Genomic DNA, 250,412 nt, shown 5'->3' with positions numbered 1-250,412 from the left:
ACGCGTCCCGGGTGTTATAAATGCTACAGTCAATGACAGGGATGATACCTCTGTTTTGGTGCCTGCTGATGAGGCAGAACAGCAGCTTGAGGCAAAGGCTGCAACCATTGCAGATTTGCACTCGAAGGTGAGAATAAAATGGCAATATTTAAAACATAATAACTCCTAAAAAATGCAAGCGTATGTTAAGGACTGTAAATGATAACTGTTACATATCTTTCTCAGATTTACCAGAACATCCAAATAGCACAACAGAGACAGAAAATCTCTTTTGAAAAACGCAAGGGAAAGAATGTGAAATCTTTCCTGATTAACGTTGGAGATGAGGTCCTAAGAGCGAATAAGAGGAAGGAGGGCCGAAAAGGTGGAAAACTGGAGTGCAACTGGTTTGGCCCTTATGTGGTTTCCTCAATCACCAACAAGGGTGTGGCAACCCTGTTGAGCTCAACAGGAGCTCAGCTGAGACAGAGTGTGAATGTGTCTCAGCTGAAGCCCTTTATCAGGCCTATGTTGAGAGGTATTTTGATTATCAATACAAGGACACATTTTAGGTATACTTCATGTGTGGTACTTCAATAATACTGTTTATTTTTTGTCTATCTAATAACAGCTGAACCGAAGTTGGATTCGGAGGGGTCTGTTGCTGACCACCAGTATGCCCTCTCTGGTGCGAAATACGCAAAGGATCTACATCCGATTCAAGACAAGCTGGTAGATATATGTTTACTTCATGCACAGTGATTTGATTTTAATTTTTCTATGTTTTCTATTGGCTTGAAGTATGTTTTGCAATCTGTTATTTGCAGCTCAGCTATGTGCTAGACCACAATAGGCCTGGAGCAGAGGTCATTGTGAAGGAGGGTGATGTGTGCCTGACCAGAGAGGACTTTTGGAGCCTGGGTCTTCCTCAGTGCATGGAGTCAAATGTAGGTATACTTGAGCTTTCCTCCCAACTTCATCTTGTCTCAAATAAATGGCACAGGTAACTTACTGTTGTTACTGTTTCAGATTGGAAACACGTGCCTGAAGATGGTACAAGAAGCCACCCAAAGACATGTACGGTTTTCAACAGACATCATTGGCCTGCTTTTTTCTTTTGAATAACACATATTTTCTAAATAGCTGTTTAGTGGTGAAACTCCAATCTCGTGAAGTGTGGTTGTCTCTTGTTGTTGAACATACTTCTATGAAGATTTCATTTTTTTTGAAAAACTATCAATATAGGGCAAAGATATATACATCGTGGATATGTATGTGGTTCCTACCTGGAAGTCCAAAACAGCTGACGCGTTGGCCAGTTTTCCAGTAAGTTCCTGTTGCTTGAGACCTATGTTTCTTGAAATTGATATACAGCAACTTAAAATCCCTTGTTTAAAATACTAGGCTGACCAATTGGCCACCAAGGACATGGTTTTCATCCCTGCCTGGAGTCGGCAGCAAGGAAAGGCAGATCACTATTTGCTTTGCGTGAGTCTGTTCCAAATGATCTCACCAGCATGTACAAAATGAACATAAGTTGTGCTGTGTGGTTTTCTTCTGGTGTTTGATTATGTCTAATTTCAGCTATTTTGTCAATGGTTGACAGGTGATCAAGCCAGCAAAGAGAGAGTTATATTTGCTCGACCCTCTTAAGCCAGATGGCTTTGGGGACAATTCCTACAAGGACATATTTAGGTTTTTGTAACATGATTACCCCCACCGTTCTGTGGCTTGTATGGGAGTTCTAAATAGTTTATAGTATTCTAATACTGCAGTAACCATCTTGTAGACCAGGGGTCTGAATCTGATCAAATTCATTTATAATATATCTCCATTTCCACAAAGTCTGGAGTGTCCTTAGTGGAACCAAAAGAAAAAGAGTCTGCAACAGGATGCTATGAATTATAATGTTCATTTTGTTATAAGCCTTGTTCAAAGGTTGTTTTCAAGTTCAGCTTTGTTCAGAGGCTGGTAAACGTATTTTTGTTTGTTTTATTTTAGCCCCGTTCAGTGGCTTTCATAACTTTCCTCTTTTAAGGCATGCAATAGTTCAATGTAAGGAAATCCAAAAACATGAATTATATTGAGTATAGCGTTCCTTCACCAAATCAATTCCCATGTCTTATCATTTCTTTTGACAGTGACCTAGCGCACCGCATTGCTCCAGGTCAGTGGACAGTAAAGTTCGGCAGAGACGTCAAGGTACATTTCTCCACCATCTCATACACCTGCTTTCACATGTCTTTATTTTCCATTTGACCATGAACATCACTGTTATATTCCAAATTCTTACAGGGTTTGCCTCACCAAACCACGGGCAATGACTGTGGTGTCTTCATACTGATGGTAAATTCCTCCCTTGACACTTTTTTTTAAGGGGTTTTGTTAGTTTTTGAAACTCATAACTTAACAGATCTTTATCCTTTCACAGTATGCACTGAACTTCAGCACAGATGCTCCACTTTGGTTTACCGAGGTCAGTATTTATCCTCTGAGTTAGTATTTCAGGGGGAAGAGGGGGCTAACATTGAGTAGACAAATGATGAGGTTCCATTCATTTTCAACTTTATTATTGTTACATTTTCTTTTAGCGGGACATAGCACAGATCCGGAAATGGTGGTGCATTATGCTCATGGAACGGTACCAGATTGAAGGGTAAATCACATTTTAAATGTTACTTTATAGACAACAGTTTCTTTGACACTGATTTACATTTTCATCCTGATATTATGTGATTTTTATAGCCACGGACAGAGGTTTTCTTACTGGACCAATGAGGCCGAAGAGCTGCTCAAAGGGGCACTGGAGCCAGTGTACAGGGTCTCAAAGAAGCAAAAGACAGAACATGAGGTCAATAGGCACACTCCTGTTTGTGATAAAGAAATGTAACAATCCAGATTATTTAACACATGCATACATATCAATATTGATAATTGTATACACATGTAATTAAACAATCACATGACCCACACCTTATATTTTCCTTCAAAGGTCCAGTTTCAAAAGTCCGACATGTGCTTCATATTGGAGGTAATATCTTTTCAGTGAAGCAGTAACTGTTTTTTGTTTAAAAAACGACCTATGATCACGGCAGAATTTCCAACTATTATGTCTCACTGCTTTTTTTAACTTTATTGATAGCTGTTTTTTACCTCAAGGAGAAGAATAACAAAACATAAGAAAAATGTGTGTGATATATTCAACATTAATATTAAAAATGTGTATTTTTGCTACCTGAAGCCCAAAGAATCTTGGTATTTCGATTGTGCTGGCAACAGTCTAGTCAATGTGTTGTTAAATATGTTTGATCTAGTCTGACCAATACTTCACAGCTGCCAAACTGTCTTCTCTCGGACCTTCTGATGGAAGTGGTTCTCCAGGAAGGTGACAAAGCGTACTCATCACTCACTCTAGTGTGTACCACCTTCAGAGACACAATGTCCACTGTGTCTTTCAGAAGAGGGGCCCACTTTCGCTGGCTTGAGAGTAAGTGATTCAGTGAAGGTGCAGCAGTATACGACAGCTGTGGTGTCTATGCATATTTTTAATGGCTCTATTGAAATGCTTGTTTTACACAGGTGTTGCTACATGGAGTTTGTTCTCTGCTTCATACAAGCAGGATTTCAACGTCATGTACACCATTGACACCTGCCGTGGATGCTTGGAGCCTTACAAAAACTGCAAACCAGGTAGACTTCTTATTCTGGATAATAATGTTTATGTGTCATTACATATTTAGTGTGTTGTGGTCCTAGTGTGATTCAATTACAATATTTTCTTTTTCTATTCATAGGATATGTTGGGAAAGGTAAAAGAGGAGAATTGCAGGGCATCTACTCTGATGACCAACATCCAGGCTATTGCAGTCCCTTCTGCAACCAGATATCATAGGTAAAGATTAACTCACACAAACAAATGTCAGAATAGACTAAATTGTCACTGCAATTAATGAAGATCATCCTTTGATATCTTACCTTCAAGTTTGGTTTTCCCGGACGCTGCCCGTCGTGGACTTCGGGTCGTGGACTTCGGGTCGTGGCTGAACCTGTCTCTGCAGTCCTGCCTTGGGTCATGCTGCTTCCCTGATGGCTTCCTCATATATTCTGAACAATCTGTGCTGTTTTCCTATCCACATGTAAAAGGAACTAGAAGGATTTCTTGATACTAAGGGCTGTAGAGAAAAGTTTGGAGCTTTTTCCATTAACGTTGAAGTTCAAATTCTCAATAAACACTTGAATGCTGTGCTGTCTTTCTATTTACTTGAATGTGTGAATTCATTCAGTTGGGTAGGTAAGCTTGGGATGGATATATTAAATATATACATACAAAAAATTAGAGACTCTTTCCAATGAAAGTAGCTAGCCGCAATAGCTCCAAGATTGCTATATCTAGTTTGTAGGTCGCCAAGTTGGCATCATTGACAGTTCGTCTCTTAAAGCCTCTAAAGCTCTGCAACAAAAAAGGATCATTATGAATGTAAATACTATACATGGTAATGCAGCAGGGCAGAGTGCGATGAGGCAGGCAGGCAGAACCAGATTTATTTCTAAATATTTGTCGATCAATATTAGGCTACACTAATATAAGGCTACTAGTATTATAATATTACTGCAATAATATTCCAGTGGTGGCTGCTTAAGGTTGTTTCTGGCTCGTTTGATCCAAACATTGTCCAAAGCTCAAAATGTATTGTAATAGATGTAAGAATTCTCAAAATGTACAATATGTTTTGATCCAACACAATATTCTGATTCAATCCATATATGTTAGGGGTTTTTTTTCCACCAAAATAAATAGACTGCCTTCTCTCCAGCTCACCGCACACAAAGGGGGGGGGGGGGCATCTGTATTAACGTGTCAGTCTATAAGCACTCTAATAGCACCATAAATTACATTTAAATAACCACAAAAAGACAATTATTGTTTCCGATATTGATTTAACGAGATGCTGTTATAACATGGAAACGGCTTAATTTAAAAAAATAAGCTTCAAAAATGTTTTATGAAGCACACTGGGTACAGCCCTGTAATACATGTGTTCCGTGTGTATATAGTCTTACGCAAGAAACACATAGCATGAACAGACTGCAACAAAACCAGTCTTACAAAACAGACTTCTGCTAAACTGGTGCAGAAGCAAAGCATCTGCCTTAGATGAAGTTCACACAGAACTGTGGAAAAGGGAGAACATCTGTACTTGCTTTCAACGACATGATCAGGCTTATATATTATAAAAGTGTTGGCTAAAGTAACGCAGAATATATATATTTTTTTAATTGTAAATAATTAAGTACACACACATAACAAGCTGTACCGAGTTCCTCCGGCTGCAGTTCCGCAGACGGCCGATGTGTGGCAGCATAGCGCTGGGAGCAGAGGGAGGTGAGTATATGACGGATATGACGGATGACGGATGCGACGGAAATACACCCGAACATATCTGGTAGGCCGAACATATCTGGTACTGACACAGGTAGTGACAATGGATGCGTCTCAGGTCGACTATTTTCATTTCCTCGGTCGTCGGTATCACCGGAAGTTGATTTGTGTGCGCCATCTTGAGTACCGTCCCATGGCTCTTATTTCTGCCGGAGGACCAAGGATCGAGGAGCGATAACCGAGGAACCACCAAACCATCCTCCGATGAAATCCTCAGACACTCGCCCCGACCCCTTACTGTGTATCGCTCACTGATTGGACGATGCAGTGCATGCACTGATCTGATGCTTCTTGACATGAGAGCAGTTTCCCAGCGGAGTGAAGAAAATACATGAAACTCACGAGAGTCACTCCTCAGTCTATACTGTGTTTTGTTTAAATTAATGTATCATTTAGTTACACATTTGTGATATATCTGAAGAACAAAGTGGTCAAAAATCATTTTATTCATTTATTGGAAACATTTTCATGATCGCTTTTTTCGTTGATAGATTTTAAGAATGGCGTTTATCTTTTTTGAGAATGAGTTCTTATTTCATTTTATTTATTTGGGTCTACAACAGATGATACAAATGTATATGTCAGTAAATGTGTACTAACAGAGGCGGGGGGGTGTGTGAAAACAACGGGGACAGAGCTGCTGTCAGACGATCAGCTGTGCGGTGTCATCACAAACGGACGTTGCTTCACGTGACGCTCCGGAGGAAATGACGTCCCATTGCTCTTAAAACTCATTTCCCTGCTTCTCGTGGTTTCCTTGCATCTCTCCATGCTTCCCTGGTGGGAGGGACTAGACGCAGGGAAACGACGCAAGGATTCCATTTAATCGACCTGAGATGCAGCCAATGGCAACCATGCTCGGTGGGTCTTCTTCGCTGCTTTTGGTGTATTTTGTGGCGGAAGTACAGCACCACTTACAAGCCCGGCATATGTACTACAGCGTCTCCAGCGGTCTCGTGTGGACGGACACGTTTCTTGAGCCAATACCGTGTGGACGGAAGAGTTTTTTTGATATCGAATTCGCTTCGTTCTCCGTTTTGTTTCCGTGTAAACGGAGTCTTAATTCAAGCTAGAATGTTTTTCTAAAGTGTTTCTTCTGAGATTACACATTTATCTTAGGTACTACTGAATTTCCATGTACACACACACACACACACACACACACACACACACACACACACACACACACACACACACACACACACACACACACACACACACACACACACACACACACACACACACACACACACACACACACACACACACACACACACACACACACACACACACACACACACAGGAGAACAGCTGAGCAGGCAGATGTCCAGACAGCTGTGGATACAAAAACAGTTTGACAATTCTCTCTTTTAAACCAAGCCAGCTTTGAGACTCGTGATGAAAGTCTTTAGAAAATGAACAAAATGATAATTAATATTTCTCTCTTTTGGCTTCAGGTTACTCTCCCTATTTATGTGCTTCAATAGAAACCAAATTGATGTAAAATCCTTAATAGTTCCCGCCAATAAACAAGTGCTCCTTAAACTAGACTTTCTGAAATGCACATCGTTTCAAATGGCAGGAAAGTGGGTCATCTCCCCAACTACCGGGCTTACCTTTGAGTGAGCAAATTTGCCATTTTCAATTATTAAAGCAGCATCTGTCTACTTTCACATTTCAACAGCTCAGATCACTGCGGGAACAGCCCTGCAGAGACAAAATCCACAGCCATCGAAATAAAAGGAGAGGCTGGTGTGATACCGGATTCAAGAGGAATGACGGAAGAAAGGCCTCACCCTCTGGGATAACTACTCAGTCCCATCCATGCCTTACTAAATTCTCATTGACTAATTGGCTTTCTCTTGGCATTGAGTTGTCCAATCTAAATGGTAATTTTGAAGGCCCTTCTCCCGTCACTGGTGGTAATGCTTGTTTACTGGAAGACAGTTACTCTATACAAAAATTAAAGTTGTAATGAGAAGGCAGGGGTCTGTCCGACTGTCATGAGACAATACATGACAAAGCTGAGAGTCTGGTGTCGAGTACTTTGTATGATAAACTACATACTGCTTGAAACATGCAGTGGTGATTCTTTAAAAACAAAATATGGTTTATGTTGAAAAATCGACTTGTTTGTCTTTTTTATTTAGTTTGTCAGAAAAGCAGAGTGCCACTACTTGTTAACCTGAGTGTAAAGGTGTCCTAATTTTGTCCCACATTCAAAACAAATGCGAGGTAAGAGTATCGGAGGCTCTAAGTGAACGTAGATATACATTTTAATTCTCTGATGATGGATGTCACCTGTCAGATGTACTTCCTTTCTTTCCCCCAAATAGATAGTGAGATAAGATACTGCAACGTTAAACAAAAATAAAACTATTGGAGCAAAGAAAAACAATAAATCATGTGTTGAAAAGGAAATGAGGGGGAACAAATAAAGAGCAGGAGGATTTCACAGCAGATTTTGGATTGTGCTGGTACATTATTCATTTCACTGAATATACTCACACCTTTCTCGTGTTGTTTTAGTGGAGTTAGTGTAACCTTTTCCTACTTGTACAAACTAAAGTATTTGAGATGCCCTCTCCGTTGAGAACTGAAGCAGCACGTTTACATTTAATCTGTCATTTTGATATTAAAGGACAAAGTCAAAGCCACGGGCATCTGGATCCACAATGTCCTCTGCTTTTATTGTTTTCGGACCTTGCAAGGTCTCAAGATATCACACCAAGTTGAATCCTTATGCTTTTGGATTGCATGACAGCATATCTGGGATAACAATTGCACACACAGAAATTCAAAAGAGGAAGCAATGTAATTGTAGGGACCATGTTTGCCTTCTCCAGTTTTAATGTGGTTAAGGTAGCTCTCTAATAAAAAATAAATGGCAGTTTTATAATGCTTCAAAGCCTGAAAATAATTGAGTTTCATGAGAGCAATAGAGGATCTAATTGTTATAGCATACAAAATGCTTTTGCAGGTACCAAATCTGACACAATTGCATCAGGAATTGTATAAACAACCCGTTTCAAAGAGCCTGCCAGCTTGTTGCTTTATTTGAGGGATTAATGAGGTTGCTTTTAAAATGCTAACCATGGGTGCATAAACTGGCAATGCCCCATTATAATCAATTTAGCATGAAAGTCCCGATAGAGATGTAATTTATTTTAATTCACAAAGTTAACTGGTTTCATTCACCCTCATTAATTTAACCAACATATCTGATGGTTTGCATGCTGGCAGAGTGGTGGCAAAGTTTGATGTCACTGATTTATATGGTTCACGAACTGTAAGGTAGAACGCCATTCGTTGCCCAGGATGTATTCAATGTCACCACAGTGGATCAACATGCGTCATGGTGCTGGAGTCTGTCCTGATGACTTCAGCTCAATCAACTCAAAGGAAAGTATTTTTTTCAATCAATAATACATCATCACAGTTAGTTCTAAATTGTATTTGCACCTGGGAGATAATTGAAGAAAGAACTTGCCTTATTGTTAAAGCACAACTAAAACTCTTCCTGTGTATCTCAGGAAATCACTTGAAGCCTGTCTGCTCCTGTCTGACAGGTCAGTGAAACTGAAGAAAGACGATCGAACAAAAGAAAAGGATTTTGGAAAGAGTGTGAGTGGGGATGACAGCATGGAGAAAAATAGACCACTGCTCAATAGGTGCCCTTAAAACACATACAGTAGTCTATGGAGACGATGAAATGTGTCACCAAATGTCCTTTTATGGAGAAATACAAGCAGCATGTTTAGTGCCAGCACTTTAAAAATCTACAGAATTTATCAACGTTTTGTATGATCTCAATAACAAGCAAAGAAGAACAGGCTGCCTGACACTGCCAATTGTTTAAATCAAATCTATAACCAGCAATTACTGACCTGTAACACAGAATGCATGTTCAAAAACAGCCACAGTCTGAGACAGTGTCAAAACTGAAACAACAGATTCACTGTTCATGTTTAATTCAACATGCTTGGCCTCAGGTATGAGTAAATTCACTGCTCCACTCTCTCCCCCTCTTACTCTCCTCTTGTCATCTTTTATTGATTTAGAAGTCAGATTACATTACCATGATATATGTGGGTGCGGCGGCATTATCTCCCAAACATCTGCAAGTATCTGGGGCAGTATTCAGAATGATGCAACCACATACCCCCATACCCATAATCAGTCTCACCATGCCCTGCATACCCAGCTGTTGCATGCCAGCCTAAGGCCATCTGCCCATGCATAATTCCCACAATCCTAATTGTTGGTTTCACATATTGTACATTAACCGTGTGTTGTAGAATAATGTAAACCTGAAGGCCATGCATGATGGATCCATAGCTCATTGATTTCCCATTGAAGGCTACGAGAAGCAAAGCTCGGTCCATTAGTCACTGCATACATTTTGCACAACTGTCATGAGGTCATATGAATGTTATATTATTTATGTCACTGACAAGCCCACTTGCTTTCTGTTATATGTTGTGTCACACCAGTAAACTCAAGGAACTCTGCATAAACGCAGGTAAGATGGCTATCTGAAAAACCGAGTCATTATGATGGCTCAATATGTAAAGATATTCCTTACTGTAAAGCTACTTTATATAGATTTAAGTTCCAATGTTAACTTTTGATAAAAAACTATCACTCAGTGACCTTGAGAAACAGTAAACGTCTCCTATGTTGGTTTAATGTCGCTGATATTCTGCTGTTATGGTACAAAGACTTGAATAAAATGTAATTATAGACTATCTTCAATAAGGTAGTGGTGATGGGGGGGATAATGTCCCACTACCTAAACACCTTCTTTAGTGCTGCTGATCAAACCGCATTCATCTTCAAACTCTGACCTAATTTCGATCTCGATAACACACCTGTAAAGTTTAACACAAAAAGAAATGTGTGTAAACAGCCAAACTGAAGTATAAACACCTGACAAAAGTACTCAAAACAGCTTGTGTGGTACTTCCTGCTACATTACGACAGGTGTCCCCATGAGCACATTTTGGCATAATGACACACACTCATGACTCAGAAGTTGAAAGCAATGAAACACAAAACTCCCGCTCCGTCTGGCATACTGCCGGTACATTTATTCATTTGTAACCTCTGCTGGACTCTGCAGGTTACACACTTTGAAACTGAAACATAACATGCCTACATTACTGCGTGCAATGCCTGGATTTCTTTTTCAAGGTCTGCAATTGCTGCACATTAAGGAAAGGAAATTACTTTCAGTTGTGCATGTCAAATAAAGCTGTGTTTAAGATCAGTATTGCTGGCTGGGATTCAGTGTTGGAACGATGTGACTAAGGAAATTAGAGGTGAACTTAACTTAGTAGTGGTAATGTGGCTGCTTGAGGGGAGAAACTTGTCAGACGGACACAGCTAAAAAGTTGTACCCCTTGCTTTAAAGAGGAAACACACTTTTAAAGTTCAATGGTATTATTTTCTTCTCAAACATTAGCGAACCGTAAGACTACTGTTCATACTTTCAGACAGTGTCAATTATGCTCCCGACCTTAACTAGATTCAGACTTTCTGACCTCAACATAACTCAACCACAGGCCGGTAATATGAAGAAGAAAAGAGCAGAAAGCTTGGCAGCTACAAACCGACATCCATCTTACCCACAATATCTTTTGATCCTGCGGATGTATTAAATATACTGACTGTATATTTAATTTGGGTTGCGTTGGGTGCACTGCTTCAAATAAATGGTGTTCTGCTAAATCAACTGGTGGAAAACAACTTCTGAAATTGTGCAGTGCGTCTCCTGCAGATTTGTGTGAGAACTGCAGAGAGGTGTTTGATGTCTGTGGGTTTGGAGTTATGGCGGTATGATTGATTTTGATACACACCATCATGGGATTACATTCCAAATGAAATGGGGTTTTGATGAGGTTTTTCTCCATTCCTCTACCTCTGGACAAAGGCCGACCTGAAACAGCTACGTTTTTATTCTCTGGTAGCTATAATATTTATGAATCTATAACAGGGACATGGACTTTAATGTGTTGTTATTTATTGTATGAAAAGAAAACTGCTCCCAGGTGTTAACGAGATTCCTATCCCGTTTATAGGCATAATACTCAACTTCGAAAAATAACAATTATTGTCAAAACAATCCGAATTTCACTTCCCCAATAAATGATGTCTGTCACACATCATGAGTTAAGCATAAATCGTAATACTGCCTGATCCTAATGGTGACAGTATATAGCCCTTTAAATGGGGAAATTGCAGTGAGCCAGCAATCAAGAAAGACATTTTATATCCCATCAAGCCTGATTTAAATTATTGCATTGGCCCTAATGACTCGGTATGATTTATATTCAAGCAAAGAATATAGTTCTCTGAGTTCATCAGTTTTTCCTCCACTAATGAGTTATAAGATGCAACAAGTCATAACTCAAAAGCAACTTGGATACATATCAGAGGCAGACTTTGTGTAAGCTGTGTCATCCCGCCGTCACACATGCACACTGAGTTTTTAACACTTTAAAAAAACTTGTCACGCTCCTTTAGTCACTGAGTTTTACCCGAGGAATCCCCAAAGACTTTCTTGTCTGTTGGAGACAGCGGCCAATCGGGTCATTAAACTCGTTGATAGGCTTCCATGGCAATGTTTTGACCTGAGCGTTGGGACACCTGCTGGCCTGCTACACATCGGCTGATAATGAGAAGGAAAAAGAGCTGAAGATGAGACGAGTGAATAAGGGGGAAAAAAACGGAATAAGAAGTGAGGACAGGAGGAGGAGAAGATCCTGGAGAGATGAGCACAAGAGGGAAGAAAAAAACAGCGTGAAGAATCAGGGAAGAGGAGGGCAGACAGAACAAATGCCAGAGGGAGTGTTTATCTGCATGTCACACAGGGGAACGGGAGGCTGTGATTAGGAAGACAAATCACTTTATTCACAAAACATGAGCTTTACAGAGACACATGCCAGCACAGAGCCATCAGACTGAAGTTGAATTGCCAGCTTGTACTACTTGATAATCATGTAGACAACAGAATACTTTTGACTTGAGAAAATACTGAAATAACACCATATTCATTTCGCATCAGAATATAAACAAATAGTCTTCATTATTTAGTTTCCAAATAATTTAATCAATAGAACTGAGAAAAACTACTTTGTGGGAAAATCAGAACAAAATCAATCGTGCACAAACAAAACTCAGGTTCATTTAATGAGTCCAAGGGCATCAATCAAGATGGCTTCAGAGCGATGCCATTATCTAGGAAGGCTTTAGATCTCTCAGATTTGCTTTCATCCCAGTTGATCCTCATATTGCTTACGGAAACAGTCTCCCACAGGGAAGAATTCCCAGCAACGCTCCTGGTACATCTTCCACACAAAGGATTCCTGGCAAAGACAAAGTGGTAATTTATCCGCAAGTCATTAACTATGCCAAACTTTTCCATGCTTCAGTAAAATAACAATCTCAGCAGTGTCCACTAACAATTGTATTTCAAATTTAAGTTCCTCCAGCATCTCTGGCCCGACAGAGAAATATTTTACACATTCCAACAAGCAGCTGCCTCTTTAATCTGCACCTGAGGAAAACATCATCTCTGAAAACACAGTATATCTACTGATGAGTTCCAGAACTCCGTTTGGAAAGAGCCAACCAGTCTCACGGTATTTCGTGTTATAGTCACGAAATTAATGTAATCTATTGATTCGTGTTCACAGAACGATTTTAAAAGCAAGGTATTTCTATTAGTAGTATGTTTCGTGCCTGCACTACGTCTTTTTGTCCGGTCGGGTCTTGGAATACCAGTTTTTTTGCCGTCCGCGAGGAAAAGAAATGGGGCATAGAACCTCAGAATACTGAAATCTGTATTTTTTTTAAATCTGTTTTTCCTTCTAATTTGCTATTATTTACATTGCTTTTAAAATAGTTCTGTATGACACGAAAAAATGTCTAAATCGTGTTGGTGAACACGAATCAATAGATTCATTTTGTGACTATAACACAAAATGCCGTGAGACTGTGTTGAAAGAGCACACTGTTTAAGGCGGATAAAAAACGAATTCAATATTTGCTGCCTTTTATCAATCCTGCAGCATTACCTTCAAACTGCATTCTGTGCCTCAAAGATACATCCAAATAAAAATGGATTTCTATTATTTTTATACCACACTGTGCAGCATTTAGCGTTAAGCATTCCTCATCTATTCTGCTTCACAACATATTCGTAGATCTAGGTTTGCCACGTATGGGAAACAAGAGAAGAAGAGAAAAGGTATAGCTCTTTAAAATGAGCAGATTATTTTTCCTACACTGATTTACAAGACAGCATCAGTCTTTGCTCTTATAGTGAAAACACAAGAAAAGTTATTTAAAGTACTTCAAATCCTCACCAACGCCGAGTTCTTTTAAGTCGAGGCTAAAAACACTACTTTTTACAGCTGCTTACCCAGAAGCCTTTTAACTTGTTTTAGCACCTAGTGTATTTACAATGTTGTTTTTGAACTATTCTGTATCTCTTGTATGCATGGTTTTTATGAATCTGTAATTCCATTATGTTTTATTTATTTTATTGTGTCTTATTATTAAGTGTTAATGATGATGTAAAGCTTTGAATTGCCTCTGTGTCTGAAAATGTACTATATAAATAAACGTATCTTACCTTACTTGCGACTTGAAAACCCCCTTTAATTCTTTATTTATTGCTGTCATACGGCAATGAGTAAAAGGGGAAATTATAATCATACTGTTACGTCTGCATGTACATCATCATAAATTGTGCGTGTCAGGGCTGATAGGCCCTCTGAAGGACAGAATGAATACAGATTCTGTCTTAGTTGAAAAGGTTACACTACAGCTTTGTCATTACGATGGGGTGGGGAGGTATAAATAGGACGTTTAGTTATGGAGGAACCATTGTGGAAGGACATATGAAGTAATCTGACATTTGGGAATGACAGAAGAATTGTTTAATAGGTTTAAAAGTGAACACCATGTTCTCACTTTGAATAGATCATGCAATAAAACATAATAAGAAACTATTATACCTGCCCAGTGTGTTCAGTTTCATCCTTGTTAATAAGGTACATCAGAAAAAATCTGTAAGGACACAGAAGAGGATTCATGTAGCGATTTACATACCTCCCACAGAGAGAAAGCTGTATCATTAAATAGAAAGCGTGAGCACATGCCAAGGGATAGTGGTGATTATGGAAACAGGTGTTGTGGATTTTAACAGGTGCATTTTGAAAAACAAGGTATTTACTTGATTCTTTTTGTCTATCATCAAATATTTTCCAATTAATGATGATGTTTCAGTCTGCACAGCTATATAATGTGATCTTAAAATGTGGCGTGAAGGACCAACATGCATAAGTATGTAGACATGAGCAGAGAAAAGTCCATCAGTGAGAGGAAGCAAGAGGAATCCATACTAATGAGGTTCAATAAACACTGCCAATGGTAATTACTGATGTGTCACCAGTAACCTGTGCAACAACACCGTCCAAATAAAAAACTATTTCAACAATCCACACAGTGGAACATTTTTCATGAACTCTTTGATCAACTGTGCATCCACACAGGCAATGTATACATGGTCATGTTTATCAAATGGTATGAAACACATTACATTGTTTGTGATTAAAGAAACGTTATGGATCCTGCAAGATGTGTTGGTGTCATGTGATTGATTTGAATGTGTGAATAGTGTTAAGTGTGTGTTGTATGTAGAATGTCTACATTTTGTATAGTATGATTCTTACCTGCTTGTGTCTAAATGAAGCTTAGCGCAAGTTCAGACAGGAAGACCTATCACTCCGTATTGCACGTCATGGCAATACTCGCTCCCTGCACTAAATGACAGGGAGCGCCACTCCTCAGCTAACCTATCACTCCCCTCCATTTACAAGCCTAATCATCGCACCTGTTAATCCCTCTATATATGCTCTCCCCTTTCCTATCAGCTGTCTTCCAGGTGTCAACGCGCAACCCTCCTCCACCCCTTCGCCTCCTGCTTTCAACTCAGGGCAAAGCTTAACCTTCTCCCTTCCAACCGGACCTAACCACTTATCACCACCACCAGTGTCTAGACCCAGGGGGGTTCATCGGAAACGGTTCTTCCCTTCCCGATTGATATCCTACAAAACCTGGGCCTAATCGCCAAAACACCATTTCATTCACTTGTTATAAACTGTCATCATTATGTTTCATTTATATAATGTGACCGATAATAAATATGTATTCCATACATCACGTCTCTCCTGATTGAAATATGTATGGCCCTGGATCTTCTTGACATTGTAAATCACGTACTACACATATTTGTGCCAGTCTAAAACTTCTGGTTCTACTTGATAGTTTTTTACCTGAATGGAATTACGAACGTCATACCACATGTTGGTAAATGATTGATGCAAAAGAAACAAGAAATCAAGTTGAATCTGAATTATGAATGCAGGTGCTGAGGGGTCCATTGGGGAAAGTAAACATAACACTGCCATTAATATTTTAAACCAACAACAGGCCTCAAGAAAAACAGATAGAAAATAGACTCTGGGATAATTGTTTAAAGGGAAGACGTGTTAAACTGCCAAGTCGATCTATCATGAATAACCAATGCAACACTGAAGGAGTTGTTATTTTCTATTTTCTTATAAAGGTGAAGTGATGTTGCAGCATGCTCAAATAGCTCTGTTAAAGGTGAAATCACAAATGCCTGCGCCATCACATCAAGTCGTGAGTTTTAGTATTAATAAAATCATACGTTTGAGATATTAGCAACTCGAGCCATTAAAGTAGTGAGCGTCAAATGAACTCACAGATAGTTTGCCAAGTTGTGCTCCTGCAGAGTGTGAGTCTCAAAGCCATGAGGGACCGTATCAAAGTATTCATTTCCTATTCCACATATAAAACACTTGGTCTGCAGGAGGAGAGATGTGAGACATGTAATGATTCATGAAACAGGCTCCAACAAACAAGATGCTACCTAGAGTACATTATAAACAATTATTAAGACAAGAGGCCTTTCGTCTAAGTGCTCTGTTACTAAAATGTGGCATTTAGTACGCTTTAGTGCCTTTGCTTTTTACAAACACACTCAGAGGACGTCTTCAAAAGGCAAAAGAGTTTAAATAAGAGCAACTAAATACTTCCAGGAATACTAGCTGCCACGTTTACATAAGACACAGAGGAACAAATATGCTGAGGATTAGCACCGTTTTGGGGTACTCAACAGTTTTATCAAAATTACAGAGTAACAATTGGATTAATGCAATATGTATTTTGGGGGAGACCTATTTAGAGCTGCATAATTATGGGAAGATGGCAGTAGCGGCTAAAACTGAATCACTATTGCCCACTGCAGCAGAGTAAATTGTGTGTAAATGAAACAGTGACAGACAATATTACAGCTGCTTTTCACAGATGTTTGTGTTTTCGTAATCGTGTGCACACAGAGGTATCACTTCACACACAGTCAACCTTAGCTCAGCTTGATTGGCTACTAGTAAAAAGCATCTGTGTGTGAGAGAAAGTGTCTCACCTCCATATCCTCTTTCACCTGCTCCTGCTGGTCACGAAGCTCCCCAAAGGCATCAATTATCAGGCCTGAAAAAAACACAAGTCTGTCTATGTTTTTGTTTGTACATAGGTATGCACCGCTGACTCTGAATGACAGGAAAACATAAGGAATCAGTGGAATAAAAATATGCTGTTTCCAATCCTGCTTGAAATATTCATCAGCTGAGCTGCATCTGTGAAGCAAATTTGGCGTGTTTGACTGACCCTGGATGATGGCCAAGAGGATGACGATGACGAAGAAGAAGAAGGTGATGTCAAAGAAAATGCGCTCCACCTCAAAGTCGTCTCCAGCCGGATCCTCGATCTCATCACCGATTCCCCCGCCAGCACGCACTCCAACATACATGTGGAACATGTAACACTGAAAGAACATGTATTTATATGTGTAATATATACCTGGCTGCTAAATCCTTAGAACTGTTACAAGGTGTGTATTTTGTGAAACTTGCTGCTGTTAAATACCAACCACCTATGTGCTATAGATGTGCAATATATATAGATGCCGTTAGTAACTGTAATATATACCTGGCTGCTAAATCCTAAGAACTGTTACAGGATGTGTATTTTTTTTTTAATTATGTAACTTTTTATTATATTTTTTTTAGGGCTGTCAAACGATTACAAATTTTAATCAGATTAATCACAGCTTAAAAATTAATTAATCATGATTAATCACCATTCGAACTATGTCCAAAATATGCCATTTATTTATGCATATTGTTGTGGGAATGGAAAGATAAATGAAAGAAGGCGGATATATCCATTTAACATACAGTATCTATGTTTATTATAACATTGTTCTGTGTGTCAAAATGAAAGACAACCCACACACCTATCAATCATCAAACCGTGGGGTCTTAATTCATTACGTGTTGATTTCTATCAACGGGGGAGTACTTCAGGAAAGTCGACAGAGGGGGGGGGGGGGCAGCTAGTGGAGTACTTCATGACCACAGAGTGTGAACGTTGTGATCAGCTGTTTTAGCGCAGTTCTCCAGTGAAGGGGGGGGGAGAGAAGTCTCCCTCCGCAGCCGGTTGGCGTAGTTTTGGCACAATTCCGTTGTAGGCCTACAGACCGACGTTAACAGCAGCCCTGTCTGTGCACACGGAGACCGACTCTGTCGTCCGGTGATCTAACCGCCTTCTGGAAAAGCTTCACAAGTACGTCGGTACGCAAATGCGCTTTGTGACACAAGTGACGGTACGCATTTCAGATTACGCACATAACCTGCGTACCAGTTATGTGCACCCCTGTACTACAGCAAAAGTATTCTCCGTCGGGACTTCCTGCAACAACACCACGCCGTTATCAAAGATGTTCTATTGAGAAGACGATCACTACGTGACAAAAGTTTTCAAAACCGTGGCTGCTGAAATCAATCACTGCTGTCTGTGCAATTTACTCCGCGCGAGTTGGCAGACTTTATTTTGCTTCCTTTAACATCATTTTTCATGGTGGGGCTAAGCCATTTCTTGGTATGGGTGTAGCCTACCCCAGCCATACCCTGGCGCTGCCACTGGTGGCACGTATGGGGTGGGCCATTCTGCACATGCGTTAAATGCGTTAATTTAACGCGATAATTTTGACAGCACTAATTTTTTTATTACATCATAACTTAGTACTTTTTTTTAAATGCATGTCACATATTTAACACTTGTAACATTAAGCTGTCTGTGGCTATTTTTCCTGCTGTAACTACGCACATTTCCCCTCCATGGGACTAATAAAGGTATTCAGATTCTGATTATTTCATGTATTGTAAAGTATGCTTTCTACTTTAGGGTGAGGGCACTTTTTCATTAAACAGCCATTATTTCACTGGCTGTCCACTGTTTGACAAAGGTAGGAGGTAAAGGAAAAAATGTTAAGGATCTAAAAAGGACACGAGTCTTGTTATACAACTCAAGCTGCACAACAAGAATATAGTCAATTCAGTCTCTGAGCTAGTTGCTTATGTGAAGGCTTTTAAAAGAATCAAACGGCCACCAAAAACAATTTCACAGAATAATAGTTTTTTGTTTCAAAACATTGTTTGTCTCAGATTTCATTTCCCCTCAAGGAGTTTATGTATGTATGTATGAGGCAAGAAGAATTCACATTCAATGTATCGAGCAAGAACTGTAGAGTGCTTTTTCTTTTTGAAGGGTCAGGGATTATTTTCCCAAAGTTCAAAAATAAATTGAAACTGGCAGGGCTTTTTGTCTTAGTCAGAGGGAGACTTGACAGAAAAGAGTGAAGAGTTTTCGGCTTTTTCTGACATTTTGCATTGTATCTCAAATTGCATAAAATGTTTACTGTGAGCGTGACTGAGGATTGTACTTTATACCCCGAATACTATTACCTTTTTTTTTTCAAACTGCCATCGCTGCCCATCCATCTTATTTTTTGAGTGACAGTGGAGTCCGCATTAAAATAGAGACAGCGATGGGGTGTAAATGGAGCCAATAGCCAAACAAGTGCAGAGGTTTGAGGGGATGTTTTTCTATCCATGCGTCTGTCATTTTATGGAAAAGTTGTGGAAGAAATAAAACAAAAGGCTCTTCTTGATTCAACAATTGGAATCAATGTCAAAATCCTCCTCTACCCTAATCGATCTAAAGAGGTGGAAAATGAAGTGTGTGGCTGTGTTTGTTTGAATGATAAACATAGATTATGCACATTAAACTTACAGTAAGCATGTCATTGCACTTCATATCTTGGGTGTTCTTGTCGTCACTCTTGTCGTAAAACTTCCTGAAGAAGTTGAAGGCCACAACGGTGTAGAGATACACCACAACAGCCAACAGGCCAACAGTGAGGGCCAACTGAGAGACACACACATTATTACAAAAGGGATCGACAGAGGCAGATGGGCTTTAATACTCTTCTTCAGCTTGGAAAAGCCCCAATATAACCTTACAGCGTGAAAGCAAACAGCACATGCATGCACACTGCACATATGAGCACACATGAACACAGATGGATGGAGAATTAAAGACAGACTGACAAAGGCGCACACACACCTGTTTCCCATTGTGTGTGACAGAAGTTAGAATGGTGCGGAGAGTCTTAAAGCCCATGGCGATGTCCAGAAGATGGGCAGCAAAGAAGAAGTTGTTATAATGACCCAGAACGGACATGGCCATGTACCAGGCCAGGTACAAGAAGGACTGTGAGCACATACAAACACAGAAGGACATACACACATAAAAAAGGCAATATAGATTACACAGGAGAGATAGAGAGACAAATGTGTATTTTAGATAAGGGGGAATCACAGGATATTACCTTCGTCCCTTCTGCAGCATGTGCAATTGTATCAAACAAAATCTTAGCACAGTAGATGAGATTAAACAAATGTGGGACCCGTCATAAAATATTCAATATGTTTAAACCACACTTCTCGGTTTTATGACATTATCTGTTGAAATAATTTGCAAGAAGTGACACCTTTATCTTTGCTTTGTAGGAACAATGAGGAACACAACCGAGCAAAAGCCATAAAATATTAGAAAGGTCTGAGCTTACATTATCAGTGAACACAACGCCCAGTTTCCAGACCTGGTACTTCATGTCAATGGACTTGAGTCTGAAATAAACAACATCATCACAGAGATACATCAAGGTAAGAAACTGAAAAACATGTCCGTCACTCAAATCAGACCCTTGTTACTACAGTGTCCTTTCTAAAAGCATCCGTCTGTTACGCAGCTTGATTTCAGAACATCCTGTGCTTCCTCAAGTGCAACAAAATGTTCCAGGACCTTCTTTTGTCTGCTGGCCCGTTGGGTAACATGCACATACTAAGAAAACATGTGCACAGTAAAAAGGCTTTTTAAAATGGCAAGAGTTTTTCAAACTCACAGTGTACTTACTGCAATAATTAAGTCTGTCGTGTTAATGTTAATCACAAGGGTCACATTCACTTTACTGTATCATGCATCAGCAAAAGAGCTGTACCGATCTTCTTACTTGAACATTTAAATATATACATATTTATATCAATTACAGGTTTTCTGAATGCAAATAGTATAGTTCAATCTTTGCTCCAGAGAAGGACGCTGCATTGCTATCATCATTGCCGGCTGCTTGGTGTTGAGTCACCTGCTTAAATGCATTCTAGGATACCTATCAAAAGGCAATAATTATCTATTATTTATAACAATGATCTACAGTACTACACCTAAATGAAAAAAACACGATTATTTGAAAACCTTGTCCTTCTGATAAGTTATGCCCCGGTTTTTGCTTGTTTATGTTTGTCATACACTATTTGAAATACAGTTTGAAACTGAAACTGCAAATAATGCAAAATAAATAAGTAGATCGCTGCAGTTTCTCATGAATCCCTTTAAGAATGCAAGATGGCAAGGACTTGTTTTTCTACTCACAGAGCACTCCAGGAAGCTTCTCTCTTGAGCCTCCTGCTTTCTTTACTCTCAGAACTGAAGTCAAACGCAGCTTGGTCCAGACCTAGCAGTTCACTTATCTTCTCACAGCCATAGAAGTCCCCATACTTATCCATCACCTGACGGAACAAGAAGACAGGATTATATAAAACAACAGTCTGTGCCTTTTCATCTGAACATCAATGGAAAGAGGCAGAATTCTTGTGCAGTCTGTGCCGTAATGAGGTGGCAGCTTAGATCTGCTATATTATATAATGATGCTGCTTAGGTTAGCTTCTGAACAGTTACAGTGAGGATTTTATGATACATGTGTTGCAAATTGCATGTTGGTGATGATGAAAGGTAACTCTGGTCTGTGTTATTTGTATTTGGTGCCAATCAAAGTCGAGTTCTATTTTAGAGCCATTTTCTTATTACAAACAAAACACTAATGTGTATGGTAAGCATTATCTACAAAAGCATCTGATAGTGCAATCAAAAGAGCACGAGCAGAAGTATTTGAAGACAGAGACGGAATATGTTTCTTTGCAGATTTGGGAAGACTTTTGGTTTGGTAACTGTAAACGATAACTACTAAAACCAGAACAGAATTGTTCATCAATTTTACATGCCTAATCTGTTTTTTACTAAAGTATATTATCTTAATTTTCTCCCTACATTTTGTTCCAAGTGATCTAAATAAGGAGAAAATGTTTTCTTGAAGCAAAGAATATTATGAATGACAATCATTGCCTTGTCTCTGGAGGCAGTGACGCTGTTGTGGTAACTGACGGGGGAATAATTACACCTGCCATTTAATGGATCATTACATTTCATTTAGTTTCTTAATGAAGTGTCACCGAGTGAAATATGCAAACAATTACATACATTAAGGATATCATGTTTTGATGTGCAAAATCAAAAGTTGCATTACTCTTAAGACCTTACCTTCCTCTTAACAAATTTATCCCAGTAATTACTTGGAAATGATCTGAAAAGACAAACATATAGAATAAAACATTCTGCTAAGTGTAACATTTCTGTACAACTTGTACTGACTGTAAATCGGTGCCAACAACGAGTTTTTGAAGCATACATCAAGTTTAATGTTAATATGATATCAGCCCAGTTGATGTTATGGCTGTGAACATACGGTGAGTTTATGACCAGTCGGTCCCATTGCCCTTTGATGTCTTCCTCAGGAGGCTGCACCGTCACATACAGCCCGTCAAACTCCAGCTTCCGCGCCACCTCCTTCTCACGTTTGAAGATCACCAACGGTACCTGCCAACCAAAAGCACCACAGTGTGCACTCTACTCTTTACATAAGCAGCACAATGTGAAGTTGGCTTTATCTTTGAAGGCAATGTGCTTTATTTTCAACTATTCTGTGGATTAAAAATATACCCTTGGTAAATATGATGGAGAGAAACTGATTTGAAAAAGTGAAATGAGTGTAGACTAAATCAGCAAAGTACAAGCTTGAGCCGCTCTACCTTGAGGCAGTTGTACCCGATGATACAACAGAAGGAGATGATTGTGTGAGCGACTGCCAGGAAAAGTAGTGATGGCTCCATGTACCCACTGCTCTCCTCCAGCACAAAATAATATGTGCCCTCGATGTCATCATCATCAGCAGAGTCCAATCCCTCACTGCTATCAGACGTGACCACTCCTTCCTCTTTTTGTGATGCAGGCAAAGAGGCTACCTGGTAAGACCAAAGACATCCAAGCATTTGTAGAACATTTACTTAAATATGAAATGTAACAGTATACTGTTATGCAGAAAAAAATTACCCAAACATGCATTGTATTAAAGTGCACATTTTTAGGCAATAGCATAGGTCTCAGATATATAAAAATATATTACAAACATGCCTATGTGTGTTTTGCTCAAAATACCAAACAGATCACCCATTCTAGCCATGCCTCATATCCCTCTATTTCACTTCCTGTTTCAAAAGGGCTGATTTGGGGTATAAAGCTTTAAAAAAAAAAAAAATGTAAAAGATTTTTTTTTTTTTTAAATAGGAGGGGGCTGAGCTCATACGGGACCCGGCAGCTACTGTCTAAACTAAATACTGCAGTGATGAAACGCCATATCATGGATTATCTAGGATTATTTCTGAAACAGTATGGAGCTCAAAGGCTTTCTCTCTTGCCGGTTATACCACAAGGTGAGTTCCTTTTTATTTCCTGCTTCTTTACACACATGCTCTATCCAGTACAGGTTAGCTCTGAGTGTTAGCGATGCTAATGTAAACAGACCATATTACATCCAAAACAGTCGGGCATTGTTTCTGATAGCAACGTTTCTGATAGGGCCGTGGGTGTAAAGCCAGCCTACATTTCCGATATTACGTCATATCGGACGCAAATCTGGATCAGCTCCGTTGTAGCCCCGTTTTTAGAGATTTGGGTACGGAGGAAAAGAGAGAGGGTTTTATTTTCTGACGCTGCGTGAGTTCCTCGACGCACCGGGGACACATATTTATGTATAAAAGACATAAAAAAGTGCATTTTGCATGATAGGTCCCCTTTAAGAGATTTGTAATATGACTGATGTAATGAGGTGCAGCTTATGCTGACTTTTTTGTGTTTTATGTGATGATACCATATTTTGCGTGTACTCACTATAGAAACCTGTAAATAAAGCTATCAAGAAAATGTAGTGAAGTTAAAGTGCAATTCTTCTCAAAGTGTGGAAATAAATACCGCTTTGAATTACTTTCTAAATTGAAAATCACTGCAAATGCTATTGCTTGTTATGTCTATAATGTATCTTACCTTGTAGAACAGGAGGATGAAGTTGATTGCAAAGGCGACAAAGAGAGCCAGTAAGCGCATATTATAAAAATTCCTTGCAAAGTAATTCTGGAAAAAAGATTTAAGAAATTAGATGCTTTCTGTGTGTACAAGTATGCCGGTAAATACTTTTAAGTGTGCGTCTTCATCAGTGTAGTATTTGTATGTGTGAGTGCGACAAGCATGTTGGAGTGTATTTGTATTTTACCTGCAGGCTCTTGTTATGAGTACTTATCGTCTCCCAGAGGGCAGAGTGTTGGCTCTCTGGTTCCTCGAACTTATCGGAGCATCGCTTTGCTTTCCAGTCTGCTTTCTGTTTCACAGTTTTCTTCTCAGTTACCTCCCCTCTGCAAATACAATCACACACAGAAGGGGCAAAGGTCTCTAAAGATGAAATCCAACCTTGACTTTATTAATTTTTTTATTTACACACGGCGGCGTGCGTTCAACGCTTCTGCCCATTCACTTGGAATGGGGTGACGTCACGCTTTGCCGAACTGCATTGTGGTTCCGTCGCTTCGCTCGCTTCAAAAATTGAGCAATGTTCAACTTTTGAAGCTTGGACGGAAGCGTCAGCCAATAAAATCATATGCCAGTACAAGCTCTAGCCAATCAAACCGCGTGCTTGTGTGTCCGGGGCGGGAGATTCGGGTGATTGGTTGTTGGTCGAGTTTCAGACACGCCCACCGGCAAGCTTCAACACATGCCGCCGTGTGGACGCTGCGTTACACAAGCTACTGTAATTATTCATTGTTTCATAACTTTATTCCCTTCTTTCTTTTTATTAATGTTTATGTATTTGTGATGGCTTACTTTTTGATGGCTTTATTGTTTGGCTTTGTTATTCTGTCAAAACTCTTTGTAAATTCATTTTTTTAGAGAGCACATAATCAAAATAAAATAAAATAATCCCTCTGAGGATTTAATTAGGAAGCAAAAGACTCACCCTGTGTTCACTAATCCAGGCGTTGTCTGATCTTCAGTTGTTTCCTCTGTGGCAGTCTGAGCCTTACGTTGCTGTCAGTAAAATGTATGAAGAAATCAATCAGTACAACACCAAAGAGATACAAAATGTATACAAATAAACAAAACATGCAAGAAATATTTGTTCTTAAAGTGCCTTGTTTCTAAAGATATAAATGAATTCATACCGTATCGGCAGTGGTAATTGTTTTGGAGGTTGTCCCACTGGCAGAGAGGTCTTGTGTTATAAGTCTGTATTGACCCCCGTCCTTCTTCATTTTGAGGCCAAATATGTCTGAGAGTACATCCACCTCCATGGGAGAGGTCACAGCTGCCACATGCCCCATCTCCCTCAATTCTCTCTGGGAAGAGAAACTGGCAGAGTACTTCCTCTGCCGATCCACACCACTTGGGAGCTCCATGACCTCATCAAGAGTTGGCTCGATGATACCACCGAGCAAATCGGATATCCTCATCCTTTTGGCTCCCTCTATGAGCCCACCACTGACAAAAGCTATGTACAGCACATATAAGATGCCCTGAACTAAAACACACATACACCGGGCCTGAGCCATGACAATGAATCTGAGGAGGAACACAGCCGACATGAGCATATCCTTCAGTGTCATCCTCATCAATGTCTTCAAGTTTTTAACAGAAAGTATAGATATCAGCAAAAACAACCATTGATACACGAAAAACCTTCCTTTATCGTCCAGATTGTCACTCTTTTCGTCTTCTCCTTTGTCTGCGTGCCTCTCTCCAGAGTCAGAGCCAGATATCTGGGCTGCGAGCTGCATCTCAAAGATGGTGTCCTCACAGAAATTGACAAACATCTCCATTTTCTCCTTCTCTCCACCCTCATTGACCACATCAAAAATGAACTGTCTCTTGGATTCTTTGACTTGGGGCTTCTCCCATTGTGTGCGGCTGGCTTCGCTAATCTCAAAGTACACGCGTTCAATGCGCTTCCCACTGCCGAGGATCTCAATACGACCTAGGTAGGGCTGGAAGTACGACAAGACACACTCTGCCAGCCCCATGAATGTCACAAGCCTTGAGTCGTTGGGCATGTGTTCGGACAAATTGGTGAGAAGAACAGCGAGGCTAAAGCCGATATCTTTGGCTGGCTCGTGGAAGCGATCCACAAAGGCCTCATAATCCACGATTTCACTATCGTCAGTCTTCATGCATGAGAGGAGGAAGGGAATCTCGGCCTGGGAGAAACGCTTGCAATTCTCCATGGCTTTCTGGAAGTCCTTTCTGGAGATGCAGCCCTTACACTCAGGGTCGAACTCTTTGAAGGTATCGGAGGAGGTGAGGTCTTTAAGTTTGAGGAACATGTCAAAAAACTTTAGGATCATCTCCACATTGCCTGCAGATTCAACCAACATATCCACCATCTGCTTTCCAATAGTGCCATTAACGACGGTACCTGCGGCAAAGAGGGAAAAGAGAAATAACATTTTGGATTAATGATAACTGGTAAACCATTTATGATCATTAATTCTGAATAAAGCAATAAAATAAGTGGAAATCTTGCCTTCTAACATAGAAAGCAAGAACACAACCATGTCCTTTTGTAAATCCATGAGTTCTTTCAGGAGCTCAATTTGCCTCGAATCCTATTAGAAAATATATTGAGAATTACATATTTAGCCAAAAAGAAGCAAAGCAATTTCAAATCTTGACGTTTTACATATTGACATGCAGAATACCAGAGGCAGCTGACAATGAGAGCAACAACAGATTAACTATAAATGCTTTTTTAATAACATTGCCAGCAGCCTAAAATAAGAACTAGTGTGGAAGAAACCATGCAGCAGACCATCACTTCGATGATTAACAATGTTATGTTTCTGCAGAATTGTAATGTGCTGTACCTGAGAGAGCTTCATCTGCATGTGGGCAAAGACGTGGAGGAAACCTACGACAGCGTCCCACAGGCGGCTGTGAGCCAGGCTCTGTTGGTTCCCAGCACACGGGCCCTGTTTGAACACAATAATAATGTGAGCTGCATATTTTAAAGAAACATCTCACCTCATTGTCAAATAGATGTTGGTAGGAGCTCACATGATCAAAGTCAACTTTAATGTCAATCTTTCAGTTTGTGTGTACAGACAGAGAGATCGAAATAACGTTTCCAACAATCCTGAATACAAATATATATAAAATATGTATATCCTATATACACAATCAACAGACATATTTACACATATGCACACATTAAGATAAAAACATAATAATCAACATATACAAAATAACAGTCACTTCAATATCTTTGGGAATGTACATTAAACATGTTTTGACACAATAACACGTAATGTAAACTGACCTGTATGTACTCTGTGAGTGTGTTGAAGACCTGTTTGGCCACTTCAATGGCCTTGGAGAAATTCTGTTGTCCGTGTACATCAATAACATCTTTCCCCGAGTAGTACCAGTAGAAGTCACTGATAGACTCCTACAGTTTGGCAGGGACAAATATGTGTTGTTCATGCGTTAAATAAACCATTATTTTTAAGAAAAAAATATCTTATTGAGATCAATTATATTATTAAATATGTTGCAATAGAACTTAATGATCAATGAATTTATATATGGTTGATTTGGTAGGAACAGTTCAAATATACATAGACAATCTGAATGTGAATACAGGTGGTGTTAATATCTGCTCCAGGTTTACAACACTCTCTTGAAGGGCTGAATACAACTTAATAAAGTGAGATACAAAAGACCACATTAAAAAATATATTGAAGTTCAAACTAGACACGTCTACAGGTGTGTTGCTGGATTTGTGGTAGCTTTCTTATTAAGTTGTGAAAACAATTTGCGGTAATGGAATAGGGAGTAACAGGCTTTTTTGTTTCCTCTCAAAGAAAAAGCAGGCTGAACAAAAGATGTTTTGCAGAATGAAACCTTTCAATTAACACTTGAAGCTACTCTGGCGGATCTAAAGCCCAGCAATCTCTTGACGTGATGCAGAAAGGCAGAGGAGAAAGTCCAATTAAACATTTGAACACAAGCTCTACATAACAACGCAATACAGTTTGGAAAAATTACTTGTATTTACTTAAATTGCACCAATGAGTGTTCCTTATTTGCACTTTATGGATTGAATCACAAACTGGCCATCCTGGGCCCTAATCTAATTAACAATCACAACACACTGTTCACAACGCTTGAAATCGGAATCAAACTATGTAAATGACCATTTTCCAGGAAATCTGGGAACACTGTGACTGGTATACACTCAGTGTACACTGCAGGAGGCATGTGGTGCAGTGGGTTAGTGCGTTGGTGATCGGATCAGGGGGATCAGGGCGATCAGGGGATCAAACCCCACTGCAGTCAGCATGTCGTTGTGTCCCTGGCCAAATTGCCACAGTATGGAGTATGTAAGTCGCTTTGGATAAAAGCCTAACATGTAATGTATATATCCTTTATCAAGTGACTGTTTAATGTGTTCCCATAGTTAACAAGTAGCTGACGATGTGGTATGGTTGTATCTGAAACCGAACTATTGAAGGTTAAAATAATAAGGCTGTTTTCCAAGTAATGTAGCAGCCGGTGTTCTTCTGAAACAACCTTTTCCAGCACTTTGAGACAGGCCTAGAAGAAGATAAATTGGTCTGTATTTGTTATCTCTTTCTTCAGTGTCACTGGGTTTTAATAATCATTAGCAGGCACTTCAAAGCATACTTGATCTGATGACAATTGAACCTGTATTCACAAAGCAGGTACCCTAATACAGGTTTGCAGTACTGATTAAACAACCATGGTCCTACACATATTTCTAAGGGATATCTGGACCGTTAGTATACTAGCAAGGTTTGGTTATTTTGCTCTGGCTGTAAGCTTACCTGAACCCTCAGTAAATAGTCCACAGTTGTTATTATGATGTTGACAGTGGTGTTGTTGCCGGTTTGAGTTCTCAAGTAATTCTGGAAATCTAACATCAAAAAGTAAGAGCATGTTCAATAGAATGTAAAAGTGCATTGCAATGAAATTCATCCGGTGTAGACAATGCAATTAGACACTGCTGTCAACTAGAGCACAGCTAATGTGTTGTGCAGCAATTATGAATCAGCGCTTGACTCTTATTAACATAACTTTGAAGTAACATCAAGGTGAAAAAAACAAACAACCCAAGTTGTTGTTCTTCTGTGTTACAGTGTGTGGTGCTTTTCATAGACAAAAATACAATCTATGTGAACTTTATGACAGTGTGACGTGTGTAAATAGATACAGCATGGTGCAAATAACCTGAGTTGTGTCCTTCACAGAGCAGCTGCAGAAATCGGAACAGATCACAGGTTAAATCTTTGTCAGGCATCACCTTGTCTCCTGGGAAAAAGATGGAGCAAGAAATAAAAGGGATGAAAAGCAAGGAATGGAGTAATACTGTAGGATATGTACGACGGAAAGAATGAGAGAAGGATTTAGAAACAATCAGGTCACAATGGAGTGACACTGAGACTTAGGCAGAGAGAAATAGGATTTGTAGTCCTGGGATCACACAGCTGGGTCTCTTGCTATGACATGGCTTCATAGAAACAGATTTATTTTTCATTTCCATATGAATACAGTACCTGAGCTCTCGTCCATGGCCATGCCTAATCCTTCTGCTTTGTTCTGCCTCTCAAATGCATTTAGATCCAGAACGCTGGATAGCAGAAAGACAGGGGTTTCAAAAAAGAGCTTTTACACTCTTTGTCATACATAGTCATCAATCAATACATAAACACTGACAGCCCACATTTTACATGGCCTGTCATAGGATTTTACGACCAACACCCACCTACATGACCGCATGAGTCCAGCCATGCTCTGGAAGAATCCAACGTCTTGCTTGTCTCTCAGATAATCCAGCATTTTCTATCACACAAAAGCATCAAAGACAAGGTCTACAAAATGGACGAGGATCTCATCTACAGCAGATATGATTAAGTTACAATTGTTTTTGTATTACTGCGAGCTTTGCTGCAGTGACTCTGTGTCAAGGCATCATGTTCAGAAGAAGACAGAGAATATGAAATGGATTTGTTCGTAAAAGATAAAACTGAACATGTTGAAGCTAAACAAAAACACAGATGTAGGAATAATCAAGGTCCTCCATGTCAGTGATGAGCTCTGTAGCTGGTTACCGTGCGTCAATGTAATATGAAAACTTCCATTTATATTCCTGAAAAATATTGAGTTTATCATACCGCTGCTACATCAGAAACCAACATCTTTGCTTTATGTCATCTGTGTTAATTATAGAAATATTTAAGTTTCATGAAATGTGATTCTAGTTCCTACATGAGAGGTACAGTAGAAATGGCAAATATCAGAGAGTCCTGAATATGCTAAATGCAGCATTGTACCTGTTGAACAGCAGCATTCCCTCCATTGAGAACAGCAATACCCAGCTTCAATGTAGGAGCAATCATGGAGCCCATCTCCCCTGATGAGATGTGAAATGGGTTACAGTCAGAGGATGTACATAAATTACTTTTATTAGATTGCTTATAGCCCCCCAACTAAAGCAAAACTACTTACCCATTCGTGAGTATTTTCTTTAAGACCTATAACAATTGTAAATCATTTATCATAATTTAAAGGTCCCCTATTATACTGTTTTTCATCAATATATTATAGGTCTCAGATATATACAAACATGTCTCTGAAGTGAAATACCAAACAGATCATTTCAGCATCCCATAATCCCCTCTGTTTCAGCCCTGTTTCCAAAGTGCTGATTCTCTGTCTGTTACTTTAGATGAAAATAAGGAGCCACTCCCCACGCCCCTCTGAGAGATATTTGGTTAAAAAGAAAACAATGGTGGTCTAGAGGAGATTCAGGTGATAAGGTTGGAGGTGTTATCTTGGTTGGTTATTGGCTAATGATTACACAAGCCAAAAAATCCTTATGACATCATAAAGTGGCCAAAATCAGATTTTTATTTAAATGGATCAGGACAAAAAGTGAGAGAATCTTTTTTCCTGAAACGTTCAGAATGTCTTTACGCAGAGGGGAGACGTGTTGATGTATAAAAGACGTGAAAAAGTGGATTTTGCATAATAGGTGACCTTTAACATGTTCCAACCTTTGCTGGCACTGATGGTTTGCAGGAGCATCTCAGAAGCTCCACGGCGGTGCAGCCGGGCCTGCTGGTACAGCAACTTCTGCTTCTCCATCTCCTTCTCCTGAGCCACAGAAACATCATTGTATCTCAATTACTGTTTTACATTTAAAAAAATATATATACTATAAACTGTTTATATCTTATAAAATGGTCAAATAAATGAATACATTTTTGTTCATTGAATACAACCTAAATGTCAATTTGATTTAATAGCAGGAAAAAAAGTGTCCATTCTCTCACTTCAAAGCTTTCCACTTCCTGTTCTTCCTCATCATCGTCCTCTCTGTGGCAGCTCTGCAAGATCAAACATATGACGCAGAGTGGAGATAATAAAATAAATACATCTACATAGAAGAGGTACAAAGCGTACAAACTCGCTTCTTTTGTTATATATTGCAGGTGGCAAGCACAAAGACATGAAAAGATGAGTGAAATGCAAGATTTGGACATAATAATATACATTAAGATACAACAAATGAGATCTGTTATATTACCTTGGCCATAATAGCAGCGTAGGACTTATAGAGGCCGTCATTTCCGAGCTTACTGCGAACAAAGACGACAAATAAGATAACATTAGTCTTTATCTTGTGTTGAGATCTCCATATGAAGTGAATACTTAAAACAAAAGTTAATTATAAATCATATATGAAGTGAATACTTAAAACGAAAGTTAATTATAAATCATATATGAAGTGAATACTTAAAACGAAAGTTAATTTTAAATCATATATGAAGTGAATACTTAAAACGAAAGTTAATTATAAATCATATATGAAGTGAATACTTAAAACAAAAGTTAATTTTAAATCATATATGATCAATCATATTCTTGTATAAACCCATAATGAGAATGCTTCTTGATGGTTTTTGAATATGTATGTATGCTTACAATTTATCTGTTGCTATTTGATAACTTTGCATTTTGAAAAGAGGGTGTTGAGAGTTTTCATAGTATGTTTAATACTTAAAACGAAAGTTAGTTATAATCAAATATAATCAATGATATTCTTGTATTACCCAACATGTCGGGTCATGTCCAGCCCTGTACATTAGAGGCCATGCCCAGTTTTCCACAAATTGGGTGTGGAGGAGGTATTTGTTTTTTGGGGTTTCGATCCGGTTTTTTGAGCATAAAGAGACTGGTTTTTTGAGAGAGCGCGATAGAGAGGGGGGTTTCCCCTGGTAGACTCTCTCCCAGTAGGCTTTGTCCTTCAGAGCTGGGTTAATAGCTCTCGGTAAGGTCCTCTTACACTTGGTAAATATCTCTCGAATTTCTTGGTTGTTGGCTGAGTGGAATGATTTGATGAGAGATGTGTTTGTGAATATTTTAACCGCCACCTGTGAGGATCTTCCTCCGAATTAATGCGGACAGGAATGGGTTTTTGAATGTTAATCCGCCGTCTGTGTCGGAAAAAGTGTATGAATATTAGACCCGCCACCTGTGAGGAATCTTCCTCCGAATTAATGCGGATAGGAACGGGTTTTTGAATGTTATACCCGCCGTCTGTGTTGGAAAAAAAGGTATGAAACTGATGTGAATTTATTTGGTGAATGAAAAGTTGAATGCGCTTTTTATTGTCACCGGTCTTTTTATGAGGAAATACCTCTAAATTCTATCGGGAGAATTTTAAAATGTCACAACTGAATTGGGCAGTTGAAATTAAACATTTTGGTAATAAATGTAAGACTGTGAATTAAAGTTTCATATTTGAACATGATCACAGCACCATTTTTTTAGTATGATTATAATGTTGTAAGGAGAGAAGGTAAAAACCCTGTATTAGTTTGGACCTATTTTTCTTCAAATAAACTGATCCCACCTTTTTGGACTGGGATAACTTAAAAAACACCTGTGCTCTCCTCTCCTGCTTAAAAGGTAAGACTGCACCCTGCCACTCACATTTTAACTCTCATTGACTTGAATGGAGCTTACATACAGATAAGATATAATTTTTTATTTTATTTAAGGGTTTACGTTCACTCTTTTATACACATGCAAGTTCCTAGGCTATTACTCACGTCGGATGAATCAGTCCGACTATACCGTCACTTGGTTCTAGGTTACTCTTTCTGGATTCAGCTAGTACATGCGGATACCTCAGTTAAGAGTATTATGTACCGAGCTTCGAGCTATTTCAACAGCATAGGTACCTTTAGACCTATGTTTATCTTTATTAAATCTCCCATTAACTCTTCCCCACGTTATGTTTTAACGCAAAAGTTCAAACCGCAGCTCTTTGTCAAGTCCTACCTATAAGTTTAAAAGTAATTGGACAGGTACTGAGCAGTGCTCCTACGGCTGACTTCACTACTAGCCACCAAAACCTGTGTTAAAGGGACCACAGGGGCTTCTCAATATGGCTAGGGGAAGAAGAACCTACTTTAGCTTCTTTAACAGACAGCAATATCCGATATAATATAACCCTCAGTCCGGTGCAATAGTATCAACTTAAATTACTACACTTTTAGGTTAAAATATATATTTCTAGGATTCGGGTAGGTATTTTAACAAGACTTTCAGCCTGTATTTCGCTGATTTGTACTCATCGATTTTTTTCACTAGGTAAAAGTAGCCTATTACTTTTCACAGAGCCCCACGTTGGGCGCCATGTTTAGAGTCGGCGAGGTCCTGATAATTTATTCCGGTAAATTACTCTGACCTACTAATTGACCTGACCGAAGTTATTGAGTCTATGTAAGTTTACTGCTTGGCTCAGATCCACCAACGTCAGCAAGATCTCACCTCTACTAACCCCCCGAAGAACCAGGTTCAATTAACTGCTGTTTCAATTCAGACAACTCTTTTTTAATCTGTTTAAGGGATCCCGAAGGATTTTGATATCAGTAAATGGAGTGTGCTCCTACCTAAGTGTGAGTGGCAGGGTGCAGTCTTACCTTTTAAGCAGGAGAGGAGAGCACAGGTGTCTTTTAAGTTATCCCAGTCCAAAAAGGTGGGATCAGTTTATTTGAAGAAAAATAGGTCCAAACTAATACAGGGTTTTTACCTTCTCTCCTTACAACATTATAATCATACTAAAAAAATTGTGCTGTGATCATGTTCAAATATGAAACTTTAATTCACAGTCTTACATTTATTACCAACATGTTTAATTTCAACTGCCCAATTCAGTTGTGACATTTTAAAATTCTCCCGATAGAATTTAGAGGTATTTCCTCATAAAAAGACCGGTGACAATAAAAAGCGCATTCAACTGTTCATTCACCAAATCAATTCACATCAGTTTCATACCTTTTTTTCCGACACAGACGGCAGGTATAACATTCAAAAACCCGTTCCTATCCGCATTAATTCGGAGGAAGATTCCTCACAGGTGGCGGGTCTAATATTCATACACTTTTTCCGACACAGACGGCAGATTAACATTCAAAAACCCATTCCTGTCCGCATTAATTCGAAGGAAGATCCTCACAGGTGGCGGTTATAATATTCACAAACACATCTCTCATCAAATCATTCCACTCAGCCAACAACCAAGAAATTCGAGAGATATTTACCAAGTGTGAGAGGACCTTACCGAGAGCTATTAACCCAGCTCTGAAGGACAAAGCCTACTGGGAGAGAGTCTACCAGGGGAAACCCCCCTCTCTCTCGCGCTCTCTCAAAAAACCAGTCTCTTTATGCTCAAAAAACCGGATCGAAACCCCAAAAAACAAATACCTCCTCCACACCCAATTTGTGGAAAACTGGGCATGGCCTCTAATGTACAGGGCTGGACATGACCCGACATGTTCCATAGCTTATGGCATAAGACACACCTTCCCATGTTTGTGTAAAAAGGACATGACCCCTGTAGGATTTGAAAAATATTATTCTCGTTTATGACATAACCCCCTTTTTGAGGCCTCTAATGTGTTTCTCCTTAAGCCCGGAGCCCCCCCTCCCTGTGAACTGCTGTCAGAGGAGAGGGAGAAAACGGCCTACTCTCTTATCAGAGACACCCATAACTCTTATAGGCCTTACACTCAACTTAACAAACCACTTGGTTTTGTTTATACTGTAACTATAGAAAAACCTAAAATATGAAGCATTTTCATTGTGGGTTATACAAGAATATAATTGATTATATTTGATTATAACTAACTTTCGTTTTAAGTATTAAACATACTATGAAAACTCTCAACACTTGCTATGGACGATAAAGCAATATAGAAAATGGCTGTTAAATGACAGGGTCAAGGTCAATGCGTAGCGGATCGTCACCTGATCCATTCACAATGGTTCAAACTGATCATGTTAATTATAGAGTTGAAGTACTGTAGTGTGTGGATCTAGAGCAGTGTTTCTCAAACTTTTTCATACCAAGGACCACTTAACCAATACAAAAAACACTCGCAGACCATCTAACTCCACAAATATCCCAAAACAATAGGCCTGCTTACCACTCCAACAGTATATAATAAATTACAGCCTAATAATGACAGTTTAACCTTCTCTATATCGCCTCGTTCACACATTAAATCAACAATACAAACACCGCGGACCACACTTTGAGAAGCACTGATCTAGAAGTTGATCATTTTATTCATAAATCTACACTGTGGTATTATACTTTTTAATCGACCATACCCAAACACCATAAACCTGGCTGATTTGATCACATCTCTGCAGCGGCTCAAGCCAGAGAGGCCTCCCCACTCGAATGTCTTCACTGTGACGTGGAGGGAAATGTTCATTTAATATTATGCACTCAGGCGGCAAGTGTGTCTCTGCAGGAATATCATGAGACTATGAGAGCAACGTCTCAATGGGATTGGGGACCAAATGATGTGTGACTAAGAGCACCACAGGACATTTCTACAAATAATTAAAAACATGTTTCACATTGCAGGTTTTTGGAAAGCAATTGCCACAGAAATGTGTTCAGGACAAAAGAACCCTTCTGACGTATCTAATATTGACCTTCTAGGTGATGGGTTGGACTGGTGAAAAAAGGAGAAAAGGTTTTTTACAGCATGTGATCTTTAAGAATGAACTCACACAGACCTCGTTTCCGTCAGGGCGCTTCGACTGAAGAGTGTAATGAGTTGCAGGAGGGGATCGATAGCTCTGGCACCTTCTCCCACATCCTTCCCTTCCTCTCGGTCACCTCCACACAGATCCATCACTCCTCCCCTCTGCATTCAAGAGAGAATAAAGCCACTAGTGTGTGCTCTTAAATAATGTCACACACTGGCCCCACAGCCTCTGGGGTGACTAACGTTTAGTCCCAGAAGGTTAGCCCGACTGCAAATACAGACTATAAAGTATACTCAAACTTACAGTACATAACATGGTCAGGTTTATGTGCAGGGGGAAGACTATAACTTAACATAAACATAGTTCAAAAAGGGCCATTTTAATTTCTAAGGTAGGGTAGGTAATTCACTTCAGAAACACTTTGTGTTATATTCCATAGAATGCTCTTAACATCCCGATAGCAATGAATACATTAAGTGCTTTGACAATAAATACATAAAAAAATGTCATCTGTGGAAGCCGTAGCGCTGTAAGAAGCACGACCAATCATCTGAGCTGGCCCGGCTAAAATAACTGGATGGCCTACCTGCCTGTCAGCCTTCCATCTCGTGTCCCGGGAAACAAACACAAGAAACACCAGCTGTTGTTATGCCTGCTGTGACGTTAAGTCACTCCGTTCTCCGCTTGTAATTATGCCGTTACAAGCTACAAAGTTGTATTTATCATCTGAATTTGGCGAAACGAGTTTAATATTCTAAAAGCCAATACTTTGTTTATTTGAAATAAGATGAAAACAAACTGTAACAGACCCTGCCGTGTTATCTATGATTACTATACACCTTGCATTCATAATTTCAGCCGGAGGGAGGGGGAGCGGCGCTGAGGAACAGCAGGGTGCGAGTGAGAGGTGCCTCTTCTTCCCTTTGCAAGCTTAAAAAATGTATTTATTGTGTGATTTTGGCAATAAAAGTGTCATATTCTGAAAGCCAAGACCTTGGTTACTTAAAAACAAAACACCCGAACCCCGAAAAACTAGTTTTTTTACACAAATCCACTTTTATTTTGAAATGAGCCGTTGCGACTTCCGACTGATTTCGATAGAGCGGGTCACAGATAAGCACAGCCCTCTGTGGATGTCAGCATGAGCAAGAGAAAGGTATCTGAGGAAAATCGTGTTTTCCAAGAAAAGTGGGAGAAAGAATATATTTTCACTGAATTCAGGGGTAAACTACAATGTTTAGTATGTTTGCAGACCGTTGCTGTAATGAAAGTAAGCAACTTGAGCCGCCACTACTACTAATTTGTGTGTGTGTGTTCCAAGTGAATCTGCGGCCCCCTGGTGGCCAGTACATCAATTATGTGGGCCCCATCCCTGATGTAGAGTAATCTTTACATTGCACTGAACAGAGTCAATGGCTCACAAAACCAAAAGGAAAAAGGAATGATGGGCCATATTTGATATGTACATTTAGAAAATCTTGGTTATGGATGGCAGATGGCAATTTGTGTTTTTCTCCCAATCAAAAAATAGACCTATTTTAACTCCTACCTATGTTTCAGATCATTTTAACCTTCTGGTGTCGATATGGTTTGCTTTCAACTCACAGCTAAATCCTCCACAAGCTTCTCCTCAAAGCTGTGGTCCTCTGCTGATATCCAGGATTTATTGTAGCCTTGAAGGAACAGGTTGACGGCTCTGTGCCTGGGGAGGCAGAAGAAAGGGTGAAGAGACAACAGGAGTCTCACATTTGCATACACACAAATAAGAGATAGACAAACAGGCAGCTTAGAGGGACACTATTAAACTATAAAAGAGCTCTGATTAGACCAATTATAAAACATTCATCAAGGCCTCTTATCAGTGTGCGAAAAAGTACACGTCCCACCGTCCGGGACGTGTTATTTACAATATCGGACAAGTAAGGCAAGGCAAGGCAAGGCAAGGCAAGTTTATTTATATAGCACTTTTCAACACAAGGCAATTCAAAGTGCTTTACAAAAAATGAAAGACATTAAGAAAAGGGCATTTAAAATCAGTCATTAAAAAGAAAAGCTAATAAAAGAAACATTAAAAGAAAAAATACATGGATAAAAGTTACAGTGCAGTTTAAGATATGAATAGTTCAATTAAAAGCAGCGACAAAAAGAAAAGTCTTCAGCCTGGATTTAAAAGTAGTCAGAGTTGCAGCGGACCTGCAGGTTTCTGGGAGTTTGTTCCAGATATTTGGAGCATAATAACTGAACGCTGCTTTACCATGTTTAGTTCTGACTCTGGGGACAGAAAGCTGACCAGTGCCTGAAGACCTGAGAGATCTGGATGGTTCATAATTTAGCAGGAGGTCAGTAATGTATTTTGGGCCTAAACCATTCAGTGCTTTATAAACCAGTAGCAATATTTTTGAAATCTATTCTTTGACACACAGGAAGTCAGTGTAAAGACTTCAGAACAGGAGTGATGTGATCCACTTTCTTAGTGTCAGTGAGGACTCGAGCAGCGGCGTTCTGAATCAGCTGCAGCTTTCTAATAGATTTGTTAGTGAGACCTGTGAATACACCATCGCAGTAGTCGAGTCTACTGAAGATAAAGGCATGGACAAGTTTTTCCAAATCCTGCTGTGACATTAGTCTTTTAATCCTAGATATATTCTTTAGGTGATAGTAGGCTGATTTAGTAACTGTTTTAATGTGACTGTTGAAACTCAGGTCAGAGTCCATGACTACACCTAGATTTCTGGCTTTATCTGTTGTTTTGAACATTGCACACTGAAGCTCAACTTTTATATGTTCTGACTTGGCTCCAAAAACCATTACCTCAGTTTTATCTTTGTTTAATTGGAGAAAGTTCTGACACATCCAGTCATTGATTTGTTCAATGCACTTACTCAGTGTTTGAATTGGAGCATAGTCTCCTGGTGAAATTGTTACGTACATTTGTGTGTCATCTGCATAGCTATGGTAACTTATTTTGTTGTTTTTCATTATCTGAGCCAGTGGTAGCATGTAGATGTTAAAGAGAAGAGGCCCCAAGATGGAGCCTTGAGGAACCCCACATGTCATATTTGTCAACTCAGATGTGTATTTACCTATAGAAACAAAGTTGTTTCTGTCCTTTAAGTAGGATTCAAACCAATTTAGAACTGTTTCCGAAAGTCCCACCCAGTTTTCCAGTCGGTCTAGTAATATGCTGTGGTCAACAGTGTCAAACGCAGCACTGAGATCTAATAATACTAACACTGAAGTTCTGCCACTGTCTGTGTTTAAGTGGATGTCATTAAAGACCTTTACAAGAGCAGTCTCAGTGCTGTGGTTTGGACGAAAGCCTGACTGGAACACATCGAAACAGTTATTTAAATGCAAGAAATTACTCAACTGTTGAAAAACAACTTTTTCAATGATTTTACCTAGAAATGGGAGGTTTGATATGGGCCTGTAATTGTTCATTACTGAAGCATCTAGATTATTCTGTTTTAAGAGCGGTTTAATGACTGCAGTTTTCAGGGCCTGTGGAAAAATACCTGAGTGAAGAGATTTGTTTACTATATGAAGTAGATCTGAGGCCATGCAAGGCAAAACATCTTTGAAAAATCCTGTTGGAATAATATCAAGGCAGCAGGAGGAGGATTTCAGAAGTTGAATAATGTCCTCTAGGTTTTTATCATTAATCTGATGGAATTGTGTCATGGTGTTTGAATTGATGTTAGGTGGACATAGGGACAACACATTTGCTGTTCCTGATGCAGAGGCACTGACTGCTTGTCTGATTTTCTGAATTTTGTCAGTGAAAAAGGAGGCCAAATCATTGCACGCCCTGGTGGATAGAAATTCAGAGGCTACTGACACTGGGGGGTTAGTTAGTCTGTCGACGGTAGCAAACAAGGCACGTGCGTTGTTTTTGTTTTTGGTAATGATGTCAGAGAAGAACGATTGTCGTGCGTTTTTCAATTCCAAATTATAAAGGCCAAGTCTCTCTTTATAAATGTCAAAGTGAACCTGGAGATTTGTTTTTCGCCACCTGCGTTCAGCTTTTCGACATTCTCTTTTTTCTGTTTTCACGGTCATGGCCTTTCTCCATGGAGATATTTTCTTGCCAGACACTTCCTTTACCTTAGTTGGAGCAATGGCATCTATAACATTTTTAATTTTTGAATTAAAATGATCTACTAGCTCATTTACTGAGATGTTAGCAGGGGCAAGTGTGGTAGAAAAATTCTGAGTAAACATTTCCCTAGTATTTTCAGTTAAATATCACTTTGTGGTTATCTCTTTTTGAACATTTTTGTGAACAGAAATAGAGCTCTCAAAGAAAACACAGGAATGGTCAGAGAGTGCAACATTAGTCACCACAACCTTAGAGATATTCAGACCCTTTGAGATAATTAAGTCCAGAGTGTGCCCCTTATTGTGCGTGGGCTCTGTCACATGCTGAGTCAGTCCATAGCTATCAAGAACACAAAACAGTTCTTTAGCCCCTCTGTCCTGGGGGTTGTCAACATGGATGTTAAAATCACCAACAATGACTAGACGGTCAAAGTCAATACACACTATAGACAGCAGTTCAGTAAAGTCATCAAAAAAGCTTGCACAGTATTTGGGTGGTCTATAGATATTTAGGAACAGAGCTCGAGAGGAGCATTTCAGCTGAAGGGCCACATATTCAAAAGAATCAAAGTTTCCATACGATGTCTTCCTGCATTGAAGGGAATCATTGAACAGAATAGCAACTCCACCTCCTTTCTTATGCATTCTTTCCTGACTCATAAAACTAAAGTTGGGAGGGGTTGATTCGATAAGAACAGCTGCACTGTTATTCTGTTCAATCCAAGTTTCTGTTAAAAACATAAAATCGAGATTGTGCTCAGTGATAAAATCATTGATTAAAAATGTTTTTCCTGCCAAAGACCTGACATTTAATAAAGCTAGTTTAAGTTTGTTGAACACACTATCAGTCATGTTTTTTGTAACAAGCTGTGGCTGACATGGAATCACTGCTAAATTAGATAAACTCACACAAACGTTTGAGCGCTTCCTGTTTCTAAGATGATTCACCGCTCTTAAGTAGATCTTTCAATTGACTTGTCCGGCGGACAAGTGACGTTTTTCGGCCTGATTTATTGACAAATTATTGATACATTCAGTTTACAAAAGGCAGAACTCATTCGCAAATTGTACGTGTCCGCCATTGTTCGTTTAGAAGTGTTAGTTTCGGTTCTGCTTGTCGATTCCTAAATGCATCTCGCCGCTTTCTGTACAGTTAGACGGGGCGGGGCGGAGCGGGGTGGGAAGTGTAGCATAGTGGCAGGGTTGGGAAGCAAAACTCGGTTCCGAGTAGGAACAAATAACAATTGTCCGGTACCGGGATTAATAAGAGTTGTGAGGACACGAGGCGAGGCCGAGCCCCGAGCCCCGCGGACTGCAGCTCTCTCTATGCTCTGTATCAGCTGATCGCCGTCTCTCTCTCTCTCTTTCTACACATAGCGGATCTGCTGCCCGTTTAACAGCCTCATCTTTGTCAAACTTTCTTATGTTCTTTCTCTAACGCGTAATGAAGGTTATTAAGCGTTTTAACTCCTATGTTGTTAATATTGACCACCATTTCCTTTATGAAGTGAAGCAGCCTCCCTGTCTGTGTCCTCGCGCTGTCCTCACATCCCCGGACCCCCAGACTCGGAGGAGCACAGGGATGTCAGTATTGTTTATGAAGCAGGGTATAGAAAGTACATTATTGAAATGAAAATACTATTTATTTACTTTTACAAACAGTGAGCAGCTGGGCAGCTGCAGCATGTGTATTGCAGGACATGTGTAAGCGTGCAAGCGTCTTTGAGTTGTAGAAAAGCGCTAGGCCTATAGGCTATACATCTAATGTCATTATTATTATTATTATTAGGTTATGTCCTATGTGTTGGACATGTGTGGTTGGACTCTGTCTCACAGACAGGTTGCAGTGTAACATCAGAGGAGACTGGGCCAATTGTACATTCTCAAACTGCATATATATATATATATAAAATTGTATTCAATAACCGTAAGAAATTCAACAGTATGAAGTGATTTGTAAATAGGAATACAGATTTGACTTAATGTTTTCATAAATATATTTTTCTCCCAGTTTGTCATGGGACTTATTTTTACCCTCTCAAAGAACCGGAATCGAGAACCAAAAATAACCGGAATCGAAAAGCAGAACCGGAATCGTTAAAATCCAAACGATACCCAACCCTATGTGTGATGCAGTAAAATCTTACTGCTCACTTACGTTGAGCGGTGTTGTAAAAACCGTGGGAAAATGTAAAATACGATGACGAAGAAGAAGATTCCAGTGGCCCCAATTTTTGTCCATTCTGGACAAGTGAAAAATGTATTTGGAGAAGTAAATTGCCAAACTCACTTGTCCATGGACAAGTACTCTCTAAAAACTTTTTCTCACACTGCTTATGCTCTTATGGGTGGTGACACAGCTACAATTCACGAGACACAAACATCCAAATACTATATCACATACAGCCACAGGGTTTTCATATGATAATGTAATCACGTTTGTACCTGGGTAAGTTGTAAAGGGGAGCCATCCGCAGGCAGGCCACCACTGCTCGTTTCCTCTGCTTGGATAACACTCTGTGCCACGCAGGTTTTTTATTTCTCTGCGGGTGCTCCACCTGAACCGAAATTCAAAGATAAACAAAGACGTCAATTAGAAAGTGTAATAGAATAGTGCACATGAACCCTAAGTGGTTTCAGTGGGAGTTTAGCTTCATTTGTCTTGCAATTATCATGCATTAATATATTCCAAATAAATTAGCGTCAAGAAGAAAAACAATCTACAGTAAGGTTTCTAATTCCCTTTGCTCTCGTAATATGTTATGTTGTACTGTTTGTAATATCAAACACTTCTCTAACAGTGCCTAGAAGAGTATTTTGTAACAGGTGATACTAATAGCGTTAATGATGGCTCAATCGTAAGCCATGATAGTATGAAAGCATGCCAGGACGCACAATATTAGGACCCTGAAACATGGATGTATAATAAGAACTGGATACAGCGTGGGAGGCGGGGTCTCGTTCTTTCCTATGAGAGCTGCTCATTGGCGCATGAGGACAAAATGGCCCAACTTTTGAGAGAGCGAAACGTTACAGATTACCCATCATGCCTTGCTGTCAGAGCAGAAGTAACCGTATGTGTGCTCATAGAGCATGCGCAGTTGAGTTGCCCCTTAAGCCCCGCCCCCGAGCTCCCACTCTCAGATGCGCGTTCATAAAGCCGAGGAAAATAACTCAGAATAACGTTATAAGCACATTTTTTTAATAAGGGCTATACAAATGTTCATACTGGGTAGTTTATTTAGTTTAAAAAAAATCATCCAACGATTTACAGACGTCTCTTTCCCAATGTAAGCCAATGGAAAAAAGTCTTTCCGGACCCAGCGACCGATACGGAAGTGTAGTAACGCCGTTTGGCCACAACGAATATTTTCCTCAGAGTACGGTGCACTTCCTGGGCCCTGAAACTAAAGTAGCTAGGGTCTTCTCTATAATCTAAATAAAAAAGGCTATAAAAAGAGAATCACTTAAACTTTGGCAAGCAAAAAATGAAATAAAAATACTTTATGTGTACTGATAATGATAATTAGTTTTATTGCTTTAAAAGCTCACCTGGTCAAGGTAATAAAGAACTCGAGCTATTTCCAGAATCCTGTCGACAGTCCTTTGGCCGTCAGTAATGGCTCCGAGCTGGCCTGGAGGATCTGTATAAAGGGACTCCTGCCTCAAGCCGTTTAACACCTGCAAAGAGAAAACATTCAAAAATTGCTTCTTTTATATTCTCTTTTCTTCTTTTGTGTTTCAGCCATTCAATTACACATATTTTTAGAAAGACTGCTGGTGGGTGAGAAATGCTTCAGCAATGAGAAATGAGGATTCAGAGCAAAACAAACAGAATAAGGGAGCTTGGTTTGAAAATAAAAGGCTAAAAAACATTAATAAGAAATCCAGTTGATGGGCTGAATCTTGCCATCCTTATTGCTTTTGATTTCCTTTCTGACTTTCTCATATGATCCACAACAATACAGCAGAACACTTCAGTGAAAATAATCACTTTCATATGACCAACAAAAGGCTTAATAATGGGCTGTGCAAAAATATAATCAAATGTCTGTTTAAAAGTCTGATTGATTATGCTAATGAGAGCAGAATGTGTGTTTTTCTTCATCACTGACTCATGAATAAACATATGTATGACTGACTCGTGAATAACTGGATAATGCAAGCATATTTTTAACAGTTTAGTGAGTATGTGACACAGTGATGTCTCTGGTGAGCAATGAGTAATGAGATTATTATACTATGTTTGTTCCTGATTTGGCAAGCTAAGAGAGCATTCTTCAATTTCATTTACCACATACTTGCTGCCTTCTGCAAATTAAAAGTCACATGTACTCATACATGGTGATGAATATGCAGTGTCTCCAGAATGTAGGAAACACTTACTTTGATTATACTTTAAGAAGAGAACAAAAAAGGAATTAATTAAACCAAGATGAAATAGAGATGCTAAGCAGTTTTTCTATAGCTAGGTAAGAGTTATTTATTTAAGAATTCCACTTACCATGTCAGTCAACAAACCCTTCTTTAAGGATTTTATTTCATACTGCAGAAATATTGTAATAAAAAACTATATATGTTGAAATACAACTGATAATCTTAAAAAATGAAATGTATTGTATGTTACGAACACAATAAAGATTGTTACCTGACGCTGAAGGCCATTGAAAACACGTTCTCGAATCTCATCTTCAGTGTTCTTCTGTTAAAGGCAAACAATGGCCGACATGAAATATACATTAAATACCACATATATTATAGGACACTCACGTCCACCATGACCCTACAACTCTCCAGATTATCATATAGAGGCGAAGTCCCTCCCTTTCCGGGGGAGCTCCATGAGACCTTATTTCGGAAATATTATGTATTGAAGTCAATACATAGAGAGAAAGATTATCTTTCGATCCCGTTTGAATTGTGCCACGAATTACACATATGGTGTTTGTCAATTTAAAAGATAATTTTGCAAGTCAAAAAAATAAAAATGTGTCGTAAAACTGTGAAGTAACACTTTTTTTTGTGTGAAACCGCTCAATGAACTACATCTCCCATCTCGCACCACACACCAAGACGGCCGTCGAGTTGGCACATTTCACTTCTTTCTTTCAGAATGAGGCGAAAAGTATTAAAAGAGGTGAAAATCACTACAAGTCTGGGCATGTTGAGAGCTGTACATACACACAAGGGGAGTTAGTCGGTTCTTTAAGAGCCAGCATGCGGGACCGGGATTCTGGGATTTGTAGTCTTTCTAGTTGCGTATTTTTCATAGTCTTATATTTCAACAGTTTTACAACAAACTGACTTTTTTGACATGGAAATTATTTGTTAAGATTGACAAACATCATATGTGTAATTCGTGGCACAATTCAAATGGGATCGAAAGATACGTTTTCTCTCTCCATTGACTTCAATAGATAATTTTTCCGAAATAAGGTCCCATGGGTCGGAAGTAGATGGGCGGGACTTCGCCTCTATAAATACACTCAGATGGAAGGTTTTGTCATCATGAATGCTACACTCGTACATTTCCAACTGACCTGAGAGAAGCCGCTCTTAGCCAACATGATGAGGCTGTGGTCACTCGGAAAGCAAACCCTGAGTCCCACAGGGAGCAGTCTCTTCATGGACGCCACAATCAGAGAGGTATGTGTGGAATACCGATCCCCCTTCCTCTTCACCCTCCTCTGCTCATGGTCAAACTGTGTATTAAAAAGCCATGAAGATTAATTAACTTTGAGACTTGACTGACAGTTGCCAACTTGTTACAAATAACAAACATGGCTGACCTTGGACATTTTGTCGTTGTTGACAAGGAAAGCCAAGTTGTTTATTTCATTTTGGACCACAAAGTTCTGTTCCTCCCATTTGAAATTCTGTAGTAGCAAACAAAGGGGGAAGAAAGATGACATGGTTTATGGAGTAGAATATTCACTTGGATAGCATGGACATGAGAGGAATAAATAAAAAACCACGATGTGTCATCCTCACATGAGATTTGGCCCAGAATATAAAGACCTCTGCCACCATGCAGAACAGCTGCTCAGCGTCAGGGTTTGGCTCTTTCAGCCAGCTGGCACTGAGGCAAGACAAAAAAAAACACATCGCAGTATCATCGGGGAATTTATTCCAGTAAGAGTTAACATTTGCCTGAAATATTATCTTCAAATACCACTCAACAACATCCATCTTATTTTTACAATTTACCACAAGTTTTTTCACAAACATTGATGGAAAAAGTGCATTTCAAAAAGGTTTCTGCAAAGGGCAGAGGTTAATTACCAGTGCTCCTAGTGTCAATGTATCAGAGTAAAAAAAGTTACACTCCATTGATTCTAAAGAATCTTGTAATAACTCTCCTGGAGCTTTAGACAAATAAGCTTGCTTCTCCACGTCTGAGCTCCTTGGCAGAGTGCCTTACCGATTAGAATCCACAAATGGGATGAGGAGTGGATAAAAGGCGTAGAGGTCTCGCACCAGCACAGTGAACTTCTCCTGTATCTGTAACTCTGCTTCAGAGGTATCACACCATTCTGCTTTCATCTGCTCCTCCTCAAGCAGCACACATTCGGCCCTCTTTCTCAATTTCTCCATCAGTGGCAGGAAGTGGCTCTTTAACAGCCCAGTGTGGGCTTTGCATATAATCGGCTGGGAAAAAACTGAAAGATAGGGCAACTATTAGTAGTGGGAATTATAACCGAAATAAAGAAAACATCTGAGTAATGTATATGACCATAATACCTGCCAGCTGTTTCATCCAGTCGCCCTGGCTACAGCCGACATGGTTGTGGATGACACGGAGGATGTGGCCAAGAAGGTCACTAGCATGTTGAGGAATGACAGCGGTGCAGATCGGGCTATCTGGCAGGCCCTCGGGGCCCCAGTCCCACCAACGAGACATGTAGCTGCACAGCATAGGCAGAGTGACCTCAGTGACATGGATGTACTGTGCCTGGCGAGCCCCAGCACCAGCTGCAGCCAAATCCTCCACCTCCTCCAGAGCCTGATTCAGAGAGGGCAGGTAGGGACACATGTCCTCCACCTGATCTGCTAGCCCAAAGTCTAAAAGAAACAGAAATGGATAATAAGGCTGAGAAAACAGGGTAAAGATATGGGGGTTGGAGCACTCAAGCAGAGAACACTGATTAGTGTGTCAGGAGGCTTAGTTCATTTGTATTGAGTCTTTGTCCTGTGACTAATTAATTGGCGAGTGTTGTGGCACTTCAGTCACATATGTAATCATAATTAGGTAACGGAAATGACAATGGTTATTACCTTCTCTCTCAGAGGCACTCATGGTGTTGTAGATGGTGTAAGGGTTGTTTTGGTTTAGAGAAGGCTCCAGGAAGCAAACAGGAAACGTCCCAGTCAGAGCTGCCAGACAAGCCCCTGCTGCTGCCCTCTGCCTGCACAGGAAGACTGTTAGGACAGAGGCATGGGGCTGACTAATGTACAAATCTAATCAAACTCTGTGGGGTAGGTTTGCTAATGTAAGTGATCTGCCAGATACTTTCAGTTCTTATCTCAGGGTCAGAAATGTTGGTCACTTAACTTGACCCGTATACATTAATCAATAGCCTTGATGAAATGAGTTAAAAGAAGAAAGTTTAGATTGTTAAAAGAGAGAAAACAAGATTACAGGAAGACATTCTTTTCAAAATCGCTAACTGTGAATCACGTAGCCATAAAGGTAGTACCCCTCCATGTAGATGCTGCTGCTGGTGCCAAGAGAGTGGAGGCTGTTGAGGATCCTGTAACAGTACACCTGGATACTCCCCACTGGAAAGACAACATCCAAGGACAGTGAGTAGGAAAGCTGATAGCGTGCAAACAGAGAGAGATAGACTAGTAGCTGGATGGCTGCAGATAATGAATGATTCCTGGAAGGTCAGGATATCAGTGATGTTGACAATATGCTCCTGCTGCTCTATGGCTATAACTGAGACACTCAAGGAGCTGGTTTCAAACATGTGGTGGAATGTTCATCCAGCTCCTTAACAAATGTACGAACTACTGAAGAACCATGTGCTAGTGTGTTTATGTACTATTGTGAAGGTATGTTGTCAAGCTGTATTTGTAATTGTGTATCTAAGGGTGCATTGGAGGATGTAAAATGCATCAAAGTCGCCCTCACCCAGGAGGAGCACTCCAAAGTGTTGGTTGCCAAGATGCTGAAAGAGGGAGGTGAGGGTGGGCAGGAGAACAGAGGTTGTGAAGCTGAGAACCTTGGCAACTCCTCTGGCCTGTTGACTCCGACTCTGAGGCAAACAGACCAAGGTCACAGACAGGTTTTCCACTGTCATCTCCAGATCAGCTGCGGCTGCCTCGAAGAATGAATGCAGGGATGCTTGGATAAACTCTGGGGCTGACTTCATCAATGCTCTAGGGCCAAAGGGTGAAAAATGGCTGTTGGTTTAGTGGTAAACTGCATTAAAAGGTAGGGTAGGTAATTCACTTCAAAAACCTTTTTTGTTATATTCCATCCATGGAATGCTCTTAACATCCCGATAGCAATGAATAAATAAATGCTTTGACAATAAATACATGAACAAAATGTCATCTGTGGAAGCTGTGGGGCTGTAAAAAGCACGACCAATCATCTGAGCCGGCCCGGCTAAAATAACTGGATGCCTGTCAGACTTCCATCTCGTGCACAAACTTATCTCGTGCCCTCATTGGTCATGTGCGCGTTCGTGTGTGTTGGAGCAGGGGCTCTGTAAGGAAGTCTGAAGGAAGGGGCAGATTTTTTTCGGCTCCGTACTTTCTAGCGCACTCGAGCTGGTTTCTCCATTCTTACCTACCCTACCTTTAAGTTATACATGTACAAATAAGGGATACAAAACATGTGATTGCCTACTTCAAAATAGAACAATAAGAAATGATATTAAGATAATAAAACAGTTTAAAAGGCATCATGCAGTGTCTCTTTTACAAGCTTTAATAAAAACAGTTAAGTGGATTAAATCAGTTGCTAATCCATCCAGCAGACAAGTCTAAGAGACATCAATGTCTGCCGAGCCGAGATTCTACTTTTAGGGTCATGATTCAGAGGCAGTGTCCTCAGGGAGCAAAAGTGATATCAACCACAATTAGATAGCATCAGTGTATCAGGGGCTCAATTACACCAGTCATCTCATCCTCAGACATGGTGGTGTGACACTGATGTGACCGCAGGCAGAGTGAGGGGATCGGTTCAGGCAGAGTGTGACGATAGTGCCATCTAGCTACCTGGCATCCAGAGTCTGAGCCAAAACATGGAGGCATCTTGCAACTGACGACGCTTCGTTTCCTGGCAAAACACACATACATACACCAGGGTTCATACACTTTTTCACCAATGATTTTTCCATGACCTTTACCTAATTTTCCATGACCAAAAAAATTACTCTTTCTCAGCGGTACCACTGAAAATGGTTTAACATGGAACAGGAAAACAAGGTCTGCATATGAAACATGTTGTGCCTATCTAAAACAAATCAAATAGTAGGCTTACTAGCTTCTACACGCTAAAGCAACTCAAATCTCTCACCAGAAAAATACCTCGTCAGTTAAATGCCATTTTACATTTCATTACTATACCGTATTTATTATCATTATAGTATTACTATTTCGGCGATTAGATCAAATATAAATTATATTTGATGCAACTTTAGTTACATTTCCATGACTTTTCCAAAACGTTGGGAAAAATATTGTTTTCGATAACTTTTCCAGGGCCTGGAATTAGCATTTTGAATTTACACGACTTTTCCAGGTTTTTAATGACCGTAAGAACCCTGATACACACTTAATCCACAATGTCCTCACACACAGACAAATAGAGTCAAATATAGAACATGCATAAACACACAAGGAATTAGATGAATCTCATATAATAACATATTGAGGAGCAAACCAAGGACACTAACAAGAGAAAAAGTGATTGAGCTGCATTTCCACACCATCCTTACCAAAGAGGGAGATCCTGTGTCTTACTAGAGCTGCAAGCTTACAAAAGAGGCTGGATGTGAGGAGAAGGACAAAGGCAGTGATGAGGAGAGGAGTGGGAAAGTAATTGCAGGACACAAAATCAGAAGGATGAGGCTTTTACATTGAAATAAACACTGATGAAGAAAATAAATAATTACACTTTTTAAAGTATTTGACAGAACAGTTCTGAGGAATTGTCCTTATACAATATGTGTAAGAGCATTTAAAAAAACATATAGTGAAATCAGCATACCATGATATTTGTTGGGGGTTAACACATACCTTGCAATCATCTCCTTTTCCTTTTTTGATGCATGGCTTTTATTCCCACTTGAGCAGTGAGAAGTGGGCAGGAAGTATGGACGATGGCTCTTCACATATTGTTCCAAGAAAGGAAGGATAACCTGTTGAATGGAGTAGTAGCCATATCATCAATAAAGTAAAGAGAGAACTTACTCAAAAGATACATCATTTGAAGTATAAGTACTATTAAATCAAGTAGATAACTCTTGATTGTCACTTGTTAGTAACATATTTCCCTTAATGCATCCAATCAAATTGTCATCATGATTAGTGTTTCAAATAAGGTTTTGGGTCTTTGCAGTGTCTATAACAACATGAATGTGTTATAATTAGTCCCGATAAGGACCTGTGGGGGAAAGAGCTGAACATTTGGCATCTATTATCTCCCCATATGAAGCACTGACTATTTACAGACAAACAGATGGACAGGCAGGGATGTGCTTGGAGTGTGTGGTTGAGTGGGAGGTGTGGGGTGTAGAGATCTGAGGCATGACTGTTCATGGTATCGGCTGACCAACTCAGTGGGTGCCATCAATGAAGAAATAAACCCTTTTCATTCGCTGCCTCCTTAGGGGCAGAACAGAGTGGGAAGCTTTAATCAATTTCCTGATGGCAATCGACACGCCCACAAGGATGTCCAAAATGGCTAAATAAATTACACAGCCACAAAGGGTTTTACTTAAGAGGAGTTTCCCATGGCAACCGTCTAACAAAACTAATTAGATGACGTAAATCAAATAAGAAAAAGGAGGGGGGACGAAAATGGCCTTGAAAGAGAGCCAAGTCAATGCCAGGGAATTCATATCAGACTGATATGGATTAGGACTGTTCAGATATGTAATTGATCTGAGGCAAACCTTGGGGAAAAAATGAATTGGCTGCTGGTGTGCAGCTCTCTCTCCCTTAGACATCTGTCCTCTGGCTTGCATCACCTCTGGAAAGAAAACCACAATGAAATATTTGATCAAAGACATCTACCGTGGTACAAGATACAAAATAGTAACGTATTAATAATAAAAGTGTTTCTGTGTAATTCTCACGTAAGACAGACAAGTTCACATACCCAGGCATGCTGTGGGCTATTAGTGATGGTTTACATCAAATCCACCCTGAGGCAGACTTGCTGAATATTCAATAACTCAAGACTGAATATTGATAAAATGTGAAGAATTCAAGTCCCAGATTCAAGGCTCACTAATATGTTCAAAAACATTGGAGCGTCATCTACATAAGATATTCATATTACATTTCCAATAAGTGAAATGATCATCATACCCAGCTCCAACACATGCTCCTGGGCCTCCTCAGTGTGAGCCAGCAGCTGCTGAAGGAGAGTGAAGCCAAAGCAGTTGGCTATGGCTGGAAAGTCCATCTCGGCTGTCTTCCGATCCCTGTAGAGGAGGTGAAATCATACAGGGGTAATGAAACACTGCTGCTAGAAGACAATAAACTCTGACATTAATGTATAATCTGGACTATGAATTTTCGAATTTCTAAAATGGCCTCTGCACCAGTGTGAAATGAAGATGGGTTATACATAGGGATGCTCCGATGGATCGGCCGCCGATCGATATCGGCCGATACTCACTCTCTGCCGATCGATCGTTGCTCTCTAAAAATGCCGATTGCGAGAGCCGATCGCATGACGTAAAATTATGACGTAAAAATACATGACACTTTTCTCTGTGCGCGGCAAAACAAGCTTGCCAAAATGGCTTCACCGGTCTGGCAGTATTTTAAGGTGTCCGAAAAAGACAATGAAATAGCGGTATGCAACGTGTGTGAAGCAGAAATCCTGCAGCTCCACCCGCTGTGACGGCCCGGTGAGCAAAAATACTCTTAACATCCCGATAGCAATGAATATATTAAATGCTTTGACAATAAATACATTAAAAAATGTCATCTGTGGAAGCCGTGGCGCTGTAAAAAGCATGACCAATCATTTTAGCCGACCCGGCTAAAATGACTGGATGGCCGGTTGTGTATTTTCAAATTGTAGCGCACTTGAGCTGGTTTCTCAAATTACCTACCCCACCTTTAACTGAGTTTTAAACATCACTTTAAATGGAAGATCCCCATAGGCCCTGATTCCGGCGATCGGCCCCAAAATTGGCGATCGGAGCATCCCTAGTTATACATCTTTCATGCTGTATTACATTGGCCTTTAGCAAAGAAAGCTCATTCTTTATTATGCACCTCCACACATTATAGCCGTTAAGCTGAAGGAACTTGAGAGCATCCTGCGCTCTTTCTCTGAATTTGGTCTTCTCCTTGGCTGTTAGAGTATCATAGGGTACAAGCATTGGATGGTTTCCTCCTCCTGAAAACAGACGTTGGTCAAATACATTAAAACTGTTGCTAACAGTTCTGTGGCCCCTGTGGGAACACGACTTATAGAAATAGAAACAGGACGCATCATAGAAATATCAGAAAACAGGGGTTGACACCACTGGTACCTTTGCTCTCCAGCTCTAATTTCTTCTTCTTAGCCCAGGCATTGTGGTAGTTTTCAGCTAACTGTAAAGCCATAGCCTATAGGAACAAATAAAAAAGTTAGATCTATTTACTCTATCTTTGCAACACAAGTTTTATCACAACATTTGTAAAAACAAGTTTGCTAGAATTACAGAAGCGTGGCAAGTATAAATTCCGACCAAATATATCAGCTCCTCCCAATCCGCTTTATTTCATAAATATATAAAACTCACTAATAAGACATGTAAATAAAAACACAAAAAAACAGAACTATAACTCCTTTAACCCTTGTGTTGTGTTCGAAAGCTGTTACCGTTCATGGTGTTTGTGGGTCAATATTGACCCATGATTTATCTCAGTCCAAAACACACAAAAATAATGACTATCATCCAATATTGTTTTAACTACATCATAACTAACTTATTATGCATTCATAACCGTACAATCCGGTTGTAATTTTATTGTATGGCCCCAAAACACATTACACCACATATTGCACACGTGCATGTTTGTGTTCAGGTTCAAGCGTTAGTGTACATATTCTTTGAGAAAGGTCGATTTCCCGTGGGGGTATGGGAGGGGAGACCAGGTGCATGTTGCGTAAAACGATTGTTAGAGTTGATGAAGGGGTTGGGGCTGGGGTGTCTAAAGTCAAAGATGAATCTTGATTGGGCCAAATTTGACCTCGAGTCACCCAAAACAATTCTGCTGGGTCTCCCCAGACACGAACACAAAATTATACACTTTGTTTTTTAGAGACCTTCAGACTTGGCAAAAATTGTCAAAATCTGTTTTGTAGTGTTTATATAGCTGTTGTGGAGGATATCATGAAACCTTGTTCTGATAAAAAAAACTAGAGCGTAGTTGAAACGGGTCACGGGAGACCCGAACACAACATAAGGGTTAAAGAAGCAGACAGTATCCTAATAGATCTCCAACAAGGAAACTACTTTTGGCAAGGAAATGCATAAAAGAAAATGGGTCCAGTATCCAAAATACGATTACACAGCACTCCAACATGTAACCAATGGGAGATGATTTATCTTTTTAAGGTGACTTCATTTTTCAGGCACTGAAATTTGTGTCACTGAGTTGTTTTAAAAGAAATGTATGTCTGTTCCGTTAGTCTATAACTGTACAGACTTAAGCCACTTACATCTGACCACTCACAATTATGATCCTATATTTTGTAAGCATTTAGTATCATGTCTTTGCCTTATATAGAACAACATTGGTAACAGGCGTGCTACTAGCTCTGCTGATCTGGTGTCAAGATTAAAGTAGAACAAAGGTTTTAACTACTTTAATGCTAAATAAGGCAAGATTACTCACACACTGGTCCCATGATAAGGTGATGCTACTCATGTCCATTGGTTTAGGGCTGAAGGTTGATGCTCCTTCAAAAGAAAGCTATAAGAGACAACCATTGTTTGTCAACTCTTGAATTAAAAAAAATTAAAATCAAATTTGCTGAACACTTTAAACAAAAAAAAGAAATTGGTAGGAAATGCAGTGGGGGAAGACCTACATTTTAATACGACGTATGGCGCCCTAGGGCTGTGTGAATGTGGCATTTTGAGTACCTGTCCAGACTGAGATACTCTGCGTGTAACGGTATGCGTGCCGAATGCTTCTCCTTCTTTGGTTCTCTCTATAGTCCATCCAAAGGCCAGCATACTCTTTATGGTTTCTTTAATGGCCCAGCGGTACGCCTCCTTTTCCTAGAAAACTCGGAAATATCAATATACCCTTGTAAAAAAAGTGAACTTAGTAGGTCATTGAAGGACAGCAGATAATGGAAAAACAATTTCAAACTACAAACATTTTATTATTTAAAAAACTGTTGTAAGCGCCGTACCCCAAAGACCTAAAAACCAATGCATTTCATATTTTATATTACAGACAGTACATTGGCTATGTTAGCGCCTAGGGGTGTTCTTACTTCACTGCTTAACTTTGTTGTATTTTTGGACTTCTTACTCTACCTTCTCAGCCAGAGCCCTGTATGGCTTGAGGCGAGGGTGAACCTTGGTGTTCTCACATTGCTGCTCCCCGTGAACCCAGCCGTTGGCAAACTGACAGAGATAACATACAGATTCAGTGTAAAAGTACACATAAGAAAATATGCAGGCATCTATAAATTACAACACAGACATGATGTGTTGACACTGTGAAGCAGACATATTGTCATGTAAATATATTCCTAAGTGGTTCAGTCACCACCAGGTTATCATAAATCAACTTTACTTTGTCAACGTAAACCGGCCGTTCGGATTTGAACAAATATATTCAGATGTTACCTTGTCCAGTGACCACTTCTCATGAGTGTGCTCTGCGTACTTATTCACAACAAACTCCAGTCTTTCTGGCACTGACACGCTAGTGCAGGGGAAACAAAAAAAAACACATCATGTAACTCTATCCTACAATAACACATTTGGATATAATTGTGCATTATTATTGGAAAGATGTTCTTAGAGCATGAAGATACATTATCATTTGCACAGCAGTAGCTTCATTTAATAAAAAAAGAGTTCTTTAATGATTTTGCTCAGTTTTTTGGAAGCATATTTTCTGTGTCCAATATAATGTGCATGCGACGATATCTCAGCAGCCAGACATTTAAATTAAAATGGTATATTGACATACACTTCAAAAAGTATTGCGTCTCCTGAAATTTGAAAAATACAATAGGCCATATGGGGATATTGATAACAAATGGGTCAATTGTTGAGCCCAATGCTGTTTAAAGTATATTCTCTTTACCAAATTACAGTTTACATATTTCCTAGAGCAGAACAAGTCATTGAAAATCAAAAGGTGCCATTCTTTATCTGTTATCAATAAATATCTCTGGTCAGTATCTTACCTTGAGGTATCTACAGGCTGGGGGTCAAAGTGTCCTTCTGTGTCCATTGAGGTTTTTCTCTCTGTATCCGACACACAGCATGAGTCCATGTGGTCAGGAGGAAGAGCCATGGACACGGCAGCCAGGCACTGGACACACAGCCCGAATAACTGAGGCTCATAGGGCTGTAGAGTTAGAGAAAGATAGGATACATATTGTAGGAGGAAGAAAAGATAAAGACACAATGGGACAGTGTTAGGGGGAGATGGGCAACAAAATGGTACAGTTTTAATGATATACTGTATAGTACAGGGACATTTCCAAAAATATGTCCTCCTGATCCAATATTTGTAAAAAAAAAAAAGGAGTAATACATAAAAAGTTGTTATGCACCATCTCCATTTTACAAAAATATATGTATGCCCAAAGAGGAAGCAAAAAACATTTCATTTTTACATTTACATGGTTGATACATTGAACAGAGGTAATGTCTTATGTTTACATAAACACAGGAGAGGGTTGACTCTTGAGATGCACCATCTCGTTTTCAAGGGGGTCCCGACAATAGCAACAACTTACAGACATACATAAACAAAAAGACAAAACATTTGAAAGTTCAGAGTCTAGCCATACACCAAGATATTTAAAGCTATCAACTTTATGCAGAGAAGTGCCATCCTTACATGTTATTACTACATTAGGTTTGAATTTGAGCTTTGAAGAGCTCACATCCAATTGCAGTACTCTCACTCAGTGTTTCCGCCAGACCAGGGCTGAGAGGGCGTCCACCCCGAGAGCGTCCCTTATAGATACTGTCTCTTTACGTTAGTGAGCCGGATCATTTGACTCGGCTCTCTTAAAGCGCCGGCTGTTTCAGCTCCCAAACGGCTCTTCATGTTACCACAGTTTACCACGGAGCCTCAGTTTCGCCGCTGCGAGGCTCTGGTGCTCGCAGCTCACACGCGTGCTCCACTAGCACCGCTCATCGCGTCCAAATCGCGCACGTTCCATGTTGTCCTGTAGCAGGCACCGCCGATGTCAGGGAAATGATCTTCAATACTCCGAAAAGAAACCCCCCCCCAGACTCTTTTGCCCCTCCAACAGAGCGATGTCCTTATCATTTTCGTCATTTCAAGCGATAACAACTCTCGATCTTCTCGCGAATTATTACTTTTTTGTCAAATGACGGCAAGACGCCCCCCTGGCGGAAACGCTGCTCGCACTGCAACTTTACAATGTTTTCTTGCATTGAGCATGCGTCTGGATTTCACAAACAGAACACTTTTCAGCTAAGGGAACCAGTTTATTTAATTTATTTAATGACACATTGGATTTTTATTTCAGATACTAAGACCTAGCCTTCGTGAAGAAATACTTCAGCTGAAAAACCATCTAGCTGCAAATCATTAAGTGTTGTACAATAAATAGGGATAGAGAAATACTGTGCACCTAAGCTACATGACACACTCTGTAGAGAGTCTTCCTTGCAAACTGAATTTCAAGGATTTTTAATGCAAGTCTCCAGTGGGACTGGAATGATCTTGAATCTTTTATGTATCGATGTTCTCAATCATCACGTAACGATCATTTCAGAAATATGCTGGTACATGTCAACTGAGGAAAGATTCAGTTACTGCTTACGTCTCTCACATTTCAACCAACGCTGTTCAAGGATGGAGAGTTTTATACTAGGATGTAAAAAAAATGTACTCGTAATCACAAGTGGGTTTTTATCTTCCTCCACTCAGGTTCTTTGAGAAGTTCACTAAGGACGAAAATCAAATGAAGATTCTGATCTCTCTTCGGAAATACGATTTGAGGAGAATTCAAAGAAGAAAAGATCAATTAAGGGCTGTAGATAATAGTAATTTTGAGATTGCCACAGGTATTCAAAATGGATTACCTTCTTTGCCAAGGCCTTAAACACACCCCAAAACAACTTTCTCGACAGGTGGAGCTCCTCTTCAGAGGCCAGAGCCTGCTCACCCTGCCCTGCAGCCAGCGAGTAGTACTTCCACCTCTGCTCGTAGTGACTGGCCAAGAGCTGGTGGATCATAAAATGTATAATTTATCAAGGTGAACCAATTTATTTTCTGCTCTACTGTAGTGAACTGCAATTTTTTTATATTAACCTTTAGTGGCATGTTGCTGTCGTCTGTGAGATGGGGAACATCGAAGACAAGGCGTCGAAGGAGAGGCTGCATCATAGATGGTTGGAGTTCACTGAGGACACAGATGAATGAAGAATTAGTCACATGAGCAGACACACACACACACACATATTACCAGGGGAATGATGTATGATCAGTTTTGACTGATTATCATGTCTCAGAAAGATGTCAGATATAATTGAGAAGATGCCATGGGCAATATGCAATTAATTCAACATTTTGATTGACTTTGGTTAATTACATCTGAATTGGGCAAAAAAAGGCATTGTAGTGATTCATCAAATATAATGAGCGGGACAAACAGTGCACTGATGTGTCTGCATCAATTAGCAATAATCTGTTGCTCTCTCTCTCTCTCTCTTTCTCTTCACAACATATCATTTGGTCAAATAGAAGCAACAAAGCCAGGTCAATGGATACAACAACAAATGGTGCAATAATTATTGTATTAAAAATGGTATTAGAGAAGATAGAGCTTTCACAATCAACATTTTAGGATCCCATATGAAATCTTTTAGCAACTTGCAGACAGCAACAACTCCTTGCAGAAATAACCAAGGGAAGACAGGACCCTAACTCTAGGTTACTTTATCATATCCTAGAAGCACTACCTGCACACGGCCAACAGACACTGTTCAATAGTGTCTCTCTGAGCCTTGGTGAGGCTGAGAGCCCTGGAGAGGCCGTAGATTGCCTGGATGAGAGAATCCACCAGCAAAGCATGGTCCTCTAATGGACAGAAGAGAGCTGAACATTTGGTGAGCAGGGGGAGCACAGTTGTACACAAGTATCTGTTCAGGGCCAGGGCCATATCAGTGGATCCCAAGTCAGCCTGCAATGGAAAATAGAGAGTACATTTAGAGAGTCTAATTAGTGGATCCAAACAGACAAAATGGAGTTAGGAGATTACAAAAAGAAACAGGGACCATGATCAGGGTATATGCAGGAATCCTGAAGTCTAATGTAAGACCTTTTAAGACCTTTTTAAAGACCCTTTCCATACATTTTAAGACCTCATCGCCACTTGGAGTTTTAGCCGGTTACATTGGCGACACACTTTACCTCACATTTACTATATACAGTATTGATTGTTCTTCCTCCTTATCTTCCAACCATTTGGACGCAAACTTGCATTTCCCCATAACGATGTTGTTGAACAACCGGCGTAAACGGACCTTCGCGCGCTATCGAGCAGTGAGCGTGCGATGTCCTGTTCAGATGACGTTAAATCCAACGGGATGCCATACATAAACTACAAAGAATCACACTACTCTCCTACGCAATGATTACATTCAGGCAAACTGTAGAATACAATCTCTTTGGACACTTTATATACTTATTGAAAACAAGCTACAAAACGTAATACCTTGGAAAATGCCGTTTAATACTTTTTAAATTCTTAATTTTCGCTAAATTGATTTATCAACTTTTAATAGTTTTTAAGACCCCGCGGACCCCCTGAAGTATGTCTCATCAGATTGAAATGGAAATATGTGAAGATTTAAGCTGAAAAATATGCTTCTCAGTAGGGAAGAATAGTATTAAAAAAATATTATCCAGATCATTAGTAGACATCTTAGACTAGAGAATTACATTTACGCAAGTTGAAACAACTATTAAGTGAGTGTAGTTGATCATTCAGGTCCCGTTACTAGACAATCACAGTAATGTTCGATATGGTGCGATAGGGACAGTGGGAAAAAAGTAGATTCTTTTTTTCATATGCAATTCTAAAGTCACAGGTCACACCTACAACTCTACACTACTGGGTCTGTAAAGTAGGTTTAACAGGTCAACAAGATGCAATGCTGTGAGCTCACAGTGTCAAGGCAGACGGCGGCCTGAAGGTCAGGAAGAAAGCCCACTTCTAGCAGGTGGAGAAGAAAATGTTGGTTCTCAATGCCATACACCCGGTCCAGGAACAGAACCATAGCTGCCTTGTGGTCTGGGCAGAACACTGTGGATAGGTCAGGATCAACCACCAGACCATCTGCACAAACAAACACATGCACCCATTTATAAATATGTCTATATGTCTTTACTTTGTAAATGTATCTATAGCATGCCATGGGTGCGGATCTCTTATCCAGACAGGAAAATCAAACTGTGTCCCCAATGTCTAAGGAGTTAATAATAAATCAATACAATCTGATTTGAATAGGCATTGATTGTAGACAACTCCGGTTTCTGTGGTTTTATACAAGATGAATTGACTGTAGTGATGCAAACCTTTAGACACAGAGGGAAACTGAAAGGCGATGCTGATGACTCCTTCGAGATCCTGAATGGGGATGAGCGACCTCAGGATGGCTCGAATGCGGATAGCTTCTCCTTTGCCTCCTTGAATCAACTGGATCAACAATTCAGAAGAAAACAAGTGGTCAGCTGTTTGCAGATTAAAGAGGGATTCTCGTGATGATACTGTAATAAAATAAAGAATATTTTGATGTACATATATTGTTCAGCCAGTGCATGGAAGTACACTGGCTCTATGAAATATAAGAGACATCTTCCTATTGAGTTACTTTGTATATTAAATATTGCCGATATATTTCTTCCAAGTGTAATCTTAAAATGAGTCTTACTATTTACATTTATTTGCTTTTTGTTAACTTCTAAATGTTTTAATACATTTTACAAAACCTCTCAAAGCATTTTGGACAGCAGAAAATGTCCTTGTCTCCCTTGTGTTGGCAGTTCAATGACACTAATAGATATAAGGAAACTAAATGACATAGAAGAATACAGTATGGTACAGCGTTTCCGTCAGGGGGGGCGTCTTGCCGTCATTTGACGCACTTATTCAGCTCGGAACGCCCTGAACTCGAGCCGAGGGCGTCCAAAAAATAATAATAATTCGAGAGAAGATTGAGAGTTTTTATCGCTTGAAATTACGAAAAGGAAAAAGGACAAGGACATCCCTCTGTTGGAGGGGCAAAGGAGTCTGGTGGGATTATTTTCGCCGCCAGCAAAGCGTGTTCCTGTGACGGAAAGTGTACTGCCGGCGAGCCTTGGCGGGGGGTGCTAGTGGAGCAGAACTGGTATGGTACAACTAATGTTATGGAGTTTTATCAGATGCATCATTGAGCAAAAAGAACAGTCAGGACTTTGGCCCTAGGTAAAAGCATAAACGGATTCTTCTTGTGTTTGTTTGGTTTGTTCTGGCGCAGTTTGCAGACTTTTTCCATTAGGCTTTATTGTTTGAGACATCTGCAGATATTGATGTGGAAAAGCACTCACATGCATCTCTGGAGCACAGCGGCCCAGCAAGTCGATAAGGGCAGAGTAGAAGGTCATGATGGCGTGCCCCATGTGAATGAGGTCATCATTATTGTCCTGGACAACATCTCTGTTAGTGGGAAGAATCCGAACGGTCAAAAGCTTGTCCAAAAACTGAAATAATCATAAATCATCATTGTGTTATGATTGATTATCCCTAAATAAAGCAGCCCATTAGCGAGATAAGATCTTTTCTCCTCATTTCCAATGACATTCATATTTATTCAAAATTCTTACCGTTACAATAAAAAAAAAGGAGCAGATGTCCGCTCCCAACCCAAATAAATCTTGAACATCGCCTTTTAATAATAATCAGCGTCATTAAACTGTTACATTGTTGTTGTTAGCGTATTTAACCTGTATTTATCAAGGGAAGGCTGGCTGAACACAGAAGCTGCATTCCAGCCAAGAAATGCTCCAAAAAGCCTGAGAGGAAATTACTCTTGAGACTTATTATCATAGGGCATAACAACAGTGCTGAACAGGCATATACCCAATACAATATTTCACTACACTTTGGTGGCTTTCAATGCTGTAAATCATTTACAAATAAAATGTGATGCAGTTAAACTGTCTGTGGTCCTTTCTACTGCAGATTTCTCAAAACAGTAAAGTATACATTAGACACTATTAGGTACACCATTAAACAAATTGACAGAATCTCATTTGTTTTGCACGCAGCATTATCAAATTGGTGATACCCAGTTTGGATAAATTAGGAAAAGAATCCTTTGGAGTACTACTAACAGTGCTCTGTTGGACTGGTAGGTGGTGCAAGCTCCGTCCATGGAAGGGTCCTCCGAGATCCTGATGGCTTCCTCCATTGCTGATAGGAGGCCGTTTCCCCCGTCCCCTCGCAGAGCGGGGCCAAAACACTCTGGCCGACGAATCAGCAGCCTCAACACCAGGTAAGCATTCTCCTCTACACTCTCACCTGTGGTTCCAGAAACAGACAAGACAAAACTCAAAATTCATCCACAAAAAACACACTGGATGCTGCACTAGGTCAGAAACCAGAGGAGACTGAAGTCCACCGCAGACGGACAACTTTTGGACAAAATGTACTTTCCATTAAAGTATTAAAGTTATTTTCCTCTTGCACTTTATGTAGCTCTTGTATCATCTCTTGCACTTTATATGTCGTTGCTGCTACATTGTACTGCCATGTGGTAAATGCTTGTATGCTGCTCATAATCTCCCTGCATATCATGTATTTCTGTTTGCCATGTATATAAATGTCATGTTCATATATGTTGTATGTGAGGGGACTGCAGATGGAAATTAGCTCAAAGCTAAAATCCGGCTCATTTACACTTGTAAGCATTATTTTTGTTTTAAAGTGTTCATCAATGTGCACTGTCCCTGTTTCAAATAAACGATTAAATTAAAAAGGTAGGCTGGGGGCACATTTCAATTCGAGGTGGGAGGGTATTTGTTTGACAAAATTTGAGTAATTGATTTGATAGGAAAGGAAATCACTAAACTAAACCCACCAAGAGGATCATTAGAATAATGATACCCTGCTCAATATATGCACAGCTTATAGACTGAAGTGGTACAGCTGAAATCACTGGTGTGGAAAAACCAATGCAACGTTGGGTTAACTGTCAATACCCTCAAGGATCATTTGAACTGATGCCTTCAGGGCACTGCTGCAGAGCAAGACAAAAATCAATGGTAGAAAAAACAGAGGTAATTACCTCTGCAAATAGTTTACTTAATTGGGAGCTTGACATGAAGCAGCCTCTTGTGCTTTTTCAACTTTGCTTCAGTGCGAGAAAAGCAATAGCCAAAAACAAATATCCACGATAGTTATTGTGTTATTAAGACATGAATTATAGTTAGTGAAATTGGACTGCCAAAATAAAATCACTTTAACAACAAATGCTCAAAAATAATATTCGAGCCAACGATTTACTCTAGGGCAGGGGTGCCCAATACGTCGACCGGTCGATCGCAAAGGTAGTGTGGGAAGATCGCATGGGATTAAAAAAAGTGAAATTGGACTGCCAAAATAAAATCACTTGAACAACAAATGCTCAAAAATTGGCCCTGTAGGTAGATCATTTGGGCTTGGTCATTTTAAAAGTAGCTCCCAAACAGAAAAAGTGTGGGCACCCTTGCTCTAGGGTAAGGGGGAAATAAAGCTTATACAATTAGTTACGTTCTCAATGATAAACTGACTGGACAAATGTATCATAAATGTCATATTAACCATCTCAGGATGTTTTCTAAAAACTATTGGTAGGACTAACAGGTTACCATTGCAGAAGACTGCAAAACGCAGAAAGTCCAGGTAACGCTCGCCCTCCACAGGGTTCCACCCAATGTCAGGGTAGCCTTTAGCCACTAGCATCGGACAGCTCCGGAGACCACAGCCAGCAAGGTACTGGACCACCTGGAAAGCAGATTACACAAACATGGTCATTGCAGCGACTTCACAAATAATATGGTACAGCACAGAAAACTAAGATTTCCTAGAGGGGTGTCAATCTCAAATACAGAGTGGAATTTTTTTTTATTGTAAAACGTATTGAAATGAACTTATTGCACATATTAAACCTGGAACTAACAAAGCTTAAATTATTGCCTATAAAAACAACATTAAATAATCAGTTGCATTCATTTCTTATGGCTCTATCTGCTGATTTTCCGGAGTCATTTCTTATGATTACATTTTTCCACAGGCCAACAACAGCTTCAAAAAAACTATTTCCCTCAAAGAAAAAACCAAACATGCCCTGTTGTCGTGAGAGAAAAAGTGCAGAAGGAAACATCCATTGAAACTCAGTTTGCTGCTCTGTGATGCTAGTTCAAGCCAGATACTTGACATCTCATCTTGGGTGCAAGTTCATCAATGTTTGGGCTCAGGCTCTGAGCTGAGGAAACCCTCAGGATGGAGTGAAGGTGTGCGTGCAATATACAGACGGGCCAGATCTAATAGTAATTTTAAATTATCCTGCGGGCCGAAATTAAATCCACCAAGGGCCTGATTTGGCCCCCGGGCCTTGAGTTTGACACATGTGTCCTAGACAGTGTTGTGCTAGTTACTGAAAACCAGTAACTAGTTACCATTACTAGTTACTTCATGTCAAAAGTAACTCAGTTACTTTACCAGTTACTTACACCCAAAAGTAATGCGTTACTGTGAAAAGTAACGTTTCGTTACTTGCTAAAAGGGCTCCCATTAATGCCCTTATAGCCTTCATTTCAGTACTGTTATTGCATTGGAGAATAATACAATCTGTTGATCAACTTGACATGCATTATATGCAATCTGGATTGCATCGATATTAGCTGGCTTTCCATTTTTGTATATTCTTTCTCCAGGTAGTTGGAAAAAGTGTTCCGTCCCATATGCCGTGTGCCGCCCGGACATGCTATCATGCTAACTAGCTCCCTGAAAGCGGGTGACTCCACTGTAGCAATTGCCTGCATGTGTTCTACAACATACCGTGCAATGGCTTTATCGACTTTTCCCTGGATAACAGTCCTTTAGTTAAAATCCAGCCGCTGTTGCTTAGGTGGAGGTGGAGTGGCGTCGGCTGAGTCTCTGTGGTCTTAGCTACTAGCTTCGTCCCATCATGTTGTTTTTGCAGATGTGTTAAGATATTTGAATTACTGGTTTGGGCAATAGATAGTGTAAGAGAATATTTTCATCTGATCTGTTTATAGAGTTTCTTATTGTTTTATAGAATCTGTGATACTGCAAACATCTGCTTGTAGTCAGTCAAAGACTCCTGTGTAGGTTGAGGCTTGTCTGGATCTCTTTGAGACAAGTAGACCATTGTCTCACATCTGCTACTAATTAGGTATACGCGGGCTTTCTGGGAGCCCGCCTCTCCTCGTGTTGGTTAGATGTTTTGTGTCTTTTGGGGCAGAGATTACCTTGGTGGAGCACAAGGACAGTGGATAGGATGATCTCCCGGCCGTACGTAATTGTCTGTCTCTCAATAAATATCAGTGTATCTACAGGCGAATCCAGTTTCCCTCATTTGATGATGCGCTCAACATTGCTGCAAAGAAGTTTTAACTTCACAGATAGGATCTTTGACCCGCCAAGACACAACTTACATTTAACTAAAACGTTCTTTTCTTTGTGCTCGACAAAAGTGAAATAGTGAGAATATCTCCAGGTGGAGAAACTAGACTTGAGCTCCGCCGCCGCCATGATAGTCTTGTTAGTAAACAACACAAACACGCCCACAGCCCGTCTCCGCATGTGACACAGGAAGTATCAAAGTAGGCCTACATTTACTCAAGTACTGTACTTAAGTACAGTTCTCATCTCTGTTCGCCTGGCTGTTGACTATATAAAAAAACTAACGCAGTAACGGAGTAACGCACCATGTAGTAACGGTAACTGAGTTACTGAATTTAAAAAGTAATGCGTTAGAGTACTAGTTACTGCCAAAAATAACGGCGTTACAGTAACGCGTTACTTGTAACGCGTTAGTCCCAACACTGGTCCTAGACAGTGTTAGAGCCACCCAAAAATAAAATACAGATGGATGAAACAGCAAAATCATATGCAACAGCATGTTCATAACAGATCAGATAACTTACCTCTGTATATATGAAATAAAGGAGACTATTACCAGAAGTACTGCAGAGACAGACTCACCTTCTCTAGGTCAGGTTCCCTCAGCGCTAAAGCCAGTTCGTTATTATCCATAACCGAAGCTGCTGCCACATCCAGAGGAGTGGCTCCACGCATGGATGGGGAAGCTAAGGGACAAAGTTATAAAATAATTGAAACACCATATACTATATAATAATAATAATAATACATTTATTTTGGGGGGCGCCTTTCATAACACCCAAGGACACCTTACAGGGTTACAGATTTACAATTTACATTTACAATTTTACCTTACAAATTAAAACAGTGGATTTAGTGAAGTATATCGAGAGTAAGGACGATATTGGGGGTACTTTATTGAGGGGGCAGGATCCTAACACCAACACAAGGTTGTTTTCTTAAGTGCAAAATAATGCCCTAATAAAGCAAAGAGTCACCCAATAAAACATATCGGTGTAATTCAATACTAACAACAGCCCTGTCCTACAGTTTCACTTTGTAGACTACTCTAGTGAAACTTTCAATATTAAAGTGGCCCTATCATGCTATATTTGAATAATATAGTGTAGGACCATACCTATATAAGGCATATTTATACTTTTTATTTTTAAAAATACCAAACAGATCATGCCTTTTAGCCATTCCTCATTTCGCTCAATTTAACACGTCTTTGCATGGGCTGATTCTGTGAGAACAGCACCATCTACAGGCCTGGCATATGTACTACAGCGTCTCCAGCGCTTTTGAACAGCAATGTCCGTGGCTGTCTCCTCCTGATTGGTGGAGTTGGCCCAATAGCCGTAGCGCCACTTCTGTGACGTCAGAGAAGTGTTCAAATCTGGATCAATCTGTATCAGATCCGTTGCAGCCCCCTTTTAAGAGATTTGGGTATGGAGGAAAATAGAGAGGGTTGTGTTTTCTGACACTTGGTGAGTTCCCTGGAACACCGGGGACACATATTCATGTATAAAAGACGTACAAAAGTGCATTTTGCATGATAGGTCACCTTTAAATATTTAAAAGTAAACAGCTTTACAAACCATGGTCTGGAAAAGCAGCCCGAGATCAATAAACACCTCTCTCAAAAACTAATTATGTAGAGCAAGGAAGCATTAGTGCGCAACATTATACACTTATAGGAGTGTCTTGTAAGAGAATAAAATGTACCTAGTCCAACACTGCTGTTTTCCAGCAGGTAGCTGAGATGGTCGAACAGGGCCCCCTGATTGTGACGGCTGATGCGGCAAAAATAACACAGGAATCGACAGCAGCTGGCCACCATCTTGGGAAAGGTAATCTCCTAACAAAAGAATAATCAATGCATAGATCTAAAGAAGATATGAGGAGGTAAGGGTTCAACTGACTGTACTGCAGGGAATATTGCTCCATTAATCATTTAGTTATAACACGGTTTTTTTACCTCCAGCTTTTTCAACCTTGAATAATACACAATATGTGCACTTACTCAGAGTTCAGGGTTATTTCCATTCATTAACTTGTATGACAAATAAAATCTCTTTAATCATGATAAATGTACTTTTAGAATATGATCTACTGTATGAAACACCAATAGTGTTTAAATAACCCACTAATGTAAAGATCTGCATCTCCAAAGGATTTATCAATACGTTTCAAACCTCTCACCTTTGATTCCCCTTCTCCAAGAACATTAACCATCACCTCCATCACGGTCTCATGAATCCCCAGCGCCCTCATTAGGTCAGGGTGCTGATAGAAGACCTTGTTATTCATTATGTCTCTATACATAAAAGCCCAAACAAAGAAAATGACAAAAAAAGGATGGAAATATGTTAGAAAGCAATCAAGCAAATCCATTTCGTATTGACAAACGTCCCCCTACCCTAATCTTCTGATCATCAGCCGCTCCTCTTCCTTCCCCATGCGGACGCTGAGGAGGGAGCGGATCTGGCTCAGAGAGGACAGCAGAGCCATGGTGTCTTCTACCGAGGCCTGGCTGATGGTGTAGGCTCTGCGGAGGTGCTCTGCCATTTGGCCCCCGAGGCCCTGATACTGGCGGTGCAGCAACGTGAAGACGGCCCTCACCAGCTCAGGGTCCTCCATCTCCGTCTCCTGAGCCCAACGCCCCATCGTCTCAGAGATCAGCGTTTTCAGGGACTCTGAAGCAGGAAATAATTAAGTTACATTTAAAAAAGGTAATTGTCCAACACAATCATTTTTATAGGACCTGCTACAGAAGATAGATTTTCGGCAGTATTACACATTTTTTAAAAAGTCAAAAATTCATTTAAAGAGAGAACATTATGTCCTATATTATTTTTCAATCAGAATACCTTTATTAGTCCCATGGAGGGGAAATGTGCTACAGCAGGAAAATGAGCCACAGACAGCTTAATGTTACATAATGTTAAATATGTGACATGCATTAAAAAAAAGTACTAAGTTATGATGTAATACAAAATATAATACAAAATAATAAGTTACATCATTTAGGAAAAAATACACATCCTGTAACAGTTCTTAGGATTTAGCAGCCAGGTATATATTACACAGTTATTAACGGCATCTATATATATTGCACATAGTTTGTTGGTATTTAGCAGCAAGGGGTGATATAGTCTGTGTTGTGGTTTAAGTGTAATTATGATATCTCACTTTTATTGTTATCACATTTAGCACTAGTATTAGTCATTTGACACTTTATGTTTATGTTGTTGTTGTATTTTCTTAACAATCTATGGCCCACACATTTCCTTCAGGATTAATACATTTCCATTTGATCCTATCTTAGATGCACTTACTGGCACTCTGCGGTCTGCTCCCCTCCGCTTCTATTGGTGTCTTTCTCAGTCCAGTGACTCTCGCCACTAGACTGAGAAGCCGATCTTTAAGAGACATCTCAGCATCCTCTTCATCCTCTGTGTCGCTGTCCAACTCAATGCCTGCACAATAAGAGGAGAATTCCTCAGTGGCAATCACTGTAAGTGCCTCCTCAGAGCTCTTCCACAGTGACCTGGCTCAATAAAGGTTTATATTGGTATCAGTAAATGATAAAACAATGTTCCAACCAGAGTGTGTGTTGAGGAGGTGATGGAAGTCTTGCAGGAGCTGCTGGATTTCCTCCGGACACGGACAGTTCTCCTGCTGCTCTTCCTCTCTGAAGTTCAGCAGAATGTTGATCTACAGACATATTCAACAAACATTACAAACAATATTCGGTATCACTTTACAATAAGACTACCCTTATAAAGGGTTTACGAATAGTTTTTAATTCATTTATTAATTAGGTTGTGAACACTTTATAAAATCATTTATAAGCTTTTATAAGACATGTGATAAACAGGGCAACTGTGACCGGTTGCTTGCCAAATAGTGAGCCCACATTTATCTGTACTGCTAAGCCTTATATTGGCTACTTAGCTTACTTCGTCTTCTTCATCAGCCAGCATCCTTGGCTCAGTGAGTTGATTCTCGCTAAGTAGTATAAGGCTTAGTCATCTTGCCAAATAGAGAGCCCATATGTATCTGTACTGCTAAGCCTATTAATGGTAGTAACTAGTTACACTTTACAATAAGGCTCCCTTTTGGCAACTACAAATGTTAGTAACTCGTAAATAAATGGTCATAAAGAGATGCCAAGAAACATCAAGATGGGAGGGGGGAATCAACTCAGTGAACACCAGATACCAAGGATGCTGGCTGATGAAGAAGACGAAGTAAGCTAGGTAGCCAATATAAGGCTTAGTCATCTTGCCAAATAGTGAGCCTGTGTCGACGAACTGGTTTATAAATGGTTCTTAATGATTAATAAAGTGTTTACAACCTAATTCATAACCTAATTATAAACCTTTTATGAATCCTTTATTAGGGTAGTCTTATTGAAAAGTGGTACCCAATATTCTAATAAATTCCACAGTTATATTGTGAACCTTGACCGAGCATATCTTTAATGTATTTTAGAGTGCATAGCTCCTGGAACATAGCTACAACTCAGCATGCTAAGTTGTATTTTTCTTGGATAATTCATCATGCAAACTCAACCTGCTCCTGTGGAGGTGAGCGGAACTCCTTGGTCTTGCGGGCAGTGAGGGCAGCTGACATGTTGAGCGCTTGCATGACCTGGTTGTAACGAAATCGTTGGTTCTCCTGCAGCTGACCCACAAAGTTGTCAGAGAAGGCAACCACAGCTTCCACCCTGTGGCGCACCTGGCAATCACACAGGTAGGAGAGCAGGTGGCAGAGCTGGAGGAAGGAATATAACAACTTAGCTCTATCTGAAAAAACAAAATAACATAACAAAGGAATGAGAAAAAGAACATTAAATAAATCTGAATATTCTTTCACCTCAAGTTTGACAGCTTCTGGAAGCATCATTTGAAGAAGTCCTTGATGAGGAGTGACATTTTCTTTTATGTTGCCTCCTGTGCATTGTTCGTCGTCATCATCAGCAGCGTCTTCTTCCTCTTCCTTGCTGAGGGTTTCGGCATTTATGGAGAAGACTGCAGGTTCTATTAGCTTCAGAACTTTCCCCAGATCCTCATCCCCAAATACACCCAACACCAGTAAGTTGTAGAACAGCTTGATAAGGGGAACTAGCAGGAGCTCAAAGCTGCCTCCTACAGGATGTCTCACATTCTGCCCCACAGCCCACACTCCAGCAGTCAGCATCTCCACAGTCAGGTCCTTCAGTATGTCCAAAGGGATTTCTGGGCTGTCTGTGCAGGTTATCTCACCTGTACCATCCGCCTCTAATCCACCACTCCTGACAAAACAAGGAGTGGAGAAACGCATCTGTGGTTTAAGAGATGTGCTGAGACCAGTGCTGAAAATGCCTTCTGGAGGTGGACTATTCCCCGCATTAACACCATAAGCAGGGCTGGGATAAAGGGTGATTTCTCTGGTCTGGTCAGTCATAGGCACAATGTACTCATGGTTCATCATGTGACATTCAGTGGTGTGGCTGCTCAGGTGAACCTGAAAAAAAAACACGAAAACGTTTTTATTATACTCTAAAGACCAACGTTTCCTAACACTTATGTTAAAGGTAGGGTAGGCAATTCACTTCAGAAACACTTTTTGTTATATTCCATGGAATGCTCTTAACATCCCGATAGCAATGAAAACATTAAATGCTTTGACAATAAATACATAAAACAATTTCATCTGTGAAAGCCGTGGTGCTGTAAAAAGCACATCCGGCCCGGCTCAGATGACTGGATGGCCTACCTGCCTGTCAGCCTTCCATCTCGTGCACAAACTTATCTCGTGCCCTCATTAGTCATGTGCGCATACGTGTGTGTTGGAGGAGGGGCTCTGTAAGGAAGTCTGAAGGAAGGGGCAGATTTTTTCGGTTGTGTACTTTCAAATTCTAGCGCACTCGAGCTGGTTTCTCCATTCTTACCTACCCTACCTTTAATGAATGTAACCTTAAAAAAAAGATAGGAATTCAAACAAGAAATTACCTGCATGAGAAGCTGGTAAAACGCAGAGCGGAGTTGACCAGGGAGGTTGGGATCCTGAATGGCATGAAGGAGCTGGGATTGGTCAACATGACTGCAGAGGGCGTGGCAAACTCGAGTGTTTCCAATGTTGCATAAAGAGCAGTAGAGCAGGAGAGTGTGGTGGTGAAAGGTCAAGAGGTCATCCAGTTCTGACAGCTCCAAAATGTCAACAGACCTAAATGTATGAGAAGACAAGATGTCCGTGTTGTTGCTTGCTCAAGATCAAGTATATTTAATAAATTAATTGCGGCACCAAATGTAACAGTCTGTTGCATATTTTTATCAAATAAGTGTTTGCTGTCTGGTGCTTTTAGGAGCACAGTGGAAGAAAACACATGTCAGATTAAAGCAACTAATGCACAACTTTCTGTGCACTTAAATCTGCAAGCCCAATTCCAAAAACATATTTATTCCACCTGTTTTCATCGGGGATGTGAAGGGTCATGACCTGCAGGGGCTCATGGCATTGGACCCTCCAGCCATGGCGCTCATCTGGCCGATCCACCATCACCTGTAAAGCACGGTCCGGTACTCTGGTCCACGACACCGGGTCGAGATGCTGCACCTGAACCCTCGGAGGACACTGAGGGGTGGCATTCCTTCTTTGGCTGCGAAGCAAACCGGCTGACAGTGGCATCACATTCTGAAACGAGAAGACGACAAATAAAGGGAAATGTGTAACAGACATGTATGAAAAAATAAAATGGAGAAATAGAATAAACTTGAATTCAAAAGAATAGAAAGTCTTAAAACCCTGAAATATTTAAAAACTGCCAATCAGTCAACATCATTTGGTCCAAATGTCTTAAATATGTTGCTTCGTTGCTTTTCGTATGATGCTAAAGGAAAGCAAACACAATGTCTCCGAAAGGATTCAAAACAAAAAGTTCCTTTACCTTGGTGCTCCCCAGTTCAAACTGGAACATGTTGCTGGTGGTGGGCTTGACGAAAACAGCAGGAAACAGCTTTGTACTGGCTTCCACCTGATTAACAGTGAAAAAAACATCCTCAGTTTAATAATACAACGCTCAAGTTAAACATGACTCACTATAATTACTTTAATTAGTACAAGTAATTAGTGTAAGAGACATAGCTCAATGAGTTTAATGTGTTTTTAATTAAGATTAATATACAAGTACTGGGTATATGCAGGAATCCTGAAATCAAATGTAATACCTTTTAAGACCTTTTTTAAAACCTCTTAAACCCCACCAAAGGGGCCGAAATCACAACATCTGCAAGCAAAAGTGTCTGAGGGCTTCTTAAGATTTAATAAACTATGAATGTTTAATATCTATGTAACAGGAAGAAATTCAGCTAACTGATCTTTTTTTTTTTTTTTAAACCTCAAAGCTAACGCTGAGCCTCTGAATTAGCCTCGGGCAAAAACATATTAAGGTCGTTAGCACAGAACTCTAGCTATACCGATCGGATCTGCACAAACAAGATTAGATAACATCCTGAGATTCCACAGATTATAGAAATATAAGGATCATCACTGAGCGATCTGAACTCGTGACAGGGGAAGCAAATACAGACAACACACGAGTAGCTTTAGGTAGCAAAACACGGAGATATGCTCACATTAGCCAGAGCTACCAAGTCTCACCCTTTGAGAGTAAGAGTCACGCAATTTAACCTCTTCACACGCCTCACACCACACCAGCGGCGTAGCTGTGGGTGGGCCCGGCTGGGCCTGGGCCCACCCACATGCACGTCTGGCCCACCCACAGCCAATCAGCGCTTCATAGCGCAGAGCCGGGAAGCCCAGAAGGAAGTGCCACAAACTGCAGTTCATCTAGTGGCCGACAGGGGATGGATGCAAAAAGGAGCAATTCCCATAGACCCCCATGTTAAAATGCCCAACTTTACAGCAGAAATAAACATGTTTTTAGCCTGGATCCAATAAAACTTATTCTGGATATAGTTAGATTCCACCTTCATGACCAGTGCTGGAATTGGGCCGGTACTCACCGGTACGCAGTACCGGCACTTCTGGTTCTGACCCATGGAGTACCGGCACTTCTTGCTCAGTACCGGCATGCTGGCGGTACTCCGGTACTCATGCACCGTGCCAGTACTCAACACTCTCCCGCCGTTCTTATTATACATCCATATATATATATATATATATACAGCCGCCCGGTACTCAGTAGATGCGTCATGAGGTGCCGAACGGACATTCTCATCGCTCTAACCGCTGGAGTTTCACAGCGGCTGTCAGCTGTTTACTCCTGTCATTCAAACAGAACGTGCTGGAGAGGGGGCGGGGCTTATCTTCTCCATGTAAATACTGTGGTGGAAACGACTATGTCAAAATTAACCTATTTGACCGTGATTTAATAGTAATACACGTTTCAAAATAATAATAATAATAATAATAATGCCGAAGTAACAACATACTGAAAACTGTTAGTAAAACCATGTTTTAATGCTTTACAATTTACATACCTAGATGCACGTGTGTTGTGTTTATGCAGTGCAACTCCCACCCAGTGGGTGGCTATGTAGAGTGATAGAACAGAGCAGGCACGCCCCCGAGAGAAGGAAAGCAAGTCACGTCACAAATTAGCATTTCTAAAATGTTAGCGTGGATTAATAAAAGTGCAAAAAGACAGCGGTTGTCGCCGGAAGAAACTTCAAATACAGAGAATGCTGTGCCTGTGTTGGAAATTGTGTCTGATGGGGAGCTTTCTTTGGTTGATCCTCCTGCTCCAAGTTCTAGTGCATTAGCATTAGCACTAGCTCCGCCGCCTCCTCCAGAGCCTCTAACGTTAGCTGCTGCTGGCGCAACTGCCACCACCAACACCGGGCAAAGCGATGCACCTGACTGCTGGACAACGGACCAGGTGCAATATTTTTGCAAGACCAATGCATGGCTCCTTCTTAAAGATAAGAAGCTAGGATGTCGGATATGCAGAGATGTCAAATCTTTGGGAATACACACTGGACAAGGACTGAAACTGTCAACTGAATGGGGTGAGTGTGCAGTGTCTCATTTCGGTGTTGACAAGGGCAAACAACAAGCTAGCCTGAGAAAAAAAATCAAAGAACATAAAGAATCACAAGCCCATGTAAAAGCTGCTGACATCCTTACATCTGCTTCACGTGAAACTATTCAACATCAAGTGCAGTCTATGCATAAGTCTGAATTAGACACCACTATCAGAGTTTTTCGAACGGCATATAAAATTGGCAAACATAGCCGGCCATTCACAGACATGCCAATTGATTTGAATGTACAGAAACTGAATGGGCTGAACGTGGGCAGGGTTTTGCACTCCAATAAAACCTGTGGCGAAATCATCGACCACATAGCTCATGAGCTGAAGAAAAAAATGGCAAAAGACATTACAGAAAACCAAAGAAAACTGTGTTTTGGTCGATGAATCTACCACTATTAGTGGTAAAACGGTGCTTGTTGTGTGTCTACGCTCAGCATTAGCTGATGCTGAGCCCGAAACGTTTTTTTGGGAGCTGATCGAGTTGGATGGAACAACGGCTGATGACATCACAAAGGCGTTAATGGAGTGTCTTGGAAGAGATTTTAACGAGGACTTTTTAGGTCAGTGTTTCGTTTCTTTTGCATGTGATGGGGCTTCAGTCATGCTAGGGAAGAGAACAGGCGTTGCTACCCAGTTGTGTAGTAAATTCCCAAGCCTGTTTGTGTGGCACTGCTCCAATCATCGTCTAGAGCTGGCAGTTGGGGATGTGGTCAAGGAGGTCTCAGGGCTCAATCATTTCCAGATCTTTTTTGACAAACTCTATTCCTTGTTCCATGCCTCCCCCAAAAATCAGAGGCAGTTAGCGCAGTGTGCGCAAGCAGTCGGACAGCGTCTCCTGGTGATAGGGCGTGTTTTGTCCATCCGCTGGGTGGCTTCAAGTGAAAGGAGCGTCAGAGCAGTCTGGGAAAACTACCGAGTGCTTCATGATCACTTCACAAATGCTGCAAACGACACGAGCAGGGATTCCAGAGACAGAGCAAAGTACAAGGGCCTGGATGATGTGCTCACATCTGCAACGTTTGTCAGCAATCTGGGACTGATGTACGATGCGCTCACAGAGCTCAGCGACCTCTCTCTGCAACTCCAAAAAAGAGAGATGACACTGCCTACAGCAGATAGGCTCTTAACTCGAGAAATACGAGTTTTTGAATCCATGGTCACCATGCCTGGCCCACACATGACTACAGTTCATACAGCTCTAGCTGAGAAGTCCTTCAAGGGTGTTGCCCTGCGTGAGAATGGCAGGCTTGTACAGATTCATGCAGGTCAGTTTTTCCGCAGTATGGTAGAGAATCTGAGACACAGAATGACTTCCACAACCTCCTCTCATGTCAGCACAAGAGAAATCCCATTACATGGCCGGGAGGCCCGGGACAATCAGCTAATCCAGGACATGAAAGTTATCCATCCTGGAAGTTGGCCTGAAGAGGAGTTAGACGTACAGTATGGGGACGTAGAGGTGCTACGTTTGTGCGAAGTGCTGAAAGTGGACAGAAGAGAGACTGTTCAGGGCTTTCGCGAATACAAGGAAACCAGGGCATCCCGTACACCTGCTGCCATGGAGCCTCTACTGAAAGCAGTCCGAACCATCGCTGTCTCCACTAGTGAGTGTGAGCGGGCATTCAGCTGCATGAACGATATCCTTACTGCAAAAAGGAATGCTCTCTCTGTCAGCCGACTGTCCAGCCTGGTTTTCATTAAATGTAATGGACCATCACTAGGACAGTTCAATCCGGAACAGTATGTGAGGTCCTGGCTGGCAAAGGGAAGGAGAAGTGCTGATGAAAGAGCCTGTCCAGCTCCAGCCCCTGATACTGATGTCCCCAAGGCCTTCTGGAGCCTTTTCTAACAATGTGAAGTATATTGCAAAGCAGCTCACCCAGTGAGAAGACTTTTGGCATAATGTGCCGATTTGTACAGATCCTGGAGATAGAAGGACTTCAGACCAACCAGGGAGTTATCTGATCAGCTTGGTGTTCAATGTAACTCTTTACCATGGCTCAGACTTTGTTACTTGCAGTTACAGTTTCTCATTTTAGATTGTGCAAATTTTGCATTTGTTTTTACATGTTCTTTGTTCATGCTCTTTATCATTTTTCTGAGTTGGAAAGTTAGATTGCATCATAGTTTACTTTATACATATTTGTATTCTTCAGTGGTGAAGTATATTGCAAAGCAGCTCAGCCATGTGAGAAGACTTTTGGCACTTTTTCGTTTTTCGTTTTCTGAGTTGGAAAGTTAGATTGCATTCAAAATGTACAGAAATACTTAATTTTGTTAAAGCTTTTTATAAAAAATGCTTCTGACCAGAGCTTTGTTTCCTTGTCATTAATGTTGAACACCACCAGAGGGGCTCTCACCTGAAAGGTCTCTGCTTCATGTGTCTTCAGCAGAAGATCTAGACTTTGATTGCTATATTTTCAGTTAATATTGACCTTACTGAGCTTTAGCCATATCCGCTGCCTATCATAAAAAATGTTAAGTACAGTGAACCTTTCTAAAATATACAGTAGTAAAGAGACAAACCCACCAGCATTATAGTAGCCAAATTCTTGTTTGTGGGCTGTATATATAAAATTGACTTGAAAAAGTTGCTGATTTTAGAGTACTGGCACCTTTTTCATTCCAATTCAAGCACTGTTCATGACAATGGAATAGGGAGTGCATTTTTTTACCGTGAGTTTTTATAGTAAGTAAAGTAACTTTTGCCGTGAGTGAATGAAAGTATTATTTCTTCTTGAGGTCTGCAGTTTAGCGTGTACACATTTGCTGAATATGAAAACACTCAGTGTGTGCCCACTGTGCGACTGTCAAGGATAAACAACCTGTGCCCCCGATATATGTTGTATGTATTATTGCTACACAAACATTACATTGCAGTTTAAGTGTCGCCAACTCCGTTTAAGAGATCTCTCCCCCGTCTGTGTGCGAGGGGGCGGGGCAGTTTACACACACGCAGCTGCTCCATGCAGCAACACACACACACGGAGGAGATGGCGGAGAGAACGCGCTCCGAGGTGTGGTTAAACTATATCCGTGTCGATGTGGACAATACTCGTTACCAAAAGTGGAATAAGCGTTTAGTATGTAAGGGCGGTAACACGAGCAATTTGTCTAAACATTTAGCAAAAGTGCTCCACATTCAGACGGAGAAATGCACCGGGTTCGACTGTCTTTCTAGTAGCTCTGTAGCCCCATCCACGAGTAACGTTTCCACGTCAGGTATGTTATGTATGCTAGAAGCAACACACCGAGTTAACTCCATGATACAAACATGGGTTAATGATTAGAGGTAACTGAGTTATTTATTTAGTTAAAGTTTCAGCTATTCTGTTTACAATTCTGTCATCACATTATTTAATACGATTTGTTAAAACATTGTTGTTTCTTTTGATGTGAAATATTATGTATTTAATTTAAATAAAAAGCAATGTTAGTTTTGTTCATAATTTGTTTAGTTAGTTTACCTTGTTTTTTTCTCTCCAAAAGAACCGATAAAAGTAATGTTAAAGGACCGGATCGATAAGACAGACATACTTTATTGTCATTTCAACAAGACACAGAGTGTACTATTAAAACGAAATGTCGCTGTACTGGCTTACAGGAACAGGACAATATAAAAACTTGCTAAAATTGTACATATAAATAAATAATAGTGACGTGGTGCTGATACAATTAAAGATAAAGTGTGCGTTTAAAATATAAAGACTTACTATACATATAAATAAAATAGACATACTATATAACAAATATGTGCTCTTTACACAGCGTAATGTAATCTCTGTGTTACTGGTCTACTTGCTGTTCAGCAGTCTGATGGCTTGGGGGAAAAAGCTATTGCAGTATCTGGCTGTTCTGCTCTTAATGCTGCGGAACCTCTTGCTGGAGGGCAGCAGGGAGAACAGAGCATGGTGAGGATGAGTGGGGTCTTTTAAAATGTTCTGGGCAGGCAGCGTTTCTGAGCGGTGTCTCTGGTGGGAGGGAGAGACACTCCGATGATCTTCTCTGCTGTCCTAACCACTCTGTAGGAGCCAAAACGTTGATTTATTATTTGTATTATTTAATCATTTAATGTATGTAATGGAGTATAATTGATTGGTGTCAAGTGATCATGATCCGCAGCCACGGCTGGGCGGAGCGGCTGATTGGTGCTGTGATTGCCTCAGCTGGTTAAAAGAGTCCTGCTGATGATACTCTGTGTTCTAGTTTGGTTGTGAAGCCACACGGTTTTTTGACCGCTACATTGCACTGCAGAGAAGGATAACTTGGAAATAAATATACCAAAAGAAAGGTGACTGAGTGATGTGTGAGCGCGTCGGCCAGGCGCTAAAACCAAAGAACAAAAGGAGCTTAAGAAAGGTGGAAAGAAGGCTCTTTTAATCGTCAAAAAACCCAGCTTGATGAGCGCTGGTCCGTGGAAACGTATGTTTTGAAAACAAGAACTCATAACCAGTAGCGTGGCGTGGGGAAAAATGTAGGGGAAGCCCATTTTTTGGGTCGGGGGGTGGTCAATAACGTAACCAGATGAGTGATTACAGCGCCCGGTATCATTTGACACACATTTGTATCACACAGATGCAGGACTTGCACACGCCTGTTATCTAACCGACAGGTCCGCACGCACTCTCCAGCTGAAACTCTCTCCTTATTAATTTAAGCATTTTACTTATTAATGTATGCAGACAATCACACAATCTATGTGATTTTTGGATTTACCGTGCCTCTCAATTGCCCGTGACAGGTTGGCAAGGTCGATGAATCCTGAAGTTGCCCAAGGATTGTTCAGGGAGCACGAATCCTTGTCAAAAAGAAGACATGGCCAGCAAATTAGACGCTGAAGTTTAGCGCTTCCAGTTAGCCACTCCGTGCGGACATAATTGTCCTCATTGAACGTCCGATTCTCTCCCTTTTTCCTCTGCGTACACACAGCTCGAGTGCGGGCATTTGCCTGTCATCTGATTTAATTTGTAGTTGCTGCTGTAGCGGAAGTTTAGTAAAGTTATGTTTGATTAAGTACGCCAAATCTCCACCCTCCATAATGCTTCATTTGCTTGATAATTTCTAACGGCGGTGATGACAGTTACAGTATTAAAACTGATGTTGATGTGATTTGATTGGATGGCAGTGTCCAATCAAATCGCCAGCCGCCAGCCGCCTCTGAAGGGAAGCAAGAGGCGGCTAGCTTCCCTTGGCATGGCCCTGACCAATCACAGGTTGGCAGGGGCATCACGTGGGCCTCATCTGATTGGTCAATCCCTCCATTTTTTTTCACCAAGGGAAGCTAGATTCGGCTGGCCTCCTCTCGCAACAGTGAGTGCAATCTACTGTTTCACCATAACATCTAGAGGGGCGCTGTTTGTTTCACTCTTTGTAAAATACTCAATGAGAATGGGGGAGAGACGGGCCGGCAGCAACACACAGCAAAGGAGAATTATCGAAACAAAACAAAGTGTTTGTATTTATTTATTTAAATTATAACTACAATCCGAAAAAACAGGGGAAGCCTGGCTTCCCTTGGCCTCCGGGAGAAAACGCCACTGCTCATAACAGCGTGTCAAATACTCGCCTTCGTTTTACTACGGATTCTACTTCCTAGAACGACGGTGTTGTGAACCGTGAATGACTGAAGGCAACAATCACTCCTCCCCCAATTACATCTGTAACGCGTCACTGCTGTGGAGCGTTCAAAGACTGTTGGAAACGTCTCAACTCAAGGCAAGACAATGAAAGTCCACAAACAATGAAGTAAAATTCAAAAGGAATAAACGTGTTGTCTTGAACAAAAATGGCAGGCTTGGAAAGTGACATTGACTGTGTGTATATGGAAAGGCTCAAACGACTGAAATCATCAAGGAGTGCAAAATTGGGTGCATTGACAAGAAAAATAAATGAAATCAGACAATTAATGGAAAATGTCTGCAATGTGGAACTGGTTAAGTCGAAAAGGGAAAGTGAGTTTACACAACTACACAAAGAAATGGAACAGTTAAATGATTCTGTTCAAGCTTTAATGTCCACTGAGGAGGAGAAAGAAATGGATCAGGATGAATGGTATAACCCCAAAGCAGCTGCCTTGGAAGAGTTTAATCAGGAGGTCTTAAACTGGATCGCTGATGCTCCTGTGTCCAATGTTGTCCAGACAAAAATAAAAGGACATACGAGTGTTGCACCTCGGGACAGTATTTCAAACGTAAAGAGTGTTCATTCACAAAGTTCAAGGAGATCCTCTCGGTCTTCTATCACATCTGCTAAAATAAAGTTGGAAAATAGAAATGCAGAATTGTTAGCACGAGCTGCTAGGCTGACTCAGAAGCAAGCACTGGAAAGGGAGGAAGCCGGTTTGAAGGAAAGAAAGGAACAGCTGGAACTTGAAACAGATATTGCAGCAAACACTGCAAAATTAAAAGGTAATCAAAAGAATGGAGGATTGTCATGCAGGCACGTACCAAGCAGGAGACAGAATGAATGAATATTTGGATCACTCACTGTTTGTGAGTACAGCATTAGAGCAAGAAAATGCTCATTTGAATGCTGACAAGCATACACCAAACATCAATAAAACTGCAAATGCCGTTAATAGTGAAACACAATTCATACCACAACGTCCTGAAAGTTCAACTTCATCCAGCACGTCTTCTAGCAAGGGAGAGGGCAATATGAACGGCTTAATAAGCATCATGGAAAAACAGACCATAATAACAGAAACAATGGTAAAGCAGCAGAAACTTTCTTCATTACCCCCGCTCAGCATTCCTACCTTCAACGGAAACCCTTTGGACTATCGGTCCTTCATAAGAGCATTTGAGCATGGTATTGAAGAGAAAACAGAAATCAGTAAGGACAGGCTTTACTTCTTGGAGCAATGCACTATTGGCCAACCAAGAGAGCTTGTGCGCAGTTGCCGATATATGCAATCTGACAAAGGATACACGGAAGCAAAAAGGTTGTTGAAGCATCATTATGGAGATGAATATCTTATCGCGACAGCCTACATCGACAAGGCTCTCAATTGGCCATATATTAAACCTGAGGATCCACAAGCTTTAAAAACCTTTGCTGTGTTTCTGAATGGATGTCTCAATACAATGGATAGTGTGGAATACATGGAGGAAATGGATCACCCAATCAACATGCGAGCTGTTCTTTCTAAACTCCCATATAAGCTTAGAGAAAACTGGAGAGCTAAAGCTTGTAACATACAAGATGGAAACAACAGAAGAGTTAAGTTTGAAGATCTAGTGAAGTTTGTCGACCATCATGCTAGAATCCTTTCTCATCCAGTGTTCGGAAACTTAAAGGAAATTCCAAATACATCAGCAAAGACAAGCTACACATTCGTTCCTGCTACTCCCAGCGCAAGGTTCAAACCGAGATCTCCAGAGTTATATAAAAGTGGTTTTGCCACTAGTGTATCCCCATTACCTCAGAAAGAAAACTGTAACCGACACAGTGACACATCCCAATCAAACCGATGCATCTACTGTAAAGGAGAACACCATCTTTCTGCTTGCAATCAGATTCTCAAAAACACCCACAAAGAGAAGTTGGAATTCCTCAGAAGCAAAGGACTTTGCTTTGGATGTTTAGAAAAGGGCCACATGAGTAAAGGATGCAAACAAAGACATACCTGCAAAGAGTGCAATCTCACACACCCCACTCTGTTGCATTTCAGTAATATCGAGTCGAGCAAAGGAAAGGTAAAGACTGTTGCAAATGCTTTAGTGGATATGGATAAAGATGATTCACGGGAGGAGGATATTGGGGCCGGTGAGCCTGAAGGCACCCTGGCTATCGTTCCTGAGAAGGTGAAAACAAAACAGGGTAATACCATCATAACAACATACGCCTTTCTGGACCCAGGTAGTACGGCTACCTTTTGCACAGAGTCCATTCTACAGCAGCTTCAAGTGACTGGACGCAACACGAAGATACTCTTACGAACAATGAATAAAGAGGAGTCAGTTAAAACATCTGTTGCATGTGACCTTGAAATATGTGGTCTAGAAAGTAACCAGTATGTAGCACTTCCACCTGTTTATTCACAAAACAAAATACCAGTACGAAAGGCAAATATTCCCTCTCAGGAGGATGTGGGACAATGGGAATACCTGAAAGAGGTCAATATACCACAAATTGATGCAGAGGTTGGCTTGCTAATTGGGTGCAACGTGCCAAAAGCTCTAGAGCCATGCAAAGTCATAAACAGCCAAGGGAATGGCCCGTACGCTGTTAAGACCATTTTAGGTTGGACAATAAATGGACCTCTAGGAAGGTCAGATACGACTCGTTGGATTAAGCCAGTCGTTACAGCAAACAGAATTTCTGTTGTGGAAATCGAGGAATTGTTGAAGCAGCAAGTGAAGCTGGACTTTCCAGAACATCAACACAAGGAGCGTCTGGAAATGTCAAGAGAGGATCACAAGTTCATGGAAAGTGTCTCTAATTCTGTCAAGTTAGTAGACGGACACTACAGTATTGGACTGCCATTAAAGGAAAAAGGACTTGATTTTCCCAATAATAGACGTGTTGCTGAACAAAGAGCTTTGAACCTAAAAAGAAAATTCCAACAAAACAACAAATTCTACAAGGAGTACAAAGAGTTCATGGCGGATGTTGTTGATAAAGGTTTTGCCATCAGAATGACACCTGAACAAAAAGACAAGGCAAATCAAAGCAAAAGGAGCTGGTATATTCCACACCACGGCGTGTACCATCCAAAAAAGCGTAAACTGAGGGTGGTTTTTGATTGCGGTGCAACTTACCAGGGCACATCTCTGAATGCACGTCTTCTCCAAGGCCCAGATTTAACCAACAGTCTTATTGGTGTCCTTACAAGATTCCGGCAGAAGAACATTGCATTCATGGCAGATATTGAAGCCATGTTCCATCAGGTCAAGGTGCCAGAGGAAGACTCAGATCTTCTCACATTCTTGTGGTGGCCCGATGGAGATCTCAGTAGTGAGCTAGAAGAGTACCAAATGGTTGTACACATCTTTGGAGCAACATCCTCGCCTAGTTGTGCCAACTTTGCCCTACAACAGTGTGCAAGAGACAATGTGGATGACTTTAGCCCAGAGGCTGTCTCTTCGATGCTAAGACATTTTTATGTGGACGATTGCCTAAAATCAATGGAAGACGAGAGGAAGGCAGTGATAATCGCTCACGAACTTAAAACCCTGTGCAGTAAGGGTGGTTTCAAGTTAAACAAATGGGTAAGCAACAGCAGAGCTCTACTACAAACAATAGCCGAGGAAAGTAGATCAAAGGAAATCAAGGATCTGGATAAAAGTACCCTACCTGTTGAAAGAGCTCTCGGAGTTCAGTGGTGCACGGAAACGGACTCATTCCATTTCAAATTTACTCCTCAGGATAAACCACTTACCAGGAGAGGTATTCTGTCAGTAGTGAGCTCTATATTTGATCCGCTGGGTATGTTGTCCCCTGTGATCCTCCCTGCAAAGCAAATCTTGCAAACATTAACAGGAATAAGGCTAGGATGGGATGAAAATATTCCTGAAGAATGTAAGGAACAGTGGTTGAGCTGGCTACACCACTTGCAATTACAGAGACTTCAAAGTCAAAAGATGCATCACACCACTCAACTTTGGAGATCCAGTCTCAGCTCAGCTTCACCACTTTGGAGATGCTAGTGAAAGTGGTTACGGAACAGTATCTTACCTTCGCCTGATGAACAAAGCAAACGCAGTTCATTGTTCCTTTATCATGGGTAAGGCCAGAGTAGTTCCACTCAAACCTGTGACCATCCCAAGAATGGAGCTTACCGCTGCGACTGTAGCCGTCCGGATGGACCGAATGTTACAGGAAGAGTTGGAGCTTAAACTCCAGCCATCCGTGTTTTGGACTGACAGCACGTCTGTGCTGAAGTACATACAAAATGAAACTACAAGATTCCACACCTTCGTCGCCAACAGAGTCGCAGTCATTCGATCTGCTTCAGAGACTTCCCAATGGAGGTATGTTAATGGTTGCCTGAATCCAGCTGACTGTGTATCAAGGGGAATCTCTGTAAGTCGCTTTCTGAGAGATGAAACCTGGTTAAGGGGACCAGAGTTCCTTAGTCTCCCTGAGCATCAGTGGCCTAAATCTCCAGATTTGACTCTAACCGCCAGCGACCCTGAAGTCAAAGTTTTTGCTGTAAGTCTCAACCCCATGGAAGAAAGCTCTAGTACAGTGAACAAGTTGCTCACTTACTATTCCCACTGGCATCGCCTGAAAAAAGCTGTGGCCTGGATGCTACGCATAAAATCCGCTCTGATGGCGAGGGCAAAAATGGATTTGAAGGAAAAGAGAGCAAAACATGAAAAAGGACCTCTCACTGTTGAAAACTTGGAGGAAGCAGAAGCTGCCATAATTCAGTTGTCAGTCCGCTTCATTTAAGGATGAGATAACTGCGCTAAAGAAAGGACTTGCAGTCAAAAGGAGCAGTCATCTTCACAAACTGGCACCCATTCTGCAGAACAACTTGGTAAAAGTTGGCGGAAGGTTATCGAAATCCGCAATGCCAGCCGAAGCCAAAAGCCTAATTATCTTACCTGCAAACAATCATGTGACTCAACTCCTCATCAGACATGTCCATGAGAACATAGGGCACAGTGGAAGGAGTCATACTCTGTCAGGTTTAAGGCAGAAATATTGGATTCCTGGAGGAAATTCTGCAATCCGAAAAATCCTCTCTAAATGTGTAACCTGCAGGAAACTCAGTGGTGTAAAAAGTCAGCAATTCATGTCAGACTTGCCGGAAGAAAGAGTTACCCCTGATGATCCGCCCTTCACAAACGTGGGCGTGGATTTCTTTGGCCCATTTGAGTTGAAACAGAGAAGAGCCACAGTTAAAAGATACGGTGTAATTTTTACCTGTCTAAACATCAGAGCAGTTCACCTTGAACTTGCACACAGTCTCAACACTGACTCTTGCATTAATGCCATCAGGAGATTTATTGCAAGAAGAGGCCCTGTCAACGTCATGAGGTCAGACAACGGAACCAATTTGGTTAGAGCTGAACGTGAACTAAAAGAAACAATACAAGAGTTAAACCACACACAAATCCAGAACAAGCTTCTTAAAGAGGAAGTAAAGTGGATATTTAACCCACCAGCAGGCTCCCACCACGGAGGAATCTGGGAAAGACAAATCAGAACCGTCAGACGCATTCTCAGTGCCCTCACGCAAGAACAGAAGCTTGACGAGGAAGGACTTGCCACACTTTTCTGCGAAGTGGAGGCGATCATAAATGATCGACCCATAACGACTGTTTCCAACGACCCTGGAGATTTAGAGCCCCTCACTCCAAATCACCTTTTGCTGCTCAAATCAAAACCATTTCTTCCGCCTGGTGTCTTCAATCCGAGCGACTGCCACGGGAAGAGAAGATGGCGCCAAATTCAGTACATGGCCAACTTATTTTGGAAGCGATGGACCAAGGAATACCTACCGGAACTCCAAATAAGGCAAAAGTGGAACAGGAAAAGGAGGAATTTCGCAACCGGGGACATTGTCCTTATCGTCGACGAAATTGCTCCAAGAAATTCCTGGCTCATGGGACGAATAACGCAAGTCTTGCCAGACTCGAGAGGTTTTGTACGACAAGTGGAAGTACAGACAAAAACCAGCACACTCCGTCGACCCATCACAAAGCTGTTACTGCTGGTCGAGTCCCAAAATGAGCTCTAGCCCCCTTCCCCTCTTGCACCACACAAGCACATTTACACACACGGACTCATGTGTTAATACACATTCGCCCTACAAAGGGTCAGAAGCCCTGAACAAATGTTTTGTATTGGCTCTCCATTTTATGTTTATTAGTAATTGTCATGTGTGATTCCATAACAATTGGGGGCCGGAGTGTAGGAGCCAAAACGTTGATTTATTATTTGTATTATTTAATCATTTAATGTATGTAATGGAGTATAATTGATTGGTGTCAAGTGATCATGATCCGCAGCCACGGCTGGGCGGAGCGGCTGATTGGTGCTGTGATTGCCTCAGCTGGTTAAAAGAGTCCTGCTGATGATACTCTGTGTTCTAGTTTGGTTGTGAAGCCACACGGTTTTTTGACCGCTGCATTGCACTGCAGAGAAGGATAACTTGGAAATAAATATACCAAAAGAAACGTGACTGAGTGATGTGTGAGCGCGTCGGCCAGGCGCTAAAACCAAAGAACAAAAGGAGCTTAAGAAAGGTGGAAAGAAGGCTCTTTTACACTCTCTGCAGAGACTTCCAGTCTTTGGCGTTGCAGTCTCTCGACCAGATGGAGATGCCGCTGGTCAGCACGCTCTCTATGGTTCCTCTGTAGAACGTGGGGAGGATGGGAGGGGGGAGCTGTGCTCTTCTCAACCTGCGCAGGAAGTGTAGGCGCTGCTGTGCCTTCTTAAATAGTGATGTAGTGTGAGTGGACCAGGTCAGACTGCTTGTGATATGCACCCCCAGGAACTTGGTGCTGTCTGTAGTCTTCACTGCTGTGCCGTTGATCAGTGGTGGGTGACAGTGCTTTTTGTTCCTGAAGTCGACAATGATCTATTTTGTTTTATCGACATTCAGGATCAGGTTGTTGGTGTTACACCAGTCTGTCAGATGTTTCACCTCCTCCCTGTAGGCCTGTTCGTTGTTGTCCCTGATGAGTCCCACCACTGTTGTATCGTCCGCGTACTTTATGATGTGGTTGGTACTGAACCTGGAGCATAAGCATAAGCGCTATCGATAAAAGTAGTAGTACTGTTAAAGCCTTAACGATACCCATCCCTATGTGGATGTCAGTTTTACACACATTCTGAGGCCGCCGTGCCTATGTTTTTTGTTTTCACTGCTAATTTATGCTTATGTTCTATTAGTGCATTAAAATCATTAATGAAGTTTCAGCTCAGACCCCACGCTTAATATGTCTCCCCCTGGCCCACCTACATTTCTCCAGGCCCACCCACACAATAATTCCTGGCTACGCCACTGGCCTGAAATATTACATTTTACAAACACAATACTGATAATTATGAACAAATCAAATAGATTCCTGTGCAGCGTACTTGGTAGAAGGTGGCCATCTCCACTCCGCTGCAGGTAAAGGTGAGCAGCCCGGTGGCCGTGTCGACTGAACATCCGATTTCCAACCCCGTACTTCTGCGACTCTGGGACAGGCCTGTTGCCTCCCCAGCACACACCATGTAACAGTTGCACCGCTTCACGCTGTGCAAAAGAATAGGGATACGCTTAATTGGCAGTTTGCTGATAACTTGTCATGAAAACTCAAATGGAACACATTTTCACAAGAGTTAATAGCACTGAAGTTCAGTAATGATTAGTTCTTCAGTTGAAAAGTAAATCGGATTTCATAACAGTCTGTGCTTATGGTGTCAAGAGGATAATTATGAAACTATCATCTCTCACTGCAATTAGTATTTTAATTTGAGGTTAAGTTCCCCAGACTGAAAGTATGAGAGTTGTGGTGTTTACTAACCTTTCCTGGACTTTGCCACTGTCATCTCCGAGGGTGACGGTTACAGTGAGGGCATTGTCGGTGTCAAACGTCACGTCGTGTTGATGAAAGTCAGAGGTCACCCAGCCTGCCCACACATTGAACGCCTCCTGGCCCGGAAGAACCCTCACGGAATAGTAATACTGAAACACAGAGGGCAGCGGGTGTCACTGTTATTTGCATTCCATGTCTCTTTTATGGCTATTGAATATCTGTTGTGGAATAATTTGCCCTGCATGTCATCCTTCGCCCTCTGACGCAGCTGACCAACCTTGAGCAGCCGTCATCTCTCTTAAGGAGGGGCTGCCCTAGCATATTGTTGATGCTGCCAGTTTATGGCCGGGCAACTCTCTGTCAGAGATAGTTATTGTTGTGGGACACCTGGAACACATCCTTCTCAGGGTGTAGATGACCCGAGCCATAAGCGACAACCAATGTGATTCAGTGTCCTCAGCTGTTTAGTCTATCTATTGAAGAATGTTGATTATTACACTCTGAACTCGTTAAAACCTTGAGCTACAGGAGGGTTCTTCAGAATTGATTGTGGCATCTCAACCGTGTGGTCAAACCGTGGCCCGTGACAGAATTGTGAATTCTCCGGCCGAAGCTCCAAATAAACCGTCAGTGTTTGCCATCAAAGCTCCAGCTCTCCTCGTGTCTCTCGGAGTCCTGACTCCAATTGCTTCAGAAACTTCCGCCACAATATGCACCAGAAAAAAGTTTAAAAACTGCACTCTGTATGAACTCAAGCCCTGCAGAGCAATTGCTTTTATTTAGGTGCACTCTGAGGCGGCAGGGAAAGCTTCCTGTCTTTAATGATGACGGGCATTAGTGAATAACTAAGAAATAACTACAGAAAAAGGCGTTGTTGTTCTGTGGTTATAATAAGTAAAAATGATAAGAAAATAAAAGCCTTACTCTGGAGCTCTGGATAACATGATCATCTTTGTCAACTACCACATCTTCTAGAAGCCGAGCAGATGAGTTGCTGCTGACGAGGTCTGGTTTGGTCCTCTTCAGCATGAACCTTGCAGAAGAGAAACTCGCATAAAGTCGTACACAGCATAATGAACTTCGCAGATAAAGTGTGCTTGTGGTAAGGCAGACAGCTTGTTTGTTTATATGTCATTTTGTTTTTCAAAACCATGTAAAATAAAACCAGCTAAATGCAATGTAATGTAATGTAATTTTCATTACTTGTTAGACAAAGAAGATAAGCATACAAAACATAACATATCTAAATAACTGGTACATTATTATTGAACTAAGAAAACACTAATGACCCATATCATTTCGGTTTAATCTTCCATATTCCAAATAATATGCATTTGATCAGATATTATAACGGTTTTAGTTTCGCTTCAACCTACCGCTGTTTCAATCTTGATGTTTTGTCGTGACTATGATCCTTATGGTTGAGCTCATCTCTTGAGCCAGCAAAGCTGTGGGCTGACTTCATCAGCACTTCAAAGTCGGAGTCCATCTCCTCCTGCTCTTTCCTTCCTGAAAGGACAACTGGAATTAATTACAGCGAGACACTGGGGAGCTTAAGCAGAACAACACATCAAGGTCATTATTGAAGAATATCAGTAATCTGGATAGTGGATAATGGATGACTGCAAATAACAACTACTCACTGCTCGCACACTAATTCTGTCACACTTTTAATCTTGTAAGAGCTTCGTATTTTTACATCATGGGTAATGTCAAGGTTTTTGAGCTTAATGTGAACCAAACAGCTCCTTTTTGTAGTCCTATGTGAAGTAATCGTGAGATGTCTGCGGTTGACACACTGTATTTGATATTATATGATGCAATATCACCTGAACCTGGAGAGAGAGAGTTGGAGGCGGCTGGAGGCACCCCCCCCGCTGGGCTTGTGAGGACGGCAGCACATTGGATGGACATGCTGAGCCGGTAAAAGCCCATCTCACTGCTTCCACCGTGGTGTGCAAACATCCGCTGGGAAACCCTCAGGCTGGATAAAGAATCCTTTGAGCCACTGACTCTGGTGACCTTGAATAAGATTTGAACAAGATTTTGAGGATCAGTGCTGTCAATTAACCAGTGCTATGAGCAACTCTGGGTCCCACAGAGCCACTGCAGCACACTACATCCTTGAGAAGACATATTAACAAAGCTACTGGGTAGAAAAAAAGCCTATATGGTACACTCACCTGTAGGTTGTGATCCTCAGGCTTTATGGAGGTAAACTGAGGCTGTTTCCAACTCATCCATAGGACTGGGGCTCTGGCCATGTTGACAGCAAACGGTTCGTAGCCCTCCTGCAGGCCACACACAGCAAAGTACTGCAGAGAGTCAGTGTGGCGACCCAGGTTCAGCCTCCCCACCTGGTTCACTCCAACACTGACCACTGGCAACAGGCCTGGGAAACATTTGGAGAGACAAGACAAAACATATTTCAGGACGATAAATATGTATTTTGCAAAAGGGACAGTTCACCCCAGGATCAAAATTATTTGTTCTCCTTATTGTGATCAGTTTCATGTAGGAACAACGCCCATCAACCTTATTACCTGGCAGAAGGAAGCATATTTTACTCATTATCACCTGTTGGTGGGTGTAGTTTGGTAGAAAGACAATAGTACCTACATGATAGTGCTCACAACAAGGTCTGTAAATTATCTTGAGTTATCCGGTAATCATTTGAAGAAAGAGAATGGAGTACTTCAAGGCAAGTTCGATTTAAGCTGCATTATATATAGGAAAAGGCAGACATCTGTGCAGTTGACATCATCAACACATGACACAAAACAATCTAGGTTAATAAATAGCAGATATGGTAAGAGATTTTGGAATTGTAATGCCATATTAAAGCAACTATTTATTATATTCCAGTTGAACAAACACTAGCTTATTCTTTTAAATAATTGTATAAAGCCAAGAACTGTTTCAGACCGTCTCCGATATCAAAGTCCTTGGCAGCCAGCTCCGATCCTCTGTCATTAAACAGCACCTCTCCATTCAGTGTGACCATCATGGTGCGTTCAGCCATGTCCACCAGGCAGCCCACCACATCGCCTCTCTGCCAGGGCCGCCCCAGGGGCTCCACACCCTGATGGTACCACTGAGCCTGAAAGAAAGACAGGAGTTACAAAGAGTCGCCTCACACAGTAACAGTGAAAGAGTGATATAACTAACAACTAGGGCTGTCCCGAATACCATTTTTTGGGCTCCGGATATTCGGTAGTAATCAGCAGCGAATATTTGGCGCGCGCTTCAACACGTGTATTTCGGTTTATTTAAGGCATTAATTTTGTTATTCTACAGTATTGTTGTTTTATAGTTATTTGTTAATGTGAATAACCCAATTTATGTTCTTGGAAATTGAAAAGGATATTGTGTGTGTTACTTTCGTTGCAGTTGTATATATGTCTTAAGCATAGACTGTATATATAAATAAGTGTAATAAGTGGTCTTAAGTGTAATTTGGCTAGGCTTCCTATTTTGTATGGACATGCTTTTATTTTGAAGGAGTTAGCGCTGTTGACAGGAAGTTGTTGTTGCTATGGAAACAACGTGACGGTCAAAAGGAGCGGAGATTAATGGAGAAAAGTGAAATCTACATATAAACAGTGGCGGCCGGCCCATAGGGGCGCTGCCCCCCCTCTTCTCACATGTTTGATTAATTTATTAAAAATTTAAAAATATATTTTAAAAAATGTAAAGAACAAGGTAAATATTATATAGTTGGTATCAGTAAAATGTATAATCTACAATAAAATCTTGTTTAAAATTGTGTTACGATATCTAAAGTTACTGATAAGTCACATGTTTCCTGCCTGGCCGCAGCGTGTATCATTACCCTCTCTCGTCTGGGCGCTAAGAAAGGAGCCCTCAGCCAGTGCAGCAGCATCCAACACATTGCTGACTGTTGCTATCTGTAAACTATGCCGCCAAAACATAATTTCAGCCAATCAGCGTCGTCAGATCTGATGGTCATAGGGCGCCGATTTCAGCGCCCAATGCAGTCTGTGAGTTGTTTGGACTCGTATCCAATGTGACGCTACAGTAGTTGTAGAGGATGGCTGCGTCTGCAGGTGGAGACTCCGGGTGCTAGTGGATCGCCGGAGCTGTAGATTAACATTTAAATGCTTATTGTAGTTGTAAGTGCAATGCCTGTAGCACCATGGAGCATATGTGTGGGCTGGACCTGTATTTTACAGGAAAGGAGTGAGCAGAGGGTCGAGTTGTCTATTCTTGTTCAGTTTTCTGTGACTATCTTCCTCACCCTCATTTGAGTGTTCCCAAAGCACCAGTGTTCTGCAGTTTGTGTGGGCCTACTGTACTGTTGCACAGTTTATACTGTAGAAACTATGTCCAGGACAAGGTATTTGGAAGTTTTGGAAGATTCATAGCTAACCACACTGAAGATTATGGATTATCTCATATTTTTAAGCCTCAATTTGTCCTCCCCTCTAACATCAACAGAAGTCATAATTTAAGGGGTAATTTCTCAAAAAAAAATTCCATTTCCATAGCCCCACCAAAAATATTTTCCACCAGAACTTGTGCCTCTTCGGGGGGGCGACGTTACGTTGATATTGGAGATTTCAACTGCGGCTGCCAAAAAAAACGGAAAAACACGAATATCCGAATAACGAAATTGAAAACCGAATAGTGGGCCAACGACCGAATATTCGGGTACAGCCCTACTAACAACTAGCAGATTGAGATACTTACAGCTAGTCGGACTCAAATCAAAAGACCCACAGAGGCTGCTTATGTGTTTGTCCCTTATTTTACAAAGTGGGAAGTGTAGCAATGCTTTATTTGTGCTGAAATGTTGACAAAATGGCAATGTTTGGCTATATCAAGTGTTTAATCAGAGTTTTTAAATCCTAATTACGGCTGTTTTAATGTTCAAGTGAGTTGAATTCAGATGATAGTCCTGGATGTTTGCTTTCTATTGTTTAATTTCAGTTCCTCTGAAGCAAATTTTACAGACAAGCAGAGAGCCACAGTTCTGTCTCTACAAAATATCCTCTGATCATCCATTATTTATGATCTCAACCAAGCACCAGTACGTAAACAACTTCTGACTTTTTATCACGTTCAGTCAGATTTTAAATTATGTTTACTGTGAGTGTAAATCAAGAAATGTCAGCCATGTTTTCTAATCAGAATATGAAGAACGGAAAAATGAGGCTGAACAAATTTCCCCTGTGCTTGGGGCTTACTGATGTTTTAACAACTTCAAATTTGAGAGTTCTTAAAATGTTCATGTGAACTATCACATTTAAATGTCTCACCTCAAATCCATCAAAGACGTACGCCTGGTCATCTGAGCCGAGCTCTTTATCTGGAGCACAGTTCGGTCGAGCCCAGCCCACTTTCATATTCCCAGCAGTCACTATTTCAAATTCAAAGTACCACTTCCCCCGAGTCACAGAGAAAGATTTATCTGGTCTGAACACTCTGCTTTTCTCAGTGGGAAAGGGACATGGATTGGATATCGTGGCTGTAAACCCAAGTAAAAGAAAATATATATTAGCTGCCAAATAATCACTTGTTTGCATTACATATCAATTCAATAGAGAGAATGAATAATACATCTATAAAATGGTGCAGAAATAATCTGTAATAGTTTACAAGTTGGCAAACAGTTAACAAACAGAGCCCTATCTTTATTTAAAGGTCACCTATCATGCTATTTTTAGGCAATAGCATAGGTCTCAGATATATAAAAAGATATAAAAAACATGTATATGAAGTGTTTTGCTCAAAATACCAAACAGATCACCCATTCTAGCCATGCCTCATATCCCTCTATTTCAGGGACTACTGTCTAAACTAAATACTGCCGTGATGAAACGCCATATCATGGATTATCAAGGATTATTTCTGAAACAGTATGGAGCTCAAAGGCTTTCTCTCTTGCCGGTTATACCACAAGGTGAGTTCCTTTCTATTTCCTGCTTCTTCACACACATGCTCTCCAGTACAGGTTAGCTCTGAGTGTTAGCGACGCTAATGTAAACATCCACCGACCATATTACGTCCAAAACAGTCAGGCATTGTTTCTGATAGCAACGTTTCTGATAGGGCCGTTGGTGTAAAGCCAGCCTAAATTTAAGATATTACGTCATATCGGACACAAATCTGGATCAGCTCCGTTGTAGCCCCGTGTTTAGAGATGTGGGTACGGAGGAAAAGAGAGAGGGTTTTATTTTCTGACGCTGCGTGAGTTCCCTGACACACCGGGGACACATATTTATGTATAAAAGACATCAAAAAGTGCATTTTGCATGATAGGTCCCCTTTAAGGACCATGCACTACCTTGTACTTTCACAATAAACAACAGTGGTATAACAGAAAATGACAGGGCTTTGATACACACTCTTTTCCTGGTTGAGAGGCTCCAAACTGTAACCGTAGGCCAGCAGGGTGCACACACTCTCTCTGACACTCTCCCGGCCCACTCTCCAGCTCCTTTCATCAAGCAGGCAGTAGGGCAACAGGTACGGGCTCCGCTTGGCTTTCACATCCTACGAAAACAGAAACAAAGAGCAAATGCACATGACACACGGAGCAACTACTGTACATGTGGAAGAAAACAGTAGCCTTGTTTGTGTGGCAGAGCATGTTGTGACAGAGACAATGTACAGGGAATTGTTTTTTATTTACAATATTCTAAATGCCAGCTAAATGTAATAAGTTGAGAAACATTCTCTACAAAAGTTCAAATGAAATGCAGTGTTTCCCCTAGGATGGACATTTTTTAGTGTGTGCGCGTGCGAAGTGCTCCCCGACCAATTTGTTTCTATGTGTCTGCCAGCACAAGAAAGGCTCTTGAGGCCACTACCAGGGCCGGTTCTAGCCAATTTGCTGCCCTAGGCGAGATTTTATAAAGAATAAATGAAAAATCTCTACAAGAGACAAATACTACAAATCCACATAACAAACAATCAAAAATGAAAAAGGGTTGCCACTTATAAGTATAACAATTTTTTTGTATTATTATTTGTATATAGGGGAAACACTGAAATGTATCCTAAGCAGTGACTAGGCAAAACACTAATAAAGCACAACATATAAACCTGTTGGGGTGAATGGGTCCATCCTTGCTTGATACGTTCTCTGGCCCACACGTTGTGATCGTTCTCTGCCAGCAAGTCGACCACCTCCTCGTGGGCTGGGCTCAGAAACACCTGGAGAGGGTCTACTGGAGAGGGTCTGTAGCCGCTGGGCTGCTCGTACCTGAGAGAGGGAATTAGAAAATGGATATGAGCAAGTCAAGATCAGAAATGACACTATGTAGTTAAATCATTGATTATGATTCAGTAGAATGGGTAATATATTCATTAATAATACCATAGGCAAACTTTTCATGAAAAAATAAACATGAGACAACCCACATGTGGCTACCAACAGTGCACTATTTTAAATAAATGAAACCCCGGTGTTCCACCAATTACTCCTATACGCGACGGCTCAAAACAAACAAAATGAATCAATGTGTGAACAAAGACTTTATTAATCATTACAAGGAAAAATGTCAAAACAATTTGTTCTACTTTTATCAAAAGTCACAGTAAGGATTTTAGAATTTTTTTGAAAAAACACATTGTGTTTTAACCCAATACTTTTTTATGTTATGACTCAAATTAAAACGACATGCAAACCAAAATATGATTTTAGATGTATGTTAAGAGAAGCCCAGTGAACTCTTCTGCTATGAGGAAATCCAACATTTTAGTTACGAGAACGAAAATAATATCAAACATGTACATACTTGTTGGCTAGTCTCATGTATTTAACTTTCTCCTCAGCATGGTCAGCAGTCAAACCAATGTGAAAGCCCAGAGCCAGGAGAGTCCTACAACAGAAAAATAAACAGAAACGTATAAACGTAAATCAAGCATTGAGAGCATTTACAACTCAAAAGGTTTCAAAGTAGTGTGTATTGCAATAATGCAGGTAGTAGATCTCACCCGAGTGTGTCCTGGGCCATCTGAAGGTTCTGGTTCCTCTCCGTCTCCGACAGCTTGCAGAACTCCATCACACACGGATCATGCCTCTTACCTTCATCTTTCACCTGTTTGACAAAAGCTGATATTTCTTACGCTGCAAATAAAACAGGACAGCTGGACACATCAAGTCAATGTTGCTAGTCTCTTACAATGTGTATATATAATGTGATTTCCTTTATGCAATGTGAAGTTGTTTCTGTTTTCTTACAGGTCCATATGTCCATCCAAGATCAATCTTTTCCATTGTCCAGAGTTCATGGATATTCTCAGCCAGTTTTTCTCGGATATCCTCAAGTTGTGGGGGCATTACCACCTGAGGGTAATATGGATTAAGTATAAGGAACTAAACCACATCTTTATGGCATTTTACAACATAAAAGGTCAACTTCATATTGGATGCCATGTACAATATCGTTAAATCCAATATTCATAACACGTTTTTGTTCATCTAAAATCACTGGTACAAAAAGTTAGAAAAGACATTGTTGTAATGTTAAATAAAATAAAAAAGAAATAATAAAGAAATTCAGTTCGACTGATGGGGATTTTGTACCTTGCTGATGTCTACTGGTGTGGGAGTAAAGGTCATTGGACTGGAAGGTACCGAGGGGCCAATGAGCTCCAGTTTCCCCTCTCCTTGATCCAGGATGTATTTCTGACACGGCTCTAACTTCAGCTTGACTCTCGGGAGCAGAGCGTCACAGCATGGAGCAAAACCGGGTGGGGGCAAGAAGCGAAACTCTCCATGCCGCCCCCCAAACAGGAAACGGACCCTGATTTTAAGAAACAGGACAAGGAAGACATAAAGAATGACGTTTGCTTTTGACTAATCCTTCAAATGAATGGAAAATGTTTACTATAGGAAAGAGACAGTCTATGAAAAACAAATATCAAATATTATTGAATAGCCAATATCATTTTCTTTTTTGCTGTTCCTAATTGATTGTTGTATTACATTTTATTTTAAAATGTCATCACAGTTCAATTACAGTGTAGAGGTTGTTTGTAGCCATGTTTTTATTTCATCACAGCAAATTAAAGTCTGCTATACACTGCATCAATTGCACTTTAGTTAATTAACTTGACTAATAATGTCTACATATATTGTCCCTTGAAGAAACATTTATAAAAATGAAATAAAAATAAAGGAAAATTAATCAAAATAGATATCCACTACTGACTTGACTCCGGCAGAGAAGCTGACCACAGGATGGAGAAGTCCGTCTGCACTGAAGTTCTCCAACATGCCCTGCACAGGCAGTCCGTTGACCCGGAAAGAGATGCAGGGAGCGCTGAGGTCCAGACAGCAGCTGACCACGTCCTCGTCTCTCAGGAGGTGAGGGACGGCCGAGCTCACCCTGCGACCCACGCAGCCTGACATCCAGGAGACACAGCCTTTCAGGTCATTTACATCCTTTTCACATTTATATTTTATTAGACATTTTCAAAGATGTCATAAAGACAAGGACATGGCTCACACACATCACAAACAGAACAATAACATGAAGGGTGGGGGGGTAGGGGGATTACAGTGTCAGTTACATTTTATGTATGCATATGGTGTTGTATTTATACATGATTTGCTTCATAATATAGATATACTTCATTGTTTCCTCATTATTATTATAAAACAAAACATTTATAATAGATAAATAAATGGATAGTCAAATAAATATATATATATAAATATATATATATATATATATATATATATACACACATATATACACACTTTTCTGATTAATTCACCATTTACATCCTTTTCTAATGTTTGTTGTCAGCATGCGAGTGCAGCAACCCACTTTTAAGACTGAAGGAATTATACTTATTTCAAAGAAACACAGAAAAACTCAAATAAAGTGCAGACTAGGCTTGTCTGAATTGATCTTAATGGTGTATTAAGAAACATTTGTCTACACAAAAAGTGATGTTGCTAAACAAACAGAGTAGTGTCTAGCTTGCACATAGTCACAGCCTAGTGGTATCAGTTTAGGTCGAGGATATTGGAGAATAAACTAATATTGTCTCCTGGATAGCTTTTTTTCTATTCTCTTGGCTCTTCAATGACTGCTTTAATTGTATTTAGATGTTATTTTATAATGGGTTTCTTTATCATTTTGTCTATGTGTTTAATGTTTTCTGGAAAGCACTTTGAATTGCTGTGTTGTTCAAATGCGCTATAGACATTATTGGATGGAGACCAGCATAAAAAGCATATTAAATTAAAAGTATTGTTGCTGCATTCGGTGCAAGCAATATTGATGCTACCGTGGATTTATTATCAATGCTCCCAATTATCTCCATACAGGATTTAGGGAACAAGCAGTTTTCTTTTGTTTATTACTTTTTGCTTATCAATGGAAGTCTGTTATTTCAATAACTGCTGAGATTTCAAGTTTTCTAAAAACCAGGCAAATTGAAAAGAATCAATTTTATTGATTTCTTTGTTGTTTATTTCAATGAGGTGTAGGTACATCTCCAATGTAAGACCTATGGGCACAAAATAAAAAGTATAAGAATTAATTTGAACCATTTTGTAACAACTCACTGATGTTTGCCTCAAAAAGTACCCCAGGCTATATGAAGTGATATATTCTTTTTAAAGTTCCGTTTTTATTATGCGATCTATATACACCTTAGTGCGTGAAATAATTCAAGATTACAGAATACAAAATTGAATCTGTATCGAGGGTCGTTTTTTTTCCCTGTCCTTTCAAATATCTCCTTTAGAAGTGACATCACATCCAATTAGTACCGACTCTCGTACCTGACCAGAGGTGAAGCCCATCAAAGCCGTAGGAGCAGAGGTCGTCTCCCACACCGTTGCCCCCCCAGCCCTCCCCTCCTGTGGGCCGGGGCTGGTAGCCCTCAGTGCGAGCCCAGCCAACGCGCAGGTGTGTGGGTTCAGATGTGAGGAAGGGGTCCACATGATCCACAACCAGCTCATAGTACCACCTCCGATGCTGGGCTGAATCCTCCCGCAAAGCCAAAAAGATGTTTGGCCTCATGCTGTGGTGGGGTGGTGTGCAGAGTCGGGAGACAACCAGAACGACAAAAAGACAGAAGAGCGGGGCCCTTCCTTAGTAACAATGTGTTATATTTGGTTTGATTACAATGTTTTATTACAATATTCATAATTACAGAGATATAATTAGGACCTACAAATGACTGCATTATGATAACTACAACCGAAAAGAAGATAATCTTGGAGAATTACATGCAGTGTATGGTCATCTTAGACAAATATATCACCTTGTGAAAAATGCAGGTGCTCAGGTTGAAAGGTATGACTGCAGTAAGTTCAACAAGCTGCTGCTAGATGCCTGTTTGAGATTTCTCTGCAGTTCACACAGAGCATAACTCAACTCTCTTAGGCACAGCACATTGTATTCTTATGAATGGGTTCTCTTGGACTCACTCTTCCATTAGGTTTTATGAAAATAGTGCCTGTAGTTTTTCTTGCTGATGAACAAACCAGACCAAAAACATAACTTTCTTGGCAGAGGAAAATAAGCATGCAATACAGAACCAACTTCTAATTTCAACATCCCAATATTAATACTGTAACAGAAATACTAAAGAGAATTGAGAGGCAGAGTGTATGACAAACAATAAGATGGAGACGTATTCGCAAAATAAAGTAGTTCATATAGCGACACTCACCTCGCCCCTGACAGTTTTCATTAAATGATAAACATGAGAATAGATGGAAGGATAGAAAGAGATGTGACCTGGTTAAGAAGTATCAGAAGATTGGATATAGACAAACAAATAATAGGAAAGGGCATCTGAATAAGTCTACAAAATGTGGAGAAGATAAGAAAATCAATGGGATAAAAGAAACGAGGAATGAAAGAAAAACAGAAGCACTAATGAGCCATTTAGATGAAGAAAAAGTGATAGAAGGAGAAATTGCTTGAGGAGCAAGAGATCGTTGGGGAATGGACGAGCAGGTGCAAAGAATATGGAACAAAATAAGCTATACGGCCTGAGGAACAAAATGGGCCGCTGATAGGGAAAAGCATGATAAAAGAAGGCAGCTGCAACGGAAGAATGGGCAGATGGAGTTTTTTTTAAAAAAACAGCTCAAAGGAAAATAAATAGATCAGACTGGCCAAAGATATTCCGACAAAATATGATGAAACTGGGAAAAAACAAATGTTCAAAGCCATATAAGTGAGCCTTCTCACTTCAGGCAAGAAGAAACAAAATATATAAATAAATATCAGACATCTGCGCTCGGACAATAACATCACGTTCTTATCAATTCAGAAAAACCAGTTGGTGCACAATATACTGTATGAAGACTGAAGGAGACAATTATTTTTCAATTAACTAGAAAAGATGAGTGATGGAGAAAACTGAAGGGATTCTTGTATCAAGCATGTGAACATAATGAGATATAGACCAAGATGCACGACAGGTCAGCTATACAAATGCATGAGCAAGTATGAAAGGAGCTACAAGAAAAAGCCCCATGGTGATTCTCCAAGAGTCAATAAAAGCTATGAAGATGCACTGAATGCAACGCACACCAGTTTTAATGTGCTCTTTTATGCAAGATAACAAATATATGTCTACGATTCGTATATATTCTGTAGGTCCTACTTGTGTGTATAGTTAGCAGACAACATATATCATGTTCCAATAACTTGTATATAGACTCTTATTGCACTATTTTTGTATTTACTTACACTATTTTTTCTGTTTTTCCGTTTTATTGTGTTGCACTGTAGGTGGAGCCTGGGACCTAAGATCGTCATAACTACACTGTAGCTATGTACGTATGACTATTAAAAACCTTGAAACACTTCTAAATGCAGACGACTGACTCAGAGACAAAACTCAAGTCATTGTGTTTCGAGATTTCTAACATTGTACCTGGTGACCTGATTAGCCAGCCGTGTTTGCAGCAGCAGGTCTCTGTCAGGCAGCAGGTTGTCACAGATGAGGTTTTGATTGGACCGCACAGCTACACCATGACACACACACAGTGAGCACAGCACCTCCAGCACCTGCAAAACAGCAGCTCATTCAGCAATAGCTCGATAAACACATGTAAATTATCCCACAATGGGGAACAGATCATTATCTTTCTGTGTTAGCCCGAGTTCATTTTGTTTTCAAAACATGTTGAAAATGAATACAAAATAGTGTCACAAAAGTCATCTGAGAATTTGCATTTTTGTGTTTCAGCAGAAATACACATAAATCATGAGGGACACACGCATTTTGCTTCAATTATTGATAAAGCCTATTATTTTTCAAAATGTAAATGACAGAAAAACATTCACCTTGTGGTTGCATCCATGCTTGTCTAGAAAGGAGATGATAGATTGAATGTGTCCTTCTTTGATGGCGTTGAGTGCTTCAGGACTTTCCACTAAGACACAGTGTAGGACCTCCAAGACACCTGCACATAGATGTTGTTTCTTATTATTGTTTGGAAGATATCATTTATTTATTGTCGAACATTCTTTACACTGCCATGATGCTGAGATAACATATGGTAGAAATAATGTATAGAATATTAAAGTGTTTACAGGAACTTTGCAAAACATAATCTGAATGATTTAAAACTCAACCAGTGGCCTGTACTACGAATCCAGTTCAACAGACCCTGGATATGTTTGAGTTATCTTAACTAACCCAAAACAAACGCGCTCTCGCTAAGCGGTCCTACGATGCTGGTTATCAACTCGTTAACTCAAGCCGGGGTTTCTCTGTCCGGCTGAGTGTGGTTCACGTGAAAGGGTTAGCAACATTTGATCACAAACATGGACAAGCGTACTGACAGCGCAGCGTCATACTTACTGAATGAAAAGTCAACTATAATATTAGACAAATATGAAGACGTTAAACTTTAAACATCCATGACTTAAACACTTTATCCAGGATCAAAGCCACAGAGCTGAACCTGCAAGGTGAATACAGCTGGTAAAAGATAAAGTGTTTGAATGCGTACATTAACAGGTTTATGATATCACTGCCCCGCTAAGCAAAAATCCGGCTTCGTAGTACACGCCACAGGTGTGCTAAAACTAAGATCAACGTTTTCTTTTTTGTTAGAACGTTTTGCAAATTAAAAACAGGAATATTAATTAATTGCCCACAAATCCAACCAACCACAAGAGGCCTCCAGACGGTCCAGCCTGCTGATCAGCCAGTCGAGAGAACTGGAGAAATGTGCACAGTTTACACGGTTTCCCCGGATCAGAGCAGCTGCAGGAGCAAATTCAGGATTTTATTTAAAGGGATTTCAAGACATAGCACTTAGACACAACATAATCCATGTTTTCCATGCAAACAGAAGAATCAAAAGCAGGTTTAGGGCAACTCGTAGATAGGTATTCCAGTTTGAATCTAAATGGGTTAACATCAGAAGAAAATGTGTTTGCAATTGATGATAGATGTTGTAGTGTCAGTATTAAAAAAACAAATGGATATTGGGTAATCGACACCGAGAAGACGTGTGTTACTCCTCACCCAGCAGCTCGTAGAAACGGTTGAGGATGGTCTCCCACTCTTCTCCTTTGTCACTCTGTGCAACCTCAGCAAAATGAGAGCCACCGCTGTAATGGTGTAGACGATCAATACAATCCAGAACCAAATCTATTACACCCTGAGAAGAAAAGAGAACAAACTCAAGGAACAGTGACAAACAATTCACATGTAGGGCCGGTTTAATGATTCACACATAGATTTACCTCTTCTTGAAACATGTTCTGCCGACTCTTCAGCGCTCTCATGTTGTTCTGCTTAGCTTCATGGCTCTGCCCCTCCGATGGAAGCTGGAAATATTTGATTAGATCTTGCAGACTACATGTCACTATCTCCATTGGCAGGCTGACAGATTTGAGGTTTTCTTGTTGGCTTGAACCGTCCAGTTTCCTAGAGATGGATAGAATACTTCATGAGAGAATTTTCTATGAGACTAATCTGTTACTTACAGAACGTTAGTTGTCAGGCCCTTTAAAAATTGGTTGAGCCAAAAGTGATTCCATCTTCTCCATCTCTTTTCTCAGTGCTAATAGAGAGCCACAGTGACGCGTCCTAAAACCCGGAAGTAAACTCCTTCCGGTTCCTTCAACAAAAACGCAATGCAATTTCTCCATAGGATTTTGGAAAATAGCTGGAAATAAGGTCTGTGGTCGACACACATTTAAGAGACGGATCACGTTTTGTTCAGCCGGATAATATCCACATGTCTATCCTACTTTTATCATTTTCGAATCATAAATCTAGTCGCCAGAAGCAAACGTTATGCTATAAACGAACTACAGCAGGGTCGCTGCTTCAACGTCACACCAACTTAAGATCCATTTTCAAAACTAGATTCTAAATGTTACAAGTTGAAGCGTTTGTTTGAACAGTTTGCAGGAGGCCGGTACTTGCTTTCGAGCAGATCAGGGGCAAACAAACTTAGAGGAGTGTTTACGTGTTCGGTGTAATGACGTACAACGTTCTCCACAACTTCTGTAGTCCTATTCAGCCACTTGTTAACAACCATCGCTTTTCAGACACGTCAACTGTTCAGAAATCACCAGTGGGGTCACTGCTGATGTATTTAATGTTGTAGAACAAAAACGTGATCTGTCTCTTCAATTTGTGTCAAACACAGAACTTATTTCGAGCTATTTTCAAAAACCCTATGGAGAAATCCCATTGCTTTTTGTCGAAGGAACCGGAAGTGGTAAAAATGCTAACTTACTTCCGGTTTTTAGGACGCGTCACTGTGGCACTCTATTAAAGTGAATTAAATTGAGTTTCCAGCTTTTTAATCAGCATGCCATTATTCCAACAGCTTACTTTTTTTTTGTATACAGTTATTATAAGAAATCGCTTAAATCAATATATCTGTAATGGCTGATATATGAACCTGGCCTTGTGAGGTTTTTTCGCTCTCACAAGGACGGCAGGAAACATCGACCTTCACTCGGTCATTTGTGAATACCACACTGATAGAGACATTGTTACAATGACTTGGAGTCTAGACAAGGTATTCAGTACCTGATAAAGCAAGTGAAGAGTAGAGTAGCACTGCGGATGAGTCTGGCAGTGTGAGATTCCTCCCTTTGAGAACGAGACAGCGTCAGCCCATCATCCATATGACCCTCGCCGTGCAGAATGGCCTGGAAAAATAATTTGCAAACATTCCTAAGTCTTTCTAAAAGTGCAAATCAGTGCATTTATCTTAAATCAATATATAAAATGAGTCCTACCCCTTTGGTTAATCAATAATGATTGTCTTGATATAAACGTTTTGAATTTAAGAAGGTATACCTTTCTCTGAGCCCCTCCCATGCGTGTAGATGCGTCCACAGCTTGGTAGGTGAGCCAGAGTCCAGAGTCTACATGCTGAACGTAACAAATGGAGTCTCCATACTTGATCTCTGGGATCCCCATGCCATCGACGTTAGTCTTTGTGCCAGCGTCAAGCTTCTCCTGTATGAGACAGTGTTTCATGTTTCACAATCAGGTGTGTTTATCTGATAATAAACAGATCTAATACACAAATGACCTCCCTTTAACCTTTTTCAGTCAGGCCCCCTTTGTGTAATTGGAAATATTTTCGAGCCCCCCCTAATCCGGTTCCCACTGAGATTGGTAGAATTAATTGTATATAGTTGTACAAAAATTACATTTTCTCTGCTAATAATAATAATTAGACAAAAAGATCCAATTATAATTTTATTATGGATTGAACATGAACAAAAGTGCTTGTAATGGCAGAGGACCCAGTGCCACTGTGAAATAATGAGGCCTAATTGAAACAATTACAAATACTGCTCATCCATCCGGTTCTTTAACAGTATTTTTATAGGTTGTTTTTGTTATTTTTTTAGGGGAAAAACTAAACAAATTAGAAACAGAATTCACATTGATTCATTGTATATTTAGTGTGGATTATGGGCAGCTAGCACACATTAAAATACCTGCAGTGGTGGTAGTAAGTAGATTTACTCAAGAACTGCACTTATTTTGAGGTACTTTATCACTTTTGCTTCTTTGTAATTCTGCTCCTCTACAGTCCAGAGGTAAATAGTGTACTTTTACTCCACTACATGTATTTAACACCTTTAGTTACTTGAAGTGAAATATAATCAACTCTTAAATCAGACTTTAGTTACACCTGGAGTAAATTCACAAGCTACCCTGCAGTATACTACTTTTACTTAAGTACTTGATCTGAGTACTTCTCCCACCTTATACGTAATTGGGGCAACAGAACTCTGAGTTAAGGATGCATTTCTCCGTATGAATATGATGCCTTTTGGCCAGCTGATGGACAGATTGCTCGTGTTTCCGCGAAAATACTTATGGCAAACAAGCATTGACCACATCGAGCTCTGTAGATTAGATTGTCACTTTTGAACGCTATGTTCTAACGAACACGTTAGATGTCAAGGGAACTGCCGGTTGTGATAAAAATGTGTCAATTTCATTGATTTTACGAGCAAACAATGTTTGTTTACAACTTATTCACAAGCTTCACGTGTCCCCCCTTCAATAGCGGGGAACTGGATAATTATGCCTTAATCGAAGGAGCGTTAAAAAAGTGTAGGCTCTTTTTTGTGTGACTCCTGACCTTTGATGATCGAAAGCAGAAAGAGGTCGTGATGATGTCAGCTTTGTCTCGATCAACCAGATGCAGTCCCTTCTCCTCTGTTAGACCCAGGTAACGACCAGTGGTCACATGACGGAGCCGGAAAGGCTGCCCCCAGCATGTGTGCCTACCACTCCAACTTAGAAAAATCAAGAGCATTGTGGTTTTAGTAGGGCTGTACCAAATGTCAATTTTAAACATTTGAAGACTTGCTTTTAAGACATCAAACTAAATCCTAATGATTGAATACATTGGATTTCTGAGTTTTTAGGTAATCTAATATTAGTTTCCTCAACATAAATACAGGTAGGTACTGACTGAGGACTGAGCAGTCGCTGTGTGTGTGTGTGTGTGTGTGTGTGTGTGTGTGTGTGTGTGTGTGTGTGTGTGTGTGTGTGTGTGTGTGTGTGTGTGTGTGTGTGTGTGTGTGTGTGTGTGTGTGTGTGTGTGTGTGTGTGTGTGTGTGTGTGTGTGTGTGTGTGTGTGTGTGTGTGTGTGTGTGTGAGACAGTGAGAGGGGAATAGAAGGTGGAAGGCGTGTGTGTGTGAGACAGTGAGAGGAGAATAGAAGGTGGAAGGCGTGTGTGTGTCATGGCGGCCACGCATGAGTGGTGAGAGGAACTCGCTCACCTTTTTTAACATCTAAGCTCACATACACCCGTTGTAACTGCCATCGTTATTGCAGTGGGGATATAAGATGCACTGGACGCTTTTGGTACACAACGTGTCTCGTTACCACGCTGAGATTGGCCTTTAAACAAGCCCTGAACAGCGGGCGGGTCTACAAACAACGCCTGAACGTCTGCGACCCAAGCCCAACACAGGCCGGAGATGTTCGTGTAGACTTCGAGCAATATGTGCGATTATTGTCAGATTGTGAGTGGACTACTTTCCAGAGAGATGAAAGAGCGTACAGGGGGACACTGGACACAAAACTGCTCCAGGTAAGATCTAACTTTGCTGTTACTCCCGGAGGCGCAGAGAAGTGGGACAGGCTGGTGACAATCCTGACCAGCGCTTTTTTCATTAATGGAATATTCTCCGCGACGCAACGAAACTTGCGTCCCTACGGATTCCAGCTTCTGAAATATGTCGCCAGAATCCTGAAGAAATTCCCTCTTTCTGACAACTTCCCGGTGGACGTTACAGCTGACTCGCTGACACCTTGGATAGAAATGCAGCTTCGCTTCATCCGTGAGAGAATACAACCAGCGCTGCGGGCCGCCGGGACAGAGACACAACGGCAGCAAAGGAAAGTTTCCAGGAACAAGCTGGCATATCTCTGGCAACACCGCAAATCAAAGGCAATCGATATCATTTTAAATAACAGCTGTTTTCCGGAAACCACGCCCACTGTTAGTGATACAGCCAATGTGTATGACTACTATAAAGCCAAATGTCAAACTGTGCCGAGGGCTACTCCCCTGGCCACGCCCCCTTGGTACAATTTCATTGACAGAATAGAGCCAGGCTATTTCCCAGATACCCAGGATTTTACAACAGAGGAGGTGGATGCAGTTCTGGCTTCTCTTCCTAATAACAAGGCTAGTGGATCTGATGGGGTCATCTATGAGACGCTGAGAGCTACCAGGCCCACGTCAACACAGACACTCACACACATCTTCAATGCCTGCCTGATCAATGAGAAGGTGCCTGCTTCATGGAAAGGGGCCCTCATTCACAGGATACCAAAAAAGGAAAATGTCCCAGATGATCCTTCCACTTGGCGCGACATTTCACTATTGCCCACTGTATACAAAGTCTTTATGAAGTGCCTACTCACCCGCATCTTACCCTGGCTGGTGGACACAGGGATTCTCTCCCCCCATCAGAAAGCATATATCAACAGACAGGGAATGAACGAACATGTGTTTTGCTTAAAAACCGGAATAGATGATTTCAAACATGGATCATCTAAATTCTACACAGTGTTTTTGGACTTTAGAGACGCGTTTGGTACACTCTCCCATGAGGTGATGCTACAAGCATTAGAGGAAATACACCTGCCTCAGCCTTTGGTGAATATTGGTGAATATTGTATCCAATGTGTACCAAGGTTCATTTCTCCAGGTTATCTGTGGGCAGCAGCTCACAGAGCCGATTGCACTGAAGGTGGGAATAAAAACTGGCTGTCCCTGGAGTGCCGTGAACTTCATCCTAGCACTCAACCAATGGATGAAGTGGATTTACCAGTGCGCTCCTTTGCATGTCAAATCCCCAAATCCTGTTCAGGGATACGCTGACGACGTGCAGGTGTCATCACGACAAGAGGATGTCATCATTAACATGCTGGCGCGCACTGATGAGTTCCTCCAATGGTCAGGGCTGGAGGTGAAGCAAGCTAAGTGTGCCGTACTCCATGAGCGCCGCAGTGGAGGCAACCGCTGGTATAAGGCCAAGAACGACAAGCCCCCCTCCTTTCTTGTAATGGGCCAACCCATTAAGGTGTATTCCCGTAATGAGACCTACCCATACCTTGGCCACAGGTTTAACATCGCTGGCGAGTGGGGGGAGCAGGTCGAGGAGCTCGCTACAGAGTTTCTCCATCGTCTCCACCTGATTGACTTGTCCCCCCTCCCCGTCCTCATGAAGCTCCAGGCTGTGAGAGAGGTGGCTTTGGCTAAAAATTCAACATCTCTTTGCCAATGTACACATCCCTCTCAAGGCACTGAGAGAAATGACAAACAAAACTGTCCAGCTGGTCAGAAAGTGGGTGGGCCTCAACACACACTCCACACGGGGCATCATCTTTCTCCCATGTGGAGAGGTGGGGCTGGGAGTCCCCAATGTCGAGTGGACCTACATAGCCACCAGGCTAGCCCACCTGATCCACATGCTTAACAATGATGATGTCACCGTAAGAGAAATGGCCAGGGCCTCTCTCCTGCTGGATCTACACAGAAGGAAGATCCCCCTGGCCAGCGCAGACCAGAACAACTTCCTCGGCTTCAGGAGGAAAGACTCTGGGAAACTGGACTCTCAGGCCAGGGGCTTCGGGGTCTGACTGGCCAGATCTCAATGACCTCTGCAATCGGACTGGAGTCCAGCTGAAATGGACAAGACTCAACACACAGACTGAAGTCCCTGTCTCTGATGAACTGATCACAGACCCCAGTGTGGTTGTGAAGGCCGACATCACAACACCTCAGGAAGAGACTGTGGAACTGCACAGAGACTCTGCAAGGAGGGTTCTGCTCAGCATGAAGCAGTCTGAGATCAGGCAGCACTGGTGTGGACTCCGACTACAGGGAAAACTAGCCTGTTTGGGGTTTGCTGACCACTCAGTCTCACACTCAGTGTTTAAGAACGCCGCTGTTGGTGAGGATGTTCTGACATTTACCATCAAAGCAAGACTGCAGGTATTACCCACTAAGTACAATCTGTCCACCTGGTACCCTCGCATTCACACTCCATTCTGTTTAAACCATCAGGATTCACAACAACACCTAGAATCCATTGCACACATAACAAATGGATGTAATGCATACAAACGCCTGTACATAGCCCGTCATGACCGTATTGTGGACATTGTGTCTGATGCGGTACGAAACATCTTACCATCTAGCGCAGCAATGTACAAGCACGCTAGAGTGCTACCAGAATGGTTTGGTTTTACCAATGATGTCTTTGCTAACATCCCAAATACACCTGATGTTGTTTTTGTTGACACCAACCACAGGGAGGTGCTAATATTAGAAGTAGGCTGTGCCTTTGACCTGTACATGGACCAGGCTTTCCAGGACAAGTATATCAAATACCAACCACTGCTCGATGTGATAACCAGCTTTGGGTACAAGTGTAGATACAGCATACTTATATTCGGAAGTCTTGGCCATGTATATAAATGCACCATGATTGGTCTGAGAATTGCAGGAATGTCAAAGAGAAAAGCCAAACAAATTGCCAAATATTGCTCTGTTTCAGCTGCGGCAGCTTAGCCGTGTGGAGAAGGAGGTGCTGTGTGTTCCCCTAAGTGTTCTGTGCTGCTTGGCCCCGATATATTTGATTCCCTGTCTTATGTAATATAATTTGTGGAACCAAATAAAGTATTTGTGTGTGTGTGTGTGTGTGTGTGTGTGTGTGTGTGTGTGTGTGTGTGTGTGTGTGTGTGTGTGTGTGTGTGTGTGTGTGTGTGTGTGTGTGTGTGTGTGTGTGTGTGTGTGTGTGTGTGTGTGTGTGTGTGTGTGTGTGTGTGTGTGTGTGTGTGTGTGTGTGTGTGTGGTGTGAGAGGGAATAGAAGGTGGAAGGCTGACTATTACACAGATGGTTTTGTGAAATGTAATGAGTCTGTCATCTGCCTGGCCATTACCGTGGGTCAATCTGTGAACAAACAAATCTAAATTCAAATCTAATTCCACAAAGATATAATTATATTAGTGTAGCCTCCGTAGAACTGTGCAGAAACACCATGTTTAAACAGAACAAATAGACATGTAAATAAAAACTGCACAGGAAGAAAAGATGGATTTGGAATTGGATTGTAAACATGATGAATGAAGTTTTAAATCGTCAAACAATTCAGTACATCCCTAGTTTTAAGTTGGGTTTGTTTTGCTTTGAAGGAACATGAGCAGTCCAAATCATTTAGTTTTCCCTCTTTGGGAGCAGGCAGCGGACACACAGCCTTAATTCCATTCTGGGCAAGTGATATAAAATATGCTTCCAGCCTTTGTGGGCGACAAACAGCAGAAAGAGATTCTGGGCCCAGCTCTGGCAGTGACCGGCAGCAGTGTGTGCAACATTATACTCTCATATGGTCTTAACAACAAACAACTTCTGTACCTTTTTTGATCTGTAAATGAGACTGTAAAAACATTTTCATAACGGGATGGTGATTTCAACATGTTTAAAACTGTAGATCAAAAACGAAACAAAAAAATGTGTGTGGCTGAATATTACTTCCTGCGTATACTTACACAACACGCAGTATCTCCAGCCTCCAGAGAGAGCGGGCATGGCTGGAGACTGATCCAATCTCATAATGCATTATCCTAAATTAAGAAGAAAAAAAGACATGACCACAGAGGTAAAGGATGCTTTGTTTAGCTGACATTACAGACCCCTGGTCGTTTCATCTGACCTTTGCAGCTCCTCTCCCTGCTCAGTGGATGGAATAGTCAAACATGCGTCACTATGGCTGTGGAGAAGCCTCAGTGTGTCATCCCCCTTGAGGTAACCTAGAATTAGCACAACAGAAAACAGACGTAATTTTTGAACAGGCATTTCTTTGGCTATAACTGGTATCTAAACATGGGTCATTACTCCAAACTAATTGCAGGTATGTCTAATAATAATTGAAGGCAAAGTTGTTGAACTGGGTAATGACTGAACATCATACAATTCTTAATTTTAGCCATCGCCATCGAAACATCAGGGGACCTTACGAGTCGCTGGACACAACAAAAGTTGGGTCTTGTCCTTTTAGAGACTAAACGTTTGTTTTTCCAATTAACTTAGAGAGGAAAAGATCAAATGAAACTTGCCTTGAGCAACCCCACCTCCAGAGCAAATGGGAGCGACACTCCAGAGAGTTTGCTGGAAGGCTGCATTAACAATCAGGCTGTCACTCAAGCTTTTGTTGTCAACTGCAGTGCCAAAGGACAGGTGCTGGGAAGAAACAAAATATGCTCATCAACAATGAATGCCACTTTTGATTTTGCTATTACAAAAGCTGTTATCATGAACAATTATGCTAATCAACACACCAGAGGCAGAGAGAACTTAGATTGCAAACTACCAAAGAAATTCAATGGAAATTGACATGTAAATGGTTGGTTTCTCCTTCTGCAAAGAGGAGGAATAAAGTCGCTTGAACACACATTCAATGTCCACATTTAATTAGTAGTTTGCAAACTCATCAAACAGGTTTGTGTGTTAGACAATGAAGCAGATTATTGGTCATCTAAGCATCAAAACCCCTACTGACTCACCAGATATCTCTCTGAAGAAACATTGACCAGGATGAGGTCATCTCCAACTCGCACTTTCTCACCCTCTGACCTCTGTCTGGACGCAGGGTGGACGGTCCACCAACATGCCTCACCTGAGCCACACATATGCAGTTTAGTTAAAAAAAATAACTCATAGTCGAGCACTTTCATTCTAAACAAATACATTGACTATATTTCTTTATTTTTGTTTCTTGTCTATCCACCCATCAAGCAAAGCAAATCCCTTATATGTGAAAACCTACTTGGCAATAAACTGGATTTTGATTCTTATCAGATTCAAAAAGTCCCAACAATAAATACCTGCTTTATCCTCTTGCAGACCAACATCAAAAACCAGCTTGTCCGTTGAAGTGTGAGATGAAGACAAGCAGCTGAGATACTGCAAGTGAAATAAACAGATATATTTTACAGCGAACATATGAACAAATGGTTTTGAAAAAGCTAATAAAACTGTTGGCAAAGTAAGATGGCCCCCTTCTGATTTATCTCTGCATTACTGTATATGAGGATGACTCACCATGCCACTATATGAGTGTAGGAACAACACTGCCTGGCCATATAGAAGGGTGCGATGGCTTCCTCCAGCTCCCACCTGTGAATCACATTATTGAACTCAGAGTTTGTGTAGCTTGAAAAGTGGATAAAAAAATATAGAAACAAAGACTTAATAAAAATACAGAAACCGATCAATTTAAACACCCACCTCTGCAGCCAGATGCATACTGTGGGCCAGCATCTCCTGCAGGGCTCGCACAGACAGGCACTGGGCCAGAACGAAGCCACACACAGACAGGTCGGGTGGAACATTCTGGAAGAAATAAAAAGACAGCAGAGCATGTGTCATTGCGGCAGCTTTATATCCAACCCTCCACAGGGCAAAACTCCTGTAAGCAGTGACAAGGACCACAGACATTTGGGAATTAGGCAGTCTAAATCGGGTATAAAGAGGAAAATCTGGCACACAAGAGGACTTCAACATTATTATAAAATATTGAATGTGATTAGGTATTCATTTAGAGACGTTGAAAGACAGTTGTAGGTTAACAAATTGTGTTCCCAATTCTATTTTTTGAATGTTTGATTGACTTTATTCAATTAATCTTACTAAAAAAATATATATTATAAAACATTAGAGAATTATTTGCATCATGTTATGCATCTCTCTTCTATCATTCCATATTTTAAGTGACAGTAATTGACAATTAGACCTCTCTGGGAATGTGAAAAGACTTTGAGATGGAGCTCTTTACCTTGCAATTAGAGGTGGGCTCAAGCCTGCAAAGTCGGCTGCCAAAGCCCTCTGCAGCAAGACAGAGTTTCACATGTTCCTCCTGGGAGGTGAAGGTACTCTGCAAAACCACCTCATCTCCCTGAGAAAAACACACAGAAAGAAGCCAGCAGTAAGCACAATCTCAAAAGTATAAAAGAAAAAAGTAGATCAATAGAACAAATGCAAATTAAGATTCATATGATTTGTTTGTGAAGGCCAAAGCTGAAACAGATCAATTATAAACCCAGGAACAAAAAGATAATTCAAGCCCTCAAAAATGTAAGCTTTGAAGCAGCCTTTGCTATATCAGATCCTACAGCTTACTATTGTTTAATATTAATAGAAATATTTATTAGTGAACCAACATGCTCATCAAGGCAAGCATGAATATGGCTATTAGGAATCCTAACCCAAAAATAGCTAACAAATATCACAAAACCTGAGTTGTCATAGCGTGTTTACAAATGCACCAAAGAGTAAGTCCAGCCTTACTCTAAATGCTTTTACAGTATCTCTCAGCTAAATGGATCTTATCTTGATGTAAATGCCAAATTGACCATATCAGAGGAATCAGGCTTTTCACATCTATTTAAGGTACTGAAGAAAGGGACAACAGACGACTGCTATCCAAAATGCAGCCACGACGAGCAACACCTCTCCATACCCAGGGCTGCATACCTCCATATTGGGAAGACACTGCACAGTTTGACCCATGATTCACCCTGCTTTCCACTCTTCATATCAGCAGTACTCTGCAATCAGTCACACACACTGTCCAGTGCTGAGAAGCTGTGGGGCATTCAGATGGCTAAAGCACTCGGCTCTTCTTCAAGGTACATTTCGCAAGTGAAAATTCACTGCGCCACAAGACTTATTCCAAAAGTCAAAAGGCCTGACGATTGAACAACCAAGTTCATAAAGCAGAAACACCTTGCTTCATATGAAGACCACCCCCATCAACATAAGGACAGTAATACACTTACAACATAAAACGGTGACTTTCAAAGGAAAAAGCAAAGGTGCTATCTCACACGTCATATATTTAACTAGTATGTCTAATAGAGACATTGAGCGTGGGGCATGATTTGTCAGGATCTGGGTGGCTAATTTAATGATGTATGACACAGATATCCACAATGTAATTTCATTTTGTGGATACTGGGTCAGTAACCATCTGAATCACTGCCTGTGTGGTGTTTCATATCCACAACAGACACTCTCCTTCCCTGTGACATGCACTTATCACAGGGTAAGATAACAAGCAGTGAAAGGACAACTTACAACCAGGGAGCATGATAGCATCTTGCAAACCATTTGTGGTATTCTTTTAAACTGAACTGATGAAGATAGTAATAATGCTGCTGGGAGCTGTGCAAAAAACATTTTTTAATTAAATGTTGTTAATGTTACATTCATGTTATTTAAATATAAATCAAACGTTATTTCAATACAACAACACTGTTAAAAACGTTGCCTTTAGAGGAGATTTTTTTGAATTGTTAATCTGTATTAAATAAGTAACTAACGAGTAGACAATATTAAAATTGGGGTGATAATAATACATTTATTTTGGGGGGCGCCTTTTATAACACCCAAGGACACCTTACAGGGCATAGGGGCAATATAGGGAACAATTAAAACAGTGGGTTTAGTGAAGCCGGGGTAAAACAAGACAAACAACAGGAAATGGACTATAGAAGAACACAAAAGGACACAGGGTACAGTTTATAAAGAAAATGCCAGTGATACAATATTGCAATAAATTATTCTGGAGCCATTTAGGTGGGGTTTTTTTTTATTAAGGTTTGCCAGAGTTAACGTTTCGCCTTCACAGAAATGTAAGGTAACTTAACTAGCAAACATTTTCAAATATTTGGACACTTTAATTAGAAGTTAACTTTATTATGTTTGTATCCTAAGACAATACTACACTCCTGAGGACTAGCAACATACACAATTCATAGTTATATAATTGTGAGTTAAGTGGTTTTACATAAAAAATATAACACTTTATGTCAATGGTTCCTTTCAAAGAGCTTAGAAAATTAATAATTGTTGACATAGCTTGAGCTAGCTAATTAGCTTGTTAGCTAGTTTGCTAACCCACACATCATTCCTCTGGGTAAAACTTTTGCCAAAAAATGTCACTCTCACCGTTCGTAGAAAATGGAACTCTTCGTCGCCCTCTCCAGTGTCAGTCATTATTGGAACAAAACAAGCCACACAAGACAGACTTGAGTATCATTACTGTCACTGAATGGAGGAGGAGGACTGACAAAATAAGTAGTGAGAAGGTGTTCATGAGAGGGCGGAGTCTGCCCGAGTCTGCCCCACTCCCGTGACGCTATTTTGGCGGGAGGGATTTATGTCAAGTGAAGAAGGATGCAGTTCCAGGCCTGTCTACGTCTTCTACAATTATATTACCTGCAGAGTTGGGAGAAGTACTCAGATCTTGTACAGTACTTGTGTAAAAGTACAAGTACCAGGGTCAGAGTGTAGGAATACTCTATAACAATTAAAAGACCTACAATCAAAATGTTACTCAAGTAAAAGTACAAAAGTATTGGCATCAAAATACTACCTACTCATTATGCAGATCTGCCCATTTCAGATCATATGATTTGATTATAATTATGGATGGAATAATGTGTTTATTAAAGCTGGGAAAGGTGCAGCTAGCTCTTTTATTTACTTTGTATACTGTAAGGTAGTTTGTGAATGCTACTCCAGGTTTAACTAAAGTCTTATTTAAGTGTTTTTATTTCACTTTATTAATCCAAGTCTGTAAAGTAACTAAAGGTGCAAAATAAATGTAGTGGAGTAAACGTACACGATTTGCAACTGAATTGTAGTGGAGTAGAATTACTAAGTAGCAAAACATTGAAATACTAAAGTAAAGTAGCCTACAAGTATCTCAACATTTTACTTAAGTACAGTACTTGAATCAATGTACTTAGTTACTTTACACCTCTGACCTGCTAATTATGTGTGGTTAATATAACTTCTGGGGAATGTACATCCACTCATTTGGGATTTGGAATAATACTCAACACCTGACTCAATATCCAAAAAGTGTTGTTTTCAGTTTGAGTAGTAAACGTCTTAAAATACTGGTTTAGAAAAAACTACCAAAATATAATACTCATTATTTAATGAGTAGCATTTGGCCTAGCACCATAAAATGGAAATACTCAAGTATTAATTTGAACTTTTGTATTGGCCTGTGTTGAGTTGTAGGATATGTTAATTGTCTATTAGCTTTAAAACATTTTTAAAAACAGTACAAAGGAAACATCTTGGAGGTATTAGACAAAGTTACTCCGCTTCTAGAGCAAAGTCTTGATTTCCTCCAGTCTGCCTTTGATGTTGTTCAAACCCATTTATATCAACTCAAGTTAGTATTAAATGCAGACAAATCCAAACTGATGATATTTTCAAATGGCAAAAAGTTACCTTCTATTCAAGATTTGTACTGTTCAAGGGACTGATATTGAAAGGGTCACTACTTACAAATATCTGGGGTTTATTATTGACCAGAACTTGTCTTTCAAGTTACACACGGAAAATGTTGTTTCAAAGCTAAAAATAAAAAAATTAGGTTTCTTTCATAGAAACAAATCCTGTTTCTCCTTCCAAGGAAACATTTGATCTCGGCAACGTTTTCCCTGTATTGGATTATGGTGATCTGCTTTATTTGAATGCCTCTGACCAGTGCCTAAAGAGTTTGGATACTTTGCAGACTTTCCCGTTGGGTTTTATTTATAAATCTCTGCTTGGGCAGGTTCCTACGGAGCCCCCTCGGGGACATGGAGAAGAAAAATTAATGTATTTGAAAAATAATAATAATGTTGCGAAATATCGCAAAACCTTTGCGAGATCTCGCAAAACCCCGTTGCAGTTTGTAGACGGTCCCTAAGCACTCCTCTCCCTCCTCAAGCTGCAGATTGTGACAAATTATTGATGTTTAGCTCGGATGACGGCGCGTATCGAACTGTTCTGATAAAAACGACTCTGTAGCTCGTTGTCTACCTTGCTATGATTGTAAAGTCATGTTGTTTGTATTTTTACAACGTTATGTTCATGAGTTATTGATCCGCGAAATTCGAATCTGTCAATAACTCAGCTCAGAGGGACGTGCATGTCCCTAGCCCCAGATAGCAAAAGATATTAATTCAACATTGGATTTTGGTTAGATTGGTTATTTTTGGTTGAGGTTGAAAAATCAATGTTGATTCGATGTGTTTTTACAGATACCATTTCAACGTTTGAAAAAATGTTGTTGAATCAATGTAATATAGATGCCGGTTTTTCAACGTTGAAATTCCCTACATTGAATTGACATTGTTTCAACGTGTGGCGCTATCCCCTCTCGGGCGAGATCATGATCCAGCGTCGGAGGCGGGGTCTGGTTATTTCCTATGAGAGCTGCTGTGCATGAAGACAAAATGGCCCAAGTTTTGAGAGAGCGAAACGTCACAGATTACCCGTCATGCCTGTTGCACGTTGCACTTAATCTTGAAAGCACGTTGGTCACGTGAAAGAGCGTACACCTCAGGGTGTGGAGGAAGGCAGGCAGTTCAGTTGCCTGAAGAGAAGAGACAGATATCACAAATCGGTAAGAAATGTAACGTGACCGTTGTGCATGCCTACTCTATATGTTCACCTCAGTTACACCCTGTTATGTTTTTTTAGGCTATTCAGAGCGCAAAATAGGGAACTAATTACTTATAATAATATATATCATCAACGAATTTAACGTCGTTCATCCCATGACGCAGTTGATATTTTATTGCCCTGACTAGCACCTAGCTAACGCAGCGCTAGCTAACACAATCTGACATTAAACTCTACCATCCTACAGAAATTACATAAAGTGTCCACTGATGCAGTCAAGATAAAGCATTATTTAGGATATTTGGGTGAAATTGTGCATATCTTTTTTTATAATATAGCCTATATCATAAATTAATTAAACAGTTCATCGCATGACGCAGTTGATATTTTCTTGCCCTGGCTAGCACCTAGCTAACGCAGCAGATACACTAGCTAACACAATCTGACATTAAACTCTACCATCCTACTAGGGATGCCAGCGATTAATCTATTATTCGTTACAGTCTCCATAATCGAAGATTATTTTTAAAATTCGATTTTATTTATATATTTTGTTATTGTTTATGTTTTTTGTTTTTTTTCTGGCTTAGTTTCAACCAAAATATAGACTAATAATAGTAATAGTATTAATAATTGTAAATGGCCATTGGTCACACCACCAGTTTTGACTGTAAAACTTGGAGGAAGCCAGCAGCGCAGGCTGCCCTGCGCAGACTGCTGCTGCAGCTTGCCACACACCGACCCCGCCGATTTTGATCATGGTCAGTTTCTGGCATCCCTACATCCTACAGAAATTACATCAAAGTTGGTCTGATACAGTCAAGCTAAAGCATCATATAGGATATTTGGGTAAAATGTATGTCCTAGGGGTCATGGACTCCTGGTTGAAGACCCATGGAATAAAACGTGTCATTCTAGGGAATTTCGTCAGTACAGTTATATTTGCATTGCACCAGGAGGCTGATATATATTTGTACTGTTAGTTTATGCATACTGTTTTTTAATCTGCTTGTTTTCCTCATTTTCAGGATTATACTACAAGACGAGTCAAGGGGATCACTGCAATACACAAGGCCAAGTAAAGTAATTTTAGCAGCTGCCACCTCTCTTTACCTAAGATGGCTTCTTATTGGTCTAAAAGACGTAGAGTCATTCAGAACTGTAAGGGACATGGAGAAAGATATCCTTAAGGAATACGAGGAAACTCTTTATAATAACAAGTCACATTTAGACCCCTGTGTGAATAGGGAACCACCCTTCAGAATCTCACACGTTTCCCAACTAGATACACCACCTAGCTTCCCATGTACACATGGAAAATGATCATACTGATGGTAGTTTAGCTGGAGATGATGACGTTGAATCAGATCATGTACAAATGGGAAATGATCATACTGATGGTAGTGTGGCTGGGAATGTTGAATCAGATTCTGACTCCGACAGCCATGACGAGCATCAGCCTAGTCAGGATCTGCTTATGAGGAGCCTAAGATATTGGGCAACATCCTACTCAATCAGTCTGGTTGCTTTTGTCTGCTCTGCTGTCCATCTTAAAGCTTTTTCACCCTATGCTCCCTAAGGATGGAAGAACTCTGCTTAGAACACAACATGATGTTGCAACCACTCAAATGCAAGGTGGCGAGTACTACCATTTTGGATTGGTGCAAGGGATACTTTCACGATTGAAATGTTTGAGTTTACCAGTGAGCCTCAGAACTCTTACTTTACAGTTCAACATAGATGGTCTCCCTCTCTTTAAGAGTTCAAGACTTCAATTCTGGCCTATACTTGCAATTCTGAAATGTGATTATACTAAGTCCCCATTATTGTCGGTATCTTTTGTGGCTTTAAGCAAGCCCAAGTGTCTTGTTGAGTATCTGCAGCAATTTATTAGCGACCTTAAAAATGTTCTGGCTAATGGCGTTGTTCATAATGGTAACCGATTGAAAGTACTGGTTTCCTCATTTGTGTGTGATGCTCCAGCCAGAGCCTACGTTAAGAATATCAAGTCACATAATGGCTATTCAGGGTGTGACAAGTGTGATCAACATGGTTGTGTGGAGGAAGAAAATGACTTTATCCTGAAACAAATGTCAGGCTCAGGACAGACTCAAGTTATTGTGATATGATAGATGAAGAACATCACTTGAAACAGACACTCAGTCCTTTAACAGGGACAGTAAAGATGGTTTCTTCATTCCCAATAGATTATATGCACCTCTGTTGTCTTGGTGTGATGAGAAAACTGTTGAATATGTGGTTAAAGGGCAATCTAGCCACTAGGCTTCCTTCACAAACTGTTAACAGTATATCAAGCAAACTGCTGGGGTTACATTCCCACACCCCTTGTGAATTCAATCGCAAGCCAAGGGGTTTGAATGAGCTGGATCGTTGGAAAGCTACAGAGCTCCGATCCTTCATACTGTACTGGGGCCCTGTAGTTCTGAAGGATTGCCTTCCCAGTGAGATTTATGACAACTTTATGTTGTTTTCAGTGGCCATGTATTTGTTTTTGTCTCCTGGAATTTCTGGCCAAAAGGTTGAATTAGCGCATAGATTGATGATTTCCTTTGTGGAACACTTTGGACAGTTGTATGGCAGGGATCAGATTGTGTTCAGTGTACACCAGCTTATACATTTAGCCGATGAATACAAACAATTTGGACCTTTAGATAATGTTTCAGGATTCCCTTTTGAGAATTATCTTGGCCAAATAAAGCATCTTTACGCAAGCCACACCAACCTCTACAACAGGTGGTCAAAAGGTTGTCAGAACAGCCACGTTGTGAGGTTCCATTACCAACAGATGAACCAGTCTTACAGAAAATCCACACTGATGGTCCACTCCCTCAACATTTCGGTGTTGCTGTACAGTACACAAAGGTCTCCAGTAGTCGTTTTACCTTGTCTACAAAGCAGGGGGATAATTGTATTGAGGTGGGACATAGTATTGCAGTAGTGCAGAATATAGTCCAGGAAGAAGATGAGGTATATGTGATCTACAAAAGGTTCAGACACCAAGAATCATATTACACTTATCCCTGCGAGTCCTCATGCATAGGTACATACAAGGTTAGAGAGTTGTGTGACAATATCGGGGTTGGTAAACTTGGATGTATCAAACGTAAATGTGTTCTGTATCCAGAGTCAGAAGGAAATGGCCTCATAGCTATTCCAATAGCTCATATGCAGTAGCATACCGCTCATACTGCTGGGCGAGTAAATGACATCTTATGATTTATGAGCAGGTTTTTTTTTTAATCATTTACATTATTTCCTTTATTGTATATAGAATGGAAAGGGAGGTGGTGCTTTGGGCCGTTGTACTTTTTCCAAATGGCGGAGCTGCAACAGTTCTTGCCAGCTGGTTCAGTCTAAAGGAAGGTAAATTGTTATGGCCCCCAAAAAACATGTATTTGAAGGCCCTTAAAGAACACATGACGGCCCATAAAGGATGGACCACATATGCGAATGTCCGGCTCTTGATTACTTGTGGTAAGTAGTCACTGCATTACTATTGTCTATTTTCAAGTATATAGGTATCCACACGTTTTATGGATGGCAGTTTGAATGTGTGTGGTGCCATACCACATATGACATATCTGTCACAAGTGAGACTAGTCAGTAAAATGTCATCCTATTATTTTATGCTTTTTCTTTTACAGACTCATTGGAAAAGGCCAAACGATACGAAGAAAAGTATGTGAATACTGGATGTCTGAGCTCTGAGGATGAAGCAAGTGAACGTGGGAAAAGAAGAGTAAGGTACAGTTGAATTCCTGTAGGAGGTCAGGTTCCATGTCTGGCCTGACTTTAACCCTTATCAGACAACGTCGCATTGATAAGAACCAGTATGCGTGCATAGGCTGGAACCAAAAGAACCCAACCGCTCATAAGATGCAATGGAAAAGTGGTCATAGCACTCCCAATGTGGAGGAAGCAGGCTTAGGATGTTTACTTTGATCGCTCCCTCTTGAAATATATAATCCTTGGTTTCTGTGTAAACAATAAGTAAAAACCCCACCTCCAGTCCTGTGATAGACTAGTGTCATCTCTGTGTACCTGTACGTCAAGCGGCCTCATTCTACAGAAATGGGCCATGGGGCAAATTAGTTCAATTAATGGGAATGTTTCATTTTTATTTTCCAGGCCAAATCCTGTGTACATGGAGTCAGATGGGGAGTCAGAAACCAGCTGTGTGAAGAGAAGATTTGCCAAGCCACCTGATGTTCATTGTCCTACAGTGCTCCCAGAATCCAGCCAGTACCCCTCAGGACCAACCCCAAATGCAAGCAGTGGTATGTCATTACTTATTAAAATGGCAGAAACAATATGTAATTGCATGTGAGCTTTAATTTACAAGCATTTAGTTCCTCCATCAATACATTCAAACATCAGTCATGTGATATGTGTTCAAAAGTTACAGCATCCATTATTCCTGTCTTTTGTTCCCTTTTAGCCTCTGGAGGAAGCCACTCGGAGGATGTTCTGTCAATTCACCAGGCTGACAATGGTAAGTGAACCACTTCACACTAGGGATCGACCGATATAGGCTTTTTCAAGGCCGATACCGATTATTAGTAATCAACGAGACCGATAACCGATATTTGGAACCGATATACATTTGCAGTAATATCAGAAAATCTTGGTCTCAAAATGTAGAATAACACAAACTCCAACACAACTTCTTTGAAATGCCTTTTTATGTTTGATGAACTTTTCAACATCTTAAAATTGGTTTCCTCTCTGTGACCCTGAGTAAAGTAAATGAAATAGAAATAAAATAAAAACTACTAAAACTTGTTCTGAACTTCTGATATTTGAGTCTCACTCATTTAGTAGTCCCAATTCAGCAGCACCAGATTGTGGTGCAGAAAGCAGAGTTGCTGCGAGGCTCCACTAGCAATCCCCCCCCTCACAGTTTATCCGCTGCGAGACGCTACCCTGTGTAACTGGAAACTGATAGATTGGATCGGGACATTGCTTCGTGAACACAGAGTGGTGACTGCAACCAGAGAAACGGCCGCATCAGATCCAAAGTTTTATCGGCAATTTGATCTTTTTTAAAAAAGGGCCGATAGCGATAATCTGTAAAATGCGGAATATCGGCCTCTGATAATCGGTCGACCCCTACTTCACACTACTACCTCGGGCGGACAGTATGTAAATGTGCTTTGTCCGAGTTACAGCATTCATAGTTCATGTTTTGTGTTCTCTAATTGTAGGCTTTTGTGGAAGCTATTTGGCGGAGTTGGACCAGTCAATGGACCACTGTAATGATGGTAAGTAAACTAATGGTGTAAAAGTCTGGCACATTCATGTGGCTGCCGATGACAATTTATTCAGGACACCGGAAATATGACCCAATGTTTCAGTCTGTCCGAAACGTTGGTCATATTTCTGTATCCTGAATAAATTGTCATCGGCAGCCACTTGAGTGCACCCCTCGTTATTAAGTAGACTAATAGGCTATATATGTCTTTTTTTATCTTTGGATCACAGAATTATCAGCACCTTAGGTGGGAAACTATTCTTTAATTACTCACTCGGTAGTCAAGTGTGTTCATCCCATAGGTCTCCTTTATCTAAAGTTGGAAAGTAACTATATGGGGCTAGCTAGGTGCAATTGCTATATGGTGCTCATGGATAACAACTTTGATAGTGCTCATTTGCCTTATTTAGTTATTTCTCTCTTTTTCTAGGATTGCCAACATATAACTCCAGCCCCTACCACGCTATGCCATTAGAGAAAGCAAGGAATGGTATGTATTTCTCATCTTAAATGTTGGTTTTTTTGGAAAATTCCCAAATTCATGTTCAATATAAAGAATTAATAGCAGCTCAGTGGCCTTGTGGTTAGTGTCCGCCCTGAGATTGGGAGGTTGTGAGTTTGATCGCCGACCGAGTCATACCAAGACTGTTAAAAATGGTACCCGATATCTCCCCTGCTTGGCACTCAGTATCAAGGGTTGGATTGGGTTAAGTCCCTTGCGACATACTAGCATCATGTCCAGGGGGTGTACTTGTACATCATGCTGCGGAAACAGGATATCGACTCCTATGGGCCCTAGCCATGAGACCCAATGGTTCTCATGGCTTACTTATAAACAATTAATAATGGTGTCTTATCTTTTAGACGGCAGGTGCCAGCTATGCACATGGCTCAAGATTAGCTGACTTCAGCGCACGGGCTTGGCTCACCTGACCCCGCAGCACCCATCCCACCCCCCTTCAGCTCCAGAAACACCACGGGGGAGATTATATGGAGAGGAATCAAGCAGAGTGTTGAAAAGGCAAGTATCATTTTCTGAGCAGGTTCTTAACCGGACTGATGCCTTCTGAATTGAGAAACCTATCCCTTGTGACTTTCCCATCTTTTCATGTTTTTTGTCATGGTGTTAAGGCTTAAAATGTAAGCACTTAAACCTGCACTATGTAACCTTTTTGTGATTACAATGTTATTTTGTCCAATCTGTATGGTAGTGTTAATACAATATAACTTACAATTGGGGTGGTTGATTTTGGTCTCCCTGCTCTTCTATTGAGACATTTAGATCCTTTATCTAGGTGAGACATGACCTTGGTTTGACAAAAATTATGACTTTATGGTCAATTTCTCCCCCCGAGCAAGCAGGCAGGCTCTATAAACTCAGTGGTAAATATTTCAGCAGTTGTGCTGGAGACCTGTGTTCAAATCAGGGTAAATAGGAAAGTTACATAGTGCAGCTTTAATGGTTACTGTTGGCAAACACTTGAGTGAGTTACTTAGTGTCATTCTAAATGATTGGAAATTAAAAATCTATCCTTGAAATGTAAATTAAAACCTTTATTTTTTTATTTTTCAAGACATTGCTGCCATGAGAACCACGAAGATGCTTACCGAGCTATGTATGGAGGTGAAGCAGATCTCACGTGACATTAACTTTATAAAGACGGAACTTGCTAAACTAAACATTCATGGAGCTGGACCAGAGTCACAAGAAGACAACTTCCCCATAATGCTTCCACTCACCAACGAGGAGAAGTTTGATGAGACTGAAGCTGCTCTTGAGGGAGGAAGCAGTCCGTCGAAAGATGGTGAACAATTTTTACACAAAGCATTTTCTCTATAATCTGTCGAGGCTTCTAATATTTTCTGTATGCATTTGCAGGTATCCTGTGGATCCTTATAAGTTTTAAAAATCTTACATTTCTTGTTTGAAATCTTAAGGGCTTATGTCTGGAATTGTAGGAGTGGATGCATTACATTTCTTTTTCACTTGGATGTGTGTTTGACAGAAATATTGTAAAAATACGCCTCGCGAATCACGATAATATTTTTCTTAATCAATATTTGACAATTTCTTAGGATTGCCAATTTGGTTGTTGGCATTGTTTGTCGATTAGTTTGGACACAGTAGTGGTCTTATTTCTTCCTTAGAGGTAATACAAATGTATTCAAATTCATTACATTTGTATTTATAAATGAGAAGATGTCTATTTACATAGTACACTGTAGCACACTAATCATTTTCTCTCGTCTGGCATTAGTCGGAGGGACCAACTCGGAAAATATGATCCGGCGAATGCTATCCGCTGCCATGACAAACAGTCTAGCCTGCATCTTCAACTGGGTGGGAAAGGGAGAGAAGAGGGCCTTCAAGGACATGCTGATAAATAGGGGTGTAACGGTTCACAAACATTTCGGTTCGGTACGTACCTCGGTTTTTGGTCACGGTTCGGTTCGGTACGTTTTCGGTACAGCAGAATTTTTTTCACAAAACAAAACATATATATATATATTGTATTATTATTTAAACTGTGAATAATGTATTCACTCAAATAAATACAAAATATAATAAAATAAACATTAAGGTGCAGCATTTCGATGAACTGGAATAATCTGTATTTGAACTTTACTGTACTAGTACTCACAAAACATAAACTATTAGTTTTGGGTTTTTAATTATTATTAAACTGAATATTCACTCAAAAAAATACAAAATAAAATGAACATTAAGGTGCAGCATTTCGATGAACTGAAATAATCTGTATTTGAACTGTAGCCTACTGTACTAGCACCTAAGCAGCCAGTTTGACATTAGGACTTGCTTGTCATTGTATTTTCATGTTTTTTAAATAAAAATTAACTTGTCCCATTGCTTGCCGAAAGGGCAGATCTGCTGGCACTAACAATGTCTCCTGCTGTGGAGAACACCCTCTCGCTAGGGACAGAGGGTAGCCGATACAGCCAGGCATAGGCGGCGCGTGAGGCTCAGGTTTGGGAAGGCTAAATCACTTTTTTTTTACCTGACGCTGCCCGCCTCCGGCGGTCTATAGAAAAGAGATCAACTCAGTGAAAGCACCGCCTGCTGACCGATCAGAGCTCAGTGTGCGGAGTTTAAATCTATCAAGTCATATTACAGGATAAAGGAAATACCGTTTTAAACTGCGTATGCAGAAGAAGGCGCCGACGTGTCGCAATTTATCATCATATCACACTGATATCACATCATCAATCAGATCATCGATCACACATCGATATCACAATATCTCCTTATCTGAGTCAGCTGAGCCGTATCTGGCCTTGCAACACTTAGTTACAGTGTCACAGACTGTATGCAGATGTATTATTTTAAGCAACACATTAAGTTGACGAAACCACTCAACTCAAATGTAATTAAAGTCAGATCCCCTCGTGTTTTAGATGGGGCAGTATCATAAAACTGTTGTACGCTTTCAAACACTCTGTAGTTATTTATTTTTTAACGAGTTGTTCTGTATTCTCCTTGCAGCAACCTCTGTGGCTTGTATCCTGGATTATATGTTTTAAGTCATGGATGTCTAAAGTTCATATTTGTCTAATATTAGTTTACTTTTCATTAATGAAGTATGACGCTGCGCTGTCAGTACACTTGTCCCTGTTTGTGATTGGTCAAATGTTGCTAACCCCGCCCCTTTAACGTGAACGCGCTCTCAGCTGGAGAGAGAAACCCTGGCTTGATTTACCGAGTTGATAACCAGCGTTGTAGGCCCGCTTAGCGAGATCTCGTTTGTTAGGGTTAGTTAAGATAACTCAAGCATATCCAGGGTCTGTTGAACTGGCTTCGTAGCACAGGGCACAGGTGGCTAGCAGCGCTAATGTCAAAGACACAAACATTATACATTATATTTTTATTTTACCAGGATGCAGTGACACAAATATTTGGGAAGGCTAGCCTTCCCAAGCCTACAGCACCCGCCGCCCCTGCAGCCAGGTAGCGCTTTGCTAACATGGCAACATAAGGATATTTGGCGTTTGTAATAGCTTTGGCTCGGTCTGAACTTTTTGTGAGTGGTGGAGGCTTAAATGCTAGTGGGAGTTGGGTTTGCACTTCAATCTTTTTTCTTTTGGTACCGGTGATATTCACGTTCGGGTGATGCCTTTTCAAGAGTGTGCAAGTTTGATGTATTGCCAGCCGCGTAACCAATTTTAGTTGAACAATGCCGACAAACAGCTTTGGTTCGGTCCACCTGTCTTTGTCCGTCATCCTTGTACGTAACTGCGAAACCAAAATGTTCCCAAACCGGAGACTTCAATGATGCTGGAGGATTTTCGAGCTCAACTTTATCTGCGTTCGCCATTAATTTTTGACAGTTCCTCAAATTACTGACTACATTTGAACGCATCCCTCTCACCAGCTCTCATAGTATGCCTCTCATCCAATGAAATTACTTGCTCGCTCTATGACGCGTTGAACCCAATGTGAGAAAATTACTCTGAATGCTGCGACGCAGCACCTGAGATTACTTCCCAAAAGTTATTCACGTTCTCAATTTTTTACGTTTAACGTTATATTCGTTCGGTACACTTCGGTACACACCTGTACCGAACCGAAGTTTCGGTACGTGTACCGTTACACCCCTACTGATAAAGGATTGCATGTTTGGTGAGCCTGCACCTCAAAATACTAGGTTTACTACTTTACAACAGATTTGGCAAATATTGAATTTAATTCATAAGTCTTTTACATTTCTTTCTCAAGTTGATAAGAATGGATGCAAAATCCATCCATTCTTATCCTTATCTTCATATAAGTGGTCCTCATTAATGCTCATAATAGGATGGCAGCATTTCTGTCTACTCGCTCTGCATCTCAAAGGTGGGCTGTGGACAGTTCAGAAACCTGCCTACCAGTGACATTATTCCTAGTTAATGGAAATTGGAAATAACCATTGATGATGTCACTGATGGGCACGTTTCTGAACTGTCCACTACCGTCCTCTGAGACACAGAGCGAGTAGACAGAAATGAGTAATAGTGTGAATCAATTATATGAAGATGTGGTTGATGGGTGAATTGCTCAATTAAGGCCGCCTGGAACCCTAGTACACTAAACAGTACACACTGGAACGCATCCATTGCAGCTTTCTTATTATTATTTCAATAAACAAAAAATGTAACTTCTTTTTTTTCAGCTGCTGCTCGTCGCAGGCTGACGGAATTGACATTCAGGGTTGGAGTGCAGAAGTGGCTGCGTTACGCACCAGAGAGGAATGGCGGTGTACCAAGGAAAAATAGTTAACGGACATTGTTTAAAGTTGGGGTGTTTTCGTTCATGTTGAACTGGGGTCTTATAGATCTGAGTTTATAGTTAAGACTGCCTTTCCACCGAGTATGACAACCCTGTTTGCAGTTGCCAGGTTTTTATGTCATCTGGAGTTTCAGAGCAAATATAATTTGAATTAAAACTGCGGTCGCACTTGTGCGCGCAGTGATGAGCGGGCCCTCGCGTCCGTGCGCCTGTCGGGGAGGGCGGCCGGTCGTCCCCCCCAGTCCTCCGAAATGAGCCATTTGTCATCCCTCTAAATAGTTTACCTGACTTTGCGTTCCTTTGTTTCTGACCAGGAAATCTTAGGCATGTGCGCCAGTTGTGTTGGTACCATTTTTCCTGCATCAACCAGGTAGCGATATGTCGTTTGTTGATCCTAGGAGTTAAACACATCATGTCAACAATTAGGGACTATTGGACTGTGCAGTTATATCTTTATGGATTTTTAATTAACTGTCTACACCACAACAATAGATCAAACCACCACAGGGAGTTGAACCCCGTCTCAAATGAGAGTCCATACCAGTGGTTTTTTTGCTTTTTGTTGTTGCCTAAACTTTAACAAAAAGCAAAACCTGCAATACATTTGTTTTGTGGTCAATGCCACTAAATTAAGTTATACATTTGGAGAAATTTGGAAAATGAAATATATGCCTGAAAATGTAATCTTTCAATATTTATCTTACTGTATTGCAGGACAGACAGACAACAGATATACACTTCAACAGCATGCAAATAAAGTAAAAACCTCCTGTTGTCATGGCAGTGGGTTTGGTCCTCAGCATGAAAGAAGGGTCCATCAACTCTTTGATATGACAAAGGGGGTTAGGGAACTTATGGGAAGAAAACATGAATTAATACAACTTTTATTTACAAACGTGACAAAGAAATGTTAAACTGATGTGTGATTTAATACATTATTTCAATTCAACAGAATGTTTGCGCCTTTGATAAATGTTATGCGACTGCAGATTAATGTAATTGAAGATATGGTTATGTTGGTGGGTGTGGATAACCTCAGACAAGTTGTCACAATATTTTTTGGGGCAGAATAGCTTAAATGTGTTTTTATAAAAGATGAATATAATGTTAGTAATGGAGTTGACAACATTGCTCCTAAATAGTTGCTGTGGTACAGACACCAAACAACAGTCGTGCGTCGACTCGGCAGGGATCAAGGCACGTGAATGCCTCTCCCCGCTTCCGCCATCTACACACAACCAAAATTATCTATACCTTGAGATTGCTCCTAAATAGTTGCTGTGGCACAGACACCAAACAACAGTCGTGCGTCGACTCGGCAGGGATCAAGGCACGTGAATGCCTCTCCCCGCTTCCGCCATCTACACACAACCAAAATTATCTATACCTTGAGATTGCTCCTAAATAGTTGCTGTGGCACAGACACCAAACAACAGTCGTGCGTCGACTCGGCAGGGATTAAGGCACGTGAATGTCTCTCCCCGCTTCCGCCGTCTTCACACAACCAAAATTACATTTTCACCATGAGCGCATTGCTCCTAAATAGTTGCTGTGGCACTGACACCAAACAACAGTGGTGCGTCGACTCGGCAGAGATCAAGGCACGTGAATGCCTCTCCCCGCTTCCGCCGTCTACACACAACCAAAATTATCTATACCTTGAGATTGCTCCTAAATAGTTGCTGTGGCACAGACACCAAACAACAGTCGTGCGTCGACTTGCAGAGATCAAGGCACGTGAATGCCTCTCCCCGCTTCCGCCGTCTTCACACAACCAAAATTACATTTCACCATGAGCGCATTGCTCCGAAATAGTTGCTGTGGCACTGACACCAAACAACAGTCGTGCGTCGACTCGGCAGGGATCAAGGCACGTGAATGCCTCTCCCCGCTTCCACTGTCTAAACACAACCAAAATTACATTTTCACCATGAGCGCATTGCTCCGAAATAGTTGCTGTGGCACTGACACCAAACAACAGTCATGCGTCGACTCGGCAGGGATCAAGGCACGTGAATGCCTCTCCCCGCTTCCACTGTCTAAACACAACCAAAATTACATTTTCACCATGAGCGCATTGCTCCAAAATAGTTGCTGTGGCACAGACACCAAACAACAGTCGTGCGTCGACTCGGCAGGGATTAAGGCACGTGAATGCCTCTCCCCGCTTCCGCCGTCTTCACACAACCAAAATTACATTTTCACCATGAGCGCATTGCTCCGAAATAGTTGCCTGTGGCACTGACACCAAACAACAGTCGTGCGTCGACTCGGCAGGGAATCAAGGCACGTGAATGTCTCTCCCCGCTTCCACTGTCTAAACACAACCAAAACTACCGCTCGTGTCCTTTGTCAGTTACACAATGAAACAGTTGAAGCTCAGGTGTTCTTTGTTAATAAACATTGAACTGCCTCATGAGTACTGAAATACATCGGGATAACCTTCGTTTCTGTGAGATACTTACTTGTGTGTTTCCCATATACGTGATCGATCAATGTTCCCTTTTCTGTTGTGGGTTCGGATACCAACTGCAAGTAACCTAGTTGTTCCATGAAGGATGACATTGACAATGACTTGAGCTGATCATGGTTGAAGTCTCCCAAAATGACAACGTTGTCTGACCTAGTATTTAAGAAACTGGTCAACAGCTTCATGTTTAGTTTGAACAGAGGCAATGGATATGTTTGTGGGCGGTAAACAACCACAACAATCACATTCTCCCTGGTGAAATGCGAGGCAATACATTCTAAATTCACATTTGGAATATCCAAAATGGTGTACTCTAACTGGTCTTGACAATATATACCAACTCCCCCTTGTTGTTGGTCTTTAATTGTTTTCAAAACAGCGTCAGTTGAGTTGTACGCCTTGCAACGTGGCACACTGTGAAACGTATATTTCTCAATCCGTGCAGTGTGATTTGCAACAGTTTCAGTTAACCATGTTTCCGTTACAGCCACACAACTGTAATCAAATGGCTGAATTGCCACCGTTAGATCAGGTAAATGTCTGTCTAAACTTTGTACATTCATTGAGAATATGGAGAATGAGTGTGTTCCCTGTGAGGGTGTAGTAGCACAGGATACAAACGGCGGCATGCCATCAAGGGAATCCTGAATATTCTCTTTGCAATATATGGCGCTGTCTTTAAAGTCCTGAATTGTCAACCCATTTAAGGTTTTGACACGGCTTAAAGCAACATATACCTGGCCTGACTCAAAGATTCTTTTAAGCGAAACGACTGCTTTGTCAACAGTTAACCCTTGCACCTTGTGGATTGTGCAAGCCCATGCTAGTTTCAAAGGAAACTGTTTACGCAATTTTCCCTTGCGTATCCTTTCGTCATCTCTGTTTATGGGAGTAGCCAAAGGGTTGCCACTAGTTGAAGGGAAACGCTTCCTTCTGTTAGTACCCACTTTTTCGTCATCGAATTTCACAAACACAGTGCTCACAAATGTGTTGTGGATATTGTTGACAATGTCTACGACATTCCCACAGACTCCGTTTACCAAGCCGTCAGACACATCAATATTTTTGATCAACATCACTCGTGCACCCTTTCCCAACGGTAACCTTTCAGGTAAATAGGATTTGTACACATTTCTGAAGTGTCCTCTTTTCAATTCCATGCGGCCGGATTGTTGATTCTTCTCATAATCCAGTGCCTCCACGCAAAGGTTCTCTGGACATGATGCTGACAACTGTCTGATATTGTGGTCATTAACTTGTGCATTTGTTGCGAAAATATGCAACGCTGAAGTGCTTTCCCCGGTTTCACACTTTTTCAAGATAGCTATGTCACTGGCAACGAGCGCCGTGGTCTTAGCTCGTGTACGCAACCTGTTCAACAGTTCTGCAAAGACAGTGTCCTGTTGACGTACAATGGTGTTTAAATGAGCAATGGAGAATTGTTCAGTCCAGAAATCACATAGCATGTTCTCCAAATACAAGGATTTGCCTTGAACTGGCTTGAGTTGGAAAAAGTCACCGACAGCTATGACGCTGACTTTTCCAAATGGTGAGTGATCACTCATTTGCTTAATCTGCCTAAGTCTACCGTGAACATAGGCTAGCAAGTTATGATTCACCATTGAAATCTCATCAATCACCAGGATCTGCAGATCGCTCAATTCAGCACGTAAGGTACTGACCCTTTCATCTCCTAACGGCGTGTAGGGAGGTTTGACATCCAACCCTATAGAAAATGTGCTATGTATTGTGCTGGCTCCTAAACTATAAGCAGCAATGCCAGTAGGGGCAGTTAACAACACAGACACTTTATCAGGTGAACTTGCAACTTGTGACAGCAACCTAGATGCTTCATAGTGGATTGCTTTAATGAGGTGCGATTTCCCAGTCCCAGCACCACCTGTAACAACACATTGAAGGGTTTTGGGTTCGTGCCATTTACCTTTCAATGCACCATTGTCTAACTTGATAAAAGATCTCTCTCTGTTTGACATTCAGAGATCTGAGAAGATTAAGTGCATCCGATCTACACATAATGTTTCCATGTGCATCAAAACGATTTCCCCCTGCACCAGCGTCGGCCAAGTCTGGAATGGCATCTGTGTATTCGTCGGGAACTGGCACTCGTTCCCTCACTTCCTGTTCACATTCCAAGCGTTCCAACTGTTGCCCTGGACACATTTCACACCAGGCATCTTCAAGAGCACCTGTGTGTCCTGAAACATTGTCAGAATGTTCCATCACTTCAGATTCTTTCTCAAATGTTCGCCTGTTTACATCAACAGTAGTTTTAACACTGTGAACCACAGTGTCTAGCAACCATTGACCGTTATGGTAGAACTGTTTGAAAGTCTGAAACCCTTCAGGTTTTAAGTCTTCAGTCACACGGTAAGGCAGGAAAAGCTGCAAGATGTTCCTGAAGTACTTCTCGGGATCCGTGTCATGTGAAAACTGCACATAGCGCACCACTGCAGGTTTTCCCTTAGTCCTTTTCAGGACGAATCCTAGGTCCTTGCCTAGTTTCACTCTATTAACAGAAGTCTGGTTTTTCGACAGAACTCTGTATTCCGACACAAATGTAGCTAAACACATCCGAGGAAATATGTCTTCATTTGGTCTAGCCAAATACCTATCCACAGAACTGGTCATCCACATGTTGTTGTCTGTGAGAGTGTTTGAATCTGCCCTACGTTTTAGTTCCTTTAGGGGCAGACTCATACGCGTTGCGTTATCTCCTGTTGGAATGTAGTGAACCGATCGGGAATTATGTTTTAAATGCATCTGGGTCAATCTGTAAACGGCCTCCTGTGCAGAAACATCACGATTATGCAGATAAACGCTGCCTAACTTTCGCAAGGACTTTTTGGCATCCGTGTTTCCCTCCTTTGTCGCTTCTCGTTGAGCGTTGCTGAGCAGTAATCCCATTTCACGTTCAGCTTTTGCGATGTATGAAATAATGTACACAATGCAGGCATATGCATTTGCTACAAACTGAATGTCCATGTTAGCATTCCAAGCGCTAAGTAAACGTTTATTGTATTCACCCATACGTCTGTAGGTTTGCGCTTCAGTACAACCTGGGTTTTCTTACCAATGCATTCAAATGCAGATTCAAACTGCTCCTGGTTAATACCCAGACTTCCAAACAGCTCTGAGACTGTTTTGAAAGTAGCCGTCTCATCAGTGACTGCCTCTTTGACCGTGGACATGATCTTACGTGCCTGTTCTTCCGTCATTTGGTTGCCGACGCCTTCCTGTTGTGAACACGACTTATCCGTTTTCCCTACTCTGGAAACAAAGGACCGTTCACTCGGTGGTCGTGGGAAGTTGAAACGACACACGGTGTTTTTCTTTCTACACGATTTTGAATGTCTTTTACTATGCGTTTGCACAGTTGACACCATTTCCTCAAGTAGCTCATCATCATCTGGAAGTTCACAAGAAATGTACTTGTCTACAAACCGCACCACCTCCTCATCAGTGTCTCGATCAATTTGTGGGCTGTCTTCAATCCAGAAAATGGCATGTATATGAGGACTCCCTCTCTGTTGAAACTCAACACGATAGAAGTAATCTACCACTTTCCCAATTGGCTGACTTGGTGATCGTATGACATCTTTCAAAAAGGTTTCCCATCTGTGTTGAAACATGCGTGCAGCCGTTACAGGATTGCGACGCAAAAGACCACATTTGTCATTCCAGTCCAAATCGTCCACATTGTCACACCTACCCTCTTGAAGCATCATGCTGGTCAATAAATTCTTCCACCTCATGTCAGCAGCTGAAAAGGAATAGAAGAAAGTGGGCAACCCAATCTGCCTGACCATTGCAAACAAATCCTTTTGGGCACCAGCCCAAAAAGCCGGTGTGCCACGAATTGGCTTCAGAAATCGGTATCCTTCATTCGATTGAAGAAGTCTTTTCAGAGAATCAGTGTCGTTTACCATGTTCGCTGAAATCTTACCTGTATTTCCCCCTGAATGTCCTTTCCGTAAAGCGATGGAAATGCACGACGACACCTTCTGTACTTCAGTCATGTACTGAGCATAGAATATATAATCTGAATTGCGTGAAAACCTGCCATCCGCATGCATGATTCGGTTCTTAAAGTAACTGGCCAAAGTCACCTTGTTGTTTCTGAAATCGTGATATGTCGGACTTCCCAATGGGAAAAGGCCAGGGAAACTTTTGGCCTTGTTGGTTTCATCACAAAGAACTAGAACTGGATTGTTACCCTCAGCAGGTGCAATGTTAAGCGTTGTATCGCAATGGTCTAAAATGTCTTGACCTAGGTCCACTGGCTGAAGGCATGTATCCATGAACATGCCATGAGTCTGGCGATCATGTAAAGTTTCCTCTTCAAGACATGTCTCATCAGGCTGTACGTCATCAACAGTATGCTCTTCGTCGAGGTCTTGTTCATATTGATTTAACCAATCGTCATTGAAGTCTACATTAGCGTAATAAGGGTTTGTCCTTTTTAACCACTGCAACGCTCTCCTTATTCGATCGATACTGACATATTGGTATAAATAATGTCCCGTGTGTGACAATTTGCGTTTCAGTTTGACTCTCGAGAATCCCATCTTCATTGGTCCTTGGCAAAACATGCGTTGTGGCAGTAATGTTTGCTGGAACACATGTTACTGGTCCATGCACACCATTTTGTGCACCTCTCGGTAAGCACACCACTTTCATAAAAGGGATGTGTATCTTGATTAACTGCATCTCTATAATATTCAGACAACTCAATTCTGAAGGTATCGGATGCAAGTGCAAGTTATTAGCAGCGCACAGTTGTGGCATTTGACCTCGAAGTATTTTGCCATGGCAATCCCGGCAGATCCATAACTTTCCCATTGGCGACTTTAGCAATTTGCAGGGCGTTTCACAATTATCACATTTGTGCAAATACTCTTCTGTGATACATCGTGCGGCTGCAGTCCTTGTGGCTTCGTTTCTCTGGTAACTACTGCGCTTGCAAATTACCACTTGCTTTCTGAAACGAAGACTAAGGCAGGAACAACACACAAAATCAGGACCGTTCTTTATGGTGTCATTAAACAGTTTCAAAACAGAATCAAAGGAACGCTTATTGCGTTTTACCTGAATGGATTTGTTTTTATTAGCCAGTTGCAATGACACTCTATGGTTCGTGTTTGTGGAATACTTTTTCGCGCTAGCTTTACACACAGCTGCTCTATGCTCGTCATTGTCGTGATATTTCTGAATGCTAGCTTTACACACAGCTGCTTTATGCTCGTCATTGTCTTGATATTTTTGCATGCTGGCTTTCTTCAAACTGAGTTGGTATGGTTCATCATCATGATATTTGGCAACCAATGCCCTTCTCTTAATGTCTCGAAATGTATCCTCTTCATACTTCTGTTTATCAGATGACCTTTTTTGGTTTTTCATATACTTTGAATCTGTTCGAAGTTGAGAACTAGTCTTACTTGAACAAGAGCTGTCAATCTCTGTGGACTTTGTCTCAGACATATCATTGCCAACCTTTTTCTCAACATTGGCCCTATTAGCATTCCTCGTTAGCATTGGTTTTGCGTAGCCCGTTGGCTGAATGTTACACAAGTTATGACATTCCAACGAATTCCCATTCTTTGTGCAAACAACTAGTTCGTAGTGATTTCCATTGCAATTTTTCAAATAAATGCCCTGCTCTGAAAGTTTTCGGCCTGTACAGCTGTATTTCAACCAGTGGTCACCGATGTGTGTGTAGATATCTAATCCAAGAAGGTTTGCAGCACCGTGGATTTCTACCTCTGTTGTCCAGGTGTTTGAGTCATTTTGGATTTATCCAAATAGTCCTTCAAACTATTGGAGTACTCTTCTCTGACCAAACTATTAAAGTGCTCCTCGTTGCACTTCATGTGTTTAACGATCTTACGCCTGAACATGAGATGGGATTCTTGGCTGCCACACACCACTTGTGATAAAGCGTGAAAAAAGCAGTTGCCATCACCGACAATTTTGTCAGTTGTGCACGGGACACCGAGGGCACCAATCGATCCACTGAGGACATCTCCAAGTTTCCTGTACTCCAACTGTAACTGACTACACAAAGTTTGCGCTGTGTCTTTGGCCAACACATTGAACTGATACTCCATTGTTGTTGCTCCAAGAAATCCATCATCCGAGTCGTAAACACAGTTACTGTCACCTACCTCTTGAATAGGATCTTCGGATAGTTGTTCCAGTTTTACTACACAGTCAGCATTGGTAGTCGTGTCTGTACACTGGCTCACTGTGTGTTGCTGTCCACAAAATGCATGTTCAGGTTTTTGTGGGGCAATATGATGGACTTCTGCAGTAGACGAAGCTGCACTCCCATCACAAGAAGCACTGCGGTGAAAAATATCCACTGTGCTGTTCAGAGTAAGTCCTGTGATCTCAAATTGATTCCTGCCTAGTTGTTGTGAGTTACGTCTACCCCAACCACGAATGTGAAAGCACAAATCTAGAAGTGTCCCATAGTATAAAACTATGCTTTTTCCTGCACTAAATGCCTTGCCATCTGTGTCAAGTGCATGCGAGTCAAAAACAACATACTGTTCATCCTGATGGAAAATAGCACAAGTGTTCACGTGAACTGTAATGAAAAAGTGATCACATGTTTCAAAGATCTTCATCAGACCATCCTTCAAAGTGTATGCTACTCCATTGGTCAGGAGCTCTCCTTCTTCTTCATACAGATGTCCAACTACAGGGCTGCTGTATTCCAAGCCACACGGGCGATTATCTAAAGTGATGATGGTTGGCAATTCGTTTATGAGAAGATATCCAGACGGTGAATGGTCAGAAATGCAATCGGTTTCAGTCCAAAAACTGTACAGTTTGTCGCCACTATTGACAACATCATCAAGCTGTTGTGTGTTCCAAGTCATTACACTTAGCCTCTTGTGCAAAAGCATAGCTGCCAAGGACATGGCAACACATTGAGTTCCCGCATTTGCACCAAATTTGCTATGGGCTTGATGAAAAGTCCCTTGAACATATCTAACATGTGTATGTGTTTCCTTAGAAACCAGTACTTCAGACACTGCGTTACTCTGCATTGTGCATTTGCCACAATCGGATTCCTGTTTCCATCGTTTAAGGGGGACAGAGCACTTTTTCAACGCAACACCTTCTGGTACAGACAATCTGCGTTTCAAATTGGGAGCTGAACCACTGCTTTTGACTTCAGAAGATGAAGCCTGCTCCATTTTCTCAGCAATATTACTGTTGTGTGCATCACCTGCCACACGCACCTTGTTCACCCTCACAGTCCCGACACTGAACTTCTTTGCATTTAAAGCCTGTGACAAAGCAGTGATATACAGCATGAGTTCAGGGAAGCTGCTGTGGAAAAGCGCTACCGACCTGCCATAGTCAAGGGGCATTCCTGTGGAATTACAAGGATTAAGATGCACTACAGAAAAGTTGTGATTGTGCTGTACAATCGCACAGTAAAATCCATCCATGTCCAGCAAACAAGATGCATCGTCCATCAAGGGTAGCTGCAATGCTTCATACAGTTGAGCACACACACCGTCACGCTTAGTCCCAGAACAAACACCATAACTCTCAGTACCTGTGGACATACTCCAGAGTGAGTCAAACATCTCAAACTGACTGTCAACGCCTTTGCCCAGTAGTTCAATATTCAGCTTCCTTCCTCCTGAATGGAGTCCAGCACAGAAGCCTTCCATGTGCACACACAGGAAAGCTTGTGCCTTATCAAAGCTGCAACAGTACACAACTTCACACTCTGATCTCCCTTTCTAGCCAACCTGAAATGCTTGCTACCAACTATTTTTGGCTTGACAGTAGTGGAATTAGCGGAAGTAGCGCATGTGCATTCAACAGATTCATGCAGCCTACCTTTGGCATCAGGGAGAACTGCCTTCGGAGGGAACCGCCTCATTTTGAAGGACCTCTTCCATGGCATCTTAACCTTTATATAAAACCAAAAGAAAAATAAAGTTGCACAGTTGTCATAGAAAATATTTATAATCCATTATGATATAAACAATTTAGCTTGACCTTGTATATAAAACACTGGTTATTAACTAATATGGCATTAAATGTGTTTAAAATAATTCAGTAAATGATGAAGGTGACGTCAAATAATACTAAATAATACAAAACAATACTGAAGCTTTCCAATATTAAAGAGCAATTTATATTTGAAAGTATGATAGATACTAAAACCACCAAGAATATCTAAGTCAGTTTAAGAACCCATTCAACATCATTGCAATATCAGAGACCTTGATCAGTGCTGAGAAAGGTGTGGACTTGAGATGGATGGCTATGAACTGAATTATACAAACAGAATGAATAACAGTGGAGGGGGTGTGGCAATATATGTGGAGAAAAGAATGAACTAGAAGGTGGTGGAGAGCATGAGAACAGCTGTTGAGGTTTTCTTTGAATGTGTTACAGTAGACATGTTTAATGTGTTATAAATAAGAAATGAAAAAAATGAACAGTTGAGTACCCTGAACTTTAAATATAATTGTACAGAAAAAACAATGGAAATATAAAAAATAAACAAAATTATACATTTAAATACATGTTTTCAAAGTAATAAATACCATAAAGAAGATCAATAAATATGTTGGGGTGCACTTCCACAACCTATTAAACAGATATAAATATGCTCAAATGAAATGACATTATTGGCAAAGTATGAAGCCACATACTGTTTAACTTCCCAACGGCCTGAGCCCAGACAACCCCGGCTCACACACACACAGGCACATAGCATATTAGCATGTGCGCACAGAACACACGTGTTTCAATACATAAACGAAACTTGAATAAACGTGTGTATATTGTGTTTTGAACGGTGCAAACAACCATATTCAAACATATAGACCGAATTCTGTCGACATTAGTTAATGTAACACTGTATAACGCCGTGTCTATATTGACGATGGTGTTAGCTACGAGTTTGCTCCGTTAGCATCTAGGGACTCAAAGTAATAAATACCATAAAGAAGATCAATAAATATGTTGGGGTGCACTTCCACAACCTATTAAACAGATATAAATATGCTCAAATGAAATTACATTATTGGCAAAGTGTGAAGCTGAAGCCACATATTGTTGACAGCCCCTGCTCACACGCACATAGCAGTTAGCATGTGCGCACAGAACACACGTGTCTGTCTGTCTGTCTGTCCGTCTGTGACAAAGTAGGGGTCGTTCCCCAGCAGATCCATTTCTCCAGAATTGTGGTAATCACAGAGAAAACAAGAGATCATAATAAATACATGGTTGCTAAAGCATGATTGAACAATGTAACTGTAAGCCTTATAGACAGAGAAAGTGTTTATGTGTGTGTGGGGGGGGGGGGTGTTTATTTGTAGGCTTTAGGAGATATCTACAAATAAACAGAGATATTTTTCATGAAACCATATGGTGCTTCACATAATATAGGCTGTAGCCTAATATGTATAATATGCTTTAGGAACTGTTTGTGTTTGTTGTACAACGTGTAGGTGTGTTTGTGTGTCTGTCTGTGTGTGTGTTTATGAGCGTTGATGTGCCAGGCAGACAGGCAGGATTCAGTAGGTTATCTGACATATAAATGGTCCAAAAAGGTATATTCTCCGTTAGCTTACGAGGTCCTCGTTTCAGCTAGCAACTATTTGCTTCTCAATTTAGCATCATATTGGATAGGGGCTGAACGTGTCCTGGATTGGAATTTTCCGATCATTCCCCAAGGAGGAGTTCGCAAGAATGTGCTGAAAATGCATGAAAAATGCACATTTCTCAAAATGGCCGACTTTCTGGGCGGCGGGGCTAATGGAAGGCAATTCGAAATATGTGTGCAATTATAATAGCAATATGTATACAGCGTTTCATGAATATTGGAAAAACTATACTTGAGTAGTTTGGAGTCATTTGCGACATGAAAATAGTCAAAAATGGTGTATTCGCTGCTAGCTTACGACCTCCACGAGTAATTTTTCAAAAATGTGCTCCTCAATTAAGTATCATATTGGATAGGGGCTAAACCCGTCATGCATTGGAATTTTTCCGATCATTCCCCTAGGAGGAGTGCGCAAGAACGTAGTTAAAATGGCTGAAAAACGCACATATTTCAAAATGGCCGACTTTTTGGGGAGCGGGGCTAATGGAAGGCAATGTGAAATATGTGTGCAATCATAATAGCAATATGTCTACAGCGTTTCGTGAATATCGGAATAACTATATCCGAGTAGTTTGGAGTAATTTGCGACATGTAAATCGTCAAAAATGGTATATTCGCTGTTAGCTTACGACCTCCACGAGTAATTTTTCAAAAATGTGCTCCTCAATTAAGTATCATATTGGATAGGGGCTGAACGTGTCCTGCATTGGAATTTTTCCGATCATTCCCCTAGGAGGAGTGCGCAAGAATGTGCTTAAAATGCATAAAAAACGCACATATTTCAAAATGGTCGACTTTTTGGGGGGCGGGGCTAATGGAATGTATGTACAAATATGTCTTCAATTCCATGAGGAATGTCTGTGCCAAAATTCGTGAAGTTCTGAGAAACTATGAGACTACCACACAATAGGGGGCGCTAGTGAGCAGTTTTTTTGAAAAATTACGGTTTTTTTTTACATTCTTGAAAAGGTCGTGGGCTGTGACGTGTGTACCAAGTTTTGCGTACCGAAACACATTTTAGCACATCGTCATAAAAAAAAAAGTACAGGCCACGCCCACATTTGTCATTAATTGTGACACTTTAAATATAAGTGTATACTTATCCCCAGAGTATGTCTAAAAAAAAAAAAAAAGATGTCGTCCATCAATTCATGAGTTATACATTTGTCATGTTTTTGGCGCCCCCTATGGTCCAAAATGGAAATTACTTGTTGTGCCTATTCCCCAATACAGAATGAACATTACCACCAAAATGTGTGTTTTTTTTTGTACATTGTTGATGAGTTATGAGCATTTCTATCTAAGCCCTGCCTTTTTGCAAACACGTTTAGAGTAATGAGGGCCACATTTATCGACTGAACATGCTCATTTCCTACGATAATGTGTCTGACCCTCCGGCGATACTGTATACTGAGTTTGGTGTTGAAAAAACAAAATTAGAAATTTAAGTGAATATTTAACTGTTTTTAAAATTATGCTAATTTAAAAAAAAGCGGAGCTTAGGGGTACCTGGACATTATATGTAGAGAAGGTCCACCCGAGTAAGTGTGAAAAATGTCAGGTCATTTGGAGTTACGGTGCGACTTTGTACATCTTTCCAAAAACGGAAATGGCCATAGGTGGCGCTAGAGAGCATGTTGGACAATTTGAACACATTGACTCCAGAATATCAAATTTTTCACCGATTCTGGAATCTGTGCAAAATTATACAACTTTGTCAGCATCCTAAAGGCCTGAAAATAAGCATTGAAATATGGAATAATAATAATAATACCACGAATAACAATAGGTATCCTTGCACTTCGTGCTAGGACGCCGTTGGGTCCTAGCACTCTCGTGCTCGGGCCCTAACTACAGTTGATGGCCAGATCATTGTCTCTAAGGAGCTTCCTCCACTTAAAGGTCCCATGTCATGCTTTCCCGGTTATTCCCCGTCCCCTTGTTGTTATGTAGGTTTTTCTGCATGTAAACGGTCTGCAGTCAGAAACCCTCAAAGTACACCCTGTAGCGAGTAAAACTCTAACACAGAAAAGACCTGTCTATGCTGCCCCAGAACTTCTTCCTGAGTAAAGTGACGTAACGGGCATAGTGGCGTAACACACTCTGAGTGTTCTCTTGAGGTGTCTTTCACTTATTTGAAACCCGTGCCTATTGCCAAGCACTGATGTTATATCTTTTGTTTTTTTCTTGTATGATTTATTTATGAGATTTTGAGCACAACAGACATAAAATACCAACACATCCTCACTCCCAGGTCGGCCTATGTTGACGTTATGTCAAGTCCCCTGTCGGCTTTTTCCAACGCAAGGGGGGGGGGCCTTAGCGTCCATTTTCAACGCAAGGGGGGGGCCCTTAGCTTCCATTTTCAGCTTTCCGGGATGTCCATATGCTTCTATGGACGCTCATGGAAGCACGGCATTCGTTTGTGTCGGCTGCTCTTAAAGGCAATGTGAGCGTCCATTCTCATTGGATAACGGAGAATTGTACACCCGGAAGTAAGTATTCCCCTTACTGTCGATTGATTTTACAGTGATATCTGCACTACTCATCGACTAAAAAACACCAGATTATCCTTGTTAATTACACAACATTGATTGGTTTAAATTGTGTGCAATGCTTTTGTATTTTTCCCCTTCGATTCGGAGAAACAAATATGTTTTCGGAGTAAAGGATGGCAGAAGACACTACACTACCCAGAATCCCCAGCTATCGTTTGGACTACACCATGTGCTCTGTTTGACGTCACGTGATCTTCAAATTTCTCCCTGAAGAAAAAAAAAACATGGCCGAACTTCGTTTTATTCTCGATGGAAAATGCCTATTTTAAAGTTAGTTTGGCCATTAAAATGCGTTTTGATGTCATTTGATGCGAGAAATATGAGTTGTTATTTCAGATTATGTGTGCAGTGGATGTACATGATCTTTAGTTTGCTAGTTATTACGAAGATTACTTCAGGAAATTGCGTCCATAACGTTTTCATTGTTACCAAGGTGGTTGCTAGGGACGCTGCTATCGATATTATTTCTGTTATGTTGTGTAACTGTTTAATGGTGTTATCTTTATTGATACCCCCTTCCCCGTCAATGTATAGTGTTGGTCCACAGTGCAAACATATTAGTTTAACAAAATCCGCATCTAAAGATAGCCTACGTTATTTCCCCCTGTGCAATTCCACTCTCACATCTCACAGCACATCGTCATTAACAAATAACGGAAACAGACCGAAAACATTTAAAAAAAAATACAATAATACTTTATTCCGAGTGTGCTTGCTTTTCTCTTTGGAAGTCATCACATAACGGCATGGTAATACACGGTTCGGCTGCATTAAATATTACATATCTGCCGTAGTTCTGTATTTATAGAGCCCTGATGAGAAGACTTCTAGACAAACATGAGGAACTGAAAACGTGACGTGGATCATAAATATATCAGCCATTAAACAACATCTTACATTTCTTTTCACACAATACGTCTCCTTGCAGTATCAACACTAATTCGGCTGACTTTTATATTTGATCCAATTGGTAGATAGGCTGTATTTACACCATAAAGGTGCACAGCTGATATAAAGGGACACCTAGTGGTTAAAGCATGTTATTGAATTTCATTATTTTTATTATTAGATATTAATAGGATCCCTATAAAGTATATTAATTACTCGTTATTCTCTACTAATAGTTAATTAAAGACTGTATATAATGACTATTTTGCACATCCCTTTCAAGATATTCTAAGGTTTATTGACATATCATATAGGCCCACACAACTATGGTGTAGTTATGCATTGAATGAAAAACTTGAGTCGCAGGTTCCTCAATAGTGCATTACAAGACATCTATCAATATTTGTGCGTACCTCCAGCAATGTTAACTATGTTGAAGCACTTATTTTAACTGATATTATACATAATGTATTATACTCTTATAAGATGTATGTAGATATCTCATCTCCGGCCTTGTCAGGTATTGAACAATCAATAAATAAAGAACACAGAATTGTTGAATATAAAACATAGAATTTGTGTGATTATACTAAATGATTTACAAATAAACACCACTGCATATTTAACTGTTACACATGCTGATGTAATGCAAATGTTCCAACTTGGGATCAATAAAGTATATCTTATCTTAAGCTGATCGATGGCTACTGCCATATTTGCAAAATGTGCCTCTGAACCTTAACAAGTGCATGTTTCAGGCTTATCAATTAATGTAATGTCCATCCATCTTCTCCCGCTTATCCGTGGTCGGGTCGCGGGGGTAGCAGTTCCAGCAGAGAGCCCCAAACTTTCTTTTCCCTGGCGACATCAACCAGCTCTGACTGGGGGATCCCAAGGCGCTCCCAGGCCAGCGAAGAGATATAATCCCTCCACCTGGTCCTAGGTCTACCCCTTGGTCTCTTCCCAGCTGGACGTGCCTGGAACACCTCCCTAGGGAGGCGCCCAGGTGGCATTTCGACGCGAAGGAGGAGCGGCTCAACTCCGAGTCCCTCCCTGATGACCGAACTTCTCACCTTATCCCTAAGGGAGACACCAGCCACCCTGCGGAGAAAACCCATCTCGGCCGCTTGTATCCGCGATCTCGTTCTTTCGGTCATGACCCATCCTTCATGACCATAGGTGAGGGTAGGAACGAAAATGGCCCGGAAGACCGAGAGCTTTGCCTTCTGGCTCAGCTCCCTTTTCGTCACAACGGTGCGGTAAAGCGACTGCAGTACCGCTCCCGCTGCTCCGATTCTCCGGCCCATCTCACGCTCCATTGTTCCCTCACTCGAGAACAAGACCCCGAGATACTTGAACTCCTTCACTTGGGGTAAGGACTCATTCCCTACCTGGAGTGGACAGTCCATCGGTTTCCTGCTGAGAACCATGGCCTCAGATTTGGAGGTGCTGATCCTCATCCCAGCCGCTTCACACTCGGTTGCGAACCGATCCAGTGAGTGCTGAAGGTCGCAGACCGATGAAGCCATTAGAACCACATCATCTGCAAAAAGCAGTGGTGCAATCCTTAGTCCACCGAACTGCAGACCCCCTCCCCCATGACTACGCCTCGAAATCCGATCCATGTATATTACAAACAGGATTGGTGACAAAGCGCAGCCCTGGCGGAGGCCAACCCTCACCGGAAATGGGTCCGACTTACTGCCGAGGACCCGGACACAGCTCTCGCTTTGGGAGTACAGAGATTGGATGGCCCTGAGTAGAGACCCCCTCACCCCATACTCCCGCAGCACCTCCCACAGTAACTCCCTGGGAACTCGGTCATACGCCTTCTCCAAGTCTACAAAACACATGTAGACCGGATAAGCGTACTCCCAGGCCCCCTCCAGGATCCTTGCGAGAGTAAAAAGCTGATCCGTCGTTCCACGACCAGGACGGAATCCGCATTGTTCCTCCTCAATCTGAGGTTCGACAATCGGCCTGACCCTCCTTTCGAGTACCTTAGAGTAAACTTTCCCGGGGAGGCTGAGTAGTGTGATGCCTCTGTAATTGGCACACACCCTCTGATCCCCCTTTTTAAATAGGGGAACCACCACCCCGGTCTGCCACTCCTTCGGTACTGTTTCCGACTTCCACGCAACGTTGATGAGACGTGTCAACCATGACAGTCCCTCAACACCCAGAGCCTTCAGCATTTCCGGGCGGATCTCATCCACCCCCGGGGCTTTGCCACTGTGGAGTTGTTTGACGACCTCAGTGACCTCCCCCCGGGAGATTGGTGTTGATCCCCCGTCATACTCCAGCTCTGCCTCTAACATAGAGGGCGGAGTTGTCGGGTTCAGGAGTTCCTCAAAGTGTTCCTTCCAACGCCCCTAACACTCCATCAGTTGAGGTCAACAACGTCCCATCCTTACTGTACACAGCTTGGATGGTTCCCTGCTTCCCCCTCCTGAGGTGTCGGACAGTTTTCCAGAACAACTTTGGTGCCGCCCGAAAGTCCTTCTCCATGTCTTCTCCGAACTTCTCCCACACCCGCTGCTTTGCCTCGGCCACGGATGAGGCTGCTGCCCTTCGGGCCTGTCGGTACCTTGCAACTGCCTCGGGAGTCCCCCGGGATAACAAATCCCTGAAGGCCTCCTTCTTCAGTCGGACGGCTTCCCTGACCACCGGTGTCCACCAGGAGGTTCGAGGGTTACCGCCCCTTGAGGCACCTAGGACCTTGAGACCACAGCTCCCCGCCGCGGCTTCGGCAATAGAGGCTTTGAACACCGACCACTCTGGTTCAATGTCCCCAACCTCCACAGGAATGCCCGAAAAGCTCCGCCGGAGGTGTGAGTTGAAGGCCTCCTGAACTTGGGCCTCCTCCAGACGTTCCCAGTTCACCCGAACTACACGTTTGGGCTTACCAGGTCTATCCAGAGGCTTCCCCCGCCACTCGACCCAACTCACCACCAGATGGTGATCAGTTGACAACTCCGCCCCTCTCTTTACCCGAGTGTCCAAAACATACGGCCTCAGGTCCGATGATACGATAACGAAATCGATCATGGACCTTCTGCCTAGGGTGCTCTGGTACCACGTACACTTATGAGCATCCTTATGTTCGAACATGGTGTTTGTTATGGCCAATCCATGACTAGCACAGAAGTCCAGTAACAAACCACCACTCCGGTTCAGATCAGGGGGGCCGTTCCTCCCAATCACGCCCCTCCAAGTGTCTCCATCATTGCCCACATGTGCGTTGAAGTCTCCCAGCAAGATTAAAGAGTCCCCTTCAGGAGCCCCATACAGGACTCTTTCCAGGGTCTCCAAGAAGGCCGTATACTCTGAACTGCTGTTGGGTGCATAAGCACACACAACAGTCAGAGTTTTCCCCCCCATAACCCGCAGGCGTAGGGAGGCGACCCTCTCGTCCACTGGGGTAAACTCCAACAAAGAAGCACCTAACCGGGGACTTGTGAGTATCCCCACACCCGCCCGGCGCCTCACACCTTGAGCAACTCCGGAGAAGAATAGAGTCCAACCCCTATCCAGAAGTAAGGTTCCAGAGCCGACGCTGTGCGTAGAGGTGAGCCCAACCAGATCCAACTGGTAACGCTCCACCTCCCGCACAAGCTCCGGCTCCTTCCCCCCCAGAGAGGTGACGTTCCACGTCCCCAAAGCCAGCTTCTGTCGCCCGGGTCTGGTCCGTCGAGACCCTCCGCTTTCACTGCCACCCTTCTGGCAGCGCACCCGACCCCATTGATGTTTCCCGTAGGTGGTGGGCCCGCGGGACGGAGAAGCGGAGGTGTTGCCCACGTTGCCTTTTCGGGCTGGGCCCGGCCGGGCTCCGTGGCAAGCCCGGCCACCAGACGCTCGCCGACGAGTCCTCCTTCTGGGCCTGGCTCCAGAAGGGGACCCCGGGCTTCCTCCGGGCCGGGTATCCTCACTTCTTGTATCGTCTTTCATGAGGTCTTTTGAACCAATCTTAGTCTGGCCCCTTGCCTGAGACCAATTTGCCATGGGAAACCCTACCAGGAACACAAGGTTCCAGACAACACAGCCCCCAGGTTCATCAGGGCACACAAACCTCTCTACCACGGTAAGGTGCTGGTTCTTCAGAGAGGATGTAATGTAATGTAATGTTATCAATTAACAACAGGGGTCACAAACATAAGACCAGCTGTTAAATAAAGCTCTTCTGACCTTAGCTGGCATGTGTGTATATATATATTAATGCTGCCCATTATGGGCACAAGCCATTTTCACCCATTTATTAATTATATGTTTTAAATGTGAGTGTTTCCTATCCCCTAAACCTCCAGGGATGTACACAGTTTAATACTGGCAACTTCTTATTATGGGAAATACGAAAACGTCTTTTAAAACTACAACTCCCAGTAGAGACGTGCCATAGATACAGAGCATGTTGCGAAACAGAATAGCCATCATGTGTAGTTCTGGGGACGGGGTGGGGAAGGGGGGACGCGGTGGACCCGTTCAAATCCAGTTTTGGACAGTCTGCCGTGATTCCATCCCATTTCAAGTGCTGTTCGAGGCTCGGCGTAACCCTCGGAGCACACTCTCCAATCACAGAGCTTGAGGACTATCACGGGGTTTGTCAAACAGAGCACATGGTGTAGTCCAAACGATAGCTGGGGATTCTGGGTAGTGTAGTGTCTTCTGCCATCCTTTACTCCGAAAAAACATTTGTTTTCTCCGAATCGAAGGGGAAAAATACAAAAGCATTGCACACAATTTAAACCAATCAATGTTGTGTAATTAACAAGGATAATCTGGTGTTTTTTAGTCGATGAGTAGTGCAGATATCACTGTAAAATCAATCGACAGTAAGGGGAATACTTACTTCCGGGTGTACAATTCTCCGTTATCCAATGAGAATGGACGCTCACATTGCCTTTAAGGGCAGTCGACACAAACGAACGCCGTGCTTCCATGAGCGTCCATAGAAGCATATGGACATCCCGGAAAGCTGAAAATGGACGCTAAGGGGCCCCCCCCCTTGCGTTGAAAATGGACGCTAAGGCCCCCCCCTTGCGTTGGAAAAAGCCGACAGGGGACTTGACATAACGTCAACATAGGCCGACCTGGGAGTGAGGATGTGTTGACAATACACCTCCTACATGGAGTGAGATTGATACACAGTTGAATACTGTGGAACAAGGTATCAACAAAGAGACAGTTTACCCCCAACTCCCAACCCCCTCCCTCCCTCCCTTACAGACAAGCATCAATGAAATAGGATGCAATGGATTTTGAAACAGGTAATAATGGTAATGAAAGACCAATATTGGCCATACATGCCATAACACACAAATGTACATATGCATTCAAATTATGCTTATATATATACAGGGCTGCACATAACTGGTGCGCATGGGCACCTCGGCCAAAAAAATAGCACCGGGTCATTTGAAAAAAGGCGCATTTGCGTACCAACATTGAGAGAGGGAGAGAGAAGGGAGAAGAGAAAAGAGAGAAGAGAGAGAGAGAGAAAGATATTTGCGAGTTGCATATGAACTCAGGGCCGGCACGTCGCACTGGCGTTGATTTTCGCCTAGGGCGCCAGATCTGGGGAGGCGCTGCGCTGGCAGCTCTGGGAGGAAAAAAAAATGTTTTGACCGTTGGTGCTCATCCTAATTTTCGGCCTTGATGTAACAACATTCATAATTAAGTAAATGTAACACCCTTTTCACCCCGGTTACACGTTTCATTTGCCCTGTACGATGGGCGCTGTAAGTGATGAAAATGGGGGATGTTGGTTTGGCGTTTAGGGTTAACATCAAGTATTGTATCAACAAGAGTAGAAGGAGGGAGGGCAGGGAAGCCAGGAAAATGATTGCGAACAAAATTGCGGACTTGCAAATATCTAAAGAAATGAGTGCGCTGCAAATTGTAAGCTTGAGTAAGCTGGTCGAAGGAAGCAAATATGCCACTGATGTAAAGCTGTTTTATTGAAACAATCCCTAGGTCTTTCCAGATCAAAAAAGCCCTGTCAATGACTGATGGAGTAAACAGAGGGTTAGAATGTACTGGGGCAGAGACAGGTGTTATCTGTAGCCCAAAGTGCCGTCTGAACTGATTCCAGATTTTAAGGCAGCTTTTCACTACAACACTCCTGGAGTGTGAAGTTGGTGACGATGTTGGGGGGAGGCACAGTAGGGACAACAGAGAAGAGGGACTACATGAGGCTTCTTCAACCTGCAGCCATGATGGAGGCTGGCTGCTGGTGTGACACCAGTACAATATTGTTCTAATGTTTGCAGCCCAATAGTAAAGCAATAAGTTGGGTAGAGCAAGGCCACCCAACTGTTTAGGCTTTTGTAAAATGTCTTTTTTGATTCTAGGGGTGCTTTTGTTCCAAATAAATTGTGAGATTATGCTATCAAGAGAGTGGAAAAAGTGTTTGGGGAGGAAAATAGGTATACACTGGAATAGATATAAGAACTTGGGCAGCACATTCATTTTAATACAATGTATACGACCAGCGAGAGACAGAGGCAAGAGTGACCAACGATGGATGTCTTGGGACAGCCTAGCTAAGAGAGGGGAAAAGTTACGTTCAAATAGTTCTGAATAGTTCTGAATAGTTTTTAGTTACACATACACCCAAATATTTAAAGTGCTCCAGCGATGTTCTGAATGGTAATTCGGAGAGGGGATGGGCTATGGCTGCCACATTAACTGTCACAAGTTCGCTTTTATGCAGATTCAATATATAACCTGAGATTTGCCCAAATTCTTTCAACACGGTCAGTACAATAGGAATAGATTTGTCTGGGCTAGAAAGAAAGACCAGGAGGTCATCGGCGTACAGGGATAGTTTATGTTCTATGCCACCTCTTGAGATGCCCAACATCTGACTGGCCCTAAGAGCTACTGCTAGAGGTTCAATGGCAATGGCAAAAATTAATGGAGAGAGTGGACAGCCCTGTCGGGTACCACGGTTGAGGGAGAAATAGTCAGAGTAGTCATTATTTGTGCGAACACAAGCAAGGGGGATGTATACAAAAGCTTAATCCAAGATATAAGTGTATCGCCAAAGCCAAAACATTTCAGTGTGTAAAACAGGTAGGGCCACTCCACACGATCAAATGCCTTTTCAGCATCCATTGAGATGACCAGCTCCGGGTCGTCAGAGGTGGTTGGTGAATACAGAATATCAAACAGTCGTCTGACATTGTGAAAGGAATGTCTGTTCTTTATAAACCCTGTTTGGTCTGCAGAGATGATAGTTGGCAGGACACACTCCAGCCGCCTAGCCAACATTTTAGCCAGTATTTTGACATCAGCACAAAGCAGAGAGATAGGGCGATAATTACTACAAGACAATGGGTCTTTATCCTTTTTCAATATGAGAGAGATAGTAGCCTGACGCAGAGTGAGAGGAAGTGAGCCATTTTGTAGCGATTCGTTGAACATGTTAAATAGAAGCGGTGAAAGTGTATCTGCAAATGTTTTTAAAAATGCAGTAGGGAAACCGTCAGGGCCAGGGCTTTTCCCATTCTGCATAAACATTAAAGCACTCCTAAATTCGTCTATTATAAATGGTGCATCCAGATTAGATGCCACTTCAGAGTTGATAGAAGGGATATCTAAGGAACTAAAAGTGTTCGTACTGTGTTTCGTTGTCTGGGCACTCAGAAGAGTATAATGACGCATAAAAATCCCTGAACTGACCGTTAATGGATTGAGGGTTAATGGTTGGTCCAATATCTGTGTTAATTTGGGCGATGTGCAATGATGAGGAGGATTGCCTAATCTGGTGAGCAAGCAACCTACTTGGTTTATCTCCAAATTCATAATAATTATGACGTGTTTTTAACAGGGACTGTGCTGTTTCGTTGGAGGTCAGAATGTCATATTCCGCCTTTTTTGTGAGTAAGTCTTTGAAAAGATCAGCATCAGGTGTTTCTACACACTTTGACTGCAGCTCTGCTATATCCTTGGAGAGAGTGGCCTTGTTTTCCATAGCAATCTTTCTCTGATAAGCAGAGTAAGATATTATTTCTCCTCTTAAGTAAGCTTTACATGACTCCCATATGGCTGCTGCAGATATATCTGGATTGACATTGGTAGATATGAAAAGATCAATACGACTGTTAATTGTGTTATAAAGTTGTTGTCAGAAAGTAGCAATGAATTAAAGCGCCAGGGAGAGCGGGAAAGCGATCTGCCTGGGAAGGAGACATCCATGACGACGGTTGCATGATCTGAAATTACAATGGGACTGTAGGAACACAACATGACAGAGGAGAGGAGTTTACTATCAATGAGAAATAAATCTATTCGTGAGAACGTTCCATGAACAGGAGAGAAGAATGAGAACTGCTTGGGGCTAGGATTAAAAAAGCGTCAGGCGTCTGAGACTGCATATTGTTCCATGAACAGCTGGATTACTTTAGATGATTTAGATGAAGAATAAGGCCTGTTGGATGAGCGATCAAGTGAGGAATCAAGACAGCAGTTGAAGTCACCACCAAGGATAAGCTGATGAGAGTTTATGTCAGGGAGAGAGAAAAAAAAGTTCTCATTATCCCAATTTGGGCCATACACATGTGCCAACACCAGGTTATTAGCCCCAATTCTACCTGTAACAATTATAAAGCGTCCATTTGGGTCTGAAATGACAGTGGACATTGAGAAGGGAATTGATTTATGAATTAGAATTGCAGCCCCGCGTGCCTTGCTTGAAAATGAGGAGTGGTAAAGTTGGCCTACCCAACCTCTCTAAAGTTTAACGTGATCTAGCGGCTTAAGGTGGGTCTCTTGTAAAAAAGCTATTTTAGTGTTAAGGAATATAAGATGGTTGACTGATGTTATATCTTTATATTTAAGGCCAAGCTCAAAGTAAAATCGATGAACAGCTCCATTGTTGTGGTTTCTGTGTTGCTGTAGCAGCCGAACTGACCAGGAAGTACATTGAGCTAAATTAAAAGTTTTGCGAAAACAAAACATTTTATTTATTTATTTTTTCAAATAATTTGTTTTTTCTTCTCCATGTCCCCTAGGGGGCTCCGTAGGTTCCCTCTTACATTTGCACATGTAGTGTAAAAGAGAAAGTCTATATGGCCTGCGCTCCCAAGATTTTATTCAGATGCAGATTCCTAAAGTAAGAACAGAACTGGGTAAACAGCTTTTAAATATGCTGCCCCCACTGCTTGGAATAATGTACAGAAGGAGCTGAAACTATCTACTTGTATTACCTTTGGGGAATGCAGGTCCATCTTAAAGGACAGAGAACACGACACCATTGGTAGACATGTGAGTGCTCGTATATCCAAAAATTGAAGTTGTTTTAAAAAAATTCAGTTTTTAATGATTTTTAATAATGTCTTTTATTTTGCATATTGACTGGCTGATGTGCCATTTTATCTGTGTTTTACAGCTGTATTTGTCTGCCTGTATTGCCCGTGTTTTATCTGTTGTAACTTTGTTCATGCTGCCCTTCTTGGCCAGGTCACTCTTGTAAAAGAGATTTTAATCTCAAAGAGTTCTTTACCTGGTTAAATAAAGGATATTATAAAGTGAAAAGATTTGCCATTCAAATATTCATGGGGTTATTTTTTCTGGGTTTTAACAACCATTCATCATTTGCCCCAGAGACATTATCTGGTCATAGCTTCACTTGAATGATCCTTTATTCCATTGTGTATGTAACGAATAGATGGATTCTCGTAATTTTAAATATTAATGGTGCCCACGGGGAATAATACTAATCTTGTGTATGGTAACCCCCCACTTGTACCTACTTAGCACACCATTAGAACAAAAGTGCCATTTGCTCACAAAATACATCTAAATCTAATGGGATATAAATTAGGGCTGTCAAGTTAGCGCGTTAATAACGCGTTAACGCAAACATTTTTTTAACGCCACTAATTATTTTAACGCGATTAACGCATGTGTATTTTTTGTCCTCGGCCGCCCCGTAGTTTCAGAGCGCATCGAGTTTAAAATACCATCTACAAGCTGATGCTGACAGCCCCGCTCCTGCCGCCCGCTTGTGGCAGACCACACTTCCACGCTCACCGGCAGGCACCGACTGGCTGTTGGGAGGACCGGGAGGGTGTGTGTATGTGTGGCCCGAGCGAGCGAGAGAGAGACCTTACGTGCATTGTTGTTGTTAGCATCTGGTGCTAGCTAGCTGCGCTAACGGATATGGAGCTGTTTAAATGAAAACAGAGGAGCGACATTTCGCCACAACTGCGCCGAGCACTTGACTTTGTGCAGGAAGCCAGACAGTGGGACATTGTACGAAAAGTCAGCACACTCAGCCAGTGGCGTTGCCAGGAATTATTGTGTGGGTGGGCCTGGAGAAATGTAGGTGGGCCAGGGGGAGACATATTAAGCGTGGGGTCTGAGCTGAAACTTCATTAATGATTTTAATGATTTTTTAATGCACTAATAGAACATAAGCATAAATTAGCAGTGAAAACAAAAAACATAGGCACGGCGGCCTCAGAATGTGTGTAAAACTGACATCCACATAGGGATGGGTATCGTTAAGGCTTTAACGGTACTACTACTTTTATCGATAGCGCTTATACTTATGCTCCAGGTTCAGTACCAACCACATCATAAAGTACGCGGACGATACAACAGTGGTGGGACTCATCAGGGACAACAACGAACAGGCCTACAGGGAGGAGGTGAAACATCTGACAGACTGGTGTAACACCAACAACCTGATCCTGAATGTCGATAAAACAAAAGAGATCATTGTCGACTTCAGGAACAAAAAGCACTGTCACCCACCACTGATCAACGGCACAGCAGTGAAGACTACAGACAGCACCAAGTTCCTGGGGGTGCATATCACAAGCAGTCTGACCTGGTCCACTCACACTACATCACTATTTAAGAAGGCACAGCAGCGCCTACACTTCCTGCGCAGGTTGAGAAGAGCACAGCTCCCCCCTCCCATCCTCACCACGTTCTACAGAGGAACCATAGAGAGCGTGCTGACCAGCGGCATCTCCATCTGGTCGAGAGACTGCAACGCCAAAGACTGGAAGTCTCTGCAGAGAGTGGTTAGGACAGCAGAGAAGATCATCGGAGTGTCTCTCCCTCCCATCAGAGACACCGCTCAGAAACGCTGCCTGACAAAAGCCCAGAACATTTTTGAAAGACCCCACTCATCCTCACCATGCTCTGTTCTCCCTGCTGCCCTCCAGCAAGAGGTTCCGCAGCATTAAGAGCAGAACAGCCAGATTCTGCAATAGCTTTTTCCCCCAAGCCATCAGACTGCTGAACAGCAAGTAGACCAGTAACACAGAGATTACATTACGCTGTGTAAAGAGCACATATTTGTTATATAGTATGTCTATTTTATTTATATGTATAGTAAGTCTTTATATTTTAAACGCACACTGTATCTTTAATTGTATCAGCACCACGTCACTATTATTTATTTATATGTACAATTTTAGCAAGTTTTTATATTGTCCTGTTCCTGTAAGCCAGTACAGCGACATTTCGTTTTAATAGTACACTCTGTGTCTTGTTGAAATGACAATAAAGTATGTCTGTCTTATCGATCCGGTCCTTTAACATTACTTTTATCGGTTCTTTTGGAGAAAAAAAAACAAGGTAAACTAACTAAACAAATTGTGAACAAAACTAACATTGCTTTTTATTTAAATTAAATACATAATATTTCACATCAAAAGAAACAACAATGTTTTAACAAATCGTATTAAATAATGTGATGACAGAATTGTAAACAGAATAGCTGAAACTTTAACTAAATAAATAACTCAGTTACCTCTAATCATTAACCCATGTTTGTATAATGTGGTTAACTCGGTGTGTTGCTGCTAGCATACATAACATACCTGACGTGGAAACGTTACTCGTGGATGGGGCTACAGAGCTACTAGAAAGACAGTCGAACCCGGTGCATTTCTCCGTCTGAATGTGGAGCACTTTTGCTAAATGTTTAGACAAATTGCTCGTGTTACCGCCCTTACATACTAAACGCTTATTCCACTTTTGGTAACGAGTATTGTCCACATCGACACGGATATAGTTTAACCACACCTCGGAGCGCGTTCTCTCCGCCATCTCCTCCGTGTGTGTGTGTTGCTGCATGTAGCAGCTGCGTGTGTGTAAACTGCCCCGCCCCCCTCGCACACAGACGGGGGAGAGATCTCTTAAACGGAGTTGGCGACACTTAAACTGCAATGTAATGTTTGTGTAGCAATAATACATACAACATATATCGGGGGCACAGGTTGTTTATCCTTGACAGTCGCACAGTGGGCACACACTGAGTGTTTTCATATTCAGCAAATGTGTACACGCTAAACTGCAGACCTCAAGAAGAAATAATACTTTCATTCACTCACGGCAAAAGTTACTTTACTTACTATAAAAACTCACGGTAAAAAAATGCACTCCCTATTCCATTGTCATGAAGGTGGAATCTAACTATATCCAGAATAAGTTTTATTGGATCCAGGCTAGAAACATGTTTATTTCTGCTGTAAAGTTGGGCATTTTAACATGGGGGTCTATGGGAATTGCTCCTTTTTGCATCCATCCCCTGTCGGCCACTAGATGAACTGCAGTTTGTGGCACTGCCTTCTGGGCTTCCCGGCTCTGCGCTATGAATTGGTTGTGGGTGGGCCAGACGTGCATGTGGGTGGGCCCAGGCCCACCCACAGCTACGCCGCTGCACTCAGCACGGATAGTGCGCAACATGATTGCAGCGTCCAGGCAGCTCCCGTTCGAGCATATGCCTTGAGTTGCACATAGCTCCAACGATCCATCACACAATTCGAAATGGGGGACCCTGATGTAAACAAGACGAAAGTCTTTCTCTGGTCTGCATCCCCTTAACAATTGTATGTTTTGAGCTGTACTGTACCCAATATACAAGCTGTTAATAAACTTTTCAATCAACACACACACACACACACACACACACACACACACACACACACACACACACACACACACACACACACACACACACACAACACACACACACACACACACACACACACACACACACACACACACACACACACACACACACACACACACACACACACACACACACACACACACACACACACACACACACACCACACACACACACACACACACACACACACACACACACACACACACACACACACACACACACACACACACCATTTGTATTGTATTATTGAATGAGAGAGGTTCCAGGTTGAATTGAGGCGAATATTTGTAATGTTCAGAAGTTGTTGTGTTTAATATTCATGAGAATATTTGTCATTGTTCAAATGATAATAAACATTTGCATAAAGCATATTTGTCCACTCATATGTTGATAAGAGTATTAAAAACTTGAAAAATATTCCTCTAAGGTACATTTAGAACAGATAAAAAATGTGCGATTCATTTGCGATTAATCGCAATTAACTATGGACAATCATGCGATTAATCGCGATTAAATATTTTAATCGACTGACAGCCCTAATATAAATACAATAATACTCAATGAGGGTTTCATTGTCCCCAGAGGACCCAAGCCCATTTTGGTTACATGACATTTATTTTATTGCATCCTGGCACCAAAGTCCAACTTCCCTTGAAGATAAGAGGTTTATTGCCCTGACATTTCTGAGCAAATCCATGCTCCTCAGAAGATGCGATGGAGAAATCTCTCCATATACTCTACCTACCAAGTAAAATCCTAACCACTCCAGATGTAAATATACTGTAACTCACAGCATGAACATGTCTAATTACTGACTTGATAATACTTTTGAATGCTTGTTTTTGTACTAAAATACCTTATTTGCTGCGGATGCAGGTTAGAATAAGGCCTGTGATCCTTTTTTGCGTCATCTACTCTATCTCCCCCTTTTAACACTTTCACTCTCCAGTTCAGGTGTGACAGCATGTTCCAGCCTTTTGGATTTGACTTTTAATATTTTCCAATATAGCAACATTTCAGAATGAGAGACAAGGTATAACCTAAGATCATTCCATTAAAATGTACAGTTTGAATTAGACTCAAAATGTATTTATTTTATTTGTTCATTAAACCTTCACCCTCAAAGTTGAACTCACTGCATTTGTTGATAACAGAACCAGAACATTTCTTCAAGGAGTGCTGCCTGAGTATCTTTATTTTCTTACCAAATATAACAAGTCAAAGCTTTAACAATATCTCTCGGACACATGGATCAGTGGTGACTAAAGTTATGTTCATCTGTAACAGTAAAAGTATACTTTTCTTTGAAAGAAGATTGCTTTCCCTAAATTAAGTGTGAGCTTCAGTGCTTGGGTTCAGTTTGTGTGAAGTGGCAAATGACCCTCTTCACAGAGAATTCCATCACTTTGATAACTTCCAAAGTATTTTAGAACCCTTCACAAATTGCCAATGGGTGTGAAATCAAACACACAAAATATTTGACTTAATCAAAGCATAACATATTTATAAGTAAGTTATTTGCTTAGTATCATACGTTATGAGCAATTCAATTACCAGAATATTTTTAAATAATTGCCATTGCTGTATATTTAAATACGGCATTTGTGCATTACTGTATGAAAATTATTTAAGTAGCATTTCTTTATTTTAATCTGAAAAGGTATAGAATGTGATATGGAAAGGTAACATGCAGCAAAATAGCTGTATAATATGGACAAACCCGGAATTAGCTGGTGTATTTCTACCAGCAATAGTTCTTGAATTTGTCCACAAAGGATCATTGTGAAAAAAACGTGCACACACATTAAAGGCATAAAACACAGCACAGCTTGCTAAATTTGATTTTTAAGCCAAAACTTGTTTTCAAAAATGCTTACATTACTCTAGACTAGAGAAAGCTGGGGAAATACTGAAGAATGTCAGCAAAATGCCTTTGGCTGCATAGAAAAATGTCAACAAAGAGATCCAATAGTTCATAAAAAGTGTGTTTGAGTAATCTTAAACAAATTTAAGAAATGTTGTCATGAGTGCTATACATTAGCCATGCCCCATTTGCCGGATAAAGCAAATATGCTCCTTTTTTCTAGCTCATAACAAATAAATAAACATGACAGTGAACCTCTGAAGGCTTTAAATGAATACTACCAAATAAGGACCTGTTGTGCGTCATTCAATCTTTATTTTCTTGTTTGTGTTGATTTTTGCAGTTTCTTTTACATTTCTTGGCACATTTACATATTTGTTGCTCCCTCAGAAAATGTTTCAATCCTAAAACACAATTGCCATGAATAATGCACATTTAATCACCCGCATTCTCTGCCTTTAAACCATTGAGCAATTGTAAACATTTACTTTTGCATTCTTGTGGTTTCCCACTTTTCCTTTGTGGATACTGTGTATTCTTAGACTTTTGGGAACCCATTTTGAACACTGTTTATTGTTGGATGGCAGGAGGTCTGAAATTGCTTTAGTAAACTGTAATTCACTTTAAAGCATCTCAAGACGCCCTATCAGAAGATTGTATTCCCAAAACAAAGGCACTGGGAGGAAACATTAAACACTACGACACTGAGTCGAATCAGGACATAGAGACGTCTATGTTCTAGTGATCTGTATTTATGATTGATTACATTTTCTCTTAATCACATAACCTTTTTTTTTGCACAAACTCCATAACACACAAGATAAAATATACAATCATTTTTTTCTCAAAATATAATTTAAACATGGACATTCTTATTTGTTTAGGGGGCAATTTTATCCAAGAGGACAGAACAAACTTACCAAGACATTTGACAATGCTCAGCATGATTGTTGACAGCCAAATGTCAAAAAACTAAATCAACAAAAACCAGGGATGGTCACAAACATATTTAATTCAACATATTTGAACCAACTTTCTTATAGATTCTTTAAATTCATCAAGATGGATGATAGGTAGGGAGGGGAGGTTAGGTTCATGGTCAGTAGGTGAAAGGTGTTTTTTAGTCAGTTAAAGGTCGCTCTCTCCATAGAGGGCAGTGGAGAAGGCGGTGTAGTCCAGCGCCCCTGGTGGAGCTCCAGAGCCAGCGTATGGCGGCATCCTCATGATACAATACTCTGCTTGCTCAGGGGGAAGTTCTCTCCTCAGCTCCTCCATTAGTATGTAGGGCTGTGGAGACAATTAAAAACCCACCTGTTCAAATCTGCTTACTCACTGTAGTGCTCCCCATTATAAGTTTCATTTGTGTCCACTTGACTGTCTCCTCCATGATTTCCTGTTTGTGTTTTTATCATGTTCTGTTGCCTATTAGCGTTTATTTAAAATAAAATGTATTATTATTATTATTAAAATGTACATCAGGCCTGTTTCCGGAAACATTCATGCCTGCCGTTTTAGTTCTTGACCTTGTGTGCTCCCGACTTCTTGATTTTCCACACATTTTGAGATGTTTACATTTTAAAATAGTTTATTTCTACTTATGTGCAATGCCTTGTTTTTTTATGCTGCTGCAACGCAAACATTTCCCAATTTGGGATCAATAAATGACATCTTATCTTATACCTGCCCTTCTTACCTGCCTATGATTTTCCCATCTACCCAACCTGTTATACAGTCATTTGTTCCCTTCTTTTGTTTATACATCCTCAATTATTTCCCTCCTGTCTCCATTAGAGATTTGAGCAGATGATGCAAGGATGAAATCAATTAACAACTTGGTTTGTATATTCTAGCGGTGTGCTTCGTAAATACGTCACAGTTTCATTCTCGCTCAAAGCCTATTATCTATGTTCTTCCTGGTGTGTCACTTTCCAGCATCCTCTAGTGTTAGTTTCCAAAATGTTGGGACTTTGCCTGATCCCAGCCTGGATTTGTCTTCTCAGTTTGGACTGATTTACTGTGTATAATTAATTACCTGGCTCTTCAGTGAAGGCCGCCTTTTTTAACTTCACATTGTGTCCTGCGTCTGTTTCTGTTCAGCCTAAAATTGCTACAATCTCCACCCTTTTCCATTTTGAGCTCATGAATAAAATTGTACATCATCAATCATAATGGCATGGCAAATACTTGGAAGTAATAACTGGAATAGAATAGATTAGTGTTGCCTAAGAATATCTGCTGGTAAGCCACGCTAACACATACACACACATACCTTGTCAGTTGCCAGGATGCGGAAGGATGCCACAACCTGCTCAGCAGTGTCCGTGTCAGCAGTCTCTCTGGTCATAAAGTCTATGAAAGACTGGAAAGAGACGTTTCCAGTACCGTTGGGGTCCACCAGGATCATTATACGGGCAAACTCCACCTCCCCCTGAGAAACACAATGATGGAGAATGAGAAAATATCAAGCAGTATTTGTGTAAAGTACTGATGAGATAGCACGTTTAAAACTTCATACCAAGTCATAACCCATAGAGATGAGGCAGGCTCTAAAGTCATCAGTCTCCATTGCTCCATTCTTCTTCTGCAATTCAAAGCCACATTTAAGATTTAGGAGAGATTAGAGAAAATAATACATCATAATAGGGGGAAAATGTAATCACATACAATACAACATGATTTTTAATATAGCAAAAAATATGACAGAAATATTGTAAGAATCAGTCCAAGACAACTTTTCCAAATTTGAAACAACCAAAATAATTCTTTTACATTTTTGTTGTAAAATACATTTGAATTCTCTCAACTTTTAGCACATAATCTTGCTGTTTCGACATTAAAGAGGATGAAAGTGTAATGATGTCTGAGAGCTTCTAAACTGAGCAAATATAGTAAATCATATATTTGATGCACACACTGCATGTGTAAGTTGTATAGACTGACACAAAATGTTCTTATCTAGTACACGGCAAGTTTTTTCAACTTTGTGTTTGTCACTTGTATTATCCATGCTGTTGCTCCGTCATGGTGAGACGCAGTCAGTCAGTCTGTGAAATTCCTACAGTTCTGATGTAGCTTGAATAAAAGCCACAGGGCAACTCTAAATATAGGGCTACCACCACAACCTCCTGCTCGGCTTCTGAATCGGTCTGATTGCTTCAAATCAGTAACTCAAAATCGCCCCAAAAACAGACTGCAGTTATGCGAAATAGTAGAAAGCTCTACCCTGTCAAAGTGGTTGAAAGAGGATCTGAACTCTTTCATCTGCTGCTGGCTGATTCCTTTGGCATCCCGGGTGAGGATCTGGGTCTCGATCTCGTTGATGGTGCGGGCGACAGTCGTGAGGAGCAGCTCCCACCCGACACGGATATGCTGTTGATGTGGTGACAGAGCAGATGTGTTAACACAGACACACCTTGAGCAGACAGAATAGGTTTTAAAACTGGATATCTAAATGTAGGTTTACTAATGCTTAATGTGTCAGTTTATATTATCATCGATATTGTGTTTTTGTCATACTGTATTAATAGTCTGTATGAATCCATTTTACATTTTTGTATTTCCCCAAATGTATTTACCCAAAGAAACCTCAAAGCACTTTGGTATAACTGTTATAGCCAAATGTTAATCTATTTGCTCAGAAAGTAGTGCTATGATGTTGAGTTTTACAGGGACTTCAATAAATGCAATTGTGATCCTAGTGTTCTGCAACAAAAAAAAAGACAAGGCAAGATATTGCTTAGCTTATTCATAACCCCGGTATAATGATACGTATCTTCCCGCAAGATTATTGAAATTACACAACCCTAGTATCCGTGCAGTGTTCATGTCCATGCATAGTCTTATAACACTGTTTGCCCTGTACCTCCATAGTGTAGTTGGTGTGTTTGTTATCAAACACCAGGGACTCTTGGATTAGCTGGTGGTCTCCCTCCAACTTGTCGACGTTGGGCTTGTAGGCAACAATGACGTGCTCACACTGCTTCAACTGGGTCATCTGGTCCTCCAGGGTGCCTCCTATCTCCAGAGAGCAGCGGCCAATTTCCTGTAGCAAACCCAACAAGGACAATCTAATATTTGGACCAATTTAGATCATACAATCCTCACTAATAAGGCAGGTAATCATTAACCTTTGTCTAAAGTACAGTCTCTCAGGACATATAGCATCTGAACATTGTATGTGTATAGAAATAATAATTTGCATTATTCTATTATCATTTTCTGGGCAACCACAACCACGGTACAATGCTTTTGAATGTAATCATCTTCCATTGTAGGCCTTTATTTGATTAGGTGGAGGTGACTGTCGAATCAAATGAAGCCTGTATGTCTGACCTCCATCCTGGTTTGTATCCACGGTCCAATGAGATTAGCCTGGGCAGCAAACTGTCGTCTCAGCCTTTCATTGGCATGCTGACGGGCCATCTCCTCGTGGAGGGCACCATCTCTCTGAGGAACCAGCTTCTTCACCTACAAAACACATGCATGTACACACACAGGGCTTAGTTGTAATTGCAAGAAGCTGACTTCCCCTGAAAAGAGACATTGAGCAGCAACATGCTACTACTATGTGTTATATAGTCTTTTAACTCAGTAATACAACTTTAATGTAGCAATTCTTGACTTTGAAGCGTAGATATTTCATAATTTATGTTTCTTATATGGCTAGACGGCCACTATCTCAATAATGACTTTATTCCTTGATATGAGTCTGTCAGTAAGTGTTGAAGCCGCAAGTACCTTGTCCCACTTTTCGATAAGGTCCTCAGTTGTGAGGGTGCTATATGGGTTGACAATGTTAGCCTTTATCCCATAGCTCTGGGAGATTTTCTGCACTTCATTGTGGATTCCCAAGAGAGCCTGTCTCTCTGCATCTGCCTCGGGGAGAGTCGCTTTGAACTGCTCATGAGCTGCGATTAAACTCTGGAATGGAAAAAGGGAAGTCCTTCATTTTTATTAAAATTTCAATTTTGTCAAGAGTGATAATATTATGTGGTTATATTTTGGTGTGATAGGTATACCAACATTACACATTATATAACATTGCACCTCCAAGGATGATCATAGGAAAATTGTGAGCAGGTTCACTTTAAATTACATTTGATAACAGCATACCTGTTGTGAAATGAAAGAACCTACCTGAACCTCTTCAATAGTATGCACTATGAACATGTCCTGCAGATCCTCCATGGCTCCCTCCATCCAGTTGTTGAACGGAGCCAACCTCTTGGCAAACTCTATGAACAACTGATCAATCGTCTCCAGCAGCTTATCTGTCCGCTGAGGGAATTACAAGATATCACATGTCTGGATTGTTTATTTATAAACCCTGAAAACATCCAACCTATAGCTCAGCATTGAGTCTGCCTTGATCTAAGGAGAAGTCATCCTCATCACATCTCACGTACAAATCCCAGAAAAACATCGCCTCACCTGTTTTAATGACTAATCCGAGGAGGCATAACATTGTTATGGCCTCATTGACCCTAACTCTGGCTTTGTTGTTCCTGACAAAATCCCTCCCCTCCCTTCCCCGCATACAGTGGGTGTTGGGGTGTGGGAAATGACAGAAAACAGACCTCTGTCCCTGTCATTCAGACTTAATCCTTGGCCCTATTCTAGGGGCCTCACACATTCACAGGTCTGGATGGCCAGCACGGATCATAGGAAGTGGCTCGCGGGCTCTCGGCCAATCACTTCCTGGACAGGACTCTTGCATCTATTTCTCCTCTATCCCTTACACCCTTCAGTTTTACCATTCTATCTAGGTCAGGGGTTTGAGAGGGGATACTCTCCTCATCAATCAGTCATGTCTTCACTGTTCAGATGTCATTGACAGACATTTAAATATGATTACAATGACATTTTGATTAAGTTGGTTTTGGAATCTGCATCTATTGGGGACTGTGGAACATTAGCGCACTCTTGTGGAGACTTATTAACTTATCCTAAGACATGTGAAAACATTAACCTCACAAAATATAATTTAAAAAAAAGGTAGAGTGGGTCATCTCACCTCCAGTGCCTCTCTTCTCTTCTGAGTCAGGGTTCCCAGCTTGTCCCACAAGTCACAAATGCTCTGGCAGCGCTGGTTTACAGCAGCCACGTCATGGTAGTCCAGCTCACTGGAAAAACAAAGCATCAACAGCTGTTCATTTCAATTATGGAAAATAGCTTTATGGCGTTATAGTTCCCCAGCCATTTAGATACAAAACAAAAATAACAAAAATTGATTAAAAAGGGTTATAAAAGCACAATGTCAGACTCAAGTGTTCAATGATGAAGGTCTGGTCATAGAAAACTGCCAAAATATAATATTACATTTAGAAATATAGCTACAAAGGAAATATACATCAAGTGGATGTTAAGTTTTAAAAGAGGCTCCAAGTAAAGACGAATAAGGTTTTTTTAAAGCGAAGAAAATGTCTTTACGTTTGACTAATGCTACTTATTTAACCGTGATCCCAAATACAACACAGTATCACTATTGTCTTGTTTGGTAAACTAGCGTAGTTTCAAAACACCAGAGTAATGTTCCTTTCAGTAGCATCACTTAAAAGTGATCTGACAATTCCTTAAGTAAGCACCTTCAATTTAAGACAAGACCATCCAACCCATATAAGACAATTCATTAACGTTCATCTGCTTTTAGAAAAGCAGATAACTTTGAAACAGGAAGTACTGTGGCCAATTCCGGACAGAGAAGATAACTATGGACAGGTGTTGCTGATCGACTGCTGATTAAAATAAGGTATTCTATTAAGATAAGGTAACATATTCTTAACCTAGAAGAAGAGGATTTAAGTCGTTTAAACAAATACTTTTGAGAAAGTCACATTTCCACAGTGAGTTAATTTTGTTCCAATGTGTTTGTTCTGCTTTTCTCCCACTTTTGTCTTCATGTAATATCTCAAATAGTTGAAGGGAAGCATTTTCTGTGAGAAAGAAGTGTTTTGGTTCTGCACGTCCTTTGTTGCTTGTCATGAATATTCAGCCCTCTAGGTTATACAAGTTATTAAAGAAACACAAATTGGGATTGCATTAGTTGATTTTGCTATTTGCCCCCTGCCTCCCCTTGGTGGCACTGTGTTTGGTAGACGTGAAAACATACTCCTGGGCTTCATTCGACTCATGACTGCAAACGTCTGCTTTAGGGAGTGCGTACTTTAGTTCCTGTGCAATGGCTGCAATCTGCTCCACTCTGTCCTGGTGAGCTGCCAAGTCGCTCTCAAAGGCCTCGTGTTTTCGAAGCAATGCTTTGATTTCAATCAGGGTGGCTGTTTCATAGTCGTTCTGGGAGAGGATCAGTTCTTTACCTGAATATCACACATATGCAAAGAGACAGAGAAAGAAATTAGGTAAGAGGGGAACAACAAGATGATTGGTAGGTGAGGTCTAAACACAGGCCTTATTTGGTCATTGCTGATGGAGAGCGTGACCTGTTGCAGCCCACTACAGGCTGATTGCATTGAACAGACCATAAAACCTTCACTCAATTCTAATAAGGAACTCTCAGTCTAAACAAACCCTAGCGTTCGTGGAAACACTTGAAAACTGAAAAGCAGTCAGAGAAGCAGGAATACAGAGGCCAAGGCTAACAAATAAACAGATAATCATGGACCATAGATCTAGGATAAGTTACCACTGTAAGCCTCAAGGCTCAATTCTGATCATAGTGAACTGGTCACACTCCCGGAATGACCGGCTTGGTAAAAAATAATGTAATCACACGAAGGCCCACGCAGCAAGCTGTCTTAAACATAGAGGCTGCTGAAGTCAGTATTGATGGTTTCATTATAAGTTGATATGACACGCAAGTCAGAAAATTGAGTGTCAATGTTGATTTAAAGTGATGTAAAAGTCTCAGAAAAATCCACTATGACTGTTCAGACTGAGATTGCATCGCAAAAAGTCAGACCTGAAACTGATTAAGCACCAGATATCAAAATGGCCCATATCAGAATCATAGTTTGAACATAGTTACACTGTAGTGTTGTGCTGCAGTAAGACATTAATAGAAAAGCAAGCATGCAGACAGTTAAAATGCTGAAATATAAAACTTCAACTGACCGCTGGCCCAGTTCTCATGGTTGGTGGCTTTTTGGCGAAACTTTTCAGCCAGATGGTCCAGCCTCTCCAACCTACGGATCTCTGTAAGGAGCCACTCCTCATACCCTTTCTCTGCCTGGTCCAGGCCCTGCCATGCACTGGCAATGTCCTGTACACAACATTAAAAATACAAGTTTAAACTCACTCTAAATTAGAAATATGTATATTAGTGTAAAACATCAGCTTCTATTGGTTGGCTGTTGACTGTTTTACCTCTAAAATACTTGACATAAACAGTGATGGTGAACACACACAGGCAGTGGAAGAGTTTGGAGTGACTTACAGATACCATCTTCCCCTCGGAGGGCATGAAGGCAGGGCGATTGCTGATGCGCAACTTGGTCTGCAGGGTGTTGAAGTTAATTTCCAGCTGGCACTTCTCCTGCACTTTAGGTGGCTTGTGCTGGCGCCTGTAGTCCCTGAAATCCTCCAGCTTTTGCTGCATCTCCGCCATGGTCTTCTCTGGGGTCCGGTTCTCCAGCCAGGGAGTGGTGCGGCGGATCCACTCCAGCAGCTTGGAAACAGAAGGACAACATGGGAATAAGTGGAGAGTCAAGAAAGCACGATGCTAAGATATCAGTGTGTCAAAAAGACTGTGATGAATTATTGATTTTATTCAGCAGATGGATGCATAAGTGGGGGAAAACACATTTCAATCTGTACTTTATTGGTATATAGTCATCTAAGGAGACAAACTTTAGTGTTACATGTACTGTGTATACTCTTATCTACAAAGGTTCCAAAGTTTAATCTACTTTGGAAAAATCTAATTAAATTGCACATGTGTCGTCATCATAAAAGAGGATATCTTTTCATCAAAAGATTCATTTTGCTTTACCTCGCTGGCCAGTCTCTCATACTCTTCCATCATTTTCTCGTTCTCCTGGTTCACACCGAGCACCTTACAGATCCTGTTGGCAGCCGTCTCTGCCTGAGAGCACAGGGCACAATAAATAGTAATTACATCAGCATAGTTACACAGCAGGCCACGCTCCCATTGATCCTTTCAAATTATGTTATAACATTATCCCAGCAATACTTTTGTTGGTCAAATGCCAAGTTAGAATCAAACTGACAATAATTTTGCACCCGCTCTCAAAATGAACATATAGATAGGGTTGGCTAAAATAAAAGTTGGTAAGGTGATGGTTCACCAACTATACCTGTTCAGCTCCAGCAAAGGCATGGTAAAAACAGGACACATAGGTCATGATAGCTCTTTCATCGGGCTTCGGGGTGTTGATGATGTCTTAGATAGAGGAAAAGGGGGCAGAAAGGCAAAAAAGAGGGACAAATTTAAATAGTGGAAATTACTTTGGAAGAATGAAGGGAGACAGAAGCAACATATTCATTTATTGTCTACATTAAATGTGATTTTTGGACTAACATTGCAAAACAAAATAGACCTTCAACAGACAAAATATGACAGTCCAACACAACAGTACAGCATATTGTTGAAATATAAGTTGACATTTCTATTTGGAAAAATCATATTTTATATATGTATTTCATAAAGCATTACCTTCTGCGTCCAGCATTTTGGGAATGTCCAGGTGTTTCTCGGCTATGTCAAAAGCCAGGTTCAGGTTCCCCAGAGGATCATCCTAAATAAAGAAACATAATTCTACATCACTGAACAGCAATGCTGGACTTAAAATGCCACTACACTGACCCCCATGCTATGGTGGGCACATCGTACTCCCTGATCTCCTACTGTACATGCACATTCATTTAATAGCATTTGTTTTGAATAATCTTAAGAAGTTCTACATTCTGTCTGCAGTGTTATTATATTAAGTTAAAACATGATATATAAAAAAAATGAAACTTAAAGAGAAACTTATTCTTAAGAGAACGACCATTTGTAAACTAACATTAATATTGTATAAGTGTATTGTAGTGGATGTCCATAATCTGATGCAGACTTAAAATAATTGATTATTTTTCAATATGGCTATTCATTTTAAAATCTGTGTATAAAATCATAACCAGCATATGTTTGTACTTGCACAACACTATTAAACTAAATGAATTCGTAAATTAAGTTAATAAGAGATTACCCAAGAAAACATTTCAGCCCTACAACAAACATCACATATATCTTCAACAGGAGAAACCAAGTGCATAACCAGGGTGGGACGGGTGCATTTAGCCAACAGCTGACGGCGAACCCCTCCCTGCTAATAGGACAGTCAGTGAGAGTGCAATGAGGTAACGGGATCATGCTATCATGCTGCTGCTATTGTCCCTATCTCTGTCCTGCTGTTCCATAAACGTAGGGGGCTGGCTCACTACATGACAGGACCAGCTGCTCACAGATCCAGAGCAGGACACAGAGACGGAGGGACAGGGTAGTGAATTCATGACGGGATGTAGGGATGGATGAATGGATAGAAGAATAGCCCAAGGCCTGTGTGTGTGTGTGTGTGTGTGTGTGTGTGTGTGTGTGTGTGTGTGTGTGTGTGTGTGTGTGTGTGTGTGTGTGTGTGTGTGTGTGTGTGTGTGTGTGTGTGTGGCCTGACCAGAGCTGTCTCAGCAGGCAGTAACACTGAAGCTTAACAAACGCTCTCACCTGGAGCCAGACTCAACAGCTGCCTGGCGCAAAACTGTCTCCTGGCAGCACGAGCAGAACTGAAAGTCGAGTGTGAGAAAAAGCAGTAGAAAGAAATCGATATGGTACGTTATGTGTGTGTGCCCCATCATTCATATTTACCCCAAGTGCCCTTTCCTAACTATGAGACTCAACACGGATTAACATGACAGTACCAATCTAGTAGACATCTTCCTGACTTTTACGAGGACTGGCAGCCTCTGAGTGGGGAACACTACGTGACATCGTGGACAATAGCAGAGGTTAAGTTAAGCCTGAGCACTGAAGGGGACTTGGCTCATGTTTCTGTGAATACTCAGGGTCAACTCCAAGTCACGCCAGAGAGTTGTGTGTTGAAAAGTGAACGCATTCTGTTTCCAAAACAAATGAAAATGTCACTCTTTGTAATCGAGCTTGGTGTTCCCCTGCTATACATATACAGTACTGAGCCAAATTTGGCCAAAGGTAAAGTAAATGTTCCTATTTAAGCTCAGCTATCGACTTTCTCATGAATACACTGTCTGATTGTTTAGCCCATGAATTAGTTATTTGCAGTATAACATAATATAATCACAACAAAAGACATTTATTTTGTCTTTTTTCCTCCAAGTTGTGTTTTATATCAAAACAGATCTAGCACTGCAAGAAAAAGCCTAACGTAAATATTCCAAACTTGCTACTGCAGCACCTTCTTCCAGTAAGGAAAGGATGTTTTACTTGTTACAAGACTGGAGGGCTGTCAGTTGGTCTTGTAGCTCTGCAAATAAGGAGCACACTGAGGCCCTCGCCTGTTTATATTCAAACATTGGGAATCCTCAACATCCTTTAAACCCAGAAACCACGAAAAGCATTTAAGCTCAAAACAATGCACACACCCGGGAAAACTCTGTACTGGTTCATCAAAACTACAAGGTAGACATATTTCAGCTCCCCATTAGGTCCAATGGTATAGGCACTGCTTTTTCAAAATCGATCAATGAATGCTAATGATTCTTAAACTATGCACACTGAACTGCTTTAGTTAGGATTAATGAAGCATGATGTGAGACTAATGATAAAATAGTATCCTGTGAAGAAGAAACCCATCCGTTGATTGAATCCATTAGCAAAAGAACATACTGTTTATCTACGGCAAACATTAATGCTACCTGATTCTGCCTGCGACAAACAATTGGACTTCCATTAAACAGCTTACCTTACATATACTCATATGACATGTTCTTATTTCCCTCAGTGTATACAAAACCGCCATGAATAATACCAACGGTCCCAACAAACAACCTCAAGCTGCTATATTTTGTATTTTCTCTGGATCAGAACACTTTTCTGTACACAGAAACATAGCATACACCTCCAGTTCTAGATATAGAGAAATGTTCCTCAGTGTTTCACAGCAGAAGTCAACACGTTATAAATAGAGCCATTATTCTGACTCTGTAGTGTGTATTTGTTTTTTATTAGTTCACACTGTGATAGGGGTGCTAATTTTGTGGGAATAAGTCATGTTAGTTTTTGGGGGCTGAAACACAGCATCCTGGTTACAAGTGAAACCACACGACACCTTGTTGAGCTTAGAGTAGTCGAGGAGGTCGGGTCTGTGTCTATGAATCAGGGCGCAGAAGGCCAGGCCATCCTTCCAGCTTCACCGGCCAATGAGCAGAGAGAGCCAACATGTCAGTTCAGAGAAGGAACATGCTAAAATAACTCATAGATGCTGGAGTCCAGAACTAGCATAACTATGGTGCAGACAGATCTGTATCGCATAAAGTAGGCCTAAGGAAGAATTGAGTATTAGCAGATTTTCACTGTATGAACTCTCTATGTGTTGACAGTTATAATCCCTTTACTTAGGTATAGAACGAAAGGATAACCCTTAGCTATCAATCACATAAACTAGACTATTAGACTCAATGAACAGTAGCTGATGTCTTTAACACTCACCTGACATGGAAGTTTTGAACATTGACATTCCTGTAGGGGGCAGTCTTTCTCTGACACCACAGAAGAAGACCTTCCTTGGCAGATGTTTCTGAGGAGAGAGTGAATTCAAAATAAATTGTTACATATGACAAAGTATAGGTTTGTTGTGTCTATGCTCAGTGAAACATTGTCTATAGAACAATAACTAGACTGATTATATAGGATTTTTATCATTTCACCTTCCACATTAATGTCCTGGATTGCGAAGCGGAGGATGATAGTCCAGATCATTCCAAGAGTCATCTTTACATTACCGTCAACAATCTCTGAAAGGGGAACAAAATCAGATTTGACTTGAGTAAATATTAACATTTCGATTATCACTCTAACATCTATGTTTGTGAGACCATGTTGGGCAGCTGTAGTATATTCATTAAACAGGAAGGATTACCTTCAGCACCAATGGACACCAGTTTCACTCCTTTGCTCGTGATGTATTCCAACGCTTTGTTGACGTTAGCAATCTTATGAAACCGCATCTTCCCTCTGTCTGGCTTGGGTAACCTCTCTCCTACAAATAAAAACATTTATGATGGATCCAGCTTTCTATGTAACAATATTATCAAATTAAAGTAGAGATAATGAAAATATGATGTTATAAAATAAACATTGTCCTTTAGTGATCTCACCTGAGATAACTTCCAGAAGCAGCATGAGTTTTAGTCCATTCCTGAAGTCCTCCTCAATATTTTCAATTTGAGTTCCAGCTTTCCTCAGGTGAGAGTTACACCAGGCTGTGAAGGTCTAACAGGGAAGAGAGAGCAGTCAATTAAAAGAGGATTTTATGAAATGTCATCATACAAACGTAAAAATTATTATGTGCATAACATCTCTGCACTTCCTTGCATTACAGGAGAAAAAGGAGGAGAGGAGAAATAAGAATATTTATTAAAAAAAGCATATAACATGTTAAAAAAAGAGTAGCGGTATTAAAAGCTATTGAACAATAACTTTACTTTAAATGTATATTACATGACATTCCCAGTGCAATGTCACTAAGTGTATGAACTCATGTATTGTACTGGTACTCAAAAAGGTTGCTGTATTTGTAATTAACTTGAGTATTAAATACAAATCAAATAATAAATGACAATGTATATCAACGGTTCAACTTAACAATAAACTGATTTACACATCTAATGTACGTATTCATGCATTGAAAATCGTTATCCAGTAATATAATGTACATGATTTTGATAAGCCATGTGGTATTTTAAGTATATTTTGAACCAACACTTTTACTTGAGTATGACTTTAAATTCCAGACTTTTACTTGTAATAGAGTATTGTTACAGTGCAGTATTGCTGGTTTTACTTCAGTAGAATATCTGAGTACTTCGTCCACCACTGTATATTTCTGTCTGCAACAGACCTAAACAAAGTGAGGCAGCTAACAGCTTAACAAGTCTTCACTACTAGACTATGTACAAAATCAATGTTAACCTCTTTGTCCACTGCTAAATTTATGGATTAACCTTCAGTGACCCATTAGTGTCGAATTTCAACTTTTTCTTCTTCTAGTTCCAAAGCTAACAACCAAATGTACTCCAGGTGGGGTACTAAAATACTGTAAATCAAGTTAAGACAGGATCATTGTCTTTCTTCTCCTATTTTTAAAAAGTCTGTCAATAGCGAGCCACAGAGTTCACAGACGCTCAACACTGCTCGGATGAAAGCTGCGAGCCGACCACAGAGCACATTCCGACCGATACAAGGTGTTAAATTTAGACCGCTCTGCTGTGCCTCACGATAAGAGACCGGGAGGGAAAAACGTCCAAATGTCTCGCCGTGTCAACATAAGTGAAAATGTCACGTGGATACAGAGTTTTTTCGCCTCACATCACTTTCTGTCATTAGTTTGCCACTTAGAATGTGATTGGTTACAGCTGCAGGGTGATAGCTTTATCACAGTATGCTGTTATTCCAGGTCTCACTCATTACAACGCTAAAGCATGAAGACAGGCAAGCGTGGATTAAGGATGACGGCATTATAAACAATTATTTATTAAAGAAAAATAAATGTAAGGGGTATGCCAGAAGGATGGATGTCTTTCATTGTTTTAAAAAAAGTTAGCTTTTGCCACAATAGAAAGAAAATCTTAAGCTACTATCAGTAATTAAATGTTCGTATTTAGTATATTATATTAAATATTTGGTAAATTGTCTGTTATGTGAGCCAAGTGCCAGACTTGATATTGTGCTCTTTTAATCTCCTATGTCACCAAAACAAATATATTTGTCCTGGAGCTTTTTTGAGTACTTTTACTATCAGTGGTTGAAGTATGATGATTATATTTAAATATATATAATTTATAATATAATATTCATATATATTATTCTTTTGGCACTTTGTTTGGGCTGTTTTGAGCAAATAGTACAATAAATGTGTATTCTTATAGCCTTTGAGAATACAAGAGCAAATTTGTCAAATGCTTTAATCAGTTAATAATTATTTATAATAAATTGATAGCGTCATTTGACATTACTTTTAGATAGTTTAGCACATGTTCCAACTGCAAGTTTTAAAGATCTCATGAACACATGAGTTTATGGGGGAACCTGCCAGACGCTTAGGCTTTTTCTTTGGGTGCCAGTGCAAGAACATAATATTAGAGGCTTTGGAGTAAAGGCCATCACATTCCACACTGAGTGAGTCCCCAGGGTGAGTGTGACATTGAACTGCTGCCCTCCTTGTTAAAAAACGTGGCTTGCCGGTTCTCCAAATTTGACTCAGTCACAGACTCCTGCTGCTCACTTTCCAAGCCCCCTACTTCACTCTTCAACACTACAGACCAATGACGATTAAGGCTAAATATATTTATGAATCACATTCAGCGAGGACCAACCCTGTCACTGAACTGGCTGATGCCTTTGGGGCCTCACTAGGTCATAGGCTGGCATGCCATGTCCAGGAGGATGGAAAATACATGAGAAGCGGCTGTTTAACATAAAAAAGACTCTGAAACATTCATGTTAACTGAGGTTATATCTGTCGGAGTCAACTAAAAGATTCAAAAAGGTCTCATTAATATCCAACATCCGAAAGTAGGATTTGAAATAAGGCCACTGCACCAGAGATTGGATTAGATACAAATATTTAAGGTGACTAATAGTGGCCCCTAATGAAGCAAACATAAGCCTTGTGGCAACAATAGTGTCAAGCAGGGGTTTATAACAAACTAGTCAGACACAGAACACCTTTATCACCTCCCATCATAATAAAAAAACACTATAGCAATGTTGCTGTATGCGACCATCACTGGTGCTTTATGAGTTCTGATTAGTGTGAACAGCTGTTCCAAGAACTAAACCAGTCTCCACTAAGTAACTCCAAATTATGATGAAAATATAAACACTGGAAAGATTGTTGTGTATATACAAGGGACCTGTTGCTGCCTTGTGTTACCAAAAATACAGTTTTGTCATCCCTGTGGGGGCCACAGGAGGTTATGGGCATGGAGTTGATGGCCTCCAGTTGTGCGAAGAGCTGCAGTTTAAGGCCAACTTTTAAAGCCCTATGCCCAACTGACAGTGTGGGAGGCCGAGGCTATATTGAGTTGAGCTGGTACATTATTTCTGCGTGGTTTCTATAAACAAAAGAATTCCGCACCAAGGACACTGGATTAACCCTACTATAATACCTTTTGGTCCCGAGGTTAAAATTAGATGCAGCGTCCATTCTAATCCCAAGAGCGTCATCATGTGTTGGAAGCATCTGTTGACAGCTCGCATTCCGCGCGTATCAGTGGAGAGGCAGCAGTCTGGAGAGCCGCTGGAGGCTATTGTTAGCAGCCTGGTACCCGCCGCATCCGTCCGTCAAGCCGCCCTCCCTGCATGCAACCCCGGCTGCGTCTAATCAGCAGCACGTAACTAGAACCACACAGGAAGTTACCTAATGCTGTCCTTCATACTAAAACGTCACGTGAAAATTCCGGTTATTGGGTGAAAGTTAACAAAAAACATAATTCATTCCTTAAAATACTGCATTTCGCGATTTATTTTTGCAATATTGCCTGCGCCAATTACCGAGTATGTGAAATACACGCACTAATAACATTATAAGTCTGTCAGAGATAACTAAGAGTAAGACTAACCTTTGTTGGAAGACTTGCAAAAGTTGATGCCGTTGCTTCATTGTTAAAATGTCTACTTTAATACGGGGTTGAGTAGTGTCAAGGATGGTAACATTTAAACAATTGAAAGTGGTTGTTATTTTTAATGGTTTTAACCTTACATTGACATTAGCTACTAAGAGTGTCTTCGGTTAGCGCCTTTTGCCACGTAACGTTGCACGTACACACACAACTAGGACAAAATAGAAGATAAGTGCTGCAATAACTTGCCTCTATGGTATGACAAACATATAATCTATTTTATTCGCGCTACGTTTAATAAAAAAAACGCTTCTGAAAATGTTAGGTTCAACATCGGTTATTTTATTTTGAAACTCTTAGCCGGATGTACATTTCTTTACCAAGGTCTGCTTGCCGCAAATTAGTCTCAGAGCGGTTTTGAAACTATATTGTCCGACAATGTATACCCAAATAACTGGAAAAGTATGTGAAAATCAACTGCTGGAAATTCAATACACTCTTGTAATGTGGTTAATTTTGAGTTATTTATTAGCCTGCATAGTTTTATCTCTTTCCATTAATAACAGATAGGATTCATGTATTATTTTTTAAACAGATTGTTCTCTTTGACTTACTTTCCTCTGCTGTTGTTCCCATGCAGGGTCCAGTAGATTGTCCCTGTCCCACTCATCCTCCTGGTTCATGTATTGATACTCGTCGTAGCCGTTATCATAGTGCACCGTGGTCTCCATCTGAGTCATCGTCATCATACTTGCTGTTCCTCCGGAGCTGGATTAACTGTAATTCTGAGGACAGAATAATTCCCTGACTTTCTTCTCTCTGAGCTGCTGCTTTCTCTCTCACACACTCTTGCCCTTGTCCTCCCGACCTGACAGACGTCTGGCCCTGGTTGCCACAGATGCACAAGCGACAGTATCTTTAGTACTGGACAGTCACGTGATGCCTTTCATACCTTCCCCCAAAATCCCCACCACCCACCCATTCAAACAGCAGCAGGAAAGTTCATGTACTTAAGATCAATATAAGTCTTTATTGTAGAAAAAAAAACAATGTCAGACTTTCCTATGAGACAAAAAAATAACACACAATTGGCTGAGACATATAAATAAAATGTTTCTTCCTTGGAAAACTCATATTCTCACACTGAAAACCAATGGACACTGTTAAAAACCTACCAGAATCATTCACTCTATAAAAAACTGGATATGTGAACCCGTCATGGCACAATGCGGTGTATCCAGCCCACTCTTCTTTTTCCATAATATTGTTGCTCTTATTATTCAATGATTGGTTGTTGCTTACACAACACCGGGACAATCAGGATGATCAAATACAAAATTCATGCAGCATTGAGATTTACATTACTTTGTCTGTGTCCAGGTGTTAAGTTCACCAAATCTAAAAATATCTCTTGGTGTGACGATGTAAATGACTTACAAAAAATATCTAAAACTAGGTTCTGAGGCAGACCAATAAGGTATGTGATATGTCAACATAGATGCAGCCATACCATTTAAATCAGTTCTGATAAGTGACATGATTTACAGGAAATAAAGTGTTTCTTTCAACCTACAAAACTACCCTGAATTGTATTTATATATTTTTTGGAGTGACCATTTTGTTATGTACTGTGTGTCATATCATTTGTTCCGCAGAACACTACCTGTAATTTCGAAATTAAAGTTATTGGAGGAGGAGACTGCATTTAAAACTAGAAAAGAGAATATTTAAGTTAAACTACGATATGCTTTTGCAATCCCTCTAAATAATACGCCTGTTTGAGAAAAAAAAACAGTTTTAAAGATGGTGCATGTAGTTTTACAATAAATTACTTTATTCATTAACTCTGTAAATGAATAAAGTAATGAAATGAATCAGACGGGCCTGTTAAAAATGTTATCTGTGCTTTTAAGGTTCAAACTGCCAGGGAAAGGCTGCTCCCTGCAGCCACTACTGAACGATAATCTCACCACAGAACTAGAGTTCATGCAGAGTGCAAATACAGACACATGGGAGTAAAAATTGCGCAAGTGTTTCTCCAAACCATCCAACAATCTGAAGTTATCTGTCACAGCGTTGCTAATACTTTGCAAGGGTCTACTCTAGACATCAACCCAAACAATCTCTGGGCTCAGAGCACAACAGCTGGGGAAAAAAGGGAGTGCTTGTAGAGAGGGAGTGAGACATTTGAACACCGTGTATCCATTCGCATCATCTGTGATCTGCAGCGGTGTTCTTTGTTCCTGGGCTGTTCACAAGGAAGGAGAGAAAGGGCCAGGGAGGTGAAGAGGTTTGCCTTTTTCATCAGTCCGTTTCATTAAGGGAACAAGGTCGCCGCCATTCCTGGCCTCGTTCATGGATCCATTTGTTTGATACTAAAGACAAAATAAAAAGATAATAACAATTGACATTATCTATTTTTCCTTATTCAGTCCTAAACAGGTCCAGTTCAGCTATAACACCATTTTCTAGCGGGTTACTCTAACCCCACTGGGTGCGGTCGATGAAAACAGTACAGCTGTTAACCTTTCAGATTTAAGATATGTACTTGTGTCTTACTGATGGTTTTATAAGGGATTGGAAAAAGAGGAGCTTACCCCACTTGTTGCCCACCAGCACTGGACAGGCTGCATGTCGGGTGCTGTAGTCTCCCTCCCCGCTGGGGAACAGATTATACCAGAACACTGCCGAGCCCTACACACAAACAACAGGCAACACAGGTTAGCAGGGCTTCAAACCCTTCAGGGATAGCCTGGAAGTCAACATGTAGCCTCAGGTTCCTGAAATCATTCCCACAGATTTTTGACAGTGGAAATTATTAACAGGGAGTAATTACAAATGTGTATGTGGACTAAACATTTGTATTCAATGACAGTAATGAACAAATAAACAATTTCATATAGTACATGATCTAGTTTTGCATGTAAAGGTAGCCCTTAGAAGACTGTGTTGTGTGTAATAGAAAAAGAATATAAAACTAATTGGTACGTGTCCTTACTTGGAGGCAAAAACAACTTTCACACTATTTTGTACAACTTTATTGTGTTATTAATTTATATATTAGTTATAATGCAAAACAAACAAAACACCTGGGGATTTGTTGGCTTTATAATATGACCAACTCAGATACAGCTACTCAGTCAGTTATATATTTGTGTAAAGTAGTAGTGGAACATTAGCGGTTACCTTTTTGGGCCAAACTGCTGCACCAACATCTGGGAATACTGTGGCTCCACCTGATGCTACATCACTCATCTACAACAGAGACCGAGAGAGGAATAGTTCAGTCTCTCAAATCAAACAATACAAATAGTAGTGGAAAATAGTTTGTGGAACTGTTTGAAGAAAATACAATGCAGTTTTCTCCCATTAATCATTTTTACAGCAAATGTAACATCATTCTCATTGAATCACCATAGCAAGTCCTGTTTTAACTCAGATGTAACTTTGGTGACAGCAAAGATTAAGCCCACAATCAGAGGCTAGGGATCGACGTAAATGTATAATACCAGGCTGTCACACTGAGCAAAACCAAAGAGGAAAAGTTATGTTGAGCTTCATTCTCACATTTCATTGGCAAGTATGAGACCGCTCCGTAGAGAAGATTCAAACACCAGTATTTCTGTCAAACATTTAAAACAGCTTAGTGGAAGTTCAATCTAAAGTTCAAAACCATTGAATGTACTCACATAGAAGAGCCATGTTGCTATGCGGTTGCCAGTTCCTAGCTCCTTAAAGGCATCTGGCTCATCTTTCTGTGGAGAAAGTCAACGTCACATTTAATGTCCTGCCATTTAAACCTTACTGTACATCTATAGAAAATGTACTTGTGTTAAATACAAAGGTTTCCTTACCCTTCCAAAGTCAAAGTGTGGTTCGTATTGACCTCCAACGCCATAGTTTGCAACCTAAAGAACAATCAAACATATGAATTAAGTCACACAACTACAAATGAGGATTCTATTAAACTAAAACACAAACAGTATGGGAAGGTTGATATTAAAATGATATGTTACCTCTATATAAGAACTTTGTGGATTCAGTAAGGTCTTGCATTTAGAAAAAGGATAGAAATTCAAGAAAACTGTGCTCAATGTCCTTCAGCTAACTCTTTACCTGCAGCTCTTCTGCAGTGTCCATTTCCAGTCCGGTGAGATCTTCAATTCTCTGGTTGATCACGTCAATAATTGGATCTTCATAGCCAGTGAGCCAAGCGCTGGAATACAGAAGGGAAACAGAATGACTGAGAAAGCAGGCAGACGTGCTATACGGTATGTATGTCAGTGAGGCACATATCTGTCCACTAGATGGTAGTGAAGGTTTCTTTTGAAATAGACGGCTGCAAGATATGTCATGCTGAAAAGTTGCCATGAAAAGCTTAGAAAGAAAGTAAAGTTAGGCAATACATCACATGATAGAAAAGGGAAATAGAGATTTGAAGAACATGAAATAGAGAAAGCTGGCCAGTTTCAGAATGTCCAATCAGCTCAGGGTACAGGGTGTTTTAAACTGTGTGAGCACTTGGGAATGTGCCTGGTACAGGACTGCGGCTAAATATTATCATGGGTTTAACTTAACACAACCGGCCTTTCATACTCACTCATGCACACCAGTCTAAGAGTAGACTCCGATATAATACGCTTTTAACCAAGCTAATGAACTTTATTGTGAAATATGAAAAAATGACTCATCTATAGTTCTGCAGAGCACATGATAACATTCACACTGGCATTTCTTCTGATGATAAATTAGAAGCCACCATTTCTAGTAAAAATCCTTTCACATTAAACATTATAAAAAAATGAAAGATACAATTTATATGAAGTTACTGATGACGTGAGCAACAAAGATAGAATTGAAACATCTCAAATTCAGGGGATTTTTCTGAAGACATTACAAAGCCTATGAGATTATTCCTACCGCCCTGTTTTATGGACGTGTTCCTGAGAATTACAGCACATCAACCCTAGGATATGTGTGTGTATGAGAAAAGCAGTGAGATGAGTCAGCTTTTTTTTTTATCAAGAGTTTGTGTTGATAATAACTCGTATTTTTGAAGGGATGCTGGGCCAAATGTGAGCTAATACATTTTTGCCTGATGTGTTGCACAAGTTCATTGAGCGGTCAAAGTCTTCTGAGTTCTTTCGCCTGTTTGTCTGTTCTCTGTATCACTTTAACAAACTGAACTGGAGAGCAATCCTAGACGCATGTATCCATATAGTGAAGCGAGGTGAACACTCGGAAACCTGTTGAATGATTCCTCACTGAATTTGGAAATGCATGCTGGCTAACATGTACACATACAAAAACATCAAAGGGACACCACACCCTTAAACCCACGTAGACACGGCACCGATACTTTAATTATCAAGAACTGTAAAACCAAATAATGTGGGTTTATTGCTGGCTTGGTATTTTTAAGGGTGGGTCCAACAGGCAATGTATCTATTGAAGTGGAACAGTCATTCATACACAGGGCGGCACTTTTCTAACATATATAACAATCTCTCTTTGTACATTATGCAGCATACATTTATCTGTGTTTTTAAGCTTTTGCGTCCAGACTCAGGCTGAGAAGTGTTTAAATCTCTTTTGCTGATATGTTAGTTGCAGACGCATAGTAAACCATAGCAGCTGAATTAAGCTCATACAAGAATGGTTACAGATGAATGACTGGAAAGAGCAATGGGGAATAGAGATTCCAAATAACCGAGTCGGGGGAAAAACTATCTGAAAATGAAAATCCATGAAAATCCCCAAATGACTGGGTTAACTGGTAGTAACAACGAATATTCAACTACACCTAAAAACAACTGAGAATTGTTTATTTTTGTTTATATATTTTTAAGCTCAATCTGTTAAACAAATGAAAACTTCCTCTAGTGTTTTTTAGGTGTAGCTTAACATTTTCTTCCATTTCAGAGATTAAGACAAAGAAAAGAACGGAGGATGAGGAAGTATCTCCTCGAGCTCTCCTGGTCACCTGTTACCCCTTACCTCTTGGAGACTCTGTACTGGGCCGTGGTTAGTGTCCCGGTAAGGGGGTCATGCACCGTGGCTCGCCTTAACTACAGTAGTTACAGCCGCACAAGGACACGGAGGTCGAGGTAACGTAGATAAATAAAGGAAAGAAAAGGGGATGATGGAATGTGATACCCACAAGGCAAGGCAAGGCAAGGCAAGGCAAGGCAAGGCAAGGCAAGGCAAGGCAAGGCAAGGCAAGGCAAGGCAAGGCAAGGCAAGGCAAGGCAAGGCAAGGCAAGGCAAGGCAAGGCAAGGCAAGGCAAGGCAAGGCAAGGCAAGGCAAGGCAAGGCAAGGCAAGGCAAGGCAAGGCAAGGCAAGGCAAGGCAAGGCAAGGCAAGGCAAGGCAAGGCAAGGCAAGGCAAGGCAAGGCAAGGCAAGGCAAGGCAAGGCAAGGCAAGGCAAGGCAAGGCAAGGCAAGGCAAGTTTATTTATATAGCACTTTTCAACACAAGGCAATTCAAAGTGCTTTACAAAAAATGAAAGAGATTAAGAAAATGGCATTTAAAATCAGTCATTAAAAAGAAAAGCTAATAAAATAAACATTAAAAGAAAAAATACATGGATAAAAGTTACAGTGCTGTCAATTAAACATTAAAAGAAAAAAGTACATGGATAAAAGTTACAGTGCAGTCTAAGATATGAATAGTTCAATTAAAAGCAGCGACAAAAAGAAGAGAAGTAAAAGGAGGAAAGAGAGATAGAGAGAGAGAGAGAAAAGAAAGGCAGATGTGGTCACTACTTGTTAATGTTATTCTTTAGAAGAGCCAAGAGAGTGATCCATGAGGCAATGTTCAAAACCAAATTAAATTGCAAAGTAAGAAAGTGTATCAGTAGGTTATCAATGAGTGCCTCAATATACCTCCTGGCTCAAAAAAAGCCACTATGTTAATATCAGCTAGCAGAAAAATAAAAATAATGTTCCCCTTTCTGTGGAAGACTCAAACACTTTCATTCTCCCTCAAAAAATATAAATCCATTAGCTACGAAAGAAAAAACGTTTTAATAGTTCTTTAATGTCTGTTTCACTGGTTAAAGCAGCAACAAATAATATATTTATATTTATTGACCAATAAAAGTCCACCAATGGTTATTTTTGTTGTAAAGCTTTGATCATTATCAGCTGGATTGTTTGATTCAGCTCAAGAGCCTTCAAGGTTTGGAAGGGCGGAGAAATGGAGGGGTGCAGACGGACGGTACAGAGGAGAAATGGGGTGAGTTTTTGAAGGAGAAGGAGGAGGAAACCTCTCTTTCTCCCTCTCAGCTCTCTCCTATATCCTCTGCTGTTGGCGGCTCCTAACTATTCCTTACCTTTTGCTGATCCGGTATGGCGCTGTCTCCAGCACGCCTGTGATGGGGTTGGAGATGGTGGCCCTGCGCAGCTGTGAAGCCAGGGACATGATTTACCCACACACACATGCAAAGATGTGTGCCTGTGTGCTTGCCTAACGAGCCTCACAGCCTTGATATCCCACTCCTAAACACGCTCAACTAGTGTTGTCAGAATTATCGTTTTTTAAAACTTGTTATATTTATCTTTTAATAAAAAACTCAATGTATTTCCCTTAATATTGTGTCAATTTCCCCATGTAATATCAAAAAGAATGTATTGAATACCAATTATTTTTAAAGGTATGGTGAAAAAGTTAGAAACTCGAATATCATGACAACACACTACTGAAAGTAGGGCTGGGCAATATATTGATATAATATCGATATTGTGATATAAGACTAGATATTGTCGTAGATTTAAGATATCATGATATTGTAAGTAGGGATGCCAGCGATTATTCGATTAATCGTTACAGTCTCCATATTCGAATATTATTTTTAAAAATCGATTTTATTTATATATTTTTTTATTATTATTTATGTTTTTTTTCTGGCTTAGTTTCAACCAAAATATAGACTAATGCTAATAATAGTAATAGTATTAACAATTGTAAATGGCCATTGGTCACACCACCAGTTTGTTTTACTGTAAACTTGGAGGAAGCCTGCGTGCAGAGCAGACAGCTGCTGCAGCACGCTACACACCGCCCCCGCCCCCACCCCCACCCTCCCTCACACGTGCGACTAAAGATGAACAAAGCGGCAGGTAAAAAGAGTTCCTCCTCGTGGAACAATAGGCTAATTATTGAATGTATTTCAATGCTGCTATTATTAATACAGGCGACATGATGGTGGTTTATTTTTTGTTATTGTCTAAAGTGCCTGCCATTGCCTTTATTTGAAGATGCGCGATGCGCGCACAATTTATTTATTGCAATGCTGCTATTATTAATAATACAGGCTACAGCTTGTATTAATAATAGCAGCATTGCAATAAATATTATTATAGCAATTTATTTATTGCAATGCTATTATTAATACATTATCTCCAAATAAAGGCAATGGCAGGCACTTTAGAAAATAACAAAAAATAAACCAACATCATGTTGATGTTGGTTTATTTGTCGTTTATTTTGTTTGTACTGTTAAACATGTTCCAGTAAAGAAAACAACGGAATTCCTTTTGTCTGAGTTTTTTTTTTTTGTCCCGCGGGATGGGGGGGGTCGGTCGGTCGATTAATCGATTATTATTCGCCAGGGCTGCCGAATAATCGATTTTGATCATGGTCAGTTTCTGGCAACCCTAATTGTAAGTGTTGTCTTTTCCTGGTTTTAAAGGCAGCAATATAGTAAAGTGATGAATGTTCTTAACTTATCAGACTATTTGAAAAGCCTTTCTAATGTATGCCTTTAACCGATGATTTTTCTATCAAAATTGACATTGTGTAAATATTTTGTGAAAGCTTCAATATCGATATTAAGGTATTTGGTCAAAAACATCATGATGTGATCTTCTTCATACCACCCAGCCCTAAATGAATGATCCTATTATGTCACGTGGAACTGTTAAGTTACGTTTTTATACATACATCATATGGCATCATTGGAGCACTTGATCTACAGAAAAATGCTTACTCTTGGCTTCGCCAGTTGCTTGACCTTCTCGATTTCTGTTTCGGAGAGGATGTCGAGGTAGCGGACAATGTAGGGGCGGTCCCACTCATCTTGCTGTTTGACAGGAGCCAGCACATATTTGGGGTTGTGATTGTTGTCATAGTAACGACAGAACAGCCGGCTCTGCCTGCGGGGGGTCTGGTTAACAGAAAAAAAAGGACATTTAAGTTATGTGTATTTATTTACTTAGAAATTATGTTTTTGTGCATCTTTTTGTTTCCCTCACCATTTTGATGCCCTCCCCACGACAAAGCATCTCGTACTTCTTCCTCTCTGGGATCTGATGATTCGAGACCTTCTTGCTCTTCTCTTTCTTTTCGGATGTTTCCTTTTTACCTGGTTCCTTCCCTTCAGCCTCATCAGCCTTTCTCTGCTTCTCCAACTGGAACTCAAAGTACTTCAGGTTGCCATTGGCGCGCTGATGCTCTGAGTCTAAAAATGACAGACCAACAGAAATAATGGTGGTGTGTACAAATAGTGAGGACTGCAGCACCTGTCACCTGAGAATATAACAGCCCTGCAATCAAAATAACTGAGTTTCCAACACGTCATAATTACATTTTTACTATTTATTCAGTCTGACCTTATCCACTTCTCAGAAACAAGATGTTCAAACTGGAAAGATAACAATGGTGTGGTCTAGTCGGATGCAGGTTAGAGAGTTCAATATTATATACTATTCTATAATAAAGTATTATTCAGCGTCATTACTATAAATTAGGGTTGTGCATTACTCGTATTTTAATCTCGATTAAGATTTTGGCTTGCAACTATTACGAAACCAATGTAATTTATTTATTTATTATTATTATCTCTTATTTTTTTTGGTTTTCCAGTTGAATTATACTTAAAGTTCAGGGTAATCAACTGTTTTTAATAATCGTTATATCAATTATTGACCAAAAATATAGTCGTGATTATGATTTTTGCCATAATCGCACAGCCCTATTATAAATACATACAATTAAACAAATGGAACAGTTCATTTCTAAGAAGAATTGTTACCTAGATCTCTGAATTCCCTGGACAGAAGACCATTTTGTTTCATGACAAATCTACAAGCAATCCAAAATGAGACCAATATCTGACTGTAGGTGATTATAAAATATATATTATATCGGGGGGGAAATGTCACATGGATAATATGGATAATATGGCTTAGACCAGGGGTGTCAAACTCAATTTCATCGCGGGCCACATTCGCATAAAGGTTGCATTCAAAGGGCCGGTTGTAACTATATAAATATATAATATATATATATATAAAATAATGTATTATATTACATTATTGCCTCTGAATTGGATTATTATCGGATAGAATAATAACTTAGTAATAATAATTGCAAGTCTCTTCAGTGCACATGTCACAAAACGAGATGCATTGTGGGACATGTAGTTTATGGGCAACCTGCTTCTGTAAACCTTATAATAAACATATTATATTCTTTGCAAGCTCTTGCGGGGACACATAAAATGAAGTCGCGGGCCGGATTTGGCACTCGGGCCTTGAGTTTGAGACCCCTGGCTTAGACTGATATGCATGTGGTTTAGAAATGTTCGTATGTAGATAAGTTCAAGACTCATATGCTGTCGCTTTCAATGTAATTTTCAAAATGTACCATAATGACTTAATTCTATCTATTTGGATACAAAAAATACGTGCTTTCCTTTGTTCATAATATGATGCTGTGTGCTCGGTAAAATTAAGGCTATTTCCGCATCCTTACAATCTTATCCAAACCAAAATAAAGTCTGGTGTCTGTGCATGTTTGTGAAAAAAAAAGTGCATTATTTCCTGTTTGATCCTATAAACACAACATATCTTGAGCAGACATTTTAGAATCCATACACTAACACATTGCAAAACATGCCTCCCAGAATACTTTTGAAAGTTGGAAAATACTTCATAGAGTGGTGGAGGGACTCACCCAGTTTTAGGAGCTGCTTGGTGTAATCCAGGGCTCGATCTATCTCCCCCTGCTGGTAGATGGAATAGCTGAGGTAGTCAAGCACTGTCACCTTATCTATATTGGACTCCTCTCCCTGTTCAAGCTGTTTCAGAGCCTGGGACATCCACAGCTCGGTGTGGTAGTAATCCACATCGGAGTAGGCGATCTTCCCCAGCTCATAACAGTCCTCCACTGTCATAAAAGTCTTGTGCTTCGCTCCTAGCATGCAGAGGACACAAGGAAACAACAAGAAGGTGTTTACTGTGACTTTCATCGCACTTAGTCAGTTAATTGTATGCTTCCTGCTTTGGAGCTTTTATCAGGTAGGTGTGGTATGCAGATTCAGAGCCCTTACCAGGTAGGTCTCCTGTAGCCATGGTGTTGGCAGTAAGTCTGTAAGTGTCCTGTAACCTGAGGAGGGCTTTAGCTGCCCCAGTCTGGTCCTCATCTGTGGGGAAGTACTGTCTCTGGATGGTCAGGTTGGAAACAAATCCTGAGAGAAAGACATGAGAAACCCAGAGAAATTAATAGTAAGATTATTTATAGGATCATTTACAATCAGTCAAGTGGACCATTAATACTCTCTCTTCAATCAGAGTGACTTTGATCTTGAGTGGGAGGATTGAAGTTTGATCAAGACATGTGACCAACATGTATGAGTTATATTCTACCTCAATAACTCATGTTAGGGTGACTGAGCAAGGCATCCGATTTCTCCTTCAATATAACAAGTATGAATATACGTATGAATCTGAGCGAGCATATAGTTGCTTTGGAATAAAAAAAAAACCTTTGCACTCTCTATAAATGTTGCTGCACTAATTAGGGAGTTCCAAGATTACCCAATCTCTACAAATGTATAGAAATCCCTAGATCAAATCAACATCAAAAAGTATTGGAAAATCGTCTTTTCTGTTGGTTACCTTTACTTGGTTTTCTAAACTTTTGGCACTTATCACTATTTGAAACAGGTCTGCTTTATCCATACCGTCAGTGGTGTCACTGAGCACCAGGCTCTCCAGCATCGCCCACTCTGTGTTCAGCCTCTTCATCAGTTTGAAGGCATTGACCGGGTTTCCCAGGTAGCCCTCTGGGTCCAGTGTGGCTGCGGCTGACATTGATTCCATCTTCTCAGCCCACCTATCACAAGGATGGTAATACACAGTTAGATGCATTCCTTACATATGAATCCAGAAGCAATACTATCTTAATATTCAGAAACACTGAGACAAGTTTCCAAAAACTAACACTTTAATCTTCTCAAGCTTGGTCTCCTCTGCTCTGATGTAGTCCTTTAGGGAGGTGACGAGGTCTTTTTCTGTGTATAACAGATCTGTCATCTGGCCTGAAGAAAACAAATGAGATACTTCACCATCATTACTGCAATGATTCATAACAAAGGTCATCACTCATCTCATCCCAATGTCGTGACATCTCTTGCGTCGTCCATAAGTGAGATGCAACAAAAGTCAGCAAAGGGAGAATTTTTCTTAAAAAAGGAACATATATTGCTTGATGTTTTTACCTATTGAGGTGTAGAAGTCATTGCCGGCTGAGAGCGACTGCAGACAGTTTAGCAACAATAGACACAAACATGGCAGCTCCATCCTGGAGAAGCGATGAGAGAATGAGATACATTGTTAAATAGATTAACTTGGACATTGAATCATGCATATTAAAACAATAATATCAAAAAGGAGAATGGCAGAATGGACTGCATTATTTACATACCATACCAAATTCCCCAAGTACGACTTCATACTAGGGATGTCATAATACCAGAAATAAATTAGTCACTATCAATACCAGAGAAACTATTTTCAACCTCCACGATGTATCATATTGATGCTTCCCTTCACTCCCTCCAGTGCTGCTCCTACTGAATTGAAAACCTTGTTGTTAGCACCATTTAAGAGCGGACAATCCACAGACACTTTTCATAAATGTTCCTAAAGGAAACTGATGACATCAAGGTCTGGGGATTGTCCATAGTAACTGGGTATTATTTCTGGCAAGCTGTTGAGCGAGTAGAAGTCTCAGCAGCAGCAGCTATCTCAAAACCTGGGAAAAACTATGTGCAAGTATTAGTGGGTAAGTTGGGAGAGTATTTGGAATGTTACTTGTGAATTGGGTGTACTGACCATTTAGCTTACAGAGAAAAAATGTATATATATTAAGAGAGAAAACGAGTGATGAAAACTTGAAGAATCTCCTTGGCAAGACCAAGTGCTACCGAGGTGTCCCTGAGCAAGGCACTGTTCCCTACACTGCTCCCCGGGTGCCGTTCATAATGACAGCCCACTGCTCCTAACACTAGGATGGGTCAAATGCAGAGAAACCATTTTGTTACGTAGTACCTGTACTACGTAATGACAATACAAGTGAGAAAAATAAATTTAAAAAAAGAATTAAAGAATTAAATCTGTTTAGAAGTGCAGCCTCCCGAACCACCAGACAAAGCCAAATATAGGTCTGTGGTTGGTGTCACTGTGTCCGGTTTGTCTGTGGTGATGACATAGCCATAACTAACTAGGATGCTGGCCTTTGAAGAGTGGTGCTGGGATCTCTCTAACCATACAGACAGAAATGAGAAGAGAACACAGGCTGACTGACAGGAATACATGAGCAGGCAGATGTCAATGTGTACACACTGCATTCTCAGTATGCAATTGTTTACATGATGAAGTGAAAACTTGGCAGCAGCAGAGGAGCTGCTAGGACAATGTCATCTTTAATTACTGTACTAAAAATACATTATTTACTTTCTTTAAACTTCCATCTGGATTTCTAGACATCATGGGATACATGTATGAGAATTTCACTTTGAACAAATCCCTGGATTCACACAACTGTATCCTTGATTCTTAGCCAATTAACTTACTCTTCCTAAAACATAATGTTGTTGGTACATTGTTTAGTCAGTTGCTCATGTTAAATAAGTCTGAAACTTTGATAGGTAAAAAGTATTACAGGACATTTACACTAGTTTCATTTCCACAATATTTCTTGACTAATAATAGCATGATGAAATAGATGTTTTAAAGAAAGGATAAACAAAAAAGCTGAAATATAAAAAGGTAAAATAATAGCACATGTATCTTCATGCCCACACATTTAGAAACTGTTCACCTGGTGGCAAAGTAAAGGTCATGCATGAAATCGGTCGTGCGTCTATGCTGATTTCTAAAGCCCTTCGCTGGAGGCAGACAACAGGCTCAGGCAGGTTCTGACTTTGCCACATGGACAAGTCTTCAGTGGAAATCAAATAATTACTTCATGACATTTAAATTAAGGTCAGCAGCAGGCAGCAGAGAGGCAGACATATAAGTGTCAGAGCTCTGCATATTCAATATATTCAAGCATTTGTTTAAACCAAAGAATATTTAGAAACTTCAAGGTAAAATGAAAGTTATCATTATCTCTAAATGCTCCTACTGTAATTCAAGAATATTTGGCCCCACTCAGTCCAAGATACCATTAGTGTGCCTCTGACAGGATACAAACTCTAAAGAATATAATTATTGTAATGACAGGCTCACAGCTCTTCTGTCTCTACTGTTATAATATTGTAGAAGTGAAAAGTCAAGATTAAAGCTGCAAGTATAACAGTTATCATTTAGATCCACGCAGCATGCCACACACCAGAGTAAGTGGTAGTGAGAGTTTTTGTATGCAAACATGCTTGTACGTGAAATGCCAGAACACCAAAACATTCCTGATGGCAATTTAACATTTAACCTGCCAGACACACGTGAGGCCATTTCTTCAAACCTGTTTGAGAAAACTACTTTGCATGACATTTGCTTTAAAGTTTTAGTTTTCTGACTTCTGACCTGTAAATTGGGCTGCATTCTGTTCAGACATGTTTGTTAGAAGATGCTTTTCTTTACCAACCGTGTGCTAATTTTGGGGAAGGTGGATGTTTACCAGTGCTCTCACTTGCAAGGAAGCATCTACCCTCAGAAAACACAGATAAATGATTCGTTTTATTGCATTCGTGGAGTTTTCAATTGACTAATTTTCCTGTCTCTTTAGTAACTTCCAACTTTGCTAAGAATTACTTTTAACAAAGTAAATACCCCAAAAATACCCATTTCAATAAAATGTTTAATGTATCAAGACAATATTTTACAATAAAGTAATAATAAATCACAGAAAAGGTGTTAATCCCCACATTGTTTTATATAATTGTGCCTCAGTGCAGTCACTACATTTGTTAACAAAATTAACCTTGTTCTCTTGGTCTGCACTGTATTTTAATATCTTTCTCACAGTTACATTTCCTTTAGCTGAAGTATATTTTCGAAGTTTAGCAGGGAGTGAGGCAGGGGAGTCAGATAACACAGGATGTGGATGGAAGAGGACTGCCACGTCTTCGCCCCTCCCCGCCGAGGGAAACTCATGAGTGGACCCAACACTTCTCAATGGAGTCTGGCTGGTTTCACCAGGAATAACCCCTCAGTCACCCCTATAAAGTTGCTGACAGCAGGGGGTCTTTTCATTTCTTAAGGACCGCAGATGCCATTTGTTGACTCCTAAACTAATTAAGATAGTTAAAGTTAACGGTTCCCACACGAATGTGACGTAAAAACAGTTTGCAGTGAACGTTCGTTCGTGTCCCCAAATAGACTAATACCATAGACTCACTGAAGTGTGCAATATGGCAGACCATGCAGAATGCATAAACAAATAAATCCTTGTATAATATGCTGCTAATGTATCGAAATACGTGTGATAATATAGAGCAGAGCCTAGGAAGCAGCATCCCACGCTGCATTGCACTGGAATGCCATAACATTGACTGAGTTTCATAAGAAAATTCAGGCACCGTTTACTTAACTGGCTATTTGTTAACATTAACCTTTTCAACTGAATTTTGCAAATATGACTCCCTTCAACCCAATGCAGTTTTTGTATATTATCCACTGCTGTCGAGAACCATTACACATAAAGTTTCGTCCAGGTTAGCTAGTTTTTTAGCTAGCTAGGCAAGCTAACCTAACTTTAACGTTCTAGAATGTTCAACGGTCCCAAGTGAAAAACAATAGAAAACGGACAGTTCAAATCTGCAGGGTGATATGACAGCTAACGTTACCTAAAAACGCTCTAGATGTGAATTGCTCTTGCTTTCTTATCTGATTCAGAAGTCAATATTTACCTAAACGAGAGCATCCTGTAGCAGAAATATGTGTAATCCCGGCTCTTGTGTCGTATGAAGTCTCGACTCCAACCGGTCACGGTGCAGGTAACGGGGACAAAATGAACATCTGCTGGTGTGTAAGGACCTCTATGGTAAGGACGGGATTCCTAGAAGTCTGAATGCTACGTGCAGATTCTCACATGCATAAAGTCTCCTACGACCAGACTTTGGGGGCTGGCGTTGCTATGGGAGGTGTCTTAGCCCGTGGTGAGACAGTCATGGATGAGTATTTGGGGTATAAATGTAAAAAAAGAAGAGAATGTGTGCTAGCAAACATCACACCTCTGCCAGATGTTGAAATTGTGCCGCAACAATTATATGTGATGTTGTTGTTGTTGTTGTTGTTGTTGTTGTTGTGTGGTCCATGCTATATTGTCCACCAATTAAGAATGTGCAATTGTAGTTTGATTGACATAAATATTTGACTAAGCATGTGTAGCCTAGGTTCAGTACCCCATTCAAACTGATGTTATATTTAATTTGGCATTGTTGTACTTGGCTGAAGCTCCTTTTCAGCATTTTCACCTGCAGTCTCTGCCTCTTTCTCCACATTCCAGAATATGTCTTCCGACCGACCAAAAAAAAAAAGTATGACTGGAGGGAGAGAATTCCTGCTGTAGCCTATGCAACTGAGTTCAACTAGTTCAACAGGGAGGAGCTGTGTGTGTGTGTGTGTGTGTGTGTGTGTGTGTGTGTGTGTGTGTGTGTGTGTGTGTGTGTGTGTGTGTGTGTGTGTGTGTGTGTGTGTGTGTGTGTGTGTGTGTGTGTGTGTGTGTGTGTGTGTGTGTGTGTGTGTGTGTGGGTGTGTGGGGGTGTGTGTGGGTGTGTGGGGGGGGGGAGGGAAGGAGAGAGAGTGAGAGAGAACAACATCTCAGCAAGCTAAATCTCAATGACATTGCAAAGGGGCTTTTAAACCAAGCAGTTATGTTAAAATGGAACAAATCAAAACTTTAACTGTATATTATACACTCAATTCTCCTGCTAAATTGCTGCTCTCCCTCCCTAGAATTGACCCCGCACTGTGAAATAAAGACCAACAAAATGACAAACAGGCTCAACATTATGTTTTTTTTGTGTATCCATTAGGATGTCCATTTATTTTGACAACCTTGCATGTACATACTGTTGAACAGACTGCATTCCTCAGAATATCAGAACTTTTCAATTTAAATAAGGAAACCTGGAATAAAATTGAAGAAACCTTTGTAAATTATGTTAAACGCTAAAAATACATTTTATTGGTAAACATTCTATCAAAGCAAAATGTCATAACAGGAAATATATTAGAATGAGTCATACATAGGTCATCAAATGAAACATGTTATTGTTGTATTCGAAGCATAGCACAGTTTGGGAGTTTGATGGAGAAGCAAGGTTATTTTTAAACTTGTGGGGGAAATACCTTTATATATACAGTCTATGGGAAATACTCCTATCCAGGCTTGAAGAGTCTCTTGCAGTTCAAATTGCAATGCTAACATTGAGCAGAAACAATGTTGACTATGATCCCCATGTATGATTAATGATGTTATCATAGTAACATTAGCTCATTAGGGCAAAGCTGACAAGAATAATAATAGTTTTCCAGTTATTTGGAATGAAAGAAAGCATTGGAAACATTGAATGGTAAATTGACCTGGGCTGCACCCATCCTCTGCATACAGCAGGTTTACAGAATACTTCTGCAGTTCGATACAGCTGATGAGACAGCCGAGCACAGAGTGGATCACCGTCACAGCGGCCCTCGCTGTCACCACGTGGCTGTCTTCATACCTAACAAACACATTTAATTATAGTGTGTACAAAAATATACCTGTAACTTTATTTATTTTTTTATTTCCTATTCTGTGGGCCCGAGCCCATTTGTTCCTCCTTCAGATAGAAAGCACAGGTCCTTATTATTAAGTATTTATTATACATTATATTTATTCAGACAACCCACGTCCCACAGAGATCCAGATATGGACTGCCTGCATTAACCACTGAGCTATGCAGCGGCTTGAGCTGGCAGGATTGATTTTAAATGACTTGACACTTCACATTACTTTTTTTTCTTCCTCCCTCGGTGGGAGTGTCCCCTTTAGGCTGGCAAGGACGCTATATTTTTCAAAACTCACAAAAATAATAAAGGAAATGAAAACATAAAAAGTCCTGTACCTTTGTGAATGTTTCTTTCTTAAAGCAGCAAACAAAAATCTTTGTCCGCATTTACTGAACAGAATTGTAAATGTGTATTAATAAAAAATGTGTTGCACATTTATTTATATTCAATATTTTTTTCAAATTTTATATAAAAATGTTTTTAAAAAGTAATGTATTTCATTCTTATATTTATCACTTAATTTGTTTAGTTTAACTTTTTTTTCATGTTAAATATCTTATTTTTCAAGTATTTTTTCTATTTTTGTTATTATTATGTCATTATTTTATTTGTATTTAATTTGTTCTGTACTCTACCGTTTCAGTTACATTTTACAGGGTTGGGTTCTATGTTTATTAGGGTTACAAGGCGACACAAATATATTGTTAAAGAACATTTGTTTGAACTCATCGCCGGAAGTAACCATACATTTTTCACATCTGTTCCAGAAAAACCAAAGGACGTGTGTCGGGTTTCCTGAATAAGTAATTTCGAAAAAACTGGACTTAAGCCTCTGTTTCTTTCTAATTTGACCCTCTCTTTCATTCTTACTTTACCGAACTTCTGTTTTTCTTTCAATTTTTTACACCGCAATTACCTGCCCACCTGTACACCTGACAGTACATGTTTTACAAATGTTCCAAAAAAACACAAATTTGCCATTTTACCTCTCACATTTTGGGGATTTGAACCACTGACAAACGTTTTTACGAGAGTTTGCGAGAGCTATTATTTTTTAAAGAACTTGAATAGTTCCTCTCCGGCAGCTCAGTGAGGTAAAATAACAAAACAACAGAGTATGCTGGGAGTTGAACCACTGGCCCTCTGGTTGGAAGACATCCATTTACCCCCTTGAGCCAAAATCACACACAGATCCATTAACATCTTACTTTACATCATAACATTAGAAATACATGTTACATACATTAAATATATATAATAATGTGTGTTCTGTTTTATTCTCATAGATTTATTTATTCCTGGGAGGCGTGTGGCGCAGTGGACTAGTGCGTTGATGTTCGGATCAGGGGAGCACAGGTTCAAACCCCACTGCAGTCAGCATGCTGATGTGTCCCTGGGCAAGACACTTCTCCCCAAATTGCTCCTGTGGGGATTGCCCACAGTTTTGAGTATGTAAGTCGCTAACAAGTAATATGTAATGTATTTCAGTTTTTTTGCCACATTTATTTATTCTTTTATTTTTGTATTACTGTATTTATTCCTGTATTTATGCTGCATTTATTTACTTTTTACTTCTGTCATGTCCTGTGTGCTCGTTGTGTGCATAAAGATACAAATTCACTCAAAATCACATCACAGCATGAATTATAGTTGGGCATTCATTGTTTTAAAAACACATTGGTGGTTCAGAGGTCTATTACTTTTTGTAGATATGACTTTACACACCACAAATAGTCTTCAGATGATATATGTATGGAATGGATTATGGTAGACATTTATGGATTATCTTCAATGGGTTACAGTCCAAACAAATAAACTTCCACAGTCCTAAAATCAATGCTCTCTTTGTGAAGTTGAAATGGATGGGTTTATAAAAAGCTGGTAACTTTTGAGGCCTGTCTACTCTGTTTTAAAATCAGTATAGTATATGATAGAGCACTCACCTCTCTGTGCTGCGACAGTCCAGGATGAGAATATAGTGAGGATCATACAAAGCAGGCTGGCCTTCCTCTGCACTCAGCAGGTTGTACACTTGTTGTGGGGTGATGTACCCTTCTCTACAAAAGCTGTTACTGGAAGAGCGGGAACCAGCACCTCCTCTGGGCTGCTCACTACTTACATGGAAGAAATAGAAGAAATACAAAAAAATACAACATCTGCATGCATGTGTGCGAATAAAGACAGAGAGTTGGATGTAAAAAAAGACTCCCTTTACCTTTGTTCTGAATAGGTATGATGGAGGAGAGGTCGCTGTCAGTACCGTTGAGCGCTCTGTCACAGATGCAGCTCACCGTTTGGGATGTGTTGACAGGCTCTCTGGAGGCCGATCTACAACCGGAATTCACTCTGACACGAACACAGAGACACATGCGCATAGTGCAGTGCATTCTCAACGTAATGCAACCTGTGAGTTGGATGTAGAAGAGTCAGAATCAATATAGATGTTTTTTATTTTAAAGAAAATTCAGATTGAACATAGTAAAAAACTGTAAATTATAGTGTCCGTCCAAAAATTCTTTTTTACTCATAGTGAAAACTACCATTGGATGATGGTAAGGTAGACTAAAAGCTTTAGGAATCCAAAGAACAACATATAATAAGTACCCTGTATCCAGATTGATGCAAAACAAGTGACGTGTGACCTTTTTAGAGAGGTTTAGCAAAAAACCCCACTTCTGGGGTCATTTGGGTGGATTTTCCATATCTCTGGACCCCCTTGGTCGATTTTGCTGATTGACATCTCTTTCTAACCGTCAGAGCCAATGGAATCGAGGGAAAGTTACCCATACACACATAGCTTACCAAATAAGGAGTGAGAGAGACGCGTAGAAAAACCGATAGCTGCGCTAACCTCTGGTGGCTACCATTAGAAGCACATTTTTCTTCTCCGATTTTTGCATACAAAATTGAATTATGGATTATCAATACTTTTTTCAAAGTGACAGACACATTGCTATAACCTATGGATTAACCTTCAGCTGCGTTTTTTCTCGTTTTAATGCCATTGAACACGACTTTTGATCAGAATAACAGCTAAAGTGAGCATATCTCCGTGTTTTGCTACCTAAAGCTACTCGTGTGTTGTCTGTCTTTGCTTCCCCTGTCACGAGTTCTGATCGCTCAGTGAGGATCCTTATATTTCTATAATCTGTGGTCTCTCAGGATGTTATCTAAGCTTGTTTGTGCAGATCCAATAAGTATATCGATCAGTGTAGCTAGAGTTCTGTGCTAACGGCCTTAAGATTGTTTCGCTCGTAGCTAATTCAGAGGCTCGGCGCTAGCTTTGTGGGTTTAAAAAAAAAAATCAGTTAGCTGAGTTTCTTCCCGTTTACATAGATATAAAACATTCATAGTTTATTGAATATTAAGATGCCCTCAGACGCTGTTTCCTGCAGATGACGCGTTTTCCCCCGGTATCAGGGGTGCGGTGTAGAAGAGGTTCTTTCTGGACCACACCCATCTTCAAACTTTACCTTAACTTTGATCTCAACCCAATAACTCACATTTTTGTGACATAATCTTGCACGGTGAAAATAAATATGTCCACATACAGACAGAACAAAATACAGAAATATTAACACCTGGCATTTAAAACACCTTCTGTGGCATTTCAGGTGTCTCCAGAAAGCACATTTTGGCATTATGACACACAAACACAGACTTATTATCTGGACACTATGCCCATCTCCTTTGAGGTAATTTGGCAGATGCATCAGCAGTTCCCATCAGCCCTTAAAGGTGGGGTAGGTAAGTTTTTGAAACCGGCTCGAGATACACTTTTTGTTGTATTCCATTATTATTATTATTACATTGCATTTAGCTGACTCTTTTATCCAAAGCGACTTACAATAAGTACATTCGAATGCTCTTAACATCCCGATAGCAATGAATATTACCTAACCCACCTTTAAGGGATTACAAATTACTATTAAAAATACTACACAAAAAAACAAATAGCTAATGTTAAAAATGTTGGAACTAATATCTCAAAAACAAGAAATAAAGAGGTACAAATATTTCCAAATATATGTTTGTTGTTGCTGTGATTGTTACTGAGCCCCCTTTTAGCCTTTAATTGACCTGGTAGTCTTGGAGACACAGTAACGGTTAAGAGCTCGAGAGGGCCACATGGTAACTGGCTGTGACAGGTGATGGATGGGAGACCTGATGGGAGTCCTGCTTCACCCAAAAAACTCTTTAACTTTACCATACAAAGGTTACAAAGTATTTAGACAACAATGAGAAAGAAGGCTTGATGCAGAATACATAACAGTTCACATTCCAGGTCATTATTTACTATAATATAAAACTGTAATGTCTATATAGTAAATTAACTCATAGCAAGTAAAATATTGAGGTTGCCACATATAATTATTAAATAGGCAAATCATATTCTTTCTTTGTCAACATCGCATGCTTTTTATTTAAAACTAACTGAAAGGATCAGGGCAAAATAAGTGAAATAGCCAAACAAACGCAAACAAGTTCGTTTTTGTTTATTAAGAATATACACAAATCCATCCTTCAGTCAAATGTGGCACCACAAATTTGGAAACTACACATCCATATTAAACTACAAGCGTCTCAGATGCATAATAACCAAAATACAACAAATCATTCCTCATATATTATGAAACCTAATGTCTACTGTCACATTGAAACTCTTTACCAATGCAAATAATTTTGACCTCATCCTGTTTGCTTCATTAAAGTGTTGACACTTACTGTACTGCTTGCTTTGCTGCACAGCTCAGTTGTAGCTCAGCCATGTCCCCTCTCCTCCACCTTCACATCACTTATTCTTCACTTTCCTTTAGTCACAGCCTCTCCGCTCCTCCAGCTAACAGGATTTCATATGTGTCGTCGAGCAAAACAACAATATTGAACTCTATGCAGTTGAACTGGCGCATTAAACTGTGCAATGCATACCTCATGTTGTTTTAAATGATCTGGTTGGTTCTCTATTCTGATTTAGTTATTCTATGAAGTTTTAGATGTGCCACACTGTAGTTATTTTTAAACCATCCTAATTTGTAACTCTTGGCTTTTTTAATGAATGTTTTTGAAATTGTTAAATGTGCATTTGAAAAGATATTTGATAATTTGTTTGCACCATGTCTCAATGTTTTAACTGCTTTGGTAAAACACATTGACTTGCTTTGTTGTTCAGTGCAATATAAATAAACTTGCATTGCCTATTTTTGAAAATGACAAGTAATGATATCACATAGGCTACTGTATAATGATATAGTCAGACACTGTGTTATTTCAAATATAGCCTAATGAATAATTAGTTAAAAACTGGCTTTACTCACTTGAATTGCTCCTTAGAATGTAATTTTCCTCTGTGGTTTTCTATGCAACACATTTTTGTATTGTAATGCCACTCGTATTTTATTTATTTGTGTATTGTAGGTGACATTGAATGTTTTGAAAGGTGCCCTCAAATAAAATGTATTATTGTTATTGTATCTGTGCCTCTCTCACGCTGTTAATGTTATTTTTTTCCGACAAGGCTAATCCTGGTTGTCAATAGGCAAGATCTGCACGGTTTCTCTGCAGCCCATGTTCAGCAGACCAGGTGTTGGTGCTGCCGGATTTGGAACCCCCACTATAACTTTGTCCTAGATAGTCGTACTGTCACCAAAATCACACTGGTGTTTGCTGTTCACCTGTAGTTTGTTCACACAAAAGCGTTTTACTCTGGGTTCAGCAGGTGAAAAACTAAAGAGGGGCTTCCACATGTGACAGACCAGGTGTTGGTGCTGCCGGATTTGGAACCCCCACTATTACAAGCCTTCAATCTACGGCACAACACTGTGCCGTAGATACGCCCCCCGTAGTTAAGGGGGGAGTGGCTGCCGGGCTGGCTAGCCTTAGACGCCCCTCCCCGGACCTCCGAGGGACGTGAATTAAAAAAAATTAAGTGATAAAAATAAGAATTAAATACATTACTTTTTAGAAACATTTTTATTAGGGCTGTCAGTCGATTAAAATATTTAATCGCGATTAATCGCATGATTGTCCATAGTTAATCGCGATTAATCGCAAATGAATCGCACATTTTTTATCTGTTCTAAATGTACCTTAGAGGAATATTTTTCAAGTTTTTAATACTCTTATCAACATATGAGTGGACAAATATGCTTTATGCAAATGTTTATTATCATTTGAACAATGACAAATATTCTCATGAATATTAAACACAACAACCTCTGAACATTACAAATATTCGCCTCAATTCAACCTGGAACCTCTCTCATACAATAATACAATACAAATGTGTGTGTGTGTGTGTGTGTGTGTGTGTGGATTGAAAAGTTTATTAACAGCTTGTATATTGGGTACAGTACAGCTCAAAACATACAATTGTTAAGGGGATGCAGACCAGAGAAAGACTTTCGTCTTGTTTACATCAGGGTCCCCCATTTCCAATTCATCATACGTGTGTGTGATGGATCGTTGGAGCTATGTGCAACTCAAGGCATATGCTCGAACGGGAGCTGCCTGGACGCTGCAATCATGTTGCGCACTATCCGTGCTGAGTGTGCTGACTTTTCGTACAATGTCCCACTGTCTGGCTTCCTGCATAAAGTCAAGTGCTCGGCGCAGTTGTGGCGAAATGTCGCTCCTCTGTTTTCTATGAGGGGCCGTACAGGCCGTAATTCATACTGGTCCTCTCACGCACATACATTCTCCTTTTACATACATACATTCTCCTCTTACATACATATATTTTCACTCTTACATACATACATTCTCCTCTTACATACATACATTTTACAATATGCATGTCTGAAGAGAATATATGTATGCAAGAGAAGAATGTATGTATGTGTGAAGACAATATATGTATGTGAGAGAAGAATGTATGTATGTGTGAGAGAAAGTATAGTGGAAACGGAAGGAGTATGGTTGAAACGGAAGGCAGGTCATTCTTGCGCTGTGATTGGCTCAGAAGGTCGAGCGGGGCGGGCTCATGTTCAGAACTTCTGATTCAAATCAACATGATGGAGGGAGAGGGTTAGGGTTAGATGACTCCGTGTATCTACGGACCACTTGTTTTTCTTTATTAAACAAGTAAACGGAAGAGTGTCTGCGAGGCGTTTTTGCTTTTTACCTTACTAAATGGTCTAATGGTCATTGTAGCGAGGGGGGCGCGATACTCGCGGAAGTGATTTCAAAACAAAAGCACTCGTTTGCTTGGAACGTTGAACATAAATAAACAAGGGGAAACAACGTGAATTTAGCGATCACAACGAAAACGACCAAGACACACATTGAGCCCAGAAAATGAATGTTATTAAGGCTGTAAATATAATAAGCATGTGTCTAAAATGGACAACAGTTAGATTTAAACTATACAGCGATTCTGCACTGCGGTCACTCAGCCGTCTCTCGCGTTTGTCTTTTCAAATCAGCTGCTCTTCATATTTTACAAATATTTTTTACTGAAAGTTCTTAATAAAACTGACACTGTTGGACTCGAGGGGAGAAGAATACATGGACAACATTGTTAGGAGATTTAAACTATACAGAGAGCCGTTTTTTCAAATCAGTAGCTCTTCATTTTCTTTTTACAAATATATTTTATCACAAGTTCTTCATAAAACTGACACTGTTGGACTCGGTACTAGTTTGACTGCTACTAACAATACATTGAAGTACTTTTACTGTGTACTTTGTGAGAAATACTCTGTCAAAGTCCCCTCCATATAGGCTAGCATCAGTCCGTCCCAGGCGGGAGTTTATAAACCAAAGAGTAACCGCCCTTACGGCACGCTCTGATAAGTAAAGCGAACGCACCCGCAAGGACACCTGGCCAGGGATGTGACAGTTTCAGGGGCTGACAAAATGTTCCTTAAAACCCCTAATGCTTGCTGCAATCTACGCGATTCATCTCCCTCCATCATATTATGTTGATTTGAAATCAGAAGTTCTGAACATGAGCCCGCCCCGCTCGACCTTCTGAGCCAATCACAGCGCAAGAATGACCTGCCTTCCGTTTCAACCATACTCCTTCCGTTTCCACTATACTTTCTCTCTCACATACATACATTCTTCTCTCACATACATATATTGTCTTCACACATACATACATTCTTCACTTGCATACATATATTCTCTTCAGACATGCATATTATAAAATATATGTATGTAAGAGGAGAATGTATGTATGTAAGAGTGAAAATATATTACATTACATTACATTGCATTTAGCTGACGCTTTTATCCAAAGCGACTTACAATAAGTACATTCGACCAGGAAGACACAACCTTGAAGAAAACAGAATCATATAAGTACATCAGGTTTCATAGAGCCACACATTTCAAGTGCTACTCAACTGGCTTTAGGTAAGCCAGTCCTTTATTAGTATAAAAGTGCTTCGTTAATAGTTCTAACGCTCGAAGTGGAGTCGAAAGAGATGAGTTTTCAGTTTGCGCCGGAAGATGTGCAAGCTATCTGCCGTCCTGATGTCAATGGGGAGCTCATTCCACCATCTTGGAGCCAGGACAGCAAACCCACGTGTTTTCGCCGATGGGAACTTGGGTCCCCCTCGCAGCGAGGGCGCAACGAGTCGTTTGGCTGATGCAGAGCGTAGTGCACGCGCTGGGGTGTACGGTTTAACCATGTCCTGGATGTAGGAAGGGCCAGATCCATTCGCGGCATGGTAAGCAAGTACCAGTGTCTTGAAGTGGATTCTAGCAGTTACCGGAAGCCAGTGAAGGGAGCGGAGGAGCGGAGTGGTGTGGGAGAATTTAGGAAGGTTGAAGACCAGACGAGCCGCTGCATTCTGGATGAGCTGCAGAGGTCGGATGGCACATGCAGGTAGACCAGCCAGGAGGGAGTTGCAGTAGTCTAGGCGTGAGATGACGAGAGCCTGGACCAGAACCTGAGTCGCTTTCTGAGTCAGCTGGGGACGTATCTTCCTGATGTTGTAAAGCGTGTATCTGCAGCAACGGGTTGTAGCAGCGATGTTTGCAGTGAAGGACAGGTTGTTATCTAGGGTCACACCCAGATTCCTTGCAGTCTGAGTCGGGGAAACAACTGAGGTGCCGATGTTGATTGTTAGGTCAAGAGTGGGACAATCTTTTCCCGGGAGGAAGAGCAGCTCAGTCTTGTCAAGGTTGAGCTTGAGGTGGTGAGCAGACATCCACTGAGAGATGTCAGCTAGACAAGCAGAGATGCGTGCAACGACCTGGGTCTCTGAGCGGGGAAAGGACAGAATTAATTGGGTGTCATCAGCGTAGCAGTGGTAAGAAAAACCATGCGGGCTAATGACTGATCCGAGCGAGTTTGTGTACAGGGAGAAGAGGAGGGGACCAAGAACAGAGCCCTGAGGGACCCCCGTAGTTAATTGACAAGGGTCGGACTCAGACCCTCTCCAAGTCACCCTGTAGGTACGGTCTTTCAGGTATGAGGTGAGGAGGGAAAGTGCAGAGCCTGAAACTCCAAGTTTTTGGAGAGTGCGAAGGAGGATCTGATGATTCACCGTGTCGAATGCAGCAGACAGGTCCAATAGGATGATGACAGAGGAGAGGGATGCAGTTTTGGCAGTGTGCAGTTCCTCCGTGACAGCAATGAGAGCAGTTTCTGTGGAGTGACCTGCCTTGAAACCAGACTGGTGCGGATCCAGAAGGTTGTTCTGATTGAGATAACAGGAGAGTTGTTTAAAGACAGCGCGTTCAAGTGATTTAGACAGGAACGGGAGGAGAGAGACAGGCCTGTAGTTTATAACATCAGACGGGTTGAGAGTGGGTTTCTTTAGGAGAGGGTTTACTCTTGCCTCCTTGAGACTGTTTGGAAAGTGACCAGAAGTTAGAGAAGTGTTGATGAAATGGGTGAGAAACGGTAGAATATCAGGAGCGATAGTCTGAAGGAGGTTTGAAGGGATAGGGTCCAGAGGACAGGTGGTAGGGCGGGCAGAGGTAATGAGGGTAAGAACCTCACTTGGAGAGAGAGGGGAAAAGGAGGTAAGTGTGTTGGTGGAAGGAGGGTCTGGTGACCCAGCAGTGAGTAAAGGTGAGTCAGAAAAAGAAGAGCGAATATCATCAACCTTTTTTTCAAAGTGGGTAACAAAGTCGCTTGACAGAAGTGAGTAGGGGGGAGGAGCTTTTGGAGGGTCCAAGAGGGTGGAGAAGATGGAAAATAGTTTTTTAGGATTGGAATAGGAAGATCGGATCTTATCTTGAAAGAAAGTGCTTTTTGCCTGAGAGATCGAAGCAGAGAAAGAGGAGAGGAGAGCCTGATAGGTTAGGAGGTCGTCACGGTGTTTGGATTTCCACCATTTCCGCTCTGCTGCCCTAAGGACGGTTCTATTAGCACGCAGTGCATCATTTAGCCAGGGAGCAGGAGGGGACTGACGAGCCTGCCGAGATGTGAGAGGACAGAGCGAGTCCAGAGTGGATGAGAGAGTAGAGAGGAGAGTTTCTGCAGCAGAGTTTGGAGGCAGGAGATGGAACGAATCAGAGGAAGGGAGGGCTGAGAGCACCGACGAGGCAAAGCTAGAGGGGGAGAGGGAGCGAAGGTTACGGCGGACAAGTGCAGGATGAGAAGAGATTAGTTTGTTATGTTTGGAAAGGGATAGAGAGAATGAAATGAAGAAGTGATCGGATGTGTGGAGCGGGTTTACAGAGAGATGCAGTGGAGAGAGCTGCTGGGGTGGATGTGTTGGATGGAGTAATCCAGGTCTCAGTGAGAGCAAGGAAATCCAGAGACTGCAGGGAGGCGTAGCCAGAGATGAAGTCAGCCTTAGGAACAGCTGACTGGCAAATGGCAATTCCACAGGCCACCAGAAACTAGATGTTGGATCTCAGTGGAGCACGTGGGATAGACGAGAGCAGGCCGGTTATATCGATTAGGAGATACACGGGGCCAGTGATAATTGCGAGAAGACACATGAACAGGAATAGAGAAAATACACATGATTATAGCATGAGGGGCTAGAAAACTAAAGAAAAGAGAAATAAGACACCAGCTCGATCAGAGTAGGATTTGCCTCCTCTTTGCCTCCCTCGTGACTCCCGCAGGACTCCAATGTCTTTGTCAGTCTTACTCCCGCAGGACTCCAATGTCTTTGTCAGTCTTACTCCCGCAGGACTCCAATGTCTTCGGCTGTCTGACGCTGAAGCTGACGCTCCAGGAAAGAGCTACCCGAAATGGACGCCTGATTGCTCAGTTCTCACAGCTGTAGGGCCACGGCCCTCTAATTAGTTAACTATCTACAGCTGATGGGCGACAATAGACTGGCCGTGCCTATATTAATGCAGGCTTGAGTGCTGAGACCTGTAAAGCAGGTTTCGCCTGAGCAGATCTGAGATTTAAAATCTCTCAAACGCGATTTAGCCATTTACGCTACAATAACAATTTATACAGAGTCGAATAAATGAAACAGAGAAGTCTAATTAAACAAGAATATAACTTACAGTGGTTGCTGCGTCAATAGGTAATGTCGTCACCGGGTCCAGATGCACACTGAGTTCATCAGATTTTAAATGCGGTATTTGAATGCTTTTTAAGGTACAAAATGACTGAGTCACGCGGTTGTACTTCACGCTATCAATAGACTGGCCGTGCCTATATTAATGCAGGCTTGAGTGCTGAGACCTGTAAAGCAGGTTTCGCCTGAGCAGATCTGAGATTTAAAATCTCTCAAACGCGATTTAGCCGTTTACGCTACAATAACAATTTATACAGAGTCGAATAAATGAAACAGAGAAGTCTAATTAAACAAGAATATAACTTACAGTGGTTGCTGCGTCAATAGGTAATGTCGTCACCGGGTCCAGATGCACACATATATGTATGTAAGAGGAGAATGTATGTATGTAAGAGTGAAATATATGTATGTAAGAGGAGAATGTATGTATGTAAGAGTGAAAATATATGTATGTAAAAGGAGAATGTATGTATGTAAGAGTGAAAATATATGTATGTAAAAGGAGAATGTATGTGCGTGAGAGGACCAGTATGAATTATGGCCTGTACGGCCCCTCATAGTTTTCATTTAAACAGCTCCATATCCGTTAGCGCAGCTAGCTAGCACCAGATGCTAACAACAACAATGCACGTAAGGTCTCTCTCTCGCTCGCTCGGGCCACACATACACACACCCTCCCGGTCCTCCCAACAGCCAGTCGGTGCCTGCCGGTGAGCGTGGAAGTGTGGTCTGCCACAAGCGGGCGACAGGAGCGGGGCTGTCAGCATCAGCTTGTAGATGGTATTTTAAACTCGATGCGCTCTGAAACTACGGGGCGGCCGAGGACAACAAATACACATGCGTTAATCGCGTTAAAATAATTAGTGGCGTTAATTTTTTTTTGTTGCGTTAACGCGTTATTAACGCGTTAACTTGACAGCCCTAATTTTTATATAAAACTCCATTATATTGAATTAAAAAATGTTTTACAGCAAAAACAAATTAAAATAACAATTACAATTTTGGTTTATAAATGGGAACAAAGATTTCTGTTTGCTGCTTTTTATACGAAAATATACACAAAGGTACAGGTCTTTTTATGTTTTAATTTCCTATATAATCTTTGTGAGTTTTCATGTTTTGAGAGATTTTGTGTCCTTGCCAGCCGAAAGGGGACACCCCCTACCTCGGAGGGACAAAAAAAAGGCCATGTGTTCTAATGATTTCAAATCAATCGTCCCTACTTAAGCTGCTGTATAGCTCAAAGCAGCTAGTCCATATCTAGAATTGTATGAGATGTGGGTTAAAATCCCCAGCCTGGTAGAACATTTTGGGCTGTATATTAAAAAAATCTGTCAGGCCAAAAAAAAAAAAAAACAGTTTCTTAAAGAATATTCAATACAATTAAGCAAATGCAATAAAGTTACTTGCAGCATAACGGTTGAAACTGTGACTGTCAGGCCAATGGATGCATGCTTCTTCTGCATGTGGATGAGGCGCTGGGGCCAGACCCAGCTAGGTGGCGAGATGCAGCCTCAGCACTTTTCTTTCCTCTGTTTTTTGTAAACATATTTTTTGTATTTCTTTTTCCTCAAAGTTTTCCTTTCCATTTCCTGTATTTGACAGAGGCATCATTTTTGTTTACGCAGCTGTAACTATGTGTTGTGCATGAATGTTGCACCAATTTGTTTTTGAGAAAAATAGAAGTATAACAACAGTATATTTGTTTTCCTGCACATGTTTTTGTAGACTTGAACAATCTTTATATGCAGAATTCTCTACATACAGAACACCATAACAAATGTGTGTGCTTTAGATTGAGCACCAGTGTGTAGTTGGTTGGACAAAGAGTATTTTACTATAAATGAAGTGTGTGCCATTTGGTGCAAAAGTTTGGTTTTGGTAAGTATTTATGTAGTTCTGAGTGCAGTGCTTCATTTTGCAGTATATGAGGTGTTTTGCACTTTGTGTGTGTGGCTTTGTGAATTGTGTCTTTCAAAAAACGTGTTTTAGCAATTGAAAAAAACTGTAAAACAGAGTATGACTGCCCCCTCCTGAGAGAGTTTATTGGTAACAACCAAGGTGAAAAATATAAATAAACACATGTAGCTCATACTAGTGGCATGCCATTTCACTTGCATGTAAAATGTACACATATGATCAGTGACGTGAGTGTTTTAAAATACTGAACCAGACCTAATGGCACCCAGAGCCTTTGAGTCAAGCGGGTTCTAGGTTTGTTGCTATAGTATTCTGGATCAATCAGAGGCTGGCTCACTGCTCCAGAGTGCACCTCCACCATCAGGACTCTGTTTACTTAAGCTAACCATAGGGTCAGCTCCTACCGCCATGTGGCTCATGGTCTCCATAATGATCTGTGCAGCTTCATGGATCCACACAGAGGAGGGGGAGGGAACAAAGCTGGGAGGAAAAGTGTCAGGAATGTCACAAACAGGTGTCAAAGCTGGAAAGAAACAGAGAGCCATGGTTCTCTCATTAGCAGAACGTGCATCAATATATTTAAACATGCATGTATTATCAATTTGAGGTGCATTTGTGGGTCGCATTCCTCTCAGGAGGCTGCTGACTCACTATCAAACATTTAGTAATAAAATGTGTCAGCAAACAAAGATCATACAGTTTTGCTGTGTTTCTTGGGTGAAACGGACTTTTAATTGTAAAAAAAGTTTCCACGGAGGATTGCTTCTTTAATTATGGGAAAATAAACAAATGAGGACCAAAGTCCATTCTCCAAGACACAGAGAAGAGGTGAATGTCCGCTGCACATCAGAGAGACGCATCATTCAGCAACAGGAGACACATCCGTAAAGTCTTCTCTGTTACACTAAAACGGTGTTATTATCATTTGGTGATAGCCTAGGATTTGCCACCGAGGGGAAATGTGTGTATTTTAAAGATGGAATACGGCTTTAAGAGGAATTTCACATGGTAAGTAAAGTTTATTTGTATACTGTCGCGCTTTTGTCTTTTTTTTTTCTGCGTCACGAAACAGGTCCACAATGTTAAAAGTGTATTTTGCCCTCTAAATGCTAAGCTAATAGCCTATTATAGCTGTATGATTTTTACGAAGGTATAATTATAGCCAAAGAAAATGTCCATATGTGGGTCTGTAACATACAAAAAGTGTGTTGGATGTGATCTTTTAGTAGGCTTGTTTCTAACCATGTATTCAGCTTTATTTTACAAATAAAAACAAGATATTAACGCTCTTGAATTTGTGTAAATATAGATCTAAAATATTCTGTTATTAAATTAAACACTTTTATTATAGAATTCTGTTTATTATATGGATCTGGTTTTATTCTTTATTTTCCTGCCTAATAATGAACTTTAGTTTAGTATGGAAGATTGTGTCGCAGTTTGGCGAAGAAAAATGAAACGCATATCAATACAAAAATGTTATTAAGTAATACAAGTAATAAAACCATTGAATGGAAAAACACACTTGCAGTTAACATAATGGCTGTGTAGCACTGAGTAAGAACTATAATGTAACCCCATACTACCAAACAAGATAAGACGGGCTGTTTTGCTGGCTGTCTTGAATTTAAGACACGTATGTAAAATAGTTCCTCTGTAAACAGCACAGCAATAACAGTTGAGAATGCTTGAAGTCCAAATGGATTTCCTTTCTGGTCTGTTGGATTTATGTAAATGTCTCTTTTCCCCACACTGGCTTCAGATCCCAGCAGCAAGTGACCTTTGCACAAAATGACATTATGTCTTTTAGGTAAAAGGTAAGATTACATCTGTTATTCTGGGAATCAGGCAAATGAGAAAGCCAACAGTGTATGTAGCCAAACTTTATTTGCATCACACATTATCATTATTTAGTCAAACAAAGCATCCTCCTCCAGGTGGCTAAGGAACTTTACTTATTATCTGAGCATAATTTGGTTTTATGTAAATGTGAATGGAGGATTTTCTGAATAAGCGTTTTAATTTGAACACCTTTACACAGCACACAGTGAAATGTAGACTCATTTAACCCAGTATTAGGAACAGTGGCATATACCATACATAAGCTACTGCCACAGATGGCTTAGTTTTTAAGATTGTGTTATTTTAACTAAAAAATACCATTCTTACCAAACACATTCACAACTGTGTATTTTTAATTGCATGATTCATACAATAATATCCTTTTGTTAGTTTAAGGAGGTGGAGAAGGGGATGGTGTCCCTCTGCAAAGAAGAGTCTTTTGTCCAATCATGCTCTGAAGCCCTTGGTCCCCACACTTTTCCTGCTGGTCTTGGTTATATACGGCCTGGGAGACAAGCTCAGAAACTTTGTGCTTGACATCTTCGTCCCTCAGTACCATTACCCCTATGCAGTGGCTCTCTCCCTCGCCCAGGTAGGCTGCCTGGCTCCATTCTAATGATGATTCACATTTGAATCTGAATCAATCAAACATGCACGCATCTTTGTTTGCCATTGACTACCTGTGTATTTAATTAATTATTAAAAAGACATCAATGTTACCTTATATGTTTATATATTTAAAACTTGCACGTAAAGTATGTACATTTATGCAAGAAAATGCTGATTTAAAAAAATCATTATTTTTATCAAAATGATCATAAAACAATTATAAATCAATTATGTGTAATTCATTAATAATTCTCTAAAATTGTTAATCATTAAGATTTTTACAACTGTACAATGACGCGCAGGGTGTTGACAATGTAACTTTGTCTTTGCTATGAGTGTGTGTGTGTGTCTGTGTGTGTTTTTTTTAGTTTGGAGGACAGGAGGGCGTGTGATAGTGTTAGTGGTGGGTTGTGACAGAAGGTCTTTAGTGCTGATTAACACCCGGCCTAATAGATGTTCAACCAAATGGCTGACCAGAAAGGACAGAGATTTCAATGTAGCCGCATAAAAAGGTTGAAACTGTTGCCAGTGACTGTCAATAAGTCATGTGGGTATTGCCTTTAATTATATATATGACAAGGTTTGTAAATGTGGTTTGATTTACTATGTCACATGTGCAAGTGATTTACAAGGACTGAAGTAAAGACCTGCGTGGGGGACAGCTGTAAAGGCTGAATGACACAAGTTAACACTGTTCATAGTGCACAAAGCAGTGATTAACAAAATTATAAAGGACAGCTCTCACCCAGGTCACAGACTGTTCTCTCTCCTGCCTTCTGGGAGGAGATACAGGAGCTTCAAGTCACGGACAAACAGACTCAAAAACAGTTTCTACCCCTGGGCCGTCAGGCTGCTCAACCACCACACATAATGCAATAACTGTAACCATTCTCACACATACACACACTTTTAAATGCACTTTATATCAATATTTTTAACTATTTATTCCCCCGTATGATTGTATGTTGTCTGTCCTATTGCTGTGTTTTTTAGTGTTATGTATTTGTTTGTATTTGTTGCACACCCGGACAGAGTTGCACTCTGAATCTCGTTATACTCTGTGTATAATGACAATAAAAGGCTCTAAATTAAGGTTAAAGGTATTGCGTACTTATGCGTGTAGTTATGTCAGTGACAGAGTTTTATAGGAATGTTCTATTTTGTGTCCGCACACCCAGATCTTTATCCTTCATTTGTGTGTTTATCTGTGGTCATAAAACAAGCTATAGTAAATTATGGAAACAAAACAGAAATGGTTATCTAATATGATTGCAATTAATTTTCCAGTATTCTATCAACATAAAAGCTAAAAATAGACATACTAATTTGTTTATGCATTCAACAATGATTTTGTAAATGACTTGTAGCAACTGATGGAGTTTGTTGTTCAAAATCCTAAATCAGCAGTCAGTGTCACTGAAATACTTCCACCCCATATATTTGAGTGTTTAATGTTTTTTTAATATAAACTTTAACTCTTTATATTCACATTATCTTCCCCAGGTTCTGATCTCTATCTTATTCCTTAAACTCCTCCATGTGCTGGGTCTGGTGCCTCTGAAGCCTTACTCCAGGTCCCTGGGTGAGAGGGTGCTGGTGCCCTCTATCTGCAGCAGCACCCATGCTGTGCTCTCCATGTGGGCCAAAGCAGGCAGCTCCTATGCCGGCCTCTTCCCCCTCATGCTGCCTCTGCTCCCCATGGTAACTATGGGCTTCAGTTTCTCTCAGAAGCTGTCATCTTCTCCGTCTATGGAAATCTCTGTACTTATGTCCATCCTGGGTGGGACTTCTTTCGTCATCACAGGTAAAAATGTTATTCAGAGTTGAAACGATTCCAAATACAAGCACCTTTAATCAGCTTCCTCCTTCTTTCTGCAGCCTCACAGGGACTGCCAAGTGTGGATCTGCTGGAGTACATGTATGCACCTCTGGATGTAATCCTCCACAGTCTGTCTCTGACGTGGCTGGCTAAAGTGTCCGAGGCTGAGCGCCACCACTCCCCCGATGCCCAAGCCTCCATTTTTGACATCTACTACACTCAGCTGGTGAACCAGAGCTGGCTGCTGGGCCTGCTGTGGTTGCTGCACCCAGACAGTCCCTGGCAGGTGTTGACTCACAGCGGCTGGCAAAGCCTGCTCTTCCACGGGTATCTGCACGCCATTCTGCTGCTGGGCATGGCGCTCAACTTCCTGGTCGGTATGTCGGCTCTGTGTGTGTCCCCTCTTGCTGCTGCACTGCTACACTCAGCGAGGCAGGTGGTGCAGCCGTTCCTCCAGCTGATGTAGTCCATTGCCTCTTTTACTGTATTAATGGGACGCACATACATTGTTATGTAATCCACATTAATGGCCTCAGTGTCATTTTACGGGATACATCACCACCTTTTTTCCATACACAGTAGTCCCTGAGATAAAATACAGAAGTATATTGCAACAAGCTAATGATTTACAGTTGGCTCCAATACAATTTTGACATGTTTTTATTCTTTTATTACCCAGTCCTTAGTTGTAGGGTCAAGATTACACCATTTCAAAATGAGGTAAATAAAAGAGTGTTGTTTCTATTAGATTACATATATGTTTTACTAACATGTACTCCATATGCCCTCAACACATGTCTATTTACTGCACTCGATGCTCATTAACTTGGGGGAACTTTGTTTTAAAATATTTGCCAGGATGAGACAATGTCTGAAGCAACTGAGGCAAAGTGAGCACGTGTAGAGGACAGGAAGCAGTACAAACAAAACACATGAATTCCAAACAATATTAAAAAAAAGACCTCCCTGTTCCAGTTAGGTAAAGAAGAACTTCTTGAAAGCAATGAAAAGTCATTATCAGCAGTATAGGTCGCATTCACACCAGCCTTGTATAGTCCAGTTGAATCGAACCCTGGTGCGTTTAGCCGCTTGGTGCGGTTCGTTTGAGTTGGTGTGAACGCAGTCCGAGACCTCTGAAGTGAACTAAACAACCGGACTCTGGTGCACCTACATAGGAAGTGTAGTATTTACGCGTCACAAGAAGGTGGATGTCTTCAAATTCTTTAGCGAAAGACTCTTTCACACAGTTTTTGCACCAATACAACATTAAACAAGCATATTTGTTTAATGTAGTATTGGTGCAAAAACTGTGTGGATTCAAATATTATGGCTTTTTAAAAAAAAAGAGATAATTGGCTGATAAACAACAACACCATGTTCTTGATAGCGAACACAGACTTTTTGACCATACTGTAGCCTATATGTGAAATTATTTATAAAACAGTATTTAAGATGAAAATATGTATTTGCCATGTTTGTCCTTGAATGATTCTGAGAGTTCTTTCAGATGATAAGGGCCCACGATAAGGAACGTGGACACAGACCGTAGAATATGCTATATTGAGTTTACTTAACAGTGTTAAACATTGTTTAACTCAGATCCTTAGCTGAAATAATTTTTAACCAGAGGTTTGTTTGAAGAAGTTGCCCTTGAATGAATCTGACTGCTAAGGTCAGTCAGATGAAAAGGGATCGTGATAACAAGTCTAGTTTACTCTTTAACTTATTACCAGAAGCTAAATAAGGACTTTGTTGAGACTCCAGAGAGAATCTGTATACATTTAATAAACTCAGACTTTATTTCCAAAAATATTTATTCTTATTTTTAACAACCAAATGTAAGTGCTTAAAAAACACCAACGATACACACATTCCAACATTACACAGAGCAGCATGTATAATACATCCTGTGTAAACATGAAAACGTTTCATTTATTCAAATCACAATTATTTTGTAACTAAATACTAGATGCATTTCTTTTGACACAGCCTTATGGCATGTTCCAATCATACATGATCGATGGTGGCATACTATACAAAATGTGTATGCATATTTATAGCATGACTTGCACACCAATATGGACCAAACCAAAATAACAATATTGTATTAGCCTGACCAAAATTGCATTATGCGAATTTTCTGTCTATGTCTGTTTTTTATTTATGTATTGTGCACATGTATGATATTTGTGTACATTTTATACCAACTGTAAGCTACAAACAATCCAATCGTTTTTGTTAATGTTTCATAATAAAAGGAAATTAACCCAACCCATTTATGATTTCTAAAGTATACAGTTTCACAGTGTACACAATCATTTCAGTGAGAAATACCAAATGTAAACAGAAGTGTGTTGTTTACAATAAAAGCTTTACAGGACATCTTCGACTTCCATGAGTACTTTGCCAACAGATGTGTAATCAATGTGAATAAAGGTTTTAACTAACAGCTTTAGGAGAAGCCTGGTAAACTGTGAATGCTGATCCTTCTTCCATGTTAAAGTACCTGAGTCTTTCCTTTACGAGGGGTCAGAGTTGGGGGGCAGGTGGATCCCCAGACTCTGCAGCAGGTTGGAGGCCGGCCCGGCGAGCCCGGCCTGGCAGCTGAGGGACTCCAGCAGGTTGGCAACCAGGTTCAGATCCACATCCAGAGGCTGGATCTCCTCCTCCGTCTCTTCCATACCTTCATGTGTTGGGAAACTGTCCGTGGCAGAGGGATGAGGGCCGCCATTGTCCAATCCTGCCTTGTTGTGATTCTGCAGAAAGGACAAAAACAGTAACACATGGAAAGACGTACATAATAGGGATACACAAAAAGGCAACTGTTACAATTACCCAAAAATACGTAACGTAATAACTGTGACGACCCCTGCTTTACTGTCTCCTGTGGTGTGGGTATGGCCCTTTAATGTTCTCTCTCTGTTTGTGTCAGGACTGATTGAGCACCGGCTGCTGGCACCGGAGGATTGAAAGGCCTGAGCCAGAGTTTCGATCTCTCTCTCTCTCCGCAGAGGACCTGTTCTGGGAGAGCAGCCACGTCGCTAATTCTTTTGTCTTGCCTTTTTGTTTGGCTTTGGTCACGTTGAGTTTTGAAAATAATAAATAAATAAAATAAACATCTTTCATATATATATTCTTGTCCTTTCCACGCATTTGTTATGGCTAAGAGCCAGGCCATGACAGCTGGGGGCTTGTCCACTTCCTTTATCTGTACTCCAGCAATGGATAGGTAGGATTTGTGCTAGGAGTTGGTGTGTGAAGTTTGTTTGCGCATGCAGTTCGGCCGGTTTCTTTGTTTCGGCTCATTAGACCGCGTGTGGGAAGGACATTTATATTTCAGATCGTTGTTTGAGGACTGATTAAATTACTTTGTGAGGCTATGATTTGTTTTGTATTATATTTCAGGAGAGTGTTTGTCAGTTGTTCTTAGCCGTGGTCAGCTGTTTGTTTTTTGTTTTTTTCCCTCTCTCTCTCGTTGACACGTGTGGGTTTGTTGGTGCTTTGTATGTGGAGCAGTGCGGAGCTTTCCCTTTTAGGTGTTAGCGGCGGTTCCCTTGGGATTGTTGAGCTGGGTGTGTAGTGTTGCAGAGAAAGTGGTTGAAGCTTCGGCTTGGGAGCATGGCCGTGGTTTCAGTAGTGTTGCTAGCCTGCTAGTCCCTTTGCTGGGCCAGCGGTCTCCAGTGCATAAATACCCACCACAAGTAACTGCATGAAGACTAGGGAGGAGATTAGTCAGTGGGATGGTCAATAGTTAGTGGGGAAACTCCAATCAAAAAGTTAGTATTGTTCCACTTTGTACGTATAATAAACGCTGTGGTGTCGGTCCGGTTTGTTTTTGTTTTCCTTCTCTCGGCTTAAAGGTCCGGTGTTGTGTTCTGGAACATAGCTTTAGCTATGTTAAAATAAAAGCTGCTGTTCTTAAAGCATATGAACTAGTGCCAGAGGCCTATCGTCAGCGTTTCAGGTCCTGTGAGGGAAAACATGGCCAAACGTACGTGGAGATAGCGAGGGATTTGTCCACTCATTTTGGCGTTGGTTGATCTCTCGATATAATTTATTTTGATAATTCATGTGACCTGATGATTTTGGAGCAGTTCAGAAATGTTCTTCCTGATCGCATTGCAACATATGTCACAGAACGAAAGGTCACTTCTGCTGTTGAGGCTGCTGTGGCAGCCGATGAGTTTGTGTTGCTCCATAAGAGTAATTTCAGAGAGCGTTCTGTGTTTCCCAGTGGTTTTGATGAGGTAATGGTTCTGCTGCTGTTTCGTCTGAGACACGTTCAAAGCCAGCAGGTTTCTTGAACTCCGACTTTGGAAATGTGAATCACTTTAACTATTGTCATGAGGAAGGACATTGGAAGGCAGCATGTCCTGTTCTAGGGGCTAGGAACTAGAGAGTGAGAAGTGATGTTAGGCCTGCTGCATTCACTGCCCCGGTAAAACGCTGTTTTGGTTCTGAGGTGCCTACATTTCACTTCTGTAACCCCAATGTTTTGGCATCGTTTGCCCCTTTCATTAGAGATGGATTTGTTTCATTGGTCAATGGTGATGTGAAAGTTCCAATAAAAATCTTGAGGGACACCGGATCCTATGATTCCTTCGTCGTAAAATCTGTCTTGCCTTTGTCTGATGAGACTGACACTGGTGACTGTTCGGAGTCGTGGGATAAGATTGAAGGTTCCCCCGTTCCTGTTCACAGGGTTTATCTTGACTGTGACCTTGAGCGAAGTAGCTGTCACGGTGAGTCCAGCTTTGCCTTTCATAGGGGTACATTTTGTGTTGGGTAATGGCTTGCAGAGTTTGGAATGACACTCCTCCTGTACCTTTCGTCACTTGTGGTTTGGCTGGTTCTGTATCTGTGAAGAGCTCCAAGGTGGGTCCAGAGGTCACTTCGTACTGCAAGAGCGCATGTGTTGTGGCCGAATCAGTTCATGAGTTGTCTCTGGACAGCGGCTCTGCCGTGGTCATGGGGGTCCCATCTCTGTCAGAGCCTTCCCTGTCTCGCAGTGGGGTTTTCCAGGGTCATTGCTGTGACCATTCTTTGCACAGGGGTTTTGAACATGTTTTGTCTGTTGCTGAGTTGAAGAGTGCTGCTGTTTCCCATTCTGCTGGGACCTGCCATGTGAACCGGGTTGTGTGTAAAGGTCTTGACCACCTGAGTAGGGGTCGTGTCGAGGTTTTGTTGCCTGGGGCAGGTGCTCGGCATGAGCCGGAGTAGGGTCAGCCGTTTGAACGTTGGAAGATTTCTGGCTGTATGTGATTGGTAAAATGTGGACTGGAACTATTGTGACATTAATATATTGACTTTCATACTGTCTTATTAAATCTTTCTCGCTCTGCCCATCTTTTTAAAGTGTGCTTCTCAGGTACCTGGGTTACTAAAGATGTGGCTGGTTATTGAAGACGAGGATTGCTGTATGAAGGTCATATATCACAATTATGGTTCTTTAAGATAGGGTGCCATATATATATTTTTTCTATTACCGTTTGTTTTTTTGTTTGGGATGGGGTTGGTTTGTTATGCCGGTGTTCCTAGGGACACCGACTTTAAGGGGGGGGGGGGGGGGGGGGTGTGACGACCCCTGCTTTACTGTCTCCTGTGGTGTGGGTATGGCCCTTTAATGTTCTCTCTCTGTTTGTGTCAGGACTGATTGAGGACACCTGGCTGCTGGCACCGGAGGATTGAAAGGCCTGAGCCAGAGTTTCGATCTCTCTCTCCGCAGAGGACCTGTTCAGCCACGTCGCTAATTCTTTTGTCTTGCCTTTTTGTTTGGCTTTGGTCACGTTGAGTTTTGTTAAAATAAACATCTTTCATATATATATTCTTGTCCTTTCCATGCGTTTCTTATGGCTAAGAGCCAGGCCATGACATAACCAATACAGTTAATAAATATTACATTTAAATAAAAGGACAATATACTACCATACACGCATTACATTTAAAACACAAGTCTCACACAATGGCCTCAATGCTTTCACGGTTTAAAATGTGCCATTCTCTTGTAAGCTGTTCTGTGATGTTCTTGCTTTAAATTTGCTGCTGTTAAATACCAACCACCTATGTGCAATATGTGCTAGATGTGCAATATATATAGATACCGTTAATAACTGTGTAATATATACCTGGCTGCTAAATCCTAAGAACTGTTACAGGATGTGTATTTTGTTTTAATTATGTAACTTTTTATTTTGTATTATTTTTTGTAATATATCATAACTTAGTACTTTTTTTAAATGCATGTCACATATTTAACATATGTAACATTAAGCTGTCTGTGCCTTTTTTTCCTGCTGTTACTACGCACATTTCCCCTCCGTGGGACTAATAAAGGTATTCAGATTCTGAAATAGACATTTGTCTCGTCATTATTATAGTTTTCCGTGTTGGATGTAAATAAGTCATGTTACTTTAAAATTGCTATACCTGGAATATGTTACCGACTATACTTTCTGTAAAGGCAATAGTAATTGTTTCCCCAACAATACCCATAACTATTTAGGAGGACACTTGTGTGATAAACAAACATATGGGGAAATGTTTTATATGATTTACCGTCACATTGAAGCTTTGTCCTATATTAGTTCCCATTAGTTCCTGATCCATTTGGTCCATGTATTTTCTGAGACCGTCCAAACTATCTGTCCCGTTCATCTGTGCGTGACCAGGCGACCCGACTTCATCTTCTTCATCGTCATCTTCCTCATCATCATCCTCCTCATCATCTAGATCATCTGAATCTAACTCATCTGTGGTTCCTATAAAGATTACAAAGAGTCAGAGAAAGATGTGGCATGTCGCTGCTCATTCTTTTTACTGTTACAGAACTACATACCTAGTAATCTGTCCAGTGCACTGGCCATGGAGTCAGGCTCAAAACTAAAAGGCTGCGTGGAACTGCTCCTGTAATACAAAATAAAAACAATGTAGAACCTTTAATGTAAGACTTTTGGTGGGACATTGAGCTTTGAGATATTTAGTGTGAATGCACAAACCTTGAAAATAAAATGATGCACGCGTTACATCCTACTATAATTTATACCTTGGTTAGATTAGCTGTACTTTACGGAGCCCCTAAAAGGGACATGTAAAAAAAAAAAAAAAAACAGAGAGAGAAAAAAAAAAGTCAGGATAACGAGTTAGTATCTCGTGTCCACGAGAACGTTTCTCGTGCGCACGAGATACTAACTCGTTATCCTGACTTTTTTTTTTACTAACTCGTGAGCACTTTTTTTTGTTGAGAAAGTTACCGGTGCGCCAAGGAGGAAGTGAAGCGCACAGGAGACAACCATTTCATTGCAGACTGTTATGTTTACGTGGGGAAATGACAGTGCATACATTATTTGAGATATATATCGTACTTAGACGGCTAGTGACGGGCGGCCCACTTTGGTATCGGCCCAATGGGATTCGTCCCGAACGTCCCGATGGCCAGTCCGCCACTGGCTCTGTGTGTGTGTGTGTGTGTGTGTGTGTGTGTGTGTGTGTGTGTGTGTGTGTGTGTGTGTGTGTGTTCTGAGTGTTTGTTTCCCTATAAAACAGCTGCGGGCAGCAGGTACTCTGAGAGTCACGGACATTAATTCATAGATCAAAGCAGACTGGTTTACAGACTCGCCAGTGTTTTGCCAATCCGGTGCTTAAACCAATAGCTCTACACCCCTGGCCGAAATGTCCATAAAATTAAGTCTGACTTCAAAATATATCTCAAATAATGTATGCACTGTCATTTCCCCACGTAAACATAACAGTCTGCAATGAAATGGGTTGTCTCGTGTTCCACTTCCTCCTTGGTGCATCGGTAACTTTCTAAAAAAAAAATAAAGTCAGGAAAACGGATTTGTTTCTCGTGCGCACGAGAAACAAATCCGTTTTCCTGACTTTATTTTTTTTCTCTCTGTTTTTTTTTTCCATGTCCCTTTAGGGGCTCCGTATTACTTCAACATGTGTAGGCTGTGTTTTTCTCCAAATTACTATTCAATATTGTCAAAATCAATCAGGTGTTCCAGACAGATTCTTCCTCACCAGGGCAGTTCAGCCCCCTCATGCGACGACATGGCGTTGAGGAAGTTCTTCATCCCCTGACTGACTGCGACCAGGCTGTACCCGGCCTCCTCTTTCTCCTTGTCATCCTCCGCCTCCTTTCTCCTCTCCTCTGCCCCCCCGACACGCTGAGTCTGTTTGCTTGAAATGGATTTTTGGCTGCCAACATCAGCTCTGCCGCCACTCCTCTCCTCCAACATGCGCTCTAAATCCTGAGTTGTGATATCCAGCCAGCTGTCACCTGTAGATAGATGCAAACAGAAATAATTATGGGAATTACTTGAAAGGGAGAAATGCTAGAGAATGGAGGATGCATACCAAAAGAACAGAAACTAAAGGCAACTGGCAGGATGCAGAACAATCCCAGGAGGTAGAGACAATATCTATTTTCTTGCAATTACTTTTTATAAGCCTGTCTTTATATTTAGTGAGCAAGTAAAGTTGAAAAAAGGAACATTTCCACAGGCATACCTGACCAATAAGGCTCTACATTTCTATGTTCAGACATTATGATACTTGACTTCTGCTGTCAGGGCTCAAGTTTAAAAGATACATTCAAGTTGATGTGCTATTAAAAGAGTGCCCTGTCACACAATGTAAACAAAAGTGAAAGAGATTAAGCTTGAAAGCACCATGATGACTTTGATCATCCTAAAAATGGTATGGCTTTTTAATTGGCTCTTGCTACACCCTCCCTACTTACAAACAAACTGAAAGGAAAATATGACCTTGTTGTGTTAAGATAGATTGTTCACTCACTGTCCTCTGGGGGGAGCTGTGACTCTTGTTTCTTCATCTCCTCCAGGTTTAAAGGACTGCTGGTGTTCAGCAGCTGGAGAACCTCCTCACCCGGGGACAAAGTGCTGAGACAACACACACACACAATATGTACACTCAGACAGATATCATTGAGTGTTGCAGGCAGGCATATCCACAGTGTTCATAAATATGGATGCAGAGCCACAGTCGTTACCTTGATTTAGACGCGACAGACTGTTTGAAGAAGTTTTCCGCAGATCTAGTCAGTTCTCTGTAATGAGCCGAACCGTCCATCTCGTCCTGCATTTCACAACAATGAAAGTGAACTTCAACAGTGAGAGACATGCGGAGTAAATTGCATATCTGTGCTTTTTTTGCCTAACTTAATACTCCAGGTGTGGTTAAGTTGCTACTCTTTTTCTTACCCGGAAGAAGCCATTTTTTTTCAGACTCTCCATGAAGCCTTTCCACTGAGGGTTACAGCTGACAGGAGCATCAGGCTCAGATGATGGCAGCCTGCACTTAGAGCATAGGATCTCAAAGCCATGGGCCTGGGAGAAATAATCAGAAATATTAGAAAATAGAACACACAGTCCTTGTTGCATTCTACCAAATGTCTAGTTTTATTTATCCAAAAACAGCTTGGAATAAAGAGGAAACAAATTTCATGGCTCACCAGTTTCATGCCGAGCTCATGTGCTTTGTAATGGGGGTCAGAGGGAGGAGTCAGGGTGAAGCCGCTCCTCCGGTCGGGGGTGAACTGTTGCTGCTGCAGCTGGGCGTACAGGCAGCGGGTGAATGTCACCTGAAAATACATATTCATACAAGTGAAGTAGAAGGTTAAACTTCGGGTGAAAGGTTTTCTAAGGTATTCCACAAAAGCTGAAACATACAGATGAAAAACTCAAACAGTCACTATAGTACACAACATATTACAGTACAGTATTTCAACATATTTTTCTTTCTTTTGACTCAAGTGCCACTATCATAAAGTGTGTTTACCGAGGTGAGGACTCTTGTGTGAGGAGGAAAGGTCTTGAAGCTTCGACACGCCTGCAGATCTATTGGATCCCGGAGGTAAAACGCCAACACTGCAGGAGCAATGAGGTCTGGTCGCTGCGTTAACACCATGGCGATACCTGAAGGTACGAAACAGTGGGCACGATGGAGGCTACCTTCAATCTTCTCTGGGTACCTAAGGGAAGAGTAGAGGTTGGTTTACTTTATCAATTTCGATACATTACCAGTACGTGCCGATATGTTATTTTTATCCACCTACATACAATATTTATGAGGCCGTTAACAAGCTATTCTTATGCTTCTCCAAATGTTTTATCAAATGTGTAGGAAAAACGTATGCAACACTGATATAATTTAAACATATACAAAAATCTGAGCTAATATGACCATAGGGAGCTAATGTTGCTATTTTCTTCTATAATGTACCTTATATTACAGTGATTCCCGCAGAAATGAAATATACTTTGGGGGAACGACTCGGAGCGGGGGGGGGGGGGGGGGGGGGTTTCTCAATTCCTGCATTCTAGTGAATTTTCATCGTAACACTGCACTTCAGACAACTGGTGATGGTGTCTAGGTCTTTAAGAGTTAAACAGCTGAGAGCAGTCACTGCTGTTTTTTTGTGGTCTTCTTTCACACACACATCTTACCAAGTGTGTATGAACATCCTCACAAACCAACAAAGAACATGATCTATATCAAATTTAAGACAGAAAACTCCACACTGGTATCTGATCGTCAATCACCGGATAACTTTATTTTAACTATATACAAACTGGTGAAATTTAGGAGCGGGGCTAGTCCTGGTGGGCTACCCAGGCTGAGTGACAAGGTGGCATCCAGGAAACTGAAATTTGCAGGTCACTGCCATCGACACCAGGAACTTCCAGCTGGCAAGTTAGTACTCTGGGAAAGCTCCACAGAGCTGGCCGGGTGTATGGAGGACCGTGAGGATTGGTGAACCCGTTGGCAAACTCGTCTAAGGACGACCTAGTAGTAGTAGTCCTTGATTGGCTCAAGTTCACACCTTTTTAGGGGCGGGGCTAGTGATGTTGTCCCGGGGATGCTTAGGAGTTGATAAAGGAGATAATCCCACTGACGTCATCATTTGATTCCAAAAGTGGGTCTGGACTCGCGCCCATAGAGGCTGTTTACCAGTATAACGGCTCCCCCCAAAATATAATTTATAGGTGGCTCCCCCCAAAGTATAATTTATGGTTTTTTAAGTTTTTTTTACTCACTGAGCACTCATTGCCACCAATGCAAATGCGAATGAGTGCTCACTGAGTAAAAAAAACCAAAAAACACACAAATTATACTTTGGGGGGAGCCATTATACTTTGGGGGCCCCCCAAAGTATTAACATGCTGTGGGAATCACTGTATTATTTTGATTATTTTATCATATATGGCTCGTCTCATACAGACATGGATACTAAGAATTAGATGAGAGCATCTTAGTGGAAAGATTTAGGCGAACTGTAAATGACAATGAACTTGCAACACATTTGTGTATTAAAAATCAACTTTTAAGACTCTCACCCCTCTAATCGCTTCCTCAGGGCTGAACAGACCTTGGGGCTTGCCTGACAGACCTCTCGATGTGCGGTGAGCAGCGTTGTAGCTTCTGCCACAGTTGGTACTTTATCTCTGGAGACCCCCACTGGACTGGATTTGGAGGGAGAAGGCAGAATATGCAACCCTCCCCTATATAGGAACACCTGCAAGAGAGATCAGTATAACAATGAAGGCTTTTACCTTTTACTTCTGGCTACTTAATTTAAGTCTCAAAAATCACAGGGGTTGTTCATTTATAATCCTGCTAAACAAAACATATAAGTATCATAATTGTTTGTTTGCTTAAGAGCTTGTTTACTGCTATAAACCAATGTATAAAATACAATTGTATTGCTTTTTGTGCTTAATGTATACAGTATTTGTCACATCATAAATGTATTTCCAACTCGTCTAGTTGACTCACTCTGTTTTCACTGGTGTCTGGATTCAGCCACTTCGGAAGATAATCTGCTGCTTCAATGAGAAGAAACTCTCCATCATTGTCTTCAACTCTTCACAAACAAACGTAAAAAAGACAAGAAAATAACAACATCAATTAATTTAGGTTGAAATACTGTAACATGGCAAGCCAAATATTTGGTTCTTTTTATTTAAATTTAAAAACAAAGACCACTTTTTAAATCACACCTGGCTGCAAGATCTGGGAAGGCCTCTGTGATTTGCTGCAGGAGATAAACAATAAACCACTCGTCCTCCACATTGTCCCCAAACTGAATGCTACCTCCAATGTGAGCAGGGACACCACCTGTCAATACAAAGAACATATATTAGTCTTTAGTGTAGGTACTTTTATTTGCCTCAGTTCCTTTCTAATGTTGACCAAAACGTTACCTTTCTCAGGATGATACTTGAGGTTGAATGACTGATGCTGCCAGATGTATTGTATCAGAAGTGGGGCAACCTTTGCTAAAATCTCCTCTACTAGCTGTGTGAGATGCTCTTCGGTCTGCTGTAAAGTTGAACCTTGTGGCTGGACCAGAAACAGTTTGTACTGAACCATATCCTCCTGAATCCCTCCTCTCTGAAGGGCTTCCATTGTATTCGTTTTTCGAAGACTGTATCTAGATTTCAATAAAAAGTAAGCATGAAATATTACCAATAATTAACGGCTAAATAACAGCGAAGTTAAACACAATGTATTCCTGTTGATATTCAGTACAATCTCTTGGACATGTATGTCAACCTTACCTTGTTTTTATGTAAGATATATGTAGATGAGGTCCGGATAGATTTCTATGTGGAAAAAGTATTACACTTTTGTCATTTCTACGTACGTTGCTAGCACGCCTTCTGTCAATGTTTAGGTCCCACCGCAAATTATACTCGACTACGACAAATCGTATGCCACATAATAGTTCCTACCTTACATATGACCACACGTCGTTGTACTACAGAAACTAAATAAATATACATCAAACAAAATGTACAACAACAATAAAACCGATTCCTAACAAATTAATAAAACATGAAGAATATATATAATGCTGGTTCTGAAGTTAGTCGACATACCATAATAAACCAACGACAAGCAGTTACATTTCAGGAACGCATTTACGTTGTCGACATGAATGCTGGGAATTGTAGTGAAAGTGCCAATGACCTAACGCCTATTAAGTGGTAGTCCGAAATCCATTTCCCATGAGGCAGCGGGCTTACGGAACTGCGTATCCATGACAGCCGTATTATTGTTGTTGGTGGTGCTAACATTAGCAAGACAATCTTTTGAGGTGGCGATAGCTAGCTCCACTAACATTATACTGAAGATGTAAACCTATTATTTTTTAATTGGCCAATTTATTTTAGCAAGTTTTATCTAACTGGAAATGCCTTTTGGGGAATTTCACAATGTTGCCCGTGCCTTGTTGGGGTTGTATTCGTCCGCTCATGTAACGTTAGCTAGCTTGTTTTTAGACGTAGCCTCCTCCTATTAGCTGAAGAAACAACGTTAGCATCCTTAGCCACTTCCAGCTTTCATTCACTAAGGGTGTTTATCTGCCGTCGAGAGGAGATGTCACATCCCCCTCTAAACTGTTCCCAGCGAGGCGAGGACGTGGAGGCGAGGATGAGAGACGAGGGCTTGAGCCTATAAAACGGAGACAAGGGAGGATGATTTCACGATACAACAGAAGACCTGTATCCCACAAACTTGAGATGTGAGTACGGAAAATAAAGAGTTAGAGCTGGATTATGTACTGTAGCAGTTCTCTGTAAACACGTTTTCCCAGCTGTCAGAGGCTGAGTGCTTTTATTACACACTGAAGGAAAGTGAAGGACTATCAGATGACAATGTAAAATAATATTTTTATTGATTCTAGTTCATGAAAGTCCATATGTTCCACCAAGGTCTGTCGCCTGGTTTGGACAGGATTCTTTTAAGATAACTAGGAGCAAGCTTCCTTGTTCTGTTGATGGTTTGCTTTAAACATTGTCTGCAAGACATATTTAGTACGTGTTAGGATGAGGTAGAAACCCTTAAAAACAAAAGCCCACCGAAATGAATGTGAAATATAAACATACATAAATACCAGTGTCATTAAAAAATATACAAGTATAGGAAGATGTCGATTTCTTAGAATCCTGTAAAAACCAAACCCCATCCAAGAGACAAGGACATGTCTAAATGGCATACATGTCATTTGGGGTTATTATGCAATTGTGAATTATTAACAAAATAATAACTAAAACTATAATGTAAATCTGTATTCTTACATCTTGAGGTATGTCTGCAACACTTGTATTATATTTAAAGGGATAACCCATACCTCAACAACATCCTTTATATTATTTGCTCATCTTACTTTGTTTTACTCCTGACTGGACTCAACCACTTGGAAGACAATCAGCTGCTATGTTATAATGGTGACTGTAAGCCCATCACTGACATTAAACACACCACTGTTGGCCTCTGCAATATATGATAACAATTTTGTATTACAATATTTTGAATAATGGTTTCAATCTGTCATGTTTGCAGTCGGGGGTTGTCTCGCAGCAGCCTGGACCACCACCCTCTCCCAGAGGAAGCAGACGATAACCAGACCCCTCAGCGATACCTCCATGACCTCCAGGAAGCTGTCTCCGCTCACAACAGGTAACTTCTGGCAACCCGGGCTTGTCTTTGCACAAAATAAACAATGATAACTTCAGAGTAACGCCAAGATGAAACTACTAGCAGCTAGAAAACAAACATACTCTTTATTTTAAACTCATTTTGTAATCTTACACCATCTTGAGTGGACAGCTGATTCTCAAGGCTCTCTCAATGTGAAACAAGACACCCAGAAGCAGTGGATTAATTGATGTCACATTGCCTCCTTAAGATGTGCGGTTAAAAGAATAAATGATGAGTCAGGCTGTTAGAATATTCAATTACTTTGACATTTGCCCTTTAGTTTCCACTTTGAAACCCTGCCTTTGATTATGTCATCAAGTAAGATTCAGGCATCCACATAACATAGACCTGCTTTATATGTTACATAGAGAATCCAGGTGTTTGAATATACTTGTTAAATGAATAGGGTATATGTGGAACAGAAAAGGGTTTGATGTAGAAAGAAGAGGAAGGGTTGGAAACCCCTAAATGTAACACACATTACTTCTCAAACTTGACATACACCTCACAACCTTCTTGTCATGTATACGCAGCTCAGAGACGTCGGCTGCCTCGGGACACTCTGACTGTCCCACCGTCATCTCAGTAGACTCCAACCAGTCGTGGTCAGCCATCCACAGCTCCACAGACACTGGCATCTCCACAGAGAGGAGCTCTGTTTTCTCCTGGGGCTATGATGTAAGTGTGAACCTCAGATCCCACTGATGATGACAGCATGAATGTGACTGTCACACAGAAAACATGCTCAAGCGTGCACACAGAGCATTGTTTGTTCTTCTAGCCTTGTTTCGTCGTCTATTGCAAAGATACAAAAGCAATCCACATATTTTCAGATTTTGATTCACTCAACCGTGTAGAACCGTTCACTGTATCCTAAGGTCCATGGCTTCATTGTCGGCTACTTCTTTCTATATGCAAAGCTCGTGTAGTGGCTTTTTAACCTTATCCATACACAAGCCACTGAGGGATGGGAACCGGAGAACTAAGTTCGGAAGCGTGTTCCAGATGACAAAACAATGTCCATACGAGTGTATATCTTTCAATCCATCGATCCATTTATTTTGTTGTCCATATAGCCTTTCTGTTACCATTCAGATACCAATATATGCACGCCAGTCATGCTGAATACAAACAGGTTTAACATACTGGCCGTTTCTCAATCGCGAGGATGCTGGCTTGGTAGTCGCGTACTTCCAAGTCACTTCCTTCAGAAACGAAGCAAGTATGCTTCCAAGCCACGGCTTCGGAAAACGAAGAAGAATGGAACAGGCTAACAAGTGTGCCACTCTCTCTAACGGTTTCAACATAAACTGTACCGAAAATAAATACCTCACGATGTCTATCTAATTATGAACTTGCTTTACTTTCACGGAACACATTTTTGGTGAAAACAAATGTAACAAAGTAACATATTTACCAACACATGTTCTACGCCACTACTTACATTTAAATGTGTGCTGCGTCGGTTCAGCCATTCTCTGCAAGGGTTTTTGAAATTGGTCCGTGCGCAAAGCATTGTGGGGATTTTAAGGACGCAAAGTCTACCCATGCGCAGCCACAAAATTTCCCCCAAACCAAGGACGCGGCCTCGGTGGAATCCCAAGTATGCTGGAGATTGGAACAGTCCTTCGGCGGCACTCGATGACGTAGCATCCTTGAAATATTGGCTTTGAAGCCAGAATCCTCGAGATTGAGAAACGGCCAGTGATTGCTTCCGTCCCAAAACACCTGCACCTGATCACCCAGTGATTACATTTATACACACACACACAAGTGAATACTCCATCTTGTGTAGAAAGTTGGAACTGCATCATTAATTAAACAGATAAAATACAAACAAAGACACATGCATTATGGCTCCAACAGCGCGATTCCTCTGGGTATTTGTTTGTTATTATGCAGTGCTTTCTAACCTCTTCTAGTTCTACAAAACTTTTTCTAGGACTCAATGAGTTATTTAGTTTGCGGTCCTCAAGCTGCTTCTGAGACAGTCGAACATTCCTGCTTGACCACAAAGGCATACACACCTCCCAAAGGGCCACAGGGGCCAATCATTCTAAACCTAGAAGCTACAAAAACAGAAGGAATGTCGACGTGATGCAAATAACTGATGAACAGACTGAAAGAAGCAGCCGTCAATCATAGAGACAGTGTATGAGAACAGAGGAATAACTAGCTCTGCTGTCTGTCTGTGTCTCCTTCCCTTTCTGTTTTTCTGTCCCATAGGAGTTCGACAAGGCGGCGTCACGGCAGGTACAGCAGATGTTTGAGGAGATCGACAAAGAGCTGTACGAGGGGAGAGGCAGCGGGGGGGGGATACTCCAGGGGCTGCAGGAGGAATGCCAGCAGTGGGCCACACGGTTCCCACATCTTCGGTATCCTATCCTTGAGCCTTTACTTTGCAGTGGTAGTGTGATCAGAGATGAATGTCGATAGCGGAGACAAAGCGTCATTGTTTTACTGAAATATTCATTGTGTGTGTCACTCAGGATCCTGGGGTCTCAGCTGATGTGTCCCAGTGATGAGGGCTTCCAGTGGTACGCTGTTTCAGGGAAAGGCAGCTCCGCCAGCAGCACATCAGTCGGCAAAGAGAGCGGTGTGAAGTCCCAGGAGAAAGACAAGAGTGGCGCAGAGTAAGTTGTAACTGCACTGGCTTTGAAACCTGTTAGAAACATCTCCTTAGTGTCAGGATCTACTGTCTGTGCTTCATTACCTAAAACAATGTGTCAGAAATGTTTGCGTGACCACCTCTAGTGGCTGTTGCAAGTTGTTAAGATGCATCACTGAGTTTCACTTAAAAAAACCATTACATAAAGGAGTTTGTGTCACTGTATTTATGTCACCATTCAGTGTGTTTTAGTTTAATGTCTTGTTTGCACGTGTGTACTCTCTCTGCTGTTCAGCCTGTTGTCAACTAGGTTAGAGTTGATTTATTATTTATAGCGAACATACAGGATGTGTAGGCTTTTGTCTGTAAGCTTACCCTATTAAGGTGCTTACCTATGTGTTTTCTTGTCTTGGGCTAAAGGTTGAATGTGCAGGGCAGGAGAGCGGCGCTGGTCACGTCCTCTGCACATCTGGACGAGCCTCCTGGCACCTCCAGATGTCACGATAAGCCCAGAGTGATTGAGGTGGAGGGTCTGATGGAGGAATATCTGGCTTTTGATAGCAGGGACTTGTGAGTGGATCACTTTTATCCTACTACACAGTAATATGAATCTGAATCCCAGGTGTTCACATAATACTTTCTACTGCAGAGAGGACGAGTGGGAGAAGGACTTTTCCGAGTCAGCTCGAAGGCAACACACTCTACCCCCTGTCTCTCCTTACCGGTGTCGCCGTCAGGCCGTGCTCGACCTGCTGTTCGATGATGTGTGGCAGGAGCTGGTTGGCTGGATGAAAGAGCTGGTTTCAGCGTCACTGGGAATGCTGCACTTCAAGTAGGGCTGAGTTCATATATTTCACATGCGTTAACTTAAACTGTTCTTGCCTACCGTATTTGGAAGTGGTTTTTATTTGTGATTGGCAGATGATGAAATGATTTCCGGGATGTTAAGCCCCGTGCAGCCAGACTCCCAGAATCCCTTCATGCTGCTCTCCATGCTGCCCACGATGCTGCCCAAACTGGGTCAGAGCAGGGTGCCCCCGCTCACAGCTGGCCTGCAGTACCAGGTCAGTGATATACAAGGGAGGGGGGTGGTGAGAGGCAGCAGGGGGCGTCTGGGGCGTTAGACAGGGAGAATAATTTCCCTTTCATCACTGTCTGCATTTTCAGGAGGTCAATTCAAATGTATTGAAATGTCATCCATTAGATGCAATGAAACACATTTAATAATGATAACAGGAAATATACATAGGTTTATAAGATGGAACTCACATTGTGTGTTCAAACCAAAGTTTGCATTTTATCTTGAGTTCACTCCTGTAATATATAACATGAGAAGAAAATGCTGTTTGTAGTAAAAGACATGTCTTATATAAACCATTTTTCATCTTTTCTACCTGTGAGGTGTTAGCAGGCTGTACGTGTTTCAACTGTCCACAAATGATTCAGATCTTTTTCACTCCTGCCTGTTGCAGTCTTCCAATGCTTCCAGTTCATTAACCTGTATCACTGTTTTCTCTCCTTCTCTCTTTGCTCTCTGCCCTTCACCTTGCCAATGTGCTTTGTGTACCCTTTGATTCTTTTCTCTTTGTTTCCCTTTCCTTTTTCTTCCTGTCTTTATGTATCCACTCTTCTACCTTTGTTCCTTCTATATCCACTGTCTTCCTTCGGTCACAACTTTTTCCCTTTTTAAGAGCACAAAGTCAAGGGGCTCAAAGCACATGTCCAGACGAAAATCCAAAAAGCAGAAAAGGCCCTCCGCTGTATGTAACACCCTCACTTCCAGCCAGATTGGTGGCACGTTATTTGTATCTCTAGATGAAATGTGCTTGTTCCTGTTGATTAACCACCGTTTATCTTGATTAACTGCAACATACGTTATTTATTTTCTTCCACTAAAAAAACTAACCATGTAGCCACTGGCTTGAAAAAAATATAATTTGTATTTGACCTGCATTTTCTTCTATATGATGTCCTTACCTCTCTCTAAATGATTCCTTTACTTTTTCCTTTTATCCCTGTCCTGCCACCCCCTCTCCCCCCACACTGTTTCCACAGACTGGGAGGGTGGCAGCAGCAGCGACCCAGCACAACCTGAATGACCTCATCGTGATCCACAGCATCCCACTGCAGCAGAGGAACCTCAGTGTGCTGGAGAGAAACCAGTATGCACACATTTTACCCTTTTATTCAATGATACCGAAATGTACATTTATTTCTAAAATCAATGACACATTCTTCTCACATTTGTAAATTCATACTACCTTTTAATATTTATTTGGAAATGGAATGTGGCATTTATGTCTTATAGTTGTTGTTTTCCATTCACATCGATACACATTATAGAAGGACATAGCCTCACTTGAGCCATGTTTTTGCCCCTGTTCTGAACATCCTGTTTGGAAAGAGTACAGTGAGTTGGCAGCATGATGTATCTCCTCCCCCCCCCCACAGGGAGCCAGAGGAGCGGGCCCCTCACAGACCGGGCTCCAGCGTGGTCCCCTCCAGCAAACCTCGCCTCCGCCGGGCCCTGGAGCAGAGCTCGTCCTCGCTGTCCCGCCCGGCACAGTCTGCCCGGCGCAGAAACCCTCCCCCCCCGAACCCTCCTGCCGCTGGTTCCCAGCCTGAGTCAGTCGTGCGCGGCGGGATCCATGGATGAGGTCATCCGCGGGACACGACTGTGAGTAGAGGCATCATGGGAACCCCGCCAGCCCCACCCTGACTCCTATCTAGCTTTTGAGTCTCTTTCTCCTCTACGGTAACTGAAGGGGTGCAGAGGCAGATTACTTTGAAAACAGACTCCCTTTTAACTTGAGCCTTATGGCTCTGCAGGAGAATAATGGGATAGGAGGGAGGTAGATGGAAGCAGATAGGCTGACAGAAGTTTTATGTGTGATGCTAACTTCACAGCTGAACTTGTTATGAACCTGAAAGTGTTTTTGTGTTAACTGTGCCACATACTTTTCCTTCACACAGAATGTCAATGCTTCTGCAAAATTCAGCAACTACCCTAATGTTAACTCAGTGAGCACATTTATTACATTATTAGTACACTCAATTGTACAAGTATGAAAGTAGCATCTTCTCATCTAACTTTCTACAATAAAGTCAATTAGTGAATTTCCAAAATACTAAACTATTCCTTTTTGTATCATATTTCTGTTTCTGTAGCATCTGTAACTGGGGGAGTTCAACATGTTACTGCGCTGTGGCAAAATAATTCATTACAGCACTAAAGAACAAACATTATCTATATTTATAAAATCACATGTGTTCTTTATTTATCAACATTATCACAACAAGTAAAGTTCTAACTTAGCATTCATACTGACACCTAAGCTGTGAATATGAACAACTCCTACGGCCTTTTCACAAAGAAGTACATGTTTGTGTCATCGACGCAGCGAAGAACAATCTGTCCATTGTTATTGTCATTGGTCCACAGACCCACAGCCAGCGACCGCCTGACCTCCCCGCTGCTTACCCCTCTCAGCAGGAACACACTTCTTCCCCCCATCAGCACTGGAGAGCCTGAGTCTTCTCACTCAGGGCAGCAGTCCAAACATGCACAGGTGAGGACAGAAACACCCACTCACAAAGAGAAATGTGTTAAATCGCTGAATTGAAACACAGATTAGGTTCTTATAAATCGACCAGTTAAACAAGCGTATTGTAGCATCTATCACAGTGCACCATATGTGACCAACTTTTTAAAGACTATATTTATCCTTTATTTGACCAGCGTCAGAAAGGCCTAGCCAGCCGCGCCCACAGTGCTATAAATGACGAAGCTGGCAGTTCAATACCGAGGGATCGTCACCACCTGCTGGACGTCTTCTCTCGCCCCAACACCACTCACACTTACAGGGTGAGAGGCTCTTTTTCAAAACACACGCCCATGCTCTATGATTTAGTTTCTTTCTAGAGTGACATTTTTTTTTATTGTGTCCTATGAAGAAGGGTGTTTAATACATTTATGTTCTGTATTTAGTTGTCAATAGAGAGGTCATTTTTAGTGCTTTGAGTATCAAAGATAGTGCTTTTAAGTTTGAACCCATGTATTTTTTTTTCAGTCGGACACTCCATACCGGCGTTCCTTCACAGTATTGGACAATATCGGGCAGGGGCGGACAGGCAGAGCTTCTGTGGCCACAGGTCAGAAATGTAACTTGAATAGTATATATATATATATGTATATAAAAATAAGAAAATGCTCCTGGTAAAAAATAATGTGTGAATGTTGTATGCTACAGTGTCTTCCAACCCTTTTTATCTGACTATCCGCCACCACAACTAATGTTCATGTTAAAATTGTATTCTAGCTATCAGCTTCAAGTGTTTATCTATAATGCTTTTAGCCTATTGCAACTATGTATGCACTACTTTAAGCTAAATGTGTCAACCTTTATCCATAGCTTAACATTTCAACTATTTACCCATATTTTTAATGTTTATCCCCTAGTTTCACTTATACTTAAGCAATAGCTCACGACAGGCCGTGGTATATGGTCATTATATCACAGCTAAGGGGCGTGGTTCGGCCCGACGCAAAGCTTTGTTAGTTTCGTAACGGACGTAATGTAACGGTTGTAGCTTTTCTCAGAGGCGGAGGGATACATGACTTGTGAAAAGTAACTACAATTCTACCCGTGATATACGCTCATTATACCACGGCCAAGAACCAATCAGATTGCTTGATTTGACTTGTCCGTTTTATAATGAATAGTTAGATCTTCCATCAACCTGTTTTGTCACTCTTAATGCTCTGCCTGTACTTTTTCTGTACATGGCCAGTGCCTGTGTAGTAAGAAATATGTATTTTGGATTAAATCAATTGATAACTTATGCATTAAATTATTCATTCATTCCACCAGACTCACTTGGAATCGGCGTGACCGGCGTCAGTCTTGGCATCAGCAGCTCATCTTTCTTGGACTCGTTTTCCCACCACCCCTTGGGGCACTTGCCCATCAAAGACGAAGAGGAGCCAGACCCACAAGCCCCCGTCCCAGGTCGGTAGATTAAAGCAGAGGAACCTTCCAGAGTTCAGTATCTTTCTTAACTTGAGATGTTTCCCTTCCTCTACCCCGCAGCGCCTCTGATGCCTGTGTCCGTCCCGCCTCGGTCTTACACCAGGGGGGGCGTCTCATCCCGAGCCAGCAGACCCGGTTTGTAGTTCGCCTCCAGACCCTTCAGCCATGGATCTTTACTCAACACTCGGTGACCACTAAACTTTTTTTTTTTACAGAAGTAGCAGAATTTTTATTTCACATAATGCTGCTTGATTAAGATTTTGTTAAGAGGCCTATTTTTGTATTTCAGGAATCAGCTTATGTGGCTGCCAAACACACAGTAACATCGTATTGTACAGTATGAGGGGGATGCGTGGATATTTGTATGTATGATCTGAATGTGTATATATTTATTTAAATGTGAATGTTGAGTTAATAATCCTCCATGGTGTGTTGTTTTACTGGTAAATGACTATGCAGGGAATAACACATTCACGCAGACAGGGATATAGAGTGCCAGAGCGACGCGTCCTAAAACCCGGAAGTAAACTCCTTCCGGTTCCTTCGACAAAAAACAATGCAAACCGTGATCTGTCTCTTCAATGTGTGTCAACCACAGACATCATTTCGAGGTATTTTTCTAAATCCTATGGAGAAATTGCATTGGTTTTTGTGGAAGGAACCGGAAGTGGTCAAATGCTAACTTACTTCTGGGTTTTAGGATGCGTCACTGTGGCACCCTAGAGGATACAAATTAAAAAGCACTTTTCTCTCTCTGATGCAACATCAGAGTTTAGTACTGTATCTTTTATAAGGACAACATTTTCAACCGCCTTGTGCAACAAAAAAAAAACTTGCGTACACAAACAAGAAATGCCATCTTGACTTTTTCTTGCCTTTCCCTCCATTGAAGCGTTTCCATTGAACATCTCTGCAGCTCACATGCTTTACCTACTACTAGGGCTGCTCAATTAATCACAATTACGATTTTGGCTTGCAACGATTACGAGAACAACGTAATCGAAATAAAACGATATACTTGATTTTTTTTTCAATAAATCGATGTTTTCAAAGTAAATGGATAATGAGGCGTGTGGTGCAGTGGGTTGTGCGTTGGTTTTCAGAATCAGGGGGTCACAGGTTCAAACCCCACTGCTGTCAGCATGTCGTTGTGTCCCTGAGACACTTCACCCCAAATTGCTCCTGTGGGGATTGCCCTCAGTATTGAGTATGTAAGTCGCTTTGGATAAAAGCGTCTAACAAGTGACATGTAATGCATAATCGTGAAATCAATTATTGACCCAAATAATCGAGATTATGATTTTTGCCATAATCGAGCAGCCCTACCTACTACAATATAATGTAGGAATACAAGAGGCAGGTATAAGGAACTATGTAAATAACTAAAGGATTCAATCATGTCTAAAGTACATTTTCATCCCCTGAGCAAAGAGACGCTTTGACGGGTATCGTCAGGGTTACTGCACAAAGGTTAGTTTCCCCTTCATTAGTTATTAAAATAATTTATCGGACAGCCATGCAACACGAGTGACAACTTGAAAATCAAAACTTTTCTTGGATGCATTTTCTTTGATTCTATTTTATACACAAATAAAAAATCTGTACAAACGATGTATATAAATATGAATTTATTTGTGTTTTATGAAGATTTTGACAAACATGACAAGAAATTAAGGTTGCATTTACATTTTGATAAGGGTCACTTTAAATTTGAATTACAACATAGAAAGGCTAGATAAAGGACAAGACGGGAACCGCTCAACAGCAGCCGATCAGACATGCACTTGGACACTTATTAATATAAAAGGGTGTATTATAGACTGCTGCTTTTTATCTTAATACTCTCTACAATAACCACAGCTGCCTGCTTTTCACTTTTTTGATTTCTTTCCTTTTTGGGGCTCACTTTTTTTGGAGTATTTTGTTTCAAGGTCAGACAGGAAACTGTTGAAATTCTGCTCTCTGGACTTCTGTTTTTGCTGGAAAGAAATAATGAAAAGATGGTTATTAAAAGAAAGAAAAACAACCCGCAAAAAACTATTTCATACACGCGCTTATGCAACTATTACCTGAAGCATCATCACAAGACTGTCATCCTCATCGCCGAGGCCCATCTCTTTCTGCATTTCTTCTGCTTCCTGTCGTTCCTTATTAGCCTGGAAGGTCAATTGCAATAAACTGAGTTTACGTCATAAGTGGAAATGTGGTAGCATCTTCCCGTTTGCAACACTAACTAAACAAATCTAGACATTAATAGAATATGAGCTGTGAGGATTTAGCGGCTCTACCGCCAACACATTTCTCACCCTCTTCCTACGAGCCTTCTTCTTCTTATCACTCTCCTTCGTGAATGCTGGAAACGATTGGACTTCTTCGCTATCGATGGCCGCCTGGATGATGCCGCAGAGCCGGGGCTCATCCTCCTGAGAGCAGCACATGGCCGAGGCTGTGATGACGTCCATGTTTCCCTGGTGCTGCACATACAGCTGGATCACATCCTTCCGCTCCTCATCAGAGCCCTTGTATTTATTCTCAAACTCGAGGATGTCCTGTACTGTAATCTAGGAGATGGAGAGAAACAACACAAAGGTTGCTTCACAAGGCAATACATTTATATTATGTGCAAAGCTGCTAGAAATAAACCAGCAGAAAATATTAGGTGTGCAATATTCCACCATTATCCCTGGGTACAATGACGTAGGTTTTTAATTTGTTGTTCCATGGAAGGTGCAGTGACACATCCCCATCTTCTGTTTATCAACTAAAATAAAACTCCTGTAATAGCCGTGACTCACTCCAGATCTCACATCACATGTATAACACAAAGCAATGTGTGTGACTCATTATTAAGTCACTTTAATACCAATAAAGAAAACACCTGTTGTGATGCCGTACCTTGGGGAAGAGCAGTCTCCAGTAATCTTCCCAGCAGCGGTCTTGACTCAGGGCGTCAGACTCTTCATCGACCACCCCCTGCTCATCGTAAACAGCTCTCTGCTCCGTATCGCTCAGCACAGCGTACAGCTTCCCCAACACCTGCAGTCAGATGAGCCTTGATCATACACACAACACTGTACTATTACCATAACCCTAAAGATTTTACAAGTAATATAAAATAGGATGGGGAGGTTGAAGTGAACTATTGATATTATCAGCTTTAAAAAGCCATATCTATATAAGGTTTAATATATATGACAATACAACAAGGCAAAGTTAAAGGGAACCTATTATGCAACATGCACTTTTTCATGTCTTTTATACTTAAACAAGATTAAAAAAGATTCTCTCTCTTTTTGTCCTGATCCATTTATATAAAACCTGTCTGAAAATGAGCTGATCAGATTTTGGCCACTTTATGATGTCATAACGATTTTTTTGGCTTGTGTACCCATTAGCCAATCACCAACCAAGGTAACCACCCCCCACCTTATCACCTGAATCTCCTCCTAGAGCACCAATAGCCTCTTTCACACCAAGTACTTTGCCGCATTTATGGCACATTTCCACTGCAGCGGGGTAGCCCCGTTTAAGCGTCCCTAAGCGTCCTCGCTCAGGCCTCGGGCTGCCTCGCTGGCCGTCCGAGGCCGTGGCGCATTTCCATTACAGTTTAGGACCTGGGGTAGCAACGCAGTGTAGGCGGGGCGATCAGCTTTTTGGGCGGAGCGACGCTGGGTAAAACGGCAGTGGCGCCATCTTGAATGTGACAACTCACAAAACACACACAACAATGGAGGATGTGGAAGCGATCGTTTACTTGTTTCTTGGTGTGTGGCTTGTTTCTAGATATATATGCGACGCTAGGGCGGATGATCTCGCGCGCGATCTTGTGACGATTCTCTCTGACCAATCAGCAGTCGAGAGTGTTGACGTCACTAGTTCAGCCCTGGCCTGATAGAACCACGATTTTATGGGGCCGGAAAAAGAGGGAAAAAGTACCCGCTAGCCGGTGCTACGCTATATGGAAAGGCCACCAAGAACTGGCCTGGCCGCTTGAGGACGATTAAGGACGCTTAAACGGGGCTACCCGCTGCAGTGGAAATGCGCCATTAGTTCCCAGCACTTAGTTCCCCCATGGAACTAAAGAGCAGATCGAGTTCACACCGGAATAAGTTCCCTGAGGGAAGATTACGCAAATGAAGCCGCTGACGTCACTTCTTCTTCTTTCGGTTTACTGGCAGGCCGCAAACAACTTCACGGCGTATACTGCCACCTGAAGTCCCCGGCCGGAAGTCCCCGGCCAGAGTAAATCGCCAGAAGCGCCGACACCTCCTCATCACTCCACCGCTCCCATGTTTTCTTTTGTGTTGCCATAAGTTAGTCTCTCTTTGTTTTTGTGCTGGGCTAATGCTAATAATGCTAATGCCAGCAAATACAATGGCGGCTTCACAACACTTTTCAGAGTTTAATGGGGTGTGGTTTGCAATTTGCCCAGCCAATCAGAAATTGGAACTTTTTCTCCCCAGGAAAGTACCTGCTGAAAAGGGGGGAAAAGTTCTCATGAACTAAGTTCTCTTTTTGGTGTGAACGCAAAATCCCAGGAACTATCGGAACTAAAAGGGAAAAGTACGGGGAAAAGTACTCCGGTGTGAAAGCGCCTTTTGTGTTATTTTTAACCAAATATCTCTCAGAGGGGCGTGGGGAGTGGCTCCTTATTTTCCTCTAAAGTAACAGACAGAGAATTAGCACTTTTTAAACAGGGCTGAAACAGAAGGGATTATGGGATGCTAGTGCTACAATGATCTATTTGGTATTTCGAGCCAAACACTTCAGAGACATGTTTTGTATATATCTGAGACCTATAATATATTGATGAAAAACAGTATAATAGGGGACCTTTACAAATATAAAGATTTAGCTGTATCTGTAATACAGTGGAAGCCATTTCTTTCATTTCTAAGGTTGTATGTTTAGCCATTGTGGCCCTTTGTCCCTGGAACAGTCTGCTTGAGGATCTGAGGGAATTTATTTTTAAAGAAACCATAACTTTTTACTCTTGCTTTAATAAGGTCAACTAATCAACTACTAGGTATCTTTTTTTCTATCCAAGTGACTTTAACTTTATAATTTGTATTCTTGCTTAATTATTTATACAATTTTTTGCCAGTGTTATTTAAAATGTATTTAATGAGACAGGCAATTCTAACTGGATTTTATGTTCATGCATACAGCTTTTAAACTGCGTTTTGAAAAAGTTACACCACTTAAGTATATATACTTTTCGTTTACTGCCATCAAGCACTGGAATACTCTTCCAGTTGAACTTAAAACCTGTACTGACTTTAACTCGTTTTCCTATGGTGCAAAAAAAAAAATGATATTAAGCAACCAGTCATGACAACATTAATTACACTGTAATCTTTTTTTAAATTTGAACTATATTGTCATACTATATCTTAGATATTTTATTTAAGTGTATTTGAAGGGTACTAAGTATTATGTTCGTAACCTGTATTTAAATCAGGCTTTGTAATTATTTGAGTGACTGAGATCATGTAAGTGTATTTCAAGTGTAGGCCTACTATGTATTAATTTATTGAGCTGTACTTAAATCAGGTTTTAAAATTGTTTGACTGATAGAGATCATGCAATGTTATTATTTGTTTATTGATTGTTATGAACCTGTCTGAGGACCACAGATGGAAATGAGCTATTAGCTATAATCTAGCATATTGCATCTCTTCTCTTTGCTGAGATTAATGTTTTTGTGTGCATGGTCCTTCTATAGATAAATACAAACTTTACAGCATAATATAGCAAGATTGTGATGTAAAATTACATTTAGTATTTGATCCAATTCGCTATCCAGTAATGTAACTATTGTTGAAATCAGATTTAGGACCATTGTGGTGTTTTTACCGAAGAGTAAACAGCTGGAAAACCGGAAGGTCCTTCATAATATACAGGCATACATGACTAGTCTATTTTGCACCTAGCTACAAGTAAACCAAAGCTCTTACATAAACGCACTTAATCAATGTATCAGTCGGAATACGATCTCCAAAACCTCCATGCTTCTCTACAAATAGCACAAACGCATGACTAAGTCTATATATTATAATCGGCATCAAGCTAGTTATTGTACATAAAGGGAGTTAGCTAAAGTAAATTAAATTAGCTGTTAGCTCGCTAGTGACGCTAACATGTGTTCATAGTGTCTGACAGCCAACATCCAGGAGAGTTAACCTGAAATTTCTCCGTGGCCAGCGGGTCTTCAGGAGCCCGATCCGGGTGGACTTTCAGCGACACTTTGTAGTAGCTCCTGCGAATCTCCTTCTCGCGTGCCTCCTTGTTGATGCCCAGCACCTCGTACAGGTTGGAGGACTTGAACAGCTCCTCGCACCGCTCGAGCAAACCCATCCTGACAACTTGGTCTGAGAACGTTAATCCGGTAAAGTATATACTAGTCTAAAGGGTCTCTACGATGTTTTACAGTTTATTTCTATGTTAAACGAGTCGTATTTTCTTCTGCCTTCCCTTTGTTTGCCTATCAATTTGGCGCGCTGGCCTGTCACATTCAGCCGTACGCACAGCGACGTGCTTACGTAACGACCACAGACGGCCTCTCATTGGTTCCCATGATCAGACTCGTCAGACTATGTAATGAGGATTCATTATCACAGATTTTCCTTCAAATATGAATGAAAAACGAATTATTACTTTACAACAGATAAAGGTAGGCTTCTGGGAAAAAATGATTTACCTTCGTGAAGATAGTATTTATTTGTATAAATATATAGACATACAAATGAATATGATCTGCCATTTATCAGGTCAGGTGTCAACAAGTTTAACAAAACCTGACATGAATACAAGCCTCTAGAGTAGACACTACAACATCAATATGGATTATTAATTAATTTGAATTAAATTGAATATATATTTACACTATCATGACTATTTACTGACATACTGACATTATGTACTTGAAGTATCAATAATTCTAAATTATTGTGATTATTAAAGCGTGTGAATGTCCGAGGTAATATCTGATCTGTCTCATTCAGCCTTTATGTTGCTACTTGGTAAAAATAAACAAGTTATTACTTGAAAGATGTTTCTTTAAGAAAGATAATAACCTCGCAAGGCAGGCTACTACTAGGGTTACCATGATGGAAACAATATTAAAGTGTCCCTTTCCTTCAACTTTTGAATTAAATGGCATATATTGGTAAGGCACTAAGTTTCCCGGATCTATTACAGTAAGCTTTTAGAAATCAATTTGGTAAAATAATCAAATTTATAAATGAATTATACATTTATAATAAGTCTTATTTGCATACATGCAGCACTCAGTCAAGGACATACAGATACTGTAGTATTTATTGGTGCGTTTGAAGCAGCACAAGAATACATCAAAGACAATGAGGCAAGTCACTAAGTATTTTTCACTGCTTCATGCGAAAGCAGAACACAAGATACACACTGACTTTGAACTAAGCATCTGTAGATTGCACCCATCTGTGTTTATAAGCCTGTACAATATGCAGCACTGAAGATATACGCTGCAAACCCCCGTCTCAGATGTTATCCAATTACTGCCCCATCTGTTTCTGTTGCATATTTGGCACAGTCTCTGTTGTTGTTTTTATATTGACTTTCTGTCATCAACAAACTCATTTGTCCTTTGTACTACGACACAAAATAAGCACTTGGACAACTGGCACATCATAATCATGATAAACAATGAAAAACAAAATGACAAGAGCCCAAGAGTTGTATTGTAAATGTTATGAACTTTTGCTGGTGTGCAGATCCTTCTCATATGTTTCCATCCACTTGCATTGATAGTGCAAGTGGAGTTTGAATAAAACCATTTCTCCTCCAGGGGGAATGTTTCCTTGTTATGGCTACAGTCTCTCCACAACAGTCCAATGGCTTTGTTCTCATGGTCAGTCTTTGCAGCATGTCCATGGCCGATGCATTTTCCCCTAAAGTGGGACAGTCTTAAAATCTCCTGTAGGGGGCGGCAGCTCAGCACTCCTTTCTGGTCTTCAACATCTTGCTGGCATACTTGATAGGGATCCCCCAGCGTCTCATTAGATAGACATCAAACACATAGGCCATCCCTGGCTCCAGGCCCCCGATCACAGCAGTAGTGACGGCCCGCCGAGGATTCAGCTCCTGGAAATACTTGCAGAGAACCCTCTCGGTGTCAGAGCGGGACTCTGGTCCCAGACAGGGCGAAGTTAGAGCAGACGCTCCCCCTGCTTCTGCTCCATGCTCGCCCAGCTTCCTGCGGTACACACAGTACAAGCTTCTTTCCTCTGTGCCCATCCACGCTAGGGTGACGCTGTTGCAACCACGTAACCTGTTGAAGGACTTTATCTGCAAGGTGGAGGGTAGAGATGGGACCCCTCTCCGGTGGTAGGCTGAGGAGGTCTGCATTTTCACTGAAGCCATCAGACCTCCCAAAGTTGGGTCAGCAGCATCAGACATCCTGCTTGGGGTAGTTCCTTCTCTCTCCAAGTGGATGAGATAGGACGGACTTCCCTGGAGCCAAATGTGTGCTAAATCTCCCCCGACAGCCTGGGAGCTCAAAACCTGACCTTTACTTGACACAGTGACCTTGACTTTTTCCCCTCCGCCGCAGCTCTGCAAAGTGAGGAGGCCACTCTGCTGAATGCCCCGTGGACGGAAAGTGAAGAACTGCTCGGAGTTGGAGCCTCTGTCGCTGAAGGTCACCCACCTCAGCTCTCCTTCTCTCAGAGTGACGATCGCAGCCCGAGCCTCCTCATGCGTTCGAGCAAATGTCCCCTTGTACGCCATGCTGGTCCCATTCAGCCTGTCGATCACAAACACGTCAAAGTAATACTGCGTCTCTGGCAGGAGCTCAGAGACGGTGCAAACGCTCTCTGTCCCCTGACACACACACTGGAGATCAGAGTACTCATCAGTGGGGGAAGACGCTGCACTCTGGGCTTCTGGGTAAGAGTCCCACTGCTGCCACCACCACTCTTTCAAAATGGGCCATGCTGTCACTCTCCTCCTCCTCTCCTTCTTTTCTTCTTTTTGGTCGTTTTTTTTCCCTATTTTCTCTCGTGCAGCGCAAACACTGGGGTAGTTTTTCTGAGAGTTGGCGAGGACACAGTAATCGTAGCTTTTCTGTGACTGAGGGAGGCTGGTGATGGAGGCACTGGGCGCCCAGCTGAGGGTGACACTGGTCATGCCTACACCCAGAGTGTGAACTCTGTGGTCAGCTGGGAGCAGGGGGAAGGCTCCGGAGGGCCCCGGGCCTTCATGGAGGTACACTGTAGCTCTGGTGTTCTGCTGTTTGGAGCGCAGCCTCAGGATGTAGATGGTGGCATGGGATTTGGAAAGACCCTTGTAGGTGTCAACTGCACTGCCTGTGAAGCTGTACATTTTCTCCTCACTCCCCAGACCTTGCCACCACACCTCGGGCGTACTCTTTTTGCTGCTCCCTGTGAGGAAATACAATAAAAAGCAAAATCCATTGTTACTTCACTTGGATGTTTGTGTATGTGTTACTCAGTTCAGAATTAAGTTGATGCAATGCTATTAAGTGAGCAGCAATTGTAATGTACACACACATACCTGACTACAGAAACTCTCTCTCTCCTCTGTATGGTCAATGTCATCATGCCATTACATTGAATTGTGTGGATTTCCCTACAATTATTATTTATTGCAAGGCACAATGCACCAATCAGTAAGTGAAAAGGTACATACCCATCAGTTTTGTCATGTTTCAATTTAAGAATTAAGTGCCAAAATAATGTGGTTATGTGTAGGAGAAAGATCATGGTGATATTTAATGTGCTTTTGTCATTCGAATAAGGTGCTCAGCAGTAGCACAGTTATACAAACTGTACATATATGTAGGTGTACACACAGTTTTTCACTTTAACAAAGGATTCTGGGGGTTGCAGCAAACACACACACTGCAAATTGAATGGAACAAGAACAACAGAACAACTCATCGATGAACCAAAACAAATAATGACACAATGTCAATTGCCTCTTCACAGTCACTCTTCACTATAGTGTACGACACAACTGGCCACAAAAACCCGCCACCACTTGTCTTCACTGTTCATCACTTTTCAAATGAGACCAAATGTTACAGAATCAAAGTGAATAATTCAGGCTGGCATGGGGACCCACAAGCTCAGGAACTGAATGATTCATGTGTCATTTTATAACTTCATTATTTTACCATGTAGAGAAGCTTGTTTAGTTAGCCAGGAGAAACACCCACAGAACACTCTGAGGCACATTTTCTTTTCCAGAAATCTTTTTGAAGTCAGAAATACTATTACTTTGATTTACTTGGTGCACTTATTGCCATGACTTAACTTTTAAGCCATTTTGTAATTCGTTTTTTTTTTTTTACAGTTTATTCAACATTGGGATCAATGGGTAGGCAATGCTTTTTGGTTGATGGGAGTGTTTTAAAGAGATTTTTAAATCCAAAGCCTCATATAAAATGTATGGGAGTGTGACAACCGTATGTGATTACACTCACTCTCTCTTTCCATATAAGAGATATTGTGGCCTTTCAAAGAATATATAGCATTCAACTTGGGTGCAATGCTGATAAGATGTAGAAAATAAGCTTATCCACCTGAGAGTTTGTGACAGTGACAATTGGAGGCAGTCGCTTTTTTCAAAATACAAATGCCTCATCAGTGATATGAATCAGTTTATTGATCTATAAGCGGGACATAACAGTAAATAAAGCTGTTAAACAAGCAATGCAAAGACTTCACACTATGCCATATGATGTTCCAAAACTATTTTCTACAAACTCGCATTAAGCAAGATTAGAGTATTTGCCCTCTACTAAATCCCCATCTGTTTGATAGTACAGATAATATCTAATTGATGGTTTTGTCTAAGCCGGATGCAGGGTAACGTGTCTGAAGGTAGGGGTCTTACGGCTCACTCACACTCCAGGCTCTTGAGGGGTTTGTCCTTCAGGGTCCGTGCTGAAAGGCTCCATTCGATGGGGAGGTCACAGGGACTGACAGTCACCGACATCCCCGGAGCCTTCTTCTTCAGCGTGAAGTATAGCCTGTGGAGAAACACCACAAATCACAGGAAGAAGTTGTTTGATTCATCACCGCGAATGTCAAAAAGATAACATCTTGTTTCCATTCAGCTGCGAGGTGATGGATGTAGAAGAAAATATATCTTTCAGTGCCGATTGTGCCGCCTTCCTTCGGTTCAATGGATGATTTGCAGATACAATGGGCTGGTTAAAATGTTCTTTTTTACAGAAAGCGTAACATTTTTCAACGTGGCTGATGTTGCCAGTCTTTCTATTTGCCTACATGCTGATCAGTCATTTGATAGCAGATCAGGAGAGGTGACCTGGGATCAGTTGATAAGGCTGCATTGACAGTTTCAGATGAATATCTGCCGTGTGCTGTATCTATCTGGGATCGTGCTTAGCATAGAAACTATTACATCCCTTATTGTGATCAGATGTTTTAGGGACAGTGTTTGTGCATGCTGTATTACAGATTTGCATCTCAGATGGCAGTTTGAGGACATTTACCAGTCTCACTCTGGTGGTTTGGTATTATTTTAAAACAAACAATCCCTGTTGGAAACTCATGAACCAATTTTCAACTATTCACCTTCACAATGACGTCTGAATGAAAGAAATCTGTCTCATTTAAAACCATGTAATTTCTTCCCAGCTAGTTAAGCAACTGCACGGTTATTTGTCAATAAATATTTGTTTTCCCTCCTTACAAACATCATTATTCATGTTTCTGTGCAGATGGCGGTTGTTTCCAAACAGATGTGCGACACTTTCATTCTCAAGGGCGGTCTGTGGATTATTTAATAGAGTGATTAATTTCAGAATCAGTGTTTTCTCTCCATTGTTTGCCATGTGGTTCTGCATGACTACACCGGTGGACAGACTGCAGCACACAGGGAGATGCATTTCTCAATTTTCAGCTCCCAGTTTCAGAAAGCAAGCACTGGCACTGGTGTGTAGGGATCAGGCCAAATGGGCTCGACTTCCTCCCGCTTTCGCTACAGTGGTGCTGGAAACAGCCAGTGTCTCTAAAAGGTGGTCGGAGGATGGCTGGTGACTTGTTATTGAAGTGGAAACACTGGCGAATCTGATGAGCAGGCCTCAAGATTTATTCATGAGCTTTCCATGAACTGCAAATTGGCGAAATCTTCACTTTTTTTGTTTTGTTATTGAGTTATTTAGTGCGGTGTTGGGTTTCAAAAACATTTACTGACTCTACTTTTTATGCAATTTTCAATTACAGCCAGTGAAGGAAAGAACACTTATTCAAGTGCTATACTTACATTTTGATGTGCCAATGAATAGGGTATTTCCATTTTATGCTGACTTCTACTTCTACTCCAACACATTACAGATGGGAATATTCAACTTTTTCTTTGTATTTAGTAAGTTTAGTCACTAGATATTTTATGGTTTTGATAAGTAATCCAAAAGATAATCGCCAAATAAATGATGATTTATTATTATGGGATAAGATGAGAAAGGACTTTATTGATCCAGGGGGAAATTCACAAGCTAGTAGTATATCAGTAACAAAGTTAAATCTAAACCTACCATTACCAGATGCAACATTAAGTACATATAGTATAATTACTTGTATTAATTGGAGTTGATTTGCTAATATTTTTGTGCATGTTCTCAATAGAAAAGGGTCATTGAATAGTGTATAAATGCAATAAGATTTAGTTACTTTGGTAATGCTACTTAGGTAGTACTTCTTCTAATAAGAGAAACCACAAGATTTAAAAGAAAAATGTGTATATATATTCTTTTTAAGTAGCTGAGATACTTAAATCTATTTCCATCGCCTCTGCCTTCAGAAGTTGTAACCGTAAAAAGTCCAGACTTACTTGAGTAGACAATTAATTGATTACTGAAAAGTTAATCAACAGATTGATCATCATTGACAATTATTATTAGTTGTGGCCCTAATGGCAATCAACAACTAAACCACCTGATGGTATCCTTCATACATTTCCCCATCCCATCTGTTCCTACCTGCGGGTTCGTCCTTTGGGGAGAGTTAGAGATGTGATCTTTCCTTCTGGGAACCATGTAGTTGGGCGAAGTGGCACCTCGTTCTCCGGTGCCAGGGAAGAATGCACCTGGGGCCACGAGGAGCCACAAAACAGTGCCAACGCTGCACCGAGACACCAGGACAAGGACCCGAGTGCCATCGCTGCTTCTTCTGTCTGTCTCTTTCACTCTTTGACTTTCCTTCCGTCACCACGTCTTGGATATCTCCGGGGTTCTAAGAGCGCATGGTGGAAAGGTCAAGGACATCAATGAGCCCATCAGCAACACACACATACATGCAAACACACACACACACACACACACACACACACACACACACACACACACACACACACACACACACACACACACACACACACACACACACACACACACACACACACACACACACACACATACCATGTATACATCACATCAGGGGACATTACATTGACTTACATGTATTTCCTGGAGACTTATCCTAACCTTAACCATAACCAACACATGCCGAACCCTAACCCTTACCCTTAACCTTACCAAGTCTTCACCCTAAAATGAATGATTCCCCTTATGGGGACCTCCATTTTGTCCCCATAAGGGAGGCGAGTCCCCACACGTGACTGTGTAAACAGATTTAGGTCCCCACAAGGGCCCACACACACATACACACACAGCAATGCACTTAAACACATTCGGTTAAAGTTCTACTGTACCATTCACACAGAAACTAAAGAGCTGTGGCGGCTGATGATTCATTGATATGAAGAAACATCCGTTCCTATTCAGACAGAATTATTCATGCCGTGGAATAGAGATTGCCATGCTATGTTTCTTTGGGATGTGTGTGTATAGCACAGCTTGACACTCACTGTAAGACATAGCAGTACTTTTCAAAGTGTGAAGTGGGTTTCTAATATCACTCTGAAGTCCTTGCCTTTACATCTACATTTCTATTTTTAGTCGGGGGAGTTCAGATGAGTCTGTTCTGCAAATCATGGTTATTAGCAGCCATTGTATCAGGAGGAAGGTGACGCCATGCTGATGTGGAGAGAAGTACATAAACAACACCTGGAGGTGCTCTGATGCAGTCAGACCCAATCAGCATACATAAACGCAACGCCTGACAGGAGCTGGTATCAGATTATTCTGCCTGTCCTTTATACTATTTCTTTCACAGTGTTTCTCTTTCTCCTGTCTTTTGTGTGTATATTTATATATAGGTGTGTGGTTGTGATTTAGTGATAGTGGAAAGGATGATTACAGGTCTCAGTGTTGCTCTTGCTCCCCAGAGACAACACATTTGTTCAAAGTCACAGTCTTCACAACACACTCCCCGCCTTCCTCTAACAAGGTGTATTATGTCAATGCTGTTTCCTATAGATCAGATGACAATCACAGTGGAACCATGGAGGCGGCTCCAGAAGGTACATCTAAGTCGTTCAGGCCCTGGGACACACGGAGATCCAAACTCACAAACCGGCGCACAGCTACAAAGTCACACCGAGGCGCCTGCTCATTATCCTTGCAAAGAAAGAGGGGAGTGAACGACCCATAAAGCTTTAACTGAGAGACATGCAGCGGGAGAGAGGTAGATTGAAATGGGAGGGAGGGTGGTGAGGAAGGGGAGGCTGAGGAAGAAAGGGCTGTGGAAATGGAGAGCAAGAAGAGGAGGATGTTGGATCCCGGAGTAATTAGAGGGAAGGAGACAGAGAGAGGAAAAGAGGAGAAAGTGCAAGTGGAAAAGAGGAGGTTGGAATCAGATGGGAAAAAACATTATTGCCATGCAACAAGGTTGCAATGAATTTGTTTCGGTGTTTTAGCCAGACACATGAGGCTGATTGGTGTTTACTTTAGCCCCCATGTCGAATGGGTTCTAATGTGTCACACATTACCAGCCGGCTGCACAACCTCACACTCCCCCTCAATCAGTCTCCATAAAAATGAAGACACAGTAAAGCTCGTCGGGCTTGTTTCTTCAAAACGCAGCCGCTGATCAAATATGCATACAGCTCCTCAGCAAATGATGGCCAATTGAATTTTCATAAGGCAAAAAGGCTGGGTCTTACAGAGAGAGAGAGCTTAGTGGACTTAACCACCGCCCTCTATAAATAAATACACACTCCCCTTTAAACACAGGAGCTCATGACTTTGATGGTCCCGCTCACTCTCTGCTCTTTTTTCTTCTTCTTTTCAAGGGTTTCCTCTTTCCATTGTGTTTATCCCAGACTGTCAAGTGACTGCATTTATTCTGGATAGTGTTTGGGTTTTAATTAAGGATATTCCAACCCTGCACTGTTTGTCTTTTCCTCTCTCTCTCTCTCTGCCTTTCTTTTTCTGCCTACTTTTCACTTCATCTGGCCCCTCATTTAGAAGTTGATGCAGGCTCAGTTTCAGAGGGACAGGTTGAGTGCTGTGTGCTATGTGTCCGCACATTGTACTCACTATCTTCTATCTCCCTGAGCTCTGGCAGGACCATCTGCCTTCTGTTATCTGTGGGCAGGGGCAGATTAAATGGCATGGGGTGGTCCCTGCAGGATCCGTTGTCCCCCCAAACTACTACGGGCAAAGAAACTGGCCTCTGCTCCATGATGGCGGTTGACGAGATGACAACGGGGAAAAATGCAATGACCATGGAACTTGATAGGATTTTACGGCAGATTTTTTACCTCGCTGCATGAATATATTAACCCTTCTCCCCTTCTCCCCGTTTTCCTTACTTTCATTGTCCCTCTGTGCATCTCTCATGCACTTTCCTACAGTATCATGCTTTTTTTTATGCGTACTTTGTGTCTGCCCTTTCTCTTTTTTATCACTGCCTCACTTCACAGACATACTTTTCTTTCCAATGACGTTATGGGTAGTCAGAGAGAGAAAAAACAGACAGGGACATACAATAAAACATCTGCGTTCAAACATCAAGAAAAAACCCGATCCTGCAACAAATGAAAAGTGCCCAGCTTTTAAGAAAAACCCTCCAGAGACCTTACAAAGAACTGATCCAAAGGAACAAGTTGCTGACTTACACATCCTGTTGAAATATGACACACTCACTCACGCATGCTCTGCAAGGACAACAACATACAAGCATGCATCACCCTTACCTTCTCTCAGTGCACGATATCCTCTCCTGCGCAGGGAGTGAGGGATAGGATCAAATGAGAGAGGGAGTGAGGATGGAGGAGGAGGAGGAGGAGAAGGGGATGAGAGCCGGGCGCTAAGAGAGGAGGAGCGACAGCAGGTTGCAGTCGGGTGTTCTTCTGACTCCCATGGGGTGATGCTCACTCCTTCCTTCAGGAGGTGTCTCTCCAGGGCTCAGGTGTCCCCTCAGGGCTGTCCCACCTGCTCTTTACCCTGGTGTGGTCCCTCTTCACCCTCCTCCTCCTCACTCTCTTCACACGTGGAGGCTTGTCCTGCTAAACACTGTGAATGTCATCCGCTCAGTGGAGCTTTGTGTCCCCCTCTTGTCTTCTCGTGTTACCTCTGTCTCTCTTTCATCCCCTTTTCCCTCTGTTTACCTGCAAGTGAACAGAAATGTGTGTGTGATTGTGTGTGTGTTTGTGTGTGTGTGTGTGTGTGTGTGGGTGTGTTTGTGTATCTGAATGTGCAATCTGAGAGTGGGTGAGTGTGAGGGGGCAGGCGGTGAGGTCGCTGAATGGGGGTGGTGAAGAGAGAGAGAGACTTTGCATTGTTAAGAGCAGCATTAGGGAAAGGGATGTGATGTAAAAGTGAAATACATTAACCGTTCTCTGATAACATCTGTATTAAGAGAGCGTTTCCGACTGACTGTTGGAGGTTGTTCAGACTGACTTTAAACAATCATCAAATGCAAGGACGGATTATTATATTTATCCAAATATTTCTCGTTTTCTCTGACATTAAAACAAACTAAAATATGAAACATTTTTAATAGAAACACTAACTGGACTGTTGGAGGTTATTTTTTTCTGTGCAGCAAAATAGTTTAACTTTTAACCTTAAAGGTGGGGTAGGTAAGTTTGAGAAACCAGCTCGAGATACACTTTTTGTTATATTCCATGGAATGCTCTTAACATCCCGATAGCCATGAATATCTTAAGTGCTTTGATCCATTAAATCCATTAAAAAATGTCATCTGTGGAAACCGTAGTTCTGTAAAAAGCACGACCAATCATCTGAGCCGGCCCGGCTAAAATAACTGGATGGCCTACCTGCCTGTCAGCCTTCCATCCAGGGCCGTTTCTTCCTATATGCGGACTATGCGGGGGCATAGGGCCCCCGCGGCCACTAGGGGGCCCCCAAGCTGAAAGTATTTTTTATTTATTTTTTATTCATCCGAAAAACAAAAAAGGTTTAATTCATACACACAAAGATGAACAAAATTAGTAGAAGCGGGAGGGCTGAAGCATAGCTTGTGGAAAGTAGCCCTCCCGTGCATCATCCTAATACAGCGGCATTATTGCGTCAAAAACGTATAGAAATGAAGGAGAACAAAGAAATAAAGAAAACAGGAGAACAAATTAAATAAAAGTTAGGGCAGGAAAACAATAAATGCATATATATATATACGAAAATGAATAATAA

At 41.0% G+C, this 250,412-nt stretch overlaps 9 protein-coding genes and 1 long non-coding RNA gene across 19 annotated transcripts; 4 read left to right on the top strand and 6 right to left on the bottom strand.

Annotated features, from left to right (window-relative positions):
• The first annotated feature begins 3,645 nt into the window (after positions 1 to 3,645).
• On the top strand, positions 3,646 to 4,222 carry LOC117560725. Its single transcript, XR_004571229.1, has 3 exons — positions 3,646 to 3,669; positions 3,774 to 3,871; positions 3,962 to 4,222. It is a non-coding gene; the product is annotated as an uncharacterized LOC117560725 (long non-coding RNA).
• Positions 4,223 to 12,309: 8,087 nt separating this feature from the next.
• ryr2b (ryanodine receptor 2b (cardiac)) lies at positions 12,310 to 114,976 on the bottom strand. Of its 3 annotated transcripts, XM_034237910.1 has the most exons (104): positions 114,898 to 114,976; positions 112,724 to 112,843; positions 112,177 to 112,281; positions 111,991 to 112,065; positions 111,774 to 111,852; positions 111,453 to 111,565; positions 111,006 to 111,129; positions 110,603 to 110,699; positions 110,439 to 110,513; positions 105,506 to 105,662; positions 104,200 to 104,361; positions 103,927 to 104,048; positions 102,624 to 102,807; positions 102,403 to 102,538; positions 102,043 to 102,138; positions 101,211 to 101,329; positions 100,798 to 100,931; positions 98,684 to 98,925; positions 97,098 to 97,290; positions 96,470 to 96,689; positions 96,125 to 96,229; positions 95,878 to 95,981; positions 95,679 to 95,762; positions 94,984 to 95,143; positions 94,284 to 94,431; positions 93,195 to 93,403; positions 90,841 to 91,015; positions 90,099 to 90,307; positions 89,745 to 89,937; positions 89,292 to 89,424; positions 88,840 to 88,948; positions 87,904 to 88,064; positions 87,473 to 87,632; positions 72,326 to 72,412; positions 71,846 to 72,072; positions 71,391 to 71,604; positions 70,273 to 70,902; positions 69,970 to 70,170; positions 68,997 to 69,108; positions 68,730 to 68,870; positions 67,811 to 68,087; positions 67,594 to 67,708; positions 67,117 to 67,249; positions 65,992 to 66,095; positions 63,630 to 63,765; positions 62,115 to 62,301; positions 61,329 to 61,437; positions 60,318 to 60,438; positions 59,909 to 60,078; positions 58,700 to 58,920; positions 58,050 to 58,140; positions 57,821 to 57,961; positions 55,939 to 56,102; positions 55,370 to 55,448; positions 55,055 to 55,144; positions 54,653 to 54,790; positions 54,402 to 54,479; positions 53,051 to 53,126; positions 52,791 to 52,914; positions 51,870 to 51,985; positions 51,452 to 51,528; positions 50,574 to 50,695; positions 50,273 to 50,322; positions 49,551 to 49,611; positions 48,457 to 48,704; positions 48,020 to 48,101; positions 47,598 to 47,728; positions 47,064 to 47,384; positions 46,744 to 46,981; positions 46,314 to 46,401; positions 46,112 to 46,198; positions 45,863 to 46,024; positions 44,971 to 45,024; positions 43,875 to 44,003; positions 42,768 to 42,880; positions 37,830 to 37,926; positions 36,252 to 36,382; positions 31,738 to 31,789; positions 31,484 to 31,537; positions 31,205 to 31,304; positions 30,482 to 30,561; positions 29,914 to 29,990; positions 29,705 to 29,778; positions 29,379 to 29,459; positions 28,976 to 29,064; positions 27,447 to 27,575; positions 26,995 to 27,099; positions 26,655 to 26,736; positions 25,300 to 26,546; positions 25,095 to 25,165; positions 24,357 to 24,495; positions 24,131 to 24,217; positions 22,840 to 23,052; positions 22,497 to 22,627; positions 22,292 to 22,334; positions 21,347 to 21,483; positions 20,484 to 20,544; positions 19,979 to 20,125; positions 19,646 to 19,780; positions 17,180 to 17,336; positions 16,938 to 17,002; positions 16,216 to 16,316; positions 14,443 to 14,494; positions 12,310 to 12,786 (listed from the first exon to the last, which is right to left on the bottom strand). In XM_034237910.1, exons 1-104 carry the CDS (start codon positions 114,943 to 114,945, stop codon positions 12,691 to 12,693), a joined length of 14,829 nt encoding a protein of 4,942 aa, XP_034093801.1. In that variant the 5' UTR covers positions 114,946 to 114,976; the 3' UTR covers positions 12,310 to 12,690. The 3 variants fall into 3 exon arrangements, with proteins under 3 accessions (XP_034093801.1, XP_034093799.1, XP_034093800.1); XM_034237908.1 differs by lacking the exons at positions 97,098 to 97,290; positions 98,684 to 98,925; positions 100,798 to 100,931; ... (14 more) ...; positions 112,724 to 112,843; positions 114,898 to 114,976 and having other exon boundaries at positions 22,497 to 22,657; positions 36,246 to 36,382; positions 96,470 to 96,569; XM_034237909.1 differs by lacking the exons at positions 97,098 to 97,290; positions 98,684 to 98,925; positions 100,798 to 100,931; ... (14 more) ...; positions 112,724 to 112,843; positions 114,898 to 114,976 and having other exon boundaries at positions 22,497 to 22,657; positions 36,246 to 36,382; positions 44,971 to 45,021; positions 96,470 to 96,569.
• Positions 114,977 to 117,311: 2,335 nt separating this feature from the next.
• LOC117560803 lies at positions 117,312 to 132,600 on the top strand. Its single transcript, XM_034237854.1, has 11 exons — positions 117,312 to 117,358; positions 118,386 to 118,435; positions 120,650 to 120,852; positions 121,023 to 121,122; positions 121,507 to 121,655; positions 121,817 to 121,870; positions 122,583 to 122,639; positions 123,060 to 123,119; positions 124,204 to 124,434; positions 124,888 to 124,970; positions 132,379 to 132,600. The coding sequence occupies exons 3-11, from the start codon at positions 120,651 to 120,653 to the stop codon at positions 132,598 to 132,600; spliced, it is 1,158 nt and encodes a 385-aa protein (XP_034093745.1). The 5' UTR covers positions 117,312 to 117,358; positions 118,386 to 118,435; position 120,650.
• A 25,975-nt stretch (positions 132,601 to 158,575) lies between these two features.
• actn2b (actinin, alpha 2b) lies at positions 158,576 to 175,952 on the bottom strand. 3 transcript variants are annotated; one of them, XM_034238073.1, is made up of 21 exons: positions 175,667 to 175,952; positions 171,588 to 171,702; positions 171,350 to 171,469; positions 171,138 to 171,224; positions 170,920 to 171,007; positions 170,540 to 170,618; positions 167,911 to 167,992; positions 167,552 to 167,637; positions 167,227 to 167,319; positions 166,672 to 166,902; positions 166,350 to 166,497; positions 165,445 to 165,595; positions 164,296 to 164,404; positions 163,419 to 163,559; positions 163,020 to 163,202; positions 162,615 to 162,749; positions 162,145 to 162,324; positions 161,505 to 161,651; positions 160,798 to 160,863; positions 160,552 to 160,710; positions 158,576 to 159,569 (listed from the first exon to the last, which is right to left on the bottom strand). In XM_034238073.1, the coding sequence occupies exons 1-21, from the start codon at positions 175,799 to 175,801 to the stop codon at positions 159,411 to 159,413; spliced, it is 2,694 nt and encodes an 897-aa protein (XP_034093964.1). In that variant the 5' UTR covers positions 175,802 to 175,952; the 3' UTR covers positions 158,576 to 159,410. The 3 variants fall into 3 exon arrangements, with proteins under 3 accessions (XP_034093964.1, XP_034093965.1, XP_034093966.1); XM_034238074.1 differs by lacking the exon at positions 175,667 to 175,952 and adding an exon at positions 174,600 to 174,774; XM_034238075.1 differs by lacking the exons at positions 170,540 to 170,618; positions 171,138 to 171,224; positions 171,350 to 171,469; positions 171,588 to 171,702; positions 175,667 to 175,952 and having other exon boundaries at positions 170,920 to 171,001.
• A 110-nt stretch (positions 175,953 to 176,062) lies between these two features.
• On the bottom strand, positions 176,063 to 191,419 carry p4ha1b (prolyl 4-hydroxylase, alpha polypeptide I b). Of its 2 annotated transcripts, none has more exons than XR_004571260.1 (15): positions 191,188 to 191,419; positions 187,555 to 187,637; positions 187,278 to 187,374; positions 187,018 to 187,169; positions 186,385 to 186,522; positions 186,009 to 186,248; positions 184,307 to 184,512; positions 184,042 to 184,218; positions 182,386 to 182,456; positions 179,169 to 179,268; positions 178,907 to 178,960; positions 178,620 to 178,807; positions 178,239 to 178,307; positions 177,650 to 177,746; positions 176,063 to 177,427 (listed from the first exon to the last, which is right to left on the bottom strand). XR_004571260.1 is itself a non-coding variant. In XM_034238030.1 (15 exons), exons 1-15 carry the CDS (start codon positions 191,199 to 191,201, stop codon positions 177,357 to 177,359), a joined length of 1,635 nt encoding a protein of 544 aa, XP_034093921.1. In that variant the 5' UTR covers positions 191,202 to 191,419; the 3' UTR covers positions 176,063 to 177,356. The 2 variants fall into 2 exon arrangements, 1 of the variants encoding a protein (XP_034093921.1); XM_034238030.1 differs by having other exon boundaries at positions 178,742 to 178,807.
• Positions 191,420 to 207,222: 15,803 nt separating this feature from the next.
• si:ch211-248a14.8 lies at positions 207,223 to 213,808 on the top strand. Of its 3 annotated transcripts, none has more exons than XM_034238028.1 (5): positions 207,223 to 207,420; positions 208,645 to 208,846; positions 210,367 to 210,667; positions 210,742 to 211,059; positions 213,615 to 213,808. In XM_034238028.1, the coding sequence occupies exons 1-5, from the start codon at positions 207,389 to 207,391 to the stop codon at positions 213,650 to 213,652; spliced, it is 891 nt and encodes a 296-aa protein (XP_034093919.1). In that variant the 5' UTR covers positions 207,223 to 207,388; the 3' UTR covers positions 213,653 to 213,808. The 3 variants fall into 3 exon arrangements, with proteins under 3 accessions (XP_034093919.1, XP_034093916.1, XP_034093917.1); XM_034238026.1 differs by lacking the exon at positions 213,615 to 213,808 and adding an exon at positions 208,175 to 208,229 and having other exon boundaries at positions 207,225 to 207,420; positions 210,742 to 213,064; XM_034238025.1 differs by lacking the exon at positions 213,615 to 213,808 and having other exon boundaries at positions 210,742 to 213,064.
• On the bottom strand, positions 212,479 to 226,681 carry ecd (ecdysoneless homolog (Drosophila)). 3 transcript variants are annotated; one of them, XM_034238022.1, is made up of 15 exons: positions 223,588 to 223,731; positions 223,267 to 223,311; positions 222,910 to 223,139; positions 222,706 to 222,823; positions 222,482 to 222,569; positions 222,043 to 222,221; positions 220,484 to 220,676; positions 220,158 to 220,286; positions 219,907 to 220,032; positions 219,696 to 219,781; positions 219,482 to 219,585; positions 218,705 to 218,963; positions 217,518 to 217,585; positions 217,238 to 217,440; positions 212,479 to 213,438 (listed from the first exon to the last, which is right to left on the bottom strand). In XM_034238022.1, exons 3-15 carry the CDS (start codon positions 223,112 to 223,114, stop codon positions 213,202 to 213,204), a joined length of 1,995 nt encoding a protein of 664 aa, XP_034093913.1. In that variant the 5' UTR covers positions 223,115 to 223,139; positions 223,267 to 223,311; positions 223,588 to 223,731; the 3' UTR covers positions 212,479 to 213,201. The 3 variants fall into 3 exon arrangements, with proteins under 3 accessions (XP_034093913.1, XP_034093914.1, XP_034093915.1); XM_034238023.1 differs by lacking the exon at positions 223,588 to 223,731 and adding an exon at positions 223,441 to 223,458; XM_034238024.1 differs by lacking the exons at positions 223,267 to 223,311; positions 223,588 to 223,731 and adding an exon at positions 226,635 to 226,681.
• fam149b1 (family with sequence similarity 149 member B1) lies at positions 223,964 to 234,439 on the top strand. The gene is given in 18 exon segments (XM_034238021.1): positions 223,964 to 224,231; positions 225,053 to 225,169; positions 225,724 to 225,868; positions 227,417 to 227,565; positions 227,680 to 227,823; positions 228,219 to 228,368; positions 228,448 to 228,601; positions 228,603 to 228,630; positions 228,720 to 228,862; positions 229,490 to 229,558; positions 229,854 to 229,960; positions 230,250 to 230,385; positions 230,387 to 230,475; positions 231,241 to 231,367; positions 231,538 to 231,663; positions 231,869 to 231,950; positions 232,670 to 232,807; positions 232,889 to 234,439. Coding segments are annotated over 18 exon segments (2,034 nt in total). The 5' UTR covers positions 223,964 to 224,184; the 3' UTR covers positions 232,972 to 234,439.
• On the bottom strand, positions 234,440 to 239,357 carry dnajc9 (DnaJ (Hsp40) homolog, subfamily C, member 9). The gene is made up of 5 exons (XM_034238029.1): positions 239,012 to 239,357; positions 235,724 to 235,864; positions 235,135 to 235,389; positions 234,898 to 234,984; positions 234,440 to 234,807 (listed from the first exon to the last, which is right to left on the bottom strand). Exons 1-5 carry the CDS (start codon positions 239,183 to 239,185, stop codon positions 234,700 to 234,702), a joined length of 765 nt encoding a protein of 254 aa, XP_034093920.1. The 5' UTR covers positions 239,186 to 239,357; the 3' UTR covers positions 234,440 to 234,699.
• Positions 239,358 to 240,134: 777 nt separating this feature from the next.
• ndnfl (neuron-derived neurotrophic factor, like) lies at positions 240,135 to 249,193 on the bottom strand. Its single transcript, XM_034237747.1, has 4 exons — positions 248,954 to 249,193; positions 245,835 to 246,087; positions 243,736 to 243,860; positions 240,135 to 242,247 (listed from the first exon to the last, which is right to left on the bottom strand). The coding sequence occupies exons 2-4, from the start codon at positions 246,011 to 246,013 to the stop codon at positions 240,800 to 240,802; spliced, it is 1,752 nt and encodes a 583-aa protein (XP_034093638.1). The 5' UTR covers positions 246,014 to 246,087; positions 248,954 to 249,193; the 3' UTR covers positions 240,135 to 240,799.
• Positions 249,194 to 250,412: the final 1,219 nt, after the last annotated feature.

The sequence above is a fragment of the Gymnodraco acuticeps genome, unplaced genomic scaffold (assembly GCF_902827175.1).
Source record: "Gymnodraco acuticeps unplaced genomic scaffold, fGymAcu1.1, whole genome shotgun sequence".
NCBI classification, from domain to species: Eukaryota; Metazoa; Chordata; class Actinopteri; order Perciformes; family Bathydraconidae; genus Gymnodraco; species Gymnodraco acuticeps.
Note: the sequence above shows the minus strand (reverse complement) of the source record. Positions and strands in the feature narration are given on the sequence as shown.

Excerpts from the sequence above, each read along its gene's own strand:
- ryr2b (XM_034237910.1), bottom strand. The coding sequence starts at position 114,945 with ATGACTGACACTGGAGAGGGCGACGAAGAGTTCCATTTTCTACGAACG. Across the intron at positions 87,633-87,903 it reads AGTGGCAAAGTCCAGGAAAG|CGTGAAGCGGTGCAACTGTT; the intron begins GTTAGTAAACAC and ends TCTTTTGCACAG. Across the intron at positions 23,053-24,130 it reads TCATCCTCCTGTTCTACAAG|GTAGCCTCTTTGCCTGCATC; the intron begins GTAAGATACATT and ends TGGTCTTACCAG.
- LOC117560803 (XM_034237854.1), top strand. The coding sequence starts at position 120,651 with ATGGAAAGGGAGGTGGTGCTTTGGGCCGTTGTACTTTTTCCAAATGGC. Across the intron at positions 122,640-123,059 it reads AATGGACCACTGTAATGATG|GATTGCCAACATATAACTCC; the intron begins GTAAGTAAACTA and ends CTCTTTTTCTAG. Across the intron at positions 123,120-124,203 it reads ATTAGAGAAAGCAAGGAATG|ACATTGCTGCCATGAGAACC; the intron begins GTATGTATTTCT and ends TTATTTTTCAAG.
- actn2b (XM_034238073.1), bottom strand. The coding sequence starts at position 175,801 with ATGATGACGATGACTCAGATGGAGACCACGGTGCACTATGATAACGGC. Across the intron at positions 171,470-171,587 it reads GCTTCTGGAAGTTATCTCAG|GAGAGAGGTTACCCAAGCCA; the intron begins GTGAGATCACTA and ends TTTTATTTGTAG. Across the intron at positions 160,711-160,797 it reads TCTCTATGGGTTATGACTTG|GGGGAGGTGGAGTTTGCCCG; the intron begins GTATGAAGTTTT and ends TGTGTTTCTCAG.
- p4ha1b (XM_034238030.1), bottom strand. Across the intron at positions 186,249-186,384 it reads GGCTACAGGAGACCTACCTG|GAGCGAAGCACAAGACTTTT; the intron begins GTAAGGGCTCTG and ends TCTGCATGCTAG. Across the intron at positions 178,961-179,168 it reads ACACTGCAGAAGAGCTGCAG|GTTGCAAACTATGGCGTTGG; the intron begins GTAAAGAGTTAG and ends ATTGTTCTTTAG.
- si:ch211-248a14.8 (XM_034238025.1), top strand. The coding sequence starts at position 207,389 with ATGGAATACGGCTTTAAGAGGAATTTCACATG. Across the intron at positions 207,421-208,644 it reads TTTAAGAGGAATTTCACATG|TTTAAGGAGGTGGAGAAGGG; the intron begins GTAAGTAAAGTT and ends TCCTTTTGTTAG. Across the intron at positions 208,847-210,366 it reads TGGCTCTCTCCCTCGCCCAG|GTTCTGATCTCTATCTTATT; the intron begins GTAGGCTGCCTG and ends TATCTTCCCCAG.
- ecd (XM_034238024.1), bottom strand. The coding sequence starts at position 223,114 with ATGGAAGCCCTTCAGAGAGGAGGGATTCAGGAGGATATGGTTCAGTAC. Across the intron at positions 218,964-219,481 it reads ACAGCTCCCCCCAGAGGACA|GTGACAGCTGGCTGGATATC; the intron begins GTGAGTGAACAA and ends ATCTATCTACAG. Across the intron at positions 217,441-217,517 it reads TGCACTGGACAGATTACTAG|GAACCACAGATGAGTTAGAT; the intron begins GTATGTAGTTCT and ends TAATCTTTATAG.
- dnajc9 (XM_034238029.1), bottom strand. The coding sequence starts at position 239,185 with ATGGGTTTGCTCGAGCGGTGCGAGGAGCTGTTCAAGTCCTCCAACCTG. Across the intron at positions 235,865-239,011 it reads TGGCCACGGAGAAATTTCAG|GTGTTGGGGAAGCTGTACGC; the intron begins GTTAACTCTCCT and ends ATCTGACTGCAG. Across the intron at positions 234,985-235,134 it reads AGAAGGCTCGTAGGAAGAGG|GCTAATAAGGAACGACAGGA; the intron begins GTGAGAAATGTG and ends TTGACCTTCCAG.
- ndnfl (XM_034237747.1), bottom strand. The coding sequence starts at position 246,013 with ATGGCACTCGGGTCCTTGTCCTGGTGTCTCGGTGCAGCGTTGGCACTG. Across the intron at positions 243,861-245,834 it reads CCCAAAGGACGAACCCGCAG|GCTATACTTCACGCTGAAGA; the intron begins GTAGGAACAGAT and ends GTTTCTCCACAG. Across the intron at positions 242,248-243,735 it reads ACCCCTCAAGAGCCTGGAGT|GGAGCAGCAAAAAGAGTACG; the intron begins GTGAGTGAGCCG and ends ATTTCCTCACAG.